Source organism: Parasteatoda tepidariorum, chromosome 4, assembly GCF_982258835.1.
Source record: "Parasteatoda tepidariorum strain Cologne lab strain chromosome 4, Ptep-v5.0, whole genome shotgun sequence".
Taxonomy (NCBI): Eukaryota; Metazoa; Arthropoda; class Arachnida; order Araneae; family Theridiidae; genus Parasteatoda; species Parasteatoda tepidariorum.
This window is the reverse complement of record NC_141758.1, coordinates 32,124,248-32,408,268: the sequence shown is the minus strand read 5'-3', so window position 1 is coordinate 32,408,268 and position 284,021 is coordinate 32,124,248. Positions and strand designations below refer to the sequence as shown.

General features: G+C 29.6%; 4 protein-coding genes across 12 annotated transcripts; 2 read left to right on the top strand and 2 right to left on the bottom strand.

Moving 5' to 3' along the window:
- Positions 1-5,461: 5,461 nt before the first annotated feature.
- Positions 5,462-11,512, top strand: MsrA (methionine sulfoxide reductase A). Its single transcript, XM_016075066.4, has 3 exons — positions 5,462-5,772; positions 7,309-7,560; positions 10,184-11,512. Exons 1-3 carry the CDS (start codon positions 5,555-5,557, stop codon positions 10,413-10,415), a joined length of 702 nt encoding a protein of 233 aa, XP_015930552.1. The 5' UTR covers positions 5,462-5,554; the 3' UTR covers positions 10,416-11,512.
- A 4,525-nt stretch (positions 11,513-16,037) lies between these two features.
- Positions 16,038-16,970, bottom strand: Pfdn6 (prefoldin 6). The gene has a single exon (XM_016075064.5). The coding sequence runs from the start codon at positions 16,829-16,831 to the stop codon at positions 16,454-16,456; it is 378 nt and encodes a 125-aa protein (XP_015930550.1). The 5' UTR covers positions 16,832-16,970; the 3' UTR covers positions 16,038-16,453.
- Positions 16,971-17,055: 85 nt separating this feature from the next.
- On the top strand, positions 17,056-36,075 carry LOC107457022 (uncharacterized). Of its 7 annotated transcripts, none has more exons than XM_043055790.3 (8): positions 17,056-17,173; positions 19,764-21,677; positions 24,860-25,073; positions 26,472-26,729; positions 27,708-27,866; positions 29,566-29,712; positions 32,654-32,778; positions 34,353-36,075. In XM_043055790.3, exons 2-8 carry the CDS (start codon positions 19,824-19,826, stop codon positions 35,934-35,936), a joined length of 4,341 nt encoding a protein of 1,446 aa, XP_042911724.2. In that variant the 5' UTR covers positions 17,056-17,173; positions 19,764-19,823; the 3' UTR covers positions 35,937-36,075. The 7 variants fall into 7 exon arrangements, with proteins under 7 accessions (XP_042911724.2, XP_071038208.2, XP_042911722.2 ...); XM_043055788.3 differs by having other exon boundaries at positions 17,145-17,279; XM_043055793.3 differs by having other exon boundaries at positions 17,172-17,247.
- Positions 36,076-46,425: 10,350 nt separating this feature from the next.
- Nos (Nitric oxide synthase) lies at positions 46,426-282,840 on the bottom strand. Of its 3 annotated transcripts, none has more exons than XM_071182105.2 (26): positions 281,734-282,840; positions 179,983-180,097; positions 167,859-168,001; positions 159,149-159,311; positions 154,624-154,715; positions 150,199-150,340; positions 146,984-147,123; positions 123,937-124,111; positions 121,917-122,018; positions 120,482-120,676; positions 119,586-119,686; positions 118,038-118,182; positions 116,953-117,057; positions 114,620-114,687; positions 105,213-105,335; positions 99,893-100,067; positions 97,678-97,813; positions 95,437-95,515; positions 95,153-95,349; positions 88,029-88,198; positions 57,742-57,952; positions 56,492-56,573; positions 54,085-54,209; positions 51,679-51,836; positions 50,543-50,734; positions 46,426-47,283 (listed from the first exon to the last, which is right to left on the bottom strand). In XM_071182105.2, exons 1-26 carry the CDS (start codon positions 282,333-282,335, stop codon positions 47,173-47,175), a joined length of 4,047 nt encoding a protein of 1,348 aa, XP_071038206.2. In that variant the 5' UTR covers positions 282,336-282,840; the 3' UTR covers positions 46,426-47,172. The 3 variants fall into 3 exon arrangements, with proteins under 3 accessions (XP_071038206.2, XP_071038204.2, XP_071038207.2); XM_071182103.2 differs by having other exon boundaries at positions 179,983-180,100; positions 281,734-282,435; XM_071182106.2 differs by having other exon boundaries at positions 105,213-105,332; positions 179,983-180,100; positions 281,734-282,435.
- Between the last annotated feature and the right edge of the window lie 1,181 nt (positions 282,841-284,021).

The window sequence follows — 284,021 nt, the reverse complement described above, 5'->3', positions numbered from 1 at the left end:
ATTTTTGATTCCTCATCTCGCCGAACGTAAAGGTCTAAGTAATGTTCCTGATGAAGAGGACGATACTGATGAAACTCAACTCAATGATTCTCATCAGCAGAACTCCACCAAGGAGACACTAAATATTATAAATGAGAATGAATCTCAAGAGACTGCAGAATCCGTGTCGTTGCTAACACCTACAACTCCAGCCAGTCGAGTTTCCATCGACCATAGACCTCTATCTGTAAAACGCAAAAGGAAGCTTGAAGTGAAACCTCAAGAGTCTCCATCATCTCAGCTAATGGCATACTTATTGGCTGAGAAAGAAGCTGAGAAGAAAAAAGAGTCACGTAAAAATGATGGACAGCACCCTGTTGATGCTTTTTTGGCTGGAATCGCTACAAGTCTGAAATCACTGCATCCAGTTCGTTTTCATTCAGCTAAAGGGAAGATCTTCAATATTGTCCAAGAGTACGAATTACAGCAGCTTCTTGAAAACCAACAAACTGAAATGATTCATACAAACAATGTTTCCTCTGAAACGTCTATTACAATGTCGGAAGAAGAGGGATTGTATGCACATTCAAATAGACCCGCACATTTCTCCAGAAGTATTCAACATACACCAACACATCCCGCTGACACTGAAGAAACTTACTGCACTAACGTAGATTTTTTACAGCTTTAACAACATATTTCATATTTGGACTGTGAAATTGTAATTAAATGATAATACATTTCTTTTGGTAATTTTCTTGTACATGTTATGCCTTTTTAAAATCGAACTAAAGATTTCAAATTTATCTGGAAATATAATTGTCATAAAACAAGGTTTAACTAATATATTCTGAACTTTTCTTAAACTATTTGAAAAAAATAATTTTGACAATTTATTTGACGTAGCAATTTGCATCATGGTTAGGAAAATTATGTTTTATAATCATACATATTATATATGTATATAGGCCTACATTTATAATAGTTATTTATTGTCTTTTTTTATTTGTTTCACAATATATATGTAGGTAGTTAAAATGCTTAATGAAGACTTATGAACAAAGTCTTGTTTCACAACTACAATGCATTATCTAATAAATTATGTCTGATGTTTTTTGACAAGAGACCACAGTGTAAATGAAATGGTATCTTACCTTACAAATACTGCCAAGCGGTGTCTAGGAGTAATCGCTTTTCTAAAATACGTGTTTTGCTTGGTTAAATGTTCTTTGAGTTTAAGTTCCAATTGATTGAAGGTGTGCATAGGCATTCTGAAGTAATGAAAAAATTTCGTCTCGTCGTCCAACAGATGAGGTAAAAGTGTGGTAAACTCCCCTTCTTCGTGTCTTCTTTTCCATGCATCATGTACCCAATATTCACGTTTCCCACTACTCTTTTCATTATTTCGATCTTCTTCGTCCAAACAAATAGCCACAATAGCTAAATCACGATTGCTAAAATGCTTCAACATTATTGCACAGTTCCACGGTTGTTTGCGATCTCGAGTTGAACTAACGTAAAATCGGAAAGAAGCAGGTTGTGAACATGAAACATGTGCTCATTCCTTTCCGATCCCGCACCGGTCACACTTTTTAAAGAAAATCGGGTATGAGTCGGATCGGAACGCTGCATGACAGGTGTGTCCCAGCCTTTAAAGTGACTTGTTCAATAAATCTTTACAAATTGACCTACGATTTCGTATTATTAAATTTATTTTTATTAAATAATAGACTGGTACATTTTAATATCTTTTGAAATTAGTATTTCTTCAAAATAATAAAACTGGATACAAAACGGCATAACTATTGAACTTCAAATAATGAAACGATTGAGCCTCATCAGAGACTTAGATAGAAGATGCATACGATGTTCTTGTCCACTGAATGGTTAGTTCACATTTTCAGTTGTCAGGGATGCTAACTGCTTCACTTTCGGCTAACGTTTTAATAGATTGGCAGCAATTTAAATAGTAAAACTTATAGAACTAGGATAATTACGCTTACTTTTTAAAGTCTCACGACGAGATAAATAAAACAGAGTTACATTTTATATGATACTTTGAATTTTTGATATGCACTGGTAGAAAAAATACTTAAAATGAAAAATACAAAGCTTAAAATAACTTACATTTCGTTACCATTAGAAAATAAATATTTCAAATAGATGAGCAAATTGGCTTCTCTGACTTGTGATGATGCCCTAGGACAGGGATGGGCAAACTTTTTTGGTCGAGGGTAAAAAATTTAGAAAAAAAAGCTTGGTGGGCCGAGTAAAAACTTCTAAAATAAAAAAACAACGATATACAAGTTTTAATTTAAATATTTAATGAGATGAATGAAATTGTGATTTAATTTTTAAAAGTTCCTTATATTGAGGTTCGAAGGGAGATGTGCTTATTTTAAGGAACGAGGCTAAATGCTTGCCTGTTAGTCTACTTCTGAAATGATTTTTTCTAAGGTTCGTAGTTGAAAACACTTGTTTACATATATAAGATGAAGCAAACATAGCACTCATTTTTTGGGCATGAGAAACTAGCTTTCGGTAATGAGTTGCAAAACTCAAACTTTGGCATGGTTAGAAACAACAATAGTGTGCAATCTTTCCATACTCAATAATGTTGGAACTCGCACCAGCAGAAAAATCCGCTCGTTGGAGCTTAAAATGCACTGTCTGCCACATGTGAAGCACAATTCACTTATGTTGGATTCCATATGTCTGATCCTCGAGAAAGACAAACGCTTGTTGGAGCTAATCTACGGTTATTCTGTAAAGAACTTCTGCTTTCAACATTTTACTAATTGAAGCTGTCTATGCTAACTCTTTCCATCAATTCCACCAATAGAGAAAGTAAAAACGTCATCAGTACTTAGTTAAAAAAGAAAGAACAAAAATAGCTTTAAACAAAGCAGACAAAATAATGGATGTGTAATGTATCTTGCTTATATTCGCTACGGATTGGCAATTTAAAATTCTATCCGGTGGCCTGACAAAACCTTCCGACGGGCCACAGTTTGCCAGCGGGCCGTAGTTTGCCCATCCCTGTCCTAGGACAACTGGAATAATGGTAAAAACCTCTTCGGGCCTGATATATTTTGACTATGAACGGTTGGAACATTGTTTTGAAGTGACAGCTAAATCTTAAAATTACTTTAAAGTAGTCATATTAGCTGAAAATATATTTTTTATTTCGTTTTATTTTATTCCTTGGTACAACATACATTTATAGCCTTGTGCGCTCAATTAAGGTTCATAAACTTCGTCAAATAGGACAGACACCACGAAGGTACATCCAGGATAACAGCGGGATTCGAACCCGCTACCTTCACACTTAGCACAGCGTTTGGCGTATGGTATTGCTGGCCAGGGTTGCCCCATTATTTCGTTTATTGTGGTGTGGAAACTTTAAAATGATTTCATAATGCGAAATTGAAAGTTAATTTAATGAAATTTTAAGCAAACTTGAGAAAAGTTTATGACCACTTTCACTACAGAGTTTTCCGATTTGTGGGTTCATTGTATTTGGACGGATCCATTAATGCGTACTTTCTGTCTGAAAATGATTTTCTTTTTATTCAAAAAGGCCAAAAGCAAATGTACTTTAAAAAAAGCAAGCAAATGTAAACTTGGTATTATCAAACTGAGTAATCAAAACAAATTTTGATTAAATGAAATCATTTTAAAGGTATTCAGTCGGAGCGGGAGCGGAAATTGATATTGTCGAGATGAGTAATCAAAACAAATTTTGATTAAATGAAATCATTTTTAAAGATTCCGTCGGAGACGAAGCGGAACTTGATATTACCCAGCTGAGTAATCAAAACAAATTTTGATAAAGAAATCATTTCAAAAGTACTCAGTCAGTGAAAAGGAGACTTGTTGTTGTTGTTAATTTACGTCGCACTAGAGCTGCATAATGGGCTATTGGCGACGGTCTGGGAAACATCGCTAAGAATGATCCGAAGACGTACCATCGCAATTTTGATCCTCTACCAGAGGGGATGATTCCCCGACTTTGGTAGCTCGACGACGTAAGCGCGAAAACGAGCACTTTACGTTAGAACAGTTTAACGAGGATCGATACCGCACACCCTCCTTCCCTACACAAGTTGATCAAAGTGGTCACCCACCCGCTTACTGACAACAGCCAGTGATGTTTGACTTCGGTGTTCTACTGGTAACCGTGTCTTTACGATCAGCCCACTGAGGGACTTGTGAGGACGGAAGTTCACTGATTCGTTCATGGGTGTGAGGATTCAAAATTCCAATCATTACCAAACGAGCTAGAGCACAGTCTTATCTTAACTTGTGCTCCATACTGCATGACAATGCGAGTTTCTCCAGATCGCTACAAGCAGGATTTATAGTCATTTTTACCGGCAAATCGACATCGGTTTCAATTACAAATTCAGACCCCTTTCAAATTAACTAGATTCTTGAAATCGCGCCCGAATCTTTGTGTTATATGGCAATACAAGCTTCGATAGATTTCTGAACCTTAAAAAATAATTTTTAGCTTACAGAAATTCATCCTCGATCAACATTTCGACCATTCATCCAGCTGGAGTCCTTAAATTTCAACTGGAGCTCTGTCCCAGTGTTAATACAAGTTACAATCGTTTCCTGAATTGTGTTAGCAAATTTATCGAAAACCGAATTCACGATATAAATGCACCTATATGTTGACGATGTTGCTTTCGACCGCACAGCTAATGTGGAGTTGTAAACATTTTTAAATTTCACAACATAGGACTGTGCTATTTTAATACAGTGGACTAAAGTCAATTTGAAGAAAATATCCTATCACTTATTATATGGAATACTGTTTAGATTACTTTAGTAAAATCGATTTAGTAAATAAATTTTTAAAAATAATTATGCAAGTTGTTGTTGTAGTTCATTTACGTCGCACTAGAGCTGCACAATGGGCTATTGGCGACGGTCTGGGAAACATCCCTGAGGATGATCCGAAGACATGCCATCACAATTTTGATCCTCTGCAGAGGGTATGGCACCCCCGCTTCGGTAGCCCGACGACCTGCACGCGAAGTCAAGCACTTTACGGTAGCACAGTTTAACGAGGACCAATACCGCACACCCTCGGTCCCTACGCAGACTGATCCAAGTGGTCACCCACCCGCACACTGACCGCAGCCAGTGATGCTTGACTTCGGTGATCTGCTGGGAACCGTGATTTAACGATCAGTCCACTGTGGGGACTGAAAAGGAGAAAAATGGCATTATTGACTTGAGTAATAAACTAAATTTTGATTCAAACTAAGGCAAACAACGTTAAAGAGCAGAAAAATATTTATAAAATACAAATGTATTTTTTGTACAAATGTAATGTACAAATGTTGATGTTTAAATTTTGTCAAAAGACAAAATGCTCCCCTCCCCCCCCAAAAAATCCTGTGAATAGTGTGGATAACAATATTGAAGGAGGGTTAAACATGGAACCAGTCTTCTCACTAGATGGCGTATTTGAGTGTTGCGAAAGCGAATGCTCCTTTGTGAAGAAACAGTTTAATAAACTATTTTATTTCAAAATTGAGAAAAAATATGGCAACGCTCTAAAATGGGGGCTGCTATTTCATCATCGTCTGCTAATCAAAAAATCTTGGAGGCAGCTAGACAAAAAATGTCAACTGACCAAAATTTAAACTTAAAAACTGCTACTTTTGCACTAGGGTGTTTTTGGCACTCAGATGCAACATTTGGATGTCAAAAAGGTGTTCATTTTACTCGTTGTGGTTATACCAGTGGCACATTACCAAATCCGACTTACAGGAATTTGTAAGTAACTTTTTCTAGAAAACTGTTTTAAGATTCAACTTTATTGCATTAAAGAAATCGGGATTTCCGCATCGTGATCTGTGTCAGAATAATCGCTAAGTCTGTCGAAGCTGCGACTAGCGAGAAACTAAGAAGAACATCACAAAATGGGACCAACTTGAAGGGTATAACTCGTAGTTACCCCCAAGAAAACCTCTACTTGTTTTTTTATATATATTTTGAATTTACAAGCTTAAAACCGTTTGGTGGTTGCAGTTGGTGCAGCCGATCACGACACGAAAATATGCCTCCATAACTTTTTAAGTTATACCTTTTGAATTGGTCCCTTTCTGTGATGTTTGTTTAGTTTCTTGTGGGTGCTGCCTGCAAGTTGCCAATTATTTTTCCACTGATCATGATATGGAAATCTCCCCTTTTTTTCTTTGTATTTGCACCAGGTTTTGTTGTTATTCTGAATCAGGAAAGAGGTTGAACCTGTTCTGTTATGTAATAAGCATTGCTTGGAGAGGAACAAGCAGGTTTCAAAACCAGTATTTGATTAGATTTTGGCAATATTTATATTATTGCTATAAGCATTTAACTTTGCTATGTCACAAAATAAAGAGATGGCTAGTTGTCTGTTTTCTATAAATTTGATCAAGTCAAGAAATAAATAATCAAAGAAATTTCATTTTTTCTTCTTCTATCAAAATATTCTGAAACTTAATTTCCTTTCTTTATCAGAAAGCAAAAGAACATAAACTTAAGTCTTAAATTCTGTGAACAAATATTTTTAGCTGTTTGGATGTAGGATGATAATAACCAAATTACGGCTAGTTCTAATTTTTCCAAAACCAAGAAGACTAATTCCAAGTAACCAGTTTAATTTTATAATAAACAATATCAATCCAGGGATCTGTTTGGTGGAAATTTGGGTCTGTTAACGGACCCTTCACAAAATATCTTTTCTTAAAAACGGACCCTTCACAAAATGATTTTTCTTTCAATTGGTCTCTTTACAAATTTATTTATCTTATTGTTTTGTTAATCGAATAAGTCCTTCCCGGGGGGGAGGGGGGGACAAGAAAGATGGATGTAAACAAATTAAGTTTTGTCTTCAGCACACGCTTCTTATTCGTACAAAATGAATATTCAACGCTCAGCATTATAGGCTAAATACCAAATATTTGCATGTTGCATCTCTAATTTGAAGCAGCAATTGCTGTTTATTTTTGAAAATTTAATTTTTTTTAATTATAATTTTACAGTGCTGAGCATAATCTCGTATCTCTTTACAATTTAAAAACTCCTTGAAATTTTTTTTGCAATAACAGGACCCTATTTGCACAAATTCATAAAAGCAGGACCCTGGTTGAAAGAATGTGACTTAACCTTTATTTTATATTCACAAATTACGAGTAATTTTTTCACAATTTTACAAAAACGGACCCCTGCAATATAATAATTACAATTGTAATAATTAATAATTTCAAATTTTACATGTGTGTTTGCTTTTACGTACCATTAATATGTTGCTTTTTAATTTTTCCATTTCAGAGGTGATCACACTGAAGCAGTAGAAGTTGATTATGATCCTACGGAAACAAATTTCAAAACTCTTCTGAACCATTTCTGGAACAGTCACGATCCAACTGAACTACACAAGCGTCAATACCGATCCGCTGTTTTCTATCGAGATTCGGAAGAACAAAATATAGCATGTGAGAGCAAGAAGGAAATAGAGGGAAAAATTGGTCGATCTGTTGCTACTGCAATAGAGGCTTTTGACAAATTCTATAATGCTGAAGAGTATGGTTTATTTTCTATAATATTGTATATTTATTTATTTTTTTAAATTTAGGCTAAATTTTATATTTAGTTAATGAATATATCAAGTGGCCTTTTAAGAGCATTTAAACCTTCTTAATTTGAGAAAGTGTGTAATATTATAGTGCGTACAGGGATTTTTTTAAGGTACAACCAGGGTTAGATTTTTTATGTCATTTAGAGTTCGAAAATGTCATAATCTGTTGAAATCTGATGAAAGCTGTCAAAAACTTGGGACAAGTTTCTTTTTTGTCATGGGGTTATAGTATTAGATGAACAATACTTACATTATATATTACTATAATGATTTATATTATATATCATGACTAAAAAATATAACCAAAATTATTGAAACTATTAAGTAGTTTTTCTAAAAAATAGTATTCTAATATTTAAGACCAATATTATTTGCTGTATTATAACTAATCAGTTACTATTACAGGTATCACCTATGAGTAGTTAATTATTGTCAATCTAAATACCGATTTTAATTCTTTGTACCACAATTTAGGCTGATTTTTCAAATTAAGTGAAACTAAAGTGGTAAATTTTAGAAAGCTATAACTTTTACTCTCAGTTTATGATTCAGTATGGCAAGTAATGTGTTAATTTGTAATTTAAAAGAAAAATAACATTCAAAAATAGACTATAATAGTGTTAGTGCACTATTCTGATAAGAAGTATAGTGCACTTATTTTAATTATTAAGTTTAATCATTAGTTTTAGCATTTAAAAATACTGATATTTTAATTCCGGTTTCCTGATATTTTAATAGAGGTTTAAATTTAGATACCCTTTATACCAACAGTGTTCTTTTTCTGTAGAATGAATCAGATTTGGTGACTTATTCAATGCTGCTTTTGATGATTTATTATAATAATTACTAATATTATAATAATTACTAAAAATAAATAATAATTACTTAAAAATAGACTTAAATAATTACTTAAAAATAGAAAAAATTAAAATATATATATATCATTTCCTAAAGTATAAAACTATCTAGAAATATAAATGTACATACTAGTTAACTATTTTGTAAAGAATGATGTAGTTTGCTCTTTTTTTTTTCTTTATTTATTCTTCAATGGATTTTGCTATGTAAATTTCTCTCAACATAAATCTTTCAGCAAATATGCTTGCACCAAATAATTAAATAAATTATTTTCAGCCGTGGAACCCTTAACAATTGAAATTTTTTTAATGGAACCCCAGCTGCAATTATAAAGTTAATTTGCAAATGTGAACATATAAATTTAGGAATTTTAATTATTTTGGGAATATTTAATGAGAAGAAGGTAATTAATAATCTTAAAATTAGTTATTATATGAAACAGGCCAATTTACTAACCTGGAGTGGTATCTAGTTGGTTCTGAAATTACTTTTGGTATATACACAAGTTTTAGATAAATAAAAAAAATTAACTCTGAATTCTAGTTTTTACAGAAATGAATTCTTATTAATAATGAAATTAATTTGTAGGAAAACATATTTTTTTATTATTTAATTTAGTTATTTCTTTTTTGAATTGAAAAGTTCAATGGAAAATAATGATGCAATTCTTATCGATACATAATTTTTTAATATGTCATTAGAAAATATATCCTTAATTAAACTTTGTTACTTCTTTTTACTCTCTTATTTTACTTGAACAATTTAATAAAAATAACCGAAATATTAAATAAAGTAGTGATTGCATTGCAATATAATTTCCGATATTAAAAGAGGTGGTGCATAGCCAAGTTCATCATTAAAAAATAAGCACTTTTCAAGCACTCAAAAAATATTTTTAAGCACTTTGAAAAATATCATTATCAAACAAGGTTGACAATTGATGGTTTTATTTACAGTGACGAAGACGATGGCATGTCACAAGTAATGAAATAAACAAAAGAAATGAAATTTTCTATTACTAATAGAGGAAAAGAATTGACAATGTTTAGTTGGTCCCCGTAATCAGCAAAAATTCGAGAGATTTTCCGATTCTATTACAGAGGGCAGAAAATGAAGTCTGAAATTGAGAATCTCTTGCAAAATGCAGCAGGGTTGCACATGATAGACAAAAATCCTTACCACTGAATCCAGCTCAGTATACGCAAGTGAGAAGCTGCAAGTATTTCCTCAAACATGTAAAACAAATGGTGTTTTCATACACTACAGACCAGCAGTACCCCGAAAGAAATTGGGGTTGAATTAATTGTGAAAACGTTGAATAGAACAATGTCTTTTTGCATAATTTGTGGCGAAAATCAACATGGTAAGGAAAAATATCACATTTCAGAAAAGGGAAAATTAAGCACTTTTTAAAAATGCTATGCTTCCTGAAAAGATAATTACATAGTTCTTTCTCTTTTTTTTTTTACTTTGGTCCTTCTGCAGAACCCTTGGGCTTGACAGAACACTTTTTCAGAACTGGTTGTTCTAATGAACAATAAATTTATCTTTATGCATCAATTACAAATATATGCTAAAGATACATGAAATTTAAATGTCATGATAGGTTTATTCATTTTTTTCCTTCTAAATCTGAAATTATAATACAAAGCACACTTTATTATCCTCATGTGAAATTTATTCATAATAAATTTGAATTTTTTATTGCAGTTATCATCAGAAGTACTTTCTTCAAACTCACCACAAAGCACTGTTTAAAAGCTTGGGTATAAAACAGCAAGATCTTGTGAATTCCACCCTTGCAGCCAAACTGAATGGCTACATTGTAGGAGAGAATAGTTTGGAAGCATTTGATGCTGAATGCAAAAGTTTAGGCCTCACAGCAGATAATATTGCCTACATTCGTAAGGAAGTAGCTAAAGGAAAACAAGGACACTGTTGAATAAACATGCGGACTTAGTAAAGAATGATACTCAGGAACGTAAAATTCTTTATAGATACATTTTCTAGTCATGAAAGCCTGTTGTCAATATACTTTTATAATTATGCTTTTTTATGTAGTAGTTGAAATAATTTAACATATTCTTTTATCAAAGATTTTTTTAAATTAACTTTTTTATTTAATTGAGAATTTTTTTTTCTTCTTGCATTTCCAAATCAAAGATATTTTAGATTTTATTAATTTTGCCTATTATTTAAAAACAATATCATAACTGAAATACTTTTACTGTATAGTTTAGAAGATCAAACTAAAATAATTTTAGAATTTTGAACTAAAATAGTTTTTAGATCAAACTAAAGTAATTAAAACTATTATGTGTTTATTTCAGATTAATCACTCAGAAAAAAAAAATCATTGTTATTTTTATTTCAGTACAATACCTTCATGAATTTGTAAAGAAAAGAATTATTTTATCAGTTAGATTTCAAATGAAGAACAAATTAATTTAAACCAGAAGGCATGAAAAAAAATTAATCAAGTTTTTCTTTACTATATATTAAAGCAACACATTTAATAAGTTTAAGAAAGATTTAATTTAAACAAACATATATCTAAATGGATATAATTACTTTAAAAATAGTAAAAAACAATTTTATACAAGTAAAGAAAAATTAAGATTTTAAAGTTTTAGTCCAGTTTCATAATTTTCTGTTATTATTTTAAGCTTCAAATAATAATAATTTGGGCATTATTTCTCAGGATATATTTATATATCAATATAGATATTAGTCAACCTTTCTGCTTAAGGATTGTTTTTAATAATTCACTATGCACTTTATTTGTGCCTTATGTATGAAATTAAATTGCCTTTTCATATTTTATCTATCTGTTGAAAATTTCTGTATCTAAATGTTCAGATACAAAGAAAATTGAATTCTATTTTTTGTTATGTGATTTTTGAATAAAAAATTTTATAAAAAAAGGCATGTTATTATTATTTATTCATAATGTTGCATAAAAGTTAAAATAATTGTTATGTTAGCAATGCCAGTCTTTTAGATTCTCCATGATAAATAAATATTAGTTGCAAATACATACTTTTTTGTTTTGTTTAATACCTATCAATCTTAATTTACAAATTTACTTAAATTAATGGAGATGGTGAAAAGTAAAAGAGTTAATACAACTTTTTTTAATCCATTGATTTTATTAACAATCTTTTATTTGTCTGAAATGCAAATATAAGAATTTGGAAATAAGAAATTTAAGAAAGATGGCTAATCTGCTATAGCTGACTTGTTGCAGTAGCATGTAGAAACATATGAAAGCAAAATTGTTACCTTCAGGAACTTTGTTAAAATCTGTTAAGATAACATTATTTGAATTAGTTTGATTTCATAGAAATTTGTACAGACAAGCTATTTTCTGAATTAACACAATTTGTTCATTAAACTATAAAATTCCTTTTTGTTTTAAATTATATAATATTTTTAAAAGGATTATTTTTAATTAAAAGGCTTAATATACATGTCAATAAATATAGAAATTACTTTCAAAAATTCTCCCTATGACTCTTTTCCTTTCAAAGTGAACATCTGTGTTTGGAAAAATGTTTATTTCTTCCTTTGAGAAAAATAGCGAGTCCATCGACTTAAAATATAAAAAACCTAGCTAAAGTTTAAAATAATTTTTCAATTTATTAATTTGTGTCCAAGAAACAATGTTGACCACCATATTAGGTGGGCAAAGCAATGTTGACCCACCTAATATGGTGCCCCTTAATGAGTGACCAACAAATTTGCCCTACTGATACCTGAATGATTATCAATCAATTGAGCATTGGAAAAAAAAAATTCTAAAAATTTGCAACACGTAATCTGTCTGCAGAGCTGATAAATCAACATTCCTCTAAGATTTCTGTTCAGCTCAGCAAAACCCCATAGCATATTGGCATGTGCTTGCAACAAATAATCATTTCAATAGCAAAATACATGAAAATTGTTAACTGCATACCAACACGGAGCATTCTTTCCTCTACGATTAAAATTTACTTTTGCTAATATAATTATGAATTTTAAGTCACAAAAAGTAGGCAGAAAAAGTTCAGGGGGTCGGGGACTGTGTCATATCACTGCTAAAAAAAATAATGCTAATGATAAGAAGTCTTTGTATTTGAAACAATACAACAAATTTACCTTGCAAGAAAAAGAACAACCCATAAGTTAAGCATTTAAGGGGAATACATGGCATAACATTACATTATGGCAGCTAACCTAATAAAGACATGTTAAAATTTCAAGACCAGCTTTGACTGAAAACTAACTTCAACTTATTCCTTTGTTTGTAACAATCTATACTCTGCTGAAAAACAAGGTTTGTGTTTTGTTTCTTCCTGCTTTTCTTCATATATGTAACCAGAAAAATTTAATTTTAAAATATTTTTTCGTATTTAAACTGAAATTTTTTATTTGTGTCTAGAGCAAGGGTTTCCAACTTACATGAAGCTGGGGGCCGGAATTAAAAACACCAGACAAATATGGCAGGTCACAATTTTACATAGGACTCTTTTATGTTTGAAGGAACATTAAATATTACTGTCAAATTCTTATTAAGTTGTACAAAACAAAAGTACTGAATTACAAATAAAATATGAAGATTTTCACCGGAGAAATTTTTTTCTGTTGCACCGTTGGTATGTTAAATTTCACAGAAACGAAGAAATTGGGCTTTTTTTTAACATTATAACAGTCAGAATAAATGGAAATCTGATGGTGTAAGGTCAAGCAAATAAGGCGGATGATTGACGTACCCATACCTTAACTCATTAAACTTTTTATGATTATTCGAAAGCAAATTCATCCCCGAAATTTTTTTTGAATAGTGACACCAGGGTTGGCAAGGTTTAGGACAGAATGGATTAATCCACGGTTTAAACCGTCCTGTCCAAAACCCTTTCACTCAAATTATGTCACAATTTTATCTGAACAATATTTAAGAGGTAAAATAAACATAGAACTAATAACATATTGATAATTAAATATACTAAAGAATATTTCTTTTTAAAAGTATAATGTTTAATTAATCAGTAATTAAGTTCAATTGGTCCTCTCATGCAATAGTACATAACTGAAGTTTGGCCTTGCCATACAGGTTAAAATATTAGGGACTAAGTGCTTGGTTCATCATAAACAGATTTATTTATCTATAGTACTATTCAAGAATACTTTTATTTCATTCATGTTCAATTCTTTTAGCATAGTGGTGATACATCACCAGTGTCAGTAACTGATGTTATGCCCTTCAAAACTGTTAATACATTTTTCAGTTATTTAGTGTTTTCAATTTAAACTAATATATTTATATTTAGAAACAATTTTTTTTTAAAAAATAGATGTTTTTTTTATCATGCAGAAATTATAAAATTTTTATAAAAAAATATTGTGAAAAATAAAGGGTTAATTTTTGAACAAATTTAGTATTTTTTTAAGAAAAATTATTATTTTTTAATATTGCCATATTTCTCGTTATGCAAAAATATTATTTATCAGTATTAAAAGCATATTTATATTTAAAGGATTAGGTATTCACTTTTGTAGTTCAATGAATTGTGGAGCTTCAAAAATTATAAACCTTTTCCTATTATATTATTTTCTTTTTATAAGTTATAGTAAATTGTATAAAAAATATCAAATATTTATTGATACATGTAATTATTATGTTACAATGATTACACCTATAGAATTTTTACTTTTTACCAAAGTTTAAGGTTTTGGACATTTTAAGACAGTTTTACCCAGTTTAAGACAGTAAAACCCACGTGTCCTGTCCAAAACCAGTTTAGGACGTCCAAAACACCAACCCTGAGTGACACGAGTACTTCAATCACTCACCATATTAACATTGGACCATCAGATTTCCATAAAGTGCTACAACGACCTCTTCAAGATGTGCAAATAATGATGAATTCGTAATGAAATGGTATGTGATTAATGAGGCAGTAATTTAAATATTTATAAATGAAATTATAGTTTAAGGTAAGTTTTTATGTATTTATATTTTGGGAGATTTTCTAATTTTATTGTAAAATTTTATGCCAAGGTGTAACAAAAATAAAGGAAATGATTTAATATATATCTGCAGCATTTTTGTTTTATTAATATTTGTAACTTCACCTGCACTGATGATTTTTTAAGGTTAAGTGCTACTGCCCAGGACACATTTGTTTGATATACTTTTAACAGGGTGTACACTGATAATGAAATTGTTGCCTAAGGGCAAAGATTCAATATGCATTACTTTTCAACAATAAAATGTAATTTTCAGTTTAAAAAAACATAGGTAATATTTATAAAAGATAAAATTACAATTTTATAGGATTGTAATATGCGACTCCCTTTTGGGATGTCATAAAATTGGTGACAAATCTGGTGATGAAAAAAAAACGGCTAAAAAAATTGTACTGTTAACAAATCAGCTCTGTGTTTTCAACTACGCTAAAATTTTCTATAGTAAGTTATTGTTTTCCTCTTTATCAATCTTATATTATCTTAATCTGGAATAGTTGCTTTCATACTGAGCACATTGGCTTTGAGAAAAAAAAAAATGCTTAGTAAAATAGGTTAAGATTATGTAATGAAAATTAGTAATATATTAGTTAGGAAATATTTAAATAAAATATAAGTATTTAAATGGAATATTTCCTTAATCTATTCTATGCTAAAATGATTGATAAGTCATTGCTACTTCTTAAAATGGTCCACGAGAAACTAAAATAACATCACAGAAAGGAACAAACTTGTAGCCAACTCCGCGTAAACATCTACATGTTTTTTTTTAAATTAGGAAATTTAAAATCTATTTAGCACCTTAGCAGTTGCAGCTGGCACAGCAGATCGCAATATGGAATTATCCATTAATTAAACAATGTATTATATCCTACTATAAGTAATTTAATATTATCAGGGGTCTGTCTAGGTTTTTCTGAAAGGTACCTATTTTGTGAAAATTTAGACATAATTTGTGAAAAATTAAAAATTATATTACAAAATCAATACAAAAACATGGTAAAAATATAGATTTATCGTTTCTTAAGGGATACAAAAATAAAATTTTAAGAAAAAGTATTTTGTGAAACTACCGTTTTTCCTAAAGTTGAATTTGTGAAACTACCGTTTCACCTAAAATTGAATTTGTGAAGGTACCGCTAAACGGTAGTAAATTCGGCCTGGACAGACCCCTGATTATCTATTTCTACTCTAATGTTTGAGCTAAATAAATTTATTACTCTGAACAATTAAACTAATTTACCTTTGCCAAGCTCACAAACAAATTCTCAAACAGGTTATATCTCTTCAAGATATCAGTCTAGAATAAAAATGACTTATCTCACTATTGTTGTGAAAAACATTAAATATCACTGATACTTTTAATCATAGGTGTGAAATGTGAAAGAAATTAATACCCATTTAAGGAAAAAATGTGATATAGGTTTTTTTTTCTCTCTTTAATATAAATTTTATTATCTTTGTTACTGTTTGATTCTAAACTTGTTTTCTTCACTAGAATTGAAACAAAATATTCTCAAAGCAATGAAGTCCTCAAATATATTTTAAAACAATCAAGTAACAAGACAAAAACCAATCTTTTATTCATTTTTCCAGACAAATATTAAGTGTTTAAGTCATATCATGAAATCATTATTCAATATCGTGAAATTATTCAAGGAAATAATTTAAGCTATTATATGTGAGTTAGCAATATTAGGATTAAAAGTTACGCCAATTGCAGAAACAATTGCCATGAAAGCGTAAAACAATGCTTCAATACACATTTGAATGAGACATATTCTTTTTTTTAACATTGTTCAGAAGTTAATTATTACCAAATTATACTTATTTATTATTGAATTTAAATCATCTTCCCACATTACACATTATTAGCTGTAAGTTAAGAAATAATAGGTATGATGTAAGCTTTTTTGTTCAAAATTTAACACAGCAAGCTAATGAAGCATGGAAACTGAGAGTCTCAGACGTTTCTTACTGAGGAACTTTATGCTTTTCAGTGAACTCTTTTTGTAGATTCTGTAAAATTTTTTGTTGTTTATCTTGTTTAGAACTTAGATCCTTGAATAGTTCATCATTACGTTTAACTTCAGATGATATGAACATAATTCTCTTCTCTACGTTTTGCTTTGCTTCTTCAATATCTTGAACAACTAGAGCAGGACCTGTCATTTTGTACACTTTATTTTCAGGTGTTAAGAACTCTAACTCCTCTTTGACCACTTTATTTTCAGATAACTGACCATCTAAGGTCTGTTTAGCCGACATAACTTTCTGCATGTCTTTCTGAATAACTTTCATCTTATCCAATTCTTGAGTCAATCGCTTTTGAAATTCTTCAGGGGAGCCCATTTTTTATAGAGTTATATTTTAAGTTAAGATAAAACTGGTTTTCAAAAATAATATTTAAGATACAGATGAAATTATTTCATACACCCAAACAATTTCAATTGTGGAAAGCAACGAGTCTCTGCTAAGGGAGCTAGCATGGCGAAGTAAATATTCTAGCTTACTGCTTACTACTTCCAGGTAATAAAAATGGATATATTCTCAATGGATAGACAATTAGCTCAGATGTGAAATTTCAACACAAATACGTTTTCCTGCTTGAATAGATTAAACACGATCAGAACTACTACTTGCACTTTTACTCCGCGCAAAGTTTCGGTTTACATTTGATCATGGAAATTTTAGGTAAATTTTTTTTTCCCTTGAGTAATTTGCTTGCGCTTTCTTAACAAACTTGTTTTGCTCACAAGCTTGCTTATGTATGTGTAAAATTAATTTAATAAACGATCAGGTAACTTTATATTAATACCTGATGTCTTAATTCTTATTCAACTCTTAAATCATTTATGTAATTGATTTTATATTTTCTAAAGTATACTTTATATTGAGATATTTGTAATAGCAATTAATATTGTAAAATTTTTTTATGAATAGAATAAATAAGAATTTCTCACTTTTTTGTAATCACTTTTACTGAGAGATATCTGGGTGAAATTAACTTTATAACTTAGTTAATATTCTTAGGTTTTTGTATAAATGATTTTTTGCTTGATTGAATGAGCTGCGACTAAAATAAACCTGATTGATATTTAATTTGAAATATAATGAATATATAATTTAGAAATCTTAATCTAGGTTAATTTTTTTTCTTTTTCTATTAAATACAATTTGACTATTAAATACAATTCTATTAAATAAAATTTTTTTTTTTTTTACCAAGTTGTTTATGAAACAAAAAAAAAATAATTAGTTAATGCTAATTATTTCAAAATAGCAATTAATGTGTATTTATTTACTTTTACATTGTTAAAACAAAACTTTAGGAGTAGAATAATGTTATTTTTTTTTCACATTGTAAAGAAGCTTTTAATGTACAATGGTTCTTAATTTCTTATATGTTTATTTCAATTTAATTCCTTTGAGAATATCATAAATTTTTTATGTTAATTTTGGTTACATATCAAATTTCAGTGCTTCGACTAAAACGTTTAAAGAAATTTGCGGACATTCTATCAGATGACAAAATTATTATTCAACCTTAAATTTAATACAACTTCTGTAACTATAAACTGTGGAGATATTTCCATAATGACATCTGTTCATGCTCACTAAATTTGGCAAGGAACCAAAAGGATTTTAAATATTTGCAAAGATTTAGAAATAAATAATTTGGGGTTTTTCTAGCCATGCTTTGAGTTGGTCCTCTCATGGGATGTTATTTGTTTAGTTTCCAGAATTTGCCAAAACTTTGCTTAGATACAAATATGGTGATATTTTCAAGACTTAGTACCTTTTACATCTTATATAAAAAATATATTTAAAATGATGTTATCCTTTGTGAAAAGAAAAAAAAAATTATTTTAAGGCTTAAATTAAAATTGGCTGACTTATAAGGGTGTTATGAAGTGTTGTTTTACTGTTATTTGTACAGTTTTAGAATAAAATTATATAGGGAGCTGAATCTTTTGAAATTATATGGAAAGGGTCTGAGCCCCTTTAAATCCTATTGAGTCAGCACCTATACTTCCTTTTTAATTCTTATATTTTATAAGAAAGAGTTTCTCAAATCATTTAATCCTTTGCTTACAGTGCTTAGTATGATGAAACTAGTCATTCTGGTTCACCTGTTATACCAGATGTAAGAAAAAGGTTAAATACTAGGGGTCTGTCCAGACATTTTGTGTAAGGTCTAGTTTTTGTAAAATTGTGAAAAAACTATTCATAATTTGAGAATATAAAATAAGCGTTAAGTCACATTTTTTCAACCAGGGTCCTGCTTTTGTGAATTTGTGCAAATTGGGTCCTGTTATTTCAAAAATTGCTAAAAACCTTTTCAGAAAGTTTTTAAATTGTAAATAGATACAAGATTATGCTCAACACTGTAAAATTATAATTTAAAAAAATTACATTTTAAGAGATAATCAGCAATTGCTGCTACTAAATTAGACATGCAACACACAATTATTTGGTATTTAGCCTATACTGCTCAATGCAGAATATTTATTTCAGACGAATAATAAAAACAAAATCACTCAGATTTTTAATGATTTTAATAGACATATTTTAAATAACATAACTTAGTAATGTATCACTTTTAATGTGTTACACATTAAGTGAACTTAAACAATTCTTAAATTTATAATATTTTACTTAAAAAATTGCCAGAAATTAATTTTTATTTACATAATATTCTATTTATTTATTTTATGAACAAATATAAATTGATCAATTATTTATTTACCAAAAAAAAATTGTGATCTAATATTAATAAGAATGCTCATACGATGCTTAAAAAAAAATATTTTCTTAGTATTTATTATTCCAAGTGTATAATACTACACTTGGAATTTAAACTTAGGGAAACTTAGTTTGTCTCAAAACGTCTTTCATTTCCCCCCGAGAAGGATTTATTTGTTTAACAAAACAATAATGCAGATAAACAAATTTGTGAAGGGTCCGTTAACGGACCCAAATTTCTTTTAAACAGACCCCTGAATACCATTTACTATTTTAAATTTTAATACTTGTCACATCATTGTTGATTATGTTTTTCTCATTTTACTCTTGATTATGACATAGAATTAAGTAATTTGAAGCTATTGAATTTTTTTTAAATGTTACAATCTTTTAAATTTAAGACTTATTGTTAATTACTTCCAAAAGTATGCTAATCAATTTTTTGAGATAGTGTAAATCTTATTAATTGTTTTGCATTAAATTTTTTTGTTTATTTTGCAATATTTAATTATTTATTAGACTACATTTTATTTTTCAGGTGTGTTGATTATACGGTTATATTCACGGTTTTGAAGGTTTATAATTTTTGGCTACCGTAATGGCTGACCTTACCCGTGAATTGAAATTCACTGCAAGATTTATGAAAGAGGGACAATCCCTAGATATTTATGAATCTTGTGTTAAAGATTTCTTTAACAACATTCCACAAGAGAAGTTAAACCATGTATCTAGGTTTAGTGAAGTTAAACAATATGTTAATGGCTTTAATTCTGATAGTTCATTATTTGATGTATCAGTTATAATTATTTGTTTTAATGTTAAGAGAGATAGTGACTTGTCTAATTTTTGCTCTTACATTATGAGACAATGGTGCAAAGAAGCAAGCGAAAATGAGTATTTACATTGGTTGATACCCGATAGCTGTAATTTCACCTTAAATAATTATAACAACCAGTATAGCAATGCAAAAGCCTCAGATTTTTCTTTCGGCACCCTACCAACCATGAAAAATTTTGTTACACAATATGTGTTTACACAGAGGCAAAATATTTCAACTATTCTTTGCTCTTTTTCTCATTTGCAGCGTCACTTTTCACTTTATGTATCTAATCGACATAAGGACGAATGTGAAATTAATGGCGAAATGGGACACAAAATTTTAATTCATTATGATTCTCTCAATAGAATAATAGCCAACATGGATCCATCTAAAGAAGTAGCTGAAATATTTTTTGTCATGGAACATCCTCCTTTTTTGTATGTTAGTTACTCAAAAACTGAGCCAGAATATGTAGATGGTGTTAATAAGTTTGCCCAAAGCAGAGTTTCAAAAGCCAAAGAACTTGAATATGGCTGTGGCAAGTTTGAGAGGACATTTTCATTGGGCTGTAGGTGTAACAAAACATTTCGCACCAGTAAGACGATAGGGCAAAGTTTGGTTTTGAGAATATCCGTTTCAGATAAATTTCAAACACGTTGGTTGATAGAGCAATTGATTCTCAGGTGTTCTGCGAAAACTGAAATTTGTTTTTCATCTTTAAATTCAGTTAAAATTAACTACACTGAGTTGGATGTTCTCAAAAAATTTCCAGCATTACCAAATAATGGAAGAACTGACATCGAAACTATCAATTTCGAATGTGAATATGCTTGGAAAGTTATTCATTCTCGAACACTGTCAGTTAAACATGAAATTGTATTGCGAAACCAACTATTTCCTAACTATGTTAAAACTTTAATGCAGTATCTGAAGTCGTGTGCTAGAGAAAAACATGATGCTGTCACTAAAGCGTTATTCTTCATAGCTGAGATGGTGGACAAGGGAATAATGTTTTCGTTTAAAGAAATATTTGAAAAGAAGTTTGAATATTTTTGTTCTTTCATAGAGTCGGTTCCTTTGCCTCCCGGAATGTGCTATGCTCGTCGAGTCCTGTTAACTCCTTCTAGAGTTCTCTTTCTTGAGCCGTATGAGCATTTTGATAACAGAGTTATCAGAAGATATGGTACTGAATACATGTTGAGAATTTCTGTTCAAGATGACAACTTTTCTAAGTTGACATTCGCCGTTTCACATAATTCTAAAAAGGAAGGAATAATGAAAGAAGTGGTTGGAAAAATTCTGGAAAACGGTTTAGGAATTGGTTCACGTAGATATTTTGTTCTAGCTTCATCGACCAGTCAACTTCGAGAGCACGGTCTATGGTTATATGCCAAAGATCCTGTTGGTAATACTGCACCGATTATTAGGGAGTGGATGGGGGATTTTAGTGGCATTAAAACTGTAGCCAAATATATGGCTAGAATGGGACAGTGTTTCTCCTCTACTGAAGAAGGTGTTCAGATAAGCTTGGACAGTGAAAATGAAATTGAATGCAAGGATATTAAAACCAAAGATGGTCATTTTGTGTTTTCTGATGGAATTGGCATGATATCTACTACTGTAGCAAATGAGGTTTGTAAGCTCTCAATTATTGCTTCATAATTTGTGTGTGAAATTGTTATTTTGGGCGTGAATCAAAAGCAGGGTGCATAGTGTTTTTAAGAAGTGCTTAAAGGTGCTTATTTTCGATTTTTGTTTTTTAAAAGCCCTTAAAGGTGCTTTTTTCATTGTGTATTTTTAAAAAGTGCTTAATTTTCCCTTTTTCAAAATGAGATTTTTCCTTTACCATGTTGATTTTAGCTGCGGATTATGCGAAAGGACACAGTTCACATTTTTCTGTTCAGCGTTTTCGCAATTCATTCAACACCAATCTATTTCGGCGCATTGTCAGTCCATAGCGTATGGAAATGCCATTCGTTTTATATGATTCAAAACTTCATGATTTTTAACAATTGTCAAAAACAATGCCAAAAGTTTTTTTTTTGTTGATATAATGGTTGAAACAAGATAAAACCATCAATTGTCAAAAACTTTCCAACCCTGCCCAATTATGATACTTTTTTAAAGTGCTTAAAAATATCTTTTGAGTGCTTAAAAGGTGCTTATTTTTTGTTAAATAATTTGGCTATGCACCCTGAAAATGCTGATTTAGTAAAATAAACATAAATTCTTATCTGTTCGTAAAAAGTGGACAAAGCTTAAAGTTTTAAATTAATGGTGGTCTGTTGGTTGGGGATCATCATGAAATAAATTATCAGTGCTCTCTCAAAACTAGCAATCAATGTAAGGAAATCAGAATTCTTTTTTTACTTTTGGTTTAATGCTACTGTTAATGTTTTAGTCTTAAAATAGCACATTACATTGTAATTGTGTATTTTATACATTTTCTGTATTGCAATCTTTCATATAAATGCTCTGATCTTAAAATATTTAACAAGTCCCAGATTCGATTTAGTCCCCACCCATAGTCTCATACGAATGTGGATGAGTGATAGAACCGGTTGAGTTGCTATCCATCTCCCACTTGCAGAGTTAGATAATATGGATGATAACCATGCAGAGTTCTATCGGCAGATATTCTTAAATTTTGTGGATTCTTTTTCAACCACACACGCTTCATATTAACACAATTTAAATATCCAACATTGTGATTCATATGATTTTTATATCAAACATCAATTTATGTGATTTAAAAGTTATACATAGCTATTCGTATTCAAACAATTTCTAAATTACGTATAAAATTAAATCTTTCGTTCTCCGTGTTTTTTCTTTATTAAAAAATCATACTTTCACACTAATTGCTATTGACGATGTAATTGTGAAGTAGTTTGAAAAAGAATAAAGATGAAAAATAAGTTATTTAGAATGCAATTTATTTATTTTAATTATTTAATTGAGCTACATTAATTTATTTTATACTTAATTAAATCGAAGAACATTTTCGAAAAGTAATACGAAAGTAGTTTTTTTTTCTATTCAAATTACCATTGATTGTAAATTATTTAGTTTTATAAAAATACATAGAATCATTGTGTAAACAAAATAAACACATGGATTCAGATAACTTTAGAAATACTAATTAGTAGGCGAAGGATCTATGTCTATCTGTGATCTGCATATGCTACCACTTTGTTTATTGAATTTACCTGACATAGTGGATAAGAAACAATTAAATATTAAGTACCTGCTGTGTACTCTTTTTTTTCCATCAAACATAGCTAAGCTAGCAAATACCACTGATGTTGTCTTGAATATATTTGAATAAATAATCTCATCTATAGTTTAATCTGAAACAAAGACAAGCACTTAACCAATGAAAAAATTCTAACGACTTTTCCAAACAATCTAATTAAAAATTCCGAATGAATTTTTTGAATGAGGGCTAAAGGTTGCTTTTGCAGCCGCTCTCCGATTTCAAGACGATAGAGCAAATTGTTCTGGAGGTATAAGAGAGACAGATAGACAAGCTCTTCATATAATTATTCAGGGTGGCCACCCACCTGGAAAACCTTGAAAACCTGGAATTATCAGGGAATTTTTTTATACTGGAAAAAACCTGGAAAAATCAGGGAAATTTGGATAAAAACCTGGAAAAATCAAGGAATTTTAAAGAAAAGCTAGAAATTTTTTCTTTGATAATTTTTTTAATTTCACTAATTTAAATTGTTTACTAATTTTCTTAATTTAAATTTTTTCATCCATTCTACCCATTTTGTTTAGACGGTAATGTATCTCCGAGCAGTACAAATATCATCAACTTAGCGATACTTTGCTTGCATCAAAATTTGCACCATTACAGCTCTCTTGAACTAGAATGCCACAAGAATGCTAAACGAATGTAGAAACCTTTGACCGCTATGGGTCTGTGCAATTTAGGAAAGATTGTGGTGGAGATGGAAGAAGGGATTAGGATATTAGCTTCTGTTTTTAAATTCTGTCCTTGGGCTGAATCTATTTATGGATCAAATTTGTTCGAGGCTTTCGTGGTAATTTTTTCCCATTTTGACAAGATGTTTTTGTATTTTTAACTTTATAAAATTTTCCAAAAATTAGTTGGTTATAATTTGATAATAATAGATTTTATATTGCACTTTTTTTCTGAAAGCTTTTGTATTCCCATTCAAAGAAATCTGTGAATTATTTTTTCTCAGCAAACCAACCAATCGCATTTTTTTACAATCGCTAACATCAATGTTTGTCGACAAATTGTTACAATTGTTGCATTAATGCTAATTTTTTCTATTTCATTTTAACCTTTTATAACATATTTTAATTTTAAAAGAAAGGTTTTTTTAAGAACTAGCTATATATTAATATTTAATTCTACTCTTTTGTTGGTCAATATATGAATTTTGATTCAAAATTTTGTACCAAAACATTAAAAAATAAATAAAAAAATCTTCCCAAATTGTCAAAATAAATCATTTCTTTCAAGATGATATGTTAAAACAATAACATTTTGAGTAAAATATTTTATAATGTAGACACTTTTCTTGTACACATCCTACACTTAATAAGAAAAAAGAAACAAAAACCTGGAAATTTTAAAGTTTTTATCTGGAAAACCTGGAAAAATCAGGGAAATTTGAAATCTGATTTGAGTGGCCACCCTGTTATTTTAGATTCATTTAAAATTTTTCGTATTTTCTTAATTGTATAATTTTAGCTCTGTCTAAAATAAAATGTTTACCTACGATTTGTTGTCTTATTTATATTGTAAAAGAGTTAATTTGTTGTTCTGTTTCTTTTAGATAAGATCAGCTCTGAAACAAAATATTGAGTTTTCTATTGGAGGATGTTTGTCCTATGAACCTTCTGCTTTTCAAATAAGATATAGAGGGTGCAAAGGAATGGTTGTTGAAAATCCTCGTTTAAAAGGAAAAATCATTGGAATTAGACCTAGCATGAAGAAGTTTGAGTGCAGTAATTCGAGTCAACTTGAAGTGGTTAAAACTAGTGCTGCCAGTAAGTTGCAAGTTTTTTTCTCCTTATCTTTAGGGAACATTCATTATTTTAATGCTTATGTATTTTTGCTATTTAGAAAAGAGAAGTTAGCATCAGGTCAGTAACCGTAAGCTTAGCTTTAAAATTTAATAATCTAAATTTTTTTTCTATATTTACGTTGAAAATTTCTTGACTTAACTTTTTTTTTCTATTGTTGTGTCGACAGCATTTTTAGTACTGCAGTTTGCATCGAAACCTACCATAAGTTGACTCCTTTATTCTAACAACAAGGGCTAATTAAAATTGTTTAATTTTTAGTAAAAAGAAAGTTTATAGTGTACTATACATACAGGCATAAATTTTAATACAATAAAATTGAGACCTTTTTAAAATTTAGCACTTAGCTGTTAAACACTTAGCTTGTATGGAATACATCACCAGGGGTTTGTTGTGACTTTTCACATCCTATCGTTTTGTGAAAAGTCCATGTTCATGAAATCATGAACTTAAAGTTTTGACCGTATTAATTCAGACCATATATATATATTTTTTTAATTGCAGAAACCAATGGTTGGTTCAGATTTTTTGTGTGAGTATTTTTTTTTTGGTGGGGGACACTTCCTAGCTCTTTTGTTTGCAAGATATAAAGCAATAAAAACAAAATACCTATATTGGTTTTAAATTTATTCCCCCAAGTTTATATTTTTCTTTAATGTTTTTTATATTACTTTATGACATGGCATCATCCCATTGTCCATAAATTTAGCTAATATTTTGAGTAAGGAACTTATAAAGGTTTCTTTTTGGTGCTCAACTGACAGAATTGTACCAAATAATTTATCTTTGAACTGAATTTTATTTTTTTTTACCTCAGGAAGGATTTTTTTAAACTAAACATCTGATAACCATAGTAGAGAAAATGGGCATACCAAAAGAAACCTTCTTAGACCTGCAAAATAGCATTATGTTTGACTTACATTTAACTCTTTGTTAGATGAGAGATATGTGCAGTTTTTCTTCTTATTTGTTACCTAATTACTAATTTCCCCTGCAGTTCAATGCTGATAACCGAGTGCCAATTGTAAATCGTGAAAAGGTACCACTTTCCAGTTCTTGTGACTGCAATAAATTTGGAAAAAAAAAACTACAACCTAGTTTTGTAAATTAAAACCTCTAATTTATCCAATATTTGTCTTAATTGTTTTTTTTTTTATATGAGTTATAGCATGCCATTACCTTATTGTCTACAAAATTTAGCAAGCATTTTGACTAAGGAACTGAAAAAGGTTTTGGTGTAGTGCTTGTATGCAAATTATTTTCCTTTGCTTCTCATTTTATCAAATCATTCTGACTTTTATAATGAATGAAAGCTTTTCTTTTTACATTAGTATAACAGTTATTCTTTTTTTCTTTTCTTAGGAAGGCTTTTTTTGAATAAACATCTGATAACCATATTAGAGCAAATGGGTGTACCAAAGGAAACTTTCTTAGATCTTCAAAGTAACATGATGTTAAATTTAATTGATTCTTTGTTAGATGAGAGACATGCAGTTTCTCTTCTTAATTGCTACCTTAATACAAATTTCCCCTTCACTTCAATGCTGGCAGCTGGATTTTCTCTGACCAATGAACCTTTTTTTCGCTCTTTAATTCTTGCCTTCTTCAAAGCTGCAGTGGGTAAGGAAAGATTACATGGCATTTCTTGGATTAAGTATAAATGACTATATACTTTCTGTATACTGTAGTGAAATTTTATTGAAATGAATTTATTAACTGTATTTTCTGCAACTAATATTTTATGTTACACAATGCAAAAAATTTGCATTGAAGAAATTTTTTTCTTCCTGTTTGATGCTTATTTAGCATGCAAAAAGGATCTTTCTTTTTTTCTAATTTTTTTTCCTTACAATACTTTTTCTATTTAAAATAAGCATTCAGTTTAAAATTTAAATTTTGGTAAGTTAGCTATAGTTTTTAGTAAAAAGTACAGGAAAAAATAAATTGTATAATTTAATTTTGATTTTAAATTTCTTTAAAACATTTTTTACATTCTTCTTTAGACAATATTTTTATTAGATGGTTACTGTTAAGAAATATTTTGTTATATATTTATATATATTTTTTATTTAGTTTTTCAAAATTAATTTTAGAATTTTTTTACTGTATATAAATCATTTTCAAACTGTTCCTTGTTCTATATTTCTTTTGAACAGGTTTTGATGAAAGAGAAAAATTTTTTAAACCCAAATAAAAGAGAGAAAATCAAAATAATAATAAAAAAAAAAAAAATTCTTAAAAAAAAAAAAAAGAAGCTAGATGCCAGAAGATTTAAGTTTTTGAATTTAAGAACCTTCAATTAGTACCTTGACATTTTCAAATTAGGTTATAATTTTGGTGTTTTTTTGAAGTTAATTTAAATTAGTTTGAAAGATGCGTATAAAGTTTCTTCTACTGATTTCGTAATTTTTCCAAATAATTTTTCAAAGGAAGGGGTGGCAAATTGATTATTTTATAGAAGATATATCACTATCATTAATTCTGTAATAAATGACATTATATGCTTTAAAAAGGGCTACTTATTTTTGCATTTATTAATCACTATTTTTTTTCTCTTTTCATTCTTTCAATCACTATTTCTTTTTCATTTCTTTCCAGCAAACTTACGTTCCAGTATGCGCGTTGCTGTTCCGGAAAAATATGGTAGAAATTTATTGGGTGTACTTGATGAAACTAAAACTCTAAAGTATGGTGAAGTTTTCATTCAGTACAGTGAAAGTACAAGTTTACAAAATTCTTCTTTTAAAATACTATCAGGTTAGTAAGTGCTAAGTGCATTTCTAAAAATAAATGTGTATTTAAAATGATCATATTCTGAATTCGCTTATGGATCTTTCATCAAAGTAAATTAAAAATTATTAATTTAAGTCCTTGATTATTTAACCGCTTAATCCTTTCACTCAAAGCAAAACAATAATTTTATACTATTTTGCTGTCAAGAGTTACCTGGGCTTTTAGTTTTCACAAAACTGTGGCTTTTTTGCACATTTATATTTTCCATCATATTCATAATTAGTCTAGAACAGTGTTCCCCAAACCCCGGTCCGCGGACCGGTACCGGTCCGTGGATCAAATGGTACCGGGCTGCCCATTTCATTGAAATTAAATTTACACCCCAAATTAAAAATATCTGTGTTCCATTAAAGTTTTATTAATTTTTAAAAAAGGGACCCCAAAAGGCACTGACATAAATTTTTGTAATGTATCATTGTCTCCGATTACCCCCAGATGGAACCGTCTCATTGCAAAGAAACAAGCTTAGGGTTCTCATTGATTTAACGTTCTAGTAAGTTAAAATGCTAAATCCCATTATATTTATATTTTGGTGTAACCGTATTTTGTTTTGAAGGCATGTTTAAGTACAATTAAATTAAAATTAATAAATCAAAATGATCTAAAATATAAACAATCAACGCCCCCCCCCCAGCGGGCCGCTGTAAAATTATCAAACGCTGACAGGTCCACAGTGATAAAAAGGTTGGGGAACACTGGTCTAGAAGGCACTGTCTAAAAATAGGCAAAACTTAATAACTCATATAAATTGGCAATAGTTATGGAAATGGCATATTATTTGCTAAAAAGTGTAATTAAAGAGAGCCTTCAAATAACTGCTTTATTTTGTGTTTATTAAAAAAAGAAATTTTGATATCCACTTAATTCTATAATTGTGTATTTAAGTTAATAATATCAGAATTTTTTTTTTAATTCACTATAATTTGAAATTAATGTTCAATTACTAAAAATAATAGAGCGAGCTGTTTTAGCAAAATATAATAATTATTGCTGTAAATGTTTTACATAATTTTATATTTTATCAAGAAAATGTGCATCGAATTGGGCAAACAGTTAATGAATTATAAATTTTCAAAAATATGTATTTTTAATTCATTTCCTTCAATTGGTATTTCAGTGACTTGTTCAAATTTTGTATATTGTTATTTAAAATTATGTAATTTAAAATCATGTAGAAATTAGCATATGTTATTATTTGAAATTTTTTCAATGACTGTAAAATAAAGTAAGAAAAATGAATAATCTTTAAAAAAAATTCTTTTTTGCTTGAAATTATCTTTGGATAAAACGAGTTTTATAATTGTGTTTAGAAACTTTCCAATTTTTTATTTTTATTTTCAGAGCTGTAGCTAAATATGCAAAAATTGAAATTAACATTAAAGAGTTTTTTGCTCTCCTGGTTGTAATATTGGGATCATATCTTGTGGCTACTCACATTATATTTTAATGGTCAGAAGTTATTCCGAGAAAAAATTTTGATTTTGTAAATTATTTAATAGTTAACTCTAAATAGCGTAAAGTGAACTCTTTGGTTTAATAAGGAAAAGTGGAACTTAATAAGAGAAAATCTGATCTATTTCAATAGATTAGATAACGTTATCAGGGTTTATATATTTGTTTTAAATGAAAACATTTATTTAAAAAAAAATCACTTTGTTTCTAGGTCCTGTAATTGTAACCAAAAACCCTTGCCTTCACCCTGGCGATGTAAGAAAGTTAAAAGCTGTTGATGTTCCAAAGTTACATCACATTAAAGATTGTATTGTTTTTCCATCCCGTGGCACAAGGCCACATCCTGATGAAATGGCAGGTAATATTTTTATAATATGTTTTGATTTTTTAAACAGTTTAAATATTTTCTTCTGAGTGTTAGTGTAACCTGTAGATCATGCTAATAATGTGAAAAATTGAAAAAGGCGTGTATTTAAAATTCTATTTTTCAGAAATTATTCGACCTATTTCGGCCTTATTTTGCCATTTAAAATTGACTTCTTTAAAATGATGTAAAAAATTATATAAAATGCAAATTTGTTTAAATTTTAAAGTTAATTTTTGCATGGAATTATATTTAGATAAACAAATTTTATAATTGCATGCAAAAAAGTTTAGAATTCACTTGAAAAATTCATGAAAAATATTCCTGAAAATTTTGAAGTACGCAAAAAGTAAAATTAACATTAAGAGGTCCAACTGCTCTCCTGACTAAAATTAGGGGTCCATATTTCCCAGATTGTGGGTACTCCTTATTTTTTGAGAGTTAGAAATCCGAATTGGTCGTCGAAAAGATATATTTATTCAGAGAAAGTAGTTTTGTAACTTAAAATATCGTCTGCTCTAATTAATTAGGATATTTTATGTCTCTATGTTAAACCATTAAGAATGAGTCTTAGAATGGGAAGTTCTGATCATTAAATCAAGAGTTATTCAGAGTGGTCTGCTTATTTTTTGAACACTGTGCTTGTACCCTTTAATTATGTCATAAGCATTCTTTATATTTAGACCATAAAAAGTGATACATATATAAAAACACTTTGTGAAAAAAGTGATAGTACATATTACTTTTTATCACCTACCATTTTGCTTTTGAAACATCATAGTGCTTTGACATCAGATGCAAATATAAGTATGCATCACTGTCTGTGGTCAGCGTGCGGGTGGGTGGCCACTTGGATCAGTCTGCGTAGGGACCGAGGGTTTGCGGTATTGGTCCTCGTTAAACTATTCTACCGTAAATTGCTCGACTTCGCGTGCAGGTCGTTGGGCTACCGAAGCGGGGATGCCATCCCCTCTGAAGAGGATCAAAATTGTGATGGCATGTCTTCGGATCATCCTCAGGGATGTTTCCCAGACCGCCACCAATTGAGCCCATTGTGCAGCTCTAGTGCGACGTAAATGAACAACAAGAATGAGCAAATATAAGTATTTATATTATTAATTTATTATGGTCATAAAATAGCTTCTTTCTGCTAAATAAATGCAATTATTGAAAAGCTTTCGCTGTCTCTTTTTCGTTTTGAGAATATGCACTGTTTTTTTTTTTTTTAAATGATGCTAGTCACAAATGGGTTAATAGGAAAAGGTTATAACTATGCATTACATTTAATGAAACTAGACTGTTTTCATTTATACACTTTAACAATAATTTAAGTTGCATTTTTTTGTTTTGCCGAAGTAACTCTTAGGAGAAGGTTTGCTTTATATCAATTACATTAATTGCTTATACAAATGCTTTCAATTTTGAATTAAAATTTATTGTGTGGTGCCAAAAGAAATTAAAGAAAATAATTCTCCCATGCTTTGAATAATAAGTGTAAGATGTTTTGATAACCAAAAAAATAAATTAATTAAATTAAATAAAAGAGAAACCTTCTCTGAACCTTCTTCAATTCTCTGCAATATCAAAATTTTAAGTTTCTCAAGTAGCTTGTATCTTATTTTTTTCTCATTGGGTTGTATTATACATAATTTTTTAACGCTTATTATATTGTATTACAGTTTTTATGTTTTATTTTTGATGAATATACTATAGTGAACTTGGTTTATAGTGAATTCCCGGATATAGTGAACGAAATGTTCGGTCCCGTGCCTTGCTATACCCGTATTATGTTATTTTTTGTGGATATAGTGAACCAAAGAAGTGATGAAGTTGGATATAATGAACTTTTTTCTGTCTTCGACTGATTTTTTTCTTCATTTTTTTGTAATAATTTTGAAATTTCTACTTCAAAATAAATACATATACCGATTTTTAAAACCATCTATAGTGGAGAAGGTAGCAATAAGCACTTTTTTCTTGTTTGCTTCTTTTATCTTACTTTCCCATCCCTAAACAAATCAAGTAGATGTTTCCAACCCAGGCAGATGATGCACCTGTAAGGTGCCAGTGGGATCAATATGCATTTTCTATCAGAGGGAATGAGTAATTATTCATTATTGGTCAAAGAGTTGGACACTAATATGTGTTGATAAGGCCCTCATTTCAACTCCTTTTTGCTCTCAGTGCAGTTAAAAAGGCCTGCAAACAAGTGTCTCAAATTTAACTATGTTGAGCAGTAAACATTATATGTTCTCCATTGATGATAAAATGGGCATAAGCAGAAAAATTGAAAATGGATGTAATCAAGCTGATATTTGTAGGGAATATAAACTATCCAAATCTACAGTTCGTAACATATGAAAAAATAAGCAATTAACAATTTCTGCTCATGAAAAAAATTTAAATCGCAGAAAAAAGTTGAGATCACAAGGATATTGAAGGTCAACAATCTTCCAGTATCTAGACAAATGTCGATGAATTTTCTAAGCGATTTTATGAGATTACTTTTATGTGCTCGAATGGCAGGTTAGACAAGTTTAAAAATTGGGCTAACAGAAATTCAGGAAAAATTATCTGAGAGTTGGGAAATGTTTCCATATCTGATGTTGAGGACTGCTCAACAGCTAAAGATTACTAATTTCTTTTTTTGTACGCAGGACGAAGAGTAATAGAAAATAATAAATTTTTTGCTACTACATAATATTTTTCTGTCATTTATTTGAATAACGTGTAATAAAAGGGAGGAATTTGGGAACCATTAGTTAAATTGCCCACATAACGGATATAGTGAACTCCCGGTTATAGTGAACCAAAATTTCGGTCCCTTGAAGGTTCACTATAGCGGGGTTTGACTGTATTAATTATATAGCAGTATAACAGCTATTAAAAACTTTTTTAAGTAATCATAATTGATAAAGTTCTTTGTAAATATTAGGCTCAGATCTGGATGGAGATGAATATGTTGCTCTTTGGTATGAACCTTTAGTGTTTCAGAGAAACAATTTTTCACCAATGATTTACCCATCATATGAAGAAAATACCAAGCCTAGAGAATTTACAGTAAATATATTCAGACTTTTTATTTTATTTTAGAATGTATTTGATTAATATTTGGAAAAATATATTTTTTAATAACCATTTTACCTTGCAAATAGTTTTGCAAAATTTCATATTTTTCCTTTTTTTTTTTTGTTTTTTTTTGTTTTATAGAATTATGTATTCATTATGTTTAAATGTTTTTTTTTTACAACACAAAAGTTTTTTACAGTGTTTTAATAAGTGCTATTGTGCATTGCTTGGACAGAAAAAAGATTTTGTTAGAATAAGATACTGTTTATATATAGAAATGATAAAAATAAAGATGTTTTTTCCCTTCATCAATCATTTCAATTAACGTTAAAAGGATTTGCAAACATCAGTATGTATGAAATGTGCTTTTTTTAAAGCATTTGTGGCTAAATTTTCTTGGACTTTCATCAATATCACTTTTCATTTTTTCTTGCATTGTATTGGAACTTAAATATTAAAAAAAAATGGATAAGTAGAAAATATAATTAATAAAAACATTTTAAATTATACTTTTGTTTGAAATAAGTGTGCAATTTTTTTTCTGATTAACAAAAGCTGATAAAAAATCAAAACTGTTTTAAGAATAAAGCATTTTCTAATTGAATGAAAAAAATTTTTAAATCCTATTCCTCGCACCATTTTTATTATGATTTTGGAATTTGCCTCTTGTTTTTTTATTCAATAACTAATTATCTAATTTAGTAATTTAAAAATAATTATAATTAAAAAAATATAATGTTAAAATTTAATAATTAGTTATAATTATTTTAAAATTATTAATTATAACTAATTATTAATTTTAAAATATTATTTTAAAAGTATTTTTACTAATCCTTTTGAATGTATGCTTATGTTAATAAATCCTGTAATTCAAAATTAATATGACTTATTTCTCACCTAAGTAAAGATATATTTTTCTCAGACGTTATTTTATATACATGTACAGTACACAAAAGTAAAAGTTGAATACACAAATAACTTTTGATCTAATAATCAGTCTGGAAAATGTAATCTCAATAGTTTAGACAGAGAAGCTATCAAAAATTTGTACCCCTTAGTTTTAATTTCCCTTTTTGCTTATTTCATAATATCTATAAACTAGTTAAGTGTTTCAAAAATTTGTGCACATAATTATTTATATAATTGTATTCTATGCAGATAGTAATTTTTAAATACTTTATTATTTTTTGTTTTGTAATAGTTGAAATTTTTATTTTTTTTGAAAAGTTATCAAAGAAAATTTTTACATCATTTTGAAGCATGTTAGTATAAGCTTCAAAACAAAATATTTGACAGAATTTGGTTAATTGTTCGTGAAAAATATTTTTATCACGCATTTCTTAAAATTTATTGATGCAAAAATTATTCGACTGATTAAGATAGAGTCCTAATGCCTTTAAATACAATCATTGAATCGAAATTTATTCAGGGGGTATACTTTTATTTTGCACACAGTTATTTTGTACGCAGTTCAGAACAATTCACTTGATTGCTGTAAATAATTTCTTACTTTTAAAGGTGTTTCTGAATGCAATCTATCCATGCAGTAAATTTTTCTTTTATAGGTTTCCGACATGATAGAATTTTTCTGCCATTACATTCAAAATGACTGCATCGGTTCTTTTGCTCATGCGCATCTTGTTTGGGCTGATAAACTCGAGGGAGGAATTTTTTCAAACAAATGTATGCAGATAGCTAAACGTTACCCCTATGTTTTGGATTTTGCTAAGCATGGCACTACTAAATATTTGAAGAAATCAGAGCGCCCCGATCAATACCCTGATTTTATGCAAAAAGGACTCAACGGTAATAGCTACCACTCTAAAAGAGCACTAGGATCACTGTACCGTGCTTCTAGAGTATTGGATGCTTGTTCCAGTAAAATAAATTTGGCAGCTGAATCTTTTTCATTTGATCCAGATTTAGATTACCCAGGATGGGAGAAATATAAAGACTCTGCCACTGAGCATAAAGAAAAGTATTCGACTATGGTAATGGCAATTTTAAACAAGTACTCGCTTCAGAGCGAATCAGATGCCTTTTCTGGTTTTGTTGAGCTGGAAGTGAGTAAAAAATGGCGCCAAGAGAGCACAAATGTGATTAAAGTTGTTAAGTGCTACATAGATAGCATCATGCATGATTTTAGAGGTAAATTTTTTCAAGATTTGGAAGATGAGATATCCCAACTTGAGTTGGATAAAAGTGAGAAACAGCATATAAAATATCAAAGAGCATCTGCATGGTACATGTGTTCCTATGGAACAAAATCAGAAAAAATTCTAAGCTTTCCTTGGATTTTAAGTGATATATTAGTGGAGATCAAATCTTTAAAAAATAACACATTACCACACAATAATTTTCTTCAAGATATTGATTCTGACATACAGCAATGCCTGTCATCTGGCATTTTAACCGTCAGTAGTATATCTGATAATACTTGTTATTGTAAGAATGTTCTTCAAGCTGTAGTAACTAACTGGCTATCTACATCTGGGCTTAATATTTGGTCCGAGGATAACCGGCAAACTTGCAAAGAATGCAGCGGGAGAGTGCTGTCCTATTATATGACAGACAGTAAAGAGTCTTGTTGTAGTGTAACTGAAAGAGACATGTGTTCTTGTAATAAGTCTTGTTCTCCTATCAAACTTATTCTCAAGTTTTTAAAGTTCTTTGTAAAGAAAACAAAGGAATCTCTTGGTAAGTGCGTTGAGGACTGTGATGGTTTCATACCGAGGAATCTTCAAGAGTTAGCTTTGCAAACTTTGGCCTACGTTGCAATTACCCGTGACATTAAATATCTTGGCTTGCCATTTGATACTTCGAACTGCAGTAAAAACTTCATTGCAGATGCTGTTGCTGGAAATATGTTTGAAGAAGAAGGTGATCCCATTAAAATTCCTGTAAATACCACTGAATTGAAAGAGCTTATAGAAGAGCACTTAGAGGACATTAAGGCTTATTTGAAGAAAAATTCTGGTGTTAAGTTTTTGGTTTTGCGTCCAGAAAAAGACATTCACGATAAAAATTGCTTAATTGTGAATTCTGTTGGAAAGAGTTTTGAGCGATGGAACCTCGAAGCAATTTTATTGGATCCCGATTTTACTAATGTTCTGAAAAAGGCTCTAAAGCCCTTGCCTATTATTAATTAATGTATTTTTTAAAAATATAATGAATTAATTAATGTATTTATTTAAAATATATTTTTTAAAAAAAATTTCTGGCCTAACATGCTTTTTAAATATAGGCTGTTCTGCAATCACTGACCTTAATATTAAATACTATTAGAATCTTAGTTGTAAATTAATGTAAATGCTGTAGCTGAATATATGTTGAAGAAAAAGGTAACTATTAAAATACCATAAATACCGTTGAGTTGCTTATAGAAAAACACTTAGAGGATGAAAAATGAGCAACTACTAAAGAAAGAATGATTTTTAAAATAGTGAAATCTGTTTGATTGCCTGATGAGACATAGTGGGGCTTCTAATCATGGCATTTCAACTTATCTCTATTTTTGTTGGCAATAAAACAGGTATTGCTGTATTTTATCTTGGCTTTCACTACAGTGATTTTTTAGATTTTAATACTCAAATACGTTTAATACCATTAAACAAAGTTTTTCCATTCCATGTCAGTTTATTCAGCCATTGAATCCAACAGAAATTAGTACACCTATGGAATTATCAATACTGATTTCAAAAGTCTCCTTAATATTGGAATTAGTAAAAGGGAGTAAAAGTTGTTAGCTTTTATACTTTTGCTAAAATGGCTCTCTAGCCCCCATTTCGATTCACGCACTAAGCTCTATTAATACATGTAACTCCTCTTAAATCTGTCCTGTAAATATAGTTTTTATTTTGTTTTGTGCAGAATAAAGTAATCTAAACATAGTTTTATATAAATTTCATAGTTTTATATAAATTTTATATAAATTGAAGCTTATTGATTTTTACCCCTTGACTAATATTAAATATCATTGATATTTTTGAAATCAGCAACAAAAATTGTGTAAGCGAAATTATTTTATTTAATAATGAGATGAAGGATGCCATTTCTGGAAATTTTGGTATGGTTTTATTTTAAATAACTGATATATTAAAGGCTGTGATTATATAGCACTTTATTCTTAATTTATAAATTTTTTTAAAATATTATTTTACTAAGGCTATTATTTTCCTCGATTTATACTTCCCCTCTACTTAATATTGACACAAATAATTTGATTAGTGGCTACATTGTTATCTGTTTTTATTTAAATAATATTTTGCTATGCATTTTCTTAATTTTATATCCTCTTTCTCTACCCATTTTGTAACATGAAACAGTTCCAGCAATAAAAAATAGTTAATTATATACTCAAAATAATTTTAAATAATACTGTAATTAAATCTAAAAACGGAATCATATTTATAATTTTTTAATCTATAGTAAAATTTTCATGCTTTTTTCTTCAATGGACTTAATGCTAGTTGGGAAAACCAGTATTTATTATATTAGTCTGGTTTAACTATGTGTTATACACAATTTTAAAAAAAATAAATGTGTGAAACTTTTTGTTTGAACAAATATCACTGTTTAGGTGGTAAGTTACTTTTGTAATATTACATAGTTTATAATTATTTTGTATTTTTAATACAAGTATTATTAAGTGAGTTTTTTGTGATAATCTCATTAAGAATTAACATATTTTACACATATTTATGTGAAGTTCACGACTTCTATGTTTTATACTTTAGTCAAATTGAGTTTTGTTTATCTAGTTTTACCCAGTCTTGAAATTATAAATATTCTATCCTATTTATTGTTTTTAAAAATGTTATTTTTGATGTTTTCTTTTTTCCTCTGCTAAAGAAAAACACGTGGCTCATTGTTCCAATTGATGAATGTAGTGTTATTTATTGTGAAGTGATCATATTTATTGTACTCTTATTAACTGTTTTATAAAATGTTCATTGCTATTTAAATAGCCAATTCAACAAAACTCTTTTTTTTTCCCTTATCAAAGTTTTCTTCAAATTTTTATGATCAATTAATTTTTTTAATTCATAACTGAATTTTTCAGGCATGAAAAAAAAGCTTTAATGAATTATTTATCTCTCTCTATTTTTTTAATGCATATGTGTATTTAAAAATTGAAGTGTGTGATGTAGAGAATCAAAAAAACTTTTTATGAAGAAAAAAAAAAAAGAAGAAATTTTTAAATGCATTTGTATTATGCGAAAGTATTTTATTGACAGCAATAGGGAATTCTTTTTTTTTGAGGGAGGGGGGATGGGGAGAATCCAACTAAGCATATTATTAACCATCTTCTTTTAATATTATTTTGATTTCATTATGAATTTCCAATTTCAAGGAGGGTATTACTGTTTCAGGAAAGGAATTATTGCAAAAATTAACAACCATTGGACCTGTTGGAGTTTGTTTTTAACAATCACATATTATGTTAAATGCCTTGAATTAATTTTATTTAACCTAGTAAGAAAGCATAGTTGTAAGTGCTTAGGGCTTTTTACTTCCTTGTAAACATCATGTTTAGTTTATACAAATGATCTTGATTTTAATGAGGTATTAAAATATTAAGAGCTGTTTTTACGAAAAATAATGTACTATAATTGGTATATTTAAAAATTACAGATAATTGTGTTTGAAAATTATGTTTATAATGTTATTTTAATGATTACTTGTTAAGTTTTATTCATGAAACAAAACATATTAAATATCTTATTAGTTGAACGGTATTTTTAAGTTTTGCAATTTTGTTATTCGACAAGCTGAACAAAAGAAATTTTTTTCTTGAGTTTTAAATTTTAATACATCAGTTGTGCTTTATTTAAAGAAAGTTTTTTTTTTTTTTAGCAAGTCTTTTGTATTAAAATTTTTTACTATATTTCTTCCCAAAATAGATATTTTCCAATTTTCAGCATATTAAAGAAAGTTTGTCCCTTTATCTTTTATTTTATTTTTAAGGTGGCACTAAATACAGTGCACTCCCGATTATCCGGGTTAATCACCGGGACAGGTCACACGGATAATCGAAAAACACGGATAATCCGAAAACTCCTTTAATTAAAGAAAAATATCAGTACAAGAACAGTATCAGTACAAAACAACAGTATCAGTAAAAAAAATGGGAAAAACTGACATTTGCATGCTGTATAACATCAAACTAGGAATTTTCCTTTTAAAAAAAATGTGTTATGCGTCTTCGTCATATATTGATACATATGTTTTACGAACCACAGTAATGTCACCGTAATCAAATCCTCCCATATAATCTAATAAAGTTTCCACAGAGCAGCAGAAATAGAAATTGTATTTCCCTCATTTACTACATATTCTGCACCAGTTACTATCATCACTATTTGATTTATTAACATAACGATGTCTTCATCTGTCAAATACTGGAAGTCAGGCTCACGTGCATCACTTTGAAACCAATCTTCAAAATTTTCTTCGTCAAGAATTTCGAAACCTCAAGATTTCTTTTGCTTTTTCGACAATACTGTTATCATATTTTTCTTGAACATCTGAAGAAGATTGCTCATCAAGCGATATGATCTTTCTCCAAGATCGTGATAAAGTAGATGATTTTACCTTTGACCATGCTGTTGATATTCCATATACTTCAATCCAATAACGAATATTGCTTCTAAAAATTTGGGAGTGTTATAACTTCATGAATAAATTTTTTTTAATCTTTAAAATGTTTCTCTTTATATTTTTCGTGTGACTACGGAATGAGCACGGTTAATCCGCAAACCGGATAATCCGCACACGGATAATCAAGAGTGTACTGTAGTTGCTTATTGATTTTCCCCAGTTGTTTACTGATTTTCCCTACCCCTTCCTCCCGTCTGATCCAGTACATAAAGCTTAAAATCTTTAAAACAATTTTTCAATTAGTTTTCAATATCTAATCAATCATGGAAGTTAGGGCTAGATGTCCATGTACGACTCATGAAGATTTTTGGAATAGTTAGCTTTTTTGTAAAATATATATACCACAAGTGTAAGAGCTTAGTTAAAAAAAAGATAAATAATTCCTAGTAATATTCATTTAAATCTGTCATACTTTTCTATTCCCTTGTCCCTATCTATATTTTCTTGTTTTTGAACTATTCTGGCTAATATATATTCAACTTACTTACAACCTCTCTTTTCATACATAATATAAAAATTAATTAAACTACAGGTTTGGCACTTATCTATGGATTATTAAATTTCTGCTTTTTATTTATTGTTTATAAAATTCCCAATGAGTACCTCTCAAAAATTAATTTATCATACATTTATAAGGATTGTATTATCATACATTTATACTCTTTCCATTCCATCTACTATATAGTTGTCAACATTATTGCTAAACTTATTTTATTATAATCTAAATTTCAAAAAAAGAAGGAAATAAACATTTATTACCTATTTAATTACTAAATAATAAAAATATTCATGAACTGATTAGGGGTCGTTCAAAAAGTACGTACACAAAAATGGAGAAATTTTAACCCCCTCCCTCCCCTTCGTACATTACCGTACATAAAATCTTACTCCCCCCCCTTAGAGTATGTACATTTTATTAGTCTACCCCCCTTTTTCATAAAAATTATATACTTATACTTATAACTATAACTTATACTTAATTATATACTTATACTTAAATTATACTTATTTCATAAAAATGTGTGTACTTTGTATAATACCTCCCCCCTCCCCATCGTACAAAATAGCAAATCCCCTCCCACCCTTCGGGATTTACGTATTTTTTGAATGGCCCCTTACCTCTTAAGTTACGAAATAATCCTTTAAGTATTGCTTTGAGAAATTTAAAAAACTGAAAGTGCCTCTTCCATTATTGTAGGGAAATGTATATGGGCTAGTTGTAATAGTATTTTTTAAAATCTCATTAATGATGTTTTAATTGTTAGTTCATTGCATAAATATGATATGTATGAAACAGTAATATTTATGTTGTAATTATGTTCATTTTGTTTTGAAAACATAAATTTATTAAAGGTTTATTTTCTGTGTTTTATTTTAAGGATGAAATGTTTTTTATTTATATGAAATGTTTATTGAATCAAGCTTTTGTTTCAGAGATATTATAATTTGCTTTGTTTTACATGCCTTAGTCGAATATTTCAATTTGATACCTGCATGCGTGGGTAAAGCGTGGTGCTTGTTTATGCTATGTTGCAGCAACCATTCACGTTTGTCACACACGCGTGACGTAGCTTGCAGATGTCTAATTATATCTGATCCGAAAACTGATTTAGAGTGGGACAATAAATCAACAAACCTCATAACTGTAGCTTGACGCCAAGCACAACCACGTGATTAGACTCAACCATGTGATTTCAACAGATTAAGGGGCGATTGTATGTGTGAAAAGAACAGATCTGAAATATTTTAAATCGAAAGTTGTGATTAGAGAATGAATCAAGTGTGAACTTGATTCATTCTCTACAAAGTCTACGGGAAAAAGAAACAATAAAGTAATAAAAAAGGCCTGTTAAAAATATTTAAGGTTTTATTTTCATCGAAAATCCGAAGCCTAGAAAATACTCTTTTAAAAAATTCTTGATTGATAAAACTGCGACAATGATGTGTCTTGAACAACTTTGTGATGACGTTTATATATATATATTTAAAACTGTTTATTAACCATGCAGTTTATGTTTTAATTAAGATTTCCTTTGCGAAGATAAATTTAATTTTTTTTCTTCGTAAAGGCGTTTTTTCCTGCAAAATATGAAGGGAAGCATTGTGAGATAAAATATTTGACGAGAAGGCCTTAGTATGGTGGTTAGAGAATCGAACTCTGGTCCGGAGAGGCCGGGGTTCGATTTTTGACTTCGTTAAAAGACTCATTGAGTACACGTGCTCTTAAAATCTGTGGAGGGTCACGGAGCAGTACCATGGGTACAGGGATATGGAGAATACTTCCCCATCAGATCTATGTCAAAATCGAGGAAGTGGTCTCACGAGTGAGTGGTGCTGCCATCTATCCGTGGGGTTCTGAGCTGAGACGTACTTTTACCCTTGTGGTTCTTTTTTGTCAAACGAAAGACGTACTTTCCGAACTTAGTTAGCACAAAGGCCAATGGTTAACGAGCTTGGCTTGTCCAAGTGTCATTAGAAACAACAACAATACTTGATGAGGTGGCATCTCGTTTCATCGGTTTTGGAACAGTTTGCTTATTTAATTTTTGAAAATTCTTCCGTGAATATTGACATTATTTTTCAATAATATGTGTATTTTTATGGTAATTGTTACTTTTTTTTTTATAAAATGAAATAACATGAAAATACGTTTTTGTTATGCATCAAAGAACTTTATTAGAATTTCAAAATCTGTTGATTTAGGCCTATTTTAGACCATGACGCAAAATATATATGTAATATTTGAAGATATAGTTAACAGTCTGAAAATGAAAGCATGAAAAGATAGCTGAGCTTATACATGGTAAAATCATATCCCTATGATATACATTATATAGTTAAAAATATTCCTGCAAATTAGTTGAGTTAAAACTGATACACAGGTTCCGAGAAATTACGAAAGTAAAATATATTTTTAATAATATTTCTTAATTTCAGAAAAAGTTCATTTTAGCTGTATGTGCTTTGAATTAAGAATACAATTTAACTAAGAGCAAGTAACTCGTCAGAAATGCTCATTGTTAACAAAACAAACAATAGGAAAGTGAACGTTGATATTTTGAAGAAAATCTTAGTTTGAAAAAATGCATACAGCTCAAAATGCGTGATTTAAAAAAAATGAACATTTGATTACGTTTATTAAACTACTGTTAGGACTAATGTGGTTTAATAAAAATTACTAGATAATAATGGTTAGTCGTAGTGTTTAGTGAAAATGAAGCGGTATTTAAAGAGTAACATAGATGTTAAAAATGTGGGTTTAATTTTGAACAGAAGGAGTTGTGTGTCATAACAGTATTCTTTTTTTCTAAACATACAATGTGAGCAGCATCTATTTTCTTCAAACTGTTTCCATAAAAGTTAAATTTGAGCTCTGTCCATTTTCTTTAAACACGCATTTCAGATTACGTTTGTTATCTTAAACACGTATTTTAAGTTTTTTTTTATTATTATTTCAAGCTAACACCATTTTTTAAACGTTTTTTTTTTTTAAGTTATGTCCATTTTCTTAAATTTGAATTTGGTCCAATTCCACAAATGTGCATATATAGTAAGCTAGCTATGTTGATTTCTTTTTAACCCTTTGCGCAATAACAAATGTCGATTGGAAATTTTAGTGAGGCAGAGCATTAGCAAGTTAAACTTTAGACTGTATGGATGGTTGACTGTGTAAAGCTATGGACAGATGGCGCTGGGGATAAAAATTCGTCATAAGACTTCCTGGCTACTACTTCCGACTGATTTTGACGAAGCTTGAAACAACGCGCCAACTAATATTATAGTAGTGTTTTTAATATAATTATATGCGTTAACGCATTCATTTAATTTTACTTTCGACGAAACAAACGACAAATGAATTCGGAACACTCTGCAAGCTTACTACCTAAAAAATAACAATAACAAACGGCGCCATTTTACACAGATATAGCCAACTAAGGGATAATGCTCAAAATATGGAAAACCTTACACTTTATTTATGCTATGATATTAATTTTCTTGAATTTGTTTTTGCCTTACCACCTATTAAAATTTTTAAATTACGGAAAACTTGTATAAATGGTAAATTTGCTCATAAATTTAGACACGGATTATAAACTTTCTAGAATATTAGGCTGGTGTTCACACTTTACCGTGTAAGCATAGCATTAGTGGAAGGGTACACGGGAAATTTTCTAAATTTTTTCCGGTTTTAGGAAGCTTATTATTAGCTCATAGCATTAGTGGAAGGGATACACCGGAAATTTTCTAAATTTTTTCCGGTTTTAGGAAGCTTATTATTAGCGCATAGCATTAGTAGAGGGGATGCACCGGAAATTTTCTAAATTTTTTCCGGTTTTAGAAAGCTTATTATTAGCGCATAGCATTAGTGGAGGGGATGCACCGGAAATTTTCTAAATTTTTTCCGGTTTTAGGAAGCTTATTATTAGCGCATAGCATTAGTGGAGGGGATACACCGGAAATTTTCTAAATTTTTTCCGGTTTTAGGGAGCTTATTATTAGCGCATAGCATTAGTGGAAGGGATACACCGGAAATTTTCTAAATTTTTTCCGGTTTTAGGAAGCTTATTATTAGCGCATAGCATTAGTGGAGGGGATGCACCGGAAATTTTCTAAATTTTTTCCGGTTTTAGGAAGCTTATTATTAGCGCATAGCATTAGTGGAGGGGATGCACCGGAAATTTTCTAAATTTTTTCCGGTTTTAGGAAGCTTATTATTATCGCATAGCATTAGTGGAGGGGATGCACCGGAAATTTTCTAAATTTTTTCCGGTTTTAGGAAGCTTATTATTAGCGCATAGCATTAGTGGAGGGGATGCACCGGAAATTTTCTAAATTTTTTCCGGTTTTAGGAAACTTATTATTAGCGCATAGCATTAGTGGAGGGGATGCACCGGAAATCTTCCGGTTTTAGGAAGCTTATTATTAGCGCATAGCATTAGTGGAGGGGATGCACCGGAAATCTTCCGGTTTTAGGAAGTTTATTATTGTTTGCATTCAGTCAAACATCCAAAGCTGTATCCATTTTTTTTTTCAAATGCGCTTTAAAAAATATTTTCTTAAATGCGTATTTTGATACAAAATGAAAAGTTAACCGACAAGTTTTTCTTATTGTAAACAGACCCTATAGCAGTAAAATTTTAGAGTATTAAAACGATCCTTGGCCAGGAGTCTTAAATTGACCTCAAATATAATTAGATTAACCATTTATCAAATGGTTAGCAATTTCATCTTGTAATACATAAAAACAATTTATGAAACTATTAAATACTTAACCAGATTGAGCAATTTAAACTCCACATTTAGTACCATGTTAAAGCTCAACACATAAGTGATATGTTTATTCAATGATATGATTCATCAATATAATTGAATAGAGAAAAGCTTTTTATGTGCGATAATGAGCCATTATTTTACACATTCAGTGTGCTTAGAATCGTATCCATGTTTATCTTCAGTATTTATTCTGATATGATAATAATGGAATTTCTCTGTCCAAGAATTGAACTACTTAAGTTTTACATTCATCAGACATTTAGACATTAAAATAGTACTTACAATCACCTACAATATATATACATGTATACAAGTGAGAAAGAAAATAAAATTAGTTTATATGTATAAAATTTCATACATTTAAGTAGACCTTAAAACAGTTTAGGAATATATATCTGGACTACTTTTTATTGGGAAATATATTCAGAAAAAATTTAAATTCGGATGTAATAATCTAATTCCCATAAAATCTATTGTGTATATTTTTAAAGATACAATAGGAATAAATCTTTATTGATATTACAAGCTGTAAAATTTTATGAAGTTATTTTTTTTCTTCTTGACAATTATGAAAATAATTTTTTTCCATCTCTCTCAAGTCTCTTGTGTATTCTTTATCCTCTATTAGCACTTCTGATCAAAAACTGTCTAACCAAATTTGTTTATAGTTTATAAAATGCTTTACAAAACATCACTTTCTTCGTTTTTTAAATATAAAATATCCTATTGTATAAATAATACTTAACAAACTTCTTAACCCTTTGATGCAGATGGGTATCCTTTTTATATATATTTCTTCTGACGCTCGAATTACAAGCAAAAATATAGTTCAGTATTTTTTAATTAAAAAAAAACAATGTATCAGCTACTAAAAAAATCTGTTAGTTTATCAGCATTATATTTGTACTAAAATATAAAATTCAAAAAAAGTAGTTAGAATTTTTTTTATTTATATTCTAAATTTTAACAGTAATTGATTTTGTAAATTAAAGCAATTTTCTTGATGAATAACTGTTTCTCTTAGATCTAAAGACTTGCAAATAAGTGCAAATGTGAAAAAATTATTGTTTGGAGCGAGCCGTGTTTACCTTTGACGTAGAAAAAGACACCACTTCATGTTGTATTTCATAACCATAAATTGTTAAAAAGCTAAATAAAATACTTTCCCTAAATTAATACAAAAAAATAAAAATTAAAGAAATTGTGAGAAATATGTTTAGTAAAAAGTATACGTCAAAGGGTTAAGATGGTTTTATTTGTATGTAACTTCAACTCAATCAAAGTTGAAACAAGAAAACTAAAATTACTTGAATTTTGAATGAGTTTCCGAAAGCGTTTATAACCGAGGTTAAGAAAACAATTGCTGTGGTATATAATATTAATTATAATGTCAATTAAAATAAGGTTAATAATAATAAATGAGCTTGATATAATACTTAAAGTTGACAATAAAAAGGTTGATAATGAATTCGATTTGGTTAATATACTTAAGGTTGCTATGTTATTGAATTTTAAATAAAATAAAATTTAATTACTAAATTTCATGACATGTTTTGTGATATGGCTTACTTGCACGCGTCAACACGCTACTAATATTTTCGTGAGTTATAAGAAAACTGGATAAATAATTGTATTCGTAAAATATATTTTTCTAACTTATCGTATAACATGCGGTTCAATGGCTCATGCAAACCGTTGAAAATATTTTTTTTTTAATGGAATTCTTTATTTTACTCAGAAAATTATTTTTGTCTATTATGTACTTTTAGTCCTCATATCCGACTCCCGGCTTACGGACTCCTTTGTAGGATTAGTTGTTATGTAAGTAATTTTCCTAATAATTTCAAATTAAAATAAATTTTTTGCTTGATAGCATTTAAGTAAAAATCTAAATGTTAAGTAAAACTAAATTTTTACTTAAGTTTGTTGTTAACTATAATAAAGATATTAGAGTAAATTAAATAAATCTTTATTTTTCGCCTTTGAAAATTATATCTTAATCCCATTTATATAAATTTTTATCTTTAATGTTTCGGACTTGCTTGTTTGGCCTTTGAAAATTTTATCTTAATCCAATTTATATGAATTTTTATCTTTAATATTTGGGACTTGCTTGTTTGGCCTTTAAAAATTTAATCTTGATGCAATTTATATAAATTTTTATCTTTAATATTTGGGACTTGCTTGTTTGGCCTTTGAAAATTTAATCTTAATCCAATTTATATAAGTTTTTGTCTTTAATATTTGAGACTTTTCTTGTTTGGGTAGATAGTAAGTTTTTTTTAAAAATATATTTACAAAACATTAGGTGGCATTATATAATTTCAGTACAAGGATAAAAATATCGGAATGATAATCGCTCTTAGCACTCTTATCAGGAATGTCGTGAAAAAGGAATTTCTTCTACATAAAGATATGTACAGTTTTTTGTGTTTTGTTTTGGAAGTATTTTCAGCTGGAAGATGTACTCTTTCGATTTTTGGCTTCTTCTCTACCTCTGTTGGTAACTTCTGCTGTCTTCAAAGTAATCCCAAAGATGTCCTCATGGTAACGATTTTCTTCCTGTAAAGATATCATTACAAACCAATTTTTATTGATATTATTAGTAAAATTAACTCTGTTGTTTAACGGGTGCCACTCTTCAGCAATAAAGGAAACGAGGGAAATCCTTCGTTTCCTTTATTGTTACATTAATTTCTTGAACTTATTTTTTTAAAATCATTATTAGTCGAATTATAATTAAATGAAATCAATTAGTTAATTTTTTATAAAAAGCGAACATAAAATATTTTATTCTTTTTTTATCGATATTTCAATACTAATGTTGACTCATTAATTTACTGTCGCGCCTAATCAAAAACAAAAATCTATTTATAACTTTTTATTCTTAATTTCTTACCACAAATATGCTTCAGTTACATAATTACACTAATTCTCATAGTCTTGTTGACGATTCGCGATCGCCAAAATGTCTTCAAACCTTATATGGATTATGGGGGGGGGGAGACCTGGCTTCATTTTTGGCTATGCTATCTTTCGATAATTTGCCAATCTTGGATCTCTTCCCCATGCTCCCAACTGTCCGTTGGGAACAAATTCATTCACGTTGAAATTTCAATTTTTTTGCTACTGAGGGTGCCCTTTTGGGCCACCCAGTCCCAACCGTTAAATATAAAAAATTGCTAACTGAAATTCTAGATGTAAGATAATGTTTTATCTTGATCCCTTTAAGGGATTTCTTTTCTTTATTATTTTTATATTTTTGAATTATGGCCATTTTCAATAATTAATAAATCAATTTTTCTTAAAAGACTTTATTTATTTCTCTGAGACAATTATCAATTTATTACACCGAAAAAGTCAAATAATGCCACCTGCATAAATCCGCAAATTAATTTAAAACGATCACTGTCATGATAGCTTCATTTATTATTATAATTCCCTTAGACTTAACTAAAGTAAATTTATAAAAACAAATCTCAATAACTCTACTATCAACAACAGAAACGCTTGATTTAACTTTCCCGAACTCTCAAAACAATTTTCCCATAAACTTAGATGTGTTACCACAACAAAGCAAATTAAAACTACTTAAAACAAGAAACGTAAAAATTAAATATTAAAAACGTCACTAAATTCATATTAAATTAAGTATACGTTAAATAGTAACGCTTATTTTCTACTCAAAGCTCAATTCCGAATGTGAACAACTTAAGGTAATGGCATTCCTGTGTATTCGACGTAATATTTTTATGAAATGGACAATACAAGAAAATGGGACAGATATGAGGGAGAGGGGGTTCTCCCTTTGTTCCCACTCACTTGCTAACCCACGTGTTAACTTAAATAACATTTCCTACTTGACTTGTAAATCAAATTTAATAAATTTTCAAAATAATAAATTATTAAAATATTTCATCCTATTTAACTTAGAATGAAAATTTCGCTTGGTATTAACTGCAGCATATTTAAATTTTTTCCCTTCAAATTATTAGTTAATTTTCGGTTACTATGAAAACTCGTTTAAGGTTTTCTGCCAAAGAACTTATATGTCAATGGTGTGAAAAACTAATTTCCAGCATTTCTTTGCAATCGAAAATAATTTTTTGTTTCAATGGCTTTTTTTTAATTACAAATACAGGTTGGACATAATTTTATATAAAAGTAAAAATATAAATAATAAATAAAATAAATTCAACTAACTGTTTAATGATTTTAAAACGGTAACTCAATATGTTTATCATTATATATTTTGAAATAAGGTAATATCTTAAAATTACTTTCTAATAAAGTATAATATTTTAATGCTTAGGCCACTGGTGACTAAAAATGCACAACCTGGTGACTAATAAAATTAAAAATTATACTAAAAGGGATTAAAATTAGCAACTTTTTCAAGCATAATTTTTTTCCACTTATTATTGAAAGTAACATGCTTTGAGAGCTTATTTAGTCTTAGTCTTTTAATTAGTGCAGAAATATTATGAATGAGTTCTTATAAAGATTGGGGCTCTTGAATACTGCCGAATTTTTTACAATTTATTTTCTCTTATATAATGTTTATATTATTCAAAGATAATAATGTTTTTTTTTATTCAAATGCTTATTACGAGAGTCTAAATTATGTTGTGAAATCAATCTAACATCAAAGCAGAGTTAAGCGATTAAAATTAAAATCAATTTACCTCATCTATGAAAATTTATAAGTTGAGTACGGGTTTCAATTGCCTAAAACTGCCATTAAAAATAGAAAAAGGTGTCCTAATTAATTGACAGCCTTTAGAGGACTGGCACAAAATAGCCTTGAGCAGACTGATAGAAGACAGCCTTGGGCAGACTGGTACAAGAGTCTTGGGCATACAGATCCAAGATCGCGTTGGGCAGACAGATAGAAAAAAAACCTTGGGCAGACTGATGCAAGACAGCCTTGGGCAGGATGGAACAATATAGCCTTGGGCAGATTGATTCAAGATAGCGTTTAGCAGACTGATACAAGATAAATTTGAGCAGATAGATACAAGATGCATTGGGAAGACTGATACAAGATAGCCTTCAGTGGACTGATACAAGATCGTCTTTAGACAGACTGATAGAGGATAGCCTTGGGAAGACTGATACAAAATAGTCTTGAGCAGAGAGATACAAGTTCGCGTTGGGCAAACTGATAGAAAACAGCCTTGGGCAGACTGATGCAAGACAGCCTTGGGCAGATTGGTTTAAGAGAGTGTTGAGCAGACAGATACAAGATGCATTGGGAAGTCTGATAAAAGATGTCTTGAGCAGACTGGTTCAAGATAATCTTTAGGCAGCCTGATAGAGGATAGCCTTGAGCAGACAGATACAAGATAGCCTCGAGTAGACTGATAAAAGATAGTCTTAGGCAGACTGATAGAGGATAGCCTAGAGCAGACTGATACAAGATATTATTGGGCAGATTGATACAATACATGTCTTGAACAGATTGATTCAAGATAGCCTTGAGTTGACTGATACAAGATAATCTTAGGCAGACAGATGCAAGATAGCATTGGGCAGACTGATACAAGATAGCAATGAGAGCTCTCCACCTAAAGAAATCAAGGTTTTAATGAAAGCTCTGTAAATTTTTCCATAAAAAATTGTTCAGATATACATTTTTGTCTTCAACTGTAGCATGTTTAAGGACGATTCTATATCGATTCATTTTTATTTAGAATATTAATTTCTTGAAATCAAGAATTGATTTATTTCTTGTTATGCGTGAATGAAAAAATGATTTATATCTTGTAGGCGTTAGTAAATTAGTGATTTATTTCTTTAATATTTGTAGAATATATATTACCTGTAAACGCTTAATGACGTTATCTACTGCAGCCGGATTCATTTGTCCAAGCTCTTGAATGATCACTCTCAGCGTCTGATTGACGTCCTCTGCCATACTGACGTCACCACACACATAGAAATGTCCTCGTTCTTGAATTACTTCTTTGTACACTTTCTCAGCAGACTCTCTCAAAATGTGTTGCACATAACGCTGTAAATGATTGGTTAAACTTTACAGGGTGTTCCGTTATTGCCGTCCTTATCATTTATATTTTTTAATCCTAATAAAATCTGAAGTAAAAAAATATACTCACAAGATTTCGTAACTTAAGACTTACACAAAATGTTTCAAAACTTGTTTAATCATTGAGGAAAGCCTGATTATAAAAAAAGATAATCTCATTTGATTGCCGGGAGGAGCTGAGAAAAAGTCAAAAGCGATTAATTGAAGCACCTCCAAATTTCCTCCATCAACCAAACTGGTTTTGATGTTTTTAACCCTGCCTTTCTCAATAATGATTTTCCATGTTCTGACAGGATTTTTGTTTTCTTCTTAGCTTAAATATTAGTTTACGACTAGAATTTGTATATTTTTTATTCCTTTTTTGGCATAGATTCTTAAAATATGGATTACAAGCGGTGACTAGGAACACACAATACCACAATGCATAACTAATTTTATAAAAGTGAATCACTTAAAAAACAACAGTGCAAAGTTTACGGGTCAGTAGTACTAAACCTTAACAAAGCATCAGTGTAGGATATGTCGGATACAGGAACTTAATCTAAAAAAAAAAAAAACATCAGCGTATGACATACTGGACGAATGTAAACTGGGCAGTTGCACATAACATCAGTATAGGGTTAACCGGACAATGGCTCTTACATCCTATGATTAATCACATTATTAGAAATAAAAGACAGTGATTATTATTGATTGATTATTTTGTTTAGTGTTTGATTTGGCGAAAAACTTTAACCATTGCCAACGGCTCTTTTTAACGGAAGAGAACCGATTTCTTTTTTAAGCAGAATTTGCAACTATTTGGTGATAATAGAATATGTTTTTTTAATCGGTTACACACATTATTTATTAGTTACATAATAGAATCTTGATGTCATTATATAATATAATTTGATTCTATTTATTCTTACTTTTGGTTTACCAGGAACTCGAGAGTAAGCTGAATGCACATTTGCTAGTACACCACATTCTTTCATTTGTTGAGTTTCCTCTTGGTGCAATTCTGCCTTTGGGTGGCGGCACCCAATTAATAGAGTCATGTTTCCGAAACGTTTCGTCGAATCTCCACCTAAAACAATATAAAAGAGAAGTTGAAAATTAATAATATATTAATAATATAATAATATCCCCTGAGCCGCGATGGCTCAGGGGATAAAGCGTTCACATTCCAATCAGGCGAACCGGGTTCGAATCCCAGTCGAGACGAATTCCGCATCCGGCTTGCATCGACCACAGTGCTGAAGTGAAATATCCTCAGTGGTACACGGATCATGAGTTAAAGTCTCCTTGCCATCAGTCTAACCATGGGATGTTCTCGTGGTCTTCTTCTCTATGTAACGCATCTGCGGGTTAGTTTCCTCAAAAAGTCCTCAACGAAGGCAAAATTTCTCCCGATACTCGATCCAGGAGTTCCCTTGTCTTCGGGATTGGGTTCAAAATTTCAAGGCTACGGAGTTGAACATTAGTAGTCGCAAACCCATACAATTTGGGTCGGCTGTTCAACGACGGTTATTAAAAAAATATGTATATATAACAAAGGGAGCCGTGACGGCTCTGGGGATAGAGCGTTTGCCTTCCAATGAGGTGAACCGGGTTCGAATCCCAGAGATGGCTGGTTGAAACGAATTCAGATTGCGCCGGCTACAATGCTGACGTAAAATATCCTCAGTGGTAGACGGATCATGGGTTAGAGTCATCAGGCTAATCGTGGGATTTTTCCTCTCCATGTAACGCAAATTCGGATTAGTTTCATCAGAAAGTCCTTGACGAAGACAAATTTCTCCCTAAACTTGATCCAGGGGTTCTGGATCAGGTTCAAAATTACAAGGCTACGAACATTAATAGTCGTAAACCCAAAAATATTGGTTCGGATGTCTTTTAATTGCAGACATCTTGTGGTGAATCCTTTCATTTGTTTCAAAAATTTAGAGTTTAGGTTTCTACCTTTTATATAAAAAACTTTTTATCCAAGCGGAGCAATCGGCATTCCTGCACACGGCTAACACTGACCACATCGCTGCGGTAAATAATCATCATTGTTAAACGGATCATGGTTAGGGACCCCTTACCGTCAGGCTAACAGTGAGAGGTTTTCCTCTCCATGTAACGCAAACGTGAGTTAGTTCCGTCAAAAAGTCTTCCACGAAGGCAAAATTTCTCCCTATACTTGATCCAAAAGGTCCCCTGTCTTCTGGATTGGGTTCAAAATTACAAGGCTACGGAGTTGAACATTAGTAGTCGTCGTAAACGCAAAAATTGGGTCAGCTGTTCAATGACGGTTACAATATTAAATACTTGATCCAGGAGTTCCCATTTTGGATTAAAATTACAAGGCTAAGGAGTTGAACTTTGATAGTCGTAAACTCAGAATTGGATCGGCTGTTCCCCGCCGGTTATGAAATAAAGTAAAGTAAAATCTGCACTACTCTAAGTATTATCTTTATTTTAACACCATTATTATAATTTTTCAATATTATCCCAATATCAATAGAGGAGATTTCTAAATGGTGAAATCTCAGGCAAAGAATATATACATATATATATATATATATATTTTCTTTAAAAAGTGTAAGTTCGATGCAGCAATTGAAAAGGAAAGATCTTAAAACCTCCAATTGGCTTTCTCACAGAAAAGGGAAGAGCTTCAAATCTCATGTTTGAAATACTTTTCCAAACTTATATCACTAGACAATTTCAGAACATAAACAAACATTCTTGAATTACTAAAATTTGCTTTATTACATACCCTTCAACATTTACATTTTCTGCGAAGTAATATTTCCAGGGGAGATGTACTACATCTGATAGACCTAAAACAGATCGAATTATTCTTGAACTTTTAACAGGCCCTAAGATTATAAATATTTGTCTACTTGACCTTTCATTTATATGTTAATTAAGTTAAATATAGTTTCGTACAAAACAATTTTTTTCAATTCATTAAAATATTAATGGACTACACTTGCTACCATAAGAGACAAATGTTAAAAAAACAACAGAAATTCCGTAACTGTTGGAGGGTATACTTAATTATTATGAAATAATGAGCTTGAGCAAATATAGTGGTAAACCACATTTTTTCCGAAGGTGACGTTTTTAGTTCAAAATATTTCTTAATATTTTTTTCTGATAATTGTTTTACGTGTTTTCGAGGTTTTTATTATATATTAACGCAATGCACGAAAACACGTAATTGTCTTTAAGTAAATGGTGGTATTTTTCATTAAAAATACTCGCCGGAGAAAATTGAAAACGTGGATTGTCATTTTATCGTCCTAGGTCGTTCAAATATTGCATAAATGGAGACATATATTTACCAGAAGTGGCATTGATGTCAATGTATCTCTGCTGCCAAAAGCTTCTAAAAGGAGCTATTCCTGTTCCGGGACCAACCATGATAATTGGCACTCTACAGTTATCTGATAAGCGGAAATTTGGAGCACTAGAAAAAAGATCAGAAGATTAAAAGTTCGATTTGGAACCACTTGTACCAATACACAAAATTTACACAAAAAAAGAACTTGAGCTGCGATGGCTCTGGGGATAGAGCGTTCGCCTTCCAATGAAGTGAACCGGGTTCGAATCCCAGCGATGGCTGATCGATACAAATTCCGCATCCATCTTGCACTGTCCACAGTGCTGACGTGAAATATCCACAGTGGTAGATGGATCATGGGTTAGGGTCCAACTGCTGTCAGGCTAACCGTGGGAGGTTCTCGTGGTCTTCCTCTCTTTGTAACGCAAATGCGGGCTAGTTCCATCAAAAAGTCCTCCACGAAAGCAAATCCTTCCCTATGCTTTATACAGGAGTTCCCTTGTCTTTTGCATTGGGTTCAAAATTACAAGGCCATGAAGATGAACTTTAGTTGTCGTAAGCCCAAAAACTATTTTGTCAGCTGTTCAACGACGGTTATAATAAAGCAATTGTAAATAAAAATGCAAAAAAATCTTAGCAATTAAATTTATCATGTTAAATTTTAAAGCATGGCGCCGGCAACAAATGTAATCGTCATGCAAAACATATTGCGGGCATTCACAATATGTTTTTAGGGGTGTATTGATGTTTACCAAGCAGTACCAGCCAACAAGCCTATAACCAGTTACGACTAGAAGAAGAAAATTGAGTGTCGCATTAACGAAACGCATTCACGTTTATGCAAAATGATGTTTGAAAAATTTGACGTATGTTGCCAGGATTGCGTTTTCTGTCGAAATTATATCTTGTGACAATTTTGGAACACCCCATACTTTCCATTATTTCCTATAATTGTCTTTTAACATGTTACTTATCTTTGAATTTCTTTTTTGTATCGAAACTGTGTAGCTTTACTTCAAAGGAAGCAATAAATAGGGTTTTCATTTATTTTACAGAATGACTATATTTTTGAACAAACTATTTTTGTATTTATTCAAAAGTTTGAATTTGGCTACAGAGTGTTTTTTTTTAAATCACAATTTTAGCCTATTTTTGCCGAAATGTGTAAACCTAAAAATGTTGTATATAACAGAGCAAATTTTGCAACAAACTTCTGAAAGAGTCAGAGGACATTATCAGCAGTAAAATTGCTGATCTAAACTGAAAGAACTAATACTGGAAAATGTGGTCGCACGCCGTTAGAAGCGCTCCACTTTTATGAGAAGCTCAGAAGCACATGAAACAATTCATAATCAGGCAGCGCCTCCAGCGGTGTATGACATTTCCGGCCGAGGGTTTTTATGCAATTTTAATCCTGATAATTTGTTTGAACTCCCATATAAGTCCGTCGCATCGTTTACGTGACCCCCTGTAATAGATTATGTTTTAAAACTTGTATGTTTCGACAAAAAATAAGCTACAAATGACATTTAAAAAAACTGCAGCTTGTAGTAAGAAACTGTTCGAAGATTTTAAATCCGCAATACGAAAATATCTAAGATTTGCTAAAAATTCTTATAAACAGGAAAAAAAATGCTCCCCAGTTTAACTTTTTTGTTATTTAAATTATTTTGCCAAGAATAGAAGGTAAACATATCTAAACTGACAAGATCAGGTGAACATGGGGTATTTATCTTTTTAACGTATAATGTGAATTCACGCAGTTCAGATCAAATACAAACTTTTGCAAATATCTGAGAACTGCTTTAAATTAATGTTGATGTCGTTGCGTTTGTTTTTAGGATGTTTAAGATGTTTAGGATGTTATGGTCGTTATTAGGGTGCATTTGCTTTTACGAAATTTTGTGATATTAACGTTTTATCTCCTGTGGGTATAAAATAAAGTGTGAAGGATAGAAAGGCATTTATAATTATGGGTTGTGATTTATTAAAATAAATACACTATCTATTAGAATATGAAATTTAACCCTTTCGCGCCGACTGTCACAAATACGTGACAGCAAAAAAACCGTATCAACCAGGGTAAAAAGATAAAACTGGTAATCAAAGTAATTACTTAGCAGTTTATTTGTGGGCGGGGTTATAATTGTTTGATTTATATAACTCACCATTTTGTTCAAAATAAAATTACTTAGTTATACTTTGAACTAACATTGATTATATATATGAATAAACTAACAGTAATTAAAGTTCGTCTGTAAAATTAGCAATGCCTGCATTTAAGCTACCGTTTCTTATTTAATTACATCCTGATTTTGTACGAATGCATTTTTGAATCACCCGTCCCCAAGGGGTTAAGAATTATTTTGTTACAAGGAACTTCATTAAGAGTATGCAAAAAACCTCACCTTCTAACAAAGCACGCTGTTTCCGATCCTATTGGTAAAGACTCTAAGTAATTTGAGCAAACTCCATAATGTTGAGCGTCACCTGTAAATATTATATGGTAAATATTATATGGAGCGTCACATGTAAATATTATCTTATATTATACTCAGAAGGTGTTTTGATTATTTTTACGAAAAGTTTAACGGAAATATAACCCCGAAAAAAAGAAGGAAGTTTGTGTGTGTGTGAGAAAGCGAAAGAGAGGAGGCAAAAAAGATACTTAAAAGTTATTTAAATAAGATTAAACTATTTAAACATTTATCCCATAGTGAAGGCCATTTGCAATTCTGTGCTTTAGAACAGCCTTACTGATGTTCGAACCAGTGGAATAATTATTGTTCGAATCGGTGAGGCCAGTAGCTATTCCGTTCTCTGGAACCACTTTGCTAGTGCTCGAACCAAGACCACTATAATAATAGTTGCTTAGGCCGGAAGAGCCTGGTTGGTAGGGCATTGGGCCCATGCCCAAGAGTTCGTGGGTTCGATCCCAGCCAGCCGAAGACAATGGTGTAGTAAATGGTGACTGATGCACGTTAAATCTGTCGAGTCGCAAAGTTCTCCATGTTCCATAACAAATCAAGACCTCTGGGGGTACTGATTCAGCAGTTTCCTTGTCTTCTGTATTGGTTCGACATTACGAGGCTACGGAGTTGAACATTAGTAGTCGTAAACCCAAAATTGGGTTGGCTGTTCAACGACGGATATAAATAAATAAATATTAGTTGCTTGAGACACGATGGCTCAGGGGATAGAGCGTTCGCCTGCCAATGAGGTGAACCGAGTTCTATCCCGGCGATGAGCTGATTGATACGAATTCCGCATCCGGCTTGCACCGACCACAGTGCTGACGTGAAATATCCTCAGTTTTTGACGGATCATGGGCTAGAGTCCCCTTGCCCTCAGGCTAACCTTGGGAGGTTCTCGCGGTCATACTTTCCATGTAACGCAAATGCGGGTTAGTTCCATCAAAAAGTTCTCCACGAGGACAAATTTCTCCCAATACTTGATCCAGGAGTTTTCATGTCTTCTGGATTGGGTTCAAAATTACAAGGCTACGGAGTTGAGCATTAGTAGTCATAAATTCAAAAATTGGGTCGGCTGTTCAACGATGGTTTTAAAATAGAAAAAAAATAGAAAATATTAGTTGCTTAGAATGCAATCAAGTTCTTCATGCACACTTACAAATATATTGAGAGAAAATTAGGCTTACTTTGAGTCCTGTAAACTACAACGGCTACAGTCAGGTGTATGTGACCAGGGTGGTATTCGGGGGCTGAGCTGATACTGTAAAATCTTGGCTGTAAGGACGACAGGTGTGTGATGAGGAACTCCGGTGTGGGAACCACGGAAGAAAAGTACTCCAGTGTCTCTAATAAATTGGGATATAGTTGAGATTTCCAATCTTCATATCGAACAGAATCCTGAAACCGTTATAGGGTATGAAATAAATAATCCCAAGAAACAGAAGCGTTCAGACATTACCTGATTAAAAAAAAACTTCATTCACTCCAGAAACATATAAATAGCAAATAACAGTCGACATGTTTCCAGCTCTTCAAAATTAGGTGCCCATTTTCAAGACTTGCCAGACGTGAGTGAGAAGAAGCAGAAGTAATTTGATCACTTTTCACGCGCAATCACTTCTCATTCACGTCTTTCAAATCGTGAAAATTGGCGCCTATTCTTAAAACATGTCGACTGTTATTTACTATTTATATATTTCTGAAGCGAATGAAGTTTTTAATCTGGTAAGTCACACGGTATGATTAAAATTTTAATACAAGCATTGTGATCCGATTTCAAATCACAATTTAGAAAACAAGTGAATGACACCGAAGAGCTAAATATGTACTATGAGACATACTTTGCAAACTTCGAGATTTTCGCAAAATGTTTTTTTCTAGAGGTATTGAACTAAATCGCAACTTTTAAAACTAGTATAAATTTGTAAAATTTTTAACAGAAATGAAGAATATATACATTAAACTGCTCACTTATAGATGCGTTTAAATTATTTATAGGTAATAGTGATCAAAATTCTTTCAAATTCTACTTTACTAGCCCATTTACTATTACTAACTAATTTACTATTCCTAATTAATTACCTGACTTTTGCTACCACTAGGAAAAATATTCTTGAAATTACTAAAAATCCGTAATAGTTGAAATTGATGTCCATAGACATAATTTTGCATACCCTCCAACTGCTACGGAATTTCCGTAGTTTCAAAAATCTTCTTTTCAGACGGTAGCAAAATTAATGTCTTAATATTTAAAAAAATTTAATTTTAGCGTAACTTGTCCACTATTACTTATAAAAGTGCAGGCCATATGGCTAGATTCTTAAGTTCTGATAAAAGTTTTATGAGAGATCCATTTGCTTTAAAAATTTCTACTTTGGTTCGCTACCACTAGAAAGAATTATTTTCAAAATCCTCATAAGTTGGAGGGTATGATTTTGCCTATCTTATTAAATACAGAGATGCTAATTGCTGTACTTTCTGCAGAAGTTTAAATATATGGGTAGTGAATAAAATAGTAAACGTTGCAGAATAAAATATGAAATACTACGCTATTAAATTATATGTGTATCAAATCAAACTAAAATATTTAAAGAAAAACAATACTTTTAAGACTTTTTTAATTTTTATACTAGTGAGAACTAAAACAATATGGAAATGAATCAGGGAAAACTGGATCCTACCACGTGATTTAGCGGCCAATAAAAGTGTAGCGTTAAACGTTTAACGCAACCTTGTTGGAAGTCGCATAAGAAGTATAACTTCAAAAATGATTACGCTTACTTTTTATAAAAGTCACCAAGAGATTACAGTAATGATCGAAGTTGTATTTTATGTGATACATACTTTGATTTTCGATATGTAGTACTTACAATGTAAAATACAAAACAAAAAAGAACTTAAATTTCGTTACCACTGAAAAATATTTTTATACAAAGGAGAGCAAGTTGTCATCTCTGTAAATGTATATGGGACAAGGCCGGATTAACCATTAAGCACACTAAGCACGTGCTTAGGGCACCAGAGGATAGGGGGGCACCACAAAGCCTAACTAAATGTTCGCAGTAAAATTTTTTTTTTTTTTTGAAACATTGATAATAAATTTATTATTTTGAGCTTCCATTTTAAGAGTAGATAACAACCATTTCTAAGTACGGAATTTCACATAATAAAAGAAAAAAAAAAACAAAAGATGTTTTGTATCAAAACTTTTCTGTCTTATAATGAAATTAGGTAGTGAATTTCTATGCGATAAAAGCTCTATTTATTTATCCATTACAATGATTCCATAACATACTGCTACGATTCATGTTTACAGAATATTTTTCGCAGTTGTAGAAGTTAATACTCCAGAAATTTGATATTTTTATGAAAAAAAATTTGATTTACAAAATTTTGATGCCATGGTTTGATGATGTAAAAAATGTGATTTTTGATGAGAAAAAACAATCTATGTTGTGCATGTTTGCAGTTTCTGCGCATGTTTTTGTTTATACTACATAAAATATTTGCTTATACTATATTTTTAATTATATTCTCTTTTCAACTAGAAAAGAAGTCATCAAATTACGTAAAGGTTGTGTTGCAAAAATTTATTTCAAAAATTTACGTCAAATAATTTTTTTTATTCACTAAATTAAGAAAAAGGAGCTGTGTTTAAGTATCATTTGTCGAAATTTCTTTGTGGAGGAGAGGTTAAAATTAGGAAAAATATGACCACACACTTCGCATCACTTATGATTTTTTTTATCTATATATATCGAATAACGAAATTAGATTTTAAGATTTAAAATATATACTACATAATATGAATGCAAGCAGCTAGTTTTTGAATAAGGAAAGAATTATAGGTTCCTTAGTCCTAGAGTCTTGTATAAATACAAATGTTATAAAAGTTGAGCACAAAAAATGTGTAAATTCTCAATGTGAACCGGATGTTCGTTGACATTGAAAAATACGTTAAGAAGAGTACCCATTAAAACTAATTTAATTTTGAAAGCAAATGTAAGAAATAAGTAGCAATAAAATAAAATTTTTAATCATTGAATTTTGTTTAGTGCAAGTAAACTATATTTTGTGCATCTTATAACGAAATTTGTAAAAATTATAATTAAGAAATAAGAAAAGTACTGAAAATTTCAAATTAAAAATAAATAGCAAATTTAAGAAAGATATTTTTATTAATTGAATTTTAAAATATGTTTAATAACTAATAAGGAAAATCCTTAATGATAATGATTATATATATATATACAATATATGTGTGTAATTTCATCAACTTTTATTATGATGATAATTTGAACATGTAAATATTTTGAACATGTAAATATTTTGAATATAATAATATTATTTCTGTCACTAAAAAAAAATTTAATAGTTGTGCTTAATTTTTACTTGTAGCTCGTGTGTAAATCAGATTGAAATAAATAAATAATTAGTTAAGGTATTTCCATTATCCATTAATTTTTTCTTAAAATAAAAATTGGTCATTCTGCATAAACGAGAGGGAAAAATATTGTTGTTCCCTGTTATTTTATTATAAGTAATAGACTTCTGGGAAACGTGGTTCAATTTAACCTGATCTTGCTTTCTGCCTATAACAAACAATCAAGTAAAACAACAAAATCTGTATGTTGCCAGCATTCGATTCCATGAATTCAAAGGTTCCTGAAAAGGACCACCGTGATTGTCACCAACATATGTGTTAGAATACAAAGCTAAATTTTCTGAGAAGAAACACTTTAAGGATAAGACAAGCGTAACCAATTGATTTACTACAGACAGAGAACATCCTTTCATCTCAGATATCTTTATAGGGGACTCAATCCCCCTTCTTTTTTTCAAAAGAAAAAAGGGTGCATATCTCAGAAAATTCAAATTGTCTTCCTTTCGAGGGGGGGGGGGTAGATATACAAATAAATGGTGACTTATAAGATTGAAGAAAGTGGGAGGTCTAGGAAAAGAAAAGTTTCTTGATTGACATAATTTTTAACCAATAACATTATTTATGCTACAATCAGTAACTAATTTCTCGTATTTACACACCCCCGTGTATACGTGAATGCACAGAACGTGAGTGCACTGAATCCTACATGAATGCACAGAAAAAGTTTATTCTACTAAAACATTATTCTAAACTATTGCTTTTGAAAGCATGCTGTAATAGTGTAAAACTGATGTTGCTTCAGGTAGTAGCTAAATCCTTCAAATAATTTTATCAATAATTATTATTTATCGATCAATATTGATTTTGTCTAAATCAATATAAGCGAAGAGTTTAATTTTCCTATAGTATTATATTTTAATAATAAAAAATTAAACTTAAATGTAAAAATAAAATTACAATTATTAAAAATTATATAATTTTTTTTACATTTAAGCATTTTATTACACAATAATACTCAAAAGCAATAAAAACAAATTTCAAGCTTTTGTTAAAAATACAATGTGACATGTTTTTTAAGAGGGGCTGCCGTATTATAAGTTTTAAGAAGTAATTAAATTTTTTAAATGAATGATCTTATCGAAATAAATTTCATTCTATGACGTTATAATTAAAATAGTTATTCGATTTAAAATAAAAATTTTAGGTAACAATACACAAATTTTATTTTGATTTATTTTACGAATTTGTCTTTAAATATTGTAAAGAATATGTAAAATATTTAGTACATAAAATTTTAGTAGGCAAAGTAGATTTTAGTTGGTTTAAGATAAATATTGGTTTAATAAAATTACATACATATGATTATTTACATTTATGATTATATTTTTCCAAACCTGAAATTATTTTCTATAAAACTTATGTGGTATTATGTACGCGTATGCATACAGAAATAAAAAATATCGTAACACAAAAAAAGTGAATAAATTAAAAATGATGGTCTGTTATTTTCTACTGATTATTATTTAAGTTCAGTTTTTATATTATATTCATTGTTGCTATATTTATGTTTTTGTTTTGTATTATAAAAACACGAATGTTCTGAATTTGTAAATGAAAATCTGATCATTGAATTTATAGTTATTTAAAGTATTTTGTTTATGCATTTATTTACTTATTGAGAACAGAGTGTTTATTTACTGTAACAGCTTTTTCAGACCTAAGTTTCTGCTATCACTTATGAGAATTTCAAGTACAGGTTTAATGCAGTAGTTTTAAGTGATTTCTATCATTTTTTCTAAAAGGTCATTTTTTTAATAGTCAAATTAAGATTTAATTGATAGTAATTTATTACTCTTAAGCTCCCCTGTACCTTTGACTTTGACAGGTCAACTAACTACGAGAATGTCCAAAATATAGAACAAAATAGTAATAATTTTATTAGATAATTAGTTCTGTTTTCCACAGATGAAATCTAGAGTGAGTTGTTATTATGGAATAAGTTCATTTCAGATTTTTAATCCAGATTTTATAGGATCATTAAAGATAATTGTTGTATTTATAAAATTACTCATCACTATTTTTCCCCTCTTCCTATCATTATTAATATATTAGGTTTTATAAGGAAAAAGGAATAATGAAAAGCATTATTATTTGTAAAAGTTATGCTGTATTATATACAGTGCGTAAAATAAAATAAAAGTAAAAAACTTGAATAACTCTTGATTTAATGATCGGATTGTAACTTACTAGATCTCAAAGGGTTTGAGGGCCAAACTTAAAATATGTTAATTAGTTGGTGCAGAAGTTTTTTTTAAAGTTATGAAATCCGGCAAACGTGCTTCCTCTACCTACATATATAAATGTTATTGTTGTTGAATTTGGATATTTGCTTCTCAAAATATTGATGGTATTCACAATATGGAAATTAAGATCCCAAAAGTTTTTTTAGGTTGAAAGTTTGGACTCTTTTATTCAATTGCAGGTTTCATGCATTTCGCCATGTCCCGAGAACTTTTGAAACGAATTGAAAAAATTTTCCAACTATTAATAAAATTCATTAACCTAAAAATAATTCCCTGTCAAAAATAGTTTTTTTTTTAAAATTATTTATTATTAATGGTCGGAACAATTTTTAATTTAAAAATATGCAAATTTTTATATAATTTTAAAGAATGTTTATTTAAATGGTAAAATATAAAATTTGAACAAAATCTGTCGAAAAGTTCTTGAGAAATTATATGTTAAATATATAACTTTTTTAAAATTGAATAATTAAGGTTTATTTGATTGATTTAGTACACATTAAATTTTGTATTTTGTCATTCAAAATGACATTTGTTCAAATTTTCAATTTAAAGTTCTTTCGACTATTCTGTTAATAAATAAAATAATATAAGATGATTAATACTTCTTAAAAATTATTTTTAGAAAGAACTATTTTTAGGTAAATGAATTTTATTATTGTGAGCTAAAATGTTTTAGTTGGGCTGAAAAATTCTCGACATATGGCTATTTATTTCGAGAGTCAAGAATTCGAATCAATCGGAAAAAAAGACATGCTTTTTTTAGAAAAAGTACTTGTCTGTTTTTTTAATTTAAAGTATTTTGAGTCTTAGTATATAAAAGTTCAAACTTTCGATCATAAGTTATTCGAAGTGTTTGCTTTTTTTACACATTGTACATACACACAAACATAAGTTATTTTTTTAATTTTAATTGAAAAGTTTTCAATTGATTCTATTTTAATTTTTTTATTTAATTTGAATAAATACTTTTTTTTTTTACAAAAAATTTTGATTTTATATTTTGAATTAACTCGTGACTTAGTACTAGATATATTTGATTTGTTGAGGAGGGGGCACCAAAGTATTTTCAGTGCTTAGGGCCTCAAGAGGTCTTAATCCGGCCCTGATATGGGATCAGGCCTGAAAGCGAGACGGAAAAGAGAAAATACTGGTAGGAGAACTATTTCAATATTAGATATTATTCGGGAGGAGTTAATCTATTTTCAACAATAAACTGTTCACTTCAATTAACTTTTACTCAGCGGAGAAGCAATTCAATATAAAAATTGTATCCGTTATAAACAATTGGTAATTAAAGAATTTTATTATTCCCAAAAAAAAAATTAAAAAATGAAATTTATTTGTTACCAGTTTTTACTCTTTTCCGTCTTGATATATATGGGCTTTCAGCCCTGCATTGGATGCCACAGAAGTGGTAAAAATTCCAATCCATATTATTATATTATGTCCCATTAAATTATTTAGCACGTTGAATGTCACGCTAATTTTACGTGGCTTGCCCATCTGGCCTACCGGTAAATAACTACAAACTAAATTTACATATATTAGAGAAATTTTGATAGTTTTTTTTAATAGGTTTAGCATAATATTATTAAAGAAAAGTTTTGAATTATATAGACCTACGAATTGCTTAGAATAAGTAAAAACTTAACCCAATAATTAAGCATGAAATCACAAGAAATAGAGCCACATACCTGGGTGATGGTTGAAACTAGACTACATATTTTATTATAGAAAAGAGGTTATAGAAAAGAGGTTATATTAAAGACAACACTGCTGCCATCTATGTCAGCATTTGTGATGCCATCTATTTACAACAATATAAACTAATTCTTTCAACACTCCCACTTTAGTTTACATTTTTGGGAATACTAAAAGAAAATCACAAATGTACAAAACAAAAAAAAATATCAATAAATCATTTTAGTCCCATTGATTTTCCACAATGTTCATGCTTAGTTCTATTAACAGTTTTTGTTAAATAGTCCGCAATCATTTGCGACGTTTCTACACCTTGTATTGTAACATGGCCAAGTTTCACAGCCTCACGTACAAAATGATGCTGTACATCTATGTGCTTTGTTCGTCCGTGAAATTGACTATTCTTAGTCAAACTTATCGCACCATTATTATCATTAAAAATGACTAATGGTTTTTCTGCTGAAACACATAGGTCCGCCACAATCTTCCTAAGCCAAATGGCTTCTTTTGTCGCTGCAGATATAGACATGTACTCCGCTTCTGTAGTGCTCGTTGCCACTGTCGGTTGTCGTTTGCTACACCAGGAAACGGCTCCGCCTCCAATTGTAAACGCATATCCAGTTGTTGACCTACGGTCACCAATGTCTCCGCCGTAGTTGGAGTCGCAGTATCCCACTATTTCACTACCATATTCTTTTGAATAGTTTAATGTAGTATCAGTGGTACCTCTGAGGTACCGGAAAATTCTTTTGACACTCTTCCAGTGTGTTTGCGATGGGTTGCAGCAAAATTGGCATACAGTGTTCACTGCATGTGCAATGTCTGGACGAGTAGCTTGGGCTGCATAAAGCAGGCTACCAACCGCTGCTTGAAAAGGAATAGTTGACTTACGTTCCTTTAAATCACCATTTTTAAGTTCAACCTTTGTCAAGACTTGATTTGGATCAAGTGGTGTGGCAACTGGATGCGACTCATGCATGCTATATTTTTTAAGTATTCTCTCAATGTACTGGGTTTGATTTAGGTTAATGGACCCTTCTGATCTATTGCGCTCTATTTTAATACCTAAACAATAATTGGCTTCACCTAAATCTTTCATTTCAAATCTTTCACTTAGTTGCTTCTTCACTAAATTTTTAAGTCTTACTGAGTTGCTAAAAATCAAGAGGTCGTCTACATAAATAGCTACAATTACAAGCTCTTTACTTTCATTTAGTTTAATATACACGCAACTATCAAAAGAACTTTGCCTAAATCCCATTTCAACTAAGCCTTCTTCTAATGTCAGATACCAAAGCCTGCCACTTTGCTTTAAGCCATCTAGAGCTTTATTAAGTTTAAGAACTTTCCCATTTAAATTTTGTTCGTAATATTCATTAAACCCATCTGGAATTTTCATGTATATTTCTTCATTTAGTGTCCCTTGAACAAAAGCCATAACAGCATCCATTTGATCGATTTCCCAATCATAAATAGCTGCATAAGCCAACAAAACTCTTAATGTTACATAACGAACTACTGGGGAAAACGTTTCTGTATAATCTATTCCTTCGATCTGGGAGAAACCTTTAGCTACTAAACGGGTTTTATACCTTTCAATATCTCCATTAACATTATGTTTTATTTTGAATACCCATTTGCAATCAACAATGTTTTTATTTTTAGGCTTATTTACTATGTCCCAAGTTTTGTTTTTAATGTGACCCGCTATTGTTTCACATAAAGATTCTCTCCAATGCCTAGCATTACTACCATTGAGTGCCTCATCAATAGTATTAGGTTCAGAAAGAAGTTCATTTATTGCCACTAAAGCATCTGCAAAGAAAATAGGATCTAAATTTGGCATTTGCAAATCTGGCATACCATTGGTATCAAAATTTTGATAACGAACAGGAAGTTTAACTGTTCTTCCTATAGGTGTCAATTTTGGCATGTCATTATCTACAGTTACATTATTACTCTCATCATTATTTACAAAATCGCCTCTATTCAAACCATTAATGTCATCCTGACCTGCATTAATATCATTTTGGAAATTTAATTCATTATCACCCCTGCTAACATTATCATCATTTTGGAGTTTATCTGATGTGTTGTCAAAATCAACAATGCTCCCACTGAATAAAGAGTCATCACTGAACTCTGGTGAACTTTTGTCACTGTTATTGTCATGATACATATCATGTTCCAAAAAATGCACATCTCTGGCTACAACAATACTATAATTAGTTGGATCAATTAGACGATAGCCCTTCCTATCCTTACAATACCCAACAAACATTAACTCTCTAGCTTTCATATCCCATTTTAAACGCTTCTGTTTGGGAATATGAACAAAAGCCCGACACCCAAACACCCTTAAGTATTTCAAGTTTGGCTTTTCACCACTCCATTTCTCAAAAGGTGTCATGTCTGGAACCGCAATGGTTGGAGATATATTTTTACAATGAGCTGCTGTTTCAACTGCTTCAGCCCAATATTCCTGGCCAAGGTGGGCATCCACCAACATAGACCGAGCTCGCTCAACGAGTGTTCTGTTGTTGCGTTCTGCAACCCCCATTTGCTCCGGTGTATAAGGGATAGACTTTTGATGCTGAATCCCTTTGGAAGCTAGAAAACTATCCATTTCATTATTAACATACTCCGTCCCATTATCAGAGCGTAAAACCTTAATAGGTTTGCCAATTTGTCGCTCTACATATGCCTGAAAGTCTTTGAATTTTCCAAGAGCTTCAAATTTATTCTTTATAAAGTAAACAAAAGTCATTCGTGACAAATCATCTATGAAACTTATAAAGTACCGAGAACCGCCTATTGATAAAACACTCATTGGTCCACAGAGGTCACTATGCACTAAGCCTAACAATTCTTTTGCTCGTTTAGCCTTACCCTTAGGAAATGGTTGTTTATGCATTTTACCTTTTATGCATGGTATACAATCATTAATTTTTCCATTAAAAGAGAAACCCTCAACCATATCTTGCAATCTAACCATCCCTCCTTCACTTAAATGACCTATTTTCTTATGCAATATTTCATTTGATGAGTTTTGAGCAGTAATTAAAGCCATATCATTATGAATATCTAAAGAATATAATCTATCGCTTACACCTGTTCCACTAGCTACTAAATTATCACCCTTATGAACAAAACATCTTTCCCCTGTAAAGGTAGTAACCATCCCAAAAGTTTTGTTTAAATACTTAATAGATAGCAAGTTAGCAGTCAGTTTTGGAACATGCAATACATTATTAAAAGTTACTTTTGCTTTCTCCCCATTTCTAGATAAGAGAAAACTAACACTCCCTTCCCCCTCAACTTCTATAACAGAGCTGCCTGTTTTAATTTGACTAATACTTGCAGTTTGATAATCTGTTATCAATTCTTTATATGGGGTCATATGGAACGAAGCACAAGAGTCCATGTACCAAACATTAGGATTTGGATTAGAATTTGCAACATAGATACCTGCTACATAAGCTTCTTCCTTCATAGGAGTCTTACTAGAAGTAGGCTTTACATTACCCTTTTTGTTAAATTTATCATACGCATTTTTCTGGCGTAGGGGTCTTTGACAATCTATACTTTTATGCCCAAACAAATTACATTTGAAGCACTTCCCCTTAAACTTATTCCTGCCTTTAAACTTCTCATTAAGGAAAGCTTGATCTAAATTCCCATCAGAATTTGGTTTATCATCCTCAGCCATTAATCTAGTTTTAACGTTATCAACAGTTATCTCTTCCCCACAATTTTTCAAAGCCATAATAAGGGGTTCAAATCTATCAGGTAAGTTAGCTAAAATTATTCCAGCTATTAATTCCTCATCTGCTTTAACTCCTGTTGATTTTAATTGCTGATATGCTGAAATTACTTTATGAAGGTAGTCACACATGTCCTTACAATCTGAATACTTAGTGTTAACCAATTCTTTAATTACAGACACTTTTCTAGTTATTCCTTTATCATCATAAGTTTTTGATAATACTTCCCAGGCTTCTTTGCCACTAGATAAGTCCCTCAAATCATTAAAAATTGTTTCACTAACCCCTTCAACTATGTATGACAAAGCTTTGGCATCTAAAGCTACATCTTCCTTTTTCCCTTCAACATAATCCCATAAATCTCTTTTAATTAAGTGCATTTTCATGGCAAACTTCCAATCAGCATAATTTACCCTCCCAGTTAATTTTTTATGGCTAAAAGAACCTTCTCCCCCTGGCATGATTATTTTTCTTTGTAAACTTGAAATTAAACTATCAAAAAATATAACTATAAAATAATAAATTTTCTATTAAAACATAGTTAGATTAAATTAGTTACAAAGTTTAAAAAAAAAGAACAACAACATTTATTTAAGTGTTAGCATTTAAGCCTAACCATGTGTTAACACATGCTACCATAATTTATCTATCTTTAATTCTAAAAATTATCAAAGAATTTAAAAATAAATATATTAAACTTAATAAATGTTAGCTATAAATTTCTTGGATCATCCTGGGCCCATAACCTAAAAACTTAACCCAATAATTAAGCATGAAATCACAAGAAATAGAGCCACATACCTGGGTGATGGTTGAAACTAGACTACATATTTTATTATAGAAAAGAGGTTATAGAAAAGAGGTTATATTAAAGACAACACTGCTGCCATCTATGTCAGCATTTGTGATGCCATCTATTTACAACAATATAAACTAATTCTTTCAACAATAAGTGGTGGATAAAAATCTACTTAATTGAATTTATTAAACCCAGAATCACAATTAATAAACTACAGCTTGAAAATATTTATTTGCTGTCCGGAGCAAGTTGGCATCTCTGTGTATATAAATAAAACTATTTTTGTGTGTTCTATATTGTATTAAATTTTTTTTAAACCATTTTAGGAACGAGGATTTTTATTTAAAATAAAAGCCTGTTAGCAGTTTCTATGGTAATGAGAAAGAATTATGTTGGTTCTTTAAAGTAGTTAATTATGAAATCTATTATAGAAACTTGCATTTAATTAACACATTTTACAAATTTTAGACGCAAGTGGCATCCCTGAAATGTGAAACTAAAATCTTTTAGAAAATCCAAAAGATTAAGTTTATAGAAAAGAATAAAACCCTAGTTGAGGATCGTTCTGTATTCGAGGCGAAGTTGTTTGCAGTTTCAATTATTTTAAATATATAAGTATATGTAATTTAAGTTGATTTCGATTTCTCAGGCAAGTACTTGAAATTTTGTCACAAATTAAATCGATACAGATTTGAAAGATATTGGTTTTGCAGAAATTTTTTCAAAAAATGCAAATTTATAAAGTAATAATGTAAAAAACGTACAAAAAGGGAAAAATTATTTTTAAATTATAATGAAAAACAGATAAAAAAAACTTATAAAATTTAATAAGTGCTGATTTCGCAGTAACTTATGCAGATGCCACCTTTCTCCGCTTTGTAAACAAATACTTTTAGTGGTAACAAAATTTGAGTTATTTTCAATTTAGTATTTTTCATTTCAAATAATTTTTTTTTCTTTACATAGCAGAAGTTCAAATATCATAGGAAATACAATTTTATTACAGTTACCTCGTAGTGACACTTTAAAAGAGTGGGTGTAATTATCATTATTCTACATTTTACATTATTACCACATTAATTTTTAATTCGCTACCAATTTGCTAAAACGTTTGAAGAAGGTGGAGCAATTGACATATCTGGCATTGCTTGCTTTTTCTGCAGGGATTCCATCTACTACGCTTGTTGTAAAACATATTTTAGAGTGATAGAAAATTAATCCTTTTAGAATTTTGGGTAATTTTGACAAAATTTTAATCGCCTAGCCATGAGTGGGGTTTCAAGTTAACTTTTGAACCATTTGCATGTAATGATGTGGAAAATAAGATTAACATGTTGAATGCCATGGGGGTGACCGGAGAAGCCAAGATTATTAGAAACACATAATTCGAGCAAAGTATGGCATAATATAGCAAAGTATGTACTTATGTACTACTTACGTATGTACTTGTATAACTACATACTTTGTTAATACTTATGCGCATGTAATGCATGGATGTACAAAAAATAGTTCTATGCACAATGTACGCATGTACATACAGCGTATAGATGTACATAATTACAAGTAATGTACAAATACATGCGTACATTTAAATATATGTAATTACAATATACACATACATTGTGCATACATTAAAAAATTTATATGAGTAAAGTTATTAAAATTTGTTTTAAAATTTATTCTAAGGCATATGAAACTCGACCTCATATTTTTTAGAAAGCAAACGATAATTTTATTTTGAATTTCTAAATATTAATTCCACACGTAAAAGTTACCGTCTTTCTTACCATTAGAAAAACTTCTATGAATCATGCATTATGTTATCAAAAAAATAAATCTGTATTGTCAAACATTTCATGAAAATACCTGAAAATAATTTTTTATTCAGACAATTTCAAAATGATATAGAACAATAAAAGCTGAAAACTAAATTTAAATATCGTTTGATTTTGTCATTTAACTTGCTTGAGTCATTAAAAGTTAACTTACATGCATTTTATTTATTGCATTTTACACATATTTAGACATGAATGTAATGTACATATGTATACGTGTAATGTATGTGCGCATGTACAATGTATGTACATGCATTCATGTATTGTACGTGCATATATAGTGCATATGGATATACATACATGGAACATACGTGTATTGTACATGTGTCGATACATGCATTGTACATATATACATTGCGCCATATGCATAGATAGGGATAGAATGCATGTACACATGTAAAATTTGTACGAAAGATATACATTTTACATACACAAATATTTGCATAAAATGCATATATTCATTGTGTATAAATGTACATGTCTACATTGTTTGCACATACATACGTAATTATTATCTATATACATACGTACATATATTTTATACCTACAATATAAGTGTATGCACATGGGTGTGAAACTAAAATGTCTAAACATATGTACTAGATAAAATCATATGTGCATACATTTTAGTTACATTAATTTGTACGTATACAAATACGTACAAAATGCAGTACATGTTAATACGTGCAAAATGTATCATTATAAAATACATTCTACTATCTACTGTAAAATATAATCATTTATAAGAATACAATAGTCTTGTAATCGTGTATTTAGATTACATGTAGTCATAATTACGGCTGTAATCAAAATTTTGAAAATTGTAATCATGATTACAAGTAATTTATTACTGTAATCAAAACATGTAATCGATTACATTTTTGGCCAACTCTGAGTACACCCAACTAAAAAAAAAAACGGTAAATACGTAAGTTTTGCAAATATTTGACTATTTTTGCTTGCTTTTTAAAAGGTATAACATGCTGTAAGTACTTTAAAGTGGTGAATTATATAAGCCTACGAATTATTTAGAAATAGTGGTGGATAACAATCTACAAAATTGAATTTATGAAATCAAGAATCACAGTTGATAAACTACCACTTTAAAATATATACTTGCTCTCCGGAGCAAATTGGCATCTCTGCTGTTATTTCTCAATGACACTTATAAAAAGTAGGCGTAATTATCCTTGTTCTTTACTATTTAATTCGCTACTTATTTATTAAAACTTTTGCTGAAAGAGTAGCGGCTGGCATCCTTGGAGAAATAAGAATATTATGGACAGACAGGTGTGATTGATTTTTACAAAAAATAATAATAAATAAATTTAAAAAAAATATATCAGGGTGTACTGAGAGAATTAATTTAATCTTTGTGGGGTGGCCACAGTTTGTGAAAACTTTAAAAAGTTACATATTTTATGGGGCTATCGTAAATTTTATAGGTTTCAATTTCACGCCAATTTCAGGAATACATTTGGTATCCGTAACAAAGATATTTAATTTACAAATATTTTAGGTCGATAGCAATTATTAGGAAGTTCGTGCCATTTATCGATGGACGGTCCGATAAAAATATTCAAGTGGAAGCAAACTACTCAACAAAGCAAGATTGAAATTTTCCTCTCTTCGTGACTACTTCAATTTATTTAGCATATATGCATACCCAAATCTTTGTTTAGATTAAGAAAATTTAATAATCCACAAGATATTTATTCTATACTATAAATTTTGCAAGCTCTTGATTATTTTTGGCGGAACAACGGGAGCAGTGGCGTACGCAAGAGAGGGGTTTAGGGGTTTAAACACCCCCCCTTGAGCTCGGTCAAAATGGCAAAAATAAAAATTTTAGTAGAAATTATGCGAGCTATTATTTTGTAAGACTATATATTTTTATGTGCCTTATGCCTACTTTTTTTCCTCATGGTATTTCTCAGAATACAGAAAAAACATTTACTGTAATAGGGTTGTACTTTTGAAACCAAAATCACGTGATATATATACATATATATGTATATATATATGTAATACAAGAATTAAATACTTTTGTATTAATAAAAGAATTAAAACTCTTTCGGTTTCATAAAATGTCTTTGTTAAAGAATAAGCGTAGAGAGATTCTATTTTGGGAATTCAAGGCTGAAAACATACCATTGAAATATAAATAGATTTATATTTCAAAGGAAGAGTTATTTTTAGAATCGTTCCCTTTTTCAATTCCATATAAGGAAGCAGAAATGATTTTCCTTAATGCGTAAGGATACAAGGAATGTACGAATGTGCCTTTTTACTCCAAATCTATGTTGGTATAAAACCTAAGAACGCATTGTTTTGCGTGTCCTTTTCATCTTGATGTGATCCCGATAAGCTGTTCCGGGATTGTCTGGAGTCTTGGCCACTCCCTCCCCATTTGCAGGAGTTTGGGGTGGATGTATTACAAGACGCCAGGATAATACTTGCGGAGGAAGTTTACCCATTTTTATCTCGCAAAAACTAAGCGTAAAGTAGTCTGGCTGACTGCTAAGTTGAAATTTTCCATCACCCCCGGAGGAGAAAAAAATCGGCAGTGAAAAAAACGATGAAGGAAGGATGGCGATTTTCCACCCGTACTACTTGTACCTCGTCGTGGAGAGTGTCCCCTGAAACCAGTGAAAGTATCCCATCCGATGATCCTACAGTGTCCCATCCATTGAGTTCTGATGTTCATTAGTGCTCAAAAAGAAATTTCACTTTGGTTCAAATATGAATTAGTCTCTTACAAGAATTGTTTTCTAAAAAAGGGAAAACAAAAGTGAATGTGCGCGAATCTTAATCATGGATATTCATGAATTGCAAAGATTTAAGTGCGCGAAAGAAAAAAGAAAAAAAAAGTGATATATTTTGTGTCTCTCGTCAACGAAAATAGATGAAAGTCAAATGGAAAGGATTTACTGTAGATATATTTTCTTTCTCAATGTTGTGATTAAAAATTTTAGTAATATTAGATATGATATGATAATCTAAATATTTTATTTTGAATAATGGAATAGAGTATTATTATGATTAGATTGAATTTCTTGTGTTTATATATATATTTTTTATATATAATATTGATATAATATTGTTTAGTGCATTTAAAATGTTTTTGAAGAAAAAAAAAATAAATGTGATTCAAACGTCAATTAAGCTAGTGACGGCAAACTAAATTAAATTTTTTTTAAACTTTTGTTTCCAAATGATATTTTAGATTTAACCACATGAAAAATTAAATTGTTCAGAACTTTCTTTTGAACTTAAAAATGAAGAGTTTTTCAAATAAACTTAAAGAAAGTGTAATACTTCTTTTACTTTTTCGGACTTGGTCAAAACTAAAAATTCCTATTTTAAAAAATGTGAAACCCAAACAAACGGACAGTTAACACTTAACAAAATTTGTGAGACTCCCTTATTACGATAGGCTAAATTTTTAACTCAGCAAAGTTTTTATACTTGATACTGATTTACCATGTGCTTTAGTAGGGTTGTAGACTTGCAGGGATTTTTGTTTGTTTATTCATTGTGTCGGGCCAGTTGTTATTCTATTTGGTAAGAGACTGATCATCTCTGCTAATTCTAAAAGTGACAACTTATCTTTGCACATTAAACAGCAGAATTCTCAAAACGTTAAGGTTAAAAATGGTGAAAAAGATGTTTCAAAAAAAGTAAACATCGAAAAAAGAAAAGAATGATGCTTCAAAAAAGTAAGCATCGAAAAAATGAATGTTAAGGATGTTTCAGTAAAAGTAAACATCAAAAAATAGAAAGAAAGAATGTCCAAAAAGCTCAAATGATTCGAAGATAGATCTAGGTAATGGATGCGTTCATTATCAGGTTAATATCGACGAAAAAATATGTAAAGGGTAACAAAAACAAAAAAGCAAAGGAAAAATAGGAAAAAGAAAGAATGACCAAGAAACTGATAACAAAAACAAAATAAATGAAAAGAAATTTAAGTAAACAAAATTTTGAAAAAGTACATGTATCAAAGCATAGGAAATCACAAACCACAAATGTTGAAATTAAATTCTAAATAAATGACGCATGTTGTCCATAAAAATTTTGTATATTTTTGTGTGAAAAGTTTTTGAAAATTTTAGTTGAATAGTTATATTTCATCAAGTATAAAATATTTTTAACCACACAGAATCTTAAATTCTGATTAAATGACACTTGTTGTCCAGTTCGTTTCCATAAAAAGTTGTATGTTTTTGTGTGAAATTTTTTTTGAATATTTTAGTAGATTAGTTTTATAAATGTTTAATTTTCTTTCTGTTTATTTACTAAATAGATAAATTGCATAATCATGTTTTTCATATTTTTCTCATTGTAAAAAATTTTATTTTTCTTCTCATAATTGAAAAAATGTTGTTTGTAGTAGGGAAAAGGAACAATCGTACCAACCTAAAAATTTTAAATTTAAAGTATTCAAAATTTTTTTTGGCTCACCAAAAATTTTTTTTGGGGGGGATGTAATACAAGAATTAAATACTTTTGTATTAATAAAAGAATTAAAACTCTTTCGGTTTCATAAAATGTCTTTGTTAAAGAATAAGCGTAGAGAGATTCTATTTTGGGAATTCAAGGCTGAAAACATACCATTGAAATATAAATAGATTTATATTTCAAAGGAAGAGTTATTTTTAGAATCGTTCCCTTTTTCAATTCCATATAAGGAAGCAGAAATGATTTTCCTTAATGCGTAAGGATACAAGGAATGTACGAATGTGCCTTTTTACTCCAAATCTATGTTGGTATAAAACTTAAGAACGCATTGTTTTGCGTGTCCTTTTCATCTTGATGTGATCCCGATAAGCTGTTCCGGGATTGTCTGGAGTCTTGGCCACTCCCCCCCCCATTTGCAGGAGTTTGGGGTGGATGTATTACAAGACGCCAGGATAATACTTGCGGAGGAAGTTTACCCATTTTTATCTCGCAAAAACTAAGCGTAAAGTAGTCTGGCTGACTGCTAAGTTGAAATTTTCCATCACCCCCGGAGGAGAAAAAAATCGGCAGTGAAAAAAACGATGAAGGAAGGATGGAGATTTTCCACCCGTACTACTTGTACCTCGTCGTGGAGAGTGTCCCCTGAAACCAGTGAAAGTATCCCATCCGATGATCCTACAGTGTCCCATCCATTGAGTTCTGATGTTCATTAGTGCTCAAAAAGAAATTTCACTTTGGTTCAAATATGAATTAGTCTCTTACAAGAATTGTTTTCTAAAAAAGGGAAAACAAAAGTGAATGTGCGCGAATCTTAATCATGGATATTCATGAATTGCAAAGATTTAAGTGCGCGAAAGAAAAAAGAAAAAAAAAGTGATATATTTTGTGTCTCTCGTCAACGAAAATAGATGAAGGTCAAATGGAAAGGATTTACTGTAGATATATTTTTTTTCTCTCTCATTTTTTTTTCTTTCTCAATGTTGTGATTAAAAATGTTAGTAATATTAGATATGATATGATAATCTAAATATTTTATTTTGAATAATGGAATAGAGTATTATTATGATTAGATTGAATTTCTTGTGTTTATATATATATTTTTTATATATAATATTGATATAATATTGTTTAGTGCATTTAAAATGTTTTTGAAGAAAAAAAAAATAAATGTGATTCAAACGTCAATTAAGCTAGTGACGGCAAACTAAATTAAATTTTTTTTAAACTTTTGTTTCCAAATGATATTTTAGATTTAACCACATGAAAAATTAAATTGTTCAGAACTTTCTTTTGAACTTAAAAATGAAGAGTTTTTCAAATAAACTTAAAGAAAGTGTAATACTTCTTTTACTTTTTCGGACTTGGTCAAAACTAAAAATTCCTATTTTAAAAAATGTGAAACCCAAACAAACGGACAGTTAACACTTAACAAAATTTGTGAGACTCCCTTATTACGATAGGCTAAATTTTTAACTCAGTTAAGTTTTTATACTTGATACTGATTTACCATGTGCTTTAGTAGGGTTGTAGACTTGCAGGGATTTTTGTTTGTTTATTCATTGTGTCGGGCCAGTTGTTATTCTATTTGGTAAGAGACTGATCATCTCTGCTAATTCTAAAAGTGACAACTTATCTTTGCACATTAAACAGCAGAATTCTCAAAACGTTAAGGTTAAAAATGGTGAAAAAGATGTTTCAAAAAAAGTAAACATCGAAAAAAGAAAAGAATGATGCTTCAAAAAAGTAAGCATCGAAAAAATGAATGTTAAGGATGTTTCAGTAAAAGTAAACATCAAAAAATAGAAAGAAAGAATGTCCAAAAAGCTCAAATGATTCGAAGATAGATCTAGGTAATGGATGCGTTCATTATCAGGTTAATATCGACGAAAAAATATGTAAAGGGTAACAAAAACAAAAAAGCAAAGGAAAAATAGGAAAAAGAAAGAATGACCAAGAAACTGATAACAAAAACAAAATAAATGAAAAGAAATTTAAGTAAACAAAATTTTGAAAAAGTACATGTATCAAAGCATAGGAAATCACAAACCACAAATGTTGAAATTAAATTCTAAATAAATGACGCATGTTGTCCATAAAAATTTTGTATATTTTTGTGTGAAAAGTTTTTGAAAATTTTAGTTGAATAGTTATATTTCATCAAGTATAAAATATTTTTAACCACACAGAATCTTAAATTCTGATTAAATGACACTTGTTGTCCAGTTCGTTTCCATAAAAAGTTGTATGTTTTTGTGTGAAATTTTTTTTGAATATTTTAGTAGATTAGTTTTATAAATGTTTAATTTTCTTTCTGTTTATTTACTAAATAGATAAATTGCATAATCATGTTTTTCATATTTTTCTCATTGTAAAAAATTTTATTTTTCTTCTCATAATTGAAAAAATGTTGTTTGTAGTAGGGAAAAGGAACAATCGTACCAACCTAAAAATTTTAAATTTAAAGTATTCAAAATTTTTTTTGGCTCACCAAAAATTTTTTTTGGGGGGGGATGTAATACAAGAATTAAATACTTTTGTATTAATAAAAGAATTAAAACTCTTTCGGTTTCATAAAATGTCTTTGTTAAAGAATAAGCGTAGAGAGATTCTATTTTGGGAATTCAAGGCTGAAAACATACCATTGAAATATAAATAGATTTATATTTCAAAGGAAGAGTTATTTTTAGAATCGTTCCCTTTTTCAATTCCATATAAGGAAGCAGAAATGATTTTCCTTAATGCGTAAGGATACAAGGAATGTACGAATGTGCCTTTTTACTCCAAATCTATGTTGGTATAAAACCTAAGAACGCATTGTTTTGCGTGTCCTTTTCATCTTGATGTGATCCCGATAAGCTGTTCCGGGATTGTCTGGAGTCTTGGCCACTCCCCCCCCATTTGCAGGAGTTTGGGGTGGATGTATTACAAGACGCCAGGATAATACTTGCGGAGGAAGTTTACCCATTTTTATCTCGCAAAAACTAAGCGTAAAGTAGTCTGGCTGACTGCTAAGTTGAAATTTTCCATCACCCCCGGAGGAGAAAAAAATCGGCAGTGAAAAAAACGATGAAGGAAGGATGGAGATTTTCCACCCGTACTACTTGTACCTCGTCGTGGAGAGTGTCCCCTGAAACCAGTGAAAGTATCCCATCCGATGATCCTACAGTGTCCCATCCATTGAGTTCTGATGTTCATTAGTGCTCAAAAAGAAATTTCACTTTGGTTCAAATATGAATTAGTCTCTTACAAGAATTGTTTGCTAAAAAAGGGAAAACAAAAGTGAATGTGCGCGAATCTTAATCATGGATATTCATGAATTGCAAAGATTTAAGTGCGCGAAAGAAAAAAGAAAAAAAAAGTGATATATTTTGTGTCTCTCGTCAACGAAAATAGATGAAGGTCAAATGGAAAGGATTTACTGTAGATATATTTTTTTTCTCTCTCATTTTTTTTTCTTTCTCAATGTTGTGATTAAAAATGTTAGTAATATTAGATATGATATGATAATCTAAATATTTTATTTTGAATAATGGAATAGAGTATTATTATGATTAGATTGAATTTCTTGTGTTTATATATATATTTTTTATATATAATATTGATATAATATTGTTTAGTGCATTTAAAATGTTTTTGAAGAAAAAAAAAATAAATGTGATTCAAACGTCAATTAAGCTAGTGACGGCAAACTAAATTAAATTTTTTTTAAACTTTTGTTTCCAAATGATATTTTAGATTTAACCACATGAAAAATTAAATTGTTCAGAACTTTCTTTTGAACTTAAAAATGAAGAGTTTTTCAAATAAACTTAAAGAAAGTGTAATACTTCTTTTACTTTTTCGGACTTGGTCAAAACTAAAAATTCCTATTTTAAAAAATGTGAAACCCAAACAAACGGACAGTTAACACTTAACAAAATTTGTGAGACTCCCTTATTACGATGGGCTAAATTTTTAACTCAGCAAAGTTTTTATACTTGATACTGATTTACCATGTGCTTTAGTAGGGTTGTAGACTTGCAGGGATTTTTGTTTGTTTATTCATTGTGTCGGGCCAGTTGTTATTCTATTTGGTAAGAGACTGATCATCTCTGCTAATTCTAAAAGTGACAACTTATCTTTGCACATTAAACAGCAGAATTCTCAAAACGTTAAGGTTAAAAATGGTGAAAAAGATGTTTCAAAAAAAGTAAACATCGAAAAAAGAAAAGAATGATGCTTCAAAAAAGTAAGCATCGAAAAAATGAATGTTAAGGATGTTTCAGTAAAAGTAAACATCAAAAAATAGAAAGAAAGAATGTCCAAAAAGCTCAAATGATTCGAAGATAGATCTAGGTAATGGATGCGTTCATTATCAGGTTAATATCGACGAAAAAATATGTAAAGGGTAACAAAAACAAAAAAGCAAAGGAAAAATAGGAAAAAGAAAGAATGACCAAGAAACTGATAACAAAAACAAAATAAATGAAAAGAAATTTAAGTAAACAAAATTTTGAAAAAGTACATGTATCAAAGCATAGGAAATCACAAACCACAAATGTTGAAATTAAATTCTAAATAAATGACGCATGTTGTCCATAAAAATTTTGTATATTTTTGTGTGAAAAGTTTTTGAAAATTTTAGTTGAATAGTTATATTTCATCAAGTATAAAATATTTTTAACCACACAGAATCTTAAATTCTGATTAAATGACACTTGTTGTCCAGTTCGTTTCCATAAAAAGTTGTATGTTTTTGTGTGAAATTTTTTTTGAATATTTTAGTAGATTAGTTTTATAAATGTTTAATTTTCTTTCTGTTTATTTACTAAATAGATAAATTGCATAATCATGTTTTTCATATTTTTCTCATTGTAAAAAATTTTATTTTTCTTCTCATAATTGAAAAAATGTTGTTTGTAGTAGGGAAAAGGAACAATCGTACCAACCTAAAAATTTTAAATTTAAAGTATTCAAAATTTTTTTTGGCTCACCAAAAATTTTTTTTGGGGGGGATGTAATACAAGAATTAAATACTTTTGTATTAATAAAAGAATTAAAACTCTTTCGGTTTCATAAAATGTCTTTGTTAAAGAATAAGCGTAGAGAGATTCTATTTTGGGAATTCAAGGCTGAAAACATACCATTGAAATATAAATAGATTTATATTTCAAAGGAAGAGTTATTTTTAGAATCGTTCCCTTTTTCAATTCCATATAAGGAAGCAGAAATGATTTTCCTTAATGCGTAAGGATACAAGGAATGTACGAATGTGCCTTTTTACTCCAAATCTATGTTGGTATAAAACCTAAGAACGCATTGTTTTGCGTGTCCTTTTCATCATGATGTGATTCAATTAAGCTGTGCCGGAATTGTCCGGAGTCTTGTCCGCTCCCCCTCCCGTAGGGAGTGTGGACGTCAACTGTCAGCAATACCAGCCAACATTTAATAAACCTGTTTAGAACGTCTGATGGCTTATGACTGCAATTATTTCAAGCTAAATACAACATTGATAACAGGGTTGGAGCCCTGTTATTACATATATATATATATATATATATATATATATATATATATATATATATATATATATATATATATATATATATATATATATATATATATATATATATATATATATATATATATATATATATTTGCTGTTCTTGGATCTTTAGGATGTCAAAAGGCAAAAATTTAACAATTTTTAATTGCTTTGAGAAAAAATCACGACCTGAAATTAGTGAGCTGACAGCATCAAGTACCAATGTAAGTTTTTCTGTTGTATAGAAATGTGATACTTCCGTTGAAGAAAACGTTTCTAGCATAACAAAATCTGATGAATGTGAAAGTGGCCCTTAAAGTGTTACTTCCCACCCATATGACATTGGACTTTTTTCAGAAGATATTACATTATGTTCTTAAACTTAAAAAATCAAATCAAAATTTAACTAAACAACGTTGGTAAAATGTTGTCAAAAAGTCAAAATTGTCCAGCTGTCTAAATTAGGGAAATAATAGTGCTTTATTACAGACTCTAGTTTCTTTCAGTAATTTCACAAAATTATGAGCACCCCCCTTGAAAAAATTCTGCGTACGCCCCTGAACGGATCCCCTATCGAAAATCGGTTTGAATTTTCTGGACGATGGAGCTTAAACAGTTTTGTTTCCTCCATCTCTCTACAAGTTTTTAAATTTTTTTGGAATGAGACTATCCTACTTATAGAAAAACTGTCGTAATTAAGAGCTTTTACTACCATTTTTATTAAAAAAATAAATATTTTATATAATGCACAATTGCTGTCGTGTAGCGCCGGCGACGGACTCTTGTCTCCTTGTTTTTTAACGAATGCTAACGTAATGTTTGGCATGAAGAAATAATCAGGAACGAAAACTTTTTACGGGAACATTTTACGAGTGGTAGCGAATTTTATGTTTTAAGAGCCATTAGTGGGAGACCAATTGCTACGCTTTCTATAATAGTTTTATTAAATTTTAGAATAACGAAAATTTTGTAAGTTTTTGAATATTTTTGTTTGCTTTTTAAAATGTATAGCATGACATAACTGAGCTAGATCATGTAATTTGGCAAGGTACCTGCCCGCGCAAGCGGGCACTAGACCTCTGATCTGTGTTATGCCCTAGGGCAGGGATGGGGAAACTACGGCCCGCGGGCCAACTGTGGCCCGCCGAAAGGTTTTATCCGGCCCGCGGATAGAATTTTAACTTGCCGATCCGTGGCAAATATAGACAATATACATCCATCTTCTTGTCGACTTTGTTTAAAGCTATTTCTGTTCTTTCTTTTTTAACTAAGTACTGATGACCTTTTTACTTTCTCTATTTTTGATCTACAAAACATAAATTGATGGAAATAGTTAGCACAGACAGCTTCGATTGGTAAAATGTTGAAAGCAGAAGTTCTTTATAGAATAGCCGTAGATTGGGCTCCAACTAGCGTTTGTCTTTCTCGAGGAGCAGACTTATGGAATCTAATATAGGTGAATTGTACTTCACATGTGGCAGACTGCGCATTTTAAGCTCCAACGAGCGGGTATTCTAACTATCATCTGAAGCAGTTGTTTCTAAATAGTCCAAGTTTGAGTTTTGCAAATCATTACCAAAAGCTAGTTTCCAAAATTTAATATTTCATGCCTAGAAAATCAGTGCTATGTTTGCTTAATCTTATGTTAACAAGAGTTTTCAATTATGAAACAATTATTTCAGAACAAATTATTTCAGAAGTAGATTAACAGACAAGCATTTAGCCTCGTTCCTTAAAATAAGCATATCTCACATCGAACCTCAAAATAAGGAACTTTTAAAAATGAAATCGCAATTTCATTCATCTCGTTAAATATTTAATTTAAAACTTGTACATCGTTTTTTTTTTTTTTTAAATTTTGAAGTTTTTACTTGGCCCACCAAACAATTTTTTCTCTCAATTTTTGGCCCGCGATCAAAAAAGTTTGCCCATCCCTGCCCTAGGGCGACTGAAACTAATGGCATTGGAAGTAATGAGGACGGGATATTTGGAGGAGTACGAGGCAGTAACGGCTCGAGATATCTGCATATGCAGTTCAAATCATGACAGACATAACTGAAGAAAGTGGCGAATGATATAAGCCTACGAATTGTATAGAAATAGTGGTGGATAAAAATCTACAAAATTGAATTTATTAAACCAAGAATCACAATTGATAAACTATAACTTTAAAATATATATTTGCTGTCCGGAGCAAGTTGGCATCTCTGTCTACTCCTTATAAAAAGTTGCCAGTTGGAATTCATATCATAAGTGGAATTTTTGATAAGTAGTAGCAGACGAGAGACATAAAATAAAAAATACTAAACAAAAAATATCTTAAATTTCGTCACCACTAGAAAATATTTTTTTACAAAGCCGAACAAATTTGCTTTTTTGTCATTAATTTAAACTTCAGACTATGTGCAATAGTTGCATTTCTTGATTGATTTGATTTATAAGTAGATTATGAAAAATGAAGGCCGTACAAGTTAAGAACATCTAAAAAAATATTCCGTCCTCTACAGAAAATTTCAAAGTTCAGGGTCATTTCTTTCAAAGTGAAAGAAAAGTATGTTTTATACAAAGAATACAAAGATTTATACAAAGAAGATATAACAACTCAAATTTTGTTTTGCAGTTTTATGTACTCGTTTCCATGGAGCATTGTTGCTTTTAGAGTTATGCTCTGTACTGAATTTTTCAAAATTAGTGAAAAATACAGTTTTAGACGTTTTTTTGCCCAAAATTTCTTTGTTAGACAACATCACCTCGATAATTTCTTTACTGAATATTAAAGTTCACAGTTCAATTGATTGATTTTAATTGATATAACCATACAAACTTTAAAAAGAAAAGAAAAATATGAATTTTTTCATTTAGCTTATCGCAAAACGGCATCGTTACTCAAACAATTGAACTATACCATCTAATAAGTAAATGAATCTGCCAACACGTGGAAAAGAAAAATCAATGGGATCTCGTCTCATTTTCAAGAAAAAACTACTAAAAATGCATAAAGCTATGTTAAAAATCACACCCATCCTCTTATTTCAGAAGTTTTGACTCATCTTCCCCTAAATATAAGCTAAAATAAAGAGATTTTGCAAAAACTTGTGGTGTAACTACCACTATAAATTTTAAGTATCAATTTCCTATTATATAATGCATATCAACTTACATCAATTATGAGGCAGGTTAAACCAGCCAGTGCAGGAACTTTTCATGTATATTGATTAAAATTAAATAGTATTAAGTTTTTCTTTAAATTGATTGCAACAATAGGTTACTGGCAAACAATAGGAAGATATCTAGCAAAACTTTGGAAAACCTGGTCAAACAGACTTCTCTAGAAAAATTTTCTGAATTTGTTATTATCTCTGCAACACCTTGTTTCTTTTAAAAAATTATAAGGTGAATGTTTGTATTTATATGTTTGAAGTGGAATTAATTGCATGTAATAGTTTTATTTTTCTCACTGTGAAAAAGAGAATTCAAAATATAGGTATTGAAGTTACGTTTTATTTTTTTTAAGCATATCATAATAAAGTACTGAGATAAGGGAGTGTTTATTCACTGGATCACCAAACGATGAAAAACCAGTGAAGGAACAAGTGTTCCTTGACTGGTTTTTTTTTTCTAAGTTAATGAAAATAAAAGATAAACTTTAATTTTCTTGTACTTTTAGTGATGTTCCGCATCAAAAGTACGTTAAAAATACGAAAAACAACTTCTAACCAGTGAGGGAACAGGCATGTTCCTTTACTGGGCACAGATTTTCCAGTGAATGAACAATATGTGTTAATATGTTGACACTTTAATTTTCAATTCAGGATTGCAAAAAAAAGTTAACATTACGAATTTGAAATTAATTTGATTTTTCAAAAGACAAGCGAAGCTTAAGTGTTCCTTCACTGGTTAGTTTACCCTACCTTTTACTAGAAAAAGGTTGACATAGTCGATAAGTAAATTTGATTCTATCTTGAGGTACCTTTTGATAGATGAAGGTTGATATAGTCGATAATTAAATCGTTACAAACTCTACCTGTAATTTTAAGAATAATTATAAAAGAAGAAACCTCGAAGTCATAAAAAAAGGATGGTTTTCTTAGTAATGTATTTGTATAAAGAACTGCTAGAAATGAACAATAACTCTGTTATGTATTGCTTATAATTTACTCATTTCTTCGTTTGACTTACTTCAAAATCAAATTTAGGGAGTTTGAAAAAAAAAACCGATATTTAATGGAGAAGGATGTTTCCCCCCCCCCCACAAGATTTCTTGACTCTTGTTCCAATAATCATCTTCTATTTGTATTAAAGTCTCTGCCACTGTTTCTCGAAATTTAAATACGACAAGCGGGAATTCATTTAGCTGTCTCGGAAATCTAACAATCATTCTTGCAAGAAAGTCTTAGCCTTTTAAAAATATTCGCATAAAATGTATTTATTTAATTTTTCAGAGGTTACATGCAATATCATTATCCATACATTTATATACATAATATCAGATTAGCTAGCAAGAAAGTTATGCGGCATGTAAAAGATCTCTGGAGTGCCTTATTGGCTCTTGGCATTTCCGGCAAAATTAAATTCGTAGTGCACTTGAGCATCCTAATAGAAACCAGACGGCAGAAACTAGACGTCCAAAATTAACATGACCAACGGTATTTCACCCATTGTGGTGGTCCTGAAAGAGTGGATACCACCTCTGGAAAACGCACTAGGTCTGCTCATCGACAAGACTGATTGTGCAGCTCATTGAAAATGTAAAAAATAAAAATAAAATTTTTTTTAAAAAAAATTAAACAAAAAAAAAGCATGCAAGAAAGTAAGTAATGAATCAAGTAATTCAATCAAGTAAATATCATAGCTTGCATATCTGAGATTTACTTGAAAGAAGTTATATCCTTTCACACTGTTCATGAAGTTTGCGATGTTCAATAAAAGAAAACATAACGCTTTTAGATATTTATGGAAAGGGGCGTTAATTTTTTTTCTTAAGCACAAAATTATCCATGAAATAAATGCTGATCTTGGAGAAAAGACTGGCTACAAAAACAGTGACTTGGAGGTAAAATGCATGAGCAGACGAACGCCTTGCTGTTTTCCTTCCATTATTATAAATCTTAAAGTCTTATAAAATCTTTTAATTTTAGCTTATTTAGAATAGAAATATTCATCATTACAATAGAGTAAAATATATCAAGTGTGTCACCCGGGTTCGAATTCTAGTGATGGCTGGTAGATATGAATTCCGCACCCGGCTCGGATCGACCACAGTGCTGACATAAAATATTCTCAGTGGTAGATGGATCATGGGTTAGAGTCCCCTTGAAGTTAGGCTAACTGTGGAAGGTTTTCGTGGTTTTCTCTCTCCATGTAGCGCGATTTCTGGTTAGTTCCATCAAATAGCCCTTTACGAAGGCAAAACTTCACCCAATACTTGATCCAGGAGTTCCCTTGTCTTCTGGATTAGGTTCAAAATGACAAGGCTACGGAGTTGAACATTGGTAGTCGTAAAACCGAAAAATGGGTCAGCTGTTCCACGACGGTTATTAAATAAAATAAAATAAAATAAAATAATGACTCATAGAAACGAGTGCATGCCCATAACTAGGCAACGATATACTAATGATATAGCAAAAGAAATCTTTGGAGTGTCGTTGCTTTTTTTCGATAAACCCCTTATTTTTCTTTCACTTTTAAAGAAATGACCTGGAATCTTGAAACTTTTTTCAGGTCCGTACATTTTCAGGAGCCTAGTTTCTACTTCAATATCAAAAAAATAGCAAGCCAATCAAAATATGCAGCTATCAAAATTTCAGTTTCTTTTCTAATTTTCTACTTAATGGCTCTCATTGGCCCTTTGTCTCGTTAATATAATTTATAGTTATTTTTTACCACACTGCATGTAAATGATTCAAAGACTTATATCGTATTTTTACGAATACGTTTAATTTATTATTTCAAAAACGTATTTTTGAGTGACCCGCTTGCAATGTGCTCATAATTATTTATTATATTTTATTTAATAATAACCCAAAAAATGCTGAGAGTTTACATCATTTTAAAGAATGCAATTAAGCATACCAAAGTACAAAATTTGAGCGAATTCGATTTAATGGGGTTGAGAATTTTAAAAAGATCGTATATTTAAACATTTCTCTATTCTTCTCAAAATAAAATAGGCTAGTCAATGATATACGATTTTCCCACTTTTTTTTTAAAAAAAACTGACGCATTTAATAACTTCTTTTTTACACGATAAATGTTTCACCTTAATAGTTATGAACAATCGATATTCTACTTTTTAAAGTTATACAACAAAACCATAATATTAAAATTATTCTTTTTATTTCTTTTCGTAAAAAAATTGCTTTATATACTTTTATTTTAAACTTTAAAATATATTTTAAATTTTTTTTTTTTTTTTTCATTTTTAAATATGCTCGATCTTTTTTCAGGACACTGAGAAATGTTTTATGCTCCATTCCATTTTTTCGAGAAACGCAATTTGATTTGAAGAAATAAGCTTAAGTAAATGGAATAGTAGCTATTGGTAATGTTAAAACTTACTGAAGCACATATAGAGAAGGGAAAGAGTTCGGATGTTTATTTAATTTTTGATGTCAGAAAACATGCATGAATATTGACACTGAATTATAACAATAATGATAAAAATATTTTCATATAAACAAACATCTATTACGAATTTTACCGTTGCTAACAGTTTCATTTTTCTTTTTTCTCCCTCGTCCGTTGCCATTGTTTCCAGATCTCTTAAAAATTGCTGACCAGGTGGCGTTGTGATGTCCAAGTATCTTGTCAAAGCTGTTCTCATGGTCAGAGCTGGTATTCTTTCATGTGGATACCATCTATGGTTCAGACCTTTGCAAGAAAAAAAAGTGGAAAAAATACGCCTTTTTAAACATCAAAATATTCGTATATGTTCGTATATGTATTCGTATATTCGTAAATAAAATGCGAACAAAATTATTAGTTTTTTTTCTCCAGTGTCCACCCGGAGAATGACCTAGGACATACAGGTATCTGAAGGGCAGATTTGTAGGCCACTCTTTCAGGGGCATCATATTAGGTGGGCCAACGTTGCTCCCACAGTAAGGACAGATAGCACAGAGAAGGAAAGAACATCCATGCCTTGCCCGGGATTCGAACCCAGAACCTTTCTGATGCAAGGGCAGTTCCCTACCCTCTACACTGACCGGTCGGCACTATATTATACGTAAATGAATGAATATCATTCATAATAAATGACTAAGCTATTGCTATTTTACATATAAATTGGTGGACAAGGACAGCTGGGCAAATTTTCGTGAGATCGTGAGTTCGAATCCTACTGGCCGAAGAATCTCCGCGCATTAAATGGTGACTGCTGCACGCTAAATCTCTCTAGGTCACACCTCCAAGTTCCCATAACAAATCGATTCGTCTGGGGGCACTAAATAGGAGATTGATCGATCTCTGGTTCTTGTCAAAATTAAGATCTGTGGATGAATGAATGGAGCATGAATGGGCTCTCCCTGTAAACCGGTCAGTGACGTATGTGTGATAGTCGTATTCTTGGCTATAGATGGCGCCACTGAAAAACAAGAAATGCACCCCCTACCTTAATCGCTTGGATTCCCATAGCGGATGTGCTAGTAGCGGTAAATGGCATTAGTAACAACAACAACATATAAAAATTTGTTTTGTTACTTTTTGTGCACTAACAGATTTACAAGACTGATATGAATTGAAATGGAAATTAACACGTTGGACGCCACACTAATTTTACATGGCTTGCCCATCTGGCCGCGTGTAAACTCTCTTTACACACATAGTATCCCCAAGAGATTTTGAGAGCGCTGATTGGCTTTCTCGGCATTGCCTTCTGTTAAGTCTTTTTGTAGCTCCTCCTCAATAACATTTCTCCGTAGTTTGTTCCCAAAATGTAAATCATTCATAAATCAGTTCCAGTATATTTCTCATACTAATTTTATGACAAATGTTAAAGTTTTGTTCAAAAAATTAAACAGCGTTTTTAATTGTATTTTAATAATACACATTTGATAATAACACATTAACTTAAATCTAATTTGCTTTAAATTTTATGCTAATATTTTTTAACATTAATGTTATGAATTTTAGGTAAATGCAAGGTAAACAATCATGTTTTGGTAAAACATCAAATTAGTATAATAAAAATTAATAATAATATTAGTGTAATTATAATAATAATAATAATTATCATAAATTAAAGTTTTATTAGCTAGCTTTTATGTAATATATATATAAGAATTGATTAATATTCAAATTGAGTAGCATTGTGACTATCCTTATGCACTTAGAAATTAAAAACTCTTACTTAAATTTATTAAGTATGATTGCAGAACCACTCAGTTAAGTTTGAATTTATTATATGAGATTTTAAAATGTTTATAAAAATTTTTAAAATTATGTTTGATTACTTAAAAAAGATTTTATCATATCTTAGAGGAAAATATTCTAAAATGTTAAAAAAATTTAATTATAATTCAGCAAAAAAATTGTAAAAGTTTTTGAAAAACTTCTTTTACATTTCTCCTGTGGCACTTTTGTAAACGCACTGTGGTGGCAAACAAATAATTTCCTGCTGCAATTAAATAATAAAAAAATATTTACAATTCAATAGAAATGTACTAGAATTAAAAGAGGGAATTTTCTGTAAATTTATTCTCTAATTACTTATGGTATTAATTTAATGGACAATTCATAATCATTGACTTTTATTTTGATGGGAATTATGCAATCAAAAAATAATAAAAGAGACATCTTAAAAGACAATTGCTTGATTTCTTAGATGCCAATTAATAGTTTTTCGGCATTATAAAACATTCAACAAAAAAAAAAAAAACCATTAAAAATAAGTTATAAATAAGTAGGCATAATGCACATCTCTTAGTTTTAATTTATAATAATAGATGGCGCCACTAATAAATCTTAAATTTAAAAATTTTATAATTTAATTTTAGTAATCCACAAAAAATAAATAAAATATTTATTTAATTCGATGAACATTAATTTAATTAAATAAATATCAAGTGAAAACTATTCAATTTTCATTTTATAGTGAGTATAAGAATTAAGCAAAGCAATTAAATTCGATTTCAATGTTATTCAATAAATTAGAAGGAAATTAGCTTCATAAGAATTCATGCATGTAATAATCATAAATTTAACGAAAAAATCATTTCCCATAAAAATTAAATACAATTTTTTTTTAAAAATAACTAACCTAGTTATTTACCTACAAACAAACCTTTTTCCATGAGGTTTGGATGTTCTAGAATTCCATTTCGTATTGGTAAATTCCCCAAATTCCCTTACCCACCTATTGCAATCGTCTAAATTTAGAACATTACTTCTAAGGGTAATGGTATTTGAGGAAATATTTTTTACTTCATTTTTAAATGAAGAAGGCAGTTTCTCTGTTGAAAAAACTGACATTTCAAGTTTGGAGTTTAAATAACAAGCATGGCAGAACATGGGTGAAAGCCCTAGCAAGACGGAAAAGAGAAAAACCTGGTACGTAAAACATTTCATTCCAGCATTTTTTTCGAAAAAAATGAAATATCTGTAACTATCAAGATTTCTTTTATAACTCTGGCATATATATAAAACTGCTACTTTTCCAAGATAAAGTAGATATTGTTGAAAAATTTAAAAAAAGAATAAGTAAACTCCTCCCCAAAACTAGCTATAACTGGAAAGGTTTTAAGCCTTTCCTCGTTTCCGTCTCGCTTTCACCCCTGTGGCAGAGTGAAATAGCCATACGTCACAGATGGCGTTGCCGAGAAAGCCAATCAGCGTGCTCAAAATCTCTTGGGGATACTATGTGTGTAAAGAGAGTTTACATGCCATCTGGCCAGGGTAAATAACTACAAATTAAATTTTGCAAATATTAGACGGATTTTGCTATTTTTTTAGAAGGTTTTCCATGACATATCTGTTTCTTTCTTTTCATTATTTAAAACAAATTGGGAGCCTGGGCCGCGCAGCGGCCCCTAACCCATACATCATGAAAATAATAAACATTGTATAAAGACATTTTGTATTGTGCATCATTATGGTAGCAGTGACATATCTGACAAAAAGTGGTGAATTATATAAGCCTACTAATTGTTTAAAAATAGTGGTGGATAAAAATCTACTAAATTGATTTTATTAAACCAAGAATCACAATAATTAAGTAAATTTTGAATAAATTTTCAGCAATTCCATAAAAGAGTGTAAATTTTATAGTTCTATATCATGTTATACGCTGTCAGTAAGCTGTTTTTCGAGGCCTATGTGAAAGGTCAGTGTCAGCAAGTGGTCGCAGACGCAGCCTAAATGTAATTTCAAATTCTTCCTAAATGGAAAGTCCAGTGTCAGCCACCGATGGCTGACGCTGCGCTCAACGTGTTAATAGGGGAAGTGATAGAATGTGCTTGATAAAATTTAAGGATGGAACGTGCGCGTTAAAAAATGGGTAGAAATTTTTTCATTAGATCAATTTCATTATTCGTAACTACCACTGCATATTAAAATTAACAATGATGTGAGTTTGGAACGAAAGTCTTTTAAATCTTCAATTTTAATTAGTGACTTAATGGGAGAATTTTTTTGTTGCTAATTTAAATCTCTTTTATTGATTACGATTTCTTACATTTTCTGGTGCACTTTCTTACACCGGAACTTTAACACTAGGTTTTCAGACGTTTCTTATCTACCTATCTCTACGAATACACGTCAATTTGACGCATGAACGAATACATATAACAGCACTTACAGAGATGCCAACTTGCTCCGGAGAGCAAATATATACCTTAAAGTGGTAGTTTATCAACTGTGATTCTTGGTTTAATAAACTCAATTTTGTAGATTTTAACCACCACTATCTCTATACAATTCGTACGCTTATATAATTCCCCACTTTACAGTTCTTATGTTAGTTCTTAATCTAATATCAGAATGAATGGGAAACGAGCAGTTGGATTCTCTAGGAGTAGACATAATTATCCTTATTATACAAGTTAATAAAACTTTTATCGAAAGCGCAGCAATTAGCCTCTCACTAATGGCTCTTAAAACATAAAATTCGCTACCACTCGAGAAATTTTCACCTTCAAAATAGAAACTTTGAGCACCTGACTATTTCTTCATGCCAAACATTACGCTAGCATTCGTTAAAAAACAAGGAGACAAGAGTCCGTCGCCGACATTACACGAAAGCAATTGTGCAATATATAAAATATTTATTTTTTTAATAAAAATGGTAGTAAAAGTTCTTAAATACGATAGTTTTTATATAAGTAGGATAGTCGCATTCCACAAAAACTTATAGAGAGATGGAGGAAACGAAAACGTTTCAGCTATTGGATGGTCCAGAAAATTCGCCATAATTCAACACTTTATACTTGCTAAATTTACTTAGTGGTTATTTACTGTTTTTTATATTATTTTGGCGTGTCCGGAGCAGTTAGCATCTCTGCACTTAGAAAGCAATGTAATTATATACTATAAGAAAAAAAAATTAAAATATGAGATATATATTTATGAAATATTCTAGTATTTTATTTTTTAATACTCGAACTGAGCAACTGAAACCTTCAAAATCTGACATTAATTGACATTCTGCGTTTGTTCTTTCTATTATTGCTTATCGGCAACAGTTGTTTATCGCTTGTTTCATTTGAGATAACGATATGGGACAACCGATCGAAGAATTGTCCGTATATTCCTATTTATTATTGATGTGATGTTTGTATGTTTACTCAAAATTTTGTCTAAATTAACCTCTTGGGGACGGGTGATTCAGAAAAGCATTCGTACAAAATCAGAATCAAGTTGCAATTAAATAAAAAACGGTAAGTTAAATGTAGTCGTTACTAATTTGACAGACTTACTTTGCTTTTATTTTAATTATTGTTAGTTTAATAATATATATAATCAATGTTAATTCAAAGTATAACTAAATAGTTTTATTTTGAACAAAGTAATGGTGAATTAAATAAATCAAACAATTATAACTCCGCCCACAAATAAACTGCTAAAGAAATACTTTGATTACCAGTTTTATCTTTTCACCCTGATTGATACGGTTTTTTGCTGTCACGTATTTGTGACAGTCGGCGCGAAAGGGTTAAGATCGCGTCAAATTGACGCATATCCGTAGAGATAGGTATACCACAAAGAGAATTTCAATATTTCAACGCTTTTGAAGAAAGGAGACTTCAATAAATATTTATCTCAATCAATGGATAAAAGTCATTACAAGGGATAAAATAAAAATGCAAACGGATTTTGTAATTTTCTTTATAAAATTCGAAATGCGTCAAAATGACGCTTCTCGTAAACCTTGTGTTAAGCAGTTACACGAATTTTCACACCAGAAAAAAGCTCGCAAATTGAAGAAATATGTCTCGAGAGGTAAAAGCAATGAACTTAGTTGTCTTAATGTGAAATTTGAAAGAAAAAAAAAGAAATATTTATAAGTCTTATGAATTACTTGTAATTGTTTTTTTATTTTGTTTCGGCCGTAGCCACCCTGATTACTTAATTTGGTAAATATATAAAAATATGTCGATCTTCTGCACCACAATTGTGCATGTAATATTAATTTTTCCATTTTAATTTGATTAACTTAGCAGAGCACCTTATTAATTTTTTTTCGTATTTATAATCATGTACTTAAATAAACTTATTCAAGTACTACTTATTGATTTGAGATCTTTAATTTAAATATGGAAATTAATTAGAGCCGGCGATACTTAAAAACAAATTGGACAAAAAGAAGTTCTTTCCTTAAATGAACATGATCAATTTTTTGGACAGATTACGATTAAATTTGAAATATATGGAGGGGGGGGGGGAGATAGGATCGCAAAAATACGGCAAAATATGATCTCAACAGTTTAGGTAAGAACGCAGTAGAAAGTTCGGATCTCATATCATATTTTCATTTTTCTCAAATCTTTAATATTTTTTTTCGAATTTCAACATATCTCTCGAAACCAACGCCTCTTATAACTGAAAGCCCCCACACGGTGTTTTGGAGATAGTCCGATCACACCAAAATGCAAGTAAACAAGTTTACAAAAGAATCTTATTATACAAAATCTAGTAAAAATAAGATAGTGTTAGCAAATATATATCTAAAATTTGTTTAATTTTTGAATATAATTGGTTTGTCTTATTTACTTGTCAACCACTACAGAATCAATTCTCAAATATATATGACAAATTTCTCTCAAGTATTTTTAAAAACGAATTTGGATTCATGCGCGCATCTGGTTCACTTTTTAAATAGTCTGAGCTACTACTTATAAAAAACCGTGTGGAGGCTTTTTGACGTAGGAGGTAATGGTTAAACTCGTTTATTTAAAGAAAATCCCAAGTAAAAAATTATTTTTTTGTAATTCTTTACTATATATTATTGTTTAATTTATTAATCGTCGAAACATTTTTCAATTGCATGGCAAAAAAAAAGATTTTTTTTCTCTAAGTTATCTTAATTAAAAAATTTAAAATTTGAAAGAAATCAATCGAATAGATAAAATCTTAAGAAATTAAAATTTAAAATACGACTTTTTTGACATAGAGGGCTTCGTTACATTTAATGTTTACACACCTGATGAAACAGAATTGCAGAAAAACATATAGTGGTGGCAACAAACATATTAAATGTTCCAATTTCGTCTTCTTAACGTTTCCACTATTTCATTTTTCAAAGCCAAATAGGAACCACGATCGTGGTGTCAGGTATACAGCGCATAAAAATGTCTTTTGACCAATCACAACTACTGTTGAAATTATATTTACCATCTAAAGTTTGAACAGTTTTTCTCAGTTGCAGTTGGAAGGGTTTGTCCGGATCTGGACAAGTCGACGTCATGCGGCTCAAAATACCATCGACTATTTCCTTCCTGTTGGCTGCATAAATACCCACGTGATCGCCAGGTAAATATTTCATGCTGGGGCTGTCTTGCGTAGACATGACAATCAGCAGTGTTTTTCGACTGTGAAAAAAACATGCCATACGAATGAATTTCTTTTTAAGAGTTAACGCTTATTTTATCATCTATATAGAAAATTCTTAGACTTACCTGTCTTCTTCATGGAAAAGAACTTTTCTTTCTTTTAAAATACATGGAACAACTTTTCGATTCGTTCCTTTTGATACACCTGAAAAATGGTTAAAAATGAAATTTTAGTTAAAAAAAATACAAATTAAAATAAAGTCGGAGTTCTATTTAACGAACTTCCATTTTGCGATTTTTTTCGAGGAACTAAGAACATTTTGGAAATTTCTTCGTAAAATAGCTTCCAAATTGCGAAGTGAATTTTATATTTAACGAACTTTTCTTTCAGATCCACTATCCTTATTTTCCAAAATATTTCAGAACATTTCAAATTTGTCATCACATTTTATGGAGGAAATGCGTCGAAGCTTTGCAGAAAGCAGTAAAATCCCATTTCCCTTTTTGTTCGCATCTCAAACGAAAAACTCAGACAAAATTAACGGATTTAAGCAGTAGCAATTAAACTTAAGAACGCATGTAGTAATGTACGTTTAAAATTACTTTTATAATAAATGCAGCTATAATTTTATACATAAATTTAGCTTCTTTTAGACGAAAATGTATGTAGCGCGATAGTGTAACACTGGCTAATGTTTTGCTCTGTTCTTGCTTTCCATGCAGATTTCTTTTATGGTTAAGATTTATAAAATAAATAGTAGATATTAGTTACAATAATGGCAATTGATACACCTTTACAAGATAAAGGTGTATCAATTGCCATTTTAATTATGTCTAGGGTTTAAGAATTTAAAACCTGTTTTGCGTTGTTTAAGCATTTCAAAAGGTGACTTTCTATTTAACGAATTTTCCATATAACGAACTTATTATCGGTATTTAAGAAATTCATTAAATAGAGGTCCGACTGTAGTTGTATTGAATTCATTACATTTTTAGATGCTTGAATAAAGCACAAAAGGAAGTTTTATAGTTGTGAATTTTTATACACTGAGTTACAACTTAATGAAAATAAACATACCAGGCTAAAATTTATCACTTTTAGAGAAATCATGAATATGTTTTATAAGAGATGAATCTTGTGACGTATTTGCGGTGTTTTTCTTATTATACAGTTTGTCCCTACACTAGATGACCACTAACGTGAATCAGTATGTTTATTTTATCTTTTTAGATGATCAGGAGTTGCCTTTCAGCTAACATTTTACTGATGCAGGGCTGCCAACTTTACGCTTTTTGTAAAAAAAATATTCTCATAGTTTATGCATTAATGTAAATTTTTTTTATTCATTTAAACTTATTTTCCACACCACTACATATAAATTATTTAAAAGTTCATACGCAACACCACTTTGTTCCAGTTTATCGTGGTAAGGTTTTTAAATGCTGGCAAATTACCAAAAATTCTGAAAGATTTGGTAATTTAATGTCTACTACTTTTTATAATATTTTGAAAAAATCGTAGGAGTTTGCAAGCCTGTATGATGTATGCGGTTAATATGTTTAGTTAAGATGACAAAAACAAAAGTTCATCAAGAGAGTAGAAGATGTGACTGCTTTTATGAATACTAATACACCCTATTACAACTCGATTGGCCAGAAAAAAAACAACTGGTTTAAACCTTATAGAAATAATCTGAATGAGATTCAAATATATACAGTGAAAAAACAGCTTTTATCCTCAAATATCCGAATCAAGTTTGTCATTGCTGGAATCTTGGACATAAATTCAATTTCGATGATTTCCACCTCAGTCGTATCAGCTCATCTTGACGCCCTGGAATCTTGTTTTATTCATATGAATGGTGATCCCCTAGTTAACGGCATTGGTTCCCTGCAATCTCACCATAGAGCGTGTAAATGCATTGTACCCTGATTTGCCTCTTTCTTGCACTGTGAATATTCTTGTTTCGTTTTTCAACTTTTTTTTCTCTCTCGTTCGGCTGCTGTGGTTTTCCAGTTTAGTTTATCACCTTTATTTTTCCCTTTTTCGTTCGCAAATTTTTCGTTTTATATTTCAAATCACTTCTGTTTCATTTGATTCCTGTCTGGCAAGTCTTGAAAATGGGCGCCAGTTTTTAAGAGCTTGAAACATGCCGTCTTGTTATTCCTAAATTGTATATTTTTGAAGCGAATGAAGTTTTTAATCAAGTGACATCTTACCGCTTCAAATTCTTGGGATTATTTATCAAACAAGTTTGTCGCTATTTCCCCGTGCCTTTTAAATGCTTTTATTTATAATAATCAAAATATTTCTCCAATATGCATTTGCTAATTTAAATCTGAAAGTTCGATCTTATGAAACAATACCTGCACATATGTCTGTTGGTTCAGGTACTTCAACGAGCCTGACCTTTTCGGGGCTCCAAGTGGTATTAGATTGGAGACTAGCCTTCACATCACTCAGATTTATATCATCCCCAACGTAAAACACATCACAAGCAACCTGAAAATAAAAATATCTATCTTAAAAATCGAAGGGGTTTATTTTATTTTTGTCACAGTTTATCATGCGCATGCTAATAAAAAATCATTTATTGCTGTAATCTTGAAATTTTAGTTATTTCAACTGGTTTAAAAGATAAGCGTGGATTTATAAAAATTGAGATTACTCAAAACTTTGATACAAAAATAGGCTGTTCAGATTACTTAAAAGGTGAACTGATTTGCGCACCAGTCAACTTGTATGAAGACATGAGTGGAAGAAGCAGGTACGTGACTCTGAAAGAGTATCTATAACTGGAGCAAGAAAAAGAGTGGTATCCAAAGTTGTATTGTAAATTTATCAGGTGGTGGGATTAATTGTTCTTAGTCTCATTTTAATTACTCCTACCCAACTTAAAATAAAAATCATGCAAGCATACTCAGAACTAACGCCGATCAATTAGGACAAATTTAAAGAGGAACATTTCTGTTTCATTATAAAAACCATATTAATGGAACCACTTGACTTGACTTGATATATGGTGTAGCAGAGTACCTCACTCGTTCGTCTGATGAACTGGTATAATGAGACTAAATGGCACTGGCAAAGTAGAGATTCGAGTGTTGGCTGCGGAGCCTCTGTAAATTTACAGTCATATCTGAGTATAATGCAACCACTAGGGCTGAAAGCCTATGTATACCAAGACGGAAAAGAGGAAAAACTGGAACGAAAGGCATTTCATTCTAGCATCTTTTTTTTTGAAAAGCACTAAATTTCTGAAACTATCAAGATTTGTTTACAATAATAACAAAGATATAAAACTGCTTGATTCATTAACATACCTTCCAACTTTTAATCCTTTCGAGGATGATTTTCCCTAGTGGTAGAAATATGGAATTTAAATTTATTTGATATGGAATTAAATTTATTGAATTTTTAGGTAGACCCATTCTTAGTAATTTGATGGAGCTTATGCGGACTACCACAACAGTATTACTTACTTATATATATGTTTTATTTTTTAAAAGATAGTGGTGGTCAAAAAGATTATAAATTAAGTTTATAAATGCAAGGAATACATAGATAGCATTCATTTTACCACCACTTAAAATATAGAAATAAAATTTTACGCCAAATGCAGAGATGCCAACTTGCTCCGGACAGCAAATTTATATTTTAAAGTGGTAGTTGATCAATTATGATTCTTAGTTTAATAAATTCAATTTAGTAGATTTTTATCTACCACTATTTTTAAATAATTCGTAGGCATATATAATTCATAACTTTTAGCACTGTTGTCATGCTATACCTTTTAAAAAGTAAGCAAAAATAGTCAAATATTTGCAAAATTTACATTGTAGTTATTTACCGTTTTTTTAATTATTTTGGCGCGTCCGGAGCAGTTGGCATGTCTGCAAATGCGTAAAATTTGGCAGGTATGTATTAACAGTGTTTAATCCAAAAAAATAAATAATTTTATATTATTAACATGTTTTGGATGTCAGTAAAATTTAGTTTCTCAAATAGTAAGAGCTACCAAATAGAATTGAGTTACCAGTTTTTAACATTTTAAAAAAGAGATATGTTCCAAAAATGCAACATTGACGCTTAAGCCTTTTGTGGAACAGCAAATTAGATTGAAAATCTTAGTCATTCAGTATGTTGCGAGTGCAGTCTTAGATATCATACAAGTTGCCAAACTGGGATGCCACTGCACTGGAAAGGGTTAAGCGGTTATAATGCCATTCTCTAATTTATGAATTCAATTAATAGTTTAGAAAATATTTTTGGAAAGAGAGTAAAATTTGACAGTATGGTATATTATTTCAAAATGAAAATAATTTGCTTTTTCGTGTTTTCATTAAATTTTTCAATGCTTGTTTCAAATTATGTTGCTACAGTGCGACTATTTTCATATACCTATTTACTATTTCAATGACTATCTATCTGATTTAATTCCCCACAAGAGACATTGCTTTGCATCCCGCATATTCAAATATAGTGCATGGATTAATATATTTTACTTTTAATAAATTATAATGGATAAACTCGGAAATTGTTTCACTTCATCTAGAAGAATTACTGAATATAAAAAATTACCTGAAATGCTTCCTGCGCCCATTGACTGAACGTGTATTCTTGACCACAAAGCTCATCTCCGGTCCCCATCTTGACCATCCTTTCTCCTCCCAGTTCTCCCAACATTGAGTCCACGTAGCGTCCAAATGAACAGAAATTTGGATAAGCACTAGAACCCAAAGCGAAAACGGCAAATCTGAAAATGAAATTTCATACCAATTACCACTTTGCCCTCATTGGTGTCCCTCTGGCAGGCCTGGCAAGTACTGCGCTTTTCGTAAAATATTTTATAGAGTGGTAGACATATAAAAACCAAAGCTTAAAGAATTTTTGGTAATTTTGCCAACATTTTAAAAGCCTGATCATGAAAGAGCTTGAACAAAGTGGCGTTTCATATAAACTTTTAAATCACTTATATGTAGTGGTGCTGTAAATAAGCTTAAATTAATAAAAATTACATTAAAAAATGATACATTAAAAAATGATACATTAAAGCATTAACTTAGCTACCATTAGAATAAATGTTTACAAAAAGTGTAGAAAGCTGGCAGCCCTGATTTAACATCATGAATTACCTACCACTCTGATTATTAAAATTTTTACAAATTAATCTTTAGTAACCAATTTGTATTTAATGGACCAATTTGCATTCCAATTACCAGAAAGAGCCACCTTCATGGGTGAAAGCCCTTATATAGCAAGACGGAAAAGAGAAAAACCTGGTACGTAAAACATTTCATTCCAGCATTTTCTTCGAAAAAAATGAAATATCTGTAACTATCAAGATTTCTTCTATAATTCTGGCATATATATAAAACTGCTTCTTTTCCAAGATAAAGTAGATATTGTTGAAAAATTTAAAAAAAGAATAAGTAAACTCCTCCCCAAAACTAGCTATGACTGAAATGGTTTTACTACCAGCTTTTCCTCTTTTCCGTCTCGCTTTCACCCCTGGCCACCTTAACCCTTTCGGGCCGACTGTCACAAATACGTGACAGCATAAAACCGCATCAATCAGGTTAAAAATATAAAACTGGTAATCAAAGTATTTCTTTAGCAGTTTATTTGTGGGCGGAGTAATAATTGTTTGATTTATTTAATTCACCAATACTTTGTTCAAAATAAAACTATTTAGTTATACTTTGAATTAACATTGATTATATATACTAGTGGGCTGTGCCCCCTGCTCGCTAACGCTCGCCAACCCCCAAAAATTGCTACGCAATCTCATATGGTTTGCTTCGCAACCAAGCTCGCTTCGCTCGCTACTAACTTAGGTACATTGCAAATGCACAAAATTCTAAGAATTCAAAACAACCATTCAAATCCATATAACAACTTTTTTTAACAATCCTTTTAGTAAATACTAAGTCATTAAACTAAATTTTAATTCAAATAAATGACATGTAATTCGTTTAACCTATTAGAAATGTGCTATAGTATAAAATCTTAAGATAAAATTTCTAAAACTGATATCTCTTTAAAAAAGTTAAAATTTTGGCTATAATTAAGTCTATTAAAAATTGAACTAAGTGAATTGCAATGGAAAAGGATGAAAGGCAAATCTCATTTGGTGAGAATGTCAAAAAATTGTCAAAAAATACAAAATAAACTGACCTCAAATAAAACTCCAAGGACTTCGAATCAAATAATTAAGGAAACTACTATCACGTTTAATATAAAAGGAAGATTTATTAACTAAACAATAAAATTACAGCATCGCAGTTCCAAAAAACAAATCTCACACTCACTCAAAAAAACAATTTACATTCTAATTAGTCACCATAGCAACCAAAAAACTCTTCTCGTTACCATCTATAAACTGATATATAATAAATAAATTATTTAACAAAAAATACGATGCGCATAAGCACATACTATTTTACACTCGGTTATTTCAGTTTCCGTTTTTTGAAGCGGGATATGTTGAGCCACCTAAACTAAATTTCGCATGTGACATTTTTAGCTGCAATCATTGGTTGATTTTCTAGCGTTGCCATTCGGGGAGTTGTAATGAGGCTTTTTTTTATCGCCGTGTAAGAGAAATATATATATAGATGTTTAAACTAACAATAATTAAATTAAAAGCAAAGTGAGTCTGTCAAATTAGCAACGACTACATTTAAGTTACCGTTTTTTATTTAATTACAACTTGATTCTGATTTTGTACGAATGCTTTTCTGAATCACCCGTCCCCAAAGGAATAAAGACAACATTTCAAGAGGGATGGAAAAAGGGCCGCTAACGGCCTCAGGCGCCCAGATATAATTTGATGATGATGATGTATTTAATGGTCTCCATATGTTACATACCAGCTTATTTAGCAAGTGAAGACGGTCTGTGCTTAGTCATAACCTCATACATCAGAAAGCCTCCGCACGGTTTCTTATAAGTAGTCTGCGCAGATTATTTAAAAAGTGAACCACTTGTGCGCATGAAACCAAATTCTATTTTAAAAGTACTTGAGATAAATTTATCATACATATTTGAAGATTGAATCTGTAGTGGTTGGCAAGTAAATAAAGCAAACCAATTATATTCATACATTAAAAAATTTTTTAGACGTATATTTTCTACCACTTTCTAATTTTTCATAGAATTCATATTAAATGGTTCTTTCACTAATTGGTTTACCTTCATAGTGGTCTAATCAGACTACCTACAAAAAAAAAAACCAAAAAAAAAAACCGTGTGGAGGCTTTCAGTTATAGGAGGCGTTGGCGTAGTGCGGACAGCTAAGCCACAATCATGACGTTGGTTTCGAAATTGAGGAGTCTCAACATGCGTGACTCCCCAGCCCACAGCGGGCTATTGCAGGAATTTTTTTTTTTACTGTTATGCCCCCACATCCAACCTTTCCTTTCTTTATATTTAATGTTTATTTGAGACATATTTGATTGGTAAATAGCATGAAAGATCTCATACAACTATATTTCACTAATGATTCTATTAAGATCTATTAGTTAACATAAATAATTTTGGTTAGTAATCATTTCTTCTAAAAAAATAATAACATTTTAAATCAAAGGGGTATTGCTATGATAAATTTGGTAAAGTTAACAACCATAATTTAATATTTTCTTTTACCAAATAGGTTGATATACTAATTACAATTTGGGCAAGAGTCGCATAGTGCATGAAACTGTTCGTTAAGTTATAATCTAACGAATCTCTTTCTCGGTACTTTCTAAGGTTCTAGTGTAGATTCGTGGTGCCTTTGGTTTGGCGATAATTCCTGTTCAGTTTTGCTAAAATCCTATTTCTGGTTACCATGATATACTTTGCGGTCTTTGTTTTCAATGACGTTACCTTCGGGTTCTCGTATTTTTTGTTTATCTTTATGTGATTGGTTCTTGGTTTATTTACATATGTATTCGTCTATTTGAAAATCACTAAAAATGAGAGGGGCCCCCGATTGTAAACTATTACCCTTTATAATAGCATATTAATGTAATTTACCCCAAAAAATTATAGTTGTAAAATGACACCAATTTAAATAAATTTGTTTAAAAAAATAGTGTAAAAATGTAATATCATAGAATTATGTCATGATAAAGAAACGACTCTTTCAGTTTTAAACTCTTAATTTAGAAAACAATCAAAATCTAAAGCATAATAATAATAGAGTTTAGACAGAGAACAAAGATCACCTTTAAATTTGGGAAACAAGAATATTCTACGAAAAACATTACTTTTATAAATTTTATGCAGACGACAAATGAAAAAAAATCGATTTAATGAGGAAAAATTGAATCCTACCATTGATTGTGATAATAATCAGTGAAAAGAATTAACATGAAAAATTAGATTTCACTCAAGGTACAAATTAGAAATCGGTACTATATTTTGAATTTTCAATTAACGTCAAGTGAACCTATATCTAAAAATCTTAGATTGTTTTAATCGCTTTCCAAATTCAAAATTCTGTACTATAATACAGAACACAGATTAGGTGTTTTAAATATGTATTTGAATAAATGCCACAATAAAGTTTTAATATTTTTGAACGAATTTCATAATAGAAATTTTTCAATCAACAAAAAATTATCTGAAAAAAAAAGAGTTTAAATTTTAATGTGTTAAAAGAAAATTTTTCTTTAATTTATGTCTTATTTAAGTCACATTTCATTATTTTCTAATAGCACTTGTTTAACACGTTCACGCCGGGAAAAGTGAAAATACTGGTACGGGAAAAGAGAAAATACTGGTAGAAGAACTATTTCAATATAAGATAATATTCGGGAGGAGTTAATCTATTCTCAACAATAACAATTCACTGAAAGGAAATTTATCACGGCGAAGAAGCAATTCAATATAAAAATTGCATCCGTTAAAAACAATTAGTAGTTATGGATTTTTATTATTCCCGGAATAAAACTAAAAAATGAAATTTATTTGTTAACAGTTTTTACTCCGGTGTGCCGCCAAGATGAGAATATCTAGCGTGACCCACTGGTGGGTCACCCCGGCGCAAACGTGTTAAGTTCTGAAGTGAACACAAAGCCGAGCAAAAAATTTTGGCATGATTTTTAAGATTTTTTTAAGTTTAGTGAAGTATCTAAAATATTTAAAAATCAGAAAGAATCTAAATTAAACTAAACTAGTAGACACGGGAAAACTAGAAAAATCCTCCACATTGGATGACTGTGTATTAGGTGTAGAGAATTAAATACTCCCTCTGTCCCAAATTAGTTGCTACATTTGAATACTTCTGTACTGATTATTAATCCTGTTGACTTTATGACTTTGTTTTTACAGTGATTTCAGGACGCAATGTTATGAATTAGCATTGATTTCGAAGCATTCCCTGCTTAAATGAGCACATAGTTTCAAAAATCCAGAAGCTCCAGAATCCAGAATTCGAAAGCTCCTATTATACGCCCTATTTTGTAAGGCCGCAAATAATCGCGAAAAACTATCATCTAGTTAAGCTAACAAATCGTGATTCATTTTAGCAGAAATTTAACTGTTGTTGATTTATTAAACTGCATCGGAAATTATTTATGACTCCACCTGCTTGAAATGCAACAACTGATTTGGAACAAAATTTCGACCTAAATGTGGCATCGAAAATTGGACGGAGTGGCCAACTGGCCTGTTAGGGGTCAAGGAACTGGCCTTGCATCAGAAAAGTTCTGGGTTCGAATCCCGGGCAAGGCATGACTGTTCTTTCATTCTCTGTACTATCTGTCCTTCTTGTGGGAGCAACGTTGACCCACCTAATATGGTGCCCCTGAAAGAGTGGCCAACAAATCTGCCCTTCAGATGCATGACGAACGGGCATTCCCCTGGAGGGCATTGAAAAAAAATTGAACTGAAGGAGTACAATTTTAATGCTTACCTTACGTTGCTAAGCGGTCCAATATCATCATCCAGTTCTGTTGTAGGTGTGCAGTTGGTCCCTTCATCTTCTAATGATTCCAGTGGCATACTGTTCATCCTTACAAACGGCATACAAGTACTGCTGCATACAAGAAAATATATAATTAAAGACCTTTATGGAAATAGGTTCCAAGTGACATGTTGAGTTTAAGAATACCAGCTTTATATATATATAAACTATAATAACACTAGAAAGCTGTAAAAAGCACATTTGTTCAAACATTATGGAAATCTTTTTCTAGAATGGTACTCGGTATCTACTAATTTCTACAATTTATTTTAACAGAAATAATTGTGTGTACTTTAACTTCGTAGAAACGGGCGGGTCGTATATCATACCTGCCAACTCTTCCGGATTTTCCGGAAGATTTTATTTTCATATTTAAAGCGGTAGTAATTATATAGCGTTACTATCTTGGTTGTCAACTTACGTTTTCTCAAATACAACGTATTTGTTTGCTTAAAATTGAAGTTTTAATTCCATTTTAATACCACTGGGAAAAATAATAATGAAAGGGGTTAAAAGTTGGCAGGTATGGTATATGCATTATCACAACCATTAATATATAATCAGAATATGTCACTTAAACTAAAGAAGCTACTATATACAGCAATGATCCGCCCAATACTTACCTATGCCTCACCTGCCTGGACAACGATACCTCAACATCTACTGAAGAAATTAAACCAATGCCAAAACAAGATCCTTAGAAAAATAACCTGTGCAGGATGGTTCATCCGGAATACCAATATACATGCAGACCTCAAAATACCAACTCTATCACAGCATATATACAAGCTAAATGCAGATTTTTTCGATAAAGCCATAGAATGTAGAACAGCAAATTTTAATGAAATCTTTAAATTTGAAAATTATATCAAAGATAAAAACTACAGACCAATAGCTGCACATTTCACCTCCGACGCCTCATATCATAACTATTAAAACAAATAATTTCATCAACTTTTCTGAAAATAACGTTTACTCATGCTGATACAATTCTGAACAACTCCAAAATCAAACAAACACAGTTTAGAGCAAGCTGCTCAATTTATTTTTGATTCTTTTTTAGTTATTCAAGCAAAGAGCTTGAAACATTCATAAAAGCAACTCCATTGCCTGCTCACCTCATTGCTCAACCAAAACTGTTATAAAATTCCAGATGAATGGGATAGGGGCCGCTTAAAATTGTTTTACTCTATAGAAACGCGTTTTAAAAGCACAAGCATAAACAAAGCAAACACGGGGTTTCAGATAGCTTTGTGATCTTTGAGCTAGTAAAAAATAATTGAATGTGTAGTATAAGTTGAAACAGAACAGTCTACAGTTTTATTTGTAACAATAGCTAATGCTGAAGTCATGAGAGAAAATCATTTTTCGAACATTTCTGACTAACGGAATCATTAAAATTTGTAAACGAATTTTAGTATCAGGGGCTAAATTAATACCTTCGAGTTTTCAAGAGTTAAAATAGTAATTATAATAGTTTTCCATAGCACAAGTAGTTCTGAAGTTCTTAGAGATTTGACTGGGCGTTGTTTGACTAGGTCGAGCATAAACATAATTTTAGTAAAAAATGTACTAGGTACAAATATATTTAGTAAAAAATGTATTAAGACAAAAATTTATTATTAGTGAGTTCAAAAAGAAAATTGAAAAACGTAATAACAAAATCCAAAGTTTTTTATTTTAAATTTTTTAAATAAATGCATAAAACTCGAAAAGGAATGAAAATAACTTGCTAATTAATATTTTTATTCATTTTGCAAAATAGTTGCATTTCGAAAGTGGTGTCACTGAGTCTGCTGCGAGAATTTCTCAGAACGTGCTTCCTCGCTAATAAGCGCTCCACGGGAGGTCAAGATATTTAAACACGAAGTTAGCTGTTAATGCATATATATTGCACACTAATTTTATAAATTAAAAAAACATAAGCATTTTTTTAAATTTTTTTTTTTTTTTTTTTAGAAAGCTTATCGAGTTTTAGAAAAAAGTAACGATTTCATTCGACATTTCCGTTACAAATACTTGTACTTTTTTCCAAAAAAAGTAACGAAAGTACAAGTAAAAGTACTAAATTTAAAAATTAACGAAGTACAAGTAAAAGTACGTACTTTTTACTTGTACCGGCGGTACAAGTAACGAAAATAAAAGTACTGCCATACATGGTGGTGACAATCAGGGTAAAAGAGATAAAACTTGTAGCCAAACTATTTTTATAGCCGTTTATTTGTGGGCGGGGTAATAATAGTTTGCTTTATTTAATTCACCAAGACTTAGTTCGAAATAAAAATTATATAGCATAAATTGGATGTACTAGACTTAAAATGAAAGCAACAATAAGGTTGTCAAATTAGCCATGCCCCAAACTTAATCTACCGCTTTTTATTTTTTTCCATCCTGTATCTAATATTTGAATGTATTTAGGACTGGCCCGTCCCGAAAAGCATGGGTGAAAGCCCTTATATAGCAAGACGGAAAAGAGAAAAACCTGGTACGTAAAACATTTCATTCCAGCATTTTTTTCGAAAAAAATGAAATATCTGTAACTATCAAGATTTCTTTTATAATTCTGGCATATATATTAAACTGCTTCTTTTCCAAGATAAAGTAAATATTGTTGAAACATTTAAAAAAAGAATAAGCGAACTCCTCTCTAAAACTAGCTATAAATGAAATGGTTTTACTACCAGCCTTTCCTATTTTCCGTCTCGCTTTCACCCCTGCCGAAAAGGCTATACTGCACAATAGTTTTAGTATTAAAGAGTCCATTAAAATTTATTTTTCAGTTTCTTTATTTCTCTTGTAATTGTGCAATAGCAAGATTAAAAAATAACCGCATAATATGGTCACTAGAATCAGGGATGCAGCGCGTGACTAAAAATGCAAAAAATGATAGTAACTCAATTCATATTTATTTATTTAATCTATTTTATTATTCAATCGTTACTTAATTTCTACTTATTCATACTTAAACTGAAAACATTTTCTTACACAAACCTTCAATAGTGAACCTAAAGAAATATTCAAGAAAAAGTTACTAATTTTAATCGCTTTTAATAGATTTTGCTCTTCTATTTTAGTTTTTTCAATAGATATCAGTTCCTTTTTCTATATTTTTAGTCTCCTATCTATCATCCCTATACTAGGATAGAACTTTTGACCTTTATATAATGCATAATTTTTGACCAACATCACAGTGTTTGTCAAAATGACATTTAAATAATACATACTAATAATTGCATTCCAAAATAATTTGTACCTAGGTTAAGAAGTTAGTTCATCGAAGAAGTTAATATCATCCAAGAAGTTAAGTTAAATTTAACATCTAAAAAGATCTAAGTTATAAAAAAAACATCTACTGAAGGATTAGTTTTGTAGAATTCGTCGAATTCTTCATATTGTGCTTTTTAGGAGGTCATTGGGTTCATAAACATTGGAATAAGTAGAATTGTTGGGTTGAGATTGATTATGATTGCCAAAAATGGTTTTATGATAATCTATAAAATTCTTTCGAAGATTCTTTTCCTTCACTTTCAACGATAGCTAAAGATTTTTGTAAAATTTAAAGAAATATCCATAAATCAAACAAGGATATATTATTATAACCTTAACGATAGTGAGTGATACATGAATGCACGAGTTTCTATTTTCTCAAAAGAAAAATGCAAGTTGAATTTTCAATTTCGTATTTGTTTATTTGTAGAAAGAATCACATTTTACGATTTGAGGTTAATATTTTTTTTAAATTCAAAAACAGAAAAATCATTATGATTCGAGTAAGTGAAGAATATTAAAATTTTCAAAACAAATACACGAGGTGTATGATATATTAGAACATGAAAAATAATTCTTTTTGCAGGAAACTTTTCAGTAGAACAATGTGTACACTATCACTATAAAATATGTGGTTCTATAAATTTGTGTGTTAACGAAATGCATACTATCTAGTGATAGTAAAAATATAAATGCTTCTTATTTTTACTATCACTTTTGTTCTAAAAAATATTTGATTGCATAGTATCGGATTCAATTTTTAATTTTTATATAAAAGTCACTAAGATGACATTGAATATCACGGTGTATGATGACAGATGTTAACACGTTGAGAGCCGCGTCAGCTATCGGTGGCTGACACTGCACTATCCATTTAGACCGCGTCAGTCACCGGTGGCTGACACTGAAATTACATTTAGTCCGCATCTACCACCGATGGCTGACACTAAAATTACATTTAGGCTGCATCTGCCACCGCTTGCTGACACTGACCTTTCTCATAGGCGGCGAAAAACAGCTGACTGACAGCGTATAACATGATATAGAACTATAAAATCTACACTCTTTTATGTAATTGTAGAAAATGTATTCAAAAATTACTTAATTATTGTGATTCTTGGTTTAATAAATTCAATTGAGTAGATTTTTACCCATCACTATTTTTAAACAATTCGTAGGCTTGTATAATTCGCCACTTTCAAAATTGCCTCGGACACGCCAAAATAATTAAAAAAAATGGTAGATAACTTCAAAGTAAATTTTGCGAATATTAAACAATTTTTGCTTGTCTTTTAAAAGGTATAGCATGACATAATTACTATAAAATGCATACCTGCCAACTTTTAATCCTTTCCATTATCATTTTCCCAGTGGTATTAAAACTTCAATTTTAAGCAAACAAATACGTTGTATTTGAGAAAACTTAAGTACGCATATTAATATATGTGCTTAATTTTTGTAAGAATAGTGGTGATCAAAATCATTTAAAAATTAAGTTTATAAAAGAAAAAATAGTATATGTTTACTACCACTTTAAATATGAAAATAAAATCTTCCGGAAGAGTTGGCAGGTATGAAAATTTGAATTATATAACCCTGCGAATTATTTAGAAATAGTGGTGGATAAAAATCTACTCAATTGAATTTATTAAGCCAAGAATCACAATTGATAAACTACTACTTTAAAATATATATTTGCTGTCCGGAGCAAGTTGGCATCTCTGCACTTTTGTCAGATATGCAGACATGCCAACTGCTCCGGACGCGCCAAAATAATTAAAAAAACGGTAAATAATTATAAAGTTAATTTTGCAAATATTCGACTATTTTTGCTTGTTATTTAAGAGGTATGGCATGACATAAGTATTCTAAAGTGGCGAGTTATATAAGCCTACGAATTATTTAGAAATAGTGGTGAATAAAAATCAACTAAATTGAATTTATTAAAGCAAGAATCACAATTGATTAACTACCACTTTAAAATGTATATTTGCTGTCCGGAGCAAGTTGGCATCTCTGATACGTCATGATAGACCATCTAAAAAAAATAGTAAAATCCGTCTAATATTTGCAAAATTAGTTTGCAGTTATTTACCAGATGGGCAAGTCATGTAAAATTAGCGTGGCGTACAACGAGTTAATATTGAAACAATTGAGAAGGAGAGAGGATATGAAGGAGGTATGTAACAAGAGGAAAAGTTTAAAAGCATAGCATTAAAGTGTTTAATATTGCCTCTCACTATCTTAATGTCACTTATATTTATCACATAAGTTTCTTTTTTGATCCATCAAGTGTCTTAGAACTCATATATCTTTATTCATATAAAGAAGACAGATGAGTTGGAAGAAAAATATAAACATTATGTAGAAAATATACTAATTATATACCAAAATATATGCAAAAATTGTGATTTATACAAATAATTCGAATTATTTTCAGAATAAATTCAACTTTTTTTATTAAAGAGTTTTGATAAAAACTATGATTTAAAAATATCATTCATGGTGTAAAAAATAAAAAGTTTATTTATTATAAATGTGACTTCAATAGATGTGGTTTCAATAGAAAATGCATATTAAACAATGTCTTGTATAGAACCACTTGAATTTGATAACCTCGTGTACTGCTGAAACTAATATGGAAATTTGCGTGATAATCACAAATTTGATTTTTTTGGAATAAATTCATAGTTTCTATAAATCATTTATCATCTGCAGTGCTTCATTTTCACTACCGTTTTCTATGATTCATTTAATCAAAATTCCTACTAAATTGAAGAGATAAAATATAAAACCTTATAACCAAGTTTAAAATCAAAACTTATAACTAATACATAAAATAATTTATAAAGTCATAATACCAATTTTATAATCGAAATGCTCTAAGAAGAAAGAAAAAAATGATGTATTAAAATCATGTAAGTAACTTTGAAATCCGCATGCACATGATATAGAAAAAATAAACTTCTATATATTTTAAAATTATTGACAATACAACAATAAACAGATAACTGAAAGGAAGATAAATTTAAAATTTATATTTGTTTAAATTATTAAAAAATTTAAATATTAGCTATATTAAAATTTCATACTGGAGTGAAATCTTTTCTGAAATGTGATTTTTAAATAAATTAGAAAACGAAATTTGATCAATAACTATATTTAAATAACTGAAATTTCATACTAGAGTTTATTTTTCGGAATGTGATTTTTAAATAAATTACAAAACGTCATTAACTATATCAAAATAAATGACATTTCATCTGGAATTTACTTTTCGGAAATGTGATTTTTAAATAAATTAAATAACAAAATTTAATCAATAACTATATCGAAATAATTGACTTTTCATACTAGAGTTAATTTTTCTAAAATGTGATTGTAAAATAAATTAAATAATAAAATTTAATCATTAGCAAAATTTAACCAATAACTAAATCGAAATATGTGAAATTTCATACAGGAGTTTTTTTTCTTCTGAAATTTGATTTTCAAATAAATTAACTAACAAAATTTTATCAATTATTATATAGAAGTAATTGAAATTTCATACAGGAGTTTATTTTTCTGAAATTTAATTTTTAAATTATAAACCAACAAGATGAATCAGAGATAAAAAGACAAAATATAATCGATTGGAGTTATTTAAAGAAATGTTTGAAAAACAGGAATTTGAACTGATTAAAACTATCTTTTCGAGAACAGAAGAAAGTTTAATAAAAAGTTCAGAAGTTGAATTAGATTGATCTTCTTGCCAAAAATAATGCAGAGATTGAGATAAAAATAAGGAAATATATTGCGGACATGTTCAGCATATCTTTTCAGCTTATTAAAAAAATCTAATGTTGACGACGATGAATTTGAAGGCAGGGCTAAATTAATCAAAATTCCTCGAATTCTGATCTTGTATCGCAGCAAAAAATTATAAATTCAATATTTATTTTTTTAGGATTTCCGGTAAAAAGTACGACTCATGAATAGATTAATAAATTTAGTACACTTCAAAAATTAAGATACAAGTACTTAATCTAATTTTTTTTTTCACTTTTCGATTATTGATTAAAAAGTATGCTTCGAAATTTGGTTCTTTTTGTTCAATTTTTATGACTGCAAGGTTTATTGGTTAAATTTTTTGAGATGTGATTTCTTAGGCAAGTTTATAAGAAAAATGTATGTTTGTATGTATGTTTATAAGAAAAATGTATGTATGTTTTGTTACCAAAAGATAAAAACTAATAAGGAAATAATTGCTACCAGTTTGAGGACACAGAGAATTAACTAATTAGTAACAGACTTATTACGTTTTTTTAGAATATTACAGGGATGCCAACTGCTCCGCTTTCTTGAATAGTTTTAATAAAGTGGTTGCAGATTATATTGTAAAAATCGTTAAAGAAAGATAGTTACGCCTACTTTTTAATAAAGTAACCAGTAGATTGATGCATAAACGTTGTATTTTATATCATACTTATAATTTTTTTATTTAGTGGTGAAAAAATAACTTAAAATGAAAAATACTTGAACTAAAATTAACTTAAATTTTGCTACCACTAGAAAATACTATTTTACAAAGCGGAGCAAGTTGGCATCTCTGATATTATTGCAAAAGTAACCCGATGTAAAGTATGCTAATGAAATAAATGTGAGGAGTAAAAATTTTAAAATATGTCATTTGTTTTGCATAATAGGATTTAAAATTTTTTCAGTGTGTAGTTGGAGCTTATGTTGACGCATCAGATGCATCAACCGAGTTCAAAAGGCTTAAAGCAATAGCCAGTGAATAATTAATTTTTGCATTTTTTTTTCCAAATAAAAAAATAAGCAATATACCTATGGTTTGGTGAACGCTTTTCTCAAGAATAACGTAGATGTTAAGAATTTGTGTAATTTTTTAATATTGCGCTTTGTCGGTCTTTAGTGCTATGATTATTTTTAATATTTGATAACTAGTGCACGTTTTTAAACGAATTTATGCTCTTAAGAGCTACGAATATACTACAAAATTTAGTAGAATATTGTTCTACTTTCCCTATTGGTTCCGGAAACAATTATTCCATTGTTATAATTCAAAATTATATATATTTTTGTGACCCTTTGATGCAGCAGAACGTAATATTTATTCCTCGTTGGTACAGGAGAAAATTATATAATAATTACTATTCATTATTAAATGCATTTTAATGTTTTTTATGTAAATCCAGTAAATTGTTGCACTTAATTTCTGCTCGGTTTAGCAGATAATCATTAATATTAATTTTTAAATCATTCATTTTAAAGATCCAGTAAAATATTGTACTACATTCTCTGTTCGTCCAAGAAATAATTATTTAATAATTACTGTTCTTTATTATATATGTTTTAATGTACTTTGTGAAAATGCATCAAAATATAATACTAGATTCCCTGTTGGTTTTATAATACTACATTAATGTTGGCAAAATATAATACTACATTACTGTTCTTTATTAAATATGTTTTAATGCTCTTAAAGAAAATGTAGCAAAATATAATACTACATTCTCTGTTGGTTTAACCCTTTAACGGCCCCTTTATTTCTAGTAAAGGTAAATTAAAGTATTTTTGGAATTGAAATTGTTTTAAGAACAGTAATTGATATAAAAAAAACTCATGTAGTTTATAAAAATGCAATTTTTCTGGTGGTAAATATATTTAACATGACCAATTAGGAACTTACTGACTTTTATTTTTCTTTATTTATAAAAAAAATTCCTTAAATGCTACAAACTTCAAAAGGAATTATGTATTTTATAACTTTTATACGTTTTTTAAAAGTGGCAAATGGTTACCAACTTTATTCAAACTCACTTCAAGAAAGCTGAAGTTATTGAAATTATGGAAACCTAAATTAAAAGTGGTAAAACGTGGTGGCAAGTATACTTACCACGGCCTTCAAAAGGGTTAAAAGTGATTGTTTAACAATTACTATTCATTATAAATACATTTTAATGTTATTTTAGAAATACTGCACAATGTTCTAAAAATATAACGATGGGGGTATTGAGCCTATAAGTTTTTACCATCCTTACAATAATTATTTAATTATATTTTTAGTATTCAATTGGTCTTACCTAATATATTCAGCATCTGGCGTTGTTTCTCCTGTGATTTTAATCGCTTGAAGACTCCTTGCAAATGCCTGAAATAAGAAAGAAACTATTTAGATTTACACGTAACAGTACGTGAGTTACGGTGATAAATGGGTTTAATGTGGTGTTTTGCTGTATCAAGACGGGGCTAGGAGGACCCTTCAAAGTAGTTGTAAAACGAAACAAAGTTCATATTTTTTTAATTTAAATATCCATGGCTACCAAGTACTACTCTTTTTGCATAGAATGACAATTAAAAACTAAAGATTTTAGAATTTTGTCAACATTTCTTTCGTTACTAAAGTACGCTGCCACTGAATAGTGCACCACGGTGCTTAGAAGTGTGCACCTTTCGGGATGCCATGGGCGACTAATAAAATCAATTCAATTTTGTTGAGTTATTACGAATTATTTCACTTGCTAGTGAAAAATCGACGCAGATACATCATTTGCCAAGTCTTTCAGCTTTCCCGGCAGATTTTATTTTCAAATTTAAAGTGATATCTAAACTCATTTTATTCTATTAAAGTTTTTGAATTAATATAGCAATTATAAATCACCATTGCATAATTCTCGAAAAGAGTGGAAGTTCGCAGAGGTATGCAGATATTTTGACATAGAAAAAAAAGGAAGCTTAAGCCAGAAAATTACACTACCAAGTGAGTGACCTTTTATTTGTTATTTAAAACTATGTATGTGCAATGACATATTTAAAAAATTCTACTTATAAAATATTGCCGTAGTTTAAATGTCTTAAAATAATGCCTTCGTATCCAACAAGAAATGTATTTTCTGAACCAATGTAAATTACGAATTAGTTTAAGGGCAGGATGTGTCCGCCATTTTCTCTCTTTTCTCCTTTGCAGACACAGAGTTCCCTTTAATCTTTTTTCACGGTGATTAATTAATCTGATTGTGTTAATTTGGTTTACATAGATGTCAATTCGTAAGCAGAGATGCCAACTGCTCTGGACGCGCCAAAATAATTAAAAAAAAACGGTAGATAACTACAAAGTAAATTTTGCAAATATTTGATTATTTTTGCTTGCTTTTTAAAAGGTATAGCATGACATAAGTACTGTTAAATGGTGAATTATATAAGCCTACGAATTATTTAGAAATAGTAGTGGATAAAAATCTACTAAATACAATTTATTAAACAAAATATCACAATTGATAAAGTACCACTTTAAAATATATATTTGCTATCCGGAGCAAGTTGGCCTCTCTGCGTAAGTACTATTGTTTACAATACAGCGGAAGAAACAGAAATGTAACAAAGGTATTTTTTTTTTTAAATTTTGGCAGCACTTAAAAATTACGTTGTACGATTATCAGGTTATACAATTACTTAGATACTGGGGTAGTCAGAATCATTGTGAATAAAATTTATTAAACCAAAATTTTAAAGTATTACGTTTTCTACAACATTAAATCTTCGATATAAATAAGCGAATTTAGCAGTCGAGGGCTTGTACTCTCTCTGGGAAAATTTGCTCCTTTAACTATTACCGTAAATAACATTTCCAGATGTTATTTCGGTCACAATGTGACAAAATTAGTATTCCTAAACTTATCTAAAATCACTCCTTCATTTTGCTGACAGCTACACTTTTGAAGAAAATTTTTGATTGTTTTAAATTTTAACTATTTTGAGTTAGCCGCAATCCGTTGCATCCCTTTCGGTGTCGACTGGTACTGAGTGTAGCTAATCCTGTTATGATATGTTGAACTTCTAAAAACGTGTTTTTATTACTTTATTAGGGCGGATTCACCGGTACGGACAACAAATAAAAATAGATAAATAAAAAAATTGAATAATTTTAACTTAGTTAATTTCGTCGTTAAATGCCTTTCAGTTTTATGAATGATTTCATAGGGTTGATTGATATCGATTTATAGATTGTTTTTCTGTACGAATAATGGGTTTTCAGCTTGGTTACAATAATGTTGAATTATGATAACCATGACTGTCTTGTTTCTCCAAGATGAATTTTTAGAATAAAAAATTTGAATTAGAAGTCTTTATATCTTATAAAAAAATATCGTAAATGTTAGCGCTTCATGGGGTGTGATGCCATTTTAAAGTTTAGAGACCTGGTTACTATAAGCTTCAAATCAATATGTTTCCTTAATTTGAAGTGGTGATCTTAGTAGTAATTAATGTGATAGGTTTGCTTCCGATTTGTTAGAACCTTTTAAAACTTCTAATGCTAACGAAAACATTAAAAAAATTATTAAAAAAAAATACTGTTTGCTACTGTTTGTGTCATAGAGTTGCCTTTTTATAATAGGTTGGGTTTAAAAATACCCACTTCTCCATTTTCAGGTGGATCTCCATTTCCGAAAGTGCTAGTAACAACAAGAAGAAGAGTTTCGTGTTCTAGATTGATAACATCATAGTCTACCATGCATATTACCTGCAACACATATTGTCGGTACAAAAAGCACTCATATTGATATTTCTTAAAATCTAACATACAGAATGCAGAATAAAATAGGATTATACAGAATGTAGAAAACATAGGATTGATGTAGCATGTAGGATAATAGAATAATAGTAAATAAAGGCGAATAATAGAACAATAGTGAACAATGTAGAATAGTAAATAATATAGAATAATGCAGCAATAGTAAATAACGTGTAATAGTAGAAGATTAGTAAATGATGTGGAATAATAGAGCAATAGTAAATAATGTAGAATAATAAATAATATAGAATAACGCAGCAATAGTAAATAATGTGGAATAATAGAACAATCGTAAATAATGGGGAATAATAGAACAATCGTAAGTAATGTAGAATAATAGAATAATAGTACATGATGCAGAATAATAGAACAATAGTAAATAATGTAGAATAATAGAACAATAGCAAATAATGTAGAATAATAGAATAGTAATGGAATAATAGTAAAATAAATTCACGTAGAATAACAGAATAAAGAATGCCTAATCCAGGGATATCATGGGTGACTAAAAATATAAAGAGTTTTTGAAACTGTGATTTTTTTTATTTATTTATAATCTATTTAATTAAGGAATTTTATTTGTCACAACATTATTTTTAGTCGACCGTGGCAATCCTGCTAATGAATACTTAAATAACTGATACGTTTTTTTTATTAAAAAAAAAAAAAAACTAACGGTTCATTATTTAAATCAAATGTATTTAATACAAATTCTGCAAATAGAAATTAATAATGAAATAATAATTAAAGCAAAAGTATTTTTTTTGGGGGGGGGGGAGTTTAAATGCTCGAGTTACAATAAAATTTGGTGAGGAGCTTTTGTACCTTATTCATTATAAATTACATTACAGAATAAATTATGCATTTTGTGCAATATTAGAATAATAAAAGTATATTCATTATTAGTCGTTTATTTAAACTTAACTTACATTAGCGTTGAAAGCATGAGAAAATATGTCACCCAGCATTTTAGCGTAGTGTTCAGACCGACCAGTTTCAGTTGCAAACAAGATGGTTGCCTTAATTCGCCGAGACAAAGCCATTCCAAACAAATTTGACGTAAATTTCACTGCCCTGTAAATAAACAAAGTAAGAATCATGCTGATATTAAGTGATTGAAATCAAATCAAACTAAAATCATTAGATGGAATTAAAACAAATGAACTAATATTTCACTGCAAAGAAAATTACTACAAAAAATAACTTAACGAAAATAAATACAGAAACAAAAAAAATTGAACATTCATCAAGATTTAATATTTAAATTTAAATCAAATTTACAACATAACATTTAAATTCAAGATCAAACATTTAAATCAAATTTAGAAAGCGGAAAAACTATTATCAGAACTTTGCTTTTGTTGCCCATTTATAATCGAATTCTTAGAAAATTCTTTAAAATTTTTGAACAGAAACTGATTTATTTTAAATGTCGACAGAATTAATTTATCATCTGTCAAACGAAAAAACTATCACTTTAGAGTACGGTAAAACATAATGTACGTGACAAATGTCTGTTTACCTGTAGTATGTCTCGCGAAAGAACTCATGCCTTAAAAACTGGCAGAACATTGTGCGTTCTTGACAATGCAGGAAGAAACTTAAAAGTGTTAAATCTCTATAATACACTTGGCTTTCTATGTCATATATATTGTTTATTTAAAATATTTTTGATTTACTTCGCTATTTCGTAAAATCTGAATTTTTTGGAACATTTTTTTTATTAAAAGCTACTTTATTTTACCCGCTTATTACGTTACCCGTAACCGCCTACGTCTTATTTTTGAAAAAAGAACCTTCCCAAAGCATGAAAGGAAATAGGATTTTTTTTTACTCTTTTTGAAAAGTTAAGGAATGGTAACTAACTTATTTCACTCTTAGCACTTACAATTGGAGAAGCTGAATATTCCTTACAACTAGAGTATATTAATAATATAAAATTATATACCATGTGATATATATGCTGTTCTAAAATCAAGCAATAGCAATGTTCTTTTAACCAAATCGGTTGTTAATCAATTTTTATGTTCCAATTATTTATATGCAAATCTGCTACCACATTTTTCATAAAGGCTGTTTTTCCATTACTGCAAAATACAATCTATCGTTTATCTATCGAAAAGATAAATCGCCTTAGAAACTGACAGAACGTTGCATACTTGTGGGTATGTAAGATGTCCCTCCAAAGTACTAAATATCTTTAGTACACTTGGCTTATGTGATATTTGTTGCCTATTTGTAAAATTTTCTACTACCTCACAATTTCTTTAAAACGTAATTTTCTGAACCATTTTATTTCATTAGAATGTGCTTTATTTCAAGAGTAGTCAGAATGAATACACTGTTTGTCTAACGAAAGCTACTTGAACATTGTGTATGTGACCACGTGAGATGTCACTGAAATGTGCCAAATCTCTCGAACACACATGTTTTTTTTAATGTTTTATTCATTGCTCATTTATAATATTCTTGATTACCTTGCAATTTCTTTAAAACGGAATTTTCTGGAAGGAGTTCTTGGCCCATTGCCGGAAGACTCTCTGTCTTTTTCCCAAACATGTGTCTTCCACGGTGGGTCCTAAAAGTAAAATAAAATAAAAGTACTAAATAATTGCATAGGTTATAGAGAACAAGCTTGTGGTTTTTAGAATATTAACTGATTCCAAAAACTAAAAAATGTGCATAAACGTGAATGAAAATTATTTTTTAAACCAAGCTATCTATGAAATACATGAAAGAGATAAGTGTTACATTTGTAGATTTTAAAGATTCTAAAATTGTTTGCATAGAGAATGTGTAAGTATAGACAACGCCTACAACAACTGAAAGCCTCCACACGGTTTTTTTTATAGGTAGTCCGATCAGACCACTATGAAGGTAAACCAGTTTACGAAAGAGCCCTTTGATGCAAAATCTAGTAAAAATAAGAAAATGGTAGAAAATATATGTTTAAAAATTTGTTTGGTTGGTAGGTTGGTGTCGTGTCATGGACAGAAAATAATTTTACATGTGATCCAAGGTCCTATATACAACATATGCAATTTGAAGGCAATTTTCTTCATATAAGTCCGCCCACGGATTGTCACTTATCTGCTGCAATTGCGCCAGTATAACGGGACAGTTGAAAAGACGTATGGGGGTTAGTTCTATGTATGGGCAATTTAAAAATTTGTTTGAATTATGAATATGATTGGTTTGCCTTATTTGCTTGTCAACCACTACAGATTCAATTCTCAAATATATGTGACAAATTTATCCCAGTGACTTTTAAAAAATAATTTGGGTACATGCGCACAACTGGATCACATTTTAAATAGTCTGCGCAGACTACTTAACCGCGTGGAGGCTTTCTGATGTAGGAGGTGAGGTTTACCTGGTATTCATAGCTGGGTTTAAGGTTGTAGAGAAGCAATTCCTGGTGGAAGACGGGTGTTAGGCTACCACTGAGAGGGGGAACAATCCACACCCAATCTGCCGGACATCCTCCTCTGAGTCTCAATTCATTGTCCCAATGCTTCATAAATGATTCGGATGCTGTGTGATGATCCACAATTGTGACATTGGCTTTCTGCAAAAACACAAATCTACATATGAACCGATGAAACTAGTGCACATGAAATGATTCATAGTGGGAAAATTACTAATTAAATAAAATTATTAAACAATAGTTAATTAAGTATTGAAATAAAATACAACTATCAAATAAAATTGCAGAATTAAATTCAACACATGGCTTCTGGTTTTATTAAACCTGATTAATAATAAAAAATATTTATTGAACTTTCAAGAAAATATCTGTTTCATCGTAGTAACAGAATATATAAATAATATATATATATATATATATATATATATATATATATATATATATATATATATATATATATATATATATATATATATATATATATATATATATATATATATATATATATATATATATATATATTATATTCAGCTCACCTTTGTTTTGGGACGATAATTAATAAATTTAGAGGATCATATTTTATTATGAGTGGAAAAATTCATTCTAACTAGTAGAACAAACTGGTAGAACGTGGTAAAACCTACCGTATTCCTGACTCTATAGGAGCATCAAAAATCTCTGTAATTTTCACTGAAGATCTTTGGCAATGATTTTGGTAAAATTAACAATAAAATATGATTTTATAATGTGCAATACAATTTGATAAATGCGGTAAAATTTAGAAATTTTATCATGATACTTTAGAGCATACTAAATATAAATATATGACGCTAAATATAATGATAAATATGATAATGCCAAATATATTAAACAAATTAGATGACAAAGTCGTAGCCAATCGAAAAACCCGACTGCTTAAAAATATCTTTGGAATCTTACGATACGCCGGGAAAAGGTGTATTTATATTCTACCTGATTCAACTTATATACCTTTAAGGTTAAGCGAGAAATTTTCACGGAATTGTTTTATATGACAGTAAGATTTCACTACTCTGAGCCTATTGCAAACTGAAGTCCAATCGGACTAATATTATAAATGGTTCTAAAATATGTGGATTCACAGCAATAAGCCTAAAAATGAGTCAGACTTATTGGGAAATGTTGGAGAGAGTTCTCCAATTGACTAAGCGCTTTGTTCATCGTCAGTGACTGTCTGAAAAGAGAAGGATTATTCCATCAACTTATGGCATTATTACAAATTTGAATTGCTGACTACTTCTTGCATCCTAACTTATCTTGGAAGGCAATTACAAATTTATGTATTTCTAGAAATTATTAATAGTAAGTACTAATAACAAAAATCATGTTTAAAATAGAGTACCTGAAAACTGTAAATAACTGCGTAATTTACTTCGACTACTGCTCTATCTTTCCACAAAGTTGAAGGTGCTCGCATATCAACTCCTAAACGAGTAGCTACCTCCTAAATAAAAGAAAATGTTATATTAAGTCCTTAGAAGAATGGTCGAGATATCTTCTCATTATTCATTTAAGTTGTGCAAGATGTTTAAGAAAAATATGCTGCAACTTGTATCTTTAAGAGTTCAAATAGTGTTACATTGTTGCATATGAAAGGCTTGTAGTGAGACAGCAATAAACAGAAATAAAATCCAGGGGGGACACTTTTCAGAAAAAATTATTGTTGCTGTTTCTAATGTCACTTGTCGAGTACCAGCTTGGTGAAACCAAGCGAATTTAAGGCAGAGGGTACATTTCTTGTTTTTAGTGGCACCATCTATGGCCAAGAAGAATACGTCTTCTGCCACACACATCGCAGCTCGTTGTAAAAGGTGGACCCATTTATTCATCCACAGATCGTAATTTTGACTAGAACCAGACAACTATCCATTTCCAATTCAGTACATCTAGAGGTGCAATTTGTTCTGAGAACTTAGAGGATTTTGTGACCCGACAGATTTAACGTGCCCCTGTCACCATTTACTACACGAAGAATCCTTGCCCGGCTGGGACGCACCAGGCTGTCCCACCGAAAAAAATTAAAAAAATTAAAAAACGGGTAGAGAGTTGGAAATGTTTTTTCTAATTACTCTCGACCTAACATAATAGTAAATCAAATATATGGATTAAAACAGATTTATTGCATTCCTATTATTGACGTAAAATTAAACGCTATAAAATTTACATTTAGCTTATTTTAAAATGACACCTTAAAATTTTTACTATCAGACATTAGAACCAAAGTGGAGTTACAACTGAACTTTAGACTCATTTACGAATAGTGGCGAGTAAAATAACTTCAAATCACATTTACCTTAAAAATGAATCTAGAATATATATAATATCACTAACTACACATCAACTAACTATTTGAACAGTTAATATTTTGGTTTAAATGTAACGTCGAACAAAGAGGTAATTTATGAGCCATAAATTATGCCGTCAACATTAAGACTTTGATCTTTGCCATAATAATAATAATAATAAAAAACAGTATGATCTAATGCAGTTCTAATGCAGTCTAATACAGTCCTTATTGATATATCAATTTTGGTCATGATCAAATGTTCGCTTAAACATTTTTTTCAGATTTGTTGTTGTTTCTAATCCTTCACAACATAGTTTCAGATTTATCAAAGCAATGAGTCCAAACACTTTAGCAAAGCCACACACCAAAACTAATCGCAGGAGAATGTCTTGCAAGTAAAATCCCAGACATTCAAGGAATTCGAAGGAAACAGATTTCAATTTGCGCTTGCAAAGTGTTGGGAAGACTTTGCTCCCAAATTTGAAAGTTAAACTGTTAAAATTATGCTTGAACTTCTTAAATGACCACTGATGAATCGTGTAAATTGCCGTTTGATCCGATCTCTCTCCCTTGAACTTAAGAGCACAATCTGGGCTTTTTCTATCAAACCAGTAATAAACAGGAAACTTTAACCAGGGTTGCCTGTCGCAGGTTTTCTTCAGGGATAAAATCTATTGATAGGTAATGAGGTAGTCAGATGTTGTCCCTTTTAGCCAGGTTATCAGCAACTTCCTTACCAGAGACACCAACATGTGACGGGTAAGTGGACATCTCCAGTTTTGGTGAGGCATTTCAAATAGTCGATTATTACAGTGCTCACAATGAGTAATTAACTAGATTCCAGTCCTGTAAGTATTGTAAGGAAATGCGACAGTCAGTGATGACCCAGATGTCCAGAGAAGTTTCTAATTCGAGAATGGACTTTAATCCTTTATGAATGGCTATGAGTTCACTTCTGAATACCAAGAAATTTTTTCTCCATTTAACTCTTATTCATACTGTTTTGTCAAAATAAAAAGGAGGAGAACTATTAAAAAATAATAGAATAAAAAGAACGTAGAAGAAGCTATGTTACTTCTAGTATGTTGAATCGGTGAGGATCGCATAAATCTCTGGCTCCTATTTCCGTTACCATGTACCACCCATTGAAAGGAGCTGCAGGAAATTCCAGTCCACCAACATCGAATAACATACTGGACACTGCGGGCAATGCATACCATTGGATATTGAGATCCTTAAACCAAGGATACCTAAAGGAGATACAGAAATAAGCATTTTTTAATATTCCATTAAAAAATGTATCACAAAATGACGAATTTCTTTGAAAAAAAAAAACTTAAATATGTACATCGAGTTTCGAATCTTAATACATACTATTAAAATCTTGGAATATGTTTAATTTAACCTAAATTATAGACTATTAAAGTGTGGGTGTAACAATGCAGGAAGCTAATAGAACGCATGGTTGTAATTTTTTTATAATTTTATTTTTAGGATATTTTTGATTCACAAATAAATTGATTTGGCAAAGATTACAGTTCATTTTCTTTTATTTTGGCTAAGATTAGATGGACAAAAATTAAATGGCGAAAATAATGATTTTGATATATATAATCCTCTTAACCAATGGGAGACTGTTTTACTTAAAAACTAAACTAAAAGGCAGCAGTCAAATTAAAAACATGTATAGTTTGTCTAAAGAAGGAACTCCCCTCACCAAGTAGTCTAAGGCCGTCTGCTGCTATAGAATAAGTATTTCATATATTTATATATAGAGTATTTCAAAGAGGAGGTATTTACTTCTCTGTGTACGTAGCGTCCTCAAACCTCAAGTTTTTACAGTCAAATCAATGGATTTCTTAGGTTTACTTCAAATTAATTGTCCCAAAATACACTTGGAACTTTCTTGCACTCTGAAAAAACTCAATGGTTGTCGATGAGAATAAAACGTATATATTACGGCCGACATAATTATCGTGTCGCTGTAAAATAAATACATAATACATTTTCAAACAATTTTGGAGGTGTAAAAATAATGTGCCTATTATTTTTTATTATTTTTTTTATTATCAAAAGTTCAAGGTTTTTGAGATCTGCCCATATATATATATATATATATATATATATATATATATATATATATATATATATATATATATATATATATATATATATATATATATATATATATATATATATATATATATATATATATATATATATATATATATATATATATATATATATATATATATATATATATATATATAAAAAAATAAATACAAGAAAACACTAAGAAAATTAAGAAAACAATAAGTAACATTTATTGCGCTTAAGCTGCAAGTAAACAGCACTCATTAGATAAGTTCAAAATGAAGAATAAAACAAAGAAAAATTATAGACATATGAAAAAAAGGGGGTGGGAAATAATAAGTAAAAAAAAAAAAACAACAAACAATATTTTATTTAAAAAAAAAAAAAAAAAAAAAAAAAAAAAAAAAAAAAAAAAAAAAGGAAATGTTAATTAAAAAACCGGAAAAAAAGCCGGAAAAAAAAGATATAATCTTTTCTTCAGCCCACACGATTATATCCGCAAAACAGAGTGCTTTCTGATATTGTATCAATAAAGCCAAAGCAAAATATATTAATACAATAGTGTGAGGAGCACTCAAAAAAATTTTTATTAAATAACTACGTAAAAATAAATATAACATGTAAAAACAGATAATAAAATAAAATAAAAAGAAAAAATAAAATAAAAAACATTAAAAAGGGGGGACTATAAAGCGAGTAGCAAAATCATAACAACTTACTTGGACAGTTATTTTTCACGAATGATTTAAAAATGTTTTCGCAGAAAGATTGCCAGATTACAAAATATGAAAACAAAAGATGAAAACAAAAGCGCAAATTGAGTGTAACCAAAGGGTTCTAAAGTGTCGTTCTTACTGCACTGCTGAAGTGATTTGTTATTCTGAGTTTTGATTTGTTAGTTACCAAGGATGGGCCCGAAATGGATGTGCACAAGGTAATATTATACTGGATAATTTTAAAAATTGATCATAAATAGTTTTAGAAGATAGATGTTTATTTAAGAAAAAATATAAAATAGAAAAGAGAAACATAAATTGCCTGCTTTGTAAATAATTTTAGCCGCGGATTTGCACGATATAGATTAGTACATAGAAAAATTATTTAAATTATCAAAGAAAAATTTTTAATAGATAATTTTTAACACGGATTTGCCCGAAATGGATTTGCACATGGAAAAATTAACAAAGAAAAAATTTTAGCAGATAATTTTAACCACGGATTTGCCCGAAATGGATTTGCACATGGAATTGTATAAATTAATAAAGAAATTTTTAGCAAACAATTTATCCACGGATTTGCCCGAAATGGATTTGCACATGGAAAAACTGTATAGATTAACAAGGGAAATTATTTAGCAAAGGAATTTTTAGTAAATAATTCTAACCACGGATTTGCCCGAAATGGATTTGCACATGGAAAGATTAACAAAGAAAAAATTTTAGTACATAATTATAGCCACGGATTTGCCCGAAATGGATTTGCACATGGAAAAATTACATAAATTAACAAAGAAATTATTTAGTAAATAATTTTGGCAATGAATTTTGGCCTGAAATGGATTTGCACATGGGAAAATCATAAAAATTAACAAAAAAATGTTTAGAAAATATATCCACCAAAATATACGATTAATTCAATGATTTTATATAAAATTTTATTACATTAGTTGGGTATCCATTGTTTTTTATCAGATTTTGAAAGAGTTTATCGATTTGTATTTTGGATAAATAAATATTACTACATATTCTTTTAATTCTGTTCATTTCATTAAAAGTGGTATTTAAATAGATGCTCCTAGAAACATTAGAATTCCAAGTAACTAGTTTATTAATATTAAAATTAAAATCATTTCTTTTATCGTATAAATCAACAAAGCAGATATTTTCAACTTTCATAATACCCAAATCCAAAAAATTGAAATTAATATTATCATCATGATTACGAAGTAAGATTAATTCCTCAGGGTATATGTCACTCAATAAAACAGTAAAATCTTGGAAATTAAAGATAATTAAGTCATCAATATATCTAAAAACAAATTTAATACTCAGAGTAAAATTTTTTTCATAATAATGCAAAAATAAGTTAGCTAAGAGAGATGAATAATTAGATCCCTGTGGTATTCCATTAATTTGAAGAAAGATATCCCTTCCATTGTAAAGATAATTACTAAAAAGACAAAAATTAATCAGAATTTCCCAATAATCAAAATCGCAACAAAGGATATTTTTAAAATCATGGTAATAATTCAAAAGGACATCTTTTAGTTTAGAAAGGGGAATGCTATTGAAAAGATCCTGGAAATCAAAAGTCGCAATAGAATTAATTTTATTATGTTTAATGAAATTTAAAATCGGTTGATTATTAGTGATTATCCAAGAGAAACCTTCTTTAGTAATATAGTTAATAATCTTATTTAAGTAGTTAGAGAAAATGGTGCCAGGTTTAGTTAAATAAGTATTCGACCCACATGTGATAGTTCTAAATTTTACTGGAATTTTATGAAATTTAGGACTGATAATTAAGTAAGGAAATTGTATATTGCTAATTTTAATTTTTAATCTCTTGTAAAAAGCTAAAATTTTTTTAATGGCAATATTATTATTGAAATTACTAAGTTCAAAATTTTTACTATTTTTTAATTCCGTATTTAAAAGTTCAGCATAGAATTTTTTACAGAATATAGCATAATTATTGTTAGCTTTGTCTATGGGAGTAATTACAAAATTTTTTTGAAGTTGCTTAATTGATTGAACAATATTAGAAAAATTTGTTGAATTGTTATTCTTATTTAAATTATCCTTATTATTGAAAATAAAGTTTTTAAAGTAATAATAAACTTCCCATTTCCATTCTGTTAGCATACCTAAAGGTAAAGAGAATCTATTTGATATCTTTAAACAAAAACTATTGAGATCATTAAGAAAGTATTTTAGAATCTTATTGATTGATATATGGTAAATGGGTCTAAATTTTGTGCCTTTTATCATTAAATTCCTAAGTTCCAAGTTTTCTATAATATTTAAATTACCAGTGATAATATGTTTATGATGTTTATCAACAAAATCAAAATATTTATCCTCCTCACAGTGACATTCATAATCGGATATATTAATACTCCCTAAATTTTTGCTTATATCATTATAGTTAAAAATGGTTCTACCAAGTGATTTGTTATATTTAAAACTTTTAATAATGTTAAAATCTTTTAATGGAAATAAAGCTTTAAAATTTTCAAATATGTTGTGAAATTTGATCTTATCGAAAATAGGATTTTGAAAGTTAATAACAAAATATAAATTATCTAAACTTTTCTTATTATTAGGCAAAATTTTGCTCATTTTGGCTTTTATAAGATCGAAACAAAGAATTTTGAAATGTAAGTTAATGAAAGAAAAGTTAATAATAAGATCGTAGAACTTATATGTTTCATAATTCTTAAGGGAGAAGACAAAATCTTTAATTGGTTTAATACTATATTGTTTATTAAAGTCTTTTTCCATATTAGAAAGAAATTTTATATTTAATTTGTCACTATTAAGAGAGTTTCTATTACTTCTTGAACCCCGTTTACCTCGATTTGTACGCTTATCTTTAATATGAAAAAGTGAATAAGTTGATGAGTTATTGTAGTTAATCTGTGTATGTTGGAAGGTATCGTTTAGCCCATACGGCAGAATTGTTTTGTATAGAAGCATGTAGTAATTTTCTTTCTGTAGTCTTAAATCTAAATCCTCTATAATATCTAAGATATTAATTTTGACTCTGTTAAATTTATGTACTCTAAAATGATTCAATTCCAAGTTATTGATAGCCTTGTTACTGTTAATATCAGAACGGTGTTGATTAATTCGAATGTTAAGTGAGTTACTAGTTTGTCCAACATATTTCATATTACAGAAACCACAGGTTAACATATAAATAACATTTTTAATTTTACAAAAAGATTTGGAGCTAACGTTATAAGGAACAGTATGTTTTTTGTCAATATTAGGGCAAGTTTTGCATCTTTTATCATCACACGCTTTATAGGAAGGTAAAGTTTCGGGAATAGAATGCAATTCAAAAAATCGTTTGCTTTCGCTTTTGCTTTCAGAGTAGCAGGATGTCGATCCGAAGTTCCCCTCTGATTTAGGCTCTCCGTACCGGGTACAACATGAAGAATAATTTAAATATTGAACACATTTTTTACCAGGCGCTAAATTGTGATAATTGTTTAATTCCATAAAAATAGGCTCAAAGAGCAACATCCTAAACACACGTAACGTCCTAAAGACTGGAAATAAAAACGAAAACAGAAGGAGAATGAAAGAAAGTTAATAGTAGATAATATTAAGCGCTAAAGCTGCATTAAATATGATCACTATAATAATAAAAAAATAAATACAAGAAAACACTAAGAAAATTAAGAAAACAATAAGTAACATTTATTGCGCTTAAGCTGCAAGTAAACAGCACTCATTAGATAAGTTCAAAATGAAGAATAAAACAAAGAAAAATTATAGACATATGAAAAAAAGGGGGTGGGAAATAATAAGTAAAAAAAAAAAACAACAAACAATATTTTATTTTAAAAAAAAAAAAAAAAAAAAAAAAAAAAAAAAAAAAAAAAAAAAAGGAAATGTTAATTAAAAAACCGGAAAAAAAGCCGGAAAAAAAAGATATAATCTTTTCTTCAGCCCACACGATTATATCCGCAAAACAGAGTGCTTTCTGATATTGTATCAATAAAGCCAAAGCAAAATATATTAATACAATAGTGTGAGGAGCACTCAAAAAAATTTTTATTAAATAACTACGTAAAAATAAATATAACATGTAAAAACAGATAATAAAATAAAATAAAAAGAAAAAATAAAATAAAAAACATTAAAAAGGGGGGACTATAAAGCGAGTAGCAAAATCATAACAACTTACTTGGACAGTTATTTTTCAAGAATGATTTAAAAATGTTTTCGCAGAAAGATTGCCAGATTACAAAATATGAAAACAAAAGATGAAAACAAAAGCGCAAATTGAGTGTAACCAAAGGGTTCTAAAGTGTCGTTCTTACTGCACTGCTGAAGTGATTTGTTATTCTGAGTTTTGATTTGTTAGTTACCAAGGATGGGCCCGAAATGGATGTGCACAAGGTAATATTATACTGGATAATTTTAAAAATTGATCATAAATAGTTTTAGAAGATAGATGTTTATTTAAGAAAAAATATAAAATAGAAAAGAGAAACATAAATTGCCTGCTTTGTAAATAATTTTAGCCGCGGATTTGCACGATATAGATTAGTACATAGAAAAATTATTTAAATTATCAAAGAAAAATTTTTAATAGATAATTTTTAACACGGATTTGCCCGAAATGGATTTGCACATGGAAAAATTAACAAAGAAAAAATTTTAGCAGATAATTTTAACCACGGATTTGCCCGAAATGGATTTGCACATGGAATTGTATAAATTAATAAAGAAATTTTTAGCAAACAATTTATCCACGGATTTGCCCGAAATGGATTTGCACATGGAAAAACTGTATAGATTAACAAGGGAAATTATTTAGCAAAGGAATTTTTAGTAAATAATTCTAACCACGGATTTGCCCGAAATGGATTTGCACATGGAAAGATTAACAAAGAAAAAATTTTAGTACATAATTATAGCCACGGATTTGCCCGAAATGGATTTGCACATGGAAAAATTACATAAATTAACAAAGAAATTATTTAGTAAATAATTTTGGCAATGAATTTTGGCCTGAAATGGATTTGCACATGGGAAAATCATAAAAATTAACAAAAAAATGTTTAGAAAATATATCCACCAAAATATACGATTAATTCAATGATTTTATATAAAATTTTATTACATTAGTTGGGTATCCATTGTTTTTTATCAGATTTTGAAAGAGTTTATCGATTTGTATTTTGGATAAATAAATATTACTACATATTCTTTTAATTCTGTTCATTTCATTAAAAGTGGTATTTAAATAGATGCTCCTAGAAACATTAGAATTCCAAGTAACTAGTTTATTAATATTAAAATTAAAATCATTTCTTTTATCGTATAAATCAACAAAGCAGATATTTTCAACTTTCATAATACCCAAATCCAAAAAATTGAAATTAATATTATCATCATGATTACGAAGTAAGATTAATTCCTCAGGGTATATGTCACTCAATAAAACAGTAAAATCTTGGAAATTAAAGATAATTAAGTCATCAATATATCTAAAAACAAATTTAATACTCAGAGTAAAATTTTTTTCATAATAATGCAAAAATAAGTTAGCTAAGAGAGATGAATAATTAGATCCCTGTGGTATTCCATTAATTTGAAGAAAGATATCCCTTCCATTGTAAAGATAATTACTAAAAAGACAAAAATTAATCAGAATTTCCCAATAATCAAAATCGTAACAAAGGATATTTTTAAAATCATGGTAATAATTCAAAAGGACATCTTTTAGTTTAGAAAGGGGAATGCTATTGAAAAGATCCTGGAAATCAAAAGTCGCAATAGAATTAATTTTATTATGTTTAATGAAATTTAAAATCGGTTGATTATTAGTGATTATCCAAGAGAAACCTTCTTTAGTAATATAGTTAATAATCTTATTTAAGTAGTTAGAGAAAATGGTGCCAGGTTTAGTTAAATAAGTATTCGACCCACATGTGATAGTTCTAAATTTTACTGGAATTTTATGAAATTTAGGACTGATAATTAAGTAAGGAAATTGTATATTGCTAATTTTAATTTTTAATCTCTTGTAAAAAGCTAAAATTTTTTTAATGGCAATATTATTATTGAAATTACTAAGTTCAAAATTTTTACTATTTTTTAATTCCGTATTTAAAAGTTCAGCATAGAATTTTTTACAGAATATAGCATAATTATTGTTAGCTTTGTCTATGGGAGTAATTACAAAATTTTTTTGAAGTTGCTTAATTGATTGAACAATATTAGAAAAATTTGTTGAATTGTTATTCTTATTTAAATTATCCTTATTATTGAAAATAAAGTTTTTAAAGTAATAATAAACTTCCCATTTCCATTCTGTTAGCATACCTAAAGGTAAAGAGAATCTATTTGATATCTTTAAACAAAAACTATTGAGATCATTAAGAAAGTATTTTAGAATCTTATTGATTGATATATGGTAAATGGGTCTAAATTTTGTGCCTTTTATCATTAAATTCCTAAGTTCCAAGTTTTCTATAATATTTAAATTACCAGTGATAATATGTTTATGATGTTTATCAACAAAATCAAAATATTTATCCTCCTCACAGTGACATTCATAATCGGATATATTAATACTCCCTAAATTTTTGCTTATATCATTATAGTTAAAAATGGTTCTACCAAGTGATTTGTTATATTTAAAACTTTTAATAATGTTAAAATCTTTTAATGGAAATAAAGCTTTAAAATTTTCAAATATGTTGTGAAATTTGATCTTATCGAAAATAGGATTTTGAAAGTTAATAACAAAATATAAATTATCTAAACTTTTCTTATTATTAGGCAAAATTTTGCTCATTTTGGCTTTTATAAGATCGAAACAAAGAATTTTGAAATGTAAGTTAATGAAAGAAAAGTTAATAATAAGATCGTAGAACTTATATGTTTCATAATTCTTAAGGGAGAAGACAAAATCTTTAATTGGTTTAATACTATATTGTTTATTAAAGTCTTTTTCCATATTAGAAAGAAATTTTATATTTAATTTGTCACTATTAAGAGAGTTTCTATTACTTCTTGAACCCCGTTTACCTCGATTTGTACGCTTATCTTTAATATGAAAAAGTGAATAAGTTGATGAGTTATTGTAGTTAATCTGTGTATGTTGGAAGGTATCGTTTAGCCCATACGGCAGAATTGTTTTGTATAGAAGCATGTAGTAATTTTCTTTCTGTAGTCTTAAATCTAAATCCTCTATAATATCTAAGATATTAATTTTGACTCTGTTAAATTTATGTACTCTAAAATGATTCAATTCCAAGTTATTGATAGCCTTGTTACTGTTAATATCAGAACGGTGTTGATTAATTCGAATGTTAAGTGAGTTACTAGTTTGTCCAACATATTTCATATTACAGAAACCACAGGTTAACATATAAATAACATTTTTAATTTTACAAAAAGATTTGGAGCTAACGTTATAAGGAACAGTATGTTTTTTGTCAATATTAGGGCAAGTTTTGCATCTTTTATCATCACACGCTTTATAGGAAGGTAAAGTTTCGGGAATAGAATGCAATTCAAAAAATCGTTTGCTTTCGCTTTTGCTTTCAGAGTAGCAGGATGTCGATCCGAAGTTCCCCTCTGATTTAGGCTCTCCGTACCGGGTACAACATGAAGAATAATTTAAATATTGAACACATTTTTTACCAGGCGCTAAATTGTGATAATTGTTTAATTCCATAAAAATAGGCTCAAAGAGCAACATCCTAAACACACGTAACGTCCTAAAGACTGGAAATAAAAACGAAAACAGAAGGAGAATGAAAGAAAGTTAATAGTAGATAATATTAAGCGCTAAAGCTGCATTAAATATGATCACTATAATAATAAAAAAATAAATACAAGAAAACACTAAGAAAATTAAGAAAACAATAAGTAACATTTATTGCGCTTAAGCTGCAAGTAAACAGCACTCATTAGATAAGTTCAAAATGAAGAATAAAACAAAGAAAAATTATAGACATATGAAAAAAAGGGGGTGGGAAATAATAAGTAAAAAAAAAAAACAACAAACAATATTTTATTTTAAAAAAAAAAAAAAAAAAAAAAAAAAAAAAAAAAAAAGGAAATGTTAATTAAAAAACCGGAAAAAAAGCCGGAAAAAAAAGATATAATCTTTTCTTCAGCCCACACGATTATATCCGCAAAACAGAGTGCTTTCTGATATTGTATCAATAAAGCCAAAGCAAAATATATTAATACAATAGTGTGAGGAGCACTCAAAAAAATTTTTATTAAATAACTACGTAAAAATAAATATAACATGTAAAAACAGATAATAAAATAAAATAAAAAGAAAAAATAAAATAAAAAACATTAAAAAGGGGGGACTATAAAGCGAGTAGCAAAATCATAACAACTTACTTGGACAGTTATTTTTCAAGAATGATTTAAAAATGTTTTCGCAGAAAGATTGCCAGATTACAAAATATGAAAACAAAAGATGAAAACAAAAGCGCAAATTGAGTGTAACCAAAGGGTTCTAAAGTGTCGTTCTTACTGCACTGCTGAAGTGATTTGTTATTCTGAGTTTTGATTTGTTAGTTACCAAGGATGGGCCCGAAATGGATGTGCACAAGGTAATATTATACTGGATAATTTTAAAAATTGATCATAAATAGTTTTAGAAGATAGATGTTTATTTAAGAAAAAATATAAAATAGAAAAGAGAAACATAAATTGCCTGCTTTGTAAATAATTTTAGCCGCGGATTTGCACGATATAGATTAGTACATAGAAAAATTATTTAAATTATCAAAGAAAAATTTTTAATAGATAATTTTTAACACGGATTTGCCCGAAATGGATTTGCACATGGAAAAATTAACAAAGAAAAAATTTTAGCAGATAATTTTAACCACGGATTTGCCCGAAATGGATTTGCACATGGAATTGTATAAATTAATAAAGAAATTTTTAGCAAACAATTTATCCACGGATTTGCCCGAAATGGATTTGCACATGGAAAAACTGTATAGATTAACAAGGGAAATTATTTAGCAAAGGAATTTTTAGTAAATAATTCTAACCACGGATTTGCCCGAAATGGATTTGCACATGGAAAGATTAACAAAGAAAAAATTTTAGTACATAATTATAGCCACGGATTTGCCCGAAATGGATTTGCACATGGAAAAATTACATAAATTAACAAAGAAATTATTTAGTAAATAATTTTGGCAATGAATTTTGGCCTGAAATGGATTTGCACATGGGAAAATCATAAAAATTAACAAAAAAATGTTTAGAAAATATATCCACCAAAATATACGATTAATTCAATGATTTTATATAAAATTTTATTACATTAGTTGGGTATCCATTGTTTTTTATCAGATTTTGAAAGAGTTTATCGATTTGTATTTTGGATAAATAAATATTACTACATATTCTTTTAATTCTGTTCATTTCATTAAAAGTGGTATTTAAATAGATGCTCCTAGAAACATTAGAATTCCAAGTAACTAGTTTATTAATATTAAAATTAAAATCATTTCTTTTATCGTATAAATCAACAAAGCAGATATTTTCAACTTTCATAATACCCAAATCCAAAAAATTGAAATTAATATTATCATCATGATTACGAAGTAAGATTAATTCCTCAGGGTATATGTCACTCAATAAAACAGTAAAATCTTGGAAATTAAAGATAATTAAGTCATCAATATATCTAAAAACAAATTTAATACTCAGAGTAAAATTTTTTTCATAATAATGCAAAAATAAGTTAGCTAAGAGAGATGAATAATTAGATCCCTGTGGTATTCCATTAATTTGAAGAAAGATATCCCTTCCATTGTAAAGATAATTACTAAAAAGACAAAAATTAATCAGAATTTCCCAATAATCAAAATCGCAACAAAGGATATTTTTAAAATCATGGTAATAATTCAAAAGGACATCTTTTAGTTTAGAAAGGGGAATGCTATTGAAAAGATCCTGGAAATCAAAAGTCGCAATAGAATTAATTTTATTATGTTTAATGAAATTTAAAATCGGTTGATTATTAGTGATTATCCAAGAGAAACCTTCTTTAGTAATATAGTTAATAATCTTATTTAAGTAGTTAGAGAAAATGGTGCCAGGTTTAGTTAAATAAGTATTCGACCCACATGTGATAGTTCTAAATTTTACTGGAATTTTATGAAATTTAGGACTGATAATTAAGTAAGGAAATTGTATATTGCTAATTTTAATTTTTAATCTCTTGTAAAAAGCTAAAATTTTTTTAATGGCAATATTATTATTGAAATTACTAAGTTCAAAATTTTTACTATTTTTTAATTCCGTATTTAAAAGTTCAGCATAGAATTTTTTACAGAATATAGCATAATTATTGTTAGCTTTGTCTATGGGAGTAATTACAAAATTTTTTTGAAGTTGCTTAATTGATTGAACAATATTAGAAAAATTTGTTGAATTGTTATTCTTATTTAAATTATCCTTATTATTGAAAATAAAGTTTTTAAAGTAATAATAAACTTCCCATTTCCATTCTGTTAGCATACCTAAAGGTAAAGAGAATCTATTTGATATCTTTAAACAAAAACTATTGAGATCATTAAGAAAGTATTTTAGAATCTTATTGATTGATATATGGTAAATGGGTCTAAATTTTGTGCCTTTTATCATTAAATTCCTAAGTTCCAAGTTTTCTATAATATTTAAATTACCAGTGATAATATGTTTATGATGTTTATCAACAAAATCAAAATATTTATCCTCCTCACAGTGACATTCATAATCGGATATATTAATACTCCCTAAATTTTTGCTTATATCATTATAGTTAAAAATGGTTCTACCAAGTGATTTGTTATATTTAAAACTTTTAATAATGTTAAAATCTTTTAATGGAAATAAAGCTTTAAAATTTTCAAATATGTTGTGAAATTTGATCTTATCGAAAATAGGATTTTGAAAGTTAATAACAAAATATAAATTATCTAAACTTTTCTTATTATTAGGCAAAATTTTGCTCATTTTGGCTTTTATAAGATCGAAACAAAGAATTTTGAAATGTAAGTTAATGAAAGAAAAGTTAATAATAAGATCGTAGAACTTATATGTTTCATAATTCTTAAGGGAGAAGACAAAATCTTTAATTGGTTTAATACTATATTGTTTATTAAAGTCTTTTTCCATATTAGAAAGAAATTTTATATTTAATTTGTCACTATTAAGAGAGTTTCTATTACTTCTTGAACCCCGTTTACCTCGATTTGTACGCTTATCTTTAATATGAAAAAGTGAATAAGTTGATGAGTTATTGTAGTTAATCTGTGTATGTTGGAAGGTATCGTTTAGCCCATACGGCAGAATTGTTTTGTATAGAAGCATGTAGTAATTTTCTTTCTGTAGTCTTAAATCTAAATCCTCTATAATATCTAAGATATTAATTTTGACTCTGTTAAATTTATGTACTCTAAAATGATTCAATTCCAAGTTATTGATAGCCTTGTTACTGTTAATATCAGAACGGTGTTGATTAATTCGAATGTTAAGTGAGTTACTAGTTTGTCCAACATATTTCATATTACAGAAACCACAGGTTAACATATAAATAACATTTTTAATTTTACAAAAAGATTTGGAGCTAACGTTATAAGGAACAGTATGTTTTTTGTCAATATTAGGGCAAGTTTTGCATCTTTTATCATCACACGCTTTATAGGAAGGTAAAGTTTCGGGAATAGAATGCAATTCAAAAAATCGTTTGCTTTCGCTTTTGCTTTCAGAGTAGCAGGATGTCGATCCGAAGTTCCCCTCTGATTTAGGCTCTCCGTACCGGGTACAACATGAAGAATAATTTAAATATTGAACACATTTTTTACCAGGCGCTAAATTGTGATAATTGTTTAATTCCATAAAAATAGGCTCAAAGAGCAACATCCTAAACACACGTAACGTCCTAAAGACTGGAAATAAAAACGAAAACAGAAGGAGAATGAAAGAAAGTTAATAGTAGATAATATTAAGCGCTAAAGCTGCATTAAATATGATCACTATAATAATAAAAAAATAAATACAAGAAAACACTAAGAAAATTAAGAAAACAATAAGTAACATTTATTGCGCTTAAGCTGCAAGTAAACAGCACTCATTAGATAAGTTCAAAATGAAGAATAAAACAAAGAAAAATTATAGACATATGAAAAAAAGGGGGTGGGAAATAATAAGTAAAAAAAAAAAAACAACAAACAATATTTTATTTAAAAAAAAAAAAAAAAAAAAAAAAAAAAAAAAAAAAAGGAAATGTTAATTAAAAAACCGGAAAAAAAGCCGGAAAAAAAAGATATAATCTTTTCTTCAGCCCACACGATTATATCCGCAAAACAGAGTGCTTTCTGATATTGTATCAATAAAGCCAAAGCAAAATATATTAATACAATAGTGTGAGGAGCACTCAAAAAAATTTTTATTAAATAACTACGTAAAAATAAATATAACATGTAAAAACAGATAATAAAATAAAATAAAAAGAAAAAATAAAATAAAAAACATTAAAAAGGGGGGACTATAAAGCGAGTAGCAAAATCATAACAACTTACTTGGACAGTTATTTTTCAAGAATGATTTAAAAATGTTTTCGCAGAAAGATTGCCAGATTACAAAATATGAAAACAAAAGATGAAAACAAAAGCGCAAATTGAGTGTAACCAAAGGGTTCTAAAGTGTCGTTCTTACTGCACTGCTGAAGTGATTTGTTATTCTGAGTTTTGATTTGTTAGTTACCAAGGATGGGCCCGAAATGGATGTGCACAAGGTAATATTATACTGGATAATTTTAAAAATTGATCATAAATAGTTTTAGAAGATAGATGTTTATTTAAGAAAAAATATAAAATAGAAAAGAGAAACATAAATTGCCTGCTTTGTAAATAATTTTAGCCGCGGATTTGCACGATATAGATTAGTACATAGAAAAATTATTTAAATTATCAAAGAAAAATTTTTAATAGATAATTTTTAACACGGATTTGCCCGAAATGGATTTGCACATGGAAAAATTAACAAAGAAAAAATTTTAGCAGATAATTTTAACCACGGATTTGCCCGAAATGGATTTGCACATGGAATTGTATAAATTAATAAAGAAATTTTTAGCAAACAATTTATCCACGGATTTGCCCGAAATGGATTTGCACATGGAAAAACTGTATAGATTAACAAGGGAAATTATTTAGCAAAGGAATTTTTAGTAAATAATTCTAACCACGGATTTGCCCGAAATGGATTTGCACATGGAAAGATTAACAAAGAAAAAATTTTTAGTACATAATTATAGCCACGGATTTGCCCGAAATGGATTTGCACATGGAAAAATTACATAAATTAACAAAGAAATTATTTAGTAAATAATTTTGGCAATGAATTTTGGCCTGAAATGGATTTGCACATGGGAAAATCATAAAAATTAACAAAAAAATGTTTAGAAAATATATCCACCAAAATATACGATTAATTCAATGATTTTATATAAAATTTTATTACATTAGTTGGGTATCCATTGTTTTTTATCAGATTTTGAAAGAGTTTATCGATTTGTATTTTGGATAAATAAATATTACTACATATTCTTTTAATTCTGTTCATTTCATTAAAAGTGGTATTTAAATAGATGCTCCTAGAAACATTAGAATTCCAAGTAACTAGTTTATTAATATTAAAATTAAAATCATTTCTTTTATCGTATAAATCAACAAAGCAGATATTTTCAACTTTCATAATACCCAAATCCAAAAAATTGAAATTAATATTATCATCATGATTACGAAGTAAGATTAATTCCTCAGGGTATATGTCACTCAATAAAACAGTAAAATCTTGGAAATTAAAGATAATTAAGTCATCAATATATCTAAAAACAAATTTAATACTCAGAGTAAAATTTTTTTCATAATAATGCAAAAATAAGTTAGCTAAGAGAGATGAATAATTAGATCCCTGTGGTATTCCATTAATTTGAAGAAAGATATCCCTTCCATTGTAAAGATAATTACTAAAAAGACAAAAATTAATCAGAATTTCCCAATAATCAAAATCGCAACAAAGGATATTTTTAAAATCATGGTAATAATTCAAAAGGACATCTTTTAGTTTAGAAAGGGGAATGCTATTGAAAAGATCCTGGAAATCAAAAGTCGCAATAGAATTAATTTTATTATGTTTAATGAAATTTAAAATCGGTTGATTATTAGTGATTATCCAAGAGAAACCTTCTTTAGTAATATAGTTAATAATCTTATTTAAGTAGTTAGAGAAAATGGTGCCAGGTTTAGTTAAATAAGTATTCGACCCACATGTGATAGTTCTAAATTTTACTGGAATTTTATGAAATTTAGGACTGATAATTAAGTAAGGAAATTGTATATTGCTAATTTTAATTTTTAATCTCTTGTAAAAAGCTAAAATTTTTTTAATGGCAATATTATTATTGAAATTACTAAGTTCAAAATTTTTACTATTTTTTAATTCCGTATTTAAAAGTTCAGCATAGAATTTTTTACAGAATATAGCATAATTATTGTTAGCTTTGTCTATGGGAGTAATTACAAAATTTTTTTGAAGTTGCTTAATTGATTGAACAATATTAGAAAAATTTGTTGAATTGTTATTCTTATTTAAATTATCCTTATTATTGAAAATAAAGTTTTTAAAGTAATAATAAACTTCCCATTTCCATTCTGTTAGCATACCTAAAGGTAAAGAGAATCTATTTGATATCTTTAAACAAAAACTATTGAGATCATTAAGAAAGTATTTTAGAATCTTATTGATTGATATATGGTAAATGGGTCTAAATTTTGTGCCTTTTATCATTAAATTCCTAAGTTCCAAGTTTTCTATAATATTTAAATTACCAGTGATAATATGTTTATGATGTTTATCAACAAAATCAAAATATTTATCCTCCTCACAGTGACATTCATAATCGGATATATTAATACTCCCTAAATTTTTGCTTATATCATTATAGTTAAAAATGGTTCTACCAAGTGATTTGTTATATTTAAAACTTTTAATAATGTTAAAATCTTTTAATGGAAATAAAGCTTTAAAATTTTCAAATATGTTGTGAAATTTGATCTTATCGAAAATAGGATTTTGAAAGTTAATAACAAAATATAAATTATCTAAACTTTTCTTATTATTAGGCAAAATTTTGCTCATTTTGGCTTTTATAAGATCGAAACAAAGAATTTTGAAATGTAAGTTAATGAAAGAAAAGTTAATAATAAGATCGTAGAACTTATATGTTTCATAATTCTTAAGGGAGAAGACAAAATCTTTAATTGGTTTAATACTATATTGTTTATTAAAGTCTTTTTCCATATTAGAAAGAAATTTTATATTTAATTTGTCACTATTAAGAGAGTTTCTATTACTTCTTGAACCCCGTTTACCTCGATTTGTACGCTTATCTTTAATATGAAAAAGTGAATAAGTTGATGAGTTATTGTAGTTAATCTGTGTATGTTGGAAGGTATCGTTTAGCCCATACGGCAGAATTGTTTTGTATAGAAGCATGTAGTAATTTTCTTTCTGTAGTCTTAAATCTAAATCCTCTATAATATCTAAGATATTAATTTTGACTCTGTTAAATTTATGTACTCTAAAATGATTCAATTCCAAGTTATTGATAGCCTTGTTACTGTTAATATCAGAACGGTGTTGATTAATTCGAATGTTAAGTGAGTTACTAGTTTGTCCAACATATTTCATATTACAGAAACCACAGGTTAACATATAAATAACATTTTTAATTTTACAAAAAGATTTGGAGCTAACGTTATAAGGAACAGTATGTTTTTTGTCAATATTAGGGCAAGTTTTGCATCTTTTATCATCACACACTTTATAGGAAGGTAAAGTTTCGGGAATAGAATGCAATTCAAAAAATCGTTTGCTTTCGCTTTTGCTTTCAGAGTAGCAGGATGTCGATCCGAAGTTCCCCTCTGATTTAGGCTCTCCGTACCGGGTACAACATGAAGAATAATTTAAATATTGAACACATTTTTTACCAGGCGCTAAATTGTGATAATTGTTTAATTCCATAAAAATAGGCTCAAAGAGCAACATCCTAAACACACGTAACGTCCTAAAGACTGGAAATAAAAACGAAAACAGAAGGAGAATGAAAGAAAGTTAATAGTAGATAATATTAAGCGCTAAAGCTGCATTAAATATGATCACTATAATAATAAAAAAATAAATACAAGAAAACACTAAGAAAATTAAGAAAACAATAAGTAACATTTATTGCGCTTAAGCTGCAAGTAAACAGCACTCATTAGATAAGTTCAAAATGAAGAATAAAACAAAGAAAAATTATAGACATATGAAAAAAAGGGGGTGGGAAATAATAAGTAACATTATTAAAAGTTTTAAATATAACAAATCACTTGGTAGAACCATTTTTAACTATAATGATATAAGCAAAAATTTAGGGAGTATTAATATATCCGATTATGAATGTCACTGTGAGGAGGATAAATATTTTGATTTTGTTGATAAACATCATAAACATATTATCACTGGTAATTTAAATATTATAGAAAACTTGGAACTTAGGAATTTAATGATAAAAGGCACAAAATTTAGACCCATTTACCATATATCAATCAATAAGATTCTAAAATACTTTCTTAATGATCTCAATAGTTTTTGTTTAAAGATATCAAATAGATTCTCTTTACCTTTAGGTATGCTAACAGAATGGAAATGGGAAGTTTATTATTACTTTAAAAACTTTATTTTCAATAATAAGGATAATTTAAATAAGAATAACAATTCAACAAATTTTTCTAATATTGTTCAATCAATTAAGCAACTTCAAAAAAATTTTGTAATTACTCCCATAGACAAAGCTAACAATAATTATGCTATATTCTGTAAAAAATTCTATGCTGAACTTTTAAATACGGAATTAAAAAATAGTAAAAATTTTGAACTTAGTAATTTCAATAATAATATTGCCATTAAAAAAATTTTAGCTTTTTACAAGAGATTAAAAATTAAAATTAGCAATATACAATTTCCTTACTTAATTATCAGTCCTAAATTTCATAAAATTCCAGTAAAATTTAGAACTATCACATGTGGGTCGAATACTTATTTAACTAAACCTGGCACCATTTTCTCTAACTACTTAAATAAGATTATTAACTATATTACTAAAGAAGGTTTCTCTTGGATAATCACTAATAATCAACCGATTTTAAATTTCATTAAACATAATAAAATTAATTCTATTGCGACTTTTGATTTCCAGGATCTTTTCAATAGCATTCCCCTTTCTAAACTAAAAGATGTCCTTTTGAATTATTACCATGATTTTAAAAATATCCTTTGTTGCGATTTTGATTATTGGGAAATTCTGATTAATTTTTGTCTTTTTAGTAATTATCTTTACAATGGAAGGGATATCTTTCTTCAAATTAATGGAATACCACAGGGATCTAATTATTCATCTCTCTTAGCTAACTTATTTTTGCATTATTATGAAAAAAATTTTACTCTGAGTATTAAATTTGTTTTTAGATATATTGATGACTTAATTATCTTTAATTTCCAAGATTTTACTGTTTTATTGAGTGACATATACCCTGAGGAATTAATCTTACTTCGTAATCATGATGATAATATTAATTTCAATTTTTTGGATTTGGGTATTATGAAAGTTGAAAATATCTGCTTTGTTGATTTATACGATAAAAGAAATGATTTTAATTTTAATATTAATAAACTAGTTACTTGGAATTCTAATGTTTCTAGGAGCATCTATTTAAATACCACTTTTAATGAAATGAACAGAATTAAAAGAATATGTAGTAATATTTATTTATCCAAAATACAAATCGATAAACTCTTTCAAAATCTGATAAAAAACAATGGATACCCAACTAATGTAATAAAATTTTATATAAAATCATTGAATTAATCGTATATTTTGGTGGATATATTTTCTAAACATTTTTTTGTTAATTTTTATGATTTTCCCATGTGCAAATCCATTTCAGGCCAAAATTCATTGCCAAAATTATTTACTAAATAATTTCTTTGTTAATTTATGTAATTTTTCCATGTGCAAATCCATTTCGGGCAAATCCGTGGCTATAATTATGTACTAAAATTTTTTCTTTGTTAATCTTTCCATGTGCAAATCCATTTCGGGCAAATCCGTGGTTAGAATTATTTACTAAAAATTCCTTTGCTAAATAATTTCCCTTGTTAATCTATACAGTTTTTCCATGTGCAAATCCATTTCGGGCAAATCCGTGGATAAATTGTTTGCTAAAAATTTCTTTATTAATTTATACAATTCCATGTGCAAATCCATTTCGGGCAAATCCGTGGTTAAAATTATCTGCTAAAATTTTTTCTTTGTTAATTTTTCCATGTGCAAATCCATTTCGGGCAAATCCGTGTTAAAAATTATCTATTAAAAATTTTTCTTTGATAATTTAAATAATTTTTCTATGTACTAATCTATATCGTGCAAATCCGCGGCTAAAATTATTTACAAAGCAGGCAATTTATGTTTCTCTTTTCTATTTTATATTTTTTCTTAAATAAACATCTATCTTCTAAAACTATTTATGATCAATTTTTAAAATTATCCAGTATAATATTACCTTGTGCACATCCATTTCGGGCCCATCCTTGGTAACTAACAAATCAAAACTCAGAATAACAAATCACTTCAGCAGTGCAGTAAGAACGACACTTTAGAACCCTTTGGTTACACTCAATTTGCGCTTTTGTTTTCATCTTTTGTTTTCATATTTTGTAATCTGGCAATCTTTCTGCGAAAACATTTTTAAATCATTCTTGAAAAATAACTGTCCAAGTAAGTTGTTATGATTTTGCTACTCGCTTTATAGTCCCCCCTTTTTAATGTTTTTTATTTTATTTTTTCTTTTTATTTTATTTTATTATCTGTTTTTACATGTTATATTTATTTTTACGTAGTTATTTAATAAAAATTTTTTTGAGTGCTCCTCACACTATTGTATTAATATATTTTGCTTTGGCTTTATTGATACAATATCAGAAAGCACTCTGTTTTGCGGATATAATCGTGTGGGCTGAAGAAAAGATTATATCTTTTTTTTCCGGCTTTTTTTCCGGTTTTTTAATTAACATTTCCTTTTTTTTTTTTTTTTTTTTTTTTTTTTTTTTTTTTTTTTTTAAATAAAATATTGTTTGTTGTTTTTTTTTTTTTTTACTTATTATTTCCCACCCCCTTTTTTTCATATGTCTATAATTTTTCTTTGTTTTATTCTTCATTTTGAACTTATATATATATATATATATATATATATATATATATATATATATATATATATATATATATATATATATATATATATATATATATATATATATATATATATATATATATATATATATATATATATATATGGGCAGAAATGTACCACCCGGAATAACTTTTGATTTAAACAACAAATCTTCTTCTAGGTCTTTAGACCAACCGATCTTAATGGTTCGAAGAGGTGAACTCAAATATTCTACTTAATTTCTGCAAATATTCTACTTATTTTAAATTACAAAATCATACACAAAAACGTATTTTTTAAAAAATTAATATACCTTTTTTTTCAATGGATTCGGATTTCTGATGCCTAAAATGTTTAGGGAGTCGCCGAAATCCGGGAAATATAGTTCCAAAAGTTTGGTTAGGAGAGCGGTCCAAAAACTGGTGCTCTTATCTTTATAAAATATCCGAGTTTTAAACGATATGATTTTTATAAAATTCAGGATAGGATTAAAAGGAATTTTTCAAGAACTATTTGACCGATTTCGCTCAAAGTTTGTATTTTGTCATGCAAAATTACATTCTTTAAAACTGTATGCCTTACAATTCAAAAATTTTTCGATTAATCTATATATATATTTCTCTTACACGGCGATAAAAAAAAGCCTCATTACAACTCCCCGAATGGTAACGCTAGAAAATAGACCAATGATTACCGCTAAAAATGTCACATGCCAAATCTAGCTAAGATGGCTCAACATATAGCGCTTTTAAAAACGGAAACTGAAATTACCAGGGAGAGCATAAGCTAGGCAGAAGTCTTTGTCGGTAGATCTCTATTTTGGTTTTTTGTCGAAAGCGTTTTTTTCTCACGAATTTATGTATTACGAATTTATTTGACAATTTTTGATTTATATCACGAATTTATTTGTTTTACTAGAATTTATTTGTTTATGCAGGTTTTACCATTGCAATTCACTTATTTAAATTTTTAATAGACTTAATTATAGCCGAAATTTTAATCTTTTTAAAGAGATATCAGTTTTAGAAATTTTATCTTAAGATTTTATACTATAGCACATTTCTAATAGATTTAACGAATTACATGTCATTTATTTTAATTCAAATTTATTTTAAGGACTCAGTACTTACTAAAAAGATGTAATTTCTTTTAGAAAAAAAAGTTGTTATATGGATTTGAATGATTGTTTTGAATTCTTAGAATTTTGTGCATTTGCAATGAACCTAAGTTAGTAGCGAGCGAAGCGAGCTTGGTTTGCGGAGCAAACCATATAACATTGCGTAGCAATTTTCGGGGGTTGGCGAGCGTTAGCGAGCAGGGGGCGCAGCCCACTAGTTTTAAATAAAATAATAAAAAAATATTATGTATTTATTAACACTTAATTTTTGCATTAAATTATTTTTGGATAAACCAATTTTATTGCAAGAATTCTTTCCTTTCGCTTAAAAATGTATCGATTAAGGTATAAGGCGCAAAAAATAATATTGGCATTAAGGGATCTAAACTTTGGGTCGCTCTCCTGATCAGTCTATAGGGACCATATTTTCTAAATCGTGCTATCCTTATGTACTGGGGGTCAAAAATCCGAATACAACGAAATAATGGTATGTTCATTCAGAATAAGTACATTTTTGTGTCTGATTTCGTATTTTAAAGTATCGTCTGCAATAATAAGCATATTGCACCTATTGAACAATTAAGATTGAGTTTAAAATGTTGAAATCCGATCATTAGATCAAAACTTATTCAGAGAGGTCAGTTTATTTTTTGCGCACTATACACTAGATGCCCAAAGCATATTGATAACGAAGGTGATGGCGTTATTGATCAAAATAAATGTTTGTTAACAATTTATCTGTTTGAATTTAAAGTAATTACTTTTCGGTAAAAATGTGTTATATAAATGTGCGAAACACATTACTTTGCCACTCCCTTAATGTTTTAATTATCCTCTTTTCGAATTAAATGATTTTCTTACTTTGGATGGGAGATGTGTACTCTCATTACCAGTTCTTCAGGCAGATCGAATACTTGAGGATCATGACCGTTAGCAGACAACACTAAAGGCAAGATGTCCCATTTTTGTCCTGCACCTTTCCAGCCCAATTTTAGGCACAACTGTAAAATAAACCTCATGAGAAATGGAGCTCTTAAGGATTGATTCGGAAAAAAGGACAAGAATGGAGGTACAGAAATTTAAAACAAACTTAGGTAAAGTATTGGTCAAAAGATAAAAATATAATTCTATATTTAATCACCTATCGACGTTAGCATAATAATTTATATTGGGTTAGAGTAAATTGGATTTTTTTAATAAACAATATCGGGAAAAACACGTTAACCGGTTAACGCCCAGCGTCATATATTTAGGACAGTTCCTTTTTTCAAAGACATTCATTGTGGTGGGAAACTTTTTTTCAGCATTTTCATTTATCTGGGTGAATTAAAGGATTCACAGATACCACAATGATTTAGTTATTTCTGATTAGATCAAGAATTATAAGGAGCAAGTACTTTTTGATCTATCAATGACTTTTTGAATGCTCTAACAGTAGAAAAACCAATTAATTTCGATAATATATTATACCGCTTTTTCGTTAAAACCACTTTTTGTATCATTTTAATATATAAATTCGGGACAAAACGGGTTAAGGGAGTCAGTTTTTTCCTATCGATAGCTAATTTTAGGGTTTTTTGTTGAAGATTGTTGACATGATTGTTGAACATTTGATTTTTTTTAATTAAAATTCTGCCCTTAGTATATGATTATATGAATCAGTTTTTATTCTTTATCACCGAATTTTTTCTATGATCAGCTACTTTTTGGATCACCATGTAACTTTAATTCATCTCTTTCAAGGCATAGGGGATAAAAGCGAGAAGCATAAGTTCGTCTTCATAGTCATTAACTCAACTCAACACTCTAATCAGTATTATATCAGCTTGATCGAACATTATATGTAAATAAAATAAAATTAAAACTGAAATTAAAATAAAAAACTCCGTATTTTCAAATTTTGCCCCGAACGAACTGTCACGCGTAAAAGCGATGCTAACAGCTAAAAAAAGAAAACTGGCAGTAAAACCATTTAAATTATCTCTGGTTTTCGGAAGGAGTAAATTTAGCTCGAACCTACCTTGAGGCTGTTTACGGCCATCTTACACGGCCATATAACAAGGTTACAATAAAATGCCTAAACAAATAACAATTCTAAGTTAAGTATAAGACAATCGAGAAAAAAAGAAGCTACTTCAGTGAATTCAATGAGATTTAATATACTTATGGGATTTGGTTTTCTTTATTCCTCGGAAGCAAAGAGCGATGAACAATATCTAAGTTATAAGACTTCTAGTCTGTCAAATAGTGATCAAGTAATTATTGGTTTGTCAAGTGATTTGATTGATTAATTTGTTCTGGTACCTTCTACGTGGAAGGCTTCCATCGGACCAATTTAACACGTTCACGACGGGGTGACCCACCGGTGGGTCACACTAGATTATCTCATCTTAGCAGCGCACTGGAATAAAAACTGGTAACAAATAAATTTCATTTTTTAGTTTTTTTTTCAGGAATAATAAAAATCCATAACTACCAATTGTTTTTAACGGATGCAATTTTTATATTGAATTGCTTCTTCGCCGTGATAAATTTCCTTACAGTGAATTGTTATTGTTGAGAATAGATTAACTCTTCCCGAATATTAAAATAGTTCTTCTACCAGTATTTTCACTTTTCCCGGCGAGAACGTGTTAAATATTGCTAAAACGTTAGGGAAAGAAAATTGTTTAGAGATCCCAAAAAGATGCAGTCTAAACAAACAACTCTTAAAAAAGCAACACGTGAATTTTATAGCACGTTAGTTTTATTAGCATTTTAAAAGCTTACAATAGCTGTGACTATGCTTGTGACAGTTCAGAAATTCAATCTACATCTTACTATGCTATAAACAATTGTTTTCGATTGCTCGTGGTCTCTTTTTTTTAAAATTTAACACGTTGAATGCCATGGAGAAAAATTTCTAACCTCGTTTTATGGATAATATAATAAAAATAATTTGAATATTGTCTTAACGAATTATGTTATATTGTTCTCCATAATTTTATAGACTAAGAAACATTAATGATTCGTACTTTTTGTGCGATTTAATTTTTCGAGTTTTGGCCAGCTTTTTATGAATTCGTCGACCACTGTGCTGTGTTAGCTTTATTGATTCATTCATAGCAGAAAGATTTATAAGGAGACGTTCGTAATTTTTTAACACGTTCACGCCGGGTGTTGCGCCTGATAGAGGGACGAAAAAGAGAAAATACTGGTCGAAGAACTATTTCAATATTAGATAATATTCGAGAGGAGTTAATCTATTCTCAACAATAACAATTCAGTGTAAGGAAATTGATCACGGCGAAGAAGAAATTCAATATAAAAATTGCATCCGTTAAAAACAATTGGTAGTTATGGATTTTTATTATTCCCGGAAAAAAAAACTAAAAAATGAAATTTATTTGTTACCAGTTTTTACTCCTGTGAGCCGCCCGATGAAACAATCTAGCGTGACCCACCGGTTGGTCACCCCGGCGTGAACGTGTTAAAGGAGCCAGGAAATCAAAATCAGTGATTTTGTGACTGTATATATATTTATTTAGAAATATTATACATTGCGCTGAATACAATTATATTAAGACGTTCACGCCGGGAAAAGTGAAAATACTGGTAAGGGAAAAGAGAAAATACTGGTAGAGGAACTATTTCAATATTAGATAATATTCGAGAGGAGTTAATCTATTCTCAACAATAACAATTCAGTGTAAGGAAATTGATCACGGCGAAGAAGAAATTCAATATAAAAATTGCATCCGTTAAAAACAATTGGTAGTTATGGATTTTAATTATTCCCGGAAAAAAACTAAAACAGGAAATTTATTGTTACCAGTTTTTACTCCGGTGCGCTGCCAAGATGAGACAATCTAGCCCGACCTACCGGTGGGTCATCCGGCGTGACCGTGTTAAACTTTTCATATTATTTGAAATTTTTAAAAAATTTTTTTTTTATAGACTTTAAGAAATCTATTTGAATCTGTGACTGAAATTTCGGTAACTCAATAGTTGATAAATATTAAAAGACACCGTTTCCTTGAACTCGTTATAATACTGCATTAATTGAGAAAGTAATTTAAAATTTGTAATGAACGAACTTCGGTAAAGTCAGCACTGGCCGGATCCCCAATAATAGTTCCATCTTCTTGTTTGTAACCAGCATACATTATTAACTGTGAGTTCCATACTCTACAATCTCGCAAACCATCAGTCCTCTGCGGAAATATTGTTATGGCAGATCTGTAAAAAAATACATAGATAGGAAAGTTATATATCATGGTATTAGAATATATTATAATACCAAACCTTTTAAATGTAGTACATAAATAGGTTGTTCTGAAAACTGATGATTTTCAAAAATTTATAACTTAGAAACGGTTAAGGTTTAAAAAAATAACTCTTGCAGTAAAATCATATGGCAATGCCTACTTTTCTCCTCTTAGTGCTAAGTTTCCCAGAATATTGAAAGCGGTTACCAAATTACTTTGTTTAATTTTGTTTTCACAATTACTTTAGGTAGAAGCTGGATATTTGTGATAGCTCGGTATTTGGCGCGTAGCACCACCACCCGATTTGCTTACAGAGTTTTTTACTTCATTTGTAGCTAGATATGAAATTAATTTTCCATGTATGTTTAAGTAATTTGTACGTAGTGGTAGAAAAAAGCGTTCAAAATTGAATTTATTAAGATAATAATAAAATGTTAAATTTTGAAATTTACTACCACTCTGAATATTAGGATAAAAATATTCTGATAAACCAAAACCTGAGAGCAAGTATGTCATTACAATCCTATTGCATCTAACAACACCATAAAAACTCAATGATCATCTATCATTAATAATGCTTTATTGCTTCATTTCCACCACCTCATCGAAACACCATAAAGTTCAAGTTAAAGATGAATGGGAAAAGTGTCGCAAGCGGCCCGAGGTGCCCAGGTAATTAATACAGCTCAGCAGGGCTCGAAAAACCGCCCGTCCTCCGCGGTCAAAAATTCCCCGCGGACAGCGAATTTCTCGAATCCGACGTCCGCGTGGACGGCCATTTTCCCGTTAATGTTCATGATACATTTTCAATTTTTGTTGTCTTACAAGAGTCTAGCGCCTCAGTTCTAAAATAACCCTCTAATCTAGAAATACAGCGTATCATACTGCGTATGGTGGAATTGATGTTTTCTCTGTCTGGGAGTACTGTAGCGGTTGAAAGGGGCTTTTCAGCAATGAACTTACAAAACAACACATTACGTACTGGTCTTAAACAAGAAGCGTTAAACGCAATTATGAAGATCTATCTAAATGCAAAACCCTTTTGAGATTTCTGTGCAGAAACCTCTGTAAATCCTTGGCTTGATTGTGGAACTGGCAAACGTCATATTTGATTCATTTAAAAAAACGCAGTACCCTCGGATAATTTGACATTCCAGATAACTTGACTTTTGTTATTTAAATTATTTCATAAAATAAATACTAGGTTATTATTAGTAACCTAGTATTTCTCTTATTACTGTATAATGTAATCCTAGTATTTGTAATCTTAGTAACTACTAATTCATTGTGCAATTTATATAAATATTTGTAATAAATAGGAGAAAATTATGTTTTTATTTATTTAGAAGCTACGGGTTAGTTTCAAATGAGGACGGATACATTGCTGGACATACCGTCCTCGGGGACGGGTAAAATTTCTGAGTTTTTTCGAGCCCTGCAGCTCAGTTCAGTTTAGGCAGGTATGTATGAATATCTTATGTAAGCTCAAAAATTTGTTAGCAATTTACATTTTGGATAGTGAAACTATAAATCACAGATAAATAATTAATTATTACAACATGTCCTATTGCGGCATTTCGAAAATATTGTTATGGGTTTTTCTCTTAATAGAGATTTTTAAGAATCGTGATGCAGTTTTCAATTACTTTCTGCACCGCCATCTTTCAAATTTTTTTAAAAACAAAAATCAGAAATTCTGCGTGAAAAAAATTTATGCCCTGTTCCATGAATTTGCTGAAAGAATTGTTTTATTTAAGCTTAACTGTTGTCCTATTTTAAATTCCCGAAAACAGTTAATCTAATTTAAAACATTATGTGCATAACCAGACCAAAAACAGTTGTTACCTTATTCAAAAATTATTTAAAAAATTAAATGTTCCTAATTTATGTATTTTAAGATAAATTGAGCTGATGAGCTTAGTAAAAGTAGACCCTAAATAAAATATTTATAAAACAAATTGAGATTTCCAGGGAAAAGTGATATTGCAGGTCATAGGCTAATTTGACTAGACGCAATCCTAATTTATTTTTCCAAGCCTAATTTTAATTTCGCAGGAGACTTCATAATAAACAGTCGACGAGAAGTCTTAGAATGTTAACAGTAGATGGTCGACAAGTAGTCTTAGAATTGAAACGCCCAGACAGTAAATGCTATGACGCGAACTGCAATAAATGCGTGTTTAGGTTTTACAGACTTCGTCATTTGGAATCTTGCTGGCTAGAAATTAAGGCATTACTTACAATTTTTAATCCTTAATTGTCAACGCACGGAATTAACATCTAATTTACACAAATTGCTTCAATTGCCACGCTAATTTTACAGGGCTTGCAAGTCTGGCTAAATGGGAAATAACTACGAACTTAAATTTGCCAATATTCGACAAATTTTGCTAGCTTTTATAAAGGTTTTTGCATGATATAAAGCTGATAAAAGTGGTGAATCGTATACTCCTACGAATTGTTTAGAACAAGTGGTGGATAAAAATCTACAAAGTTGAATTTATTAAACTAAGAATCACAATTAATAAACTACCACTTGAAAATATTTATTCGCTGTCCGGAGCAAGTTGGCATCTCTGTGTGTATAAGTAAAACTATTTTTGTGTGTTCTATATTGCATTAATTTCTTCAAACCATTTTAGTAACGATAATAATATTTAAAAAATTAAAAATTTACTCGAATTATGTGTTTTTAATAATTTGGCTTCACCGGTCACCGGTGACCCCCATGGCATTCAACGTGTTAAAACCTTTATACACACAGTTCGTCAATAGTTGCAGCCTGTTTTAGAACTATTCTTGCATTTTCAATTCGAGCAAAATACCGATGTAGGCTATCATCGTTTCGACTCAGTCCTTTATTCAATTACTGTCTTGTTGGAGGACGGTTGTTTCACATTCATAGATCCGTAAAAAAATGCAATAAATCACATAAAGTCTATTATGAATGAGGTCGAATTTTCAATATTTTTGAAGTTAGAGAGTGATTTGGGATGATGCCAGTTTATAACCTAATTGATGGTGTTCAGCAGACTAAAACATTTATAAGCTTCATTTTACATTGCAAACGAATGAAGTTTACACGGATCGAATGAGAACTTTAAAATTAACTTCGATCTTAATAAGTCTTTTATAAATATAGATGGCTATTATTTTTTTTAAACGAGCATAAAAAATATAACGAATTGTATATAAAATGGGATTTTACTGTCCTAAATAAATATGAGGGGGACTGGAAAGGAATGCCGTTTCAGTGAATTTGATATTTGTTATCAAGATCATATTTTTAATCAATAATGTTTTCCCCCTCGGTTCGGTGAGCAGGAGGTAAAACCTCCTGATTATAAGTACTCGAACTATAACACTATATGAGAATACACTTCAATATGGAAAAATTTTATTCTATATTTTAAATGTTAATGCTAACATTTGTTTTATAAGCATGTTTTAAATACTCAGAATGCGATGGATTGATATGTAAGTTATTAAATGTATGTATGATGTTTTTTTCGTTATTAAATTTGAATTTCCTTTTATTGTATTTAAATCCAAAAGAATAATTTCGATACTTTAGTTCGCATAAAAAACAAAATGAAAAATGTTTTACTGAGTTGTTTTTTTTTAAATTTTTTTGTTTTTGTTTAAATGATAAAGAATGAATTTACAACTTTGAATGTTCAATTTTTAATTTCAGTATAAGAAATCGTTTTCTCTTTTTTTAAACTCTAAATATTTAGAAACTGCGTCTAAAAATACCTGAATAACATTTATAATGCTTTGGTTCTACGCATAAATTGAATAAAGATCATTTACAAGATTCACCCGTTGCCAGATTTGTTTTTACAATTTTTGACAATATCGATTTTTTTGTCTACCCATGTTGTTTTTTGATGCGCATGTTCTTTCAGTTGGTGACGTTGGAGTCATTGAGAAAGTTTGACATACCGTGAAATTCGTGAGACCCCAGAATTTGATTTCTGGTAGAATTTTAGATCACAGAATTCGCGCTTTTCACTTCGATTTGATTTCTTTGAACTTAAAAAAAAAGTAGGGAAAAAACTATTCATATCTTACTTCTCTCGTAAATCTATAACTAAGTAAATATGTGTATGTCTTTAGAAGGCTAAAAATGTCTTCTATTTTAAGAACAATCGCTTTAACATGCAAAACCGTACGACTATGATGTCATATAAGCTTATAACAAATTTAAAACTTTGTGGTTATGGAATATACGTGTTTTGTCATAATAATTACCTGATGTTTCCTTTGTTTGTGGCGTATTTAATGTGGTTGCAAAGGGCTTCAAACATTTCTCGAGCAGTGGAAACGTATCTGGCATCGAAAACCTAAAAAAAAATAATACTTCAAACTAATCAATTCGTAAAGATTCATACAGATACATAATTTAACCCAGTTTAGAATATTTGGATTATCTTATTACTATTATTATATATTATCTTATCTAATACGTCTAATTATACAGTAAATTCTAATACAGTTTTCCATTGTTGTTGGTATATTTTTATTGGCAGGATAATCACATGGTAGGATCCAGTTTTCCCACATTAATTATTATATTTTTTTTTAGCTGTCATGAATTATTATTATTATTAAATTAATCACTATTAATCTATTACTATCACTATTAAATTAATAAAAGCCATACAGATATTGTTTTTCTGTAAAATATTTTTGTAATCTAAATTTGAAGGTAATATTTACGTTCAAGGTAATATATACCTATATTTATTTCTCTTATTTTACTCAGCTTATAATACGTTTTTTTAATTTTGATTAGATTCTAAACTAAGAGCTAAAAACTACGAGTGTTGTCTTTTTATTATAATGTAATTCCATGATACTATCTTAATAATCATATTAAGATGAACTTATTTGAATCGTTATAAATCTAAACTTATTAACCGGTTTACAGTTTTTTCATTATTATTTTTTTTTGGTGTATGGCATAGCATAAAGACATAACATAGGTATAATGATTATAGCAGAGAGGTTAACACGATGAATGGCCACGCTAATTTTACATAGCTTGCCCTTCTGGCTAAACGGTAAATAACAAACTAAATTTGCAATTATTAGACAGATTTTTTTTTAGTTTTGTAAAAGGTTTAGCACATTGTAAAAAAAGTGGTGATAAATATAAGCCTACGAATTGTTTAGAAATAGTGGTGGATAAAAATCTACTAATTTGAATTTATTGAACCTGGAATCACAATTAATAAACTACCACTTGAAAATATTTATTCGCCGTCCGGAGCAAGTTGGCATCTCTGTGTATATAAATAAAACTATTTTTGTGTGTTCTATATTGCATTCATTTCTTCCAACCATTTTAGTAACGATAATAATATAAAAAAATTACAAATTTACTCGAATTATGCGTTTCTATTATGTGTCTCTTGGCTTCTCCGGTGACCCCCGTGGCACTGCAAACAAACTCAGTGCCGGTCACCGGTGACACCATGACATTCAATGTGTTAATGTTAATAATCATTTTAAGATAAATTTATTTGAATCGTTATAAATCTAAACTTATTAACTAGTTTACAGTTTTTTGATTACTATTATTTTTTTGGCTTATGACATAGCATTGAGGCATAACATAGGTATGATGATAGCAGAGAGGTAAAAGTACTGAGCTCTCATTGTGAATGTCCAGGGTTCTATTTTCGGTTACGACTTGAATTCCAAACTGCTTCAATAGGCGGTTGATGAAACAATATTGTCCATGTGACCATACTGCCACCATCATGCCTTTGGTCTCAAAATTGTGGAGCTATAACCTCCATGTTCCTCTTCGCAAACAAGCATGGTAGCATGGTAGTTGAGCACGGTACTTGTCAACAAGCATGATAGTTGAGGGACAACCAGTAATACGTTTAATTTGGCATGTACTGTACTACCAAATTATATATTTTTACTAAAACAAAGGTTCTTAATGCAGCATAAAATATTTTCCTGTATTAAAGTTTAAATTACCTTATATGTTCTTATGTACCTTCTATACACTTCAAATAAGCAGTTAAATAAATTGGAAAAAAGTGATTAATAAATTTCATTGCGTTTTTTGGTCCTATACTAATACCAATGAAGGAAGTAAGAAGGAAAAATCGTTGACAGAGAAAATTGGCAAATGTTGCGTGCACGAAGAAAAGAAAAGAAGTAAAAAAGATGATTTTATTAAAAATAATTTTTTGAATATGAGAGATTAGTTGGCTGACTTAAACTGATAAAATTATGATTATCGATCTAAAAAAAAGAAAGTAATTCAAAAGTTAATTTGAGTTATACATAACACTAAGTTAAAACATTATAATTTATCCTCCAAATTAATGCCATAAATGCTTGAAGTAAAATAGGTTATTTTTATTGTCTTGATTACCATATCTTCCTTTTTTTTCTATAAATTTGCTTTTAGTGATGAGATTCAAGAGCTTGCTCAATTTTGAATCATTTGATGCTGATGAGAAAACAAAAAGCTATTAAGGTAATTGCTTATTAATAATAATAATCCAAGTGAATTTGTTATTCAATATTTATGCATGATACTTCTAAGCATGCCAAAAAAAAAAGAACATATGGGGAAAAGTTTTTAAATTATTAAATTGCCAGTCCATTATATTTGAAAGAACTGCCAGAAACTAATTTTAAAATCACTTAAAAATAATAACTACTGTTACGAAAATAGCAATTTAGCACTCTACTAAATTTAAATATTTTGGACATGTTTGTTGTTTATATCGTTGGTCTTACAACTCAATCTCGCGTGCATTTCTATTATTAAATACTGTGGGTGGTCTAATTTTTTTTAATTGTGCCTTGTAGAATTTGAAAGACAATGGTGGACATATATGTCCCTTGATCAGAAAGGTAGTAAAAAAAGAGGGAATTTAATCTTTGCTATTAAGACAAATAAGGTATTGTTTCTGGTGTTTATTAATGCAGAATAAATGAAATCATTTTCAAGTTGATTAGACAATACCTTGATCAGAACCTTGATCAACACCTTGATCAGAAAGGTAGTAAAAATGAGGGAATTTAATCTTTGCTATTATGACAAATGAGGTATTGTTTCTGGTGTTTATTAATGCAGAATAACATGAAATCATTTTCAAGTTGATTAGACAATACCTTGATCAGAACCTTGATCAACACGTTGATCAGAAAGGTAAGAAAAAAAAGAGGGAATTTAATCTTTGCTATTAAGACAAATGAGGTATTGTTTCTGGTGTTTATTAATGCAGAATAACATGAAATCATTTTCAAGTTGATTAGACAATACCTTGATCAGAACCTTGATCAACACCTTGATCAGAAAGGTAAGAAAAAAAAGAGGGAATTTAATCCCTGCTATTAAGACAAATGAGGTATTGTTTCTGGTGTTTATTAATGCAGAATAACATGAAATCATTTTCAAGTTGATTAGACAATACCTTGATCAGAACCTTGATCAACACCTTGATCAGAAAGGTAGTAAAAAAAGAGGGAATTTAATCTTTGCTATTAAGACAAATGAGGTATTGTTTCTGGTGTTTATTAATGCAGAATAAAATGAAATCATTTTCAAGTTGATTAGACAATACCTTGATCAGAACCTTGATCAACACGTTGATCAGAAAGGTAGTAAAAAAAAGAGGGAATTTAATCTTTGCTATTAAGACAAATGAGGTATTGTTTCTGGTGTTTATTAATGCAGAATAAAATGAAATCATTTTCAAGTTGATTAGACAATACCTTGATCAGAACCTTGATCAACACCTTGATCAGAAAGGTAAGAAAAAAAAGAGGGAATTTAATCTTTGCTATTAAGACAAATGAGGTATTGTTTCTGGTGTTTATTAATGCAGAATAACATGAAATCATTTTCAAGTTGATTAGACAATACCTTGATCAGAACCTTGATCAACACCTTGATCAGAAAGGTAAGAAAAAAAAGAGGGAATTTAATCCCTGCTATTAAGACAAATGAGGTATTGTTTCTGGTGTTTATTAATGCAGAATAACATGAAATCATTTTCAAGTTGATTAGACAATACCTTGATCAGAACCTTGATCAACACCTTGATCAGAAAGGTAGTAAAAAAAGAGGGAATTTAATCTTTGCTATTAAGACAAATGAGGTATTGTTTCTGGTGTTTATTAATGCAGAATAAAATGAAATCATTTTCAAGTTGATTAGACAATACCTTGATCAGAACCTTGATCAACACGTTGATCAGAAAGGTAGTAAAAAAAAGAGGGAATTTAATCTTTGCTATTAAGACAAATGAGGTATTGTTTCTGGTGTTTATTAATTCAGAATAACATGAAATCATTTTCACGTTGATTAGACAAGTCGTTCAAAAGTTATAAAAGTTCTTATGTAAAAGAGATATAGTTTCGTGCTTCACGCGTCTGATATTACTATCTACACATATAAGGTGTTGTTAGTTATGTATTGCTTTACTTTAAAGCCGCTTAAATCAATCTAGAGAAAAATTTTGAAGTTATGAGGGTATTATACGTAAAACATTAACCGTTAAAAATAATGCTAACCACAAATTGGTTATATCCAAGAAATATACATTTTATTTATATGCATGTATTTTATTTATATAGTTTATTAAAATAATGAGGTGGTTTGTTACGAAATGCTCAGTTTTCGAATGTTATGAGACTTGTACGATTTTCAAACAATTTCAGTTTGAATAATAAATTATCATTGTTATTTATATGCTTATTCAATACATCAAATATAATTTGGGATATTCGAATTACTGACTTGTAATTTAGACCACTGTATTCTTCCGATGCATCTTGGCGCATTTCTCCAAGCAAGTTTAGCACCATACACCAATTCAGTTTCCTTTAATTCATAAGTGCCACTGGATTCGACTTCGCTCATTATCTCTTTCCATCTTCTGACGTGACTTGGAGAATTCATTCTGAAAAAGAATTCTTTCAATTATTTAAATTAATACATTTTCGGTAAAGATAGACGGGTTAAATGAATTTATTTTATGAACTTAAACTAACAGAAAAATCGTATTTAAACTTGCTTAATTTATTAATTTTTTTTAAACTTTTCAACCTTTATTTTCTAATCTTTCTAACTTTTTTAAACTTTTTATTTGAGTAACGCATCTTTGGGGAGAGAAAGTAAATTATGGTTCTTTATTTTATATTGAAATATTTACTAAATCTTTGTTTCTTGTTTTGAAATTTTTTTTTTGTTTTGAAATCTTTTTGCATTAATCTGTCTTTTTCTATCAGAGTTCGTACAATCTATAAATGTAAACTGCTCCGTATTAACTAAAAGCATGCTAATTGTTCCACTTTCAGCGTAAGAAAAAACAAAATGCAAACTGCAGGGGTGAAAGCGAGACGGAAACGAGGAAAGGCTGGTAGTAAAACCATTTCAGTTATAGCTAGTTTTGGGGAGGAGTTTACTTTTTCTTTTTTTAAATTTTTCAACAATATCCACTTTATCTTGATTGATTGATTGATATGAGTGGAATCTCGGTGTTAAGCGCGAAGCGCTTCTAACCGATTCATCTACACTGTTTTGGCATTTGGTCCAGAGGTCATATACAGTTCAAAGTTCTAAGTTAGGATCAGATAATAAGTCCATGATGAGGTGAGGCATGAGTTGATTCAGTAGTACATCAGTTGTATTGGGAATTCCCCTGGATTAAACACTTTATTTTGGAAAAGAAGCAGTTTTATATATATGCCAGAATTATAAAAGAAGTCTTGATAGTTACAGATATTTCATTTTTTTCGAAAAAAAAATGCTGGAATGAAATTTTTTACGTACCAGGTTTTTCTCTTTTCCGTCTTGCTATATAAGGGCTTTCACCCATGGCAAACTGTTTTGTTTTCTGCAAATATTTTAATGGAGCAGCGATGGCTCAAAGGATAGAGCGTTCACCTTCAAATGGGGTAAACCGGGTTCGAATTCCAACGATGGCTGGTCGACATGAATTTTGCATCCGGTCTGCACCGACCACAGTGCTGACGTAAAATATCCTCAGTGGTTGACGGATCATGGGTTACGCCAGACTAATCGTGGGAGGTACTCGTAGTCATCCTCTCCGTGTAAATGCGGATTTGTTCCATCAAAAGAGTCCTCCACAAAGGCAAATTTCTTCCTAGGAGTTCCCTTGTCTTCTGGATTGGGTTTAAAACTACAAGGCTACGTAGTTGAATATTGGTAGCCATGAACCCAAGAATTGGTTCGGCTGTTCAACGACGCGTATAAAATTATAAATTGTTTTAATAAATTGGTAGCAAATTAAATAGTAATAAATGTAGAATGAGGATAATTACGCCTGCTGTTTAAAAGTATTGCCACTTGCATTTTATATGATATTTCATATATTTGATATGTAGTGCTGGGAAAATCACTTAAAATGAAAAAAAAAATACTAAAATCTCTGAAAATGGTAAAGGAGTAAGAACTGCAATAGCAAAATTATGGTTAATTCTGAAAATAATTTGATAGCCTTAACGTGAGATACCTGAACAAAGATCTGCGCAATGGCGGGCTACTTAACTTTCAGTTGAATTCATTAAACTAGAATCAAACATTCAAACACAGCTTTTACTAACTTTAGAAGAAATTTACCCGCTAAATGGTGCAAGCTGGCACCTCCATAACTGACGTATGAGAATTTTAAGCAGTCAGACCTCTACTTGTTAAAATTAGTGTCTTCAAAAGAGTATTCCTTTTAAAGATAATGTGTATTTATTACCACTATTATAATTTGAAAGATAGTAGGAGCTCCGCATATGGTAGAGTAAGCCATTTTGCTCGTCATTGCAGCTTTCGACATCTAGCTACACAACCATGGCAGGACTGCCAACTTTCTGTTCTTTCAAGAATTTTTTTTTCTAGTGGTAGCCAAGTTTATGCTTCAATGTATTATTCTTTCTTTTATAAATTTTAATTGAAGTTTTTTTCGCTCCAGTACTTGTAAATGATTCGAAGGCTTATATAAAAATCCACTGTGTTCCAGTATTTAGTGGTATTAAAAGATCACGTGTAGTTAGAAAAATACGTAATCCTTTGTTTATGTTTTAAGGTATTATTTTTAAGGTTTTATTCATTTGAACTTATTTTATTCACCACTACAGAGCAATGATTTAAAAGTTCCTATGCAACGCCACTTAATTGTAGTTTCTTCGAGATGAGGCTTACGAAATGATGGCGAAATTCTGAAAGTTTTGGCTTTTGAATGATGTCTACCTCTCTATGAAATATTTTGCGAATAGCGTAGTTGGCAGGCCTGCCATGAAACTATGGAATTGTGCGAAGTATTAGGTCAACTGCTGAGTTATGTCCGCTGGAGCACATGTCTCATTTTACAGTCATGCAAAAGGTTCCTTTATAAAGAAATGAGTTAGGGTATTTAACTTTTAACTCAATGGTAATATTAATTGCAGTTTAATATATAAGCGGTTAACGCCCAGCGTCATATATTTAGGACAGTTCCTTTTTTCAAAGACATTCATTGTGGTGAGAAATTTTTTTAAGTATTTTCATTTATCTGGGTGAATTAAAAGATTCTCAGATACCATAACTTATGAAAGATCTGTGACTAGATCTAGAATTAAAAGGAGGAAGTACTTTTTGATCACAAAAGCAACTCCACTTCCTGCTTACCTCAATGGGCAACCAAAACAGTGTAAAAATTCTAGATGAATGGGATAGGGGTAGCTTCGCGACCCAGGTGCCCAGAAAAATTAAAACACTAGGACTAGTACTTTTTGATTGGGGTAGGGGCCGCTGCGCGGTCTAGGCACCCAGTTTTGTTTAAAGAAAGAAAGTACTTTTTGATCTATCAAAGACTTTTTGAATGCCCTAACAGTAGAAAAACCAATTAATTTCGATAATATATTATACCACTTTTTCCATAAAACCACTTTTTGTATAATTTCAATGCATAAATTCGGGACAAAACGGGTTAAGCTTACATCAGCATATATGTCGCAGAAGAACATGTGCATGCACATTCTACCTTGTAACGAAAGTATCCAATACAACTACATCTGATGTATCCTGTATAATTAAATCGCAGCCATTTAAGGGTAAATGCCCTACCACTTTGTTTTTTACTAAGGCACCAACTGCGTCTTCGTATGATCACGCATATTTTTTCGCGGACATAATTGTTTGATAGACATAATATATTGTCTTTTTCTCATTCTTTGTCTTCATTTATGTACGTCTTCATAAATATATCTGGGCATATTTATTTAATAAATTAATTGGGAGTGAGCAAGACAAATACGAAAAATAAAATTAAATTAAATATTTAAAATGGAAGCTTGGTTTTAAATGTCTACCACTCTATAAAATATTTTATATATATATATATATATATATATATATATATATATATATATATATATATATATATATATATATATATATATATATATATATATTCACCTTTCAGTTGCGCTTCGGCGATTTATTATTTATTTCCACTCAGATGAATTAGTTGGAGCCCCTAGCGGCGGGGCTGATGCTAAGGTAACCGACACAGATGAGTATATATATATATATATATATATATTGTCGTGAAGTCTCAAGAGTAGAATTTTAACTTAGAGTTAAAGCTAATAAAAAGAGTTCTGAAAATTCTTTAGTACGATATTAAAACCATTTTTTAAATTTTCTTAGCACCGTATGAAAGCAGATCAACACGGTAGGAATATGATGAAAGCGCATGGCATAGACACACGAGCTAAGCTGACGAGTGATTCGGTAAAGACTAATTACCGGTCACGCAAAGACAAAATGCAATACAATGCATCGGGGGACAAAGGAAGTATTATCAATGTTCTGCTTCTAATTAATAATGGAATGGTAATATCACCACCACAAGGAAAGCGTTTCTTAAAGAGTGTAAATCATTCAAACTACGGGGTTATTTCACTATTTTAGACGTCATTGAAATTTTAAATGGACGCCAATTTCATATCCAATTATAAAAATTTAAATTGTTTTACGGTAGATTGGAATAGCGTCGTTTTCTTAGATAAAATGTTTTTGATAAAATAATTTTTCAATTTATTCCCCGCTAGCATTGCACTTCCGCTGCATTTTAGTGTAAAAAGAATGTTATTGAAAAAAAGATGGGTAGTGAATTAGAAGTTAAGCTAAAGTTAATACCATTATAAGTAAGTTAATAATTGTATAATAGTAATAATAAGTTAATGACTTCCTATGCAACTGCCTTTGTTTTTTTTAAAAAAGAAATATTGCGTATGCATATTCTCAGATCAAGATATTACTATGCATGTTATTGATATACTTTACGAAACACGAATCAGGGATGCCAACTGCTCCACTTTCGGCAAAAGTTTTAATAAATTGGCAGTGAATTAAACATTCGAAACTTGTAGAATAAGGATAACTACGCCTACTAAAAAGTTTTGCCACGAAATAAGTGTTAACTGACATATTTAAATCAGAGTACATAACCAAAAAGAGTTATTTTCTCCTTCATTTGATTTGACAATAATTAACACGGTCACCGGCACTGAGTTTGTTCGTAGCGCCACGGGGTCACCGATGACTGGCGAAGCCAAGATTATTAAAAACACATAATTCGAGTAAATTTTTAATATTATTATTATCATTACTAAAATGGTTTGAAGAAATTAATGCAATATAGAACACACGAAAATAGTTTCATTTATGTACACAGAGATGCCAACTTGCTCCGGACAGCGAATAAATATTTTCTAGTGGTAGTTTATTAATTATGATTCTTGGTTTAGTAAATTCAATTTAGTAGATTTTTATCCATCACTATCTCTAAACGATTCGTAGGCTTATATAGTTCACCACTTTTTTCAGATATGTCATGCCAAACCTTTTAAAAAACTAGCAAAATTTGTCTAATATTTGCAAACTTAGTTTGTAGCTATTTACCGGGGTGGCCAGACGGGCAAGCCATGCAAAATTAGCGCGGCATTCAACGTGTTAAGAGAAAAATGGAGGGGGAGGGAGGAATAATATTTATAATTGTAAATTGCAATATCTGAAGAAAAATAGAAATAATTTGAAACTTTTCTTTCATCAAAATTAATCAAGGAAAAAATATCGCAAGTGACGTATTTCAATATATTAAAGTATAAAAAACATTAACTTTTATGGACAAAAAATATTCATCCCCTACTGCGAAATCTTAATCATAATTATCGTACGATTAGATAGAATTTTGATTTTAATGTAATTGTAAGAGTTTATTCTTTCGATAGATTCAAATTATATTCTTAAAAAATAATTAAAATGGGAAAAATTTAATATTTAGATTTAAAATTAATTATTATTTCAAGAAGAAACGATGCAGGTTTCCTCAAAATGCTTTAATAAAATTATTAATTTCCCCATTGAGCTTTTAATAAATACCCATCCTATTAAAGAAACCCAAGTTTTCTTTTTTTTTATTTCTGCTGCACTTGCATATATTCGTAATTTCTACTTTTAAATGTATCATTATTCAAATAATATATTTGCTTCGAAAATGATTTAGATTTCTATATTTGTATTATAAAGATTGCATCAATAAATGTACAAAAATATTTTTACTTGCCTAAAAATATTAAGGGTTGATTTTTATTTTAGGAATAACATATAGTTTGTAGATTGAAACTATATCAATACGAAATTTCTCAGCTCATTAACCCTTTTGCTACGAGCGACGTATTTAGCCGGCATCCACACGATGCCCTGTCTGTACGAGCACCGTATTTAGACGTCATCCTCGCAAAGCCCTATGTGTAAAAGAATTGTATTTGGCCAGGGTCCCCACGATTTCTAGTGTGTATGAGCGCCGTATTTAGCCAGTATCCACGTGATGTCCTATGTGTACGAGCGTCGTAATAGCCGGCATCCACGTGACGTCCTAGGTATACGAGCATCGTATTTAGCAGACATTCCCGTGATACTACTTGGTAACCATCAATACCCCTAAAAGAATATCGTCAAAGCACTTAATACTTTTTGTATGCTGATTACATTTGTTGCCGGCTCTAGAATGCAAAGTGCAGAAATTTGTCTAGCTTGTTTTAAAATTTTGCATGCTAAATATAATTGCTAAGATTTTTCTTACTATCTAATTTATTTTATAGACGCCCGGTGGCTGAGCGGTAGCGCTTCGCTCTGTCGTGCCACAGGTTCGATCCTCGGGCAAGGTTGACTCAGCCCTTCATCCTTTCAGTGGGTTGATAAATGAGTACCAACCGTGCTTGGGAACTAAACACTGGGGGTTCTCCGCGTTCGGCTGACCACCTGACCGGAACATCAGCTCCTGAACCCCTGAGCCCAAGGTCAAGAAAACTGAGATGGGCACAGTAGGCCTTGGCCCTCTATGGGCTGTCGCGCCACTGAGTTTAGAGTTTAAAAAGAAATATTTTATAACCGTCGTTGAACAGCTGACCCAATTTTTGGGAGGGTTAACGACTACTAATGTTCAACTCAGCAGCCTTGTAATTTTACCTAATCCAGAAGACAAGGGAACTCCTATATCAAGTATTTGGGGAAATTTATCTTCGTAAATGACTTTTTTTATGGAACTAATTCGCTTTGTGTGACATGGAGAGGAAAACCACGTAAACCTCCCATAGTAAGCCTGGCGGCAATGGGACTCTAACCCATGATCCGTCTACCACTAGAGATATATTACGTCAGCACTGTGGTCGGTGCAAGCCGGATGTGCAATTCGTATCGACCAGTCACAGCTGGGATTTGAAACTGGTTTACCTCATTGGAAGGCGAACGCTTTAGCTCTTGAGCCATGACGGCTCTATTTATAATAGTTCGAAAATCTGAGAATATATTTGTCATGTAAATCTTAGCATCAGCTTACTGACATGCAATGAGCGCTCTGCTATGTATGGTGCACCGTTCAGTGACGTCACTGCAGTAGAGTGGACAGCCATAACAAAAGGTTTACGGATCCAATAACTTCTTAAAAAGTTAAAAGACTAGTGAATTAATTATTTTATTTAAGAAATACATTTTATCAAACTTTGTGAATATATTATTATCCTCTTCGTTACTTATACATTTTGAAAAAGGATGGTCTGGAAATTGTGTTAAACTGGTTGTTAAATTTTGTAAAATATGCATACTTCAAAGTACTCACGTCTATTAAAATTTTATCATTTCGTTTCTCGTGGTGCAAAAATTCGAAACTGATTTAATAAAACTAAATTGAAAATTAAGTTTTTTTTTATGAAATTTTGAGCCGTATTAAAAATAGTTTTTCATTACAACTTAATTTTTGCAGGTTGCGAGCACCCTCGATTTGTAGACAGGTGACCTTGAGTTTAATTTTAAAGAGGTTAAATTAATAAAATAAAAATTTAATCCTTGATCTTAAATTAGTTTCAGAAATATTTTTAGACTTAAGTGGCAACCATTATTAAAAATATTTCAATTTAATATAAACAAAGCTTTTTCATAAAAGTACTTTTTACTTTATTATAAAATGTTGCGTTTTTGCAACAATAAACGGTAATGCGATAACAAAAGTTTTCAGAGTGAATTTAACAGTTGTTAAACTAACATAAAGAATTTCTATATCATCTTGGAATGGTTATAGTCAGGAAAGTTTTTACAAGTGGTACTAAAAGTTGAAGGAAACAAAATGTTTTTAACTTATTCCTTCCAACAAAAACATGCTTTTAAATAAATTATGTGTGTTTAACTAACAGAGTTACTGACATTAAAGTAAAACTGAACTTCACAAAATTTCTTATATTATACGAAATATTTTGTAACTATGTTTTATATATTTCAGGCTTAAAGCCACCCTGTTTCTCTAAACGTGAAATAGTAGGTGATTTTTTCATTTATGACTTAACTCAAAATGCGCGATTACGAAAATGTTCATAATTTCTATGTCCATTTATTCTGATGCACCATGAATGTCCATTTGTTGAGACGCATCATGAACGTCCGTTCATTTAGAAGTATCATGAATGTCCGTTCATTTGGACGCAACATGAATGTGGATTTATTCAGACGCATCATGGACGTCTATTTTCTTAAACGCGCATATTGACCTTTGTCAACGATAAAAAGTTAATCGATAAGATGCAGCTTCGCTAGAATGTACAAATATTTATTACATTCCTTGAGTATGTTTAATTCTTTTTTTTTTTCGTTTATAGAATTTTTTTTATTGGGATTCGAAAATAATAATATTTTACGCAAATATTTCCAAACAAAATTATAATTTAATAATTTCTGGCGGATGTTGAGACGTTTAAACAATAGAACATACTTAGGCTAACTAAAATTCTTAGCTTGTCTTACCATTGAAAAACTATTTAAGTAGGCTTAGCATCTGTGTAAAATCAGCGTAGTAGTAAGAAACAATAATATTTGTTTATTCAGTACACAGTTTAGATATAATTATATTTACACGGCCAACAGCATTTAGAATGAGAGAGAATAGAAAAGGGTTAACCTTTTAATACTGCAAAAGTATTGGTCGAAAAAATGTTTGGCATCCCTCAGCACTTCATCCTTGGGTCTTGGCGTCCCCGCTGCTCTTTTGGATGGACAAGACATGATCGATCCCATACATTTTGTCGGACTACATGGCACAGTCTGTGAAAAAAAAGAAACAATATTTAATAGCAACAGCTTGTAACGAGAACATAATTAAATTGCGTTAAATTTGTAATTAATTGCATTAGAAATGACTCAGCCCACTGTTAGAGCAAGGTTCGATTCAACAGCATATTGTAAATTTAAGGCAATGTATTTGTATTTTATGACAGTCACTGTAAAATTAAATGGTTATAGTTTACAATCGGGGGTATATATATATTATATATATATATATAATATATACAATATATATATATACATATATATATATAATATATACAATATATATATATACATATATATATACAATATATACAATATATATATATACATATATATATATATAATATATACAATATATATATATATATATATATATATATATATATATATATATATATATATATATATATATATATATATATATATATATAAACAAACCTAAAACCAATTACATAATGGTGAGCAAAACTTGCAGAAATTCGAAAGTGACGTCATCGAATCATCGAAAGCAAAGAAATACCATAACCAGAAACTGGATGTCAACAAAACTGAACGGAAATTATCGCCTAACTTATTCTACACTTCAGCAAATTAAATCTATTGAGACCTTTTTTAAATTATTGTTATAGTTTTTTAAGAACTTACTATAACTATGCAGTTATTAATATATATATATATATATATATATTTATATAATAAATAAATAAATACAAGAAAACACTAAGAAAATTAGGAAAAACAATAAGTATCATTTATTGCGCTTAAGCTGCAAGTAAACAGCACTCATTAGATAAGTTCAAAATGAAGAATAAAACAAGGAAAAATAATAGACAAATGAAAAAAAGGGGGTGGGAAATAATAAGTAAAAAAAATAACAAACAACATTTTATTTAAAAAAAAAAAAAGAATTGTTAATAAAAAAACCGGAAAAAAAAGCCGGAAAAAAAGATATGATCTTTTCTTCTGCCCACACGATTATATCCGCAAAACAGAGTGCTTTCTGATATGGTATCAATAAAGCCAAAGCAAAATTTATTAATACAATAGTGTGAGGAGCACTCAAAATTTTTTTTTATAAAATAACTACATAAAAATAGATCATAAAAAGTAAAAATAACAAGTAAAAACAGATCATAAGATAAAATAAAAAGAAAAAACATTAAAAAAGGGGGACTATAAAGCGAGTAGCTAAATCATATCAACTTACATGGACGGATATTTTTCAAGAATGATTTAAAAATGTTTTCGCAGAGAGATTGCCAGATTACAAAATATGAAAACAAAAGCGCAAATTGAGAGTAACAAAAGGGTTCTAAAGTGTCGTTCTTACTGCACTGCTGAAGTGATTTGTTATTCTGAGTTTTGATTTGTTAGTTACCAAGGATGGGCCCGAAATGGATGTGCGCAAGGTAATATTATACTGGATAATTTTAAAAATTGATCATAAATAGTTTTAGAAGATAGATGTTTATTTAAGAAAAAATATAAAATAGAAAAGAGAAACATAAATTGCCTGCTTTGCAAATAATTTTAGCCGCGGATTTGCACGTTTCTATGTGCTAATCCATATCGTGCAAATCCGCGGCTAAAATTATTTGCAAAGCAGGCATTTTATGTTTGTTGTTTGTTCTTTGTTTTATTCTTCATTTTGAACTTATATATATATATATATATATATATATATATATATATATATATATATATATATATATATATATATATATATATATATATATATATATATATATATATATATATATATATATATATATATATATATATATATATATATATAGATAGATAGATAGATAGATAGATAGATAGATAGATAGGCTTCCCTATAACTTATACTATCCTATATACTATAAGGAGCCAATATCCATAGGCTCTTTATAGTCCCTAGCCGGGTGGTTTCACCCGTAGTAAATACTATTCGAAGTCACTGCAGGGGGTTACAAACTATTCATAACATACAAGGATAATATGCAAAACCTATTCAGCATTATTTAGCTTTTACTACTAGTACTACAGAAGAAGCACAGTTTTGGTTAGACTTCTGAAAGCAAGCATCATGATGCACCGCAGCAGGGTTATTTTACGGTCACATGTAGGACACCTTTTAATGCATTTTCCTAATTAAATGTGTCTTAATGCAGTTTTAATTTTTTTTTAAATTTGAAATTTTAAGTTATTTTCATTAAGTGGAAACGATTCTTTAATTAATTTGTATAATGATTGTGTTTTTGAAGAGTCTAAAAGAATTTTTTTTAATAACAATTCAAGCTTTTTCGGATAGCTTAAAACATGAAGTTTAGTTTTTTAATTTTGGAAATTTAGAAAATAAGCATGTTTCTCATTTGTTCCCAGATTTTTTATAATTATCGATAATATTATAAAGAATGTTGTGTTCTAAGAAATTAATAAAAATATTTGATCGACTATTTTAAGCGTTTTTATTTTAACAAAAAGGTATGACATTGGGTACCCCTCTCTCCCTACTCACAAACTGCCATTTCCCGCTCCAAAAATGACATTATTTGTGGATAACCCCTAAATTTTAGAAAAAATTCTTAGTTATGACATTTTTATGTAGTTTATTTCTAGCAGTCTAAACTAAAGTATGTATTATTAATTGAATGAATAAACGTTTCTTACATGCATAAATATCTCTATATACATTTTTTCACACACTTTTTAATATATATATATAAATACCGATATTGATTTTTTCTCAATTATTTTTGAATTAATTTAGATAAAATTAACTAGTTTAGAGATGGTTCATTTTTGTAGATATTGTTTGCTTATTCCAATTTCATCTTTAAATGAAGTAGGATCAGGTGGTGTAACAGTCTTTCGAGAGGGTGGTTTTATTAAGTCGTATTAATTATTATACTGCAATTCTGTTAGATAATTTCCCCCAAACATTAAAAAATATTTACTTTATCGCGTCTAAAGTAAATCAAGCGAGTGTACATTTTATTCCACGAAACAGAGTCATTTTTTGTTTTTGAATTATCTTTTTTTGATCTATAAAGATGATATTTCTTCGTGAGTTTAAATCTCGATTATTCGAAGCTTTTTCATTCAGGGGCTTCTTTCAACTGAAGTTTATCTTGAAATGTTTTTATTTGTTTATATTTTTTTAGATGTACTTATTTTTTTTCTTCTTAATTTCAATAACATAAATAAGTATAAAGTAAATATAGAATAGTTACCTTTGGTTTGCTAAATAAATTTGAAAGTTATAGTCTTCGTTGTTTTATATGTATTTTTTTTGTTTTAATTTATTTTTGTTTGGTCGTCGTTAAGAGCTATAAAGAAATTTAAAAGTTGTAGTTTTCATTGTTTTATCCGTATCTTTTGTCCTAATTTGGTCATTATTTTCACTTCCAATTTTTGTTATAAAGGATGTGTGTTGTGTCATTTATGCAAAAATAATAATAAATAAATAAATAAAAATAAATAAATAAAAAATTAAAAAAATAAGTAAATAAAATAAATAAATAAATATTAAATAAATATGAAAATAAATTATGAAATCGTAGTGTAAATGAAATAAGTCAAAGCTTTACAAAGCTTACAGAGTCTTACAAATCAAAGTAATAAATTTACCAATACGTTACCAACGTTACCATACGTTCATAGTTACCAATGGGATCAGCAAACGACTCAGAAGGAGACGCAACTTTGTTCAAATGATTTGTTAAGAAAAGATACAAAACAGTACAGCTAAATACTTATTTATATTGTGTATATATATATATATATATATATATATATATATATATATATATATATATATATATATATATATATATATATATATATATATATATATATATATATATATATATATATATATATATATATATATATATATATATATATATATATATAATTATTTTTTTTTCAAGGAATTTATTCAAGGGTCATATTAAAGTTAAATACAGAGTAGCACTAGTGCAATTATATTGATGAAATTAGATCAGAGGTTCCCAATTTTTTTGGTTGTGGTACCCTAATCGATCGACCTTCATTTGTCGGAACCCCGAAACTAAATGAATAAATTCTTTTAGCAATTGTGAACTTTAACAATTCTTTTAGAAACTGTGAATTAATTACCTGAAGACTATTAAGTGTTTTGAAAATATGTAATGATCTAAATTTTATTAATTATTTTGAAAATATCTATGTAATGTTTTAAATTATATTAATTATTTTGAAAATATCTATGTAATGATTTAAATTTTATTAATTATTTTGAAAATATCTATGTAATGATTTAAATTTTATTAATTATTTTGAAAATATATATGTAATGATTTAAATTTTATTAATTATTTTGAAAATATCTATGTAAGGATTTAAATTTTATTAATTATTTTCGAAAATATTTAGTGAGTAAATGAAGAACGAATTTTTTTCATGGTATGACTGACAGACAGTTGAATTCACAAATCTGGAGCGGCATTTAGTCCTGTTCTGAATTTGATTTTAATGAACTGAAAATGAATGAGTTGCATTATGGTTTCCATTAAAATAAAAACGAAAAAAAAAATTAATATTGAGAATGGTTACAGAGAAACATACTTCTTCATGGTAGAATTAAATTCGATGCGGAAAAGAAACAAAAATATTAAATAAATAGTAGGTTTTTATTGGATATACATTTAATTACTGGTTTCGAAAACCGTAACTGGTTAAAAATAATTCCTAACCCTCGGAGCCCCTGTGTTTTTTTACGGAACCCTAGGGTTCCGAGAAACATCGAGATAAACTCTAAAGCATCAATGCTAAATAAAAGCAACAAAGATATACAAAAACTGAAATGGACTTGTTAGCTCACGTAAAATTTTGAGTATCGCATAGAAAAGTTATATTCAAAAAAATAGTACGAACCATAACAAAACCAGTGCATTATTTTTTAAAAAATTGAATTCCAGGTCTGTCAACTACTACGCTTTTGGCAAAATATTTTATAAAGACGTAGGCATTTAAAAATTAAATCTTTCAGAATTTTCGGTAACTTTGCTAATGTTTTAAAAGCTTCTCCACGAAAAATCTAGACTAAAGTAGCGTTGGATATGAGCTTTAAAATCATATATATGTAGTGGTGTGAAAAATAAGTTTAAATGAATAAAAAATAATGCATTAAAACACATTCTTAGCTACCACTAAAATAAATATTTACAAAAAGTGTAGAAAGTTTGAATGCAGCGTTGAATTCCTCATTCATCGGGGAAACATTTCAATCGCATTGAGTTCTATTTTTATTTTCAAGACTCTCAAGTTAAATTACTGAACTTTTCACAGCAGACTTTTACTATGACAGACTATGTTAAATTAAATTACATTAAAATTTATTTTCTGATAATATGGCTAATTTATGCATATATATTTATCAACTTATGCACGTTAAATTCTTTTGCAAATTCTATTGTATTTAATGAACAATATTTCTCTGATAAAATATATTTACTGCATTTTCTCCAAATATGTTATTTTATCATGTATCAAGGTATGATTTATCTATATTTATTAATTACGTCTTTCATTTTTCAACAATCAAATATTGTACATAACAAATCATGTTTTATCTTTATTTTTAATTTAATTCTACAGTCAATATTTCTAATGTTATGTAAAAACGTCAATTTATCATATAGAAAATTTTCATTGTTTTATTATTTCTCAAGCAAACGGTTTGATTTTTTATGGCTACCATAATGTTTGCCAAATCAATGTTTTCTACCTTACTGTATGTAATTTGATGATGAATGGGATAGGGGCCGCTTCACAGCCCAGGAGCCCAGTTTATTAAAATAAAGCAAGCAAGCAAATTATCATTCCATTTCTTCAACAGGTTGCTAGTTACAAGTTGATTAAAGTCTTAGAACACAAATAGAACATTCGGTTTGAACTAGAAATTATCGAACAGAAAATAAATATAACTCTAATCTTAATTTCGCAGTTGACTAAGAACATTTTAGAAAGCAAAGCGAAACCCGTTTAAATACAAAACTGAAACGGTGACACATTTCTGAAAGGGGTGTTAACGGCATGACCCTCAACAAGTAAAATTTATAAAGAGAGTCCATTAACTCCCACACTCTAATTAAATATTACAAAGTTAACTTCCCAAACGATTACTTTTAAAATATTATGCAGCTTTAAAATTTTTAGAATTTTAGTAAGCCAATTTGAGTTAATCTACCACGTACAGCAAGCAATATGGCAACTTAACCTCGCGCTAATTTATTTCTAGTTCTGAAAATCTGGCAACCACGCATTTTCACGATAATGCTTTACTGAAAGAAAAAAAAATGTCGTCTGAATTATAAGCAAATTCATTTTCGATGATAAATTAAACCTTAAAACACAAGAACTTCGTTGATTACACTTCCCAAAATTACTTTGAACTTAAAATTATATCGATAGAATAATCATCCAACCGATATTAGCCAAAAACTCGCAAAAATTAAAATGATTACTCGCTTGTCGCACATTAGCCGAGTTATCGTTTGGTGCGCATAAATCAGAGTAATGCGGTCATTTACGAGATATTACTACGCCTTTACTTGAAAGCTGGGTAGCAGGATTAAAAACAATTCTCTTTAAGAAATAAAAATTTCAGGTTCGAGAGTGATATTTTGTGTGACACCTCAAAGTGTTTTAAGCTGGGAATTAATTTATTCCATTTCAGGATAATAGGTGCAGCAATAAAAGATAAATTTAATTAGATTTTTCGTTTAATTTAAAATTGTGTGACAAAGTTTTATTACAAATTATCCTTTTAAGTTCTGTTCATTTTCACCTTCTTATTTCAAAGTGAAATGAGTTAAACATAACTTGTTATAATTTGAGGGATGAATTAGAAAATTCCCTGAATTTTAATGCCATTTCAAATGTTTTGAGTAAAATACATTTTTAAAATTTTAAATATACACTTAAAATATCATCGCTCCAGTTCTTCGTTATTTCGTTAATAAAGTATTTTTAAATAATTTAATATTTTGTTGTATTTTTTTTCCGCACAATATATGAGGTTTAAAAACGATAACTTAGAAATGAATATTTAGAAATCATCTATCCTTAAAGTGTGCACACAAGTTTAAGTAAACTATTCTAAACACTATTTAAATGAAAATAGTCTATTTTGAAATACATTCTATTTATTAGTCGATTATTTAGTATAAGGAAAAACTATTGTTGCTGACCAGCCGTTAACAGTTATAGCTTTTCCAAAAACTGAAAATTTTAAATCATTAAAAAAACTATTGATATTAATGTTCATTAGAAAATTCATTTCTAAAGAACATTTAAAGAAATAGGTAATTTTCAGAGAATTATAAAATATTCATGATAATTCCATACATATTAAAAAAACTATAATAATAAATATTTCTGATGAAACACGTTGTGATCTGTCGACAATTTTTTAATAGTCATTTGTTGTCGTATTTAGTAGCCTTGTGTTTGGTGGCAGCTATTAATTTTTTCCTATATGAGTTAGGTATTAAGAACATAACTAATTATAAACATAACCTATAATAATAAGATATTGAAAATTAACCCAGTAAGGAGCAGTGGTGGCTCAGGGGATAGAGCACTCGCCTCTCGGGTGCTCTATCCGGTAAATCGGGTTTGAATCCCAGCGATGACTGGTCAATACAAATTCCGCATCAGGCACGCACCGACCACAGTGCTGACGAAAAATATCCTCAATGGATCATAGGTTAGGATCCCCTTGCCGCCTGGCTTACCGTTCGAGGTTTTCGTGGTTTACCTCTTCATTTAACGCAAATGCAGGTTAGTTTCAATGAAGGCGAATTTCCCCCAATACTTGATTAAGGAGTGTTTTCTGGATTGGGTTTTAAATTATGCAAGGCTACGGAGTCGAAAAATGAAGTCAAACTCAAAATTAGATCAGCTGTTCAACGGTTATAAAATATAAAAGGAAATTGAGTGAACAGAATTTTTATGAGTGAAAAACGTAACTTTTCAGATTTGGGGATAGATTTATTACAAAAATATCAAAAGATGAGCATTAACCACAACAAGAAATTCAAAATTGTGTGTTAAATATTCAAAAAGATATTCTTTTCTATTTCTGAGAATTTCCATTTCTGTGATACTGGCCACGAATGTCTCTTTTTATTTTATGATAATTGCCTGCTACATCACAAAGCCTCCGCACGGTTTTTTATAAGTAGTCTGCGCTGACTAATTAAAAAGTGATCCAACTGTGCGCATTTATCCAAATTGTTTTTTTAAAGCAATTGGGAGAAGTTTATCTTATATATTTGAGAATTGAATTTGTGGTGGTTGACAAGTAAATAAGACAAACCATAAATTAAACAAATTTTAAGAGATATATTTACTACCACTTTCTTAATTTTACTAGATTTTGTATTAAATGGCTCTTTTGTGTATTGGTTCAACCTCATAGTGATCAGATCGGACTATCTGTAAAAAACCGGAGTCGTTGGTACGTCATTAACAAAAAGATCTCTTATTTTAAGGCATTTACTTATGTATGTTATAGAATCGCAAATAGTTTAACAAAAGTTTTATCTCAGAATTTCACTTTAGCTAAATTAAAAATACATTCTCGTAAATTTACTGTAACTTCATAATAATTTTCCTTATTATCAGCCAAGGCCACCGCGGAGTTAAGTATTTTTAAAAACTAAAATGCTGCCGAATATCATTCTCGTTTTATTTACCAATAAGTTCACTACTAAGAATAAAATTCGGTTGATAAAAAAGAGTATTTATCGCCACGAACATATTCAAAAATATTCCATTTCAGAAAAAAAAGAAGATAAATCGTGCATTTAATGAAGTGGAGTAAAAATGGAGTTTAAATATTCGTTTTTGCATTCTTAACTCGATCTTTTTGAAATTGCTTTTAAGAGCTTTCGTCTGCTTTACTTATTTACTTTTATATTTCTTGTAAAGCCTGAGGAAAGGAGTTGGTCTTTTCTTGCAATCAAAACTGCTTTTCGTATGGCTTTATAAAGCGAAGAATCGAACAAAATTGAAAAGTAATTTAAGTCGAGAATCCTTGCGGGAAGAAGGGATTTGAGAATGTTTTGTTCTTTTAACAAAAGAAAAAGCTTTTAAAATAACAGTTTAGTAGTATCCGTAAATTTTAAAAAAATGAAGGTTTTTGAAATTTTATTTTTGATTTTAAAATTAGAGGAAGAATGATTAGAGGAAATGATTTTGAGTATAATTTTAATTTCTTGAAATAAAATCACATGAATAATGAAACTATCGTCAATTCTATTTTGTGGAATTAAATATGGAGATTCCAACTATTTGAGATTATGGCGAATTTTTTTAAACAAACGAATTTCTTTAAGAAAATTATTAAAACGGAGGAACTTAAGCATTTATTTATTTAATCTTATATTTATCGCTTAAAATTATTTAGGTTTAGTGGTGGACAAAATTATATTAATTCTAATTTGTTAAAATATAATTATATTACCCTTTGCTCCCACTGGGAAAATATTTTCTGAAACTACGGAGAAAATCCATAATCCTCTGTAAATCTGTAGCAGCTCACTTTACTTTTACAGATTTTTTTCGTAGTTACAAACATTACTTCTTAGCTCTTTTTGGAACAGTTACAAACGTTACTCCCTAGCTCTTTTTGGAGCAGAAAATTTCAATTGAAAATTTTAGTCCAACTGACCATCAATGAAATGTCACCTTAGACTATTTTTGAAGTGAAATGGCACACTTTAACTCCTTGTTGTTTAAAACAGGGATGCCAACTGCTCCTCTTTCTGCAAAAGTTTTGATAAATAGGTTGCGGATTTAATAGTAAAGCTTGTTGACTAAGGATAATTGCGCATACTTTTTAAAAATGGTCATCCCGGGAGAACTACAAGAAAGTTACATTTCATATAATATTTCGAAGTTTTGATATGTAGTAGTGAAAAAATTACTGACAGCGAAAATTACTAAAAAATTAAGCAGATTACGGTCGCAAAGTGGACACCTCTCTCCTTCATTTGAGATAGTGCCCGTTGGCAACTGCGATAATGACGATAGAAGTTGTCGAAGATGTTGGCTAGAAATAAGGCTCCTATACTATCAGAGCTGACCTATCAAGCAATATTGGAGCAAACAAGTTCGCAAGTTAACGCATATCTGCCAACTTTTATTCCCTTTAAGGATGATTTTCCCCAGTGGTAGAAAAATGAAATTTTAAATACAATTTTAGGCAGAAACATTCGTTGTATTTTAAACAAGCTTATGTGGATAATTATTTAAGTATTGCATTCTAATATATATGCTTAATTTTTTTAAAAATAGTGGTGAATCAAAAATATTATAAATTAAGTTTCTAAATGAGAGGAATATATAGAAAGCATACATTTTTCTACCACTTTAAATATAGAAATAAAATTTTACGCCAACTGCGTAAAAGTTGGCAAGTATGTTAACGTTATGTTAGTATTAGTCATGTTATTACAGAGATGCCAACTGCACCGGACACGCCAAAATAATTTAAAAAACGGTAAATAATTACAAAGTAAATTTTGCAAATAGTCGACAATATTTGCTTGCTTTTAAAAATGTAAAGCATGTTACAAGTGCTATAAAGTGGTGAATAATATAAGCCTACGCATAGTTTAGAAATAGTGGTGGAATAAAATCTACTAAATCGAACTTATTAAACCAAGAATTACAATTAATAAACTACCACTTGAAAATATTTATTCGCACTGCTTATGTTAGCTCTTTGCTCCAACAGTAAATGATAAGTCGGCCCTTTTAATTCAGGGGCTCTAGCTAGAAACATGTAGCGGGCTTTGTGGAGGCATGTTTAAAGGATTTGTTCATTAAATTTGTAACATTTGTTGAATAAGTGGTGCCAGACTGGCTACACTGAATCGAAATGGTTAAACCCCAACATAATGTGTCCTAGTGTAAAAAACGATGTATAAAATATATATATAATATATAGTGATGATCAAATTACACTTTTTAACAAAAAAGTGTAAGATTTCAAATCAGACATGAACTTTTGCTACCACCTGATATAACATACACCTATAAATTGTATAATATAAACAAAAATATATATTTTTGTATATTTGACGGGATTTGAATATATATATATCTATATATATGCATGCCATAATTCGTGTAGAAATATTCTATTTGTATATAGAGGTTCTTTGTCCACACTATCCCCCTTCTCCCCAACATTAAGCTGAAGTATACTTCAGCTAATGATATATGCCAGCTCATGTAAAGATACTATATGCTAAAAAATAAATGTCATATATATATGACATTTATTTTTTTATAAAGCAAAGGCACATGATGCCTTATCAACTTTAACGAGTCAACATGGAATTTTATTTTAGTTAGTCAGTTATATGGCGTTTAACTGTTTTTACATGTATATATGACTGTTTTTTTTTAATTAACCGAGTTCAAATAAATAGTGTAAAATTAAAAATAGTTTTCATTTCTTACATTGAGCCTTGCTTCAAAATCGAGGAGAAGAGAGTCTTTGTATCGAATGCTTCGGATTCGTGTATTCAACTCAAGAATATCAAGTACTTTAACAACGTCTATAGTACTGCCTCATAGAGGAAAGGGCCAGTACATACTCAGCTGGTTGTTAACGCAATTTCAGTGAAATTTTTTTTCACAAATTAATTCTCGCTGTCTAAATTACGATTTATGAAACCCATTAAGGTTGGGCTAACCGTGGAAGGCAATCGTGGTTTTAACTGACGCAAATGTAGATTAAGTCAAATAAAAAATCCTCTAAGAAGGTTGGTTTGTACTAATGCTTGCTCCAGGAGTTCTGTACAAACTTACATCAGTACAAACTTACAAAGTTGAACATTGATAGTTTTAAACTCCAAATTGGGTCAGTTTTTCAATGCCGGTAATGGAAATAAAATAAAATGAAATTAGATTTGAAAAAATGATCTTACCTCAGTTGATTTTAAGAATAAGGTTTCTATAGACTCATGTCCAGAGATAATGTTTTTCAAGCGTACAGGTCTACGAGATGGGGAGGATACAGAGCTTTTTCGGCTGCCTTGATTGCTACTAGAAAAAAAGAAAAACTTATTATCACGATATACCTTTATATAAAAAAGAAAATTATTAAAATCAAAGAATAATTTTATATTTTTTATATTTTAGTCTAGTTCTAAAGATTAAGCATATTTTATCTTTTCAAACATTATAATGTTAGATTTCAAATGCTTTAAATTGCTCCCTAATTATAACTTTTCTTCATATTGACATTTTGCTTAATTTTTCACGTAGACAAATGACAGATAAAACGTTACCTTACAGTTACTAATAAATGTTTGAAGCGAAGAATAGTAATAGCTAAATAGTGTCATTTTTTACGACGATAGAGGCTTTATAGAAGAGCTTTTAGATAATGTGATAAAGTTTGAACATATCTTATGAGACAAAAATAAGAAAAGAGTGTATGTTAAAAATACTAAACTTCAGCTAACGATGTTTTTTTACTATAAAGCCTGAAAAAGGACCATGAACACTAATAGGTAAAAAATCACCTTATTCTATAAATCTCCTAATGATTTTAATGTTTAAAAAGCAAATGTATCAAGTACATTAATTATATATTAAGTGTCAAAAATTGAAACAGAAAAATTGTTAAAACAGACCAGGCATTCAACCAGAGATATTTTTAAAAAAATTCAAAGATACGTCACTTTTTCTAAGGGTATCAATCTCGACTACTTTTACTGAAACACAACATTTTTTGTGATATTAAAACAATCATTATGGAATATCTCGACAAATTTTTTCCCAATACTTAATCCAGAAGTTTCCTTGTCTTCGAGATTGGATTCAAAATTACAAGACTACTAAATTACAAGAAACTCAAAAAATGAGTCGGCTGTTCAACGACGGTTATAAGACAAAATAAAGTATTTAGTATAAAGTACTAAAGTATTATAGTAAAGTTTAGTGTATTAGTAATAACGTAAAATAGATTTTATTTGTAAAAATTTTGGAAGTTTATATATCAGAAGAGTTAAGGAAGGAAGAATGTATGGTTGATTTTACAGTAGAGTTAATATTATTTATGCATCGTATACTAAAAACTATACTCAGTGCATAATTAAAAGTGCGCTAAGCTCCAGTTTAAATGCTCTTTCTGAAGTTAACTCTCTCAGGGCCAGCTTTTAACTTCGAGCTTGACAACTGAATTACGCTTAAAAACATTTCCATAGAAAGTTCATTTCAAATGTCATGAAGTTGCAAAGACGATCACCCTTGGAATTCAAGAAGGCAGATGTTGAAATATACGAGAACTTTTAAGTGTTATTATCAAAAAGCTTTTAAGGACCTTATATATTAATGAAACAACTTAAGCCCTCTTAAATCTAATAGATGCAATAAGTCCACCCGAGACTCGGGCACACTAACTTATAAAGTGATGAAATTATTTGAAATAATGATGATTTTTTGTTATAATTGAAATATTATGAATGTTATAATTATTTCAGTTGATTTTCTTCGTCTCGTTATTAGTGGAAAAAATATTCCGACGAATATCTTACTTAAGAACAGCGATCCCGAAATAGTGTTCCTTTGGAACCCTAGGGTTACGTTAAAAAGTCAGGGATCTTCCACGAAATAGATCCAATTTATTTTATTTATATCCTATTAGTATTTATATCCAATTAATAATCAGCCACTTAATTAATAATCCGGGTGAGTTTGTGAAAGTGTTTAAAAAATGGCAATGAAAAAAATGAGAATTTAAAAAAAAATTTAATTTTTTTAACTACAAAGCATTGAAAAAATAAAACGGAAATGTACCCCATCGCGGACATTGTACCCCATCGCGGTTTTGAAATCAAAAGAAAATAACTAAATTCGTTAATAAAGACATATCTTTCTAGAATAAGAATTTTTAATGTTCAATCCATTTTTAGTTTTCATTTCAATGAATACCATAACTTGGCTCGTTTTATTCATTTTCTGCTTATGTATATACACAAACACAAATTAATTACTTGAATAGATTTAGCTCCAGCATTGCGAAATCAGTAGTCTGGCGTAAAACATGGCGTTGATGATCAAAAGATGAAAAAACATGCCATTCTCATACTAAATATTTTCTTATTACCTTTATAGGGTAATATGTTCACAGTTGTCTTTATTTATAAAGTGGAGGTTCTGCACAACGAAGAGCGAGCTTGATTATTTAGGATTTCAAAAGAGTGAGAAGGCCCGCTCTTCAACAGCTGCTTGAGAGCAATACAGCGAGGCAAACTTGTTCCGATTATTTAGGATTTCAAAAGAGTGAGAAGGCCCGCTCTTCAACAGCTGCTTGAGAGCAATACAGCGAGGCAAACTTGTTCCGATTATTTAGGATTTCAAAAGAGTGAGAAGGCCCGCTCTTCAACAGCTGCTTGAGAGCAATACAGCGAGGCCTTGTTCCCTTTTGTTAAAATATTTTTTAGTGGTAGCAAAATTTGAAAATTATCTTTAGCTTAATATTTTTATTTCATGTAATTTTTTCACCACTATACATTAAAATATCAAGATATGATATTAAATGAAACTTTCTTGAATTTGTACTGTAGTGATAGACTTAAAAAAAAATCTTTTCCTTATTTTACAAGTTTTAATTCGCTACCAATGTTATAATACTTTTTCAGAAAACGGAGCAGTTGACATCCCAGGGGTTAGCATTCTCTTATGCAAGATTTAAGTTACAAAAAATAAAGAAGCTCAAAAACACTCTGATTTAACATTTCAGCATAGTTAAAAAATATAGCATAAATTAATAACAATATAACAAATTCAGCATAGTTAACGTTTCAGCATGTTATCAATTTCAACCCCCTAATTTACGATTCTAAGCGTATAAAATATTTATAGTAGCGTGGATCAAAAAAGGTGACATATCTTAATTTCTGATTTATTCATTTTTTGCTTGTCAACTGCTATCATTGTAAAAAAAGAAAAAGTTTAGAACTGTGTATCGAAATTAGGATCCGTGCTTGCTTCGATTTTGCTGTAAAGAAGTTGAAAATCTTTTTTTATTTGCTTTTACTTTAGGTTAAAAGTCTTTTTCTACCATTGTTTGTATATATATTTATATTTAAAGTTAATTAAATATCCTGGTAGTTATAACAAGTTTTTTTTTATATTATTAAAGTTCTTCAGGTCATATTCTACCCTTTGACGCAGAATTTTTATTTAACATAGTTTTCATACTTTTTACATACTTTTGTATTAATTTAAATCAAAATAAGTAAAAAAAAATCATATTTGGCATTTTAATAATTTATGGTTATGAAAATACATCAAGAAATATCGATGTCTTTCTCTGAGTTAAAGGTAAAAGTATCTTAACATTATATAACTTAACAACTTATCTTAACTTTCAAGTCATAATTTTTCTAATTTGCAGTTATTTCGATCAACAATAAACAGTTATTCATGATTGAAATTTCTTTAATGTACAAAATCAATTATTAAAAATTTTTTGAATAGGAATTAATTTTTTTTTCTTCAAACTACTCTTTTTTTGGATTTATATTTTTGTACAAATATAATTCTGGGAATCTGACATTTTTTAAAGTAACTATTAGACTTTTTTATAATTAAAATACACCAAACTATATTTTTGCTGCCCTTCAGTTTAAACGAAAAAACGTTTTAATTTCGCACCTTATTAATATTCAAGCAAAATTGTTTGATGTTATGGTTCAATGTTAAGCGGGAGCTCAAAAACTGTTCGAAACGGGACTATTAGTCAGTATGATTCATAAATTTCATATTTTGAAAATAAAATCAGACAATTAAGCTTATTTCCAATCCTTAATTTTTATAATATAATTAATTTAATCTTATAATTAACCCTCTGAACACTTTTAAAAATTTTAAGCGGATTTTATCAGCTACTAAATTTGTCTAAAAAAACAAAAGTAATAAATTAGAAATTGAAAAAAAAAATTGTGAATAAATTTTAAATAATCTGACGACAAATGTAGGAAAAAAGTTAAATTTACAAGAAAGGACATAATAGCTCTTGAAAGAAAAAAAAAACACGTTTTGTTCGAGCAAATTATGACGAACTTTTTTCACCCAATTTAAGGTTAATTAACTCGCTATTTACAAACTAATTTTCAAAAACCGCGACGAAAAAAAAAATTAAGTTCAATTCTGCGTTCGTAAAAAGAGTGACATCAACATCCATCATCATTTAACCGAATTTGTTACCTACTTCTAATCCCGTGAAAATAACTTAATTCTTTTAACGCCACTAGGGGGTATTTTCTGAGAGATTGTTTTTTTTTTTTCTTCGTTCGTAAAATCATTTAAAACTTTAATCATAGGATTATAGAAACTTTTTGAAATTGTTGAAGCATGTCGGTGAAATGTTTATCTCTCTGAAGGATCGTTTGAAAGCTGACAAAAAAACTGCTACTGAGAATCAACAAAGAAGAGCAGAGAATGTATGTGGAAATTTAAGTGACATTTAAACAAAAGGCATCTAACATTTAAAATTTTACTTTTTAGAGCAGGTTTTTAGCTTTTCCAGTATTAGTTTCAAATTTGTTGAAAGAGAATCCTTCTTTACTTCATTATTTCTTATCATTAAGGAAAAATTTTTGATGAAAAGATATTTAATAAAGGGTAATTACTAGAGCCCGGATTTTGATGACCTAAAAAATCTCAACTAATGCCCTTAAAAAGTGCAAAAAATGCCCTCAAAAAGTGCAAAAAATGCCCTTAAAAAGGGCACAAAATGCCCTTAAAAAGGCAAAAATTGCGCAAAAAATGCCTTAAATAAAGTAAAAATATTGAATTAAAAAAATGTTTTGCTCTTTAAAATTATTATGAGTCATTTAAAAAATATAAAGCAATGCAATACTTCTTCTACGTTCATTAAAGTTTGAAAAATATGTTTTATATCCTAAAATAACAAAAAAAAGGAAAATATATTGACACCAAAATATTTTTCTTTTGTAGAGAAACTTTGAGGGATGTAACAACTCCCATCTCAATATTACTAAATATCAGAATTACATTGGATTATTAATTTTTTTTTTGATAATTTGAAATGTAAACGAGCGTCTCTTGTCTGAAAGTAAATTTTCATTCCTGCAGAAGCTTCTTTCAACGTCTACTGATGTTATAGGTGTGTACTTGAAAAAGACGGTCTCACTTACTGACAATTCTTCTTCAATTTGAAAAGATTTTCCTTCACCTGTTAATATCCTATAGATTTTCTTCATTGTTTGGAAGCCAGTGCAATAATGAAAATTGATAAAAAATAATAAAAATTGGAAAAAATTAACCGAAAACTTTAAAAAATGCATTAAAATGCAAAATACGCCCCAAAATTTAAAGAAAAATGCCCTAAAATCTAAGAAAATGCTCTAAAAGACAAAAAATGTCCAAAAATGCAAAAAATGCAAAAAAATGCAAATGTCATCAAAATCCGGGCCTTAGTAATTACTCTTAATATGTAGGATAGAGGGGACTTGCGTGAACACATGGCAATTGTAGACAAATTAAATTTTTCTCTTATTTAACAACTCTGTAAATTTTGGCAGATTGGCACAGTAGTCTGACGCGGTCTTACGTCAGATGACAAAGAACTTGATTATTAATTAGCGAATTAAAAAGCAAGTTTAACAAGGTAGGGGAAACTTCTTAATTTTTTCTTGATTGCAATTTTAGAATAATTTTATTCATCGTTTTGAATTATAGGAGTCATTAAATTATGAAGGAATATTTCTATTAATTGACACATTTGATTTGCCTTTTTTTTAATAAACCAAAAAAAGCTTATAAATCAATCAATGACATCACGGGACTAGTGTGAACACATAGGTATGGGACTACTGCAGACATGCCAACGCTAACAGAGATTTTTAGTGACAGTAAATTTACTTTTTCTTCTTCAGCGGCACGCCAGCTTAGGGTGAGCCATAGCTTTCCTCAGAAGCAAGTTCCAAGCTGCCCTCTTCTTGGATAGACTCGTCCAGTTTATAACTTTGAGAACTCTTAAATCTTTTTCTAGCCAGATGATCCACCAATCCTTGGTCTTCCCCCTTTTTCGGGCTCCAAATTGTTCTGCATCGAAGAACGTTTTGGTGATCCGGTCATCATTCATTCTAATTAGGTGTTCTGCCTGTTTTAGCCTTCGAACTTATATAAATCTTATTATGTCAGACCCTTTGTAGATCCCATAATGTTCTGAATTAGGTCTTTTTCTCCAACGTCATTGCTATCTAAAATTTCCGCCTTTAGATAGCATTTTAATGCCTAAGTAAATTAAAAATTTTAGTATCAACCCCACGAGGAGCTTTAACTAATTTGTCTACAACTATAGGAACTATTATATGACCTTTGCAAATCCTCATCATCAATATTTATCTGGACGCCTGGGGCCGTTAGCGGCCTTTTTCCCATTCGTCTTGAATTGTGATCTTTAGGGTGGTACTTTGCAAATAATGCACAGTTCTTATACAGATATATTTTCATTACAAAATAACATATAGTGGTGTTAACAAATTAACTAAATGATCAACCTCTGTATCATTTTCGTTTCCACTATTCTTCGAAACCATGAGGCAATTGCGTTCTTTTGAAATCCTGGTGCAATATTTACACATTTGTCATGGCGGAGGCTGCAGATTTCAACACTAAAGTGTTAGCCTAATAACAATTTAGATTTACAAAGTTTGTTTAATTTTGCAATTTCTCAAAAACTTCACGCTATTATCAGGTCTGTTATACTTGTTTTAATTGTTTATGTATCTTGGTGACCAAATCATGTAGTAACTCAGCTTCGTTTTATCAAAAATGAAATATCAAAGAGTAGCATGTGTTACCACTCTAAATATTCAAAAATTTCTATTTGAGTAAAACAGGAGAAGTTGAACATTACGTCCGCAATTATGCCGTATCACCGAACTGCCCGCGGCGGAAAGGTTTTCCCTTCCGGCCGCATGCCAACATCAGATTTAAATGAGACATCTTCGACCGTCAAAAAGTTTTTACCGGCCAGATCTATGAACTACGCACTTTACTCAAAGTTTCTTCTAGAACAAACTACTGATATCGTGGAACTTCGTAAGCTGCGAGATTCCATTGGAGTGATTTCTACCTCAACACCAAGTAGATATTACAATGAACTCTTTAACGCAGCGGTGTCCGCAATTCAAACTGTTGAGTCGAGTCAAAAGAAGTCAACTGCCTCAACTACAATGGAGACAACTATCACTGAGACAGCGGAAATCCCTGTGACCATCCCAGAAAGTAGTGTTACTAATGAAATAGAGACTGAGCCCGTTTCCGAGCACAGTGTTCCGAATAATATCACAACTCCTTCCAGTAAAGATTTGAATATGGATATAGACGAAGAGACATCAGCCTCTGAACCTGAGGTCCAAAATAGAAACAACAAAGAGCCACCAACTAAAAAGAGAAAGAAGAAGAAGAAAAAGTCTGCCGCAGCTACAGAAAATGTTGACCCATCCATGACCCAGAAAAGCTGCACTCCCTCGGAATCTCTTTTCCTGCCGGAGCCCACCCCTATTACTGCATCAGAACCTACGGAGGAGAATACCAACAAAGCTACAGAGCCTTCCACTTCAGTAGAAAAAGCTCAGCCAGTTAAAAATGCTAAAGTCCTCATCCGTGGCCTTCCTGATGATTTTAGTACAGATGAAATATCCCTTGAATTAGGGAAGCGGAACATTGAAATCCTGAAAATAGTCCAGTTTAAGAAGAAAGTGGGTAGAGCCTTTAGGCCCCTCCCCCTGTACCTCATCGTTATGCCAATGCTAGCCAATCACGGGATGATCTACCATATTGAGAGCATCAAGCAGATCCCGATCACCATAGAGAAATACCACGGCGGCCGGTGGCCGCTGCAATGTTTTCGATGTCAGAGTTTCGGTCACACCCAACGCTCCTGCTCCTCCAGCCCAAGATGCATGAAATGTGCCGAAGGGCACTATTCATTCCAGTGCAGAAAGAGCCGAGACTCCCCAGCTAAATGCTGCAACTGCATGCAAAACCACACCTCAAATTTTACTGGGTGCGAGGTCCGCCCCAGTCGAAAGAGGAAAACGACCAAGGACACGCCTACTTCAACATCTCACAGACTTGTTAGCCTCATCAGGGAACTTAAAGACTTGCTGAAGGACCAAAACGTGCGGCATCTTCTCACAACTTTAATCCAGGGGAATTCCCCATACAACTGATGTACTACTGAATCAACTCATGCCTCACCTCATCATGGACTTATTATCTGATCCTAACTTAGAGCTTTGAACTGTATATGACCTCTAGACTAAATGCCAAAACAGTATAGATGAATCGGTTAGAAGCGCTTCGCGCTTAACGCCGAGATTCCACTCATATCAATCAATCAATTGAACATTACGGATTTATTAGACTTTAGCATAAATTATTATTAAGGGTTTTAGAATTATTACTTAAGGCAGTATTTTTATACAAAATATGTTCCATTTTTATTTTAATTGCTTTTTAAGGGGATTGCCAGCATAAAAAAGCGTGGGGATAGCCAGCTGTGTTTCATAGGAATTGTCAGCACGAGGAATGTCATGAGAATTCGAATTGGCAACACGACGTTCGAGTTTCGCAAAAGGTGAAGCGCCTATCGTTTGTACGTTCAGAGCACCGCACGTTTACCTGTAACAAAAAGTTTGAGTTTGAGACGAAAGCGTGCAGTATGGTCTAGACAACACCGATTGATGGTAAGTCCCGAAAAACCGAAGAAAAAGTTTAAAAAATCTCCAAACGAGATTTTCTAAAGGTCATGTTTTTTTCTTTTTTTTAAATTTCTTTTTTACTTCATATATTATTATCATTTTGTGTTTGGATTACACTAAAACTACTCGATCAAGTTTGATGTCGCTTTGGAAGTTTGTTGAGAATTGACTGGAACAATGTTGAACAATGTTTGTTGAGAATTGTTTGTTGGAAGTTTGTTGAGAGTGGCTATGGTTGAAACCAACAATGATCGAAAATGTTTCAAAATTTCGATTTTTTTATGTATGTGTGAATGCCAAAAAAAATTAATTTTTGTTACCTTTTTTTAAAAATGGCTGTCATTTTGAGAAAAAGGACCTTTTTTCGGATGTTTTAGGCTCTAACAATAGCTATACACACATACAATTTTAATTTTGGGTCTCGTCTATAACAGATTATACAGCATGGAGATCATGCTTTTCCAGTCCGTCAGTGCTCTGCCATTTTCGTCTTCATTTTTATGTGTTCATTTATAATTATTCGGGGCTAGAAAAAAATTACAATGTTGTTGAAAGGAGACGAAAAAATATGAAATTATTATATAACTTATCCTTTTATATAACTGAAAAAAAAAAATGTTAAAAACGAGGCTTAAATCCGAACTTGCGACCAGAAAACCACATTAAAAAAGGAATATGCGAAAACTAACAAGCAATAAGGAAATTTAACAGCTCACAAGAAGTTTCAGGATAGCTTTGGGGGGTTAGTACACAATTTTGTAAAGGCATGTAAAATTTACAGAAAATGCTTCAGTCGTTCAAATATTGAGGGATTTAAAATAACATTCTATGACAATCCTACTAGAATTTGACTATCAAGAATTATATATATATAATAAATAAATACAAGAAAACACGAAGAAAGTTAAGAAAAATCGGATATAATCGTGTGGGCTGATGAAAAGATTATATCTCCCCCCCCCCTCCGGTTTTTTAAATAAAATTTCATCCCTTTTTTTTTTCTTTTTTTTAAACTGCTGTTTGTTATTTCTTTACTTATTATTTCTCCCTTTGTCTTATGTCTTTAATTTTTCTTTGTTTTTATTCTTCATTTTGATTGACATTCTTCTACATTCAGACCCTCACCGGTGTATGTCGACAATCACAGATATACTTTGGTGAATGTTCGAAATATTTATTACATTCGATTTGATAGGAATTTATTCGTGGATATAATTACATTTATTCGATATTTTCACCCTACACTGGTGTTTTTTTAAGGTTAAGTGCCACTGCCCGGTATACCCTACACTGATGTTCTTTTAAGGGTAAGTGCCAGTGGACGGTATATCCTACACCATATATGGCAACGTTACTTTTAAAAAGTAACGAGTAAAAGTACAAGTATTTTTAAAAAAAGTATCGAGTAAAAAGTAAAAAGTTCTTATTTTAAAAAGTAACGAGTAAAAAGTACAAGTAAAAGTACAAGTACTAAACAAAAAAAGTAACGATTTAAAAGTACATTTCTAGGAAATCGAAAATTCAAAGCAACCTAAAATTTTATTGAATAATATTCTTATGTTCTTCAATGGTTTTGCAAAATTGGTTTTATTTATTTAATTATTTTTAATTTTGAAAGTTATGGACATTAATTTATTTTTAAATTCGGAGGAATATTGTAATATAATTTTATGATATAATCGTATAATATAATTTTGAAATCAAGTATAATTTTAATATGAAACTTTTTATGGATTTGCACGAAAACGAAATTTTATCTATTGATTTTAACTTTTAGTTTATTATCTTTATTTAAATTACCATTGATTTAAAATTGTTTTACTCTATAGAAACGCGTTTTAAAAGCACAAACATAAACAAAGCAAACACGGGGTTTCAGATAGCTTTGTGATCTTTGAGCTAATAAAAAATAATTGAATGGGCATCAGTATAAGTTGAAACAGAACAGTCTACAGTTTTATTTGTAACAATGGCTAATGCTGAAGTCATGCGAGAAAATCATTTTCCGAACATTTCTGTCAAACGGAATAATTAAAATTTGTAAACGAATTTTAGTATCTGCGGCTAAATTAATACCTTCGAGTGTTCAAGAGTTAAAATAGTAATTATAATAGTTTTCAGTAGCACAAATAGTTCCGAAGTTCTTAGAGATTTGACTGGGCGTTGTTTGACAAGGTCGGGCATAAACATAATTTTAGTAAAAAATGTACTAGGTAAAAATGTATTTAGTAAAAAATGTATTAAGACAAATATGTATTATTAGTGAGTTCAAAAAGAAAATTGAAAAACGTAATAACAAAATCCAAAATTTTTTTTATTTAAAATGTATTAAACAAATGCATAAAACTCGAAAATGAATGAAAATAACTTCTATATTAATATTTTTATTCATTTTGCAAAATAATTGCATTTTGACAGCATTTTTTTTTTAATTTTTTTTTTATTTTAGAAAGCTTACCGAGTCTTAGAAAAAAGTAACGATTTCATTCAACATTTCCGTTGCAAATACTTGTACTTTTTCCCAAAAAAAGTAACGAAAGTTCAAGTAAAAGTACTAAATTTAAAAAGTAACGAAGTACAAGTAAAAGTACGTACTTTTTACTTGTACCGGCGGTACAAGTAACGAAAGTAAAAGTACTGCCATATATGCCCTACACTGATGTTTTTTTAAGGTCAAGTGCCATTGCCCGTTATATATTTGCCCGATACTCCAAACACTGATGTTTCTTCTAATCTATCGTCAGTAAGTATTAAAATATAGAATAAATATAAATATATCAAATAAATATAATAATTTTAACGAATAAATTAATATAAAATTTGATATAACAAATATTTCGGACATTCACCAAAGCGACTATGTGATTGTTGACATTCACATGTGAGAGTCAGAAATAAGGGTATTTAGTAAGTATTACGGGCATGCACCAAGCGACTACGTGAATGTTGACATTCTCCAGATTTCGGTGTTTCACCGTAACATATATATATATATATATATATATATATATATATATATATATATATATATATATATATATATATATATATATATATATATATATATATCTGTGTGGGTGTGTGGTGTGCATAAAATTATTGATTAAAAATGCATGGTGACAGTCACAAAATTGAAGGATTACTTTTATGCAGCACAGCTCCGCACGCATAAACCATATTGTTAAATAAATAAAACTAAATTCATTGATGTTACAACAAAACGACCACAAATTATTTTATGCTATTTGTTTTATGTGCGAAGTTTGTTTTAATGATTCTAATTCAGTCGGAAATTAAATTAAATTAAAATAGAATGAATGCGCGCTGCCCACCACACCAACAAAACTAGTAAACTACTCTTAAAGTTAACATAAGTCAACTACTTAGCTAAAAAATATGTCAGTTAGAGAATCTCTGCCTCTCTGCCAAGGATTTCCGTTCTTAAAATATTGAATTGAAAAGGTAAAGCAGTGAGCTCTCGTCTGTTCTCTTAGAAATTTTACTAACTGTTTAGTTCTATTGAGACTCTGGTCAAGCCAGATAAATATAAATATATTTTTAGAAGGTAGAAACAAATAACCTGCTCTTCACGTATAATAAGTTTCGCGCCTGGTAAGTCTTGAAAACGGGCGCCTATTTTTGAGCTCTTAAAACATGTCGACTGTCATTTCCAATTTGTATAATTTTGAAGCAAATGGAATTTCTAATCAAGAAAATAACAACTTATTCTACCAGAATATAAACTAAACACAGATTTGAAAGTAATTTACTATAGTGTAACTTAAATCACACAAATAATAACGCTATTTTAATGTCAATGAAACTTACCTAAAACTTTTATGTTAGTAAGTGTGAAACGATTATAAGGTTATTCTTTTCCGACAAGCGTAATTCGGAAAGTCTCCGGGAAGGCACATGGATGGCATTCCATTGAATACGATTTTGTCCACCGCGACATTTTGATTAATCAAATATATAAATCTAAGATTCTTGGTGGAACTCGGTTTTTTAACCCTTTCATGTGCTATTTATTTCTAGTAAAGGTAAATTAAAGTATTTTTTGAATTGAAATTGTTTTAACCTGTTAGTGACCAGCGTCATATTTATAGGACAGTTTCCTATTACAAAAACATATTTTGTGGTAGGACAATCGTTTCAGTTTTGTCTTTTATCTAGGAGAATTAAGAGATTCCCTTCTGCCATAATTTAACAGTGATTTAAGTTTCTATCACTAGATCTTATAAGGTACGAGGACATTTCGAAATGAAACAGTAACAAACAGTTGATATTAGCCATTTAGTTGAATAACATATTTAGTTGAATAACTTTTTTCATAAAGTCACTTTTTGCACCACTTCAATTTAAAAAGTCGGGTTAAGAATAATAATCGATATAAGGAAGAAAAAACCCAATTAGTTTATAAAAAAGCATTTTTTTTGGTGGTTAATATATGTAACACGACGATATATTACTTATTGACTTTTATTTTTCTTTATTTATAAAATAAATTTTATAAATGTTACAAATTTCAAAAAGAATTACGTATTTTATAACTTTTATACGTTTTTTTAAACTAACAAATGGTTACCAATTTTATTCAAACGCACTTCAAGAAATTGTGGTAGCCATAAGAAAAGCAAGCCGCTTGCTTGTGAAATAATAAAACATTGAAAAATTCAATATGACGAATTGACGCTTTTACGTATCACTAGAAATATTGATTGTAGACTTAAATTAAAAATAAAGATAAAACATGATTTGATATGTACAATAATTGCTTTTTGAAAAATGAAAGACATAATTGATGAATTTCAAGAAATCTGAAGTTGTTAACAAATGGAAACATAAATTAAAAGTATAAAAAAGTGGTGGGAAGTATACTTCCCACGGCCTTCGAAATGGTTAAGTGGTGGTTTAGTTTTTAAATTATTTACTCACCGCACTCTTTTTTTCTCTCACTATCACTGTATACATGTTATAGCGAAGTAGATAGGGGGAACTAGCCCCCTTCTCGCTATCGCTCACCAGCCCCCGGATTTGCTTCCTCAGATGCTTGATGCTTTTAGGTACGTGTTTGCCCTGCTAATATTTCGATAAAACTTTAAATACAAATCATCTCTTACTTCATTATTTCTTATCTTTAATCAAAATTCTATGCGTATAAAGACTTTTGACAAATCTTATACTATAATACGAGGAATGGTTGCCAAGTCGAAAATCGCCCCAGAATTAATAAACTCCGGTAAACTTGGGGGTCTGGGGTTTTTGGCCACGAGGAATCGATTGGCGCCGGTTTTGAAGCGCTACGGTCGAGCAGTTCGGAGTTACAGATAGGATATTTTCAAACTTTATTAGTTCGCCGTAATGGCTATAGATACTTTTCTCCACTCTTATAAATGTATGCTAATGCGAACCTTACAATTGAAATATTAATTTTCGACAACTTAATAATATACGAAGGAATTAATAATTTAATTATAAGGTTCGCATTAGTTTACATTTATCAAAGTGGAGAAAAGTTTAACTTTTGTGTTAAAATCACCGTCAACAATGTCCGACATTTCAACATTCATCAGATTTCAAGCTACATTTTCAACATGCAGAACGCACCTCTACATGAAATTCTTCAAGGAGCCGGAATTTTGGAACGACAAGCGATCAACTCAATTCTACCCGCAAATGGACAACTAGAAGATACCGTCATTGTCTGAATGCTTCTCCATTACGCCGAACAAGCTTACCCGACCGTCAAAGTTGCCGTACTTCACCCTGAATTTGTCGCACGCTTCTACGTTACAACAGCGGATGGCGCTTATGAAGGAATGGCTCTTCTCAAGGATATCAGCGACCAGAACAAGGCTTCCAACTATCTATACGGCGTTCAACAAGGATTCGACGTGCTACTCATTCCCATTCACAAGAGAGCTCAAATGAATAGAGGCGAGCACTGGATGCTGGGAATTTACGAAGCAAGCTATGGAGAACGTCAACTATTAGTCTGCGATCCAGTCGACAACCCACTGCCCATCGATGCTGTTTTGAGAAAAATACTGCGACACGTTTTGAATACCGTTGTTACGAATGAAAAGCTGAAAGGATGCATCATGAAACCTCGCAACGCTTACAACCACCAAGATGACGCGTCTTCCTGCGGTGTTTACATCGTCTTTTATGCTCGACAATACCTCTCTCATCGACGCCTTTTCCTGGACAAGAATTTTCAAGAAGCCGATGAACGGAAGCAAATTTACGAATTCGTTGTGAACAGTGACCAATTGAACATGTCGGGACCATCTGAAGACCGCATCTTTCACATCTTCTACCAATATGTACGCTTTGAATATCCAAGACCGATGATAACGCCGTTGCGCCTTTGTACCATTTCTTTAATTGTATAATTTTTGCTATCAATTACATTTTTTTTCCTATGACTTTTCAAACTTTACCTTTGTATAGAATAGTTCCCTTTCCAAACTCTAACTTTGTTTAGATAGTTTACAATGGTGCACTTTAACCGGTTATCTTTTCACCAATGGTTTCACAAATTTTCTCATGGCATGTATTGTTTTGATAAATCACAATTGAAAATTTAAATCTTCGAGTTAGCTTCGATACCTGTTTTTTCCGTGCGGAGCTCGGTCACCCGCTGGTGATTATTAATGTTAAAGAAAATAATAATTATTTTGTGTTGAGTATGGATAATTTGATTGAAATCCTTGATGTAATAATTGAAAAATTGTAATTAAATTACAGAGAAAATAAAGTTCTTTTCTGTTTTAGTTGTTTGATAGCTTATCGTAACCTGCCTCACATAAATTTTAAACTATTACCGCATAATTTAATGTGGCCTAGTTATATTTGAATAATATTCAACTCTAAACTTATAAAGACAACTTTTCCTGATAAAAATTGATTCGAATAAATCCATTGGATTTCCTAATTTCTGAGTTTTCTGAATGAGGAAATTGACATAATCGACTCTACAAATAGATTTTTTTTCTTTTGAATACTTATTCAATCTAAAGTGATAAACGTATGTACGTAGTTATGAATCAATAAAATGATAAATCCTACAGTTGTTTCAAGAAATCAGAATAATAGTTGAAAGGCTAATCATTTCTATCGAGAAAAAAAAGAAAATTGAAATTCATTTATGAAGTCATAAAAAGACGCATAATTTATTAATTAAACTGATTACTTCTATTATATCTCTTAATATCCAATAGAGCAAAATTGATCTAATTTGAAACGATTAATTTGGTTTCTTTCAAGAATATGAAACTCATTTTATAGCTGTTGCATACAATTGGATTTGTTCAAAAAGACATAAATCATTACTTCGATGTTTTTTTCCCACTGAATTCAGCATCGTTAACCTTTACGCAACATTGCATAAAGATTAAAAAGTAAATATCAGAAAAAAATGAGCATTTATGTAAAGAATTCGGAGTTAATTCGGAATTACGTTGGCTTTATAAAAAAGATATAGTTAAGATAATAAAAACAAAAATAATATAATAGATCGAAGATCTGGAAGGAATGGGAGATAAAAGAGTAACGAAGGAAATTTATAGAGAAAGACTTAGAGAAAAGGAGAAGGTTTGGAAGTCCCAGAAAAAAATGGCTAGTTTTGAGGCTAAGGGATTTTTTAAAAAAGATGAAGATCAAAAATTATAAGATAAAACCCTATGATAGGAAAAAGTGGAACTGTTTGGTAAAGGAGGCCTAGGTCCTTCACGGGCTGTAGAGCCGAGGAGTAAGTAAGTATTTATGTTTAGACAAATTTGGTAATTAATTGTGTGGATAATCAATATCACTCTACCCTAATGAAATAGCAGGTTAAAAGTTGAAAATAACTATTTTAAAGGCAAGTTAACCCTTCTTTGCATGATGATGAAAATTTCCATCATATCGTTTAGTAAACAAAAAATTGTACTCAAAACACTTGTACTATAAATTGATTATTGCTGGAAACTTTTTTTCACGATTATTGCGAAATAAGGAACGTATCTGTCAAAATAAATAAATAAATGTCATAATCATTTAATAGATAATTTAAACCTGTCATTCCACTGTTTGTTGTAGTTGGAAGAAACGTGCGATTTTTTTGAATATTTTTCTATAACTTATCTGAGATTGTTTTGATAATAAAGGTGATAATGAGTGGGAAAAAAGTTAGTTACGTTGAGTTTCTGTTACTTTCTGTGCAATTTATATCGAAAACCCCAAATAGTCTTCCCAAAACAATGTGACCGAAATTCACATCGCCATGCAATTGTTTCACTTCTAATGTATGCCGAATGTGAATCCATCAAAAGGAAGAAAAAAGGTTTGCCACCTCCAAATGACGTAGTGAAATATTGTTCTGGCCAAAAGTGGGGGGGGGGGGTCTCTCCGGTTCAAACACTCTAAAGGCGAGAGATATTCTAGAATCTCATGCAGTAAATATAGAATTAATTTGTGTCTAAAGAATAATAATTGTTTTATCATCAGGAATAAAAATGATACAAAGATAGAATATTTATTTATTTATTTTGTACTGAGCTTAACATGTAAATTTGCATTATCATGGATATTTCCATTATGCTTTTTTTAAAAATTATTTTATATCACATATTTTTACTTGGATTTTTTAAAAACACTTTCCGTTTAATCTAGAATAGAGGTTTCCAACTTACAAGAGGCTGGGGGCCGCAATTAAAAACACCAGTCAAATGGCGGGCCACAACTTTATCGAAATTTTATACAGGACTCTTTTACGTTTGAAGGAACAATAAATATTACTGTCAAATTTTTATCAAGTTGTACCAAACAAAAGTATTGAATTGTAAATTAAAAATAAGAAGTAGATTTTTAAAACTATTTAGTTGCATATTAAAAAATTCTGGCTACTCTAACTTTAATGTACACCTATGTATTAAACAATTAATGTGCAACAGATATCAAATTGTTAAGATATAAAACTTAAAAGCATTTAAAATCCATATAGATTTTTTTACGAAAATTGTCCGCAAAAAAAGATCAACCAATATATTTTAATTCGCGGGCTACAAATTAGGCTTCGCGGGTCACCAGTTGGTAACCACTGATCGAAAGCATAAATTATATTACCGTGATTTATTTCACAAAAAGAGGAAATCATGCAAAGAAGTGTTATAAATTAATTTGATTAAATTAGCATGAGGAACAAGAACGCCAATAATTTCAAAAACAGATTTTTTTTCTCAATTTGAATAACTTTTATGAAATGATTGCTCTCAAAACATTACTTAATGAACTATATTTCGCCTCGACACCAAATTTCGTACATCCTTTCTTTCTATAAGAAAACAGCTATATATAAAAAAGTTGTAGTACAATCTATTCCATATCTTTGTTGCTAACATCCTTAGCTTTAAAAAACACCCTCGACATTGATTTCAGATGCAAATATAATATTTTTATTCGAATGTTACGGTATGCAGAACTATCTTACTTTTTCAAAATAAATCATAATGAAAAACATGTTTTGCAATTTCTTTATTTCATGAAAAAAAGGAACCATCCTTTTAAAGGGAAGTCGGACAAAAGCGGGTTAAGACTTAGGGTACATTTGACGAGTGAGACTCTTCATGCATTTATTATCAATAAATAAAAAGTGGTGACTAAAATATTTTACTGTCAGTCTATATAAGAAAGAAATAATGTATTGATTACTACCCTATCTCACTAAATTACAAAGCATTTAGTAAAGGTGTCAGGTCATATTTTGTAACTATTTAACAAAAAAAACTCTTTTAATCAAAAACTGCCTACCAGGTTTTTAATTTGGTTGTTAATGGAATCTTACTATATATAAAATTCTAATGATGGTGTCGCAGTTTTCCATTGCTGTCGGTGCATTTTTATTGGCCAGAAAATCGCGTGGTAGGATCCAGTTTTCCCTCATTCATTTCCTTATTGTTTTGGCTGTCATCAGCACAAAATTAACAATAGTCGTAAAGGTATTCGCGATCGCAACGAACTATAGGGGGCGTTGTTGTATGAGACTAATACCTGCGATTTCTATATGAACCGTCATTCAGTTACTCTGGAGACGTCTTTAATGTAGCACGTAGCATTGCAACGTTCCTTCTTTATTGTGGCTAATTAAATTTAAAAAAGAAAAATGCTTGATATTCTTTCTTATGCAAACGAAAACAAAATGGTATCTCTTTTTATTAGAGAAGGAATATCCAAAACACATCGGAAAAATATTTGTACATTAACAGAAAAAAATATGTATATTCTTATAAGAGTTAAAACCTAATGCCCGAGAAATAGTTGTACTAAATTTAATGATATAACATGAAAGGCCTATTTAAACTTTACATTCCATAGTTTTAAGAATCATATTACTTCAAAAATTAAAATGAACAAAAAGTATACATAAGCCTCATAATTTTATGAAATTTAATTTTGTAAACAAAGTTTTTTGACAACAATTTTTATCAAAAAATTTCAAGTTTCAATAAAAATCATTATTTAGAATCTAAGAAACGTAAAATAAAGAATGCTGACGAAACAAAAACAAAAAAAAAATTCTTTTTTGTCGCCATTTTTAGTGCTACGAAAATTCGTCTTTGGGATTTGCCAAAAACAAAACAAGATGCAATTTTATTTTTTCAGGAGGGAAATATTTTACCGAAAAAACGAAAATGTACCAATTTCCACAACATGAAACTTTATCTTGGTAAACGTACGTTTTGGAAATGTTATTTCATTTAGAATCTTATTTATCAGAGTTCATATGGCGATATGATTGTTTTGAATCTATGCTAAACTCCATATCGGCTCATTTTCCACCGAAATCCGATTGACTATTTTGATTTTAAATAAAGTGTTTTATTTTAAGGAATTGTCGCAAAAATTTTAAGTGTAGATTGGCGGCACTTAAAAACCGCCAAATCTGTAGCGGCGGTGGCGCTAATACGTAAGTACCGAATTTTTATTCCATACTTTTCTGAATCATATTAGATCAAACATTGGAATATACAAGAAGTATACATAAACACATAATGTTATACCATTTAATTTTTCAAAAAAAGTATTTTGAGAAAAATTTTTATCAAAAAATTATAAACTAAAAAACGGAAAATAAAGAATTCTTAGGATAAAAAAACGATTTTAAGAATTCTTTACATTGAAATAAAAACTTTCATATTGTTTCTTTTTATATTATTCTTATAGTTCTTAATCAGACGTAAGAAACCATTCTGTAGAGAAGCATCAGCAAATGAAAAAAAAATATTTACAAGCAAATTTTTTATTGTAAAAATCATTGCACTTACCTGATTTATAATTCCCGGAGAATTCCAAAATGATAAGTTTTTTGTTTGAAAACTTTATTCTCAAATAATAGATACATAGTTTATCCCTTCATTACTTTTAGATAACATACTACACAGCAAAATTTTATAATTGATATGAATTTGAATATGTAGCTAAAAACAGAATAGCTGAATTCCAGTTGAACTTATTCTTCCAAAACTAAAAAATACTTACCAAGAAAACGATTAAAATTAATTAAGAATCAGCAATTTCAAGTAACTTGGATAATTTTTTATTGTTGTTTTCCGAATTATATGGATACAGAAATATATACTATTCCATAACGAAGAAGAATATGCTATAACTATTACAATTCTGTATGTTCTGAATTCATATTTATTCACTGGAATGACGAAAGCAATGTTGACTTCACTTTAATTCGTAATGAATTGAAGACAAGAAATGCATTCTACCTTTATACACACATCTGTAACAGTGTTCTGTTCCTGGAGATTTTTTTCAAGTTCTTCGGCCTTTTCCTTAGGAAAATTTTGTTTCTTATTTGCTGCTAAAAAATGGCGTCTTATTCAGTCAATGATTTTGATGGAACTAAATGAAAACGTGATAAATTAATGTCTGATATTTACAGGCTCCCGCTAGACGGCGTACTGGAGCGTTGCGATCGCGAATTGTTTTTCTTTAAATATTTTTGTATCCCTAATTTAAACTTATTTTCCAGTACTGCTACTATTAGCGAGAGTATTAAATTATGGTTGTGGGCTTAGCCCCCTAGTCTATATATATATTTCTCTTACACGACACCAAAAAAAAGCCTCATTACAACTCCGCGAATGACAACGTTAGAAAATCGACCAATGATTGCTGCTAAAAATGTCACATGTCAAATCTAGATGAGGTGGATCAACATATAGCGCTTTTAAAAACGGAAACAATAACCAGAGTGAGCATTATCAGGTTGTTCAATTCAGATTCATGCCCTAAAAACATGATAATATTTAATTTAAACTCAATTAGGATTAATTAAAAGGCCGCTGTTGAATTGATATTTTTCTACTGGGAGTTACCTAAACGTCTAAAAACGTCTAAGTGTTTGTATTGAATGCATTGAATTTTCACGCTTTAAACTGCAGAATATTAGTGAAGCTGCTAGGGCTTTAATGAAAGAAAACGTTTTCGAAGAGCCCAAGAAAGTGTTGAGGAATGCTATGGAAGACGTAGATTGCAGAGATTAAGTGCAAAAATAACTGTTCAAGATGTAACAGTAGATGTCGAAGAGTATAATATCTGCCAAAATCAAAACTCCCCGATTAGAAATGCAGCATGGCAACCTCCACATGGTATTTCTCGGGTAATGCTAACAGCCATGCATTTTAATTTATTGTATGTAAGACATCCTTATTTTGTTCTAAAATGTTATGTACTTTATCACAAATGTTAATTAATATTGAAATTTGTTTCAATAATGCTGATCACCAAAAAATATTTCATTTGGCGATAAAACAAATTTTTGTGTTCTTGAAAATGAAAGACTTTTTGAGGGTTATTATCTCACAAGGAAAAGTTAGGGTTTAAAGTTTATATTTTTAAATAATAAATTTTTTTTCTAAAACTTTCAGAATTTCTAGCATTAACTAATTTATTAGACACATTTAGTTGACTTTAGGTGAGTAACTGCAATATTTGATAATTTATTTTGCTAATATGTTTCTCATTTAGCTAATGTTTTGATTTTTTCACCTTGTACAATCTAAATAGCTAATATACTTTTTTAAAAGCTAATAAGAACATTGATAGAATTCTTCTACATAAGTACAATACTATGTCTTTGATGATAAAATACTATATTTTTGATGATAATATACTATGTCTTTGTGGTAGAACATTGTGTTCATTGGCGAGCGACGAGCCACGGTTCACGGCGTGAACCACATAGGATTGCGTAGCGATTCTCGGGGGTTGGCGAGCGTTAGCGAGCAGGGGGCGGATCCTCCTAGTACCTTAATATTTGACATTTAAAATCGTGATGATATTAAAGGTGCTATTATAAAAATGAAATATACTATATTAATATTTACAAGATTATATATATACAATAATATTCAAACAAAATGGATATTTGTCTTATGTTAGAAATCACGTAAATATTTTTTAAAAAATCATAATTTCAGGCTAAGAAAATTAAAAACTTTATTTTTCTTGTTTAACAGGATGGAAAAACATGTTTTGTATCTTAAAAAATATTTAATAAAATAATTTCAATGCCAGTTTATATATTTTTGAAAATGAACTCTTCTCATTTTCTGACGCTGGGTGCTAACGGTTCAAGATATATAACGCCATTTTATGGAGCACAATTTAAAATTAACAAAAAAAATTTATACATTTAAAATAAATATTTTAGTATCTCTACTAGTTGAGTTTTCGATGGGAAATGTGACTGATGTTTTTTTCCGAGTTAAACAGAAACAATAAGTATCCTGTAAATTGTCAACAACTGTTTTTCTTTATATTTCACACATCCTAGTTGATTAAACTACGTAACATAGAAAGCAATAAAAGTGAAAATTTACACTCTCTAATCAAACAATATTATCCAATCTCAGGTGAATTTAGTTTTGTTTCGGATTTTTCCGTGATACATAATGTTTTTATTACAGGCTGCTGAGCTTTAAAATTTTTTATGGGTACAATTTTAGAACATTGAAATAAAAAGTACACCGTCGACTGACAAAATTACAAAATACAATAAAGAATCACCAGCTTTGATTTTAAAACTTATCATCAGAAATATTAATTATATTTATTTACAATTTCTTTCAAATTGTATCTGATTTTAATAATAGCTATGAATAATAGCTTACAACACAATAATTATTAAAATATTAGGAAGTTTTGTTGAGACTGAGCCGCAAGCAGGTGACACATAACTGACCAAATTCCGTAATTATCAGCGACTGCAAAAAGTTTCGTTTAATTTTGTTATCTAATTATACAAATATGCACTCAAAGTAATATAAACGCATTTAAAAGTTAAGCATGTTAGATAGAAATTTAATCCGTGCAATCTTTTACGATATATGCATAGATGCCAACTTGCTCCAGACAGCAAATATATATTTTAAAGTTGCAGTTTACCAATTGTGATTTTTGGTTTAATAAATTCAATTTAGTAGATTTTCATCCAACACTATTTCTAAATAATTCGTAGGCTTATAGAATTCACCACTTTGTTGTAATTATGTCATGCCGTACGTTTTAAAAAGCAAGCAAAAATAGTCAAATATTTGCAAAATTTACTTTGTAGTTACTTACCGTTCCTTTAATTATTTTGGCTTGTCCGGAGCAGTTGGCATCTCTGTATATATAATAAAATTATAGAGAAAAGGTTATAGTTTCGTAGTTTTACTGGAATTCTAGGTTTGGCCACAAATTTAAAAACGGAGACTTTCTTGAAAAATAAAGAACTATATGACGTTGCAAAAGCATTGGATTTGATTGGATCACGTATCTGATGCTGACATGCCCTAAACATATCAAATACTCGATAAAGAATTTTTACTCTTGTTTCGCTGTAGAAGAAAATCGTCTGCAATGAACAATATTTATTATTCTTTCATCAATTTCTTCAAATGCGAACAGAAAGGAGTATATTTGTTACGATTTTCGGATATAATTTTTATTAATTCTTATTATTTGTTAATTGATTATTCAATAAGTTTTGTTCTTCTCATTTCACCCAATTTTGGAAAGCAAGCAAAAAGAAGGCTGTGCAACTTCGATTTTCAAGAGTTAGGCATGTTTATGTTCGTTCACATTGGGAGCTTAGTATCCATTTGGCGTGAACGTAGAAACAAACAGGCATAATGGTTTTTTCCTAACTTGCAACACAGATTAAAATCAGAAATATGCACGTTTAAAAATCAATTGACACCTAAGCTGAATAAAAAACCATTATTTTTATTTTCATTCACAGTTTCGGCATCAAACGAAAGAAACTCGAAGGTAAAAATAATAATCTTTATCTTTTCAGTTCATTTTCTTTTCTATAAATTTGATTCTTTATCTTTTTTCGTAAATTGCCAGAAACTTAGAAAAAAAGGGAAATTGCTAACCATTTAAACGTCATTTACTGTGTATCAAAATGGGAACATGTATTTATAAAATGAGAAAAGTTTTTATTCAGATTTTAAGCATTTGTATATTATTTTAAATATCTCCAAAAATGAGCTTAATGGAGAAGCATTTTAGAAATTAAAGTGAAAAATATCGAGAGCGTTAAAATTAAGTGCCCTGTGTTTATTCCTTAGCTTAAATGCTATTTCCTTAAAACTCGGATTACTTTAATTTATGATAATACAACTTCATAATTGAGTTTTCTTAATGAGATAATTAAAAGCGTTCTAAATTGGACTTTTTAAATTAAAAAAAATATTTTTTCAATTCTATTCAAAACTCAATATCTTCTTCAAACAGGTAAATGGTAGATAAATTATAGCAGTCCTTAAATTATTTGTATGCATGTATTCAAATTTTGTAGCTTCTTAAGAAGGCTGAATTGATGAGTCTTATATCATTATATACTAATAGTTTTTTTTTTTGTATTATCATTAAATTTTGAAGATTTCAGCAAATAAAGATACTATGCTACAATACTTAAATATTTTCTGAGTGGAAGAAAGTTCCAAGTGCATTTGGCCACATACAATTAACTACAATCTCAGAATTCCTATCTTTTGACTTCTTATTTAAATGTCAAGTGTGCGAACAGTGTAAATGAATGGTAGGAACTAATAGATTTTGTCAAATGAACACTTAAATATAAGATACTAAAAGAAGTGTAATGTTTGTTTCCCTTCTACAAGGAAGAGCAATGTCAGTTAAATCCTTTGACTGTTATACTCTTCAATTATAGGTTTTTTTGCAGTTAATACATTGTTGAATCTTGTCATTTTATTACCACGTTCATATAAACTTGCTTTCGTGTATGTCTGTCTTTGTGGAATATTTTAATCGATTTTAAACTAACTTCCCGACTAGCTACAAACTTCAAATTTGGCACATAGTTCAGAATTGGATGACAATGCATGAAAATTAAGAGAAAAAAGCACAAAGCAAAATAAAATTAAAATTTAAGTAAAAAAATTATTTTCGAGATTGTCTTTTGTTGTCGATTCCATTATTTCAAATTAGTATTCGCGATCGCAACGCTCGAGTACGCCGTCTAGCGGGAGCCTGTAAATATCGGACATTAATTTATCACGTTTTCATTTAGTTCCATCAAAGTCATTGACTGAATCAGACGCCATTTTTTAGCAGCAAATAAGAAACAAAATTTCCCTAAGGAAAAGGCCGAAGAACTTGAAAAAAATCTCCAGAATATTAGTAAATCTTTCAGGAACAGAACACGCCAAACATTTGAAGAAAAATTCCTCAATAATTTTTAATTTCTATTATCAACAAACTTGCAACTGATGACTTCCGATTTCGGATACTGTTACAGATGTGTGTATTAAGGTATCTGTCTTCAATTCATTACGAATCAAAGTGAAGTCAACATTGCTTTCGTCATTCCAGTGAATAAATATGAATTCAGAACATACAGAATTGTAATAGTTATAGCATATTCTTCTTCGTTATAGAATAGTATATATTTCTGTATCCATATAATTCGGAAAACAACAATAAAAAATTATCCAAGTTACTTGAAATAGTGCCATTTGTGCTGATTCTTAATTAATTTAAATCGTTTTCTTGGTAAGTTTTTTTTAATTTTGAAAGAATAAGTTCAACTAGAATTCAGCTATTCTGTTTTTAGCTACATATTCAAATTCATATCAATTATAAAATTTTGCTGTGTAGTATGTTCTCTAAAAGTAATGAAGGTATAAACTATGTATCTATTATTTGAGAATAAAGTTTTCAAACAAGGAACTTATCATTTTGGAATTCTCCGGGAATCATAAATCAGGTAAGTGCAATGATTTTTACAATAAAAAATTTGCTTGTAAATATTTTTTTTTCATTTGATGATGGTTCTCTACAGAATGGTTTTTTACGTCTGATTAAGAACTATAAGAATAATAAAAAAAGAAACAATATGAAAGTTTTTATTTCAATGTTAATAATTCTTAAAATCGTTTTTTTTATCCTAAGAATTCTTTTTTTTCCGTTTTTTAGTTTATAATTTTTTGATAAAAATTGTTCTCAAAATACTTTTGAAAAATTAAATGGTATAACATTATGTGTTTATGTATACTTCTTGTATATTCCAATGTTTGAAATAATATGATTCAGAAAAGTATGGAATAAAAATTCGGTACTTACGACGTATTAACGCCACCGCCGCAACAGATTTGGCGGTTTTTAAGTGCCGCCAATCTACACTTAAAATTTTTGCGACAGTTCATAAAATAAAACACTTTATTTAAAATAAAAATAGTTAGTTGGATTTCGGTGGAAAATGAGCCGATATAGAGTTTAGCATAGATTCAAAACAATCATATCGCCATATGAACTCTGATGAATAAGATTCCAAATGAAATAACATTTCCAAAACGTACGTTTGCCAAGATAAAGTTTTATGTTGTGGGAATTGGTACATTTTCGTTTTTTCGGTAAAATATTTCCCTCCTGAAAAAATAAAATTGCATCTTGTTTTGTTTTTGGCAAATCCCAAAGACGAATATTCGTAGCACTAAAAATGGCGACAGAAAAGAATTGTTTTTTTTTGTTTTTGTTTCGTCAGCATTCTTTATTTTACGTTTCTTAGTTTCTAAATAATGATTTTTATTGAAACTTGAAATTTTTTGATAAAAATTGTTGACAAAAAACGTTGTTTACAAAATTAAATTTCATAAAATTATGAGGCTTATGTATACTTTTTGTTCATTTTAATTTTTGAACTAATATGATTCTTAAAACTATAGAATGTAAAGTTTAAATGGGCCTTTCATGTTATATCATTAAATTTAGTAATACTATTTCTCGGGCATTAGGTTTTAACTCTTATAAGAATATACATATTTTTTTCTGTTAATGTACAAATATTTTTCCGATGTGTTTTGGATATTCCTTCTCTAATAAAAAGAGATACCATTTTGTTTTCGGTTGTACAAGAAAGAAGATCAAGCATTTTTCTTTTTTAAATTTAATAAGCCACATTAAAGAAGGAACGTTGCAATGCTACACGCTACATTAACGACGTCTCCAGAGTAACTGAATGACGGTTCATATGGAAATCGCAGGTAAGCGTCTCATACAACAACGCCCCCTATAGTTCGTTGCGATCGCGAATTACATGTCAGGTGAAAAGATTTTTATCGTCGGAGTATTTTTATTGGCTGAAAAATCACGTGGTAGGATCCAGTTTTTCCTCTTTCATTTCCAGATTATTTTGGTTGTCATCAGCATAAAACTAATGAAAGTCGTAAAGGTATTCGCAATCGCAACGAACTATAGGGGGCGTTGTTGTATGAGACTAATACCTGCGATTTCTATATTAACAGTCATTCAGTTACTCAAGAGAAGTCGTTAATGTAGCACGTAGCATTGCAACGTTCCTTCTTTATTGTGGCTAATTAAATTTAAAAAAGAAAAATGCTTGATATTCTTTCTTGTGCAAACGAAAACAAAATGGTATCTCTTTTTAGTAGAGAAGGAATATCCAAAACACATCGGAAAAATATTCGTACATTAACAGAAAAAAATATGTATATTCTTATAAGAGTTGAAACCTAATGCCCGAGAAATAGTATTACTAAATTTAATGATATAACATGAAAAGCCCATTTAAACTTTACATTCCATAGTTTTAAGAATCATATTACTTCAAAAATTAAAATGAACAAAAAGTATACATAAGCCTCATAATTTCATGAAGTTTAATTTTGTAAACAAAGTTTTTTGACAACAATTTTTATCAAAAAATTTCAAGTTTCAATAAAAATCATTATTTAGAAACTAAGAAACGTAAAATAAAGAATGCTGACGAAACAAAAACAAAAAAAAAATTCTTTTTTGTCGCCATTTTTAGTACTACGAAAATTCATCTTTGGGATTTGCCAAAAACAAAACAAGATGCAATTTTATTTTTTCAGGAGGGAAATATTTTACCGAAAAAACGAAAATGTACCAATTCCCACAACATAAAACTTTATTTTGGTAAACGTACGTTTTGGAAATGTTATTTCATTTGCAATCTTATTTATCAGAGTTCATATGGCGATATGATTGTTTTGAATCTATGCTAAACTCTATATCGGCTCATTTTCCACCGAAATCCGATTGACTATTTTGATTTTAAATAAAGTGTTTTATTTTATGAATTGTCGTAAAAATTTTAAGTGTAGATTGGCGGCACTTAGAAACCACCAAATCTGTAGCGGTGGTGGCGTTAATACGTAAGTACCGACTTTTTATTCCATACTTTTCTGAATCATATTACTTCAAACATTGGAATATACAAGAAGTATACATAAACACATAATGTTATACCATTTAATTTTTCAAAAAAAGTATTTTGAGAACAATTTTTATCAAAAAATTATAAACTAAAAGACGGAAAATAAAGAATTCTTAGGATAAAAAAACGATTTTAAGAATTCTTTACATTGAAATAAAAACTTTCATATTGTTTCTTTTTTTATTATTCTTATAGTTCTTAATCAGAAGTAAAAAACCATTCTGTAGAGAACCACCATCAAATGAAAAAAAAGTATTTACAAGCAAATTTTTTATTGTAAAAATCATTGCACTTACCTGATTTATAATTCCCGGAGAATTCCAAAATGATAAGTTCCTTGTTTGAAAACTTTATTCTCAAATAATAGATACATAGTTTATCCCTTCATTACTTTTAGATAACAAACTACACAGCAAAATTTTATAATTGATATGAATTTGAATATGTAGCTAAAAACAGAATAGCTGAATTCTAGTTGAACTTATTCTTTCAAAACTAAAAAATACTTACCAAGAAAACGATTAAAATTAATTAAGAATCAGCACAAATGGCACTATTTGAAGTAACTTGGATAATTTTTTATTGTTGTTTTCCGAATTATATGGATACAGAAATATATACTATTCTATAACGAAGAAGAATATGCTATAACTATTACAATTCTGTATGTTCTGAATTCATATTTATTCACTGGAATGACGAAAGCAATGTTGACTTCACTTTGATTCGTAATGAATTGAAGACAGATACCTTAATACACACATCTGTAACAGTATCCGAAATCGGAAGTCATCAGTTGCAAGTTTGTTGATAATAGAAATAAAAATTATTGAGGAATTTTTCTTCAAATGTTTGGCGTGTTCTGTTCCTGAAAGATTTACTAATAGTTTGGAGATTTTTTTCAAGTTCTTCGGCCTTTTCCTTAGGGAAATTTTGTTTCTTATTTGCTGCTAAAAAATGGCGTCTGATATTCAGTCAATGATTTTGATGGAGCTAAATGAAAACGTGATAAATTAATGTCTGATATTTACAGGCTCCCGCTAGACGGCGTACTCGAGCGTTGCGATCGCGAATTGTTTTTCTATAAAGATTTTTGTATCCCTAATTTAAAATGAAAGTTCTATTATTTTGGTAGTGGTCTTGTAGTAGTCTTGACTACTCTTGACTAAGAAAAATAATCTAAATAAAAATATATATTTTTAAAAACCACGTTTTTTGTAGTGAATGATAATAATTGAAAAGTAATAATTTTTAAAAAATATAAAATAAAAAAAATATTTTTAAATAATTTAAAATAAAAAAATTCTAAATAAAAAATAATATTTTTAAAAACCACGTTTTTGTAGTGGAGAATAATAATTAAAGAAAAATTGAAAAATGAAAAAAGTGGGGCGCATGAAATACATTACAGTACATATACACATTTTCTTCACACAGTCACATATACATCCACATACATATGCATACACACAAACACATTCCACATTCAGATACAATTACAATTACAGATATACATACACATATTCTCAAGAGCACACATACACACACTAATATAACATTACTGTTATGTATTTCATGCGCCCCACGTTTTTCGTTTTTCAAATTTTTTTTAATTATTATTCTCCACTACAAAAACGTGGTTTTTAAAAATATTATTATTTTTTTTAATAACTTTTCTTAAAAAATATGAATTTGTCTTCATGCAAGTTACATATTTCAACAAAGATTTGAAAATATTTTTTAAACTGAAGCGGAAATTAATGTTTAATAAAATTCACAGCAAAGTGAAAGAAAAACAGATCTGTCAATAAAAATATTTCCCAACTCTTTGTTTTAGAAAAACTTTAAATGCTGAAAAGCTTTTTTATAAACCAATAAATGATACAGTTGTTTTCTTTAAGGGGTAAGATACTAAAGAATCTAAAAAATATCTTAATTATCGTAATTAAAGTATCAGAAATAATTATTGCTTATTTTAAAACTTAAAATAATTCTTAGTAGCATTCTTAATTCTTAATAAATTAACAATTCTTAAAAATAAAACCTATAATATAATTAATAATTGTTTAAAATGTAATTTTAATAACACCCAGAAAAAATTTCTCCATCCGTACTTTTAATAAAGTTTTGAATGATTTTAGAAAAAAGAGCTATAGTTTATTACACAAATACACAATTTTAAAGTGCTTTTCCAAATGAATACTTTTTTAACGTTGTTCATGTTATTTGAATACCTAAGGATTTTTTTCTATTAAAGATAGAGCTTTGAAGAAATCAGTTTTACAAATAGTAAGCTATATTTAATAAGAATGTACATTAAATAAGCATCAAATTATTTTTTAAATCACATTATCTGTGTGCAGAAATTTTTTAAAATTCACCTTCGATTTCCTAATTATGAAAATTGCTCTATCTCTTAAGAAAGCAAATTCATGCAAAGATTTCTACCAGTGATCATTGCAAACATTAAACAAAAAGAAGTTTTATCAAAAATATTAGAAAATAAAAAAGCATTAAAATTTTGAAAAAAATTAAGAAATTTTTCGAAGTTTTTTCAATTTATTAAAAAAATTGAGTAATATTTCCAATTTTTAAAAATTAATTAGTGATTTTTTATTAAGTGCTCATGTAAAGCAACTAAAAATTATTTGCTTCACTTGAATTTTTAAAAAAAAAATTGTCCAGAGAGTACTGTTACCACTAGATTATTATTAATGGTTGTTTGTTTAAACACGGATTTTTATGCCATGCTTCTGAGGTGTGCACAAAAATCATTGGTTCTTCAGTGAAAAGGTCAGTCCTGAATTGATGGGAATTTTCACAGGAATACGGTCACCGAGTATCAGAATAAGATAAGGATTGATGGAGTAAAATTATTCTACAGGTATGATTTCTTTCTTAGTGAATTGATAAAGTTATATTTGATCTACAACAACTATTGTTGTGTCCAGATATTGCAGTGACAAAGTTTTGTGCCACAAAATGTGATGCCTATTTGAAAACAGACTTATTTGTTTACTACCGCCATTGGGGCGTATCACGCTAACTACAACAATTTGTGTTTACGATTTGGATTGCAAATTTCAGTTTCAATAGTGCTTACGTCAACAATTATAGTGGGCGTCTCACGAAAACTTGAAATAAATTAATAGTGTGATTTATGACTACAAAAGCTGATTATTTGTGATTATTTGCAAACATTTGTGCATTCTGAAACTTTTATTTATCCTGGTCACGGCACCAAATAGAGCTTCATAGTGCGAGTTGCACTAAGACAATTTTGTTTTCTTGTCAGCATAAAGTTTATGCTGAACCACAATTTTACTTACAAGTAAGTGCAGATAAATTTATTTTATAAACTTTATAATTATTTCTGTGCATACAATAACACTATAATGTCTAATACAATTCAAATCAGTGAAAGTGCTGTTCCCAGCTGGGTAATGGACACTATGGATATACTAAAGCAACAACTTCAACAACAAACCGAACTCAACAAAACTCTATCTCAGCAAATAAATGACATCAAAACAGTTTTTGAAACTAAGATGACCACACTGCAAGAAAGTATGGATAAGATCCAAGCTGAAAATGATGAATTAAAAAAAGAAAATAGACATCTACAAAAAATCAACAAACTGAATGCAGAGTCAGAAATAATAATCCCAAGCAATCCCACGATATCCATAGCCACTCCAGTAAAGAAAAACAAAAATAGAAAGAAATCATCAACAAAAGCCAATACGAATAACAACCAACAAAAAACAATCAGTGACGAAGGAAAACAACAAGCAGTTACTAAAAGAACCAGATCATCCAGTTCGGAGGAAGATGAACCCACCAACAAAAAATTTCCCAATGCAAAAAATTTTATTCCAATTCAAAAACAACAAGCCAACACCACAGCAGCTCAAGATGGAGCCACCACCTCTAAGGAATGCCAGCATGGGGAACCGCCCGCTACATCCGAACCTAGAAGAAACCAACTGAACCAGCCTAATGACGTCATTGAAGAAGCAATGGAAGAAACAACAGATTTTCAATACCAGAGAGCAAGCAAACCCAGGATTCCACCGATAATAATAAAAGATAACAGCGTACAATGGCTAAACCTAAAGAAGAAGCTTCAAGACCAGCAAATAACCAGTTTTGAAGGTAAACACACAGGAGAATATTTAAAATTACATTTTTTCGAAATTGATATGAGACGTCGTGCCATAGATATACTAGATGACTTACAGATAAAATACCATACTTTCCAATTAAATGAAGAAAAGCCAATCAGAGTTGTCATTAAAAGTATTCCGGTAGAAATTACAGAAGAACAAGTGAAACAAAACCTCATATTATATGGATTCACTCCGAAAAAAGTTACGCAGATGACAAAATTTACTGAGCAAGGCAGGACAAAATTACCTCTACATATTATCACATTAGACAAAACGGAACAAAATAAAGATATCTTCTACCTAACCCGATTCATGGATCTTGTTGTCTCAGTAACGAGTTACAAAGGGCGCCGAGGACTCACACAGTGTCATAGATGTCAACAATATAACCACGTCCAGGTCAGCTGCAGACTTACACCTAAATGTTTGAAGTGCGGTCAGGAGCACCTAACTCATCTCTGTCAGAAAACCAAAGATACTCCAGCTACATGTGCCAACTGTGGTGGACCACATCCGGCCAATTACAAACAGTGCCCAAAATATCCGACTCTCAAGATCAACAGCTTCAACAATCAAAACAACAGAATTACTCCTGGCAGCACAAACAGCTATGCAAAAATCGTAAAATCAGCATATCAACCAAATACCAGCAATAATCTACAAACAGACATAACCATCATCAAGGAAGCAAAATCACTACTATCAGAGCTCAAGCTCTTTGTGAACTTCATACAAAGCAACGAAAGCTTTAACATGTTCAAGAAAATCCAAAAAGCAGTTTACTCAGAAGAACAAGAAGCAATAGATTCAGAATACTAAGATCAACACTGAAACCAACCATCAATATTTATTTTTGGAACGCTAATGGTATAATCGAAAAACAGCATGAACTAAAAAACTTTATAATAGAACACAATCCTGATATATTCATAATAACAGAAACTCATCTAAATGCAACCCAAAATCTTAAAATAGCCAACTATACAATCTACAGATGTGATAGAAGGTACAGAGGGGGCGGCGTAGCACTTCTAGCAAAAACCAACTTATTAACAACAGAATATAACTCAAAAGATGATAATGGATATGAGCAAATTTCTATTTTATTAAGCTACAGAAACAAGAACATCAAAATCACAGGAATTTATAATTCTCCAAAAAATAAATTAACGGATAATGATATGAATCTCCTATTTCCAGCCACCCTAGATACCATAGTTGCAGGTGACTTTAATTCCAAACATCCAATATGGGGCTGCAACAACTTCAATCACAGTGGTTCAAAATTGAAAGATCTTATAAGCAAATATCAATTAACAGTAGTAGCACCAACAACTCCAACTTACATTCCAAATCGGATTAACCATAGTCCGGACATACTAGACTTCGCAATAACAAACATGCATGTTCCTATGCTCGCCTGCGCTCATAACCATTTGTCATCAGATCATCTGCCAGTTCAACTGCTCGTTGGGGAAACCATAGAACAATCTGAGAAACCAAATTATAAAACTGACTGGAACCATTTTCAAAATACTCTTACAATCAATGGAACAGACCTACCATCCTTGGAAAACGAAACCGCAATAGAAAACTATATACAGCAAATCCAGAATGAAATAACAGATGCTTTTAAAAACGCTTCCACAGAAACCAAGTACATTGCCCATCATTACAGATTACCACCTGAAATAAAGAATATAATAAGATTAAGGAACTCGCACAGGAAATGGTACCAAAGAACTTACGATCCAGCACACCTGGACGCAATAAAACAACTCAATAACCAGATTAAAAAACACAGTAAAAAATATAAAAAACAACTGTGGCAGGCAAAAATCGCCTCCCTCTGCACTACCGACAACTCTATATGGAAAATGGCCAAGAAACTGAAAACAACTCCTCAAATAGACAGACCAATAAATGGACCATCAGGCACAGCTTACTCAATACCAGAAAAAATCGAAATATTCGCAGATTCACTTCAAAATCAATTTTCACCAAATATCTACTCTGACCAAAATCATCACAATATCATCACAGAAGAAGTTAATAATTTTCAAACTGAACACTTCATCCCAGAAACAATAAATTCAACCAATAATCAAGAAGTTAGAGGCATCATACAAAAACTGAAAAACAATAAAGCTCCAGGTGAGGACGGGATAAAGAATAAGATGATAAAACTATTACCAAACAACTACATCTGCAAAATCACGCATATTTTTAATGTCTGCCTTACTCATAATTACTACCCACAAATCTGGAAAAACGCATCAGTCATTCTATTTCTCAAGAAAAATAAGAACCCAAGCTGCCCTGAGAGTTATCGCCCAATCAGTCTACTTAACATACTTGGAAAAATATACGAAAAAATCATCTACAATAGAATAAAACCACTTCTTATAGCCCTCCCCGACGAACAGTATGGATTCCGGCAAAAACTAGATACCACCAAACAGTTACTCCGAATAATAGACTATACTGGCAGAGCAATCATAAATAAAGAAACAATAGCCTTCCTAATGATCGACATATCCAAAGCATTTGATAAAGTATGGCACACTGGTACAATATATAAACTCATACAGCTGAATTTTCCACCCGGCATAATCAAACTTCTATCCTGCTATCTTTCTAATAGAACATTTCAAATCACCATCAAAAACAAAAAATCCACAAAGAGAAACATCACAGCAGGAGTACCACAGGGCAGCATTCTGGGACCAATATTATACATATTATACACTTATGATTTTCCTATAAACAAAGCCGATTATAACAGCATAACAGCCTATTACGCAGACGATACCGGTATCATTATTAAATCCAGAAACCCAAATCATGCTCTTCAAAAACTACAAGACCATATAGACGAAATAGAAGACTGGTGCTTAAAATGGAAAACTGCAGTAAATGCTGGAAAATCACAAATATTAATTATACAAAAAAGAAGAATTAAAATACTTCCACAACTTCAACCAAAAATGTTCAACATACCAATACCAATAGTTAAAAAAGCAAATTATCTTGGCCTTATAATCAATAGCAAACTCACCTGGAATGATCACATCAAAAGCACAATAGATAAAGCAAATGCAGCAATAATAGCCATACAACCATTAATATATAATCAGAATATGTCACTGAAACTAAAGAAACTACTATATACAGCAATGATCCGCCCAATACTTACCTATGCCTCACCTGCCTGGAATACGATACCTCAACATCTACTGAAGAAATTAAACCAATGCCAAAACAAGATCCTTAGAAAAATAACCTGTGCAAGATGGTTCATCCGGAATACCAACATACATGCAGACCTCAAAATACCAACTCTATCACAGCATATATACAAGCTAAACGCAGATTTTTTCGATAAAGCCATAGAATGTAAAACAGCAAATTTTAATGAAATCTTTAAATTTGAAAATTATATCAAAGATAAAAACTACAGACCAATAGCTGCACATTTCACCTCCGACGCCTCATATCATAACTATCAAAACAAATAATTTCATCAACCTTTCTGAAAATAACGTTTACTCATGCTGATACAATTCTGAACAACTCCAAAATCACAGTTTAGAGCAAGCTGCTGAATTTATTTTTGATTCCTTTTTAGTTATTCAAGCAAAGAGCTTGAAATATTCATAAAAGCAACTCCATTGCCTGCTTACCTCATTGCTCAACCAAAACTGTTCTAAAATACCAGATGAATGGGATAGGGGCCGCTTCGCGGCCCAGGTGCCCAATAAAATTAAAACACTAGGACTAGGCCATGCTTCTGAATTTATTGACCATTGTTGTTTTCCCTATGGCAAATTTTCACAGTTGTATTTTAATAGAAAATTAATGAAAATCTGGTTTTAAAATATGGAGGCTTAATTTTTTGACTCTGAATTTTCATTAAGCACATTTTTCTTACTTTTTTTTAATTATTTTCTATTAATCTAGGAGGTCAAAATAAGTGGCAAATATTACATTTAGCATTTTAATAATTTTAGTACTGAAAAATAGCATCGGACACCGGTATCCAATTTTGTGCTAAAGGTAAAATTTTAAAAACAATAATTTTGTTCTTTAGCTTCAAGAGAAACAGAGATGCATCATTGAAATTTCTATAATTTACAATATCAATTATTGTTAAATTTTTTGAAAATAAGAATCTGACAGATTTTTTTTAATAACTAATAGACTATCATTATAATTAAAAAATACCGAAATACATTTTTACTTGCAATTAGCGCGTCAGAAAAAAATATATATGAAAACCGGTGTCTCATCTGGGGCAAAAGGTGGAAAAATTGACTTATAGACAGAAAGAATTAAACCATTAACCCTATTACAAAAAAGCTCGTGTATTATATACAATGTAAATATTGTAAATTACTTACATTTAGTTTAATTTTATTTATAGAAAGTTAGTTATTTCAGCTTTTAATATAATATTTTTAACTTTATTTTATAATTCAGTTTTATTATTTTTTCTCATAGTGAATATGCTAAAGCGCTAGAATATACAGATAATTTGTAATTGGAAAATAAAAATATATATTTGTAATAAAAAATATGTTTGTAATTGGAAAATAAAAACTGCTATTTATTCAATTAAATTTTTAACGAGCGGTTGAAAGAATAAATTTTCAAAAATTAAAAAAAAACGCAAAAACAAAACACATGAAAAAGAAGAAAAAAAATTAGATTGCTTACAATTAAAATATATTTTTAAAAAAAATTAACATTCATATAGCAAAAAATACCAAATAAAATGAAAGCATAGTTTAGTGTTTTATAAAAGGAATGAATTTATCAATTGTTTTAATTACATAAGTTTAACTATTCAGATAAACAATGATAAATTTTTTTTTACATTACCCATTTTGTAGTTTAACTCTATTTACTTTATTTACTCAAATATTCTATGAATAAAAGAAAGGAATGATGCTTTAAAAGCTGAATGAGCAGGACAAACCTTTTAAAATGCCAAAAAAAAGCATCTTCTTAAAATTTTATAGTTTTAATGAGAATAATAACTCATTTACTTAAAACGAAAACTTTAGAATATTTTCCATCTACTTATTAATTCTTGCCGTCTCAATAAAAGCTACCCCGGGATTACAAAGAAATTGCTCCTAAAAGCTTGCCAAATGTAATTAGCAATGCACTGATGGTTATAGCATGAAAATGTTTTTTTCTTTCAAAAACTCCATAAAGATCCCTTTGTTTTGGTAAAATGCACCTGTTCTTCAAATTTTTTTAAATACGGGCTCAAGGGTTTATTTGGCATCCGAAATATTTTGGCTACTTTGCTAAATTCAGTGAAAAAATGGCTGTTAACAAATTAGCAGAAACGGAATTGGTCTGTTGAATTTTTAATTCAGCCGTTAATGAATAAGTTAGAGAACTTTAAACATTAGCTCGTTTGAACAAAAGACATTTATAACCAACAATAATTTATTTAAGAAAAAAAAATGAAAACACACAAAGAGCAAAATTTAAATAAGTTTTAAGGCGTAAAATATCTTTGGATACCAACAAGCTCTAAAAACAATACACGCGGTACATTTAAACTTTAAATTACCCAAAAATGCATTACAAGATTTATACAAGTTTTAAAGCGAAATACTACATCTTGATGAAGAAATATACCAAGAATAACTTTAAGTCTAATACTCGAATTAGTAAGCATGGAATTGAAAATTTCATGGTTTAACACTTAGTACTTCTAGAAAAATGCACCTATTCTTGAATATACTTTTATTTCTGAATACACATTAAAGGATTATAAAGCGTCGAAAATATTTAAATTACTTCGTTGAAATTCTGTAAAAATTGTCTCTCTTCAAATTAGCAGAAATGTAGGATTGCTGAATTTTTTAGTAGGGTTTAGTAGTGAATGAACTTTTTAGTAGGATGAATTGGACATTTTGAAGGACAAAAACCTCTACAGAACATAAAATAAAGGAACAAATATAAATAAATCTGAATAAATTTTATGACGCTAAGTTACATCGGAGACAAGCCTCCACACGGTTTTTTAAAGGTAGTCTCATCAGACCACTAGGAAGGCAAACCAGTTTATGAAGGAGTCATTCAATAAAAAATCTAGTAAAATTAAGAAAGTGGTGGCAAATATATGTCTAAAAATTTTTTTAATTTATGAATATTATTGGTTTGTCTTATTTACTTGTCAACGACTAGAGAATCAATTTTCAACTATCTGTGATACATTTCTTTCAACTACTTTTAAAATAGAATTTGGGTTCATGTGCCAAACTGGTTCACTTTTTAAGTAGTCTACTTATAAAAGACAGCGAAAGGATCATTTAAGCTTTAATTTATCGAAAAATGTTTTTTAGTTCATACAAATAAGGAGGGAAATTACAGCATTTCGAAGCTTTTTCATAAATGCATAAAAAAAAGAAGAAAAAAAACATTTATGTTAAATTTTTAGTGTATAGTTTTCAGGATTGATATCCCGAGGAGGGGGTCTAATATACTACACATATGTACTAATTCTAGTTAAAAAAAATGTTATTCGAAGACTATTTAGCTCAAATTTCTATTTATGCATTCAATTAGTAGTTTGAATTTAAAATCGTTCAAGACATGGAATTTGACATTCATAATATGCTCCTTCTTAATTTGTATATTTTGTATCCTCTTACAGTGACTAACTGAAGTGCTGTTGTTACGAACTGCGTTTTCCCAACGGCGTCTTCAGTCTCCCCCACTTTCAGATCAATGATTACCAGCCTGTTTGGAAGGTAAATACGGCCTGTACCAACGCCTCCTATAACTGAAAGCCTCCACACGGTTTTTTTTAGGTAGTCCGATCAGACCACTATGAAGGTAAACCAATTAGTGAAAGAACCATTTAATATGAAATGTATTAAAAATTAGAAAGAGGTCGAAAATATATGTCTAAAAACGTTTTTAATGAATGAATATAATTGGTTTGCTTTATTTTCTTGCCAACCACTACAGATTCAATTCTCAAATATATACGATAAATTTATCTCAAGTACTTTTAAAAATCCCTGGTTCGTCAGAAATAACACCCTCTATAATGACCTCAAAATCGACAAAATAGACGAGTGCCTTTTTAAACTCAATGCATCCTTTTTTAAAGGTTCCAAAAATTGTTCAACATGTAAATTCAATAAGTTATTAGACATTGATTTCATAGATGACAACAAAAATTTCAGCCCGATAACCGCTTTTTTCTTAAGCGACTGTGTTCTCTCTAAGCATTTCGGATAATCATGACTATCCCCACTGCCCTAGACAAACTGTGTTCTCTGCACCAATAAAGCCCGGCTATACCGGTGGGAGGCGAGAGAGTGCACAGGGAGTCTTCCCCCCTTTGTAAATTCGTAAATAGTGTAAATATTCTTTCTTTATCTTTATCTTCAATTTGTTCCCTCTATTATGTATCAACTTGAGATTTATTTTTATGTATGACTCAGACCTGATTTTATCAATTATTGTTCATTCTGAGATTTAACTTAATGTTAACGCAGCACCTCCCTTCCCTTCCACCACATATTATTCAACTTAGATGAAAGAGCAGATATCCATACATGGATAGGTACTCTGAAAAAATTGATTAGTTAGTTAGTTAGTTACTTTTAAAACGGAATTTGGGTTCATGCGCACAAGTGGGACGCTTTTCAAATATTTGCGCGGACTACTAAGAAACCGTGTGGAGGCTTTCTGATGTAGGAGGTGATGCCTGTACGCAGCGCTGACTACGTTGTCACAATCATGCTGTTGGTTACGAAATTATGGAATCTTAACCTCCATAATCTTCCAGGCCACTGCCGGAAAGTTTTGCTTCACGTCACTCAACATGTTTATGATAAGATGACAATTAACCATGTTAAATCTGTTTTCAATGTTGTTAATACAATTTTTTTTCTTCTTCAAATATTAGAAATCTTTGTCTTTTTATTTATCTTACAAACTGTATGACTCAAACTGTATAAATTCAATATAGAATGTTTAGAATTTATTATTATATTTTTAATATAAAAATGCCTAATAAAAATATTATCATAGTTTATTTTCGGAACATATTTTTTTTCTTTTGATAACTTAGACAACTCCTGCAAGTTATCTTCTTAGCTGAATTGTTAATTCATACGGATTTACGGGATAGTCTTATGATTTTGATAAAAATACACAAATATTTCCTAATCTGTTCTTCTTTTAGATAACTCACATATCAGAATTTTTTTTCTTTAGTGCCGTGGTGGCTCAGGGGTAGAGCTTTCGCCTTTTAATGAGGTGAACCGGGTTTAAATACCAGCGATGGCTGGTCGATACGAATTCAGCAGCCGGCTCGCACTGACCAGAGTGCTGATGTAAAAATATCCTCAGAGATAGACGGATCCTGGATTAGAGTCCTCTTGCCGTCAGGCTAACTGTGGGAGGTTTTCGCGATTTTCCTCTCCATGTAACGAAAATGCGGGTTAGTTGCAAGAAAAAGTCCTCCAAGAAGGCAACATTCTCACAATACTTGATTCAGGAGCTCCCTTGTCTTCCGATTAGGGTTCAAAATTGCAGGGCACGGAGTTGAACATTGGTAGACGTAAACCCAAAAAATTGGGTCGGCTGTTCAACGAAACTGTTATAAAATAAAATAAAAAAAATTCTTTGTGGTCCGCTTAAGCTTTGTAATGCTTTCTTTAACCGTTCAAATGCCTAGAATATTTCTATCAATCGAAATTTATTATAGAAAATTATGTATCACGCGATATGTACCTTGTTCTGAATTCAAGCAGTTGATAAATTGTTTAATAAAATTAGTAGCTAGGCGAAGAAAATTTCCATTTATTTGAAATACAAACCTGCCACCTTCATAAAGGCACTTTTTCTATAAAAGCTGAATAAGAGTCCAGCAGGTAAACTGTTGCACGCTGAATGCCATGGGGTCACCGGTGACCTGCACTGAGTTTGTTCGTAGCTCCTCGGGGGTCAGCAGTGACCTGCGAAACCAAAATTATTCGAAACACATAATTCGAGTGAATTCGTAGTTTTTTAATATTCGAGCAAATTTTTATTTTTTTTTTAAATATTATTATGGTTACTAAAATGGTTTGAAGAAATTAGTGCAATATAAAACGCCAAAAATAGTTTTATTGAAGTACACAGAAATGGCAACTTACTCCGGACAGCGAATAAATATTTTCAAGTGGTAGTTTATTAATTGTGATTCTTGGTTTAATAAATTCAATTTAGTAGACATTTATCCACCACTATTTCTAAACAACTCGTACGCTTATATCATTCACTACTTTTTTCATTCAAGTCATGCTGAACCTCTTAAAAAACTAACAAAATCTGTCCAATATTTGTACATTTAGTTAGTAGTTATTTACCGTTTAGCCAGACGGGCAAGTCATGTAAAATAAGCTTCTTATACTTCGTAACATTTTTCTTTTTAAATTAAAAACTCATCGTATCAAATTTTATCCTTTGAACGCGTAAATTTGCTGAAGACTTCTTTCTAAAAAAACAAAGATCATAGAAAAATAGTAAAAACAGCAACATCATAAAGCTAGCTTTACAAACTTGTTTCTTTCACTTTCGTAAAAATGCAATTTATCTGTTGAACAATAAAATTTTGGAATGAATAATTATAATAATTTAAGACTAAAAAAAAACGTCATTACAAAGCCAAAATGAAAAATAAAAGTTACAAACTTTATAAAAACCCATCACTTTTATTAAACATATACTTTTTTAAACTTTACATGGCTGTTAAGATAAAAGATTTCAGTATTTCTTGAACTGTAAAATGAAAAATATGTATTCAAATTTTTATTTTCGTGGTTTTCGATATTTATTTTTTCTGGTCAGATAACTTTGACACGCAGTGTCAGTTTAATAATGCGTTCATCTTAAAACATGTATTTCTCTCAAAATAGTATTATCACCAGTTTTTAAAACGTTTTTGTATTTTGTAACCTATCATTTTTGTGAATTTTTTTTATTCGAAAAATACTGTTTATGCATTGCATAACACTAAAAAGGTAAAAAGGTAAGAAATGCTCATTATCAAATTATAAATTTTGGCAAATCCTTAAAATTTGATAGAGTCATTGAAAAATCATATAAGAACAACGCGAAATACACAGAAAAACAAGTTCAAGATAATTGTTCTTTTGTGCTAATTGCATTTCCTTTTTTGAGTTTTTAATTAATTTCAGCATGACGAAACTTTTGCTAAACCAGCACTTTTGTTAAACCAGAAAACAGTTACGCGTGTTTGGCACTGAATGAATGCACTCTGGATTTTTGTTTATATTTTGACTATATTTTGTTTATATTTTGAACGGGAAAAAGACGGAATGCTTATTGTGTGTAGATTTTTCGTTTGCAGATGGGGTTTATGGTAATGTGGCTGGTTTGGTATATTTTGGATCAGTTTTGCAGGAGTTTTTAAAAATTATTTATAATAATGTTGTTAAGAAATATTGTTAATAATATTGTTAAAAAAAATTTAATTATGTATCTATTTCTAATTTGAATAACAAATTTCAGACGATCATGTAAATAAATGATCTGTAATATTTTCATTTTTCAAGAAAACTTTTAAAAAAGTGATATTTTAGAAATAAAATGTAGAGATGAGGTCAATATTAGTCTGGAAATATTATAGAATACAATTTTTAGAGAAATGAATAAATTTAATATAATTCAAGGCAGTTGGGAAAAATTAGAGAAATACTTCTATGCAAACTCTAAGTAAATAATCTTTCTCTTAGAAGCAAATGTTTTAGAACATTGTACGTGGTAGAACTGTTGGTACAATTAACTAGTTGAATGCCACGCTAATTTTACACGGCTTGCCCGTCTGTCAACGGAAATAACTACAAACTAAATTTGCAATTATTAGACAGATTGTGCTAGTTTTTTAAAAGCTTTGTTGTGTTGTTGTTTCTAATGCCACTTGCCACATTAACAAGAAAGCTTTGCGAGGCCGAGCAATTTTAAGGCAGAGAGAGCGTTTCTTGTTTTTCAGTGGCGCCATCTATGGCCACGAATCCGACTTCAGCCACTTCATGCGTCATACCCGTTTATAAGGCGGACCCATTCATACATCCATTCATCCACAGATCGTAATTTCTTTAAAAGTTTTAGCATGACATACGTGAAAAAAGTGGTAAACTGTATAAACTTACGAATTGTTTAGAAATAGTGGTCAGTTGAAATCAACTAAATTGAATTTATTAAACCACGAATCACAAATAATAAACTACCACTTGAAAATATTTTTTCGCTGTCCGGAGCAAGTTGACATCTCTGCATATATAAATAAAACTATTTTTGTGTGTTCTATATTGTATTAATTTTTTCAAACCATTTTAGTAACGATAATAATATAAAAAGCATTAAAAATTTATTCGAATTATGTGTTTCTAATAATCTTGGTTTCACCGGTCACCGATGACCCCCGTGGCATTCAACGTGTTAATGGTTATTTTAAGCCTAGCTGCAAGTTCTATTCCGAAAATACACGCATCTTTTTACAGTAATGCAAAAGGTTCTGTAAAAGAAAATGTGGTACGGTATTTATCACTTAACTTAATACAGTCGAACTCGTTTATAATGAGCTCGGGTTTAACGAGAACTCGAATTTACCGAGGAAAACGAGAATATTTGGTTGGATCAATGTTAAGTCTATGGAACAGAAGTCGCTTTTAACGAGCAAGACTCGGTTTTAGCGAGCAATATTTTTCTGTCTTGCAATCTTTTTTCGCATCTTTCTTGTCTCTCTGTCTTATCTTTTTTTTCAAAACGATAAGAAATGCACACGAAATCAGAAAAAAAAAACCGCGAACTGAAACTTAATTGCCCTTATCACTCTAAAGCTTTATTGGTTGACGAAAAAGTAAAAATTTTACGGGAGTAGGATGACGGTGTTAAAAATGTCGAAATCTGCAAATGGTATGAATTGTCTTCATCTACTGTTTCCACACTGCTAAAAAACAAAGGCAAGTTAATGGATGCATACGACCAAAATAAAACAGACTGTAAACGACTGAAGAAGTGTTCGAAAGAGGATTTGAACGAAGCGTTATTGAAATGGACGAAGGTGCAACGTAGTGCTGATTGAGCTGCGAGTGGACCTATTCTAAAAGTGCAAGCAGAAAAATTTTCTGAACAATTTGGATATTCTGAGTTCGTTGGGGGGGGGAGTCAGTTGTCATTAAATTAAGAAAAGCATTTAATTAAATTAATTAATGTAATTAAAGTAAGTAAGTATTAAGTAAATTTTAAGTAAACTTGATCATTTGACCTCCCAAGCCCCCCCCCCTCTTCTGGTTGCAAGCCTGCCCTAAGGACCCGTTTATTACGAGCACTCGGATTTAGCGAGTACATGTTACGGTCCCTTTGTGCTCGTTATAAACGAGTTCGACTGTAGTTATATTCTAGCTTAAAAAGACGCAGCATATGTATTTAAACTTACAACAAAACTATCCGGCAGAAGTAAGTGGTATATCTGATCTATACATATAAGAGTAAATGCCTAACCACTTTTTTTTTATACAAAGGCACCTTTTGCATCTTTGTATAATTTGCATTGTTTTTCGTGGACAGAATTTTCCGGTTAACCAAATAATTGTCTGGCCGTTGACGTGGATTAAAAGATAACATTTCAACTTTCAACATTTAAACCACCTCATCGGTATCCTTAGATCCACTGAAAAGGAATAAGGTATTCTCAGAGGTAGATGGATCATGGGTTAGAATCCCCTATCTGTCGGGAGGTTTCCGTGGTTCTCGCCCTTTTTCTACCTTTCCCTACGTAGCAGAGAAATTAGGACATATAATATTCACTTGAGGGAGTTTTAAAAAAATATCCTGGTTCGGCATATATTATTAAATTGCATGAAAAATCGTAGATTGTAAAGAAAAATCCATCGCAGATTAGAAATCAATGACTCGAAAATATCTAAGATTCGTTCAAGAGAATTATGCAATGAAAAACGCATTCACACAAAAATCTCATCAATGGTTATTTATGTGTAGTAGTGAATAGAACACTTTTAATACATTTATTAAAAATATTGATTTGCTATCACTAGAATTTTTTTCCTTCAGAATTTACGGAAATTCTGTAATAGTTGAAAGGTTCCAGTAAAAAGCGGCATCCATTCCATTTTCGAATCAGTTTATTTGTTATAACACTGCATACTTTATTTTTTGTCTATCAATTGAAATAAAAACCATACAAATAATTTTAGAAAAAAAAACCTCCAAAAAACCTCCCTTTTGACAATTTGTCTCAGTTATGAAGCCCTAAACGATCATCCCTCTCTTAACGGAACCCCGACTTCTTTATTAAATTACTAGAAATTTAGAACTATCAAAGGTCCCAAAGGATGACTTCTATACTCCGTTGCAAGCTAAGAAAAAACCGCTGCGGTACAGGATTTAAGTTATAATACGCGACTCTATATAGTTACGTTTTATTCCGTTATCAAATAATACAAATATGCTTTCAACACAATATTAAAGCTTTTAATAGTTAAACAAGTCTGGCAGAAATTTAATTCGTGCTATCTCTTACGACATATATAAAGGATTATTAAAAAAAGCTATAGTTTCGTAGCCTTACTTGGAGACATATTTCTGTAAATAAGCAAAACACTCATTCTGAAAAAAACTTTATGACAATGGTGGAGCATTGGATTTGATTGGACCATTAAAAAATGATGCGTCTTACGCTGACATGCTTTTAACAAATCAAATGCGAGATACAGAATTTTTACTTTTGTTTTGCTGTTGAAGAAAATCGTCTGCAAGAAACAATATTTAGTCCTTTTCCATCAGTTTCGTTAAATGCGAACAGAAAAACGTATATTTGTTACGATTTTTAGATATCAATTTAATTAATTCTTATTACTAGTTAATTGATTAATGTTGTTAATAACTGATGTTATTATTATTAATAATAAATAAATAAGTAAGCAAGAGAAAAGGAAATAACGTCGTTTTAAGAATTGGCAATACTGGCAAACGTTCGCATTGGGAGTTTAGCATCATTTGGCGTCAGCTTATATGCAAACAGGATAATGTATTATTTTTTTTTAAAATTTGCAACAGAGTATAGTCATTTCGAAAATATATACGTGAAATTTTTTAATCGTTTTATCAATATTTGTTTTAAAATTGTATCATATGTCTGACAGTTGAACTCACTGGACTAGACTTCTATTTTTGATTGGTATTTGTTGTAACAAGCTGAATTAAAATTTTCATTGAAATGAAATCGGTAAAAAAAAAAACGTTTTAAACACTGAGAATCAGGTAAATTTTAATTAAGACGTTTGAACGAAGAACACTTTGAATTGGAGAATTCGATGGGTTATATTACACAAATTTAGTAACTGCATATTCTTATAACAATGTATTCAATGTATTATTGTTAGAATAAATATATACAATTATAACTCTTGTTTATATAAATGAATGTTTATCTATCCATAAAAATAGTTAGTTGAAAGTTATATCCACTTTTTTCAATAAAGTCGTGGTGGCCCTGGGTATAGAGCGTTCGTCTTCTAATGAGGTGAACTGGGTTTGAATCCCACCGATGGCTCGTCGATACGAATTCCACTCCCGGGTCACACCAACCACACTGCTGACGTCAGGATAACCGTGGGAGGTTCTCGTGGTTTTCCTCTCCATGTAATGCAAATGCGAGTTAGTTCCACCAAAAAGTTATCCACGAAGAAAAATTTCTCTCAATACTTGATCCAGGAGTTTCCTTGTCTTCTGGATTGGGTTCAAAATTACAAGGCTACGGAGATGAACATTAGCAGTCGTAAAGCCACCCAAAATTGGGTCAGCTGCTCAACGACGGTTATTAACAAAAAGCATTTTTTGAACAGAAGGGAAGAGAATGTTCGCTTTCCAATGAGGTGAACCGGGTTTGAATCTCAGCAATGGCAGATCGATATGAATTCCACTCCCGGGTTGCAGCAACCACAGTGCTGATTAAAAATATACTGATGCAACATTTAATGACTCTCTGTACCGATTTCAATACACAATTATAAATCTCTTTGTCCAATCTCATCTATCCGAAAGAAGTAGGATTTTTGAAGCTATATCCGCTTTTTTTCAATAAAGCCTTTGTCTTAATTCCTGCTAAATATGTAGTTGACCAATATAGCTTATATTGTTGGCAAATATAGCTCTAGAGGTTGAAATAAATTAGAATAAATTTTTACATTTTGATGAAACAATATATTAATGCAATATTCAAAGACTGTACCGATTTCAATTATAGCACAATTATAAATCTTGTTAATCCAATGTTTATCTATCCAAAATAAAAGCAGTTAGTTCGAAGCTATATCTACACTTTTCAATGAACCACTTTTTTTTACTACAGTTAAATATGTTAATGAGTACTAATATGGCTTTAAAGGTTGGTGTACAGAATAATTGTATAATTAGGTGTAATCATTTTTTGATTCAATATTTAATGACTATACCAAACATATTAATATTCTGAACGAAAAAGATATGACAACGACTTTATCATGTATTAAATTTTAAATACTATAATTGGTAAACTTTTTTTTATACTTTTACATAAAGCAGGTGATTAATTGATGGGGAAATCAAAACTGATAACATCAATAGCGAAAAATGTTTTTGGCATAAATAAAAGATAACTATTTGACTGTTATTATAAATTACAAAATACAGTTAACGTTGAAAAAGAATGTTTTTAACACCGGATAGCTATTACCACAAAATAATAATTCTTCATAAGGTATTGGCAGCTAAACGCATTTAGATGTGAAAAAACGAAAGAGAATTTCGGAAGTTTTACCTCAATAAGTTGAAGCGTTTCCGATAAATTAATTTTATCTGGACAAATTTTTTTAAAGTAACATTTATTCCATTTTATTATTACGAACTGACAGACGATAAAAAAAAATAACTGTAACCTTTCTCTCTCATTTCAAACGATATAAAAAAAGAATGTTACTCTCTTCTCAGAAAATAAAATAAATGAGAAAAAAAAATTATCGGGGAAGATTTTTTAACGACTGAAAGATATAGTCACTTTTTGAATAAAAAGAAAATCTTCTAAATTCAAGTTAGTTTTTAAACGTCGAAATGAAGTGAAGTAACTTTTTCTCTTAAATAAAGACAAATGGAAATCGATATAGTTGGGTGAAAATGGAGAATCGATGTATCAAATTCTCCGATATGTAATGCACTCAGAGCTTATCGGGATTAGAGGGAAAAAAATCTTTTATGCGGCGAAGAAATAGAAGGGTGGGTTTTGTTACGTTTAGTGTCAATTTTTGAAAACTATGTCTATAAACAGTGTCGGAATTATTCTATGAATGCAAAATCCAAAATTGAACCGAACTTTGAAATTGATTTTTTATCAAAATTTAAAAGTTTTTTTTCCCCTTTGAATATTCGACGTCGTTGGAAAGAGTTGTTCGATGAGGAAAGCGGGGATTTACGTAACTTTTTAAGCTGGTATTTTGCTGTTCATTTTTACATACACGGTATTTTGTATATATTTAGAATCTTTGCCAAAACCTAAGTTACAAAGTATGCTTTTTAAGGGTACAGAAGCAAAAAAATAAAATAAAAAATAAGCAAAAAAAAATATAAAAAAAAATAATAAAAACTTGATTGAGAAAGGCAGAACTGAAGGCAACTAAGCCTGTTTGATTGCTGGAGAAAACGTGAAAGAGTTAATAAGGGATTGTTAGAAATCTTTTCAATTTTCCTCAGGTATAATCTAATTTGTTTCAGTAAATTTTATTTCGCCTTCATCACTAATGATATGTCAAATTTTACTATGATATCATTTTTATTTAATCCTAACCTAATATTAATTGGCGATTGTAAATCAGTCTACTCTTTTTTACTTTTTCTAAAGAAATCTGTTAATGTTGATGATAATGGAGCACCTTGCACATTATAGTGAACTATGAATCCAGATAGAAAATTATATTCATTGAGGTAATAATAATTAAAATAAATTATTTTTAATTATTATTTAATAATTATTTAATAATTATTATTTTTATATGATATTAACCTTAATACCTCACTTTAAAATATTTAAATTATCTTATGAAACTTGAGAAAAAAGACTTTTAAAAAAAAGAATGATTACAATTCATTGTATTACTTACTCAAATATTTAATTTGACGCATGAGAATACATTTACTTTTGTTATCCTTCGATTAGCAGTGATTATATATTTCAATACAAAGAATATTTAAATGTATGCTGGAATGAAACAATTTTGTACTCAATAGAGATCTAAATAAAGGTGCAAGTACTGAAATTATATTTTCTAGTTCACCGTTCTATGTTTCTTCAATTCATTGAAAATCCACTATTATGCACAAGATTCAAAGAAAAAATTAGGCGGAGCCTACTAATTTTAAATAAATTGCACTTAACCACCCTTTTCTAATTATAGTGACTTTGGATTATTAGTCTAAGTATTGTTTCCCTTTACCATCAGAAAGAAATACGTTTCGAAATATATCAAAATATCAAAAATGCGTTTTTCAATTTCCAACATTTATAAATTATTACATTTATATACGTTACTATTGTAACGTATGCTCCTGAATTACATCTTTTTATCCGCTTTTATACAAACACTTTCAGTTTATAGAGGTTGGCTGCATCAAAAAATAAACTGTTTGGTATTTATACCTATCAAACAAAATATATTTGCAAATCAAAAGAAATATGTTTGGATGTTAAAACTGTCCAATTTTATTCCTAAAACTAAAATTAAATTAAATCCATTAAAATTTTCAATAGTTTCCTCAAACATTTATCACCACTTCCGGTTATGGAAACCTTGTGTTTTATACAGACTTTGTATGTTTTTTTAATTTAAATTTTTTTATTTTTCTTTAAATGAGTGCCTATAGTAGTGAGCTAATGTGCAAAATGGTAAATTTTTTAAGTTGACTGTGCGACGTAATTCTAAGAAAACCGTATTATATCTTTTTCCCTGTCTTCGAAAAATTTAGAGTTCATACTTAAAGCACTATTTAACACGTTGAATGCCATGGGGGTCTCCGGTGACCGGCACTGAGTTTGTTCGTAGCGCCACGGGGTTCACCGGTAACCGCCGAAGCCAACATTAATAGAAACACATAATTCGAGTAAATTTTTAAATTTTTTTATTATTATCTTTACTGAAATGGTTTGAAGAAATTAATGCAATATAGAACACACAAAAATAGTTTTATTTATATACATAGCGATGCCAACTTGCTCCGGACAGCGAATAAATATTTTCAAGTGGTAGTTTATTAATTGTGATTTTTGGTTTAATAAATTCTATTTAGTAGATTTTTATCCACCACTATTTCTAAACTCTATATAATTCACCACTCGTTCTATATAATTCACCACTCGTCAAATTCTATATAATTCACCACTCGTTTCTAATACGTCATGCTAAACCTTTAAAAAAAATCTAGCGAAATCTGTCAAATTTGCAAATTTAGTTTGCGGTTATTTACCGTTTGGCAAGACGGGAAAGTCGTGTAAAATTAGCGTGGCATTCAGCTTGTTAAACATATGAATATCTCGAAAAATATAAATAAAAATAATCCTTACAAAAATTTATTTAGACTCCATTTCCAATTCTGAGAATTTATTATGTTTCTCGAACATTAAAATGTCCAGATTTGATTAAAAAAAATACCCCCAAAAAAAGCAAATGTTTTTGCCAGGTACCGTTCAAAGAAGTTAAAATATGTATTATAATATAAATAGTTGCAGACTCGAAACAAAACAAAACGGATCTTAAACTAAACGTTGGATTGTATTTATTACTGAAGGATTTAAATTGGTATTTATTACTGACTTAAATGATTAAATGCTTACGAAGAAAAAACCAATGAAGTACTTCAATAACTTAATTATCTAATATCTTCATTGTGGGATTCTGCGTATCTTAACTTTAATTCCCATTTTCCGAACTCAAAATAAAGTTTTTTAGAATAATTATTTACATTGATCGATGAGGGAATAGAAATTTCCCAATACATTTCTCGTTTAGAATATTTTAAAACAAATTTATTAACTTATTCATCCCAAAACTCATATTTTTGTTGAAATCGAATGAATAAATAATGCTTTTGTGGTTTCGCTCTGATTTATAATTCACACAGAAAGTCAAAAATGTATCGCTTAAGGTTTTTCGATTTAATTTAATGCTCGGCGCGCACCAAAGTTACAATTGAAAACGGAAATATACCAGATGAGGTGAAAGCGCGTCTGTGAGAAATACATTTGTAAAAAATACTTTTTAATGAAATTGGATGGAAGTTATTCCAGAAATGAAGTTCGATAAAATAGTGCAAAGGGCTTCATATAAAATTTTGGCGATGGAAATAAAAGTATCCCCAGTATCATAAATCAAATCAATGCTAGTTTTTTAATCAAAATATTTATATTCTCTAGTTATCATACTAATGTTATTTAATAAAAAAATATTGAATTGAATTTAACATTTGAATAATAATTCATTTTCATAATTCGGTTATTGTTGGTAATTTTTACACTAAAGTGCGCTGCAATCTCTTTTTCGCCCATATTTCCAGGTTATTGTAAACGGTGCATTTAAGGCCATTTGTCTCAACGAGTTTTCACTGTCTGGAGTGTGCTCTCGGTTCTAAATAATAATTTGCTAAATAAACTTAGCATCGCTACTCTAAATGCTAACACAAACGTATAAACGGTTCACTGTTTGTAGCAAGAAAATATAGTAAAAAACAAATCATAAGAAACAAACCAGGACTACCAAAAATAACGAGTTCTTTCTTAAGATAAATATAGCAACCATTATCAACTTATTTAGCAATATACCTATGAATAAATAAAGCCAATTTTCACTTCAAACTTACCAGCATTACTTTATAACATTAATATCTTATAAAATGCGGCAGCTGTTAGGTCAGAAATTATATTATTTGTTTCTTTTATTCAAAACAAAATTTTATGTTTGAAAATATTTGATTGTAAGCTATAACACTTATTTATTCAAGAATAAGATATAATATAGCCTTTTTCCATGGAATTAAAACGCAGCATATCAAAATTGTCCCCCCAAAAAAAAAGAAAATTTTCTAAAGTGTGTTTTCTTAAAAAAAAACATTAAAAAAAAACAACTTTTTTTTGGCCTGTTTTTTTCCCAAAAAATCTGTGCTTTAAGGGGTTAATGTACAAATAGATACCAGCTAATAGGTAAATCGACATTTGTTGATTCATAAACCAATCAGGTTCGATAAACACGCGTGACGTCGCTTACAGTCATGCAATTAAATCTGATTTAAATCACATGGTTGGTCATAATCACTTCATTTCTTCTCGAGTTGCAAGTACCCGATTGAAAATTTCAACTGCAAAGTTTAAAATTTTAATTTATATATATATATATATATATATATATATATATATATATATATATATATATATATATATATATATATATATATATATATATATATATATATATATATATATATATATATATATATATATATATATATATATATATATATAATATACATATATATATAATATATTATATATATATATATAATATAATAATATATATATAATATAGTTTGGAGATTTACATAACTAAGTTATAAAACGCAGATCGTCCTAATCTCAAACTCAAAAACTCCAATAAAAATACTTTATTTTTTGTTGATAAAATAAATAATTGACTTAAAATTTCAATGTCATTTATGGAACCAATACGAGCTAACAGAAAATATCAAGATTTCTTTTCTATAAAAATGCAGCTAAATAAAAAAAACATTTATTTATGTTTATAGGTTAAAGGCTCAAGTTGTAAGATCTTGATAAACGATCTAGTTGTCAAGAGAATTCAATACTGTTTTACCTTAGAGCATTCAACTGTTTCCTAGGCGGTTGAATTATTTTTCTGAATGACGTGATATTTGTAAGCAAGATATCTGTTTTACGGCTACATTTTCATTTATAAGAGTTTTGCTTGAGAAATTCAGATACATTTCCCCCAGATTTTAAATACGGAATGCTTCATTAGTCACATAGGATAAAATGTTCGTTTTAATCCATTTTTGGGTGATATTTTTATAGTAATGTTAAAATATTTGGGAGGTTTGAGATTAATTGAGAAAAAGAAATTCATTTAGTATATAACCTAAACATAATTTGTTTTATACGAGCATTTTTGGTGGGGGGAATTTTCTAAATTTCCTAATCAGTATTATTTTCCAATTCTAAATTAAAACCATTTTATATCTACTACTTGATTGAAAAATTAAATCGCTATAAAGTATACAAATTAAGAAAAACAGCCGACATGTTTCAAGCGCTCAAAAGTAGATGCCCATTTTCAAGACTTACCAGATATAACTAAGAAAAAACAAAACTGATATGTAATATAAAACTTAAAGTTGTCATCGAAAAATGGAAAAATGAAAGTGAGAAACAAAACTAGAAAAAACCATAGTAGCCGAGAAAGAAAACCGCGCTATGGAGGGTTTTTCAGGAACTAATTTAGTTAACTGTTTCCTGCTAATGTCGTAATGTTTGTAATGTCTGTTATTTCCAATCTGTGTATTTTTGTAAAGATTGAAGTTTCATGGGATTATTTATATAATATTTCATATCTAGTATGTTTTCGAAAGAGATAAAAAATTCACGCCATCAAGAATTATTAAAAGATATAGCATATGTATAACACTGTAACCAGAGGAGGTAAATTAATTGTTAACAATTCTTGTCAATCTCAAATATTTATTCATGACAAAATAAAGCGATAATAAAAATTATTATTTTACCAGTTCTTTTTTCTCTTTCCTGGGACACAAAGAGCCCTAAGTTAGTGTTGAATTGAGATTAAAATTATTGGCGAAAAAGGGTGTATAATTTTATGAAATATCAGAATGTAAGAATAATTATTAAAATTTTAAAAAGTAAATGACGTTTTCGCGCCAAATAGATCTATTGGACTTTAAGAAATAACGGCTCAGTTAAACATTAGAAAAAAAATGCAAAACATTTAGAAAGTAAGAACTTTGTTGCCAGTTACTTATAATTATTTGTTTCTACTGCAACGCAAATGCGGGTTAGTTCCATTGCAAAGTCCTCTACGAAGTCAAATTTCTTCCACTACTTGATCCAGAAGTTCCCTTGTCTTCTGGATTGTTTTTAAAATTACAAGGCTACGGAATTGAACATTAGTTGTCGTAAACCCTAAATTGGGTCGGCTACTCAAAGACTGTTGTAAAATAAAAATAAAATTCTTTTGTATAAAATGTAGTTTGTTGATAAATAGAGAAGTAATGAAGTGTATCATCATCTAATTTCAATTTTGATACAGTGTTAGTGAACTACTATGTTCCTGAATTCGCTCAAGACTGTTAATTATTGTAGGAAGCCATGAAATAAAAATCATTTTCCACATAAGAATAACTTTCGTATTATGTACCTGTTAAGGAAGCAGTCACATTTTTTTTTGTTTCTTATTGCATCTTATCGCCAGAGAGTCGATTCGTTATAGAGATAATGAGGAGTTTAATTAATAAATATTTTTATTTCTAATTTTTGAAGTTTATAATAAACAATATGAAAGCAACATTTAAGGAAGGGTTTTGATAGGAGTTACGAGGCAACTTCAATATCGCGTGAAATGTTTCTTTTTTCTTAAAAAATAAACGAAACTCATTCAATAAACTGTTTATCTTCAATCTAATAAGTTTTGTTTAAATAATTGTCGATATCTGGTAAGAATCAATTTTTGTTTGCTATCGCACAAAACAAACCTGTCATCATAGTTTTACGAAAAAAGTTTATTGAAACTAAGTTAGCATATTTATTAAGCAACGCATAAAGTTAGTAAGTGTTTGTTATAAAAAAAAATTCTTTCTCTCTCTCTCTCTCTCTCTCTCTCTCTATATATATATATATATATATATATATATATATATATATATATATATATATATATATATATATATATATATATATATATATATATATATATATATTAATATATATATATATATATATATATATATATATATATATATATATATATATATATATATATATATATATATATATATATATATATATATTAATATATATATATATATATATATATATATATATATATATATATATATATATATATATATATATATATATATATATATATATGTAATACAAAAATTAAATACTTTTGTATTAATAAAAGCATTAAAACTTCATTCCTTTTCATTAAATATCTTTAGTAAAGGATGAGGGTAGAAATTATATTTAGGGACTTCAAGGCTAAAAACATGCCAATGAATAATAATTAGATTAATACTTCAAAAGAGAAGTTATTTTAAGATCTTTCACTTCCATGTAAGGAAAGATTAAACGATTTGCTTTGAGTAATAAATAAATTTGATGAGGCGTAAGAATACAGAAAAAAGCATATGGCTGGACTTTTTACTCTTTTTAATCATCCTATAAAATGCAGAGCGCAAGATTTTGCGTGGCTTTTTGTTGTTTATCATGCTTTAATAAAGCCCGTCAGCTTAGACGGGACATGTGTTCCCCCTCTCCCGCTTTGGAGAGGGGTTAAACTGCTATTTCCCCATCGCTTAGTAAAATAAAAGATTAAACTGAATCTGGACTCTTCAATCATGCTTCTCTCACTACTACTATACTAAAAAAATATCGGTGTGGATACACCGCATATTATAAGCCGGCAGGATGTGGCTTCGCGCTGGAAACCCCTTAAAAGAAAATTTTTGTGCAATACTATTGCGAACTATACCTAAACTGAATGCTACTTCGTCGCCTTGGAAATCCCTGTTTCACCACCTTTGTTTTGAAGAGAAAAAGCTTCATTGAACCGGAAGAGATCGCCTAACGCCGTCCTGAAGGATTCCTCACCCACCCGGGAGAAAAATTGCTTCATCGGTGATTTTACGGTACCAGAATGCTTCGCTTGGAGACAGATCGTTCGATGTTGCCTGAATGTTGAAAGAAACTGTGACAGCCATGAAAACGTTTGTGTCTACAATGCCTGTTAGTGCCCAAGAAACAATGGAAGTGTGCAAGTTATCTGGATTAGTGTTTAGAAAAGTCCTAATCAAGTGTGCGGAAGTGTGCGAAAGTCCTAATCATGATGTTGTGAAAAAAGTGAAGTGAGTCGGCACCGAGCGAAAAAAAAAAAAAAAAGTTTTGCGAAATCAAAACAGAAGAAGTATGTGCGCGTTTGTTATATGTGAGCGTTTTTTATTCGAAAAATTAGAGGAGCTTTTGCTCCTATGGAAAATTCCTTTATAGGAAAAAGATTTTTTTTTTTCCTCCTGCGAAGTGTGATAAAAGTGCTTATTTTTTTTTATTACAAAGATAAATCCCGTGCATATCTGCATTTTTTTTTCCTCTCCTTCATAATAATATGAAGTGCATTCTTGTGTTTATATTGTTTATTTTATTTTTATGATATATATTTTACTTTTATGATACATTTATACTGCTTTTAAAATGTTTTTAAAAGAAATAGATGTGGTTCAAACGTCAATTAAAGTAACGAAGGCAAACAAAAGTTATTATTTAAACTTTTATTTCCAAATGATTTGTCTAGATTAAACCGTAACAAAATTCTTAATTTTTCAGAATTTTCTTTTGAAACTAACACTAATGAATTTGCAAACAAACTAAAAGAAATTTGTGATACTTTTAATTTTTCGGATTTAATCAAAATTTCAGACATTCTAAATATTTCCAGTGAAGGAAATAAGGAGGAAATTGCCAAGCATATTTTAAATTGTTTATGTGATTTTAATCACTTAAAAAATTCGATCGTAAATGAAAATCCCTCCGAAGATAAGGAGGAAGGTATTCAGTTTAAAAATAAACAAACTCAAACTGATTTTGAACCACATTTACCAACTAAAACTTGTGTAAATCAATTTACACAAGTTAATTTAAATTCTATATGTACAAAAAGTAGTGTTGATGAAGATATGGTATCCTATAGTCAAAGTTCTAGTAATAATATAAATAGGGAAAATGAAACAAAATTAGTAGTTAGTTTTTCAGATATTGAAGCAGTTACCCCTATGTTTAATGGAAACCGCTATGATAACATAAATTCTTGGTTTGAAAATTTTGAAACTCATGCTAATTTATTTAAATTGTCTGATATGTAAAAATTTTTATTTGCAAAAAGGTGTATGAAAAATAATGCATTAACTTTAATTAGAAGTGAAACTCAGTTAAATTCATATGAAAAGTTAAAAAATCTTTTGCTTGAAGAATTTGGACTTAGTTGCAATAGTGCAGAAGTACATGCAATGTTGCAAAAAAGAAAACAAAGATATAATGAAACTCTTCAAGAATATTTCCTAAAAATGAGAGAAATAGCTACTCAAAGTGATATTGATGACTTAGCTCTAATCACTTATATAATTCAAGGAATACCAGACCAAACAAATAATAAAACAGTTCTTTATGGAGCCAGTAATCTTTTTGAATTTAAACAAAAACTTAAACTTTATGAAAAAATTAAAAGTGACTTACAAGGGAAACTAGGGAAGTGTGACTCGCCAATTTTGAAATAAACTAGTGGGATGTATGCCTTATGAGGAATAATTTTAGGGGGCAACATTCGTTTCGGCCCATAGAAGGTTCTGTGAGAGATAAAAAATAATTCAATGTAAAGACAAATCGGTATTTTATTACTTTAATGCAGACTATTAGTTATTGTAATTGTCTCATACTCCAATTAATTTTGTGGTACTTTCACGTACTATATAATGCATATATATTGTCAAAATTGATTTCGAAAATTTTATATATCTGTAGTTTTTCAGAAAAACCTGTTAGGTTAATTTAAAAAAAAAATTGACATCAAATTTTTTAAATTTTTTTTCCAAAAAACTTTCTAAATTAATTGGAATATGTAATTACAAATCAATTAATTAAAAATTAATTAATGATCGTATAATTGATTTGCTACTTTTGCTTTAATTTGTTAATAAGCAAATCAATTAATTAACCAATTAATTAATAATTAATTGGAGTATGAGACAATTACAATAACTAATAGTCTGCATTGAAGTGATAAAAGACCGATTTTTCTATACATGGAATTATTTTCTATCTCTCACAGGACCTTCTATGGGCCGAAACGAATGTTGCCCCCTAAAATTATTCCTCATTAGGCATACATCCCACTAGTTTATTTCAAAATTAGCGAGTCACACTTCCCTAGTTTCCCTTGTTAGATAAAAATAAATTTCAAGCTAATAAGGGACCATATGTTAGGAAGTTAGAAAACCCGAAATATGACATTAAGTGCTTTAAGTGTAATGCACCAGGACATAAAGCCCCGGCTTGTCCTAAAAATAAAAATGTAACCCCGAATGTGACAAAACCCAAAATACATCATACTACACAGGAGAACCCATTGAATCAATGTAAATATTGCTCAAAGAAAGGACTTTTGAATCAATTTCACATGGGCTCCACGTGTGTAAACAACCCTAGTAATGTGGTTGATGTGAACGTTCAAAATATGACAAGTAATCAATAGCAATTACTAATATCCGGATATATAGTAGAAAATAGGTACCTAAATAGATATAAAGTGGAAAATGGATATAAAGTTAAAAATGAATACCTAAATGGAGGTAAAGTGAAAAATGAATACGTAAAGGGACGTCCAAAGCAAAATAAAAATGAAAAAGTAAAAGAGATATTATTGAATGTTGATACCGGGTCAACATTAAATGTAATACCAAAAGATTTGGTGTTAAAATTGAATATTCCTATTAAAAAATGTGAGGAATTAAAGGTTACCCAACCAAAAGGACAACTAACACTTAACAAAATTTGTGAGTTTCCCCTTAAATTAGGCAAAATTGTTAAGTCAGTTAAGTTTTTTGTAATTGATACTGATTTACCATATGCTTTACTTGGGTTGCAGGCTTGCAAAGAGTTTTGTTTGTTTATTGATTGTGTCGGGCCAGTTGTTACTCAATTTGGTAAGAGATTGATCACCTCTGCTAATTTTAACAGTGACAACTTATCTTTGCACATTAGACAGCAAAATTCTCAAAATGTTAAGGGTAAAAATGTTGAAAAAATAAAAGTTGAAGATGTTTCAGTTAAAGTAAACATTGAAAAAAATAATGTAAAGGGTAACAAAAATAAAAGGAAAAGGACAAATAGGAAAAAGAAAAAATGTCCAAAAATTTCAAATGATTCGAAGATAGATCTAGGTAATGGATGCATACATTATCAGGTTAATATCGACGAAAAAATAAAGAATGAAAGCGAGATAGAAAATGTGGACTTAAAAGAAATTTTAAAAAGTTATGATGATATTTTTGCGAAACACAAACACGACGTAGGAGAAATTCGAATGGAACCGCAAAGAGTCAGGTTAACCTCAGATTTACCTATATCTCTAAGGCCGTACAAAACATCCCCAAAACAACAACAAGAAATTGATTTACAAATAGAGGAATTGTTAAAAAATAACATTATAAAAGAAAGTTCATCCCCTTATGCTGCCCCAGTAACTTTAGTTTTTAAAAAAGATGAAAATAAAAAGAGTCGTTTATGTATCGACTATAGAAAACTAAATCAAATTACAAAAACAGATTCTGAACCTCTACCTTTAATACAAACTTTAATAGAAAAATTGTCTAATAGTAGTTATTATTCTAAAATAGATTTATCACAGGGATATCATCATGTTCGTATTCATCCTGATGACACTGAGAAATTAGCATTTGCTACTCACAATGGTCTATTTGAATACTTAAGATTACCTTTTGGCTGGAAGAATGCCCCGAGCATTTTTCAACGTACAGTTCGTAGAATTTTAAATAAACATAAAATTAAATTTGCTACAAACTACTTTGATGATATCATTATATTTTCAAATTCTTATGATGAACATTTAACTCATCTTAAAAAGATTTTTGAAATTTGTAAACAAGAAAACTTAAAATTAAAACTTTCAAAATGGTCATTTTTGCAAAAACAAATAGAATTTTTAGGATATGAAATTAAAAATGGAATTGTGTCACCCGATAACCATAATATTGAGGTTATTAAAAAATTATTGCCCCCTAAAAATGTAAAATCATTACAAAGATTTCTCGGATCAATAAATGTTTACAATAAATTTATTGATAGTTATGCAAGTATTCGACATCCTTTGAATAACTTGTTAAAGAAAGATGTAAAATGGATGTGGTCAGAAAAATGTCAACAATCTTTTGAACTTTTAAAAAATGCTATTATTTGTAAACCAATTTTGAAAATTTTTAACCCTAATCATGAATGTCATCTTTTTGTTGATGCATCATTAGTTGGAATTGGATGTGTGCTAAAACAGACAGATGAATGTGGTGTATTGCATCCTGTAGCTTTTCATTCTCGTTCATTAAGGGACTATGAAAAAAACTATGCAATTACAGAACTTGAATGTCTTGCTATTGTCGATTCTCTAAATAAATTCCATCATTACCTTTTTGGACAAAAATTCACCATACATACTGACCATGCTGCTTTAGTTTGGCTAAGAAATGTTAAAAATTTAAAAGGAAGATTATTTAGATGGTCATTATTGTTAAGTATGTATGAATATGATATTAAATACACAAAAGGCTCTGCTAATTTTGAAGCAGATTGGCTTTCGAGAGATGCAACACATTCAATTGTCCAAAGTAATAGTAAAAATAATAATGTTTATGTTTCACATTTATTGAATTTGAGTGAAATAGTGAAAGCTCAAAGGAAAGATAACTTACAAGGTAAATTTATTGATATCAATAATGTATTGTGTGTACGTAAGAAAAATTTTACTAAAATAGTTGTTCCATTTTCGTTAAGATTAAAACTTCTGCAAAGTGCTCATGATAAATTTAATCATCCAGGAGTACAGAAAATGATTAACTTAATAACCCCTGTTTATTATTGGAACAACATAACTTCAGATATAACAAAATTTTGTAAACATTGTCATACGTGCCAATTGAATAAAAAACCGCGACAAAAAAGATTTGGATTATTACAATCCTTACCCCCTGTTAATCAGTCTTTTGACTTACTAGCAATAGATAGTGTTGGTGGATTGAATTACTATAATTCAACAAAGAAATATTTAACTTTAATTATTGACCACCTTACACGCTACATTTGGGCTTTTGCATCAAAATCCATTAGCTCAGAAACTTATACAAATTTTTTGCATCAAATTTTTCAAAATCAAATCCCCAAATCCTTGTTGAGTGATCGAAACGCTGCTTTTACTTCTTCTCATTTTAAAAAGTTTTTGAAACATAATAAAATTCAACAATTATTGACAACTGCACATCATCCGCAGTCTAATGGCAAGGTTGAACGCCTTGGTCAAACAATAATTACCCGTTTAAAATGTAAAATTAATGAAAAACCTACTAAAACTCCCTGGCCTGTTTTGTTAAAAGATATAGTTAATACTTATAACTTAACTCCCCATTCTGTAACAAAGCTTCCACCTGCATACCTCATGCATGGTAAACTCCCCTACGAAAATCCCTTAAATGTAAAAGTCTATCCACCTGTTGAAGAAGCTAAAAAAATAGCAATTCAAAGAACTAGAGAATATCATGAAAGAAATAAAATTTATTATGATTCTAGATTTTTAGATATAGACTTTAAAAATGATGAATTAGTTCTGTTTGAAGAATTTACTTATCCTAATACGAGGAAGTTGTCACCTCCTTTTAGTGGACCGTATAAAATTCTTCAAAAAATTTCAGAAGCTAATTACAAAATAAATAAAAAGAATAATTTAAGCAAACAAAATTTTGAAATAGTACATGTTTCAAAGCTTAGGAAATATCACAACCCACAAATGTTAAAATTAAATCATGAATAGTCGCCAACAGAAAATTTTTTACTTTCTTCAAGGGAAGAAGTAATCCCTATTTTTTTGAGAGATCCGAATCGCGTTGTGTGGAGATGTTTACCTCAGCATCAGTTAGGAGTGAGGGCGAAGTAACATGAATTTTTTTTTCTCAACACAGTGAGAAAAAACTCTATAAACTATTTTTGTTTTATCCAGTCTGGATCTCTCAATTTTCACAGTGCTTCATGAAACTCTGTTTTCCTCCATTTTAACGGGGAATACAGAATTTCATCAAATAAAAAACCCCATTAACCATACAGAATCTTAAACTCTGATTAAATGACAAATGTTGTCCAGGTCGTTTTGCATAAAAATTTTGTATATTTTTGTGTGAAAATTTTTGAAAAGTTATTTTAGAATAGTTATACAATGTTCAAATTTTTCTTTCTGTTTAGTTCACTAAATAGATAAATTGTATTATTATGTTTTTATTGTTGTTGCTGTAAATAATTTTTTTTCACATAGTGGAAAAAGGTTATTTATAGTAGGAAAGAGGACAGTCATACCATCATAAAGTATATATTCAAAGTATTCTTAATTTTATTATTTTTTTGGCTTACCAAAAATTTTTTTTGGGGGGGATGTAATACAAAAATTAAATACTTTTGTATTAATAAAAGCATTAAAACTTCATTCCTTTTCATTAAATATCTTTAGTAAAGGATAAGGGTAGAAATTCTATTTTGGGACTTCAAGGCTAAAAACATGCCAATGAATAATAATTAGATTAATACTTCAAAAGAGAAGTTATTTTAAGATCTTTCACTTCCATATAAGGAAAGATTAAACGATTTGCTTTGAGTAATAAATAAATTTGATGAGGCGTAAGAATACAGAAAAAAGCATATGGCTGGACTTTTTACTCTTTTTAATCATCCTATAAAATGCAGAGCGCAAGATTTTGCGTGGCTTTTTGTTGTTTATCATGCTTTAATAAAGCCCGTCAGCTTAGGCGGGATATGTGTTCCCCCTCTCCCGCTTTGGAGAGGGGTTAAACTGCTATTTCACCATCGCTTAGTAAAATAAAAGATTAAACTGAATCTGGACTCTTCAATCATGCTTCTCTCACTACTACTATACTAAAAAAATATCGGTGTGGATACACCGCATATTATATATATATATATATATATATATATATATATATATATATATATATATATATATATATATATATATATATATATATATATATATATATATATATATATATATATAATTAGATTTAATGCAGAATTCTTCAAATAGTGTGATTTAAATAGAGCAATGTGTATTGTCTTAAAAGCTTCTGACTGCAAACTAAATTTTCAAATATTAGACAGATTTTGCTAATTTTTTAAAAAGGTTTGGCATAGCGTATCTGTTTAAGTGGTGAATTATATAAGCCAATGAATTGTTGGATAAAAATCTACTAAATTGAATTTATTAAACCAAGAATCACAATTAATAAACTACTACTTGAAAATATTTATTCGCTGTTCGGAGCAAGTTGGCATCTCTGCGTATATAAATAAAACTATTTTTGTGTGTTCGATACAGCATTAATTTCTTCAAACCATTTTAGTAAGGATAATAATATTAAAAAAAAATTAAAAATTTACTCGAATTATGTGTTTTTAATAATCTTATGGCATTCAACGGGATTATAAATCTTATTTCAACACTTTCAGGATTATAAATCTTATTTTTTTAAACTGAGAATTGAAAAAATTATACAATATCTTTGAGCATAAAATACATTGCTTTAGATAAGATAACAGATCGCATTTTCGTAATATTGGACCCTTTCTGTATTTCCCTGAAATTAAAAAAAAAAGATTTGTCTACTTGATATTATAGCTTGTAGAGTTTAGTTCTTTGCGTGAGGAAAATTTTAATCAAAAGATTTAGTCAAGAAAAATCAAGAGAATAGTGCATATCTTATGCATAATCATGCCCATTTAAAAGGTATTCGCTGTGCATTTACTCTTTTTAAAATAAAATGTGACTGATTAAAAGCCTGGTTTTGTAAGAGATAGTTAAAAGTTTCTGTGGTGGATATTACTTTCAAAAATAAAAGGTCAGTTTTTATCACCACGCTATTAAAAGTGTCAATATGATTTAAACTCTTATTTAGATTGAACAAATTCATTATACTTTAACCATTAATTTAACAAACATCATAATAGATACTTTTTAAAATCGTAAATCTTTATGGAAGAAAACAGCTAAAAATTCTATTCGCAAAATTGCATTTTTAGAAACTGAACAATTTTATTGCTTTCATTCTAATGATCTCAATACCAAGAATCTTACAATCAAAGTAAGTAGTGATTAACAAGTGATGTTGAGCAAGTTAAAGTGAAAAATATAAAAATGATGTTGGACAAGTATTGTAATGTTATGATATTAGAACCATTTGCTGTACGTAATCAAGCAAAAACAAATATTAACACGTTCATGCCGGGGAGACCCAAAGGTGGGTCACGCTCGATTTTCTCATCTTGACAGCGCACCGGAGTAAAAACTGGTAACAATAAATTTCATTTTTTAGTTTTTTTCCGGGAATAATAAAAATCCATAACTACCAATTGTTTTTAACGGAAGCAATTTTTATACTGAATTGCTTCTTCGCCGTTGTTAAATTTCATTACAGTGAATTTTTATCGTTGAGAATAGATTAACTCCTCCCGAATATTATCTAATATTGAAATAGTTCTTCTACCAGTATTTTCTCTTTTCCAGTACCAGTATTTTCACTTTTCCCGGCGTGAACGTGTTAAAGTATAAAGTTCATTTGAACTTTTATAGTGATACTAAAATGTGGAAAAGTGCATCTCCTCATCAGCTGCACAGTTACGAATCAAAATAACTCTTATAGATGACATATAGGGGACATCAACTTATAGATGACATTTTTATATCAAACTCATACTTAGTATTGTTACCAAAAAGATAATTAGAAAATTTCCAGAACTTCAACTAAATTGCAGAATGGTGTATAGAAACATTCATAATGCCTGCATGGATATATTAACATATATTTCACCGAAAAAGCTCTCTTGTGCAAACTGAATGAAATTTTTCGATTAAAATAATCATAATAATAATATAAGCTGGATGCGGAATTCATATCGACCAGCTATTGCTGGGATTCGAACCCGGTTCACCACATCGAAAGGCGAACGCTCTGTTCCCTGAGCCATCATGACTTGCACCGACTACAGTACTGACGTAAAATATCCTCAGCGGTAGACGGATCATGGGTTAGAGTCCCCTTCTGTCAGGCTAACCGTTGGAGATTTTCGTGTTTTCCCTCTCCATCCAACTCAAATGCCGGTTTGTACCAACAAAAAGTCCTCCACGTCGGCAAAATTAGCCCAATACTTGATCCAGGAGTTCCTTTGTTTTCTGGATTAATTTCAAAACTACAAGGCTATGAAGTTGATCTTTCGAAGTCATAAACCCAAAAGCTTGGGTCGGCTGCTCAACGATGGTAATAAAATAAAATAAAATAATTACATAAAAATACATAAATTATAAGTTATAAATATATAAATTAAGAAATTTATATTAGAGAGCAATATCATTATATTGCTTCAAGTCTTACAAATATCTATTCGGCAAAGATTGTAAAACAACCCGCCTAAGCTAGCATATGATAAAACACAAAGATGGATTTTTCTTATAATTATTGATTTGCTATTAATAGATATGACGACAGAACTTTTCGAAAAACTTACATTAAGTTTGTTTTGCAACTAGGTCATTTAAGGACAAGTTCAAGGCGTTTTTAAAACAGCTCCATTTTAATAACCAAAGTATGGAATCGAAATTAATTATAACTATTTCGATAAAACCATGCTTTAATTACTCTTAGAATCGATCAGTTTTTCCAATAAACTTACGGGAAATATTCTAATTTGCGTGCAAAAATCCTTTTTTTTTAACGATATCAGCACCATTTTTCAAATAATCGTTATTTTCTACCATTTATTGACCTAATTCATCGATAAAAAGCATTTATTTGTAAAAAAAAAAAAAAAACACTATGTGCAGAACATTTTAATGGAATTGGTCAAACAAGCATTAGTTAAGATGAAACAATACGAGTTCGATTGAGTGGTTATATATAATTAGAATTTTGATCCTTTTTTCTCTTGATATGGCTCTTTCTATTTATAGTGTCAAGTCAACATAACTTGAAATTTTGGAAGAAAATATCGAATTAAATTTGGGAAGAAAATATCGAAATGAATTCCCATCAATTTATTAAAGCCTAATTTCTAATGTGGTAATGACGTAAAAAAGACTTTGAGGCAAAGTGTGGTAGAACGTAAATGTTTTAAAACACATGGTTTTTTTCCTGTTACATATTTAACTTTGGAGGAGCACGCTGTGCTTTGATTTCAAATAAAATTATTTTAATTATTAAAATATTGCATGATGGCATTTTTTCTAAAAAATGCCAAGGGGACTTTAACTCATGATCCATTCATTTATCTTTATTATTTATCTTTATTCATCATTTATCTTTAATAAATATCCATTTAATTTGTATCAACTCATAAAACCTTGGTTTATAAGGAAAAGAATAATTAATACCTATTTCTAACAAATACCCATTTAATTTGTATCAATTCGTTGAATATTGGTTTAAAAGGAAAAAATAAATTAAACTTATCTCTAACAGGCACCCATTTAAGTTATATCAACTCGTAGAACATTGGCATCAAATAAAAGGAATAATTACTTCTTATCTCTGTCAAACATCCATTTAATTCATATCAACTCGTAGAACATTGGTTTATATAAAAAGAATAATTAATACTTATTTCTAAAAAGCATCCATTTAATTCGTATCAACATGTAGAACATTGGTTTAAAAAAAAGAATAATTACTAGCTATCTCTCACAAACATCCATTTAATTTGTATCAAGCCCTAGAACGTTATTTATGAGGAAAAAAACAATAATACTTATTTCTAACAAGCACCCATTTATTTTGTATCAACGCATAGAACATTGGTTCTTATGAAAAAAGAATAATGAATACTTGTATCTAACATCTACGTATTAAAATGTGTGAACGTATCGAACATATGTTTGTAAAGTCAAGAATAACTACTATGTATGTTTCACAATCGTTCATTTAAATATGTCCGCTTACAAAACATTGGTTCATAAGGTAAAATAATTAAACTTATTTTTAACATGCACCTATTTAATTTGTACCAACTCAGTTTATATGAAAAAGAATAATTAGTACTTATCTCTAAAACCAGTCTCTTAAAATTTGTCAACTTATAGAGCATTGCTTTGTCAAGTAAAGAATAACTACTCATAATCGTCCATCGAAATATGCCAGGTCACATGACATTGGTTCAGAGGTTAAAAAAAGAATAATTACTGATCTCCAACAAAGATCCATTAAAGTATGTCAACTCGTAGAACATGGATACAGAAATTCTAATTTTAATAATAAAAATGGTTGCGCGTTTGCTTGATCTATTGGTTAAAGAACTTAAATATGGAAAAACATTTAAAGTTTTCTGTGCTTTCAAACTAACTCAAAAGTTTTGCAAACTGACATTTTTCTGAAAAATTTGTAAATAAAGCGTCTAAAAGCCACTTTGTGTATAAAGTTTTTCATTTCTTCACAGAAATAAGTGCTTTTAAGTCTTTTTCATTTCCCTCTTTTACCTTTAATCTTTACGTTTCCATCAAAATAAAATAAAACATACAACATCAATGCTAACCTTAGCGCTTGCATTATATATTTCTGCAAATTCACGCATCACGCATTTGTATAATCCATTAAACATTCGAAGAACACAAAAACAACATGAATTAATATTGCAGAAGTTTTAAACTATCAAAATATTGCATAAGATTGGCTTTGTGAGTAAAAAAATTTTTTTTTGAAATCTCAATGAAGCATGGAACGAAACATTAAGCTCCATCGCTTACAGATAGAAAGAATAGAATTACGACCGAGCATTTCCTAAATAGGCTTAAATAAATAAGAGTTAAATGAAATTAACAATGAATTATCACCAAAAAAGTATATACTAGTTGTTATCTATTTGAAGCTTTCGATAATGTATTGAAGATAATAAAAGCTCTTAATTTTAATAAGAATGTATTGCTTAATACCAGAATTTGTTACAAAGTTAACGAAGCGAAACTAAAATGTTTTAATGTCTTAATAAACTTTATTTATTGACTTAAAAGGTTTAAAATTCCCTTCAAATCTTCTGAAATATATTTTGAAAATACATTTGCAGAAGTTTGTTTTATGTTTTGTTGTCGCTAATTTGGCAAAAGGAATTATTACTGTGTATTTAAAAAAAACATTTATCACAATATATATATCACAATATATGTCATACCTTATAAGATATACTCAAATTTATGCTAGCAATTTTAAAAGTTGCTTCGATTAAGTATATATAATAAAGATAAAGCATTATTAAAGTATAATAATAAAGCATTTGCATACATTTATAAAATTCATTCATCTTTAGATAGATGCATTTTAAAATTGTGTCCTAATTTTTTTGATTTGCTCTAAACCTGCAAATAATCACTCGCCACGTGACCAGTCAACAAAAGGAAGTAATGACTTAAATTAAATAAACAACCGGACACTTTTTCCCATCGTTTTTTAAATTTATTTATTTATTATTATTATTTTTGAAAATTGTTCAATGATCTAAGTACAACTATACACAAAGACTCTAAAACAGAATTTTTATTAAAATCTCCAATGGTGCTATTCAAAATTTAATTCGGATCCTTCAAAATCCATCAATTTATGATGAAGAGGTTTATGTGGCTGGAGAATTTTTTATCAATTCACATATTTTAGTTGTAATGTATACATAATAAGTATTTTGCCACCCCAAATATTTTAGAATGAAATTCTTTAAAGTCAGTATGTTTTACTACATTTTGTAACACATGTATATTACTTTCATTATTAAATTAACTTCCTATAGCTGTACATTATTTCTGATATGATTTCTTTTTACAATATAATTTGATCCAAGTAAAAAAAGTAGGAACGAGTGCCTATTGATGAATCGTTGGGATGATGATTGTTGAATGCCATGGGGGTCACCGGTGACCGGCACTGAGCTTGTTCGTAGAGCCACGGGCGAAGCCAAGATTATTGGAAACAATTAATTCGAGTAAATTTTTTTTAAAAAAAATATTATTATCGTTAGTAAAATGGTTTGAAGAAATTAATGCGAAGTAGAACACACAAAAATAGTTTTATTTATATACACAGAGATGCCGACTTGCTCCGGACAGCGAATAATTATTTTTAATTGTGATTCTTGGCTTAATAAATTCAATTTAGTGGACTTTTATCCACCACTATTTCTAACCAATTCGCAAACTTATATAATTCAACTTGTTTTATAGATATGTCATGCTAAACCTTTTAAAAGCTAGCAAAATCTGTCTAATATTTGCTAATTTAGTTTGCAGTTATTTACCGTATGGCCAAATGGGCAAGTCATGTAAAATTAGCGTGGCATTCAACGTGTTAAATGAAAAGACCAATCGATATCGGCCACCGACTTATTAGACTAGAGGAAAAAGTGGCTATTAAGTTATTGGAGTCTACCGGCCACTGACTACTGACTGAAAATTTAAATTTTCAGCTCTAATTTCCTTAGAAGTTCCTTCATAGCATGGAATTAATTTTACTTTGGAGTTAAGTTTAGTGTTGGAGTTGATTTTAATTTTACTTTTCAATATAAGGAATCATAAGGGCTCTTTGTTTGTTCTCAACTGTGACAGAGCCTCACGAACGGTATTTTCATGCTTTACATTGGACACACAAAGAATCTCGATTTCTTTGAGGGTAGTTAGATCTTTGCAGCCTGCTCTCTAAATGACAAGCTCAGCAGGCATCTGCAGAACACATCCTGGACTGCTTGGGTCTTTAGAGGGAAGACTTATAAGTTTATCACCTTCTGGCTCTTGATTTTCTGAGAATTAACGATCAAGTGGATCTTGTTGTCATACAGTTGGAAGATAAGTCACAACGACAACAACTTTTAAAAATATTGACATATCACTTGAACTCTCCAATGAATTCGAATTAAAAAAAAAAATTTTGCTCTTAACTGTAAATCTCGTTTATTTTCCCTAGAAAATTCCGGATAGAAATTTATTTTTTAATAATTATTTTTATTATATTTATTTTGTCGATGGTGAGAAAACTTCGATCTTCAATTTGAAATCACATAACTACGGTAGTTTTCATGAATTTTGTATAACTGCTATTGGTAATTATTAAAATTTGTAATGTAATCATAGATAATAAATACTTGATTAGCTTAATTTCAGCAATAGCAACATAATTGCGTAAGGTATTATTAAACTATTTAAATAAATTACATAAAGTATCAATAAAAATCCTTGTTGTTGTTGTAGTTGTAATTTGTATACGTCGCACTAGAACTGCTCAATGGGCTATTGGAGACATTCTGGAAAGCATCCCTGAGGATAATTTGAAGACATGCCATCACAATTTTGATCCTCTGCAGAGGGGATGGCACCACCGCTGCTGTTGCCTGACGATTTGCGAGCGAAGTCGAGCACTTTATGGTAGAACAGTTTAATGAGGACGAATACCACATGCTCGGTCTCATCACAGACTGATCAAAGAAGACACCCGCACACTGACCGCAGCCAGTGATGCTTGACCTCTGTGATCTGCTGGGAACTGTGTCTTAAACTAAAATCCTTGTAAATAAAACTTATTAAATTAAAAATTAAATTATAAAGCATTAAATATGCTTCTACTGTGACAATTCAATAAAAATCTCTCATTTAAGAAGGAAAAACTGGCGTGATATAACTGTTATTGATTAACAAAACAATATTTGTTTTTCGAGAAAATTATAGGGAGAAACAATGTTGTATGTGAAGCAGTTGATGGCTGGCAAGATCAGCTTCCTACGTCTTAAATAATTAAAAATGAAGAGCGTCTGCAGGCTAATTTGTAACTACGCATAATGCTAAGCCTATGCAAAAAATTCCTTTTTCAATTGAATCTCCCGAGCAATTTTTAGGATATAAGAATAGCATTGCCCTTTCATCCACTGCATAAATCGTAACCGGAGTTATAAGACAGACAAACAAACAAACTGTTCCTTTTATTATTGTAGATTCATACAATTACCATCAATTCAGCTCACTCAAACGCATGAGCCATGTAGTAAAACAATTAAACAGCTTCCTTCCACTCGAAAACACTCTAAATTTTTGTTCTACGCATACGAGTAAGCATTCCTGTTTGACTTTCTCTAAATCGAAATCATTCGCAATTAAGATATTTAAATGAACATTTTCAGAATATATTTTTATTCCTTTGAATGTTCATTTGCTCACAATGGGTTCAGGAAGCGGGGATTAAAGTTTCAAAATACTTTTCATTAATTCATTGTAGTCAGCCGAATGATTTTAAAATGCCTTTTAACGCTTTTAAAAACGAACTAAATTATAGTTTGAAGTTCAAACCTATTTGTTTAAAGTGCACATTCTGAGAAAACTTTCTGTATTAATTTCATTTAAGAGAAATATATCAATAAAAGTAAGTAACTTTGCATTAATAACTTTTATTATTTATTCCTATATAGCTCTTAAAGTTTCATTTTTCTATGTAAGTAGGGCAGCCAACTTTCAACGCTCTATGGTAAAATCTCTTCTAGAGTAATTTTTCTAGTGTAATCTAGTCTAAGTTAATGTTTTAATGTTAGATTCTTTGATTTGTAAAACTGATTTAAAGTCATTTTTCCACACCACTACTTGCAAATAATTCATAACTTCATAAAACGCGTGCACTAGCTGCAAAATAACATTGGCCCTCAATAGACCAATTAATTAATCTTGACCACACTATTTTTATTGCAACACTTTCATATCTAATTGCTGTGTGCTTTTATCAAATAAATACTTTACAAATTTTCGAATTCTTGTTGCATTCATTAAATCCGTGGCATTTTGTTGCAAAAAGACTCTAATATTCATATTAGAATCGGTTTTTTTTTAATTTGAGCATTTCTGAGTTTCATAAACGTTCTTCACATACCTTTGTAGATTTGAGTCAAACTTAGTTTATAGCATTATCATTTCATTTAAATACTTAGAGTACGTATCATCGCTTCCTAAGTTTCACACAGTATAGTCTATTGAGACCCTTTTAAAGCATTTAACTCGTCACTTAAACGATCTAATTCTGCACTAACGCTGCCGATGTGTTTTCCTATATTTCGTATCGTTTTCGAATTCAATCTATGCACGAATCGTTCGACTGAAACATACAGATTTGAAACAAACATTAAATATAGTTTCATAGTAGGAATCAGAACTATGCTTTCAGTGGAAGTTTCTTTAAAAGTATTTTCGTAAAACTCAATAATTTTATAACAGAGCAATGCTAATCGAAACACAATCTCTCATATTTAAAAGTATCATATCAATCTAAATAAATCAGTATAGCTCGAAATAATTTAGGCTAATAATTTAAATAAATAAAACTTCAAAAGCAAAATAATTAAATCAATAAAAAATTTTTATATGAAAAACCATGGAAGATTAAAATAGTTTTAAATGCACAATACGAAATGTAGTTCGACTTGAATACACGCAAAGCAATAATGATCTGATGATCATGTGGTTATGTTTTAGATGGGATTATTATTAACTCAGAACTATCAGACCTGAAGTATGTGGTGTCTATAATATTTACTCCAGTAATTAAATAAAAACTACTTACGCAAAATCTTTTTTAATTTCTTTAACGCTTAAAAATATTACATGACTATAAAATCTTTTAACTATTTTGATAGTCTTTAAACTAAATGTTAACTCATTCAGGAATGGCAAATTTGTAATTTAATACAGCTAAGTGGTGGCAACATGGAAAATATGAATTTTTTACCTGGCGAAAAGTTTTAACTATTAAAAGTATAAACAAACTTTTAAAACCGAGGAAACTGCGACTTGTTGAACATTATCATGAAATATTAAATTTTATATGGGTAAAAAAATGTTTTGCCGTACGACAAATCTTTAAAATATCTTTACATTTTTTTGACCTTTAGCCACGTTTCGAAATTCTAGTTCTACTTTCCTTTTTAAAAAAAGAATACTTAAAAAAGTGTTATTTTTAAAAAGCTTTGTTGAAATTTTACTCCGTCCATAACAAAAAGCATTGTCATTCTGATAAGATTCGATAAAAACATGATTTAACTTTCGACAAGGCAAACATTGTGGCCATCATAATTCGTTTTACTGTCGATTTTACGATCGTTTTATCTGGACGAAGTGAGGTTTAAGCTCGTGAATTTCATGATCTTTGATCTCTCATGTGATATTTGGATGTAGTTTCGCTTCCAACAAATATCGTTTGAAATTTTTATTTTTGGATGTCAGGTTGAGTTGAAAGTTTCTTCCACTGTTAAAGTATCTTAGCACATTGTATGCAGGTCATACGTTTTAGGAAACGTAAAATATTGATCAGTAATTTCTGCGATCACACGAAATTTTAAAAATTGGTAGAAAAAAAAACTATTCCTTTTCCTTCTCTATTTCTAAGACGTAACTTGTTCCTTATTTTCAAATATAAATTAATTTTAACAAATATATAGAAGATATGTATTCAGTTTACCAGCTTATTTTTAGACAGTTTTATTCAACAATTTTATATAGATTTGTTGCAGAAAGTAGATTTATGAAAAAAATGGAAGCCACTCGAACCATTACTACTATTTTATTTCGTTTAATTTTTTACTAAATCTAGCCAATGAAGCCTAAATCATAAATAAATTATGGTTAGTGATGATATTTTAATTTTCTTTGCGAAATGATGATTTTATGACAATAGTCCTACTACAATATATGTTTTTGATGAAGGTCACTGTCCCATACATATGACATTGTGTGCCAACTGATTAAAGTGAATTTATAGCTATAGCGATAAGTAGGCTCCACTTGTCTACTACTTACGTTTTAATGTACTACAGGCAATTAATATTTTATTAAAAATTATTTGAAAAATTACCGCATGCATTGTGTTAAAAGAGAATTTAATAATTGCATTGAATTATAAACATAACTAGGAGGCTCCGCCCCCTGCTCGCTAACACTCGCCAACCCCCGAGAATTGCTACGCAATCCTATGTGGTTCACGCAGTGAACCATGGCTCGCTGCGCTCTCTCGCCAATGAACACAATGTTCTAGCACAAAGACATAATATATTATCATCAAAGACATAGTATTTTTATTATCAAAGACATAGTATTGTACTTATGTAGAAGATTTCTACCAATGTTCTTATTGGCTTTTAAAAAAGTATATTAGCTATTTAGATTGTACTTGGTGAAAAAATCAAAACATTAGCTAAATAAGAAACATATTAGCAAAATAAATTATCAAATATTGCTTCACTAATATTCTGCATTTTAAAGCGTGAAAATTCAATGCATAAATAAACGCGAAATATAAAAAAAATTCAATGCATTCAATACAAACACTTAAACGTTTTTTAGACGTTTAGGTAGCTCCCAGTAGAAAAATATCAATTCAACAGCGGCCTTTTAAAGCATTCTCACTTCAATTAATTAATTAATTCCTAATTGAGTTTAAATTAAATATTGTCATGTTTTTAGTGCATGAATCTGAATTGAACAACCTGATAATGCTCACTCTGGTTATTGTTATCTGGTTGCTCACTACGTGCTCTTGCGCGCCGAATCCAATCAATTAAAAATGAAAACTGTTGCCATCGCGAGAAAAGAAATATCATCGGTTTTATTGATACATACATACATACATACGTACGTATTAGCGTTTTATATAATATAGATTTATGTTTTAAAACGTGAAGAACACGGTTTACTTTCAGAGAATTGTTTATGATTTGATTCATATTGTAAAATGCCTATTTTATCATAAAAAAGTGACAATACAAAAAGTTATAATATGGTGTTTTTCTTGTAGCAATGAAAATAATGATTTAAAAAATGTATGTATTAAAAAAATCTTGAGCTGATATTTTAAATCAGCATTTTAAACATTTTTTTAAAAATGATTTTTATTTGTTTAATTTAAGTTTTAATTCAATTAAATCTGTATAAATTATATTAAAAAAACAATATATTTTTTAAAAAGCTATTTAATTGAATTTTTCAAATAAATTATGTCTTGATATAATAAAAAAAAGAAACTTTTCAATTTATTTCGACTGTTAATTTGAGTTTATTTAGATTGCGTTGAGAGTAAGCTTTTAATGAAATTTTTAAAACTGCAAAATACAATTAATTTTTTACTTTTTCGCCATTTACAGTCAATTTAGTAGGTTAAAAATTATGAATTAATAATGATGAATAATAATTAAGATCTCCAAAATGATTTGAGATGAGAAAAGATTATTTAAATGGATTTGGGAAGCCATAAAAAGGCTTTATTAGTGAAATATCAAATAGATTTCTATAAATATTGGTAATAATTTCGTCGTCGTACTCTTATAGAAATTTTTCTCCATAATTTCATTACTGAAAGGATATTAGAAAAGATGTGTTCGTTAAATATGTTAATTTTATAATAATATAATTATTAATAAAAAAATTTTTATTACTTTTAAAGTTTTTTATTTTTCTTTTCGTTAAAAATTTTGCAATATTTTTGCATTTAAACTTTCTGCAATTTTTTTCCTTTAAATTTGTGCGATTTTTTTTCTTCTTTAAACTTCTTACGGCCCGTTTTTTTTTAATTAAGACTTTTACCTTACCGCAATCGGTCTAATATATCGATAATTCAATAGTATAGGTTAAGAACGGTATCGTTGTATATTTTTTTATTTATCTAAAGATTCTATTATCAAAATACCATACTATGTAGTGAGATGCCTTGAAGCATAAGGGTTAACAAGCTGGCAGCTAAAGGCAACTATCATTAAGTATTTTTTGCGACGACGAGTCACGTCATTTTCCGACCCAAAAAAATATTTTAACCTGCTAACTTGTACGCATTTTGATGAAGCAATGTATTTGAAACAAAGTGTGGTAGTTTTAATTTAAAGACGACGATTCCCATAGATTTGATTCCCACATTATGTCCTTAGCTATTCATATTCACGGCTTCTTAGTAGCTTTTCTTCAGCATATTGTACTATTGTTGTTAATGTTGTCGTCGGCTATTAAGGCAGAGGGGATGCGATTGATCTTCTTTTCTAGTGGCACCATCTATGGCCAAGAATTTGACTTCTGTCACACCCATTCGTCACACCCGTTTATAGGGAGGACCCATTCATACATCCATTCATTCATCCAAAGATCGTAATTATGATCTAAATCAGAGAACGATCAATCTCCAATTCAGTACCCCCAGAGGTGTTGATTTGTTATGGGCGACTTCGTGACCCAAAAGACTTAATATGCACCAGTCACCATTAATTACACGGGGAGTTTTTGGCCGACTGGATTCGTTCTCATGAACTTGAGTTCAGTGTACTGCCAAACAGGCAATCCCGGCCCCTTTTACTTCACTAAAATACCTAAATATTTTTTTAGTGAAACCAATCTTTGATTGCGGGAACTCAATAAATTTATTTAATACTCGTAAATGAGAAAATCTGAATTTAATTATAAGTAAATTATTTTAAGGAATAATAAAATTTAGCATAAGTTACTTCAATTTTTAAAATATTTTGTTACCAAACGAAATTCATCATTAATAATACCTTTAAGTTAGAAGCTTAGATCTTTTATACTTGAAATAAATATTTATCGATACATTTAATGAAATCTATCTCAATCGTTATTTCTTAGTGCAAGTTCTTATCCATGTAGTCGTAATTTATGATCTAATTAGTTTATCAAAAGTTAAAACCTGATCAAGAAATAAACTTTTAAAGAAATTCTAAATCAACGTTAATTTTTTTTTGTAACAATTAAGAATAGTAGAATCTATTTTTAATGCCGATATTACGTAAGGAAATAAAGACTTGCGTTTAGTTACTCGAAAACAATGGAAGGATAAGATTTATGATGGACATTTGTTATTTTAGAAATCCGAAACCTTTAAGTAAGTTGTAATAGCGTGTTATAAATAAAGTATAGTATTGACGAAATTCTGTACGTAAAACATTGTCAGTCATAGCCGTCATCATCTATCACCAATCAAATATTTTTAAACATGCATTCAGGCTTGTAAAAATATTTAAATTAAATGATTTTTTGACTTAAAATAGCACACAATGATAATTTATTCAGAAATAATGAAATCGGATAAAAACTTTTATATTTATTCGGCGAAACATCGTTTGACGGGCTTATACCGCTATTCGACGGTGCACACTTTTTGGCACTCCAATAATAATCACCAAATATCTAACTGGGGCATGGTGGCTCAGGGAATAGAGTGCTTGCGTTCCAATGAGGGAAGATAAGTTCGAATCCCAGCGACAGCTGGTCGATACGAATTCTGCACCTGGCTTGCAACGACCACAGTGTCGACATAAAATATACTCGGTGGTAGATGGGTCATGAATTAGAGTCCCCTTACAGTCAGACTAACAGATGGTCTTGGTTTTCCTCTCCACGTAACGCAAGTGTGGGTTAGTTCCATCAAAAAGTCCACCACGAAGGCTAATTTCTCTCAATACTTGATCCAAGAGTTCCATTCGCTTTTGAGTTGGCTTCAAAATTACGAGGCAATGAAAAGTTTGTCGTAAGCTTTGAATTTGGTCAGCTGTTCAACACCGATTATAAAATAAAATATCTTACATTTTGAATAGACATGGTCACAAAATGAAAACTAAAATTTCCAATTGTAGGGTTGCCATGGGCGACTAAAAAGGCAAAGAAATGAGGACTAAATTCAAAATTTTTTAAAAAGAGATTAAAATTAGAAACTATGTTAACGACTGTGTGTATGTAACAACAAATAAATAAAAAATAAACTTTATCAATTTCATTGAGGAACAAATTTTTTGTTACATTTATAAAAATATTTGATCTTACCTAATTCAGATTTGGAGATTTCAAAATTAATTTGCTTCTGATTTGCTCTGAAATTCAATTTTGCTCCTAAATCTACAGATTTCTTTCAAATGACATTTTTAGTCTGTTTTTCGTTAAAATATACAAGTTGGAAAACGTACATTTGAACGAAAATATATTAGTTTTGTTGACATGTACACTTGAAATGTACAAGTTATAAAGGGAGGAATCGTTATATATAACGTAGATGCATGTCGTGTAAATATTGCATAATATTGTAAATGTTGCTAAAACATATGGAAAAGTTAGGAGAATCTTTAGGATTAAAATTGCATAATAACCCATGCCTAGAAATATCGTCGTATGCGGCTAGAGACGCTTTCTTATAATGATTTGTTCAGAAGCACACTTATTAAAATAGGCAATAATAGGAAAACACCCCTATCGGCGTATAATGACCTTTTCGGGCATGGGTTCCTAAGCAGTTTCAATCCTGATGATGCATGCTTATTCCCCTAGAAGTTTCTCGCAACATTTATGCGAGTCCCTGTAATATAAAACGTTTTTAAACATGTAAATTATGACACAAAAATAAACTATTCAATAAAAAATAAACTATAGCTTTGAGAATGAAGCTGATTACAGATCTTAAATCATCGATACGAAAGTAACTAAGATCCGTTAAAATATCTCATGCAACGAAAACCAAATAAAAATATTTGTATACTCATTTTATAAAAAAAAAATTATAAAATGAGTGTGGATATATAGAGCTATTTTCAAGTTCATAACATGTAAACAGAATAAAGTAAAAATATATTATAGATACATAGTTGAAATATTTTTTTTAAACATTTTATGCGGTTTTTAAAATTTATGAAAAAAAAATAAACGCTTGATAATACATCTACCATAATCTGTCTAGTTACATGTTTCCTAGACACACAGTTTCCTGTCATTTTCTCAAAAACGAACATTGTTTTAAATATCATTAATTATTTTTAAATTTCTCATTTTTTTAAAAAAAAATTACTTACGCCATGATATTTATAATACGTTTTGTGCCAGTAACATTTTTAGTGTCATTGAAAATTGGAGACAATCTCAAATGTTTTTGACAGAAAATGTTTACAGAACAGTCTCGAGAACTACTGAAAAAAATCCATAAAAAAAATTCGCCAGAATCTCACATCGACACTTTCATTATTTTATTTGATGATTCTGCAATTACTGTGTTAATATAGTTTTTATTTAAACAAAACTTTAATTTCACGCTCGTTTTTGAAAGTAATTACCTTGTGCGGTAATGCATGAAAAATACAAATACGGCTACAAAAAATTAATCCATAAAGCAAATGGTTTTGGCACAAACGATTTAAATAGTCTACCTCTTTTCTTATAGTTTATCCTAAGCATAACATATTACAGGTAAAAAAAAACATGATCTGTGGTAAATTATGTGTAACTTAAAAACAAATTTGTTTTATGAAAAAAATTCTTCAATATGGTTGTTATATGTTCAACTTTAAATCAGTTTTGGGTAATTATTTTTATGGAAGAATAGATGGTAGAACGTCTCTGTAAACTAGAAAGTGTATTAAACTTTTATGCTCATTAAGTTTGACATATTTAGCAAGTTGCAAAATAAATTAAAAGTAGTTAGGAAGTGTGCATATGTATTTTAACGTAATTGAATTATCAATTCCAAGCAGAGTTTTGCGTTAATCTAAAAAGGGTAGTTTTTTAAAAACTAATTTGCTTGTTAGCAAAAATGCTATAGTATTCATTTTATTGAATTATAAAGAGTTCTGTTCTTCAATAACACGTTGAATGAATGCCACGCTAATTTTACATAGCTTGCCCGTCTGGCTAAACGGTAAACAACTACAATCTAAATTTGTAATTATTTGACAGATTTTGCTAGTTTTTTAAAACGTTTAGCATGACATACATATCTGAAATAATTGGTGAATTATATAAGCCTACGAATTGTTTAGTAATAGTGGTGGATAAAAATCTATTAAATTGTATTTATTACACCAAGAATCACAATTAATAAACTACACTTGAAAATATTTATTCGCTATCCGGAGTACGTTGGCATCTCTGTGTATATAAAAAAAACTTATTTTTGTGTGTTCTATATTGCCTTAATTTCTTCAAACCATTTTAGTAACAATAATAATGTAAAAAAATTTAAAATTTACTTGAATTATGTGTTTCTAATAATTATTATGTGTTCTAATAATTATTCTTCGCCAGTCATCGGTGACCCCCGTGGAGCTACGAATAAACTCAGTGCCTGTCACCGGTGACCCCCATGGCATTTAACCTGTTAAATGATAGATTTCATTAATTGAGAGCGATTCTGCTTGCACATTGTTTCCTAAAAGTGTTTTTTTCAGACTTTTCAGAAAGTGAACCACATTCAACCAACTCAGTGAAGTTCAACCACCTTCAATTTGATAAACCCATGCATGGATCTTTTTCATATTTCTATCAATGTTGAAAGTTAAACCCAAACTGAGAAAAACTGGCAGAAATACCTATTTCATTTTTAGCTGGTTTAAATGAACTTTTTCCATCCTTGATTATAAATTATTCATCACTATAAATTTTAAATTGAGCTATGTTATAAAAAAAGAGTTAATTATATGCGTTACAACTCTTAATAATCATGAATGTCAATAGTCATGGATATTTAAATCTTCCAAAAGTAAGCTAAAATGCAATGATTTTCTTAGCAGTTTTTGTTCTTTTCCGTCATGATCGATTTTATCTTTCAGCCCAGATTTTTATATTGAATTCATAAATCATTGAGATGAAAAAGGAAAGAGTACACACGATAATTTTCGTCCTCATAATGGAACCACGTGACTCTAGGGCGAATCGAGAGAGAGTATTTCCCACTTACCGTTTCTCCTTGTTATTTCAATGTAAGAAAAATCTTAAAATATGGTGGTTTACTGTTCAGCGTATGGTTACCCAAAACATTTGTTAACGGATTACCTTATGCATTGCAACGGAAAATTAATTTACCACCCTTTGGGATAGCAATTTTTTTTATTTGTCATATAAATGAACTTATAGAACGTTCTTATTTCATTTAACACATCATATTTATTCCAATAATTCCATTGGCTGCATTCTAAAATCCAAATTTATACTTACTTTTAAATCTATCTTAGAAGTAAATACAAACGAAAAAGAACAAAAAATATTTAACCATTAAGTAAAGATTATATAAAATTATTTATTAATAATAAATAATTCTTTTAAATTTTAATGCTTTCATGCAGTTGCAGACTTTTTCAGCGGCATAGCGATTTCTTTTCTTCTTCTTTCATTCACGCTGTATATTTTTACTATGCAACGTTTTCGAACGCTATGTATTTTTACAATTTCAATAGCTTGATTCGGGTTAGTTTTGTTCATAACAAATGTTTATTCAGATAAAAGAGGATTTATGAAGGAATAATACAAAATGATTCCATATGTAGGACAAAGGCTTTTAACTCTTAATTATTAGATCTTTCATCATGAGGTCATTATCAATTGAAAGTGTCGGCTTTTTTTAAATTGGAATAATATATGAAAAGTTATCGATAAATGAGCTATTTAATATTATGGCATGTAGAAAAATAAAATAAAATCTGAAAATTAAAAGAGGGAATTGTATTTTTTATGCAGTATTTTTTTTTCCAATATTTTATTTTTCAACTTCTTAACATCTCTTATAGCGTGCTTGTTTAATATTTTGAAAAATATATACGTGATTTTACGCAATGTTATACATTTTTTGCTGCGTTGATTAAAATTGACATGAGTAAAAATTTTTTCTGAGATGAATTTTAAAATGTGATACATCATTTATAGTTATAAACCACAAGAATAATTTTTAAAAATGTAAAAATCTCTAAAACAAAACTTAAGTAATTGTTGTAACTTTTTAAAAATACATTAGATATTATTCGGTTAAAGTTTTATCAAAATGAGTTCTAAGAAAGTTAACATATTATAAATTACGTGAGAAGTACTTTAAAAAAAATTGGAAAACTTTGAGTGTTAACTTCAATTATCAATATGAACATTCGTTTTCCTAGTGTAAATTATGTGACACATTTTAAAATTTTAAACCATTTTTACAACCTAAAAGTGTCTATAAGTGCTATCGCAAAATACGTTTTTTAAACTATTAAAAATCAAATTTTTTTTTTCAATTTTGTGAAAATATAAACAATTTTGTGCAGTTTATACATGTCAAAAATTTGGAGTTATGAAATAATTTCTTGCACTGTCGAAAAATAATCCTTTTACTGACAGGTTCTTAATTATTCGGTTATAAATGTGTTTTATAAAGGAATTTCTAATACTGCACGATTTTTTTTTTGCAGTTGATGTAACTAAACTGTTAAGTTTGATTTAAAAAATTTGTTTATTTAGCATTTCAATACCTTGCAACAAATTATTCTTTATGTAGCTATAATTTCCTAATTAGCCATTAAACTCTTGATTTAATAAATATGACTTAAATTGATCATAGATAATTTTCAATGAACTTGATAAACTAATTAATGCAAATTGTATTGAATTAATTAATTATTTAATAATCTGAATTGAATATAACTGATTAATTCAATTTAAAAAGGCTTAACCCATTTTGAATTAACGCTGTTAATATCTTATATTAGTCTCTAGTCTAGAAGTCTTTGCCGTTTCAGTTGAAAATGAATAAAATAAGCTGAATTATAATTTTCTTAAAGAGAACTGTTATAAATTGTGAGAAAGATTATCAGAGAAAAATAATTCTTTGTTCTTGAATATAGTTATTTTATTTTGAATTACAAAGTTCTTTGAGAAAAACTAATGCAATAATTTATAAATGCTTACCGTTTAGCAATTTATTCAACGAATCGTCAATGAAAATTTTTTTTAAATTTCCTATTTCAATTTTACTGCAATTTTACATAAATAATCTCCTTAAATAACCTTAATATTAAAAAATGGATTATTGGTTGGATCCAAATCTATTACAGAATTCAAAAATCAATAACGGTTAAGAAACTAGCTTCCAAACTCACGGAACCCTACGGTTCCGCGGAACACCATTAGGGAATTCCTGCACTAAACTATGTTTATTGCTTTTTATTTTAGTTCAATGATAATAGTCTGATATGAATAAAAAAAGATATACTTTTGTTCAAGAAAATTCCTTATCAATAATTTTTTTTTATAAAAACATCTGTAATACACAATGTAGTAGAAATAATATTGTTAATAGTTAAAATCGGTACGTATTCTTTTCTGTTAGTAACAATTTAGAAGTCAGAATAATTTAAGCTTCGTATAATAAGCATGATAATTACTAAATTTCACAACTACAAATAATATTCATTGAAATTTCAAATAAACACGGTTTTAACTTTCATAATTGTAATATATTTCTAGAAATTTGCTGAAAATAATCCGAAGATCTCAGTAATAAAGATTGAAAGAACTTTTGTAAGGATATCTACTACCAGATAAACAGTGTTAATTGCAGAAAAGGGAAATTTCTTGAACTTCCACTTTTGCAATTAACCTAATCTCTCGGTACGCATTTCTAATATTTAGAAAAGAGCTACTTTCATTTTAATTTAAAACTCAGCTATTTAAATTACTTTACAATGAAAAACTTTTTTTTGAAAAGTAAGTTTCTACTATTGTTATTAAAATATGTTTTCTTTTAAAATATTTGACGAATGCTTTGAAAAAAAAAAGTAATTTTGATGCTCAGAAAAACACTTTAAAAACATTTAAGTTGCTGTTTTTATTCTACAAAGAAATTTTACCATTGTATTGCGAGTAAATAGGAAGTGTGTCGAAATATTCACAGTAACTTAAATGTATCGAATAAGAACTGCTACAATATTCATTTTGTCTCTTACGATTGGTATTAAAATTTTGAGAAGCACATTAACTAATTTGCTGTAAAAATTTAATTATTGAAGAATTTATTGAGAAATAATTAAAAGCTACAAAGGGAAACTTTAAAAGCAAATTAAAGAGTGAGACATATTTATGATCAAATATGATGTGTTAGTCATAAAATTCTAAGCAACCCTGGAACTTTAAAAGGCTTTCTTATATTAAGTTCTACTTCGGTCTCTATAACAGTAAATTGCAAAAAAAAAAAAACTTTAACAACTTTGCATAATTAATAAACAATGACAGGAAACTGAAGAGGTAAGACATTACTTGGTATCCACATTCCTTGCTGATGGCTCAGGGTATTGAGTATTGCATTTAAATGAGGTGAACCGGGTTCGAATCCCAACCGTGGCTTATCGATACAATATCCGCATCCAGCTTGCACCGACCACAGTGCTGACATAAAGTATTCTCATTAGTAGACGGATCCTGGGTTAGAGTCCCCTTGCCGTCAGGCTAACCGTGAGAGGTTTTCATCTCCATGTAATGCAAATGCGGGTTAGTTATATCAAAAAGTGCTCCACGGAGGCAAATTTATTCCAATACTAGAAGCACAGGAGTTCTTTTGTCTTCTGGATTGGGTTCAAAATTACAAGGCTACGGAGTTGAACATTGGTAGACCTAAAATTAGGACAGCTGTTCAACGACGGCTTTTAAATAAAATGAAAAATACTTCCGGTGATACTGAACTAGAGATGGATTGTTCACTGGTTCAGATCAAAATTACAATCTGTATGAAGTATGAAATGAATAAAACGTAAAACGAGTTGTGACGTGTGTGTGGCTGGAGTCGCATTTTTAGCAATAGATGGCGCCACTGAAAAACAAGAGGAATTAAGAATGGCTTGGATGCCCATAGCAAGCTTGCTAATATTGGCCAGTTGCATTAGTAACAACAACAGCACGCATTCCTTGTCAGTGCGATCTTGGATACATCGGACAAACTAAACTCTCTTTAAAATTTATATTTTAGGAATATGATAGATAAATCCGTTATCAAGAATTCGAAAATCCTCATTTGGTTCACATTGTTAGAATCTTGGACATAAATTTAATTTAGACAAAGCCAAAATTATTTCCATTCCAGTTACGTCAGCTCATATTGTTTTATTCCTATGAATATTGATTTCCTTGTTAAGGATATTAGTTTTTCACCACCTCTCCATAGCACGCGGAAATGCATTTTACCATGATTTGATCCTCTCGACCACGTTGGTTTTTCTCATTCATTTTTCCCTGTCTCTCGGCTACTCGATTACTGGTTTTTTCTAGTTTTGTTTCTCACCTTTATTTATCCATTTTTTGTTGGCAACAATAGGTTTTATGAGTCAAATCACTTTCGTTTCTTCTTATTCACGTCTGGAAAGTCTTGAAAATGGGCACCTGTTTTTGGACGCTTGAATCATGTCGACTGTAATTTCCAATTTGTATATTTTACAAGCAAATAAAGCTTTCAATCAAGTAACTTCACACATGTAAGCGTATGTTCAAGCTTTTACTCATTTTCGTAAAATTTTACTTATTTATTTAAAGTGGTAAAAAATTTAGGTTTTTAATTATCTTTCTTTTGGTTTATAATTTTACTTTAAAACGATTCTGTCCCCCACTATATAATTAAATTAAACTTATAAATTAATGTATGATAATCAAAAGATTATGTGTTTGAACTTTTAAGAAAAACGAACATTATGCTGTAATTCAATTTACTGCCACTAGGGAAAATCATCCTTAGAACGATAAAAGTTGGCAGCTATGTGTAGATAGTGGCAAATTAAATCTTTTGCATTTCTAATATGACAATAACTGTCACTATAAATAAATAACTCACACGTTTAAATGCCATGCTCCATTAAATAGTGCCAAAAAATCAAGATCGGGTACATAGCTATCATTAATCTCTCTTTCCGTAATTTAATAAATTTTTTCAGCCAAAACATATAACCATTTTAGTGCCAATTTTTAGAACCAATTTTCTCGATTTTCTTTTATTTCCATTTTTGGAACTGACTCGTTTTCGAAATGTTAAAGACTGGTAACTCAAAATTTTCATTTTTAGCACTTACAATTGGAGAAGATGAATATTCTTTTCAATCAGAAAATATAAAATTCTTTGTTTTGTGATACATATATATCCTGCTCTAAAATCAAGCAATTGCTATGTTTTTTAACCAAATTATTTGTTAATTGAATAATATATCTATATAATTTATATGCAAACCTGCTACTTTTTTCAAAAATATACTTTTCCCATTACTGTAAGAACAAAAAACTATTGTAGGAACACAAATTTTTAAAAAAAGGAAGAACAAAAATTTTATTTACGAAAAAAATGACGTAAAAACTATTTTTAACAAACCAGTTTTTTAGTTTGATAAATAAATTGTACCCTAATCTAATTTAAATTAAGTACTAAAACATCTATAAAATCGATACGAAATCAATACTTTAGTAGAAAAACAAAATATGCTCTTCTGTTAGAGTATATTTAAAAATTAAACAAAATTCGGAAATTCTTTGCCTTTTATTATTCAAAATAGCTTTTTCTAGTTTCTAATCATTCGTAACTACTTAAATTCGTACGTTCGTAAATTGAAATATTTTTTTATTCTATAATCTACTTACAAATTGATTCTAGATGAAATAGCGTGACTTATTTTTGGAACTGAAGCAGACCAAGACTAAAAGATTGCTTTCAAATTGTTTCGCTATGCTTTTTATTTTGCTTTTAAATTCACAATTCCAAACAAAAAATTACTTTGGAAGTTTCCTAATAATGCACAACTTTATTCATTAAACGTAAATATATACGTTTAAACTAGCTTTTAGCATACATTAAGTAGAGAAAAAAAAATATCCGCTCGCGTGTTTAAGCATATTTTTCTAATGATTTTAATGAAAATATACTAAATGTCTATTTTAAAAATTATAAAACAGGTAATGAATTACAAATAATCTTACACAAATGAAATATTGTATTTTTTTTTAATAAATAATATGCTTTTGCTTAACTTCTATTTAAAATTTTATTATTTTTTTATAATTATGAAAAAATATTTATTTTTATTTATTTTGTTATTTTAAGACTTAAAAATATGAAACATTTGTTAAATTCTTTTAAATGTGTGCAATGTTAGAATAGTGTGCTGAAGCAAAACTGGAAATTTCATAACTTTTTTAAGACTCGCAAATAATAGTTTTTATAATTTATCTTGATAAACTTTTTTTAAGATTATTAAAATTATGAAACAATTAATGAATTTCAAATAGAATAATTAACTTTTCATAATTAAAATGTTTATTTTTTCTAAATCGTACAATTTAGCTTAATCGAAAATTTCAATACTCTTTTGATGGTATTGAAAATTAATTTAAATAATTTGTTATCCAATTAAAGAATTTCAAAAAGTGTAATTTATTTTCCACGTTTCAAATGGGCTTTATATTTTTTTCTAAATTGTGTGTACTAGCTTAAGTGGAGTAATACTTTTTATGACCATTGAAAAACAAATTTAATAAATCAATATTTGAATACCTATTATATATATAAAAATTATAAACAATTGAAGAATTACCAATAGTGTTATTAATTTTAAATGATTTACATCTACATATCTGCCAACTTTTACGCATTTTGCGTAAAATTTTATTCTTACATTTAAAGTGGTAGTAAATATATACTATTATTTCTTTCATAAACTTAATTTTTAAAAGATTTTGATCACCACTATTCTTAAGAAAATTAAGCATATATATTCATATGTGTTACAATCATGGTTGTCTATCATGATTTGAACTGCATATGCAGATATCTCGAGCCGTTACTGCCTCGTACTCCTCCAAATTTCCCGTCCTCATTACTTCCAATGCCATTAGTTTCAGTCGCCCTAGGGCAGGGGTGGCGAACCTTTATACACCAACGTGCCATTTTTTCTAAAAAATTGTTTAATGAAATCACAGACGTGCCGTCAAATAATTTTGACTTCCTGGTTATTGGGAATATAATCTGGTAATACTATCAACTCAAAACTCTTTATTTACATTGAAAATAAAATACAATTTTGCAATGTCTCAGTTATACGCGTAATTCAACTTAGAGTAACATCAGTGAGATTTCTGTTAATGCAGATTAAATGATAAATAACTTATATTAGGTTGTAAGATATTAGTTTAAGCAGGACTGTTGATTTTTTTGCTAGTCATTTATTGCTAGCTTGTTTTTTATGGTTATTAATTGTTTTTTTAGCATTAATTGTTAATTTTTTTTAATAATTGTTTATTATTTTGTTTGTTTTTTGTGAATTTTAATTTAATTGTTACATATGCTTCATAGTATAATAACATTTGTGTAATAGCAATTCATAGTGCAATAACAATTGTGATCGGTGGCGTGCTCAAATTATTGTGTCGCGTGCCATAAATGGCACGCGTGCCGTTGGTTCGCCATCCCTGCCCTAGGGCATAACACAGATCAGAGGTCTGGTGCCCGCTTGCGCGGGCAGGTACCTTGCCAAATTACATGATCTAGCTAGCTCATGGTTGTCAGCTTAAGTTTTTTCAAATGCAACGTATTTTTTGTTTAAATTTGAAATTTTTATTCCATTTTAATACCACTAGGAAAAATCATAGTGGAAGGGATTAAATGTTGGCAGGTATGCATCTATATTTTATCAAAAAATATGTTTCGAATTAAAATCTCTACGAAAACCTTCCTATTTTATGACTATTTGTGAAAGAAGATTTCACTACATGCATGCTTGCAATGGTGCTCTAACCTTCTTCGTTAGTGTCGTAAGCAGAACTGAAATTAAGACATGAAAGAGGAAGCAAAAACTGGTAAATATAACTTGAAATGAAAAATATTAAACTAAAAATAACATAAATTTCGTTACCACTAGAAAATATTTTTTTGCAAAGTGGAACAAATTGGCATCTCCATTGATACCGTTCCATGCAACATTTAAGGTTTCTTTAAAATATTTTTCAAAGTGACAGAGAGAACTGAATATCAGAATATAACTCTTTTCATTCGAAAGGTGTCCCTCAGGCATCACTGTCACTAATAAACTACATACCACTCTAATTGCTAAAATTTAGATCCTTGTCTAGTGACAACTTTATTTAGTGATCTCCCGATCTGTCAACCTCAATGATTTTAACTCACAGCTGGAATATTCACAAGATGAAGGGGATAAGCCGCCCAAAAATCAAAATAAACTAAGACTGGAAGTGATCTCCATGCATTATATAGTATGTGCGTCAATAACCAGCATCATCTTTTAAACTTTCAAAGGTTGTCTTTTTTTCTTGCCTTTTGGTCCTTTTTAGATCCTGTTTTTAACCGGTGAAAGACCCTCAAGTGTATTGGTTTAAAACAATTAGAATTTTCAAAGCTTTTATAAGGATTTAACCCTTTTCGGTCCAGTGTATTCAGTTTGACAGCACTAATTTATCAAATTTTACAAACCACAAGAGATGTCAAACGAATTGCTTTTAAATACGTAGTTGCCACTAGTCCTTAAACGACGGGGACCTCCCTGGCCGAGCAGTATTGCCCACCAAACGCTATGTGAAGCTTGAAGGTGGCGGGCTCAAATCCAGCCGTAGCTCTGGATGTATTCTTCGTGATGTCCTTCTACTTGACAAAGGTTTATAAGCCTAAATTGAACTCACAAGTCTGCAAATGTATGCTATTTCAATGAAGCAACAAAGTTCTCTAAACAACAAAGAATGAAAGTATGCAACTTCTTCAAACCCCGAGCTGAGGACTTTAAATTACTAGCCAGTATATTAGCCAAATATCAAAATAATAGCCAAATTTCAAAATTCTTAGCCAAACAATTTTTTGCAGTAAATTTTTCCCCATAGGAAACTTCAAATCAGAATCCAAGTTTACTGTAAATTGAATTATTTTATTAACTCCAAATTCAGATCAAGAGTCAATTTACAGTTGGGGAGCAGTAAATGTACAATGACTGGAAGAGCGGATGAAAAATGTAGAAGTTGTTTGAAAATAAATAAGAATAGGTTGGGGTTAATTTTTAATAACTTCTTAAGACCAGAGCAATAATATAAGGATAAACCTGAAGCAACATTACGTTATTGTATATTAGAAAATAAAATATGTATATGAAAAATTTTGTATGTGTATTTGAAAAAGCATATTTTCTGTAAAAATAGTTGAATGATAATGTGCATCTGGGTTAGCACTAAATTCTGTTTCATTGAAGCAAACCGTACGGAAGAATTTCGTCAGACGATATCGCATGATCCTGCAATGAACATGTTAATCTGTATTTTATTGCAGTTTATCTCATGTTTACATAATCTCTCTTGTTGCTTACATTATCTGGACTTAATATAATTTTATAGGTTATGTGATTTATCGTATCGTAAAATTACTGTAATCGAATAAAAAAATACAGGATTTGTTCAAAATTATTTTTTTTTTCGGGATTGAGGGGAATATGTGTATATTTTTCTTTTCGATAGATAAAATCATTCGCCAAAACACATTTCTTTTCGCCGAATTTACGATTTTATCACATTTGGCGAGGGGGCGAATGCACTTCTCCTTCTTCTTTTGAAATGTGCTGTCTAAGGTCGTACTTGCTTATTTCCTACTTTACTAAAATTTTTAATGTTAAATTGTTTCGATAAGGGATAAGACAGGGTTGCCACAGGCGACTATAAATTCAAAACTTCATTAAAAGAAATTAGAATAAACAACTATACACGGTATATATTTTATGTTTACTTATGCAAGTGAATTATTTTGCTTTAAATATGAATAATTTGAAATGTACGGTTACAATGTTACGGTTGAATAATTAATAGTATAATAAATAAGTAAAAATAAATTAAGTTTCTAGTACTTTTGACATTTATAGTCACCCGTGGCATCCCGGAATAGATAAGACCATGATTCTAGCCTAGACGAGACTAGATGGAATTTACTACACGGTTTCTTATGACTTAATGCCATAAAAAAGCAACTGTGACGTAATTACATTCTCATACTTGTCAACTCTTCCAGTTTTCCTGGAAGATTTTATTTTTATATTTAACGTGGTGTTAAAATTTATAGAATCACATTTTATTCTACATTAAATTCGGTTCAAAATGATTTTGAGTACCATTACATTTAAATAAGTTGCTTGCTAGCTTTCTGATAGTGTTTTTAACAGTTGGCTAAATTTTTACAAAACACCATCAAACAATCTCAATTTAATTCTCTTTACCCTACCAATAGGAAGACACCTTTTATAAGAAGGTGAAAGTTGGAAGGTATACAATTGTGATTCTACTGAAAAGAAAGAATAGTTTAGGGCAAAATTACAACTGAATTTCACACTGAGAACGTGAGAATTAAGAGTATCCTTAACACTAAGTTTACTAACGTTTCTTATGTACCTATCTATACGAACAAGCGTCAATTTGACGCGTGAACGAATACATATAACAGCAGTTTGGATGCCAACTTGCATCGGACAGCAAATTTATATTTTAAAGTGGTAGTTTATCAATTGTGATCCTTGGTGTAATAAATTCACCAAGTAGATTGTAGTAGATTTTTACCCACCACTATTTCTAAACAATTCGTAGGGTTATATAATTCACCACTTTATATTTGCAAAATTTACTTAGTAGTTATTTACCCTTTTTTTTTAATTATTTAGGCCTGTCCGGAGCAGTTGGCATCTCTACACTGAGAAAGCAATGCAATTATATATATATATATATATATATATATATATATATATATATATATATATATATATATATATATATATATATATATATATATATATATATATATATATATATATATATATATATATAACAATTCAATATTTCAATGAAAATAGACATCAATATACATATATAGCTCGATCATTGGATAAAAGTCATTACAAGAGATAAAATAAAAATGCAAACGGTTTTTGTAATTTTCCTTATAAATTTTGAAATTGTCCCGTAAACCTAGTGTTAAATACCTGTCAACTTTTACTTGCTTCAAAGAAGCTTTTATCTAGTGATAGTAACCTAAAATTTAAACTAATACTCGGAGCCGGCAGACTCTTAATTTATATTTAGCTTTCTGTTTGAAAAACTAACGATGTGTGGTAATTCTTCAATATATACGCTTACAATTTTCAAACGTGACGGTTGTTATAATAATTTGATAGCACATTTATTAAAACAAGAATAAAGTTTTTAATATATAAACGAGGCTACCAGATAGATTGTAAAAATAAAATTGTTTGCAAAATCCGGAAATGCTACCATGTGCTCTAGCAACAATTTTACCTTGACCTCACTTGAGCTCAATATAGGTCTTAAAAGAACATGCACCCAGGAACCATTACTGGGATGCCTCGAATTTTTAATATTAATCTTATAATCCTACATTGGCTAATATAACCATTATTTAGCCAATATGGAACCTATATTGGCTAAGTAATGGTTATAAAATATCGGGTGAATCTGGCAATTCAATATAGAACTGGTATCGGGTGAATAAGATAATTCTACAAATAACGGCCTTTTGAACAATTATTGCTCCAAGATTCATGTGACCCAATCACAGCCTTAGTTATTTTTTTGCTCCTGTATGATCAAAAACCGTCATTCCATCATGTATTATATCTGAGAAACAATATTTCTAGTGGTAGAGAACAAAATCAGGAATCTTTTTATTTAACATATTCAGCAGAACTTAAGAACTATTCATCAATCTGATCTTTCATATAATCGTATAAATTATTTAAGGAAGTAGTGGAAAATACAGAGACTCCATCTGCTACGGATTCTCCGTAGTTTTGGAAAATATTTCTCCTAGTTTTAGTAAGGGTATTTATATTTTAGTAAATTATACTTAAAAGTATTTTGACCATCAATTAACACAAGTAATTTAAACAGATCTGTATATTTAAGGTCATTTGGATGAATTCTTAAGTTTAATAAATATTTTTAAATATCAGTTTCAAAAAAATTCTGCTTCAGTTCGCTGCCAATGAAAATTACTAGAAATATTAATTATTACTTTTGCAAACATGAAGAAAAATATTTTCTGAAACTACGGAGATCCTGTAGTTGTTAAAAGGTATGATAATCATCTATTTGAACTTTTAAAAACCTTTTTAAAACTATTTATATATAGCGAACAACATTTTTGTATTCTAATTTTTTATAACATTAATAAATACCTTTACAAGAAAGAAAAATATTTTGTAAAACTACGGAATTTTCTTAAAATTTAGAAGGTAACCGATACTATAATATATCTGATCACGTCTTCACATTGTTTAGTAAAATTCATATACTGTATATATTTACATCTCTTTCTAAGTTAAAAGAGTATTTTTCTTAAACTTGACAAAAACTAAATACTGTTTCTGTTGTAAGGCTAAATTCAACGATGAATGGTACTCATTTTAATTACCTAAAATATTTAGTGAGCATTACCAATTTATCATTTACAAGTTTCTAATTTTACGGTCCTGATTTCAATCTATTTCTTGAAAAAGAAACAAACATTTTACGTGTCCATTAACTGGGAAGATTTAGCGCGTAATTTTAGCTAATATGTTAGTTGACAGATGTTTAAAATCATAAATCAGTTGTTGCTACTGAAAATAGCCTTCTCGCTTTTAAATATTACTTTTTAACTTACGAAAATTATTCAAGCGACTTTAGAAAACTATATTTGTTTAGATTTAAATGAGGCTGAAAAATGCACGGAATTCTTAGAAAGATATTTCGATATCTTATATTTATGATTATAAGAGGAACACGCAAATGAAAATATTGATAGACATCTTCTATCAAAAATTTGTGAAAATTATGTGTAGTAGTGATTCCTGAACCATATATTTGATTACATTAATATTGAATCATTAAAAGTATAAGAAAGTGGAATTAAACAAAAATGAAAACCAAAATTTAAATACAATAAGTCAAAATGGAAAAGAAAAGCTGAAAGTAGCATAAAACCAATATTGTTTTTGGTTCACAATTTAAATCAATATGAGAGAATTTAAATAAAAATTAAACGAAATTTCGGAGATAAGCATGTCAGCAAAAACAGTAGAAACTTCTTTAGGAGACACGTTGTTCCATGCCTGCCAACTTTTAATCCTTTCCATTATCATTTTTCCCAGTGGTATTAAAATGGAATTGAAACTTAAATTTTAAGCAAACAAATACATTGTATTTGAGAAACCTTAAGTTGACAACCATGATAATAGCGCATATTAATATATGTGCTTAATTTTTGTAAGAATAGTGGTGATCAAAATCATTTGAAAATTAAGTTTATAAAAGAAAAAATAGTATATATTTACTACCACTTTAAATATAAAAATAAAATCTTCCGGAAAATCCAGAAGAGTTGGCAGGTAAGTAATGTTCTGCTAGCATGCTGGTGCCTTTCTGTAGTCAGTGGTTTAACCAAAAACTGACTGTGAATCAAAGTATGAAATTTTCACATACCCAGTCAGTTTTTGGCGCTTGAAATTATATAAATTTTAAAACTAAAGTAATGTAAAAGTTGCTCGATCAACGTATACTTTTGCGTCTGCAGCCCCACTCATCTCAGAATACGAGCTTTTGTACAAGACAAAACTGTTTGTAACGAAAGGAAAAATTCAACTATTATGCAAGATTTTTAAGTCAAAATTAAATAGAATTCAATATAACTAATATAGTTGAAGAAGTACTGTTTTTGCTGACATGCTTATTTTTGAAATTTCGTTTAATTTTTATTTAAATTCTCTCATATTAATTTAAATTGTGTTCTAAAGACAATTATTGGACCGGGAAAGACAAAGACGGGGATAGCCTGGTTGATAGGGCGCTGGGCCCAAGTCCGAGAGCTCGTGGGTTCGAACCCAGCTGGCCGAAGACTCCCCATGTAGTAAATGGTGACTCCATAAACGAGTGTGACGTATGGGTATGGCAGAAGTCGAATTCTTGGTCATAGATGACGCCACTGGAAAACAAGAACAATCGCACATTTTTGCATAACAGACATACGTCAACAACAAGTAAAGACGAGTGTGAAATGCTGCAGTAGTGTTCTTGCTGACATACTTATTTTTGAAATTTCTTTTAATTTTTATTCAAGTTCTCCCACACTAATTTTAATTTGTGCATGAAAAATGATTTTAATCTTGTTATTTAAGCTTATTATTTAAGGTTGGTGTTTGAGTAACGCAACGTCATATACAAAGTTGAAAATGGAAAGTCTGGAAGAAATGGAAAATGGAAATGGAATGGCTGATCAAAATAATGGAAACACTTCTTTACCAACTCACTTTAAACAGTCTTTCTTTCAACAGCAAATGTTTTGGAAAATTTTACATAGCAAAAATTTTGATAAAATTTGAAAGATCTTGCTAGAAGATTTTTAGAAATGATGCAATTTTACCCTTGGAATTTGCATTCACAGAAATGTAGAAAATTAAAAGCTTCATTTTTTTAATGCTGCTATAATTAAAAAAGCCTTTTTACATAAATATTGCAATCACATAGATTTATTGAAAGTTGCTGGTACTAAAGCTGAAACGATTAACTTCCAATGATCATTTTGGTCGACCGACTTTAGCATTTTTAAAAATGACATCATTTCCAAAACATTTACGCATAATCTTTCAAATTGTGACAACATATTTTTAGGAATTTATAATCTTGCAAAACATTTGTCTCTAAAATAAAAAAATTTCATATAGAGTTGGTATAGAAATTTTTTAATTATTTTGAATAATCCCTGTAGTTTTATTACTTAAATATAAACATATTAAATTGTAATGCTGAAAATACTATACTATAGTTTTGCGTTTTAACTTATAAAAGTTATTTAAACATCTTAAGAAAACTATATTTGTTTATTTTTCAATGAGAGAAAAGAACGATTAGCTCTTATAGAAGCATTCGAATTTGTTAGGTTTAAGAGTAATGATCTAAAAAAATCATAAATAAATATTTTGATAACTTGATCAAAACTGACTGACTTCATCAAAACTTTATAACAAAAATAATACGTTGTTACGATTCTCTAAATAGTAGGGGAGAGTGGGGTCAATTGTAACAGGGTACGATTGTAACAGAGCAAAAATTTCGAGTGTCGGGTTCTAGATTTGGTTCCTAGGTGGCGCACAAGGTGTATTTAATAAATCTACATGTACACACCTGCTGGCAACCATTTTTATGTAATTTTGAAAGAGTTAGATCACAAAAGATATTTTCACGCTACGTAAGTATTCTTTTTGGTATTAGAATATTATATTGTAACAAAGTAATTTTGTTTAAACAAATAAAAATTATTAACCGAATATGTAAGTGGACACCTTAATTAACATTTCAAAAAAAAATTATTAGCTTTGTTAATTAACTAGCATTGTTTTTAACAAATGAAGCTGAAATAACGTCTTGGGGACAATTGTAACAGTAAGTAAAGGGACGATTGAAACAGCTGAAAATAAAATTCATAATTTCAATTGCAATTGTTTAACCCCTTAGGCCCCATTTCTTATGTTTACAAACCATTACTTAACTCTTTAAGAACCACCAATAGTTTCCTATATCATTTATATTATGTTGCATGTGCATTATTTTATTTGTCACCTTTCACAGCATAAATTGAAATTTTTAACCCCTGAAAGCTAAAAGTTTAACCCATTAGGTCTCTGCTCATTATTATTTTTACTCCTAAAATATCACTACTATTTTGATCAATAAAAAATATATCTCAACTATGATAATATGTATAATTAAAAATGTTTTAGTTGAATTTATGAACTGTTACAATTGACCCCGTAAGTGGGGACAATTGTAACAAGTGCACGACTGTCAAAAATTGTTAATAACTAATATAATAACATTTAAAATAAGGTTTTTATTATTTTCTTCTAGTAGAGGATAGTCTACTTTACTCGTCTGTCAATTAATACTAATAATATATTGGATTTTTTGTTAGTTAAAAATAGTTAAGTAAAAAGTGTTACAATTGACCCCACTCTCCCCTACTTTATATAAATGCATCTAAGATCCGTCACGACTATATAAAATATTTTTAATTAAAAAGTGTAGCTATATATTCTTTAACAACATTTGTCTTCTGAATTGTAATTGTTTTTGAACTTAGATTTGTTTCATTGTCATGTTTAAAACGTTTCCGCACACCATTCATTTAACCATCATGCTCAGTAACACATTTTTCCCATTTGTTCATGACTGCCATATGAAATGGATCATCAGTCGTATGTTTGGAAGTAAAAATTATCACATTTTGTCAATTTTGCTCCATGAAAATATCTCGGTGGTTTTAACCGTCATTTCATAATGTTGTTTTTCCTTCCCTAACAAAAAAATATATAAATAAATGAAAATAAACAATTGATATGTGAGCTGGAATGTATTTCTTCCGATGTATTACTGTACAAGGAACAGATAAATGCTTTTGTACACTTTGTACAAATGCTTTCCCTTTGTTTATCAATCAAAATATACCGGACCAGAGTGTCTGTTGCCTCGACAAATTTCGTGGTCTTTATTCCAAATTTGATGATTTTTCAAGGGTCTCTGAGCTAACTAATTTTTGAGATATTTTTCCAACCAATCTGATATTGAGAAATAGGAATTAGTTTTCTTTTATGAAAAAAAAAAAGAAGTAGCAATTATCAGATAAATTAAAAGAGGTTTTTCTTTGAGGCTTTAGGCACTCTAGTAACTGCTGTAGTGGCAACGTAGTTAAGTAGAAAAGGACTAAAAAAAATTCAATGTAACAGTTTGACTAAGTTTAGAGAAAATTTAAGTGTTTAGCAATAAAAACAGTATCAATAAATAGTAACAGAAAATAAATATGCTGGGTGTTTCATAATAACTGCTCTTATTGTTAGATTCCTTGTCGAAAATGAAGACAGATTGATACTGAAATCTAATGCATCAAGAGTGAAGAAGAGAGAAATGAAAATATCAAAACGTGCTTAATCTGAGGAGAAAATAGAAGTTGAAAGGCGATCGGTAGAAACATTTCTAATTTCATTTGGCAAACAAACTGGTTTCGATCATTTTCGGTAGGCTCCGATATCGGCTTTCACCCTCTTTTAAATATCTGCAATTTCTAATATGCATATTGTTTGGGCACGAATACTAAAAATTTATAATAATGGTTGTTATTTCTGACATGGATGCCAAATGTGTATAATAACTGTTATTTTTGACAATCGATACTAAAAGTGTATAATAATGGCAGTTAATTTTAACAGGGAAGCTAAAGATGTATAAAAATGGCTGTTTTAACAATGAATACTAAAAGTGTATAATAATGGCTGTTAATTTTAACATGGATGATAAAAATGTATAATAATGACTGTTTTGACAATGGATACTAAAAGTGTATAATAATGGCTGTTAATTTTAACATGGATGATAAAACTGTATAACAATGGCTGTTTTGACAATGGATACTAAAAGTGTGTAATAATGGCTGTTACTTCTGACTATGGATGCTAAAAGTGTACAATAATGGCTGTCAATTTTGTCAAGGATACTAAAATGTATAATAATGACTATAATTTTTTAGAATGGATTCTAAAAGTGTATAATAATGGCTGTTATTACATGAATAACTGCTGTAATCTTTCTAGTCTTAAAATGTAACACATATTTAATATGAGATGCAGTAAACTTTAAAAAACGTAAAATTTAATGAAAAAAAAATTTACGAAATACGTTTATAATTTTACAAAGATTTCAACTTTGATGCCTATGATCCACTCTAGTGACTAGTCTACTAATCGGTGACTGGTCTACGTACTATACTACTGATTGTAAAGACATGTAGATTATTAAACAATAATAAAAACGAAATAGAATGCTCTAGTTTTTACACAAATATACTTTTAACTCCCTTAGATATAATGCATTAAAAATGTCTCACAATTTAAAGCAAGTAACTTCGAAAAAAATAATAAAAAAGTGTTTCGAATCAGCACATTTAATCAGCACAGAATAATACTGAATTGAAATACAAACTTAGTTAAGTTCCAAATCGAATTGAAATTTGTCATATACTTTCTTACGGAGGGAATCGAATTAACTTGAAATAAAAACAAAATTTAATTCACTTAACTTAAAAGAAAAAGTTAAGTTAATGAAAACGAAATTCTGTATTAATTGAATTAAAGAGAAACAAAATACGAACAGAGTTTTAAAAAAAATAATTATAATAACAAAAATAATTATAAAAATAATTATAATAATAAAGAAAATCTAAATAATAATATAGTTTAACAAGTATAAATATTTTTAGGAAATTAATGAAAACTTCTTTTAGTTTGAAAAGAGATATAATTTAAAAACTTTTAAAAATTTCAAGGTCGTCTCAAACAATAAATGTTATAACTACACTGAAGAATATTTTTTGTTGTTGTTGCAGGAGAGTACAAACCTGCAATCTGTTTCCCTCTATACAATAATATATTCTGCACCGGGTTTTGTTATAAAATTCACTCCAGTGAATATTGAGTGCCCCCACTTCTCGGCTACGTAAGGAGTAGTCGGAAAGGGAGGGTGATAATGTATTTCAGTTTAAGAGCGATACTAGATCACAGATTTTTTCTTTTGTCCTTAATATTGCTTTCAAAGAAACACACAGATGTATGTATTTACATATAAACTAATACGTTCTTCATAAGCTGTCAATTCAGAGAAATATAAATATCATTTTTAAATGAATTGATTCCGGAACAATTCTAATTTCCAGATTTAAAATCCTCACACACGAATTAGATAAAATTAAATACTTTGATTAATGTAACAACAACAAAATTTCCAGTATAGAAGCATTCTTTTAAAAACCTTTTATCTTATTAATTTACATACCTGCCAACTTTTTATCCTTTCGAGGATGCTTTTCCCAAGTGGTAGTAAAATGGAATTTAAATTACAATTTTAGTCAGTAACATACGCTATGTTTTGAAAAAGCTTAAACGGAGTGCAAAGAAAGTAATACATATTAATTTATATGTATTATTATTATATGTATTATGTATAATTTATATGTTAATTTATAGTAATACATATTAATTTTTTTAAAATTATTGGTGGTCAAAAAAGATTATAAATTAAGTTTATAAATGCAAGGAATGTATAGAAAGCAAACATTTTAATACCACTTTAAATATAGAAATAAAATTTTACGCCAAATGCGTAAAAGTTGGCAGGTCTGAATTTACTATTTACATATTAGTGCGTGATTTATTCAATGACATCTTTTCATGTTTAAGTTTGCTTCTTTCCATTTGTCTTAAGATTAACGTTCAATGTTTAAATTTCTTTTTTTTAAATTTATATTTGTTCAATCAAAAAATGCATTTTTTTATTATTCATACTTATAAATTGGAAATAAAAACTATTATTACCAAATATAATCCGAAAACTAGTCATATGTTATACTAGATGGTATATATGTATTTTTCGCCATATTAAAAGAATATTTTTTATGATTTAAGAGCATACATTTTTATAATTAACTCGTAATACCATATTGATATTTTCTGTTTCACATTAGAAATGTTTAGTGTAGTAAAATAATGGTTATGGATATTAAAGCTTGAAAATTAATTTTTAGTGACGTTTATTACAGTGACGTTTTTGCACCAAACTATTTACAAGTATTGTTTCTAGATAGATACTCTGAGTATTTCCAGACTTTCCTTTAGATAATAGCACAATACACAGAAGCATGTCATTGCCTAGATTGGAATTATGATATTATTCACAAAAACGTTCTTAACACATTTTTTTTTTGTTCGAAAACGTGGCTTATCATTGTAATACCCCAAGTATTTTATGTATGGATTTCAAGTCATCAATGAAATCAATCTGTTTTTAACAATTAGGTTAGCATAGTAAATTTTACTTTCATAATGTTCATTGGAGAAAAAAAAGAAACTTAGCTCTTTAATTGCACCTTAATTAGGATTAGGAATTTGGTACTTACTTGGCAGACAGTGTCGCAGGTCTCTCTGGTGACATTTGCACATGAGATGAGAGACCATTTTCTTTCATTATAGGTATTAGAGTTGTACTAGATTTAAACGATACGCCGTTATTCAGTTTATTATCATTGGCGACACCTCCAACATCGTTCTGGTGCAAACTTGCTTTTAAACTCCGAATTTTTTCATCTGGAATAGATTCCCTTCGTCTACGATGCGAAGGCGATTCAGACGATGGTATCAGGCTGGTAATTCTGGTGGTGCGAGACACCCCTTCCTCGTTGAATGTTGTCACCAATCTCGTCGTGTACCCATCTGGTACACGAATCAACATCTCAACTTCCTCATCCACTGGCAACTCCTGAAGAACATGAAGACATTGCTCGTAAGGTAAGTGTTCCAAATCTTTATTATTTACCTTAAGAATCTGGTCACCGGGTCTTAAGAGTCCGGTCTTTATAGCCTCACTCCCTCTGATGAGTTCGGCAATGACCAGACCAAGATGTTGAGGACGCGGGGTCACAACAATACCAAGACCAAGTGACGGCCTCTTTGCTATGCGCACTGAAACAGTTGTTGGCCATTTTGTTGATGTATTTTCCATTTTTTTAATATTTCGCTTCAAATTAAAAGTAAAGGAGGAAGAAAATGTCACTCTAAAACAGTAGTTGTTTTCTGGTTGATGATATTACAACTTTATCTAGTGATCTGATTCTAAAACAAAAATCAAACACATACTATTTAATCATTTTTTTATAATTATCAAAATTCCTTCCAACTTTACTTCGTATTTCTTAATTTCTTTCTTCACTTCATGGATAACAGAATAATTAGGTTTGTTTTATTTCCACTAAATATCAGCTACTAAATGTCCGTAATTATCTCGTAAATAAAAATCCAGTCCATAAATACATATCATAAAAATAAATTCTAAAAATATCGTCTGCGGTTCAAAAAAGTTCTTTTCAGTTATCTTCAACTACACCTGTTGAATAAGTTATTAAATTTCGTCGCATCTGCGGATGACGATCGCTGAAAGAAAATGTTGCATTTGTTGATGTGAAACTCTGGAAAAGCAAGACGCGCGCCATGCAGCTATGATTTTTAGTACCGCGCGTCGTTTAGAATGCGCGCGCCAATGAGCTCTCGATTCGCTCATTGACTGAAGTTCGAAGTAGGAGTGGCTTTTCCGTACAGACGAAAAAAGTATTGTGGAACAATGAGAAACTCATTTCGTCGGGAAGTTTGCGCTGAGGTAAGGAATTGATAATGTAAACACAGTTATGACAAATATAGATATGAATGATCGGGTTTATAAATACAAAAGTATAAGCAAAATTATAGAAAATAATTTTATCTTAATATCATCTATTTCCTAAACTTAAACTAATAATTATGATTAGATTTCAATAATCGGGCTTTCTGTTTGCATTGCAAATTAAACTGTCAAAAAATTAATGTTTTTTTCTCTACAGTTAACAATACACTGGAGATCAATTTTTTTCTTCTGTTGCATAAGAGTTTTGAACGAATCTAAAATATTTACGCATTGCTGATTTCAAATCTGCAATCAGTTTCGCTCTTCAAGCTAAAGTTTCTATGCAATTTGATAATATATTCCTAAATATAATATTTTTAATATTTACTCAAGGGAATACTAAGTGTCTTTACTTCACTGCTACGTAGGGAATGAGAGCAAGAAGGCTATAATACATTTCAGTTTATGCTACGCTACGTTATGGTTACGTTTTTTCTTATTGCCCCAAGTGTTATTTTCAAAGGAAAAAAAAGTGTATTTATCAGTATATAAACCTTTAATCTCTTTATAAACTTGTACATGCAGACAAAAAATAATTACTAAAACTATAATTTTGAGGGAAAAAAATTCCTACATTCTAATATATTTAAAAAGGTTTTAAAATTTTATTGGTTTAGAGGGTCCCTAATTACTGGAAGATTTTGTTTTTATATTTAAGGTGATCACGAAACTTTTTTTTTATTTTTATTTAGATCAAGAATTTCGAGAATTATTTTAACCTCCACTACATGTTTATACATTAAACCCAATATTAAACGTATGATAAACGCAGATCTGTCTAACTTTCTATTATGGAAAATTTCTTCCATTGATAACTAAATTTATATTTTAATGTAAGTTTGAAAGTTTTTTTTCCATTATGCAAATGAGTCAAATTTAAATGAAACGTCACAGTGTTCCTGCTCTCTTGTGGTGAAACATTTAAAATGTTAACAAAATTACCAAAAATTCTTCAAGTTTGCCTTTTTACAG

What these genes read in the sequence shown, in the direction of transcription:
- MsrA (XM_016075066.4), top strand. Translation starts at nt 5,555, where the DNA reads ATGGGGGCTGCTATTTCATCATCGTCTGCTAATCAAAAAATCTTGGAG. An exon ending in AATCCGACTTACAGGAATTT is followed by an intron (nt 5,773 to 7,308) that starts GTAAGTAACTTT and finishes TTTCCATTTCAG; the next exon opens with AGGTGATCACACTGAAGCAG. An exon ending in AAATTCTATAATGCTGAAGA is followed by an intron (nt 7,561 to 10,183) that starts GTATGGTTTATT and finishes TTTTTATTGCAG; the next exon opens with TTATCATCAGAAGTACTTTC.
- Pfdn6 (XM_016075064.5), bottom strand. Translation starts at nt 16,831, where the DNA reads ATGGGCTCCCCTGAAGAATTTCAAAAGCGATTGACTCAAGAATTGGAT.
- LOC107457022 (XM_043055790.3), top strand. Translation starts at nt 19,824, where the DNA reads ATGGCTGACCTTACCCGTGAATTGAAATTCACTGCAAGATTTATGAAA. An exon ending in GGTTAAAACTAGTGCTGCCA is followed by an intron (nt 25,074 to 26,471) that starts GTAAGTTGCAAG and finishes TTCTTTTCTTAG; the next exon opens with GAAGGCTTTTTTTGAATAAA. An exon ending in ACATCCTGATGAAATGGCAG is followed by an intron (nt 29,713 to 32,653) that starts GTAATATTTTTA and finishes TGTAAATATTAG; the next exon opens with GCTCAGATCTGGATGGAGAT.
- Nos (XM_071182103.2), bottom strand. Translation starts at nt 282,335, where the DNA reads ATGGAAAATACATCAACAAAATGGCCAACAACTGTTTCAGTGCGCATA. An exon ending in TACTTTTGCAGTATTAAAAG is followed by an intron (nt 159,312 to 167,858) that starts GTTAACCCTTTT and finishes ATTCTTTTTCAG; the next exon opens with AATGAATTCTCCAAGTCACG. An exon ending in TACAGTGGTCTAAATTACAA is followed by an intron (nt 154,716 to 159,148) that starts GTCAGTAATTCG and finishes ATTTTTTTTTAG; the next exon opens with GTTTTCGATGCCAGATACGT.